The 252,168-nt window shown below is 40.0% G+C and overlaps 2 protein-coding genes, 1 long non-coding RNA gene and 2 pseudogenes across 17 annotated transcripts; 1 reads left to right on the forward strand and 4 right to left on the reverse strand.

The window, feature by feature from the left end:
• Positions 1-242: 242 nt before the first annotated feature.
• On the reverse strand, positions 243-49,442 carry LOC101395336 (solute carrier family 23 member 1-like). 5 transcript variants are annotated; one of them, XM_087431123.1, is made up of 13 exons: positions 49,208-49,442; positions 44,206-44,349; positions 41,365-41,522; positions 28,126-28,285; positions 21,958-22,139; positions 20,909-21,029; positions 19,636-19,792; positions 18,567-18,820; positions 11,803-11,967; positions 11,285-11,393; positions 11,093-11,188; positions 9,282-9,455; positions 243-371 (listed from the first exon to the last, which is right to left on the reverse strand). In XM_087431123.1, exons 1-13 carry the CDS (start codon positions 49,247-49,249, stop codon positions 340-342), a joined length of 1,794 nt encoding a protein of 597 aa, XP_087287249.1. In that variant the 5' UTR covers positions 49,250-49,442; the 3' UTR covers positions 243-339. The 5 variants fall into 5 exon arrangements, with proteins under 5 accessions (XP_087287249.1, XP_087287237.1, XP_087287230.1 ...); XM_087431111.1 differs by lacking the exon at positions 243-371 and adding an exon at positions 4,287-5,940; XM_087431104.1 differs by lacking the exon at positions 243-371 and adding an exon at positions 5,848-8,504.
• Positions 49,443-98,003: 48,561 nt separating this feature from the next.
• CNOT4 (CCR4-NOT transcription complex subunit 4) lies at positions 98,004-238,703 on the reverse strand. 11 transcript variants are annotated; one of them, XM_087431192.1, is made up of 13 exons: positions 237,669-238,416; positions 202,447-202,542; positions 182,827-183,092; positions 169,363-169,560; positions 163,396-163,482; positions 162,436-162,537; positions 161,560-161,685; positions 158,724-158,857; positions 132,398-132,455; positions 130,159-130,408; positions 128,876-129,373; positions 100,068-100,280; positions 98,004-99,386 (listed from the first exon to the last, which is right to left on the reverse strand). In XM_087431192.1, exons 3-13 carry the CDS (start codon positions 182,998-183,000, stop codon positions 99,085-99,087), a joined length of 2,142 nt encoding a protein of 713 aa, XP_087287318.1. In that variant the 5' UTR covers positions 183,001-183,092; positions 202,447-202,542; positions 237,669-238,416; the 3' UTR covers positions 98,004-99,084. The 11 variants fall into 11 exon arrangements, with proteins under 11 accessions (XP_087287318.1, XP_087287307.1, XP_004430785.2 ...); XM_087431181.1 differs by lacking the exon at positions 237,669-238,416 and adding an exon at positions 203,066-203,538 and having other exon boundaries at positions 202,447-202,569; XM_004430728.3 differs by lacking the exons at positions 202,447-202,542; positions 237,669-238,416 and adding an exon at positions 238,475-238,702 and having other exon boundaries at positions 158,733-158,857.
• Positions 117,109-152,319, forward strand: LOC147918280 (uncharacterized). Its single transcript, XR_015552237.1, has 3 exons — positions 117,109-117,193; positions 135,029-135,063; positions 152,053-152,319. It is a non-coding gene; the product is annotated as an uncharacterized LOC147918280 (long non-coding RNA).
• LOC106801828 (signal transducer and activator of transcription 2 pseudogene) lies at positions 148,376-150,943 on the reverse strand (annotated as a pseudogene).
• LOC147918281 (signal transducer and activator of transcription 2 pseudogene) lies at positions 149,664-150,941 on the reverse strand (annotated as a pseudogene).
• Positions 238,704-252,168: the final 13,465 nt, after the last annotated feature.

The raw sequence follows: 252,168 nt of genomic DNA on the forward strand, positions 1-252,168 counted from the left end.
AGCCCCAACAGCCCTCTGCTTCCCTCCCCCTCTCTTGCAGCAGGCATCGGATATTGGTGCAGCCTGGAATGGATTTGTTGCATAAAACTACGCTCAGATGGTACTCATTCTCCCTTCCTCCCCACCAAGGACGCTTCCTATATCAGTTGGATATCTTCCTCTATCTTGACTAATGATATCTTCCTATATCAGCTAGTATGGTATCTTTCAGAGAAACAAAATCAATAGGATAGATACACATGTAGGTGTAGGTATAGAGATTTATTTTAAGGAATTGGTTCACAAAATTGTAGAGACTGCAAATCTGAAATTTGTAGGGCAGATGAGCAGGCTTGAAACTCAGACAGGAGTTGTTGCTGCAGTCTTGAAGCCTGTTAAAATAATTAAACAAGGAGACCATTAGGTTGAGGGGACTCTGATACCTTGGTAGTCTACATAAGCAAACCAAAACCTAAGCCGGAATATATGCACTTAAACCCAAAAGTGAAATTTAAGAGCAGCCCATCAAAGAGTGACATTAGCATCATGGCAGACTGAGTTATTCCCTTTCTCTCCCTTCTAAGTTACAACTAAACAGACATTCTAACCAACAGAAGATTCTCTACACAACACAACAGGATTCCTGAGAGATTCACGCAGCTATACATCTGAAGGTGGGTGGACCGGATCCCCAGGAAGCAGTGGAACAAGTAGGTAGACCTCTGCCTCTCTCTGGCAGCAGCAATCCAGGTCATGGATCCTCAATCAGTGACTGGCACATCTGTCAGTGGAGGCAGGGGCAGCCCAGCCTGCACAAAAATGCTTTCCGAGTGGTAGCCCAGCCTGCGGGAGCACCCACCTACCAATGTGGCCCCGCTCATGCAAATGCTCCCCACTGAGTGGCAGCAAAGCCCCCACAAAGGCACCCCACCCACCGAGTGCAGCAGCTTGGCTGGACCCACACACCGAGCACAGCATCCCCACCTGAGTGAGTGCTAATATTTTGTTGAGGATTTTTTTTGTCAGAATGGCTATAATTACCAAGACAAAAAATAATGAACGCAGGGAGAGGATGTGGAGAAAAGCGAATCCTCATACACTGCTGGTGGGAATGCAATTGGTGCAGCCAATATGGAAAACAGTATGCAGATTTCTCAAAAAATTAAAGATAGACTTACCATATGATCCAGCTATCCCACTACTGGGTATTTATTCAAAGAACATGAAATAAACAATACAAAAAGATTTATGCACCCGTATGTTCATTGCAGCATTATTCATAATAGCCAAGATGCGGAAGCAACCCAAGTCCCCATCAATTGATGAATGGATAAAGAAGATGTGGTATGTATTTACAATGGAATACTACTCAGCCACAAAAAGACAAAATCGTCCCATTTGCAACAACATGCATGGACCTTGAGGGTATTATGTCAAGCGAAATAAGCCAGAGAAAGACAAACACCATATGATTTCACTCATATGTGGAAGATAAACAAATAAATGGATAAGGAAACAGATCAGTGGTTACCAGAGGGGAAGGGGGTGGGAGGGGTGGGCAAAAAGGGTAAAGGGGCACAAGTGTATGGTGACGGATAAAAACTAGACTATTGGTGGTGAGCACAATGCAGTCTACACAGAAACTGATATGTAGTAATGTACACCGGAAATTTACAGAATGTTATAAGCCAATATGACCTCAATAAAATAATTTTTTTGATATATATATATATATTTTGTGTGTGTGAGGAAGATCAGCCTTGAGCTAAGATCCATGCCAATCCTCCTCTTTTTTTTTTGCTGAGGAAGACTGGCCCTGAGCCAACGTCCACGCCCATCCTCCTCCACTCTACGTGGGATGCCGCCACAGCATGGCCCGACAAGCGGTGCGTCAGTGCGCGCCCAGGATCCAAACCCAGGCTGCCAGCAGTGGAGTGCACGCACTTAACCACTACACCACAGGGTCGGCCCCAATAAAATAATTTTTAAAAAAGAACAACCAATCACAAATAGCCTACTAGGGTTTCCAAATAAGGCCACTGTTTAAGCTATAACCCACCAAATAATTTCTTTGCTTTGCTTCAGTGTCTTCCAACGCTAGAATTGGACAGGATTTGAAGAACAGAAGGGCTGAAGAGGGGATGTGACTACTCTTGACTGGTTTGGGAAGCACCTGGGTTCCGCTAGAGCTAAGCCCACGTCCTGGATCCACAGATATTTACTACAGCACTTTATATAAGCAGATCCTACCACTCTAATCCAACAATTCACGCGTTCACAAAATTAGACTTTTTTAAAGATAATAGTAATAACAGCAGGTGTATATGGTAACATAAACTATTAAAAGAAAGAGAAAATTTGATGAGGAAGAGGGGAGAATTTAATTTTTTGCTGCAGTGAATCCTTGAGTAGGACTGAAGGGATGGGCTCTGGAGCACAAAGGGAGGGAATCAGCTCTAGAGAAGAACCAGATGGTTCATTCATTTTAACAGGAGGGAAAGCCGAGGATAGGGGTGCAGAAGCTGTAGGTGGAGAGATGTGGATGCTTCTGATTGCAACCCCACAGAGCTCTCAGTGAGACAGGAAGCTGAGACTCAGGATGAGGACGGAGGTGGAAGGGGCTTCTGAAGAGAGAAAAAGAGAGAGCGAGTGGACTTGGGAAAGGTGGCATGACTGCTGGGCAGCACTGAAGACCCACATGAAGTTCATGGTTATGAATCTAAGATAAGAGCAGTCAGCTCAGTTCAGCTGTGTGGGCGCAGGCACAGAGTAGGTGAAGAGTTGTTTTTGATCAGCGTTAAAGTTTTGCCAAATGAGTGCAATGAAGAGAAAGCACACCAAGGGTGTTAAGAATGCAAGAAAGTGATTATTGTGACTGACTCTGGAATTGAAGCTGGGTAAGGAGGGAAGAGAGGACAAGAAGCAGGTGGGAAGACAGTAGATTCAGATCCTGGCCAATTAAAGGGTTATAGGACTTGAGGTACTAGAGGTAGCAAGCTAGAAAAATAGACAGCAGGGGGCAGTGGTCAGAGATTGCTTGAAATTGAGGCTGTAGGAGGTGGATTGCAAAGTCCAGACTAGAATGTGGCCATAGGAATGAGCTGCTGAGATGGTGTGAAGGACCAGGTTATTGGAGGAGGAACAAGAGGCCAGGGTGGGGGAAGGACAAGCTATGTGGATATGAAGTCATCAATTATTAAGACAGGAGGATGGTTGGAGAGACAGTGACCTATGCACTGACATCCTCAAGGAAGGGGGATTAGTAACTGGGGTCTGTAGCTGCCACCAACAAAACAGCACACAGGAGGAAAGTCTGATGGGGTGAGGTTCAAAGCAGAAGTAGAGTGGAGATGTCCTGTAGGAAGTGGAATTAAAGTTCTTCCCCATTCTCACTATCCTAAAATAAAGTGCTAATTTCTGTTTGTTAATCAGCTTCTAGTAGAGTTTAACAACGGTTACATTTCATTCAAGTATATGTTTTATAGCAAAAATAAAAATGTGTAGAGGTTTATCACAGATTTTGTAAAGATAATTGTCAGTTTTTTATGGACTAAGGCTGCAAAATGTCTTCTAAGAACAGACTGGATACATTATAAAATCAACACAAGATGCATATATTAGGAATGAAAAACTGTTCAAAAGAGCAGAATTGGTTTAAAAACTTAACCGGCAAATGGTGAAAAAGGAATACATGACTTTTCCCCAACTAAGGCTATATGCAAGGAGGACGCCTTTCGTGCTGACTCCGGCCAGTGTATTTGGAAGTGCGGAAGTGACAAGGTGACCAGGAAACTCTACTGCCAGTGGGAGCTGACGTGGCTTCACAGGGAGAAAATTTAGAGTCAATAAAGCAGATCTGTAACGGCTTTGATCTCTGCATATCAGTTTCCCTCAGGGTGGCAGGGTCTTCAGGCTCATGTTCTTCAGGAACAGCTGCCAAACTATAAAGTTACTATTATAGGATTTTAAATTAGGGATGGTAGTAGGCTGAATAATGGCTCCTAAAGATATCCATGTCCTAATCACCAGAGTCTGTGAGTATCACCTTATACGGCAAAGGGCCTTTGTGGATGTACCTAAGCTAAGGATCTTGAGATGGAGAGATTATCGTGGATCAAATGGGTGGGCCCTTAATGTAATCACAAGTGTCTTTATAAGAATGAAGCAAGAAGGTCAAAGGAGGAAAAAAAAGATGGGAAGATGGAAGCAGAGGTTGGAGCGAGACACTTTTGTCAGGCCACACGCCCAGTTACACAAGCAGTGTGGGATAGGTTGCAGAGAACCGAAGAAAAGACCCAGAGACAACGTACAAGGTAGAATTATTTATTGGATTTACTTGTGGGGAATGTCCAGTGGTGGCTGGCTGGACGGAGTTGTGCACTCTCTACCGTGGGCAGAGAGAGGGCCATGCTTGGGGCTGGCCCAGTGGCGTAGCAATTAAGTTCGCATACTCTGCTTTGGTGGCCTGGGGTTCACAGTTTCAGATCCAGAGCGCGGACTGACACACTGCCTGTCAAGCCATGCTGTGGCAGTTTCCCATATAAAATAGAGGAAGATAGGCACAGATGTTAGCCCAGGGCTAATCTTCCTCACAAAAAAAAAAAAAAAAAAAGACTCCATGCTTGCCAAGAGGGACTGTCTTGAGTACAACCAGAGTTCCCAAGAACAGTAGCTCACATGGAAAGGCTCTATGTTCCTTCAAGACATGATGTTCTTTGAGTGAGACAAGTTAAGATCCAGGTTGGCGAAGCCCTGGATCGTTATAAATCCCAGATGGTTGGCATCCTGCCCAAAAGGGGGCCAGAGGATACATGGTTGCTGTAGGGCACATAGGCTACAACCCTACACTCCACCCCCCACATGTCTGAATGGCCCTTACAATCCTAACGCGCCATTCTTCCGCAGATCCCCTTGGGCCAGACACATAGAGGAACATTATAACCGTATACCACTACAGCAATAGAGAGAATAGCAAGAAAATAAAAGTAATAACAAAAAGGCAAAAATGCCAAAGAAAACTGTCCTCCATGGTAATCCCACATTCAGAGAGAGAGGCAGCTTGCTGCATACCCAGCAGCTGGAGCAATTTTGTATGTCAGCAACAGTGCTCAATCAGTGAAGAGGTTGGCAGACGTTGTTCTAAGGACAAAAGTAAGATGTTTAGAGGGAACTAAAACTGGGACGTCATGACCATCCAACAAGACACACGCAGTTGCAGTGGAATGGGATAAGGGAGGAACAACCACCAGAGGGAAAGGATTAAAGTGCCTCGGGAAATTAGAGGCCCTGGATTAGTGAGTTTGGATGTTTTTGGTGGCCTCCCCATGATAAAAAGTATTACCGTGATATCCTGTTCTAAGCCTGTCGCCCAAGGGGCTAAGCAACAACACCAGTGGGGCCCCACCTGCCAGTCCCAGGGCCAAGTCACCACGTGGGTCCCGGTAGGGAGTTCTTGTGGCAGAGGCAAAAGCAAATTGTTCGCAGTGCCTATCTGTGGTTGTATTTTTTCCCTTTGGTGGGCTCTTGTCTGTAGACACACTGTCGTATCGGGTCCTTCTGTCAACATCTGAAATGCACTAGACCAGGTGAGTCTTTCGTGTTCATTCATTCAACAAATTGCAGTTCTTAGGTGTCTTGTCCAATGGGCTAGGGTCCTGTCTTCTGTCTTTAATGGTTTCAGCAAGCCAAGTAAGCGGCACATCATTGTTGCTCTAGTGTGCTGTATCAGTTTTCAGCCCCTTTCCACAATTGGGACCAGAAGCCAAGGGGAATTCGTTTATTGCCTTGGATCTGCCAGAGACCCCATCTGAACCCTTTTTGGTAGCTGGAAACGTCCAATTTGCATAGTTCCCCCTGTGTCAAAACACCCAAAGACTGAATTTGTTTTAGTGCTATTTTGGCTTGCGTGAAGGCATCCTGCTCGGTGGTCCCCAAGTCCCAGACAACTCTCTTTTGCACCAACTGATAAAGAGGACAGAGTAGTTATGCTAAATGAGGAATGAAAAGGCGCCAGTAACCTAAGAAGCCCAGAAAGTTCTGTCATTTTTTTGGGGTATTGGGTGTAGGGAAAACCTGTATCTTATGTATAACAGCAGCAGGAACCACTTTTGTCTTATCCAACCAGACAACACCCAAGTATTTGACAGATAACCCAGGCCCTTGTAATTTGTTGTCATTCACCACCCATCCTTGTTGGCATAGGTGGGCGACGAGGGAGTGGGAGGCTTCCTGGAGGTCTGAAAAAGACTCAGAGGTTAACATGACATCATCAGTATTATGGGTCAGGCCAGTGAGGACATCCATACCCAGGATGTATTCAGGTATGGGGGCAATATACACCATATACCATTTTGGCAGGAGACGCCCTATCTGCAGCACTAGCACCACCAATTTCACCTTGACTGTGCTCCCACCATAATCATCTATGACAGAAATAGGGCCATCAAGATGGGTTGGATTTCCATGAATCAGAGTGTATTTTGCTCCTGTATCCACCAATGCTAAGACCATCCGTTTATTTTTAGTGGACCAACATATTGTTATCTCCACATGTGGCATCTGGTCCCCCAACATCTGAGCCACCTGCAAGATGTTGTAGGAGTGGGTCAGGATCCCTTGGCCTTCCCCCTAGTCGAGGGGGCTAGAGTGTTCCCAGGCTGTCGCTGGGGGTGCTGTTGGTTGGGGGCACACTGTAGGTGGCCTTGTGAAACTCTGTTGTGGCTCCAGCTTCTGCCACAAAGCCACAGGAACAGCATTTGGTTGCTTATCAGTTTCTTCCAGGCGGGTGCCTGCTGCCACCAGGTTTTACCACGGGTGGAGGGGGGGCAAGGGTATGTCCCCCTCATTAACCACACCCCCTTACAGGTAGCCATTAACCAAGTCAAGAGGCAGATCACTCATCTCTACCTTCTGCTCCAGTATCCCAGAGACGCGAAAGCCACCCCGGGATGCTAATCAAACGCGGCAGCCACTCGGAGCCCTTGGGGTGGGCATCAAGCAAGGCCAGGAGCAGCAGCGCCGAGGAGATGGCAGCAGCTGCACAGTGGTCCCGGTAGCCCTTACTCCGTTCTGCCTGACCTTACCTGTCTCGCCCAGGTTGGCAGCTGTGGCCCTACTCTGCTATGTTACTTGGCAACTGGCCTCAGTGCCCCACCAACCGGGCACGCAGCAGTGGCTCCTGAGGGCGGTGGGCCCAGCGCTCACCAGCCACTGGGCCTGCGCTCCTCTGGGAGTGAGCACTTCCTCCAGCAACTGTTTTACCTTTGCTTTTGCTTCCACCTTGGCTTCAGTTGCGAGCCATCCCACTGTGGGAGGGGGACTACCCCATGGCTGTAGCAGCTTTCCCTAGGCTCTTTGGCATTTGGGGGCATCTCCGTACTCACACAGTGGGCCCCATCCATCCAGAATGGTAGTGACTGGCCCCCATATTGAGGACATTGGCCCAGTGGCAATGGGCCCACATATCGAGGACACCAGCCAACTGGGATTTCCTCTGCAGATTCCCCCTTGCCATTGCCCATAGTTTTGGCACTCATGGGGTTTTCCTCGGTCTCCTAGCTGACTCACCAAGTGTCTGGCCACAAGCCCAGTCACATGAGCAACACGCAACAGGTTGCAGAGAGACTGAAGAAAAGGCCCAGAGATGGCATACAAGACATAGGGGGACTGTCCAGTGGAAGCCAACTGGACGGAGTTGTGCACCCACTACTGTAGGCAGAGAGGGGGTTGCTTATATAGGCAGGGGAATAAAGACTCCGTGCTTGCCAAGAGGGACTGTACTCGGTATGACCAGCATTGCCAGAAACAGTAGTTCATGTGGAATGGCTCTGTGTTCCTTCAAGACATGATGTTCTTTGAGTGAGATAAATTAAGATCCAAGTTGGCCAGGCCCTGGATCATTAAAAATCCCAGATGGTTAGTGTCCTGCCCAGAAGGGGGCCAGAAGGACACACGGTTGATATAGGGTACATAGGCTACCGCCCTACAGCTTTAAAGATGGGGAAGAGACCACAATGTAAGAAATATGGGCCAACTCTAGAAGCTAGAAAAGGAAAGGGAATGAATTTTCCCCTGGAACCTCCAGAGGAGTCAGCCCTGCTGACACCTTGATTTTAGCCTTTTAAGACTCATTCCAGACCTCTGACCTCCAGAACTCTAAGAGAATAAATTTGTGTTGTTTTAAGACACTAAGTGTTTGGTAATTTGTTACAGCAGCCCTGGGAAATTAACACAGGGACAATTAAGATGAAGTCTTCAAACTCAGCACTTATAAAATTACTTTGCATAGGATACCCTGAGATACCATAGTCCTCCGTGGAATGTTTCTGGTAGACCCAGTGGGGAAGGCTCTCTTCCCTTTGCCTCGGCAGTCACTGTGGATGGACGTAAATCTGGGGTGGTGTGTGGCCATCGTCCTTGGCTGCAGTGGGAGAGAATGAGGCTAACAGGCAAGGAGAAGCAGTGATGGGACAGGGACAGAGTACGTGTGTGGTTGTGCGTGTGTGTGTGTGTGTGTTTCTGCGTGTCTGTGTGTGTGAGAGAGAGAGAGACAGAGAGACAGAGACAGAGACAGAGAGAAAGAACCATCAGTTCTCATATTTAAGGCCCTGGTTCATACGATTCCTCCCATGGTTTTGTGAGCTCTCCCAGTGTCCTTCCTTTAAGAACCAATAAATTCCACCTCCCATTTTTTGAGTTACACTTTTCTCATCTCCAGCCAAAAGGGCCCTAACCAATTCCACAGAGATCTCCTGTGCAGCTCAGCTGGGAATTTGGAGGCTAAGGCCACCCACCTGGCTGCACCAGGGCAGAGCGGTCTGACTTTTTCCACTTAGCATAATGCCCTCGAGGTCCATCCATGTTGTCCATCCAAATTGCAAGATTTCATTCTCTTTTATGGCAGAATAATATTCGTGTGTGTGTGTGTGTGTGTGTGTGTGTGTGTGTGTACATACCACATTTTCTTTATCCATTCATCCATCTAATGGACACCTAGGTTGTTTCAATATCTTGGCTATCGTAAATAATGCTGCAATGAACATGGGGATGTATATATCTTTTCAAATTAATGTCTTCATTTTCTTCAGATAAATACCCAGAACTGGAATTGCTGGATCATATAGTAGTTCTATTTTTAAATTTTTGAGGAACCTCCATACTGCTTTCCATTGTGGTTGTACCAATTTACATTCCCACCCGCAGTGCAGAGAGTTCTCCTTACATCCTGGTTTCTGTGGCACCCTTCAGACACTCTCCTGTGGAATCCTGGGAGCAGAGGGTAAGCTGGCACACTCCCACCTCACCTTTCCCACGATGTTCCACTCTGGGCCAGAAAGGGAGATACTGAGTATAGGAGGAAGTGCAGAACTTTGTGCCAATCCCACAGGGAAAGCCGTAGACCTCTGATGCCCTCGTAGTCTCCTCAGACTCCTCGTGGATTTGATCCCATGTCAGGAGACCTCTCTCCTCCGGACTTCCTAATAGGAGACAGTGAGCAGTCAAGACTGGGCCCTGATGGAGCTGGGCGGAGGAGGGCTGGAGGGAGCCTCTGGCGCCCTCTGCAGGCACTCATGAGGTCTCCTCTCAGGGCCCTCCACCTGCCAAAAGGGCCTCCTCCTCCTCCTCCGCTAAGCCCATCTCAAGAATCACAGCTCAGCTCATCAGGCACCCCCTGAGTTCCCACTGTGGGGCTGACATGGTGCAGAGCTCCAGGGTACAACCTTATATGAACCATCATCCTCTCCTCATCATCAGGAGTGGGCCTCTCCACATTTAATGTTTCTGGAATGCAGATGCATTTTACACTTGGTAGAGAGAAGAAATGTGGAAAATAGAATATCACGAAGCAGGGGCTATCATAGACGTCCTGTCGAGAGGCGGTGGGAGGATCAAGAAGGGAGCATTGAAAGCCATCGGTGATGGCAGCTCTGCACTCTTCACCTTCAGTGTCCTCAGCACTTATAGACTCAGTGTGCTCATTATCACACTTATTACCCTGTATTGTAATTGTCTGCTTTCTTTTGTCCTTTATTTATTTATTTATTTATTTGGTGGGAAAGATTTGCCCTGAACTAACATCTGTTGTCAATCTTCCTGTTTTTTTTTTTTTCCTCCCCAAAGCCCCAGTGCATGGTCATATATCCTAGCTGTAAGTTGTTCTAGTTCTTCTATGTGAGCCACCACCACAGCATGGCTACTGACAGACGGGTGGTGTGATTCTGTGTCTGGGAAGCAAACCCAGGCCACGAAAGTGGTGAGAGTGCCAAACCTTAACCACTAGACCATCAGGGATGGCTCTAATTGTCTGTTTTCCTGTCTCTCTCTCCTATTAGCCTGTGGGTTTCTGGAAGCTGGGGCATGTCTTTCTGCTCTTTGTATTCTCAGTACCTAGCGTCTGGAATACAGTGAGTGCTCAATGGGTTTTTATTGAAAATATGAATGAATGAATGAATGAGTGAGTGAATACATGTGTTCTCTCCCACACCAATTAGACTGCAGGCTCTGGGATGGGATTGAGTCTTTTTCTTTTGGCTTCTAGTGTATTTCTCACCTTAGGGCTGTGTTCTGGGCTCAATTGTGGCCCCCTAAAAACCATATGTTGATGCCTTAACCCCTTATACTTCAGAATGTGACTGTATTTGGAGATAGGACCTTTAAAGAGGTGATTAAGTTAAAGATGAGGTTGTTAGGGTGGGCCCCAAACTAATATGACTGGTCTCTGTCTAAGAAGAGGAGATTAGGACACGGAGACAAGAGGGGTGCACATACACAGAGGAAAAGGCACGTGAAGACACAGCATGAAGGTGGCCATCTGCAAGCCAAGGAGAGAGGTCTCAGGAGAAACCAACCCTGCCAACTCTTTGATCTCAGCCTTCTAACCTCCAGACTGTGAGAAAATACATTTCAGTTGTTTAAGCCCCCAAGTCTGTGGTATTTTGTTATGGCAACCCTACAAAGCTAATATGTGCCTGTATACCCCACCCAGATCCAGAGCCTCCTCAAGGTATGCTGAGACCAGCTGACATGGTAATCCAGGGCAGAGAGGCAATGTGGGTGGCCCAAATACTGACCATCTACCCAAATGGATAGCTTATAGAATGAAAGTGAGCTGTACCTGGGATGGTGTTGTCCAGTAGAAAGCCCAGAAATCCTCCTACAAACATGTCCGTGGTCAGCAGCACCTGGATGACCTGGTCCAGTTGGAGAATCCCTAGAGTGGAAACAAAAGTGACAGGGATTCCCAGGGACAAAGGGCCCCACTGCCTCTGCCCCTGGAGTGGTCACAATCCAGAGAATGGAGAATCACCTGTTTGGAGCTTCTCGGTGTTGTTGTTCACCCAGTTAGGAATGGTAAGCCCACAGAAGATGGAGAAGCCAAAGACAAAAATGTTCCTGGACGAGTTCATGTCCACGTACTGCAGGAGAGAGGCCCCCATGGCAGCCCAGAACCATCAGCACCTGTACTGCACATCAATCTAACATCCCTCAAATGCCCCCTCCCCTCCCACCTCCACCAGAGTGGGGAGGGAGGCTGGACTCAGAGTGACACATGCTCTTAGTGGGCCAATCAGGCCCCAATTCCAACTTGACCTTGGGAGTTGAGTGGTTTAGATGATCCAATACAACCTGATGGAATTTCTGTTTTTCAGAAGTTTGGATGCTTCTGGCTATTTATTTCTTCCATTTGGGGGCGACTGTGGTTCCCGGAACCGAGGATGCCCTCCTCCTCCTCCCCTGTCCCAGCTCTGTTCCATTCATCTCATCCCCATGGGCTTCTTCCGGGGGAGGCAATGCTCCTGCTTTTCCAAGGGTGCCTCGCCTTACCTGCAGATTGGAAATCCCCACGGCAGCGATGACTCCGAACATCACCAGGAACATGCCTCCGATCACAGGGGTTGGGATGGTAGCAAATGCAGCCCCAATCTTCCCAAATACTCCCATCAGGAGCAGCACACAGCCAGCGGCGACAATCACCATCCTGCTCCCCACCTGCAATGTTCAAGTAGATGGGGGCTGAGGAGCTCAGCGCTGGCCAACCCACATGCCCCAGAGGCCTCTGCCCTGCTCCTAGGGCACCTGGAACATCACTCCAGTGGACTTGCAGGAACAGCACCACCTAACCCCAAAATGGCTCCCCTCTGCTCCCACATGGGATTTGGGAAAGGATGAGGGTGTGACCTTGGATCCCAGCCTCTGCCCTCACCTCTCCACTCAGCTGCTCTCACACTTGTCTTCAAGTCCTGACTCAAATGCTCCTCCTCTAAGAAGACTTTGCAGTGAGGCAAGAAGTGTCTCTAGGGAGGCAGTAGCTCAATGCTTAAGAATGGAGGTTTGAGAGCCAATCCCAGCTCTGCCTCTAACTAGCTGTGTGACTTTGGGCACATTACCTAACCTCTCCAAATGTCAGCCTCTACAAACCAAATGGGATTAATAATACTTAATTCACACACTCATTGTATGAGGCTAGCATTATCCTGAAGCCAAAGCCAGATAAGGACACTACAAGAAAAGAAAACTATTGACCAATACCCCTGATGAATAAAGATGCAAAAATTCTCAACAAAATATAAGCAAACTGAATTCAATACACATTTAAAGAACCATACACCATGATCTAGTAGGATTTATTCCAGGGATGCAAGGATGGTTCAACATCTGCAAATCAATCAGTGTGATACACAACACTAATAGAAAGAAAGAGAAAAATCCTATGATAATCTCAATAGATGCAGAAAAAGCATTGGACAAAATTCAAGATTCTTTCAAGATAAAAAGTCAACAAATTGGGTATAGAAGGAATATACCTCAACACAATAAAGGCCATCTGCGACAAACCCACAGCTAACATCATATTCAACAGTGAAAGGTTGAAAGCTTTTCCTCTAGGATCAGGAACAAGACAAGGGTACCTACTTTCACTACTCCTATTCAACATACGAGTGGAACAGAGTCCTGGAAGTCCCAGCTAGAGCAATCAGGTAAGATAAAAAAATAAAAGGCATCCAAATAAGAAAGGAAAAAGTCAAATTGTCTTTATTTGCAGATGATATGATCTTATATGCAGAAAATGTGTAAAAAAGACTCAACCAAGTAACTGTTAGAACTAATCAACAAATCAGAAAAGTTGCAGGATACAAAAACCGACATACAGACATCAGTTGCATTTCTATACACTAACAACATAATATCTGAAAAAGAAATAAAGGAAACAATCCTCTCACAATAGCATTAAAAACAATAAAATACTTAGGAATAATTTTAACCAAGGAAATGAAAGATCTGTACACTAAAAACTCTAAGACTCTGATGAAAGAAATTGAAGAAGACACAAATAAATGGAAAGGTATCCCATGTTCATGGATCTGAAGAATTAATATTGTTAAAATGTCCATACTACCCAAAGCCATCAATAGACTCAATGCAATCTTTATGAAAATTCCAATGGCATTTTCTACAGAAATAGAAAAAACAATCTTAAAACACATATGTAATCACAAAAGACCTTGAATAGCCAAAGCAATCCTGAGAAAGAAGAATAAAGCTAGAGGCATCACAATTCCTCATTTCAAACTATACTACAAAGCCATAGTAATTAAAACAGTAGGGTACTGGCATAAAAATAGACACATAGACCAATGGAACAGAATCAAGAGCCCACAAATCAACCCCTGCATAAACGGTCAACTAATATTTGACAAGGGAGCCAAGAATACCCAAGTGGGGAAAGGATAGTCTCTTCAATAAATGGTATCGGGAAAACTGGATAACCACATGCAGAAAAATGAGATTGGACCGCTGTTTTACACCACTCATAAAATTTAACTTGAAATGGATTAAAGAATTAAATGTAAGACTTGAACCATAAAACTCCTAGAAGAAAACATAGGGAAAAAGCTCCTTGACATTGGTCTTGGCAGTGATTTTTTGGATATGACACCAAAAGCACAAGCAACAACAGGAAAAATCAGCAAGTGGGACTACATTGAACTAAAAATCTTCTGCACAGCTAAAGAAACAATCAACAAAATGAAAAGGCAATCTAGAAATGGGAGAAAATATTTGCAAACTATATATCAGATAAGGGTTTAATATCCAAATGTATAAAAGACTCATACAATTCAATAATAACAACAAAAATGATTTAAATATGGGCAGAGGAACTGAATAGATATTTTTTCCAAAGAAGATATACAAATGGCCAAAGGGTACATGAAAAGATGCTCAAAATCACTAATCATCAGGAAAATGTAAATCAAAACCACAATGAGATATTATCCATACCTGTTAGAATGGTTATGATCAAAAAGACAAGAGATAACAAATGTTGATGAGGATATGGAGAAAACAGAACTCTTGTGCACTGTTGGTGGGAATGTAAATTGGTGCAGCCACTGTGGAAAACAGTGTGGATTTCCTTAAAAATTTAAAAATCAGACTACCATATAATCCAGCAATACCACTTCTGGATATTTATCTGAAGAAAACGAAACACTAACTGGAAAAGATAAATGCACCCCCATGTTCATTGTAGCATTATTGACAATAGCCAAGATATGGACAACCTAAGTGTCCATCGATGGATGAATGAATAAAGAAAATGTGGTATATGTATATACAATGGAATATTCTTCAGCCATAATAGAAGAAGGAAATCCTGCCATTTGTGATAACATAGATGGACCCTGAGGGCATTATGCTAAGAGAAAGACAAATACTGTATGATATCATTTATGTGTGGAATCTAAAAAAGCTACACTTATAGAAATAGAGAGTAGAATGGTGGTTACCAGGAAATGTGGGGTGGGGGATATGGTGAGACGTTTGTCAAAGAGTAAAACTTCCAGTTAGAAGATGAATAAGTTCTGGGGATCAATGTATGGCATTGTGATTCTAGTTAACAATACTGTATTATACCCTTAAGAGTTGCTAAGAGAGTAGATATTAAATGTTCTCACCACAGAAGAGAAGTGGTAATTATGTGACGTGATGGAGATGTTAGCAAATGGTGGTAATCATACTGCAGTATATAAGTGTACCAAATAAACACATTGTATACCTTAAACTTACACAGTGTTATATGTCACGTATATCTCAACACAGTTGTGGGGGATAAAAGGAAAATCAGTGTGCCTGGAGCACAGTGACACAGGGAGAGATAGGAGATGGGATGGAGAGTAAGACAAAGCAATTATTATGGAACATGTGTAAACTATGATTTCTCCTTAATCTCTATGGAGGTTCATTTGGGATACAAAACTGAGACAAGGCCCCCTCCCATGGTGTTATACAGCATTAAGTGGTCCTATCAGGAATCTTACAAGTGAGGTTTTTTCTAGTTCATTTCTCCAGAGGATCAAGTGTTGCACTAGAGTCACTACTAATTGCTATTACCTGGTTGCACAGAGTTTTTTGAGTAGCGAGGGTGTGGGAATGCTAAGGAAGTACATTTCACCTCCTTGGAGTAGATCTTTAAGTTTCTACAAAGCTTAAAAAAACAAAACAAAACACTCTGCTGTGAGGATCATGGACCATGGGCCGCATCCCATTCCATCACAGAACATGTCCCAGTGCCAGGTGCACCCAGCTGTCACACTGCTGGACATTACTGATTGCTGTGCTAGTCAAGGGTTACAGTGGGGTTTGAGCGACAGCTACTACCAGTGAGACAAAACTGACCTCTGACCGTGAGGCATTCTGCATCATCCTCAAAAGTTAAGAGTTGTACTGCAAATAGCTGAATATCAGATCATGAGTCTATTGTCAATGAATGTATTTAGATGTTTTGAACCTTTTCTCACCCATTAGTGTCTACTCCCAGTGCTTAAAAGTTACTCTAATGTAGTCTCAGCTTCGATAGACGAAAAAGTTCTGGAGATCTGTTGCACAAGTATATAGTAGACTATAGTATTATAGTATATTATATAGTATAGTATATTAAGTAAATATACTTAACACTACTGAACTGCACATTAAAAATGGTTAAGATGGTAGATTTTATGTTATGTGTCTTTAACCACAATTAAAAATACTTTTTTGTGTGTGTGAGGAGATCAGCCCTGTGCTAACATCTGCCAATCCTCCTCTTTTTTTGATGAGGAAGACGGCCCTGAGCTAACATCCGTGCCCATCTTCCTCCACTTTATATGGGACGCCGCCACAGCATGGCTTGCCAAGCAGTGCATCGGTGCACGCCCGGGATCCGAACCAGAGACCCCGGGCTGCCACAGCGGAGTTCACGTACTTAACTGCTTGCGCCACCGGGCCAGCCCCCTAAAACTACTTTTTTTAAAAGATACTCTAATGTCAGCTACTTGAAGTCCATTAAGGCAGCAATCAAGTAGCAGATTCTGCCTTTGCTTATTTTTCTTTCTAGTCTAAGAGCTTCTTTACTTAACTGTCTTCATTAGAAGACATGGGGTAAGAATTTCCCAGATCAAAAGCACTTTTTGCCTTGTTTTGTTTACAACCCTAACAATGCACTGTGGGAACAAGGGCATGAATCCAAGCACAAGAGATCAACTTGTCGGGTCAACCAGAGCCTTTGGACATGCTGATGGTCTCATAAAGATGGCAGTCCTCCCCAGTCCTGTTACCACAGAATTCATCATGCAGCCCCGGGCTTCTTTTGTCCTCAGGATTGACATCTGGGCCGGGAGCATGACCTCTTGGAGAAGTGATGGGAGATCTCTGGGCCTCAGCCAGATCCCCCCCACTCCCACACACACACACACACACACACACTCACATGCACAGGGAGAGAACCAAGAATTAGAGCTCTTTCCGTGCAGATGCAACATGAAGCAATACCTTACAAGACCACAAGGAGGAGGTGTGAGTCCAGACCAGGGTTAATCTGTCTCCTACAGGATTCGCAGCCTGCTTTGCGTCTATATATCTTTCTTTTCTCCTCTTTCCCTCTCCTCTAAAGGCCTTAGTTTTGAAATGATACATCAAAGAAATGTTCTGTTTATTGAATATAATTTTCTGCTCTGTATCAGATTTGTTATCTTTAACAGGAAAAATATTTGCTGCTTTATACCTATGTAGCCCACTCTGGCTGTATTTCTGTGTGGGTCAGTGGTCCTCACGTGGAATAACATTCCCCTCACTAGCACTAAAGGTTTAGAAACCTTGGGCAAGTACCAGAGTCCACAGTGTCACAGCACACAGGACTTGCTGTAGGGGTGGTTGCTGGCTCAGCTGTTTGTGCCCAGATTTTAGCCCCCGCCGTGGGCCAGAGGCCATGCAGGGTGCAAAGGTGGACAGATCTGATGCTAGAAAGATGCAGTGCCACCTGGCTGCATATCAGAACCACTGAGGGAGCTATCAGAAAATGCAGGGTGGGAGATGTGGGCGGGGGATCTGTGTTTCCCAAAGCTCACAGGACTTGTGCTGGGAACCATTGCAAAGATACCTGAAGCATGTGGAAAGCAACATCATAATACTATTCTTTTCTAAGTCACCTTAGAGAGCACATTCCTGAAGAATTCTGTGGAAAATGGGGAGCCATGAAGAGATTTTAAGCACAGAGTCATCTAATTGAGTTCTAGAAAGATCTTTGAGCAGCCATGTGGTAGCTAGATTAGAGATGGGCAACATCCTTAGAACAGAGAGTGTTAGGGAGACTGCAGTGTCCAGGCGAGAGATGATAAAGCTGTGGCACTGGGAATGGGGAAGGGAGGACAGGAAGGGCAGCAGGCATGTTGAGAACATAGAATCCACAGTGAGGATGCAGGAGAGCGAGAAGTTAGATGACTTGGGTGAAGTCACTAAGACGAGGTTTACAGGAGGAGAAGTAAGGATGGGGGCACGCACTGAGCATCACAGAGGCCATACTGAGTGTGAGGTGCCCTTGGGACATTGAGGTGGAGGCGACCAGGTGGGCTTTGAATATTCAGGTTTGGAGCTTCGACACAGGGTTGGGCCAGAGGTAATGGACCGCCCACCTAAACTTCAGAAAGTAAGGACTTTCCTCAGTGCTCATAAAGCCACTGACGTCTGCCAGTGCCAGACAGACTTTCTGCCTGTGGAACCACCACAACCAAAGAAGGTCAAGTATGATGGGCAGAAAAATGGCCCCTCAAAGATGCCATGTCCTAATCCCCAAACCTGTGAACATGTCACCTTGTTTGGCAAAAGGAACTTGGCGGTTACGATCAAGTTCTGTTAAGTATTTTGAGATAGAGAGAGTATCCTGAATTATGTAGGTGGGTCCAGCCTAATTACATGAATCCTTACAAGCAGAGACTTTTTCCTGGCTGTGATCAGAGGGAGATGTGACCATAGAAGAAGACTCAGAGAGATGCAACATTGCTGGCTTTGAAGACGGAGGAAGGGGGCCCTGAGCCAAGGAATGTGGGCAGCCTCTGGCTGATGGAAAAAGCAAGGAAATGGATTGTCCCCTGGAGCCTCCAGAGAGGAACACAGCCCTGCGAGACCCATGTTGGACTTCTGAACTCCAGATCAGTAAAAGAAGAACTTGGGATATTTGAAACCACTAAGTTTGTGATCATTTGTTACAGCAGTACTAAGAGACTAACACTTTGATGACAGATTCAGGTGTCCAGCAGGCCCGTCAGCTGCCTTACCTTGGTGATCCCCAGTGCCCCAACATTCTCGCTGTAGGAGGTGGTGCCATTCCCGGACCCCCAGGCCCCTGCCAGCAGGCAGCCAATGCCCTCAATGCCAATGCCGCGGTTGATGGCGTGCTTCGGAGGGGGTGGGGCCCCCGCCAGCCGGGCACAGGCATAATAATCGCCTACGGACTCCACCATGGAGGAGATCACTCCTGCTATGATCCCAAATACCCCAGCCAGGCTGACGGTGGGGAGGCCCCACTGTCCTGCAAGGCAATGCAGAGAGAATATTAACCCAGAAGACAACAGGCTGCTGAACCTCAAATCATTTCTTTGCTGGAGAGGTCTCTGAAAGGCTTTAAAGACAAGGCAGCGTGTCTTCCAAACCCACAACTGTCCAGAGGCTTTGGCTGGGACTCCTGCCCTACCATTCATCCCTGAGGTGGTCAGACGCCCTGACCTTGAGGTCACTGTGCACAAAAAGAGCCAGCAACAGGGCCTCTTCCCAGGAAGGCCTTGAGGCATTTGGAAGCCGAGATGCTTAGTCAGGGAGGCCCTAGCGCCACAGTCCATGAGGCTAGGCCAGCCATCCCTGGAACCTGGTTATTCGTATACAATGAGCTAAGAATTGCAGGGAAAGGAGACCAGAAGGGGCCTAAGGGGTGACCTTGACCTTGTCTCCTCAGAAATGTTCTCATTCAGTCCCAGGCCTCCCTTGTGTGGGATCCACAGAATCCAGGAAGAGACGCAAAGGTCTGGCTAAGAGGTCAGACCTCACTGTCCTCGCCTCACTCCCAGGCTCATGGGTTCTGAGCAACATGGAGGAGGGCCTGAGGGATGTAGCCCAGCACGGAGTTAGGTCTGGGAGTGGGAGCCTTTGGCCTGGCACCCCCAAAGGATTCTTAGGACAACTCAAGGGTCGTCTTCTTCTCTTAGGGGTCTGATATGGACTCCCTAGGGCTTGTTCCTCCTTGTCAGATCCCTTGGAGGACATCTCTCCCGCCTACCCTATTCAACTCTCCCTCCAGTGCCCTGGGCCCCATGGGCAGTCCTGGCAAGAAGGGACCCATCTTCTCATTACCTGGGTAAGGGAAGCGAAACCAAGGAGCCTGGCTCAGGACGTTGGCTTTGGTGTCGGTGCGGGCCAGGTACCCATAGCCTGTGGGGTCCGCAGGGAGGGCGTTGGTGACCGTAAGCACGAAGCAGAGGAACCATGAGATGCAAAGGGCCAGCAGCACCTGCCAGAAGGAGCGCCCTTCACCACTGGGTCTCACCCCCAGCCCAGGTCAACAACCTCCCAGAGGGGTGGGGCTAAGGAGGGAGTTCAGGAAAGCTCTTTGGAATGAGGAAGTGTAGGGTTACTCACCCTTCCAGTGACAACAGGAATCTGGTGTGTCAGTGGATATTTAGCACATTAAAGGAATGTAGCAAATAAACTATGGGGAGACCTTGTGTCAAACACAGGCGGAAATGTCTGGTAAAGCAGGCACAGCTGGCTTCAGAAGAATTACCATCTGGCTCCCTTTCCACTGTTTGTTGGTCACATGACCTTGGATCAAACTCTCTGAGCCTCAGTTTCCTCCTCTGTACAGTGGAATGACCGCCACTGCTCTGCAGAGCCTGAAGCAGGATTTCTAGAATCCTCAGATACATGGATTTTTATTCTCTTGTGGCAGGACCCCAGAAATCTGTATTTTTAACAATGTCCCCAAGTGATCTGATGCATATTGAATTTTAGAACCACTGGCCTACAGTGTTGTTGAAGGAGCAATGAGATCATTATGTGGAAGGATCTTTTTACAATGTGAAATGTAGTTTACAGTTGAATGAAACCTGCAAACATATTTGTGTGGTTGACAGCTACACATAGTTGACAGCGTGGTTCAACGGAGAATTCAACAGGGAAGGCTCTGAAAAGGGAGGTACCGTCCTCATCCCGGGGTATTTGGACTACCCATGAGCCACCGAGAAAGAACCTGATCTAAGCAACTTGGGTCTTAGTTTTGTATAATTAGTGGTGAACCTGGCTGTGTGCCCCAGTACCTTGCTATGAGGACAGCTCAGGGAAGGTGAGAAGGCTGTCCCACACTGGTGCCCAGAGCAGGGACCTAGGGCAGGGTTCTCTGCTCCTGGGAGAGAAGCACTGAGGGAAGACGTGGGACAGCATTCCACCAATGGTCAGGAAGCATCCCCACAGGCTGCCGGCCTCTCTCAGCCTCCTTCCCCTGTGGATTAAGAGAGGCCAAGGAGGAGAGGCCACTGCAGATGGGGGAGCATTTGCTTTGGGAGCCATCTGGGAGTGCGAGAGGCTGTGCCTCAACTCAGAATGGAAGGGGGTGGGGAGTGCTGCTTACAGGGAAGACCTGAAACAGATAGAATTTAGAGGTGAAACCCTTCTTCTCTCGTCCATAAACAGGCACGGGCACCGCGACGTTTTTCAGGTACTGAGAAAACAGCACGATGAGGAAGATGGTCCTGAAACAGAAACAGACCACACCCAACCTGGTGAGTGGGGGCTCATCCTGAGTGAGGGTCCAGAAAGCTGGGCCACCACATGTCTCTGGGATTGGGGACAGTGCCCAAGCTGGGAGGGCCCCCATCTAGACCCCACTCTGCAGCACAGGCAGCATCCTGCCATTTCTGAAAAGGTGGGCTGTTGCCTTTCAGAAGCTGCTGATGGCTGAGGAGGAGGAGTGGGAGGGGAAGCGGTTATTCCTTGGGGGTCAGCAGCTGGATGGATCCAGCAGGTGGAGCCTATGAGGCCAGACTCAGAGAACATCTCTCCCAGGTTCTTCTGCAGGTCCTTGTGTTCAGACCACAGCAGGCAGAGAGAATGACAGTGTCCAGTGTCATCCCTAAGTCCCTTCAAAGCTCTCTTTAAATGCTTCAGACCCCTTTTTCCAGGAAGCCTTCCTGATCCTCCCAGCTGGCTGTCCTCACCCCTCCCCTGAACGTGTATGACATTCTGTGACTCTCCTCATTTTCTCCTGGTGTCATAGGTACTTGGATCCAAGTCTTGTCTCTCTCCCACACACTACAAGATGCTTGAGGGTTGGGTCCATGTCTTTCCAGCCTTCCCAGGGGCCAGGAGTTTACAAACATTTGCTCAATGAAAACCTAGTAGGCAGGTGTCTGGTAATATCAACTTTTTGTGAACACTACACGAAGTATTCTTATACACTGCCTCCGATGAACTCATTGTCTACGAGAACTAATAATGTAACAAATAGTAAGAATAATAAACTAGAAGTAGCAATTCCTGCTTTTTTAGGGTATAATAATGTTCATGAAAGTATTTCTAAACCACAAGAGTTTGCCAATATCCAGGACTCTTATTCTTCTTACTGGGTAACCTTCCACCAAAGAGAACTTAGATGGCGCTCCCACCCCAGAGAGTACTTACACAGCCGCAATCCCCCAGTGGCTCCCAGCGTTATTCCCCGCAGAATGGAAGAGAGGCAGGGCCACCAGGGAGATGGTCGGAGCAATGGTCAAGGGGCCAATGAAGCGCATGAGAAAGCCGATGAGGCCTGAGAAGCCCACTAGAATCTGGACACAGGAAGCGACCATGATGGCGCCCTGCAACTGAAGAGGAAGAGTGCAGCTCAGGCACCTCAAAGCTTGCAGCAGGACTGTGGGCCTCAGCCCAGCCCAGACCCAGACAACAGGCCCAGCTGCTGCAGCCCACCTCTAAATCTGGTCACCTCTGGGTGGTGCATTCAGAGGCAGTGCAGAGGCAAAGCTGGAGCCTGAAGGAACTGAGGAAAGAAGAGCTCTGATCTGGCTCCTCTCTCCAGTTCTGGATTTCCAACTAGCTGTTGGACACTTTCCCTTAATAGGAAGGTTTTCAGGGCGTAGCCTTCAACATTATTGATTGATCATAGTGATGATGGTGATGACTCGTAAAGCAGCGTCACTCAGCAGTGTATTGAATATCTTGCTGCTTCACTTTTCTCTGTTTTCCTACTTTCTATTGCAGGGGTTGGCCCATTTTTGTTTCTGTAAAGCATCAGATAGTGGACATTTTAGGCTTTGGGGGCCATATGGGCTCTGTCATACTTTTCAACACAAGAAGTGAACAAATGAGCCTAGCTGTATTGCAATAAAACTTCATTTATATGCACTGAAATTTGAATTTCATATACTTTTGACATGTCATGAAATATTATTCTTCATTTGATTTTTTTTCAACCATTTAAGATAGAAAATCATTTTTAGCTTGTGGGCTCTACAGAAACAGGCACCTGGCCAGATTTGGCTCCTAGTCTGTGGTTTGCCAACCCCTGATCTCTTGGACTGAATGATTTGCTTTACTTCTTTTTGACTTTACTAGTTTGAATGTTATACTTTCTATTTTATCCCTGAAAACTTTCCTTACTTTGAAGTCTGCTCTTTCTGAAAGTAAAATAGTGACTCCTGCTTTTTTGTGATTAGTGTTAGCATGGTATATCTTTCTCCATCCCTTTACTTTTAATCCATCTGTGTCTTTCTAGTTACAGTGGGTTTCTTGTAGACAACATATAGTTAGGTCTTGTTTTTTGATCCACTCTGACAATCTCTGCCTTTTAATCCATGCAATTAGACCACTGATGTTCAAAGTGACTATTGAATTAGTTTGATTAATATCGACCATATTCATTACTCTTTTCTAATTATTAGCCCTTGTTCTTTGTTCCTATTTCTATCTTCCACTCTTTTTCTGCCTTTTGTGGTTTTAAATGAGTATTTTATATGATCCCATTTTCTCTCCTTTCTTAGCATTGTTACACTTCTTTTTTTACTTTTTAATGGTTGCCCTAGAGTTTGCCATATACCTTTACAGCTAATCCAAATCCACTTCCAAATAACACTACGCCACTTCACGGGTAGTGTGAGTATCTTATAATAACAAAAGAATCCTGATTTCTCCCTCCCATCCCTTGCATCATTGCTGTCATTTCTTTCACATATATATAAGCACGTATAAGTATATAAATAAAAACTACCATGATACTGGAAGATGAAGTGTAAATTGGTCTAACGTGCTGAAAATTGAACTTGCCGTCTCTTCTCATGGTTTTCTACTTTTTCTGCTACCACCATTTCCTTAAAATAGTATCATTGTTCACTTTTACCTCTCCTTTATTTCTTATATCCCAGCAATTAATGAAATTGCTATGGGTCGTGTATTCGCATCACTTTCATCTGTGGCTGGCATTGTGATGTACAATTGACCTGCCAGCATTAGTGGTTTCAAACCTTGAGATATGTGTGGAAAAATATCACTCAGCGAAAAATGGAGAATCTACCTTAAATTCCAATAGACTGGTTCAGTGAATTTAACCAATCAATCAATTAATAAAATGTGGTTGAAACTTCTAAGAACTTGTTTCTCTTATTTACGCACTGGAGAAAACAGTGGACCAGCAAGGGGAGCAAAAAACCACGGGTGAGACTCCGGGTTTGGACACTAGGAGGTGCTGTGGGAAACATACTAGAGAGGACTGTCTAGACCCGGGTAAGAGGAACACCTGTCCCAGGCCCTGGGTCTCAGAGCAGGGCTTGGTGAACCTGTTCTATAAAAGGCCAGAGAGTACATCTTTTAGATATTGTGGGCCACATACAGTTTCTATCACGTAGTCTTTTTTTAAACAACCTTTTAAAATGTAAAACCATTCTTCATTTGTGGGCAGTAAAGATACAGACCACAGGCTAGATTTGGTCCCAGAGGCGTAGTTTGCTGACTGCTGCTTTGGAGGACTGCATGTATCACAAACACAAAAGTAAACAGGAAACGTATTAAAGGAAATATGGGTGTGTCTGTCCCTGGGGATGCCGTGCTCGATGCAGGCGCAGCACAGCCCGTATCCCTAAACATCCTCTCTCACTGCTAATACTGTTCAAGCCCCAGGGAAATTCTTTGCCATGACTGTTGCCCAGTGTGCTCAGAACACAAGGTAACTGCTTCTGAATGTGGTGAAGTTTCACGCCATTGCAGAGGTGGAGGCAGACACTTCATTAGAACACAGGGAGGATTGAGCAGTGTGAGTGCTTAGGTAGGAGAAGAGACAAATCACCTTGTCAGATCTTTCTTCTTGGATAGTATGAAGGTAATAGATTCTTGCCTAAGGAATTATAGTTCTCAGGAGATGAGAGAAAAGGAAATCCCACCCCTGGCATCTAGCAGAGCAGGTTAAGGCAACCCTGCTTCTCATTCTTTGCTTAGTTTCAGTTTGGATAAACCAAAGCCAAGTATAGGCTCCCTGGAGGACAGAAAAAAACAAATGAAAAGATCACTCCACAAACCACATGTGTTCTGTGATTCATTCTATGATGATGTAGTAACAGGAGGCTGCACTGAAGAAGAAGTACATCCTGATTGGGAAAAGGTGGTGCAACACACAACATTCTGAGATTGGCCAATCGACCTGGCAAAAATGCAGGGCCCGCCAACTTGACAAGTGAAATTCTTAAGTATATCTTGTCTGGGACTACATGGAAAAGTTCTTTAAAGATTAAAAAGCCCTGCTGGGGCTGGCCCGGTGGTGCAAGCGGTTAAGTGCGCGCGCTCCGCTGCGGCGGCCCGGGGTTCACCGGTTCAGATCCCGGGCGTGCATCGACGCACTGCTTGGCAAGCCATGCTGTGGCAGCATCCCATATAAAGTGGAGGAAGATGGGCATGGATGTTAGCCCAGGGCCAGTCTTCCTCAGCAAAAAAAAAGAGGAGGATTGGCGGATGTTAGCACAGGTCTGATCTCCTCACACAAAAATAAATAAATAAATAAATAAATAAATAAATAAATAAATAAATAAATAAATAAATAAATAAAAACCCTGTTAACTCTGGTCCACCCTGAGAGAAGAAGGAAGCACAAGGGCTTGATGAGATTATTGAAGTTCAGCCACATCTGGGTGCCCTTTGGGACTGTATATCAGAGCACAGGCACATGTAAAAAGCTGTTTTGGAGAGGGAAGAACAGCAGAAGGTTCTGGCTGAGACTCACAAGTTCTGGCTCAGACTGGTCTACTGTGTCCTTACAAGCACAGTGCTCCCTGAGGATTCAGAAGTGTTGGTGGTGGAGTCCACGCTGAATGAGGACTGACCCGGATAGAAGCCAGGTGCTTCTGCTCTGCTGGGGGCTTTTGGTGTGGATGTGGCCTGGAGCAGCTCCCCCACACTCTCCCTTTGAAAGACTTTTACTAACTAGTCTGCTATTGGGCACTGTTTGGATTAGCCCACTACTAAATGGCACCAAATAATTCCTAGGTCAGAGATCCCAATCATATCTTGAGTGATGTCGGAAAGACATTCAAATAAGGAAGGGACTGATCAACAAAATTTGCTGATTCAAGGGAAATAGCTATATTTAGGTAAAGAAAAGGCAGTTACACAGGAAGGTTTATAGGGTCCATAAGCAAGTGACAGTCCCCTCTCCCCTGGGGTGGACTCTACCTCACAAGATAATCTAACTCTAGCAACAGAGACTTGGATCCCACTATGTGAGTCTTTGAGTTCAAAAAGCGCTGGTTGGAATCTTGCTAAAGGTGCTGCTCAGCTGGCTGAGAAAGATGGAGACCAGGAGAGTATAACGTTTCCACAGAAGGACCTTGATGGAAGAAGTAAGGGATGTCTAAATCCAGCCAGTGGACTGACTTACGTGTGATGTGACTGACTGCACACACAAATACCTGGAATTATCCCTACAAAATTATATAGATTTGTGGGCTGTGGCTGATGGACTAGCAGTGTGGTCTGGCAAGTGGATCATAGAAAACTCTATTAAAATTTCACCTTTTGTGGGACAGGACTTTCTAGTCAAATCTCCAATCCTGGTGGTTCTTGTTGATGCCCCCAAGTCTTAAAAAGAGGAGGGAAGTATGATTTTGAATGTAGTCACTAGGGCCCACGAGATGACACCTTGGGCCACAAGCCATGTGCCCGTGGACTCACAAACAACATAATTCTCATCTCCATCTGCAGTCGCTTCAGCTGCCCAGGATGATCCAGATTGCCAACAGCAGTGGGCACATGTGTCTTTGGTGGGAGAATATGAGGATGTATGGCCTAACAGAGAGCTGGCAGGCTGCCTATACTGGATATTTCACAGAGCGTGGGAGGTTTTAATATCTTTTTAAGCTGGTATTGACAGTGTTTCTGGTCTGAGCTTTGCCTGTTCTGCAACTGAAGCCCTGGCCCGGACTACTATAGAAGACTGGTGACCCAGATGGCCCACCAACATGACGATCAACTTATATATCAAACTGCTTAAGGATCACTTTTCACAGCCTGAACAGGACAGGAGTGGACCAAGAAATATAATATCAACTGATCTTTTCATGTTTCATATCACTTCACAAAAGCAGTGAAATTATTATAAAATCAGAACGTGCTTGAAGCAACAAAATGTGCATAACAAAAGCACGAAGGGCTGGCTTTCCAGGCTGGGATACTGTGAGATCGCGCTAAACATGGGGCACAAAAGTGAGTCACCAGTGGAGCAGTTTCTAAAGGCTGGGTTGAGAAATGAGAGGGTACAGAAGCCTTATTTTCCTAGGACTAGGGATTTGGTCATGTTCCCCAAGATGGAAATAATAGAAATCACTTTAATTTGGCTTGTTGGAATTCTGATGGTATTAATGGGCCAGATTGGAAAGTCTGGTGTTCTCAGGATGCATCTTAACAAATGGAGATGATCCAGTGATAATATACTTATTAAATAATTGGAAAGTACCTTGGGGAAGGACACACAGGAGGGTTTAACAGTGTTACTTTTACTTCCCACTATTTAAAGGATAGCTGAGAGTGATTCACAATCTCCTCCTCCAACAAGGGCAAGGGAATGGACTAAGAAGGGCTCCCAGTGGGCAGAAAGAAAGATGGCGGCAGAAAGAACTGGAGTCACCAGACAAATTACTGTATCAGATAATGCTCCTTTGCCCTTTACATTTAAAATAAGTTGGAAATAAGAAAATGATTTCTTAGCAGTATTTCTAGATACATCTTCAGTCTGGGATGAGGGGTGCTAGCACCAGAGTTGATTCTTCCAAACTGAAGCACATCTAATAAAACTGGACCCAGAGTATACTGGGCTGTACTGGATGGACAATGAGGAAAGAACAGTGTGAAAGTGGCCAATTCCTACCGTGATGCTGGCATATTAGGACGTTGTCTGTTGCTTGAACTTTTGTGTAAGTTTAAGATGGGTCATGAACTAAATATGAAATATGTGAGCATTTCCAAGTAAATCTATTTTCACTCTCCATCCATTCTACCCCAGCAGCCCCAATCCCTCTCTTGCTCATCATCCTGTTTTATTTTCTTCATTGCACTTATAACTCCCTGAGTTTTTCCTTTTCTATTTACTTATTGGAGTATTTGTCTCTCCCTCCCACTCTGCCCCAATACATACACACACTAGAATGTTAGCTCCACGAGGGCAGGTTCCTTGTCTGACTTACCTACAGCAGTATCTTAAAGCCTGGAATCTTGCCCAGCAGTGAGCTGAACAATGAATGTTGAACAAATGAGTCAACTTGGGAACCCCTGTTGAGTACCCTCCATTCCTCCCACCCACCTCCCTTGCCCCATTACCTCCCGGATCCTCTTCTGCCATTCCTCAGTGAATTCAGGAGAGCTGGTGTTCACCTGGGTGGCATTGAGTGTCCACTCAGGGCACTTCCAGGCAGGAAGGGAGAGCATGGCCAGGGAGGGTGCCACAAAACCAAATGTCCCTCCCTGGAGAATGGGCAGCCTGGAGGAGGGGAAATGATGCCGTTACCCATAAGACTCTTTAGTACTAGTCTGTCACTGGCCCCGATGGGGGCCTTTTAATCCCAAGTCCTACCTCAGTTTCCAGGCAACACATGACCCCTGTTATTCTCAGTTTACAAAGAACTCCTGCCAAGCTCCAAGTCAGACCCATGAACTCTCCTAAACTTTGGACTGGTAGGAGAGTTGGGAAGGGGAAAGACAAGCAGACCTAACCCCAGTCCTGGAGATGCAAGCCCAGGAAGAGAGAGTCAGGTGCTGGGAAAAGATCTGGAGACAGCACAGAGCTCAGTGAACAGTTAGTGGGTGAAATTGTCTTCCCCAGTACCAGAGAATCTTCCCCAGACCGAAGATCAAAGCACAGCTCACAGATGTGGAGTTCCCCCACTGACAAGAGATGCACAGCCTGGAGTCTGGGTTGCCAGATTCCTTTGTGTCTTCAAAAATGAACAGCAGTCCCAGACCGCTACCTTCAGGCTCCTTTTTATCACATGGACAGAATAGGACTGAGGTTTTCTCAGGGCGTGTCCCCCATCCAGGCCCTTCTCACTCCTGGTCGGTGTCTCACTCTGGCCTCTGTGAGAACTTCTAGCAGTGCCTCCCTGCCTTGTCTTCCCTTCGAGGTGAACACAGCCTGACAAGTCAACCTCCAACAAGCCTCTCTTACTAGAGGGTCAGAAGCTATCAAGTCTGCCCGACCTGGATGTTAGAATTTGGGGGGAAGGGGTGGAACAGAGAGACCTCAGCCTCTTGATTGTATTTGTCACTATGGCCCACCCTGGTCAGGTACTTTTTCTTAACCATACTAGCAGGGTATTTTTGAACTCAGGATTCCATGAAGACAGCGTAAAGGATTATTCTTGAGAATGACTGAACACATTTTATGTAATAAAATGGAAAGTGCATGGAAGAGTTTTGCTGCCTAAGTGGCGTTTGTGTCCCAGCTGAACACTGGGATCGGTGATGCCTGGGCATCACCCTCAGATAAGTTCAAGGGCTTGTCTAGGAGTGCGCCCAGGCACAGGGAGTGCACAAAGCTCCGGGTGAGGCCAGTGTGCAGCCAGGGCTGAGAACAACTGACCTAGATTCGTAAATCTAGACCCATAACACTCCAAAATGGAATGGAATACACTGCACACACAGGGCAGGAACACACGGGTGGTGGTATGAGTATGTGTGAGTAACTTTTTTAATTTAAAAATTATGAATCTAAGTATCTTGACAGAGAAGGGAAACATGCTATACTTATATCACTGCAAAATGCCTTTTGAGCTTTTAAAATGAACATAGAATGCTTTGTATGAGGGTATAACCAGAGAATACATAACATAGGACTTGTGTTGTAATTTTTTGCTATAATTCTCTATGCACATTTCATTCATGCAACAGATGTCTATTGAGGATCTGCTGTGTGGCAGGCACTGGGTACCAGGTGTTGGGGATTCTACGGTGAGTGAGACAAAAGTCCCACTTCTCCTCTAGGTACACATTTCTCTGTTAGCCCTTGTACTAACAAACTAACCATTTATAGTAACTGACTCTCAGGGATTGCTTTAAACACCTTAGGACTATGCTTACAAACACCCCACCACATTAGTATGCCACCACTGCCCCATTTCAGTATTACTGGGTTCCACAAGGGCAGAGAGTCATTATTTTTCTTTTCCATCCCTCCAGCACTGAGTTTAGTGCCAGAAAAAACCTGCCAACATTGGGTTTTGTCGTTTTATTATTTTTTTTTAGTTTAACAGGCATGTAATGAAACCCTAACAAATGGTAATTTGCATTTCATTAAGTCATAAAGATGTGCACTCATTCATGTGACTTCTTGTCTATTTTTCCTTGCCTATAAGTTGTCTATTCATTACACAGAATTTGGATACTGTCAAAATATATTTATACAATTCTTATGAGGGCTTTATTTTCATTTTTAAAAAATGTTTTCTGTTATTGTATGCAGGAATGAATCCCTAACTCAGAAATTATTTAAGGGAGTATTTCAAAATTTTCAATTAGTTGAGCACTTTTCTAGCTATGTTTGTGTTATTTTCTTTCAAGATTATTACATGTAGTCGGGATAATATGATATGGACTTTCTGCCTATACCTTTTATGTTCAAGAGCAAGATGAATTTTTTTCCATTTATTTGCTTCAGTGTATTATCATGTCCTACCTTTAGGTTCACACAATGTATCAATAAATTCTTCCCCCACTATTCTATACTCAGACCTTCCAATTCCATTCGTTCCTCTCTCTCTCCTCACCTCATTTCGTTGGCATTCCCATTTCTTTCCTGTAACTTCTAATTGGTACCCTTTGGTAGATAGATAGATAGATAGATAGATAGATAGATAGATAGATAGATAGATACATAGATACATAGATACATAGATACATAGATAGATACATAGATAGACAGACAGACAGACAGATCTACATATATTTCCTGCATGTCTGTTAGGTTTTCTGTTACACACTTTCCCGGAACATGTTTGGGATATAAGCACTCCGAGTCATTACTAGGCTTTCGTTGTTCAGCATATCCCTTACCTTTTATGATAACCTTAATGTGTATCTCAGTGGTTTTTTAAATTTCATATTAATCTCATCTGCTACCATGATGGCAACTCCATTTTTTTAAAATTTGCCCATGAACATGATTCACTATTATTGTATAAGTACCTTCTGACTTAAATGTCTCTCTCATAAACCACAGACTGTTGATTAAAACAACTCAACATCTTAGAATAGAAGAGCCCTGTGAAAGGTATCCAGCCTGGCCTTGTCATTTTTTGGATAGGGGATCTGGGGCCCAAGGTCATAGAGTTAACCAGGACGAGTGCTTTGGTCTCCTCACTCGTCATCACTCCCCTATGACACTGATTAATAGCATGGTGTAGACCAAAGGTGAGTTTGAAGCTGGCTCTACCTTATTAGCGTGTGACCTAGGCATGTTGCCCAACTTCTGCAAACCTCAGCGTCCTCTTCAATAAAATAACGATAATAGTACTCTCCCTAAGGAGTAGCTGTGAAGAAAAAATATATGTAAATGCTTAGCCCAGTGCCTGGGGCATAGAAGAGCTCAATAAATAGCAGTAATTGTCATTATTATTCCCTCTGAAATGTGTGGGTACTTCCTGAGAAGGTAGTGCACATCAGCACATTTCCTTAATGTTTCCTCTAAATAACATGTTACCGTGTGGGCTTGTTTTTCACTGTTGTTTTGCATTCCCATTTCTTGCAGGTTGGTTCTCTAGGATTTGTTTTCTATGATCCTTGTTTTCTTTTGTGTTGTTGGAATCCATGTGTGGGGCTGGTCCTAGGCTGCGTCTCTGCATCAACCACCCCTTGCTCTGTGGCATCCACTCAGCCCTCAGACAGCACAGCCTCACCTGCACAGCCCTTCACAGCTTTCACTTGACTCCTCTGTGTTGTTTCTTCTGTTCTAGTTCTTTAAGCAGACAGTGTCCATCTACTTTAGGGGCTCATGTGAATAGTTAAGGGTTAATGTCTGATGCATGGCTCTCTTCATGTGATGTCACATCATGTGTCCCAACTAGGATGGAGTTGCTTTTATTGGATCTACTAATTATTTTGAAGCTTATCATTCTAGTATTGTTATTGGATCAATTTTAGATCCTCTCTCTCTCTCTCACTGTCTCTGTTTCTTTTGTTAGATTTATTTGGAGGGAGTGCTCTAATAATGTCCCATAAGTCCCAAAATGCTATGTATTAACTTTAGCTTTTGATTTACACTTCATCTTGTTCCAGACAGGATTTACAGAGATTCGCAAATATGTTATGATACAGTAAGCACCCGCCACTCTATACTCAGAACTTCCAATTTCATTTTCCACCTATTCCTTGTCCCCATCCCCACCCCATCTCACCCACAGCTGGCCTCACGAACAATTACAGAAAAAGCCATTCTGGGCTCAGATGGATTGCAATCTGGCTGCAAATCTCCACTGCCACCCTGAGAACATCCCATAGAAAACACGGGCAGACTCTCTCTGTCTATGCTATTCTCTCTCTCCACCCTTCACCATCTCATCTGTTGGCTTAAGTACAAAGAAGAGAAAACTCCTCACCATTTTCCTTTACAACAATGACTTGCATGTTTTCTAAGAACAGGTAAAATGTCAAAATCTGCAGTCTTGGGAATGTATCCTAAAAGTCTGATAGGATTGGTATTTTAGGTTGGCAAAATCACAGAAATGTGTCTAAGTTTATATGTCTAAGTGTATAAACATCTAAGTTTATACACTCTTTACAATCTACACAGTGTTTTTCTATCGTTATCTCAAGAGTACTTCAGGGTGGGTAGGGTGATACTGCATTGTCTATGTATGAGAAAACTAATGCTGGGGGGAAGCCAGCGGCAGGGTTCAACTGGGAATTGGGGGAGGCCTGATCAGAAAGTCTGAGTCATTGGGCCAAACTGCAACACTCTGTTTCCTTTGTTGTTGTTGTTGTTGTTTTGTTTTTTTGGTGAGGAAGATCAGCCCTGAGCTAACAGAGATGCCAATCTTGCTCTTTTTTTTGTTGTTGTTGTTGAGGAAGATTGGCCCTGGGCTAACCTTTGTGCTCATCTTCCTCTACTGTATATGGGATGCCACCACGGCATGGCTTGACAAGTGGTGCATCGGTGCGTGCCCGGGATCCGAATCTGCAAACCCCAGGCCGCTGAAGCGGGGTGCACAAAGTTAACCGCTTCACCACCAAGCTGGCCCCAACACTCTGTTTCTTATAAGGACAACTGACAACAGGGCTTGTGGTAAGAACAATCTACTTGAAGGGTTTATGCTAATGATTAGATGGGACATTTTTCTCCTCTCTTTGTAGTCCCATTTTGGCCCATAAAACAGAAACGTCTAACCTTTCAGCAGTATTGTGAAATTAACCCTTCTCTCTGAGCTCTCATGTACTCTTCTTAAAGAAAATACTATTCATACCACTTGTTAAAAATGTTAAGGCAGACTTTACTCAAGGGAGGGCTCTGCAATGGGGTTTTGTGGTGGGGGAGATCAGGCTCAACTTGCAACACAACAAGGAAAAGTGGGCATTTATAGCCAAGGAGCTGGGTGGGGGTCAGTGGACAGAAAATTACTAAGAGGAAGTCTACTAGATTTAGCTACAGGATGGTCATAGTCAATCTTGTATGTTAGACACTGTGACTAGACAGACGTCTCCTGGTTAAATGTTAAATAGACAGAAAACCCAGCACAACTTGGGCCTGTACAAAATCCTGCAGAGAAGGAGGAAGGGGACATAAGGCATTGGACTTCTTAAAATCACATTGGAAACTAGAAGACAGTGGAACAATGCTTTCAAAATTCTGAAAGAAAATTATTTCCAACCTAAAATTCTATACCCAGCCAAGCTATCAATCAAGTGTGAGAGTAAAATCGAGACATTTCACTCACGCAAAGTCTTAAAAAATTTGCCTCCCATGTACTCTCTCTCAGGAAGCTACTGGATAATTGTGTTCCACCAAAAAAAAGGAAGATACAGGAACAAGAGATCTAGACTTGAGAACTGACATAAAAGGGATTCCCAGGATAAGGGTGAAGAGGCATTCAGGATGACAGCTGAGCATAGACAGCAACCGTTCCAGATTGCAGCATGTCAGAGGGCTCCAGGAGACAGTTCATCAAGAAGATGAAGCTGAGAGACTATGTGATGTGAATGAAATTATTAAGAAGAGATTTAGACAACAGGCAGAGAGTTTAGAATTGAATTAGAAATGAGTACATAGAAATTTAATTATATTAAAAACAGGAAAGATATTAGCTCCAGGGTAAACAGAAAGTTGAGCAGGACAGGAAGTTTGTGATTCAGTTCTGAATAGCGTCATAGTCATAACATGAGCACAGAATATTGATCTGTGCTGGGAGTGTGGGAGAATAGGAGGATGGGAAGTGTGTTTGTATGTGGTGGGGGGGGTGGGCTGTGAGAGAAAAAGAAATTATAGTCATCGATATCAGCACCTCAATCAGTAATGCCTAAAACACAAGTGTGCTAGTTAGAGACTTGGAGGAAAATGTGTAAATAATCAGCTTGGAGGGATGAGAGTGCTTGCCTCTGCCTAGAAGAAAAGGGGGGAAGATATCTGGTGGGGAGGGGAAGCCTGTCCATCTGTCTTCTTTAAACCCATGACTACCCACCGCCCTAAGTGTGCCTTTGACATCTGCCCCTGAACTGGCTGGGGGCCTCTGCTCCAGTCCTTCCTTCTGTTCTGCCCCAAGGACATGCATGCCTTCCCTTTTTTGTTTTTCAGAGCTTTAATGCTGATCATCACAGAGCAACAGATTAGGGAAACAAAGGTAAAAGCAGGTGAGGTGACAAAGGTTGAAGAATCTCAGAAACTTCTCAAGGCTTCTCAAAGCTGGGGCCTTGAACCATAGCTCCCAGCCAACTTCCAAGATGGTAATGGGCAGCCTACTGGACTTGGGCTCTCAGGCACAGAATCAAAGGGGGTGGCTCATGAAACACACCCTGATACTTTTCTAAAAAAACATTTTAAGTGGTTTTCATTTTTCCCGGTTATAAAGTAACACATGGACTTTGAAGAAAAATAAATGGCAAATGAATAAATTTAAGTCACCATAATTCTACAACACAGAAATAATCATTAACATTTTGTTTCAGTCTTTTTTATCTTTAACCAGATAAACTTTATCAGCACACATATAATATGTACCTTTCATGTATAACGTACACCACCAAGAAATAACCTTTAACATTTCTTCCAGTCTTTTTTCTGCCTTTAACTAGATAAATGATTATCAGTATACATATGTTTATACCTCTCATAATTATGAATTACATTAGTCACTATTCTAATCATGAAAAACTCAAACCAACTTAAATGTCCTCTAATAGGAAATGGTTAAACAAGCTAGGATATATTTATATACTCTAGAATATGGAATACTAAGTGATCATTTTTTTAAAAGTGCTGTTACGGAAGTGTGTTTATTGAAATGGAAAGATATTTATAATGCATTGCATATATTTATAGAAGGGGGATGAGTGGTTTTTACCACAATTAAATTTTTTTAATTATTAAAAAAGGAAAAGAGGGTGCAAAATTGTGTGTATGGTACAATCCTTTTCTTGGAGTGAAAAATAGATTTTCTGTACTGAACTAAGTACTTAATGTGCATTATCTAATTTAATTCTCAAGGCTTTGGAAAAATTCAAAAACAGGTCCTCTTCACAGAAACACAAGGACTCCAAGAGAAAATAAATGCAAATATTGTCAGGGGTAGAAAGGAGAGGGAGCATTAAGTCTCCCTAGGCAGGGCAATATGCCCTGAGCACCCAGGAACCTGGAGGGGATGAGGAGGAACAGGAAATAGGAACTGTGAGGAGGTTTGGGGTGGGGCCATGTGGAGTTTGGGGGCTTGTGGGTAAATGAGGAAGAGGTCCACAGGTGGGGACAGATGCATCTGGAGCTTGAGTTGCTGGAATCCAACCTCACCTCTGACATCATTTTGATGTTCCCTTCTTGGAGCCAATCCAATGAGTGGGCAAAAGATAATCTCACAGGGACTTTTTTTTGAAATAGGTCAGGATGGGGAGCAGAGCCTCAGGAATGCAGGATGGGATTGATGAATTCTTCTTGAATTTAAAAGGGTCACTGTGTTGTGAGAAACCCTGGGCCCCCCAAGAGCCCCACCTACTTCACTCTTGGACAAAGAGCACTTGTTCATCTTTTTCCTGGGCTCTTTACACCAAGCAGGTCAGGACATGCTAAATTGTGGGAAAGCACATCAGGGTCCTTCCCTGTAGATATCTACCCAACTTAAACCCACAGGAAGCAGAAGCACCAGCCCCCTCTTTGGGACACACCAACCCCCTGTCCCTCCTCTGATGTGACTGATCACCAGGTCACTCTTCTACCCCAATGGCCACCACTGTTCCGGCTCCAGCCAGGGCTCCAATGGCACAGCTGGTCACCTAGCTGTCAACAGGGCAGGAGAAAGGTGGCTGCACACCTCTGGCAACGGGCATGGCCTTTCTGCATAACTAGGGACAGGCTCAGAGCTAGGGCAGAGCAGGGCTGGGCCTGCAGGGAATTTGGTGGATGAAAAGGACCAAGGCCAGGGCTGGCCCCGTGGCTTGGTGGTTAAGTGCGCGCGCTCCGATGCTGGTGGCCCGGGTTCGGATCCCGGGCGCGCACCGAGGCACCACTTCTCCGTCCATCCTGAGGCCGGGTCCCACATGCAGCAACTAGAAGGATGTGCAGCTATGACATACAACTGTCTACTGGGGCTTTGGGGAGAAAAAATAAATAAATAAAATCTTTAAAAAAAAAAAAAAAGAAAAGGACCAAGGCCAGGGCTGACTCAGGCAAAACTGTCGACAAGCAAACATAAGGCATCTGAGTGCACTTTGTGGCAGGAGTACTTGCTCCACACTTGAGATATTCCCAGGAACGTGGAAAGGAAGTCATATCACCTGGAACCACTCCAGAAAAATAAATTACCAGGTAAAAATCATGAATACTTCCAGAGATGGAGTTAAGACCCAAAATTACACATAGCCAATATTTGATTTCCTCTAGTGATTGCCTTTCAAACTTAACGTCTTATTTTGAAATGAATGGTGAAGTATGCCCTTCCATGAATTTCAGAAGTGAGCACCTAAGTGAGAAAGGCCATTGGGGGACACACCCAAGACCCCTAAAGTCATACCAGGGAACAGCCATCCACACTGCTAAGGATTACAGCTGCCTGCCCCACACTGGGCACAGCGCTTGTGAGCTCTTATATCAAAAGCAGCAGTGATTGCCTCTTATCATTCCTTTTTGATTATTTAACGTACTTTTAAGTACCAACACTTCTGAAATCGTATTGCAACATCAGCATTTTGTTTCTAATCTAGAAACCTACACCATAAAATCCTGGTTAGCAGATAACCGGCAATCAAATCTACTTGGCCTTTGAGTCATAAGCTGTCAGTTAGGTTTTACCATCTATAATATCTTAGGCAGTTACTCATTAGCATCTGAGAGGGAAGCCCACTTTCATGGGTGGAACCAAACTCAAGTGTATTCCTACCCCCACCTTAGTCTAATGATGTTAGCATGATTTTATTTCCCTCTTTCTTTGCATGTTTAATTAGGGTGTAAGTTCTTGGAACCCTAGCTTCTGATTAGTTTGTGTTTCTCACAGAACTTACCAGAAGACTAGGCCCACAGGCAGTTTTACTGCTGATTATCCAGTTGAAACATGGCACTTCATCATCTTTGTCACCATGATAGGTGTCCACAATATTAGAGATGTAAGGGACTTTTAGATATTATATAGTTCAACTCCTTCATCTGACAAATGAGAAAATTGAGGCTTAGAGAGGGCCAATGACTTGTCCAAGTTCCCATAGCACAGACACCAGGACTGGAATTCAGGCCTCCAGTTTCCAAGCTCGAAGCTTTTCCATAATTATAATTAGCACCATCTCAGGTTTAAGGGGAGGGGCTCCCCCATCCAGAAGAGCTTTGTGTTTGTAACTCTCCATGGGGCCAGGGCAGGGCTGGGGGCTCCTGGGAATCCAGGCAGGTTGCTGCAAGTCCTGTCTAATGCTCCTGCCGTGTCTGACATTCCAGGGGCTAATCCTGGGAAGGAAGGAGGGGTCCTGGATTTTAGGGGCCTGAGAGACAGACCAGATCAAACTCTGTACCTCTTTGAGTTCTTCACGGGGAATTTGGAAGAAATCTTGGCTCACAGAGATGGTGACAGAAGAAGGAAGAGGGGGAAGGGAAATAACCTGCCAAAGATGTAGGCACCAGTCTCCCACTCCTCGGTGGAGAATGGGAGAACTTAAGCACCAGCATAGCTCCTGGAAATGACTTGCAAAGGAAGCACCTTGAAAAGTGCCTTTGACTTGATTTAGCAAAAGACCATGGTAGGAATGAATATTCTCCTCTGGATGCTGCCTGCAGTCAGCCTGTCCTGGAAACAATGGGCCAACCTCCTATCAGGCACACCTGTGTGGCTTGATTCAGATAATTGATAAAGAACCAATGGATATTAGTTGTTCCTGTCCAGTCATTCTTTCTTAAGACAGGTCATGCAGAAGCACACTGTAGGGAATGTTTTCCATTTTCCTCTGCAACTCCAGGGCTGAGCACAGGCCTGGCACAGATTAGGTCAAAGCAGATTTACAGTGACGGGCCCCTCACTTGCATGGCTCCTTCTAGAGTCCAGGGAGGGGCCGTGCAATGTGTTCACGAGCCATACACTTTTGTAAAATTTGCGAAAGTGAGAGGTTTCAGCCACAGTTGTCTGTAACTACTGTCTCTTTCCACCGCCACCTCCCTAACTCTAATGCTTGCATCAGACAGCATTTGAAAGGCTATGGGCACTTTTAGGATCTGGCTAAGGGGGAGTTGAGTCAGGATAAATTTAGTTTGAATGTAGCGGGATATATTTTATGGTTTGAGATCACTAAACTACCCATACGTAGTTAATGTATTGCTGGCAATCTTGAGGTAATCTGGTTTCCAGCAACGCTCTACTGCCCACTGTGCCAGCTCATTCTATGTCATGAAGGTGCAGGACCAGAGATTGCATTATGATATGAATGTGCCCTATGGCACCCACTACTTGACATATGTGGGTGGTAGGTGAGAAACAAGGTTTGAAATGTATGGAGTCAGAAGCTAGTCTGTGGCAAATTTGCCAGCCATCAGATATGCAAAATTACCAGAGAAGGTCTGGTTGTCATTGATGTGCAGGCAAAATGGAGGTTTCCTCCTATCAGGAACATACTAAATAATGCAACATATACAATAACAAATGCATCATGCCTTTAAAAAAAATTGACAGGAATCATGTACCATAGAATTGGTCAGACGTCCTGTGTTTGTAGGGCACAAATCTACAGCAGATCTACAGTTTGCGTGTGAAGGCATGGTACTGCGTCCCAACTAGCAGTAGTAACAAACAGATTTGCACTGACCCCTGCTAGAGGAATGACTGAATCATCTTTCCTTCTCTCTGTGAAATGAAGAGGAGATTGAAGGGTATGTAACCACAAAATGTGGGGGAAAAAGTATTACAGGGGACTGCAAGAAAATTAAAGAATAAAAACTACCATGCTATGTTTTGGAATTGGTGGCATTTGTGGTGTTTATCTGCTTTTAAGAATTTGTAATTTGTTGTTTTCTTTTTTCAATTTAATAATATTCTCTTTTGTACATGATTTATATTCATAATTCTGTGTTCTTTTTCTTAAAGGAGACACTAAAAACTGTATAAGCATCAGGCTGAACAAAACCTGGGTCTGTCCTTGGACTAGATGCTAAATAAGCATGAGAGGAAGAAGATACAGGACTAACAGATTTGTGGTGAGGGAGGTGAGCCAGAAAGGTCTGGAGGACCGACAGAGAGGAATTTCATGAGAAGACGGTACCCAAGGGAGCTACTGTGTTGTGTGGACTCCAGGTGGGGCCGGGGGTGGTGTTGGAGAATGTGATGAGACTGTGTGTGGAAATGAGGAGGGGAATGTTCCAAAGACATGTTTCCAGGCTTCATTCACAGTTTTGTCCAGGCCAGCTCCAGAGAAATAGGACTCTCTCTTACTCAGGCTAATTTTAGCAGCTTATATATGAACATAAAAGACTTGATAGTTAAGGGAAAAAAGGTGATTCTGCTGACTATAACAATTGAACCTGACTATAACAATTGATTATCTCAATGATACTGTAAGGGAGCAGGGCACATGTGATCATGAGCCTTTTCTGACAGATCCCAAACCACATATCTGGTTCAGTGAACGTCTGCTATCTTGCCTGCTCAGAACAGAACTTGTCTTCCCGAATGGGAGTTGCCATATTTGTTGCCCTGGTGGGTCCAGAGCTGGGCATTTGGCTTAAACTGGGCCAATCAGAGCTCTTCCCTGGAATTTTTAAAGTGTGCGACCAGCCAGAACAGTACTCACCTGCTTTGGAGGGGTAAGTGAGAGGACTGCCAGCAGCCCTGTCTATGGACAGGTGCAGGGAGCCTGTCTGCGAGAATGAAGCACAGGCTCTGGCAGAGTAATGAAGAGACAGTCTCGCCTTCAGTCTAGGAAAGAAGAGCCCCCTGCACTTAGCCTGATGCTCTAGAGGGCTCCACTCTGGCCTCCTCTGGGGAGGCGACTACAGGGCCATCGGGCTATGCCCACCTCAAATCTGTGTGCCCTTTCCTTTGAGTCCCAAGAATTCTCTGCCCAAATGGCCTTGAGCCTCTTCCAGAGCCTGGTTGGGCCTCCTGCCCAGGTCTGTCCTGCTGAAGGTGGACCACGATGCTGGTGTACACACTCCTAGGCCTCAAGGATGGCCAAGGGGCAGCCGTTTGGGGAATCTGTTGTGTGTGGGGGGGGGGATGGAACTTGGATGTGCAGGTTGGGGTGTCACCATTCTTGCATGTGAGACCATTTGTGATCTGGAGTAAAGCGTGAGGTGGGAAGAGAAGGGGGAAGGCCACAGGCTGGGAGCCAGCCATCCCCATGCTGCCCTGTTCCAAAGCAGAACTTGAAGGAATCAGAGAATTCCAAATTCACACCTGGCCTTCCAGATAGGATGATCAGAACATATTTTATTTAAGAGCTTGTAAGTTTGGTTTATGACTCTCTGATATTAGACATGGAGTGTGTGGGTCTCCATTTCTACTCTTTCCCTGGGTCTCACAAATATTAGGGGCAGACCTGAGTAGAGACAAGAGATGGAGAGAAAGTCCTAGTGGCATTTGAGTTCCTGGTTCAACATGCCTGGTTCAACATGTTCCTGATGCATAATGCACCCTGCCTTTCTCTTGGCTTGATTGCATAAGTTAATAAAGAACAAATTTTGCCTAAATTAAACTGGATTTGTGTTACACAATCAAGAATCCTAGCTAATATGGACACTAAGTGTTGAAGCTAGGACTTGAACCCAGGCTCTGACCCCTGGATCTGTGCTCCCTCCAGCATGTCACACCAGCTTCCTAACTACCTCTCGTGCTACAAGCCAAGCAAGACTTGCTGATACACTGGCAGGTAAAAGTGTGAATCCGTGGGGAGGATTTTACTTACCTGACTCCTAAAAACACTTGCAGGAGAGTGCAGATGCCAGAGACAAAGAAAATGGTGCTGATGAGGTAGCTCTGGGTCAGGGGGTCATGCTGCAGACACAGGTGATCCGCCAGGATGAGTGGCACTGCCACGAGCCCCCCCAGGGCCGTAAGGAAGTGCTGTGGGCAGAGCAGAGAGAGTAGACAGGCGTGTAGGCTGTGGCTTCCTGCTCCACCCTCATTCCCATTCCCACTGCCAGAGCCAAGAGCTCCATCTCCGGTCTCAGAGGATCCTGGCCATGAGTGATAGGCAGAGATCCAGGCAAACAGTAGGATCTAGGGAAGCCTGGAAGCAAGAAGCAGGGACTCAGCTAGAAGGTCTGGGGTTCAAAGGCAGACCCTGAGCAGGACCCTAGTGCTGAGAGCAGATATCCTGGGTGAGAAACCAAAGCAGCCCAGGTGGACATGACGGGAACCACAGAGAGGGCCTCAAGAAAAAGAACAAGGCAAGAGGCTCATTATTATAACAAGGCACACGGTGAGGGCAAGACCATTGACCAGGAAGGCCTGAGCACATTCTCCAGGATAGATCATATATTAAATCACAAAACAGCTTTAGAAAATTTAAGAAGATTTAAATCATACCAAGTATCTTTTCCAACTACAGTGATATGAAACTATAAATCAATAACAGGAGGAAAAGTGGAAAATTCACAAATTTGTGGAAATTAAGCAACAGACTCCCAAACAACCAATGGGTCAAAGAAGAAATCAAAAAATATCTTGAGACAAATGAAAATGGAAACATAACATACCAAAACTTACAGGATGCAGCAAAGGCAGTTCTAAAAGGGAAGTTTATAGCAACGAATGCCTACATTAAGAAAGCAGAAAGATCTCAAATAAACAACCTAACTTTACTTCTCAAGGAACTAGAAAAAGAAGAACAAACTAAACCCAAAGTCAGCAGAAGAAAGGAAGTAACAAAGATCAGAGCAGTAATGAATGAAACAGAGAACAGAAAAACAATAGAAAAGATCAACTGGCTTTTTGAAAAGATAAACAAACCCTTAGCTAGACTAAGGAAAATAAAAAGAGAAGACTCAAACAAATATAATCAGAAATGAAAGAGGAGCTGTTACAACTGATACAACAGATATACAAAGAACCATAAGACACTAGTATGAATAATTATAGGCCAACAAATTGATAACCTGGAAGAAATGGATAACTTCTACAACTTAACAAGGCTGAATCATAAATAAACAGAAAAAGTGAACAGACCAACGACAAGTGAGGAGACTGAATCAGTAATCAAAATGCTCCCAAAAAAGGAAAGTCCAGGAACAGATGGTTTCACTGGTAATTTCCACCAAACATTTAAAAAAGAATCAACTCCAATCCTCAAACTCTTCCAAAAAACTGAAGAGGAGAGGACATTCCCAAACTCACTTTACGAGGCCAGCATAACCCTAATACCAAAGCCAGATAAGGACACTACAAGAAAAGAACACTACAGGCCGATATCCCTGATGAACAGAGGTGCAAAATTCTCAACATAATACTAGCAAACTGAATTCAACAGTACCTTAAAAGGATCATACACCACAATCAAGTGGGATTCATCCCTGGGATGCAAGGATGGTTCAACATATGCAAATCAATAAATATGATAAGGCACATTAATAAAATGAAAGATAAAAATCATATGACCATTTCAACAGATTCAACATCCTTTCATGAGAAAATATCTACAATATCCATTATACTAGCTCATAATAATAATTTAATAAAAGTATGACATTTGCTCTTATTTTATAGAAAAGCACAAAGAAGCAAACAAAAATGTGTACCACATCCCTGCTATTCCATATTGAACAGTTTGTAATAGTAAAAGAAACACAACTATGAAATTAGAAAATTCATGCTATAAAAAGTTACAGAATAAAAAAACGAAAGCTGAAAGCTACCCTACCTTTCCTAGTTCTTCTTCCCAAAGCTAAGTACCTTTCTTAGTTTCTTCTAAATACTTCAAAACAAAGTTACTACATATACTTATTTCTACCATTCTGTCTCTTTTTTGTTTGTTTTTAACACAAAGAAGATCACATATACACAGTTATCTACTTTGTTTCTTTCATTTAATATATCTTACAGGAACATTCCCTAACTGTAAGGTAAATTTATCTTCTTTTTAACAGCTGCATAAAAAAGTCATTTTTTAGGATGTTCCACAATTATTTACCCCCTTCCCTATGGTGGATATTTTGGTTGTTATTAGGGTTTTGTTTGTTTGTTGCGTGTTTTGATTTTACTGTTACCAATAATGTTACAAGAACTTCTTTGTACTTATCTTAACAAGTCTTGTCAGCTCATCCAGAGGGAAATTCTTAAGCATTGGGAACTGGGTGAAAGGGTATATGTTTTACAAGTTGATAGAAATCACCAAATTGTCATCCAGAAAGATTGCACCAACTAACATTCCAACAAAAGTGTTGGTGAGTGCTTCTTTCTCAAAATTCCCCAAGCATTTGTTATCAAATTTTTTAGTTGTTGTCAATCAAATAAATTAAAATTGGTATCTAGGAAAAAAAAAAAAAAAACAATGGTCCAATTGGTGTCCTTGTTGTGACTTATCAGCCAAGCATGAGAGAGAATCCTCCCTAATTCCTCCCCCATCCCCAAACTCCTGGACAGAAAGAGAGACCAGAGGAGCTTTGAGTTCCCCTAGAGGTCAATTACATGGAAGACAACAATGTCAGCAACTGAAGTCGTGGATCTTGACTAATTTGACCTGGCTGTGTATTGATGTGGCTTTTGAGGCAGAGCCTCTTGGGACACAGTGTTTGCTGGGTGGCATTACCTGGATCCCCAAGAAGATGCAGAGATACCATGGTGGGATGTCCAAGATGCTATAGGCCAGGTGGCTGCTGCTGGGACTCCCCGACTGGCCATCCTTCTTCTTGCCTTGGCCATCATCGTGGGAGCTGAGCAAGCTATCATCCCTCTGCTGGGAACAAGAGAAGGACACATCTGGACATTTCCAATGGAATCAAATGGACTTCCAGATTTCAACCACACTGATGGACAGCCTTCCAGAGGCAAGAGGCAATGAGTAAGGGAAAACTCTTGGCCGGCTTGGGATTTACAGGTCCAGACTCAAAAGAGCAGTGATTTTCTATATTATACATCTGCACAGGGCCTCTGTGTGAAGTCTGGGGCCATGCAAGAGGCGTGGATGTCTTGCCTGAAGCCCTGGCAGAGAAGCAGCTTTGTGCAGGAGGAGATGGGGGCCAACTCCAAGGTCAGAAAATGGGCAGGTTTGCCTCCCAAACAATCAGATAAATGGGGATCCTGGCCCCAGAATGAGTAGCTGCCCTCAGACTCTGTGCTTACATCTGTCAAAGCCCTCATCACAGCATGGTTATTATTGTATGGACGGTTTCCTTGTCCATCTCTTCTGCTGGGTTGTGAGTTCTTAGAATGCATTGACTGTGCCTTACTCTTATTTGTTGCCTCAGCTTCCAGAGCAGTCCCTGTGCTCAGTGTAGACCGAATGAATGGATAAATGTCACAAACAAATGTAAATGAGTGCAGTGCATACAGAATGCTCTAGGGGCAAGAGCCAACTTACATTCCTACCAGTTTAACCAAAATTAAGTTTGAATTACTGTGCACTGTAGGATAACAGCATCTGTTGCCTCTACCCACTAGATGCTAGTAGCACCCCCTCCCACACAGTTGTGACAACAAAAATGTCTCTGGACATTGCAAATGTCCCTGGGGAGGGGTAGGGGAGGGGTAAAATCACCTCCAGTTAAAAACTGCTGTTTTGAGTATTGGCCAGTTCCCACTATGGAAGTCCTAACTAGGGACAGTGCTGCCTGTGGTGGGGAGGTGGGCAGGTAGACCAACCCATCTCCTGTGTGGAGACACAGGAAGCCAGGCCACCTCCTCCATGGGATTAGAGCATTAGCCAACGCTGATGCTAATTTCTTCCCAGCGCCACCTCTGGGGTCCACATCACTGAACATGGGGAAGGCGTGGCGTAGCGCGCTAAGCCTCCGGGCAGCCGGGGGAGCCCAGGGCTATGGTCACTCTGCTGACAGTGGGCTGACTGATCCAGCCGAGCACAGCTCTGCAGAGTCATTTTGTTCCTGGGGTTCTGAACAGTGTTTGCTCATTAATCTTCTAACATTTAGGTCCTAAAACAGCAGTGTAAGACTTTTGCTTCTGCTCATCTATTTAGTGATGCCTGGAAGTATGCATCCCTCACCTGCTCCAGGAAGCCTTCCCTGACCTCACCCGACCTCAGCCTCAACTAAACTAGGCCTTTCCTCCTCAGAGGCTCCTACAACACCATGAACGTGTTTACCCTGGCCCAAAACATGCCTGACTCCACCGTGTTTCCTTTTCCAAAAGACCATCAAGTCTCTACTGCCATCTCCAGCACAGTTAGTGCTCATGTAACTGTCTGTTGACTGATGAAATAAATGAACGAATGTATAAACTGATGACTATAGAGAATTTTTCTTAGTAATTTTTGTTAATAAGTCCCTCACTAACTGGTTGGAACTCTTTTGAAACATCATGCTTATCCTACTTAGAATTCTGAGCAGAAGGCTGTACTGATGCTGCTCGGTACTTGGGTTGCACAGGAAAGTTGTTTTCGCCTAAGGAGGTTAAGCCCAGTCAAAGATAGAATGGAGGATGCTGGAGGGAAGGAACTCTGGGCCTCTGAGCACTTGTCACGAGTTTTTAGTGAATGTATTGAGGAATCAATGAGGGCAACAGAGGAAAAACAGGTTGAGGAAAAGAGGAGAGGGAGAAGGAAAGAGAGAGTGATTGAATGGTTGGTTGGTTGATTGACTCTCCGTAGGCTACACGGAACAACAGAGCATGCAGTTTGAAGATGGGCTGACATGGTCTGTCAGTCCCCTGCTTGGAGGCCACAGGCACATCACTTCACCTCTCCCAGCCTCAGTCTCCCCATCTAAATCTGGATGGTTGCAAGGATACAGGAAGACTCCAGTGTGTGCAGTGTATGTGGCATCCTGTTGTGTGTGCCCATGCACGAGCTCACAGGGCTGTGGCTGGTACAGGTGTGTGTGTTCTGCCAACAAGCTCACCTCACACCCTCTCTCAGGATCTCTCAGAATTCTCAGGAAGGTGACAGGGAGGGAAACACTGACTGGGGGGAACTGTTAGTTCTGGACCGTCTGGTGTTTTTCCTCATAGGAGCAAATGACTCCAAGACTGTCCCCAGCCTGAGGACCTCTTACTGTCCTAAGTTCTGTCTGGATATCAAATCGGACCTTCTGAAGGTTATAGAAACCACCTCTGCATCTGCTTTAAAACAGTTTTCTGGGAAATTGACCTTGCATGAGGCCCCACACACACACACACAACAATTGTTTAGAACTTCGAGCTGGGAAAATCTTGTCTTCTTTGAGAACAGCCGGTTCTCCTCTTCTGATAAGGGTGTGTGACTTCTGGAAAGCCCATCAGCCATGGCCGGTAGACCTGGTGACCTCATGTCACTTATGCAAAGAGATGGGGCAAAAAATACAGCAAGCAGGTACATAGTGCGCTAAGACTCTTGTGGGTCAGAGATGAATCATTAGCATATTAAAGACACACTTAGAAACAAGTGACGTCCCAAAGGTACGTGAGAGCAGCGCTTCTCAGATGGAGGAGGGAGCTGTCCCATCTCAGGGCATATCTGAATCTGGGAGGTGCTTTTCTCCCAGGAGAATCCCCGGCCGGGAGAAGTCTGTGCATGTGACACACACAGTGGCAGATGGAAGCTTGTGAGCCCCTTTGTGGAGGGAGAATGGATTCTCAGTGAAGCTTCCCTGCCAGTGAGCACTGGGGTGAGAAGAGAGCCCACAGCTCTCTTCTGGAGGTGAGTCTATCAAATCAATACCTGGGCTGTAATTTCATCGAAAGACTTGATCAAAAGAGGTGTTCGGATGCGCCTTGGCATTTTATAGAGCTTTACAGTTTACGAAGAGCTTCCAATGCATCCTCTCATTTGATTCTCATCACCATCATATCAGCCCCAATTTACAGGTGAGGAGACTGAGGCTCCTGAGGGTCCATGGCTTGTCAAAGGTCCCGCTGTAAGTGGGAGAATGGAACTGTCCTCTTTTGGAGTCGAGGGCAGTTTCCTGTAGGTGCTTCCCTGTGCATACAGCCCTCCAGCTCCCTGGAGCAGATGAGCAGAGCAGGAGGAGACCCTGGTGCAGGGAGAGCAGCAGTGGGAAGGGGGAGTTCCTGGGGGCGATGGACCACTTGCCCCTCTGACTCCATCCATACCGCACACAGCCTTCGTTCCCCACCCACCCCTCTAGGTTCCTTTCCTAACGTTCCCATTCCCCTGGCTCTAGCCAATGGAATCCTCCAGGTTTCTCCAAATGTGACCTCAATTATCCTGCCACAGAGCCTTTGCTCACCCTGTGCTCACACTCGATCCCCCTGCTTCCCCTCCCCACTCCCTGCTTCCAGGAGCTCAATGCCTCCTCCCCCATACCTCTCCTGACCCCGCACCCCTGGGGAGATTTTTCTCCCTTGTACTCCCAGCACATTTTGTCTCTCTCTTATGTAATTTACCATTTTCTCCCTTGTATCAGAAATATTTTTGGTGTACCCTGCTTTCCCCTAGCTGGGCCATAAGCTGTCTTCTCCATGTTCTCTAGAAGGCTCTAGCAGAGCAACACACATGTGAAAACCAAAAACATCTCAGAAAAGTGACTTCTTAACCTAGATGCTGAAACTGAGGTTTTGAGGAAAACGAAGAGAAGATGGGCCACTGAAGGGGAGGTGGATACGTGCCCAGACACCTCCGCTCCCCAACTGGCTTCCGGTAAGCCCCAAATGTGGGAAACATCCCAGCCTTCAGAAAATAGAGTCTTCAGCTTATTTCCCAAGATTTTTCTTTGTTTGTTTGTTTTGCTTCCATGAGGTAGTGGCAGGAAGAATTCTGAAGGGAAGGAAGGAGAATTCCCGCAGGTGCCTCCCGCAATTTTCCAGAAGACATGGCCAAGGCCCCTTTACCAGAAGGCTGACTAGCAGTGGGCAGGGTCTGGCACCTGGCTCCAGGGGACAGCTCTGGGAACCCAGGCCAGGTTCACAGGTGGCACCTGTCCCACAGAGGCCTTGCTGGGCCGCATTCGGGCTACAGCCCTGGCCTGGTGCAGAGCGGCTCTTTCCAGCTGTGCTGGGAGTGGCAGGAACAGAGGGCCTCCGCTCAGTTCCCCCTGTCAGTTTCAGGTGGCCAGAACGGGGTGGAGCGGTGCTGGGGCCAGGACTAGCTAGCGAGGCCTCCAGACGGGTTACTGTGACTATTCCTCTGGGCCTCAGCTGACTCATCGGTCAAATGGAAACAGATGTGCCTGCTCCACTGGCTTGGGAGGAAGAAAATTAAGTGTATAAAGTGCCTGGGGCATATGAGTTGTTCAGTAAACATCAGTTCTCTCTCTCTGCTTCCCTCTCTCTTTCCCTTTGCTTTGCTTCAGAAAGGGCTTCTGAGCAAAAAAATTGTGAGGAACCTGGAAAACAAATATTTAGATTCAACAGAGACCAACCTAAGAGCAAAGGTAAAGCAGAGGCTCTTCCAGCTGCTCCAGCTCCTCCTCAGTCCTTTGTAATTCAGCACAGAGGCCTCTGCCTCGGGTGACCAGGTCGGGAGGGCAGCTGCCACCCCCGTGTAATCATCTAAAATCTCGTCTAGACTGCGAGCCACCGTCCTTAGCACTAACGATGAATCAGGGCTTTAGGACTCTGCTGGGTTCCCCTCTGTGTCTGTCTCTTCCTTTCTGCTTGCCCCCCTCTTCTCTTTCCCTCTCTCTTCTACCAGCACTCACCAAGAAGTCGGAGTGCTCGCAGCTTGTCATGGCAGAGTTCATGGCAACTTGAGGTCTTCTCCTCTTGGCGTCCTCTCAGGGTGAAAAAAAAGGGAAGCCGCTCCAGTACAGAAAGATTAACTTCTCAACGCCTGCCAAAATAATAAAAGAGACAGACAGGGATCCGGGGCCTGGCTCTGGGGAGGGTGGGGCCTCCAGGCCCTGTCTGTGGATCTGCAACAGACTCCCGCCCACGTCCCCCCTCACCCCCCCCAACCCCACCGGCCCTCTCCAGTCATAATTTGGTAAGTTTGGGTAATTGCAGAGAAGTTGATACCCCGTGACACTAAAGCAACAAATCAGGGCACAGCCTGGCTGGGTGTGGTGTGGCAGGAGATCACTTTGGGGAAGCCTAGTTCCCACAGACAGGAACGGAGGGGGGTGAGGGGGAGGCTGTGGCTGAAGAGGCTTTTCAGTTTTCTAAAGCTGATTTCCTCTTTTTTTTGGTGAGGAAGATTGGCCCTGAGCTAACATCTGTTGCCAATCATCCTCTTTTTGCTTGAGGAAAACTGGCCCTGAACAAACATTTGTGCCAATCTACTTCTATTTTTTATATGTGGGTTGCCTCCACAGCATAGCTTGATGAGTGGTGTAGGTCTGCACCAGGGATCCGAACCCGTGAACCCTGGGCTGCCGGAGCAGAATGTGTAAACTTAGCCACTACACCAATGGGCTGGCCCCTAAAGCTGATTTCTAGTAACTGGTTGAGCTGGAATGAAAGCATTTCAAAAATAGCCCAACCACCCTGGCCCCTGAGATGCTTTAATAAAGTCATCAATGAGGGAAAGGGTATTACTGTTACGTAGGAGCAGCCACTAAGGCTCACGGTGGGAACAAAGGCCTCAGGTGAGAGACTGAGAAAAAAAATGCTTCTAATTCTTAGGTGCTTATCTCCTTAACACCCAGAAACCTCTAACAACCCACCTTTTAATATTGTTTTTCTTTTTTTTTCTGTGAGGAAGATTTGCCCTGAGCTAACATCCGAGGCCAATCCTCCTCTTTTTGCTGAGGAAGACTGGCCCTGGGCTGACATCTGTGCCCATCTTCCTCCACTTTTTATGGGACACTGCCACAGCATGGCGTGACAAGTGGTGCGTCGGTCCACGCCTAGGATCCGAACCTGCAAACCCCGGGCCACCGAAGCAGAGCACGCGAACTTAACCACTGCACCACCAGGCCTGCCCCAAATAACCCACCCTTTAGAGAAAGAAGTCCAGGAAGGCATAGTCTTACTCGAATTCTGCAAAGGCACTTGAAAAGCTCTCCTCAAAAACACTTGATAAACCCCATTCCATGAAGCGCAAAGCAAGCCAAGTACCAGCTACTCATGATGGTGTAATGTTCTGGAATGGGTGGCACTGGGTCTCAAAGTTCAAAAAACACGCAGGACACACAGACATCAATGGGAGTTGGTCCAAGAGGGAGCACTGAAAAAAACAACAATGAGATGTTTGATGAGGGAGAAGACAGACCTGATTTGGGCTGTGACAGAAAGCCAAGGTCAGAAGACAAAGGTCACTAAGTAGCTAACTTTACTGAATATGTAACAGTGTACACTTGCTACACCTTTTTTGTATTATCTTATTTAATGTTCACGAAAACTAGCATTCACATCCTTATTTTATAGATTAAGAAATTCAGATGTTGATGGGTTAAGCTATCTGCCTGAGTCTCACGGCAAACAAAGGAGCTGAGATTCAAACCCAGACAGTCTTGTTCCACAGCCTGCAGGCATCAAGGAGATGCTGAACGGAGACATGCAAACCCTCTGGGTCTGGAGAATGGAAAGACAAGGCTCCGGGGGAGATGGCTCACAGAGTGTGGACACAGAGGGGCTTCCCCATGCTATCCCTGAGAGGAAACGTGGATCCTCTACAAATGGCACCCAGGGGCCCCAAGTTCACCTCAGAAGTGAGTGTGAGACTGCTTAGCTTCAGGAGAGCATGGACTCCTGTGTCGGTTGGGTTCCCCTGAACACACTAAATGTGTGGTTCCCTGGGCTGGGCAAGTTACAAAGTGAGGACAGAGAGCAGGTGCCAACATTCACATGGATCTCGGCAGCGAGCAGCACAAGCTTCCTTGCTGCATGAGGGCCTGGCTGGTGAGGATCAGAGCAGGGGGCTGCCTGCACTGCCCACCACAACCCCCCACCCTCACAGACCTGCGGGCATGGGCAAAGTTGGGTTCATGTTGGATATCTCTTTTCTCTGTCACCTTTTGGGGCAACACAGAAGAAGGGGACTTCTCCAAGAGGCTGCCCTCCCCACACTGAAAGTCCTGCCTTTCTTGACTTTGCCCTTTGCCCACCCTGCCAATTGTTTTGGTGTACAATTAAACTCTCCTAGAGTGTGAGGAAAGATGGTGCAGGGTTAGCTACACAGTTGAGGTAAGTCACAAAGATGGTCTCCTGTTAGCCACTTTGTTTGGCTGCCTGTTCAATGTGTTCCAGAACCTTCCTCACTCTTCATCTTCAAGTCCTCTCCTCTGGTCCTGACACTCTTTGTTTCACATGGTTCTTTGCACAAGTCCTTTCTGAGTTCACCCTGTGGCTTGTGGTCATTGCTGCTGTCTGTATAGTCTCCACCTCCCTCAGCAGCTCAGGTGAGGAGCAAAGCCAGCACTGTTCCTTGTCTTCCACCTACCGCCCCTCAGAAGTCACTTCCACATATGGTGGTCTCTCCACTCATTGGCCTGACCTAGCTTCTGCCACCATCTCTCACACTAAAGCCACTGTGGTACCCCATAACTCTCCCACAGCCTCAGCTGCCCCAGCTGCTGGCCCTACCCTCCCACCCCAGCTGGAATCATCCTGACACCCCATACACACACCAGCCTGAGGTTCACAATATACACCCAACACATTCACGTTAATTATTTATGACTGTGTGTTTTGAGTTGCAGAGATCTAGTTCTGGTAATTAGCTCAAGCAATGAGAGGAATTTGTTTTAAGAATATGAGGTCTCTCTGGGAACCCATGATCTTTCCTCAAGCACATGATGGAGTTAAAACTCTTCCATTACATTTCACGCATAAACTTCTAATCCCAAATTTGAGGCAGTTCCTCAAGCCCCAGGCTCTTTGAGAGGAAAGACGCATTGGGCCTCTCTGTATAAATGCATGATGGCCCCTTGGATGCACCATCTTCGTGTGTGGAGTAGGCTAAGCAAGGAGGCTTGACCTGGACCTTTTCTTCACTGAGGTCACATAAATGGGCAGTTGGCTGTTGTAGGAGGAAATATGCCAAGACACAGCCATGAGGCAAATCACACCTGACAACAAGCATGAAGAAGGCCAACAGAGTTTCTCAAAAGCAGGTCAAACTAAACTGTGGGTGCAGCTTTTGGTTTTGCCATTCAGAATCCATTTAGCCTTCCCTCATTTTCCTCTTGGGAACCATCCTGATCCACAACAACCAATCCACGTGCTCCCAGCAGAGTTTACTCTGCCCCGTGGCTGCCCTGCAGGAGGGTGTGGGGCAGTTGGAGCACTGCAGACTCCTGGCCACAGCCTTGGTTGGATTAGTGATGGGCATGGGGCCCAACTAGAGCCAATGAGATGCAACGAGACTTTTGCTGGGACTTTAGGGAGAGAGGCATTCTTTTTTCCTCACTAAATTTGAACCTGGAGGATGCTGCTCTAGAGGTGCTGGCAGTCATCTCACAACTATACAGAGCCCGAGAAGGAAGCCGACATGGAGAAGAGAGCTGAGATGGAGAGAGACTGGTTCCCAGGGATATTTGAATCCATATATCTAGCCATACACTTCAGCTAGTAAATTCTCTTTCTGGCTTAAACCAATTTGATTTGGGTTTTCTGTCATTTGCGACCGAAACACCAATCCACAAATTTACACTTTTGTTTTCAATTATTTTTATTATTATTTTTTTATTGCAGTAACATTTGTTTATAACATCGTATAAATTTCAGGTGTACATCATTATACTTCTATTTCTGCATAGATTACATCATGTTCACCACCCAAAGACTAATTACAATCCATCACCACACACATGTGCCTAATCATCCCTTTCGCCCTCCTCCCTCTCCCCTTCCCCTCTGGTAACCACCAATCCAATCACTGTCTCTATGTGTTTATTGTTTTTATCTTCTGCTTATAAGTGAGATCATATGGTATTTGACCTTCTCCCTCCGACTTATTTTACTTAGCATAATACCCTCAATGTCCATCCATGTTGTCACAAATGGCTGGATTTCATCGTTTCTTATGGCTAAGTAGTAGTCCATGGTGTATATACACCACATATTCTTTATCCATTCACCCCTTAATGGGCACGTAGGTTGCTTCCAAGTCTTGGCTATTGTGAATAATGCTGCAATGAACACAGTGGTGCATGTATCTTTACGCATTGTGTTTGCATGTTCTTTGGTTAAATACCCAGCAGTGGAATGGCTGGATCACACGGTAGTTCTAGCCTTAATTTTTTGAGGAATCTCTATACTGTTTTCCATTATGGTGACACCAGTTTGCACTCCCACCAAGAGTGTATGAGAGTTCCCTTCTCTCCACATCCTCTCCAACACTTGCTGTTTCCTGTCTTGTTAATTATAGCCATTCTGATGGGTGTGAGGTGATATCTCTTCGTAGTTTTGATGTGCATTTCCCTGATTGTTAACAATGTTGAAAATCTTTTAATGTGCCTGTTGGCCATCTGTATATCTTCTTTGGAGAAATGTCTGTTCAGGTCTTTTCCCCATTTTTTAATTGGGTTTTTAGTTTTTTGTTGTTGAGATGTATGAGTTCTTTATATATTTTGAAGATTAACCCTTTATCAGATACATGGTTAGCAAATATCTTCTCCCAATTGTTAGGTTGTCTTTTCGTTTTGTTGATGGTTTCCTTTACTGTGCAGAAGCTTTTTAGTTTTATATAGTCCCATTTGTTTATTTTTTCTATTGTTTCTCTTGCCCCAGACATGGTACTTGAAAATCACCTAAGACCAATGTTGGAGAGTGTACTTCCTATGTTTTCCTCTAGGAGTTTCATGGTTTCAGGTCTTACATTCAAGTCTTTAATCCATTTTGAGTTAATTTTTGTGTATGGTGTAAGATAATGGTCTGCTTTCATTTTTTTGCATGCGGCTGTCCAGTTTTCCCAATACCATTTGTTGAAGAGACTTTCCTTTCTCCATTGTATGTTCTTGGCTCCTTTGTTGAAAATTAGCTGTCCACAGGCGTGTGGGTTTATTTCTGGGCTCTGGATTCTGTTCCATTGATCTGTGTGTCTGTTTTTGTGCCAATAACATGCTGTTTTGGTTACTACAACTTTGTAGTATATTTTGAAATCAGGGAGTGTGATACCTCCAGCTTTGTTCTTTTTTCTCAGGGTTCCTTTGGCTATTTGGGGTCTTTTGTTGTTCCATATAAATTTTAGGATTCTTTCTTCTATTTCTGTGAAAAATGTCATTGTAACTTTGATAGGGATTGCACTGAATCTATAGATTGCTATAGGAAGTATGGACATCTTAACTATGTTAATTCTTCCAATCCAAGAGCATGGAATACCTTTCCATTTCTTTGCGTCTTCTTCAAGTTCTTTCAGCAATGTTTTATAGTTTTCAGTGTATAGATCTTTCACCTCTTTGGTTAAGTTTATTCCTAGGTATTTTATTCTTTTTGTTGCAATTGATCTTCTGTTTGGATGGTCTATCCATTGGTGTAAGTGGAGTGTTAAAGTCCCCTACTATTATTGTGTTACTGTCTATTTCTGTTTTTATGTCTGTTAATAATTGCTTTATACATTTAGGTGCACCTACATTGGGTGCGTAGATATTTACAAGTGTTATATCCTCTTGTTGGATTGTTCCCTTGATCATTATGTAATGCCCTTGTCTCTTTTTACAGTTTTTGTTTTAAGGTCTATTTTGTCTGATATGAGTACTGCTACCCCAGCTTTCTTTTCATTGCCGTTTGCATGGAGTATCTTTTTCCATCCCTTCACTTTTAGTTGGTGAGTGTCTTTAGGTCTGAAGTGTGCCTCTTGTATGCAGCATATATATGGGCCTTGTTTTTTTATCCAATCAGCCACCCTATGCCTTTTAATTGGAGCATTTAGTCCATTGACGTTTAAAGTAGCTATTGATAAGTATGTACTTACTGCCATTTTTTAACTTTTGTTTTTCTCAGTGTTTTAGTAGTCCTTCTCTGTTCCTTTCTTCTTCTATACAGAATTGATGGTCACTTTAGTTTGACCTCTGTCTGAAAGCTGTACTCTTTAACTCCCCTCCTCCCTCCTTTTATGTTTTTGATATAATATCTAACCTCTTTTTTGTGCATTTGTATCCATTACCCTCTTATCATGGAAATAGATAATTTTTCCTCTTTGTGGTCTTCTCTTTTCCCCTTAAATCAGTCCCTTTAACATTTCTTGTAGCACTGGTTTCTTGGTGACAAACTCCTTTAATTTTTGCTTGTCTGGGAAATTTTTGATCTCTCCTTCCATTTTGAATGCTAACCTTGCTGGGTAGAGTATTCTTGGCTGTAAGTTTTTTCCTTTTAGCACTTTAAATATATCATGCCATTCTCTTCTAGCCTGTAAGGTTTCTGCTGAGAAGTCAGCTGATAGCCTTATGGGGTTTCCTTTGTATGTAACTTGACTTTCTCTTGCGGCTTTTAGGATTCTCTCTTTATCTTTAATTCTGGGCATTTTGATTATGATGTGTCTTGGTGTGGGCCTCTTTGGGTTTATCTTGTTTGGGGCTCTCTGTGATTCCTGTACCTGGATGTCTGTTTCCTTCCTTAGGTTAGGGAAGTTTTCATCTATTATTTCTTGAAATAGATTCTCTGCCCCTTTGTCTCGCTCTTCTCCTTCCGGGACACCTATAACACGGATGTTAGTGCACTTGATTTTGTCCCAGAGGTCCCTTAGACTGTCCTCACTCTTTTTAATTCTTTTCTCTTTTACCTGTTCACCTTGGGTAATTTCTTCTAGTCTTTCGTCCAGCTCACAGATCCGTTCTTCTGTATCCTCTACTCTGCTTTTGAGTCCCTCCAGTGAATTTTTCATTTCCAGTATTGTATTCTTCATTTCTGATTGGTTCTTTTTTATATCTTCCATTTCTTTGTTGACATTCTCACTGAGTTCATCTGTTCTTCTCCCCAGATCAGTGAGCATCCTTAACACTCTTAGTTTGAACTCTCTGTCGGGTAGGTTGCTCATTTCTATTTCACTTAGTTCCTTTTCTGGGGTTTTGTCCTGTTCCCTTACTTGGAATGTATTCCTTTGCCTCCTCATTTTGCCTCTTTCCCTGTGCTTGTGTCTACGTATTAGGTAGGTCAGCTACATCTCCTGCTCTTGGATAGGTGACCTTATGTAAGTGATGGCTTAGGAGGCCTGCTGTGTGCTTCCCTCAGTTCTCAATGTTCCAGGGGTGACCCCTGTGTGGGCTACATGTGTCCTTCTGTTGTGGCCTGTTTGCTCTCCCTGTAGGCGCCCAGGGAGGCTGAGTTATGCTCCTGGCCAGCTGTTGTAATGCTCAGCTGCTTGTAGTTGTTGTGGGCCCTTCAGTCTCTTTATCAGGTGTGGGGAGCCCCAGCACAGTTGGCTGCAAGTTCTAATACCACATTTGTGTTGCAGTATTTCTTTTAAGTGAGTAGGCCCCCAGCGTGGCAGGTTGTTAGGCTCAGGGCCTTACAATTGCTATAAGCCTCCAGCCTTTAGGTCTCTTGTCAGCTCTCTGAGGATTGCAGCTGGGTGGGGCTGGCCTCAGGCACGGGAGCACCCAATTGTTTCAGGCTTTGGAAGGTGGGGCAAACCCCCTATGTGGGTCTTTGAGAAGCACAAGTCTTCTGCAGCTGAAAAGCCCTGCCGCCCACAGGTCCACACACAAAGTCAACACAGCCCTGCCCCGTGTGTGCGCCCCGACCACCCGAAGAGGACCCAGTCTCTCCACGACGGGAGCCCCACACACTCCGCCACCGCCCCACACTCTCCACCCGCTCCTTGTGCACGCCCTGCCCCACTGAAGTAGGCTCAGTTGCCAGGCAGCAGAGAATCCAGTCACCAATCTATGCAGGCCCACAAGTTGCCTGAGGGCTTGTTGTTGGGTGGGGCCAGTCTCTAGGGTGGGCTGCCTGCCCTGGCTGAGCTGGATTAAATCGGTGCTCTAGCGGGTGGGGCAGACCCTGGGCTAGCAGGCCCCAGGGAGAACTCCAATGGCGTCTGTGTCAGCACGCCCACACCAGGCCACAACAATGGCCGCCGCCAATGTCCCAGTCCCTGGAGAGGTCTCACCCCTCACCGAGATGCACTCAGGGCCTATTAGGTGAGTCTCTTTTCACCAAAGCACTGTGCACCTTTCTTTCTGGTGATTTTAGGTTGCTTTCTGAAACGGGTGAGTTTGCGCACGGGCCCTTTAAGAACCGGTTTTAATTTCTTTGTGAACCGGGTTTTCTGGGGGTACTCCCCAGTGTTTTAGTAGCAGGCAAAGTCAGATATTATGCCACTCGTCTCGATTGTGCTGGGTCCACAAAATGCCCACAGCGGGGGCGCTCCCGGCTCTGGGCCCCGCGCCTCCAGGGAGGCTGCGTACCTGTGCGCTGCTCCCGGCGGCCGTGAAGCTGGCGGCTTGTGAAGGCGGCGTTTTTCCTCTCCAGAAGGGAGTTTCTGCCTCTTCCACCTCAATTAGGATTGTCCATTGTTGCAGGAGTTCCTCTTATCCAGTTTTCAGTTCTGTCTCAGGGGTAATTTTTCCACGAGTAGTTGTAAATTGGCTGTGTCCACGGGAGGAGGTGAGCCATGTTGACTTCCTCTCCTCTTCCTCTATTTTATTTGTGGGATGCCTGCCACAATATGGTGATAAGTGGTGTGTAGCTCCGCACCAGGGATCCAAACGTGTGATCCCCAGACTGCCAAAGCAGAGCACGCAAACTTAACCACTATGCCACCGGGCCAGCCCCAATGGGATTGTATTCTTAATTTCTCTTTCTGCTGCTTCATTGTTAGTGTATAGAAATGCAACTGACTTTTTTATGCTGACTTTGTGTCTTGCAACTTTACCGTATTCGCTTATTATTTCTAAAATTTTTTAGTGGATTCTTTAGGGTTTCTATATTATAAAATCATGTCATCTGCAAATAGTGACAGTTTCACTTCTTCCTTTCCAATTTGGATACCTTTTATTCCTTTTTCTTGCCTGATTTTTCTGGCTAGGACTTCCAATACTATGTTAAATGAGAGTGGTGAAAGTGGGCGTCCTTGTCTGGTTCCTGTTCTTAGAGAGAGAGCTTTCAGTTTTTCACCACTGAGGATGATATTAGCTATGGGTTTGTCATATATGGCCTTTATTATGTTGAGGTACTTTCCTTCTATACCCATTTTATTCAGAGTTTTTATCATGCATGGATGCTGTGTCTTGTCAAATGCTTTCTCTGCATCTATTGAGATGATCATGTGGTTTTTATTCTTCATTTTATTACTGTGGTTTACAAATTTACACTTTTATCTCCAATCCTAGACCAGTCCTTTTCTAGAATTACTTACACAATATTTGCTAATTTTTTACCCTACACTAACAATGACTGTTAAATTTCTAAGCGTATTAAAAATAATTTGAACATTGGCTCTAATGCTAACCACCTCAACATAATTTTCCACTACAGAATTCATTGTCTAAAATGTGGCAAAAGCAATCTAAGAGACTATTGGGGAACAATTTATTTTTGTTTTTGTTTTTGGTGAGGAAGATTGGCCCTGAGCTAACATCTATTGCCAGTCTTCCTGATTTTTTTTTTTTTTTGCTTGAGTAAGATTGTTACTGAGCTAACATCTGTGCCAATCTTCCTCTGTTTTGAATGTGGGATGCCGCCACAGCATGGCTTGATGAGTTGTTTGTAGGTCCATGTCCAGGATCTGAACCTGCAAACCCCAGGCCGCCAAAGTGGAGTGCACAAACTTAAGCACTACGCCATCAGGCCAGCCCCTACTGGGGAGCAATTTAAAGGCCATTTGTCCATAAGATGCTTCACTCAAATGAATACAGTCATGCACCACATAACGACATTTTGGGCAATGATGGATCACATATACAACAGTGGTCCCATATGATTAGTAACATATAGCCTACGTGTACAGTAGGCTATACCATCTAGGTTTGTGTAAGTATACTCTGTGATGTTCACACAACAATGACACTACCTAATAATGCATCTCTCAGAATGTACCTCCATTGTTAATCAATGCATGGCTGTACCTAATTTCATATTTAGGTACAGCCATGTATATTAGAGGTCAGCCTGGTGGCGTAGTGGTTAAATTCGTGCATTCTGCCTCGGTGGCCCGGGGTTCACAGGTTCAGATCCTGGACACAGACCTACTCACCGCTCATGAAGCCGGGCTGAGGCAGCATCCCACATAGAAGAGCTACAACTCTACAACTATGATATAATACACAACCATGTACTGGGCCTTGGGGAGGAAAAAAAAAAGAAAACGAGGAAGATTGGCAACAGATGTTGGTGCAGGGCCAATCTTCTTCAAAAAAAAAAAATAAAGAAACCAACATTAACCTTGGAGAGCAGGGTTTTCTAACAACTTCTTTATAGAGCCCTGGTTTGTTTCACCAGAAATCGGGGTTGTAGAATTTTAGGTTTGGATTTGCAAAATTATTTACTTCAAATTTTGATATGTGCAGCTTGGAAAAGCTGCCTCAAGTGGATTGTGGCTCTGGATTTATGACTTTCTGGTCTAAATGATTCCCTTACTCATGCTTAATTGAATCTCAGTTTCCAGGACAGGGGTTGGAAAACTATGACTCACAAGCCAAATGTGACCCACTACCTACTTGTGTAAACAGAGCTTTACTGGAACACATCTGTTACCACCCAAGGAGGGTTGTTTGCCTGCTGCAAGACATGCCAATAATAAAGAGGCAAGGTGGTAGGAGAGAAAGTGTTTTATTACAGCTTGCTAGTAAGGGGAAGATGGCTGACTAATGCCTGAAAGAACCATCTTACCAAACAAAGACTACAGGCCAATTATATAGGGGGCTTGTCTCTGGGTGGGGGAGGCATCTGGTCTCCAGGTTGGGGCATTCATCTGATCTCTCAGTGGAGGGCAGACATCTGGTCTTAGTTCCTGATAATCTTTTGTTTTACTGGATATGCATCAGAGACCAGAGCAATGCCCTATACCCAGATCTTCCAGTTGTCATTGATGATGGCTATCGGCATAGACTCTCTGCCCAAGTGGTCATCACACTCCTAAGGAACTCAAAAGAAAAAGTTATGGGCGAGCCCAAGTGGCTTAGTGGTTAGGTTCGGTGCCCTCTGACTTGGTGGCCCAGGTTTGGTTCCCAGGCACAGACCTACACCACCGGTCAGTGGCCATGCTGTGGCAGCAGCCCACATACAAAGTAGAGGAAGATTTGCAACAGATATTACATCAGGGCGAATCTTCCTCAAGCAAAAAGAGGAGGATTGGCAATGGATGTTAGCTCGGGGCGAATCTTCCTCAGCAAAAAAAAAAAAAACAAAACAAATTTATCAACTTATCGCAGCTGCGAGGGGCCATAAAATCCACAGAGCATGTATATCTCCTGGAGGGTGCATATCCAGCTGGGTTAATCAGCTCATTCAAAGTTACAATATGGTTTCTTTTCTACAGTATGGCTTCCCTTATGTCAACCTTGTGTTGAGTCGGTATCACATCCACACCCATTTGTTTCCATATTCTCTATAGCTGCTTTTGGGTTACAACAGCAGGGTTGAATTGTTGTGAGGGGCCCACAAAGCCTAAAATTATTTACTACCTGGCCCTAGAGTCAGAAGTTTGCTGACTTCTGCTCTACAATATCACTCCAAAAACTTATGTTTAAAAAAAAAGCAACACACTGGGGCCAGCCCAGTGGCACAAGCGGTTAAGTGCGCACACTCCGCTGCAGTGGCCCTGGGTTCGCCGGTTCGGATCCTGGGCGCGCACGGGTGCGCACCGACGCGCCGCTTGGCAAGCCATGCTGTGGCAGCGTCCCGTATAAGGTGGAGGAGGATGGGCACGGATGTTGGCCCGGGGCCGGTCTTCCTCAGCAAAAAGAGGAGGATTGGCAGATGTTAGCTGAGGGCCAATCTTCCTCAAAAAAAAAAAAGCAACACTCAATTTAAAAAGTCTTCAGCATACAATTTTTCATCTTTAATTACACAATGTAGGTATGATTTAAATAAATTTAAACAAAGTATAAAAAGTTCTTTTTTTAACCCTATTATCTCCTCTTCAGTTGATACCAGTCTTTGCTTTCCTCTTCCAGAGCTCAACATACTACAAGCTTTTCTTTGAGTTCACTCTTCCAGAGCACAGGCCTGATTCCAGGGCTGCTTAACAGGAACAGTCATAACAGGCAATTTGCCATTTATAATGTTTTCTCTCTGCTCTTATGTAACTAACTGCTTCTGCTAACCCATCAGCTTGTCTCTGTCTCTCAGTGTCCAGGCTCTTCTGTTGGACAAGCAGGGCCCAGGGAGGAATCTCCAGGTGGGGTCCCAGGACCTGGATGAGATGGAACTGACCTGGGGCTGTGGAACCAAGAGCTGAAACCAGCTTATGGAGAGTAGGGTTGAAAACCACTACTCTAATATAAGAAGGCAGACTCTAAAGTTAGAACACAGGTTGCCAAAATTTAACTGCTGCTTCAAGCTGCCCCTTCTCAGCAGGAGCAGGTCCTGCAGCCAGCTTTGGTGTCTTTATAATTGCAGCCCTTCCTTATGGCACATTCTGGGTCCTCAGGCCAGGTCACTGAGGCTTGGAGTGGAGGATGGGGCTTCAGGAGGCTGGGCGAGCAGAGACCAGTGAAAGTCAGATGGATTCTCATGCAGAGACACCTCTGGCAGGAGAGGTCCTGGCCTTATAGACTCTATCACCTTGAAGCTATCTGATGGTGTGCCCCACCTGCAGCCCTCTCATGTCACCTTGTGACCCACCTACCCAGAGGACAGTATTCCCCTTCTTGGCAACCCATGGCTCACCCTGCTACTGCAGGCCATCAGAGGATCTGGGAAATCAGAGGATGCCTGATAGGTGTAAACCAGAGGCTATGAGTTATGTTCTTAGTTGCAAGCAACAGAAACTGACTCTGACCAAGTTTAGAAAGAAATGGGTATTTATTTGAAGAACACTGGTAGCTCACAGAATGAAGAGTTGAACAACCAGGCATTGGGAATGATAACAATAGTGGGTCTAGGGATCACAGTGGCAGGGGTCCATGGACTTTCTCTTTGAGGGTGTCACTGTCAGGTGACTCATCCCCATTCACCTTCTCTTCCTTGTGCCATCACTCAGAAGTCAAATGCCAAGGAGGTGGGATCTGATTGGCCCAGCCTGGGTTATGTGTCCTACAGGCAGACCACAGGAATTGGGGTGGAGGTGGGGTCCTGCAACTGGCAGCTCTCCAGGAGGCATAGAGAATGGGGAAGGGGCAGTTTTTCCAAAGGAAAGAGAAGAAAGGCAGGAGGAAGATGCAGGAAGGAGGTGGCCACTCCCCAGAGTTACCATGATAGGGAGCAGGCTGGGTGGAGGGAGTTTTCCCACGCAAATTCTGTGCTGTTGCAGCAAGAGAACTGGCCACGTGGTCAGTAAGAAGTACAACACTGGAGTATGCCTGCTTCCTGTGCTTCACTGGCCACTGCAGAAGCACATTCCACCTCCTTCTCCCCTACTCAGCACAAACCTGGAAGGCGATTGTCTGCTGCCCATCCTCTTCCCCAAGAAACAAGTTAATGTAGCTGGTAGACACTGTTTTTGCATGATTAATGCATGCTTTCTGGGCAGGCATTTTTGTCTCCCCCTGCCCCGCACCAATTCTAGAAGACACATCACTAAGGGAAGCAGGCAGGAACCCAGAACTGATCGAGTTTTACAACAATAGGGTTAATTTCTTGAATCCCTGATTTTTCAGACTGAGAGTCCTGCCCTCCAGCATGGGGACTCACCCAGTTGGCCAAAACCCCTCAGGCAGAGGGGACTGACACAGACCTGAGAATGAGAGCCACACCACTCGAGGCCTGGGGAGCCGGGTAGAATCGTGTGCAGTGATGTGGAGCCTCTCAGAGGCTGTGGTTCAGGGTGACTCCCCATGACTGCATGGGGGAGAGTCCCAGAGAACACTAAATGCCCTGAGCAGATCCAGGGCCATCGGAAGGACAAAGAAAGGGAATGATGTGACTGGGAGAGGCTGTGGACCAGATTAATTCCTGATTTCTAGGAAAATACTAGAAAAAGAGGGGCATGAAGTGTGATTTTTAAGCCCCCTACACCAGACTTGGAATTTCTATAGAGCTGACCCCCATCCAGGAGAGAGAAGGGGCCATTCCAAAAGCAGCAGCCAGGGGTCTGCCTTGAGGGCAGGAGGGTTGTACCAGAACTGGCAGCCCTGGTGGCACTTGGCAGGTGTCCTGGGCCATCAGGCAGATGCACCTCTACTTGAGGCAGCCAAGACTGAGGGGGCTCCCTGTGCCCAACAAATGGCCAGGGGGCTGGTCTTAACGTAAACTGAATTCAGGGGAGGATTCTGAACCCACAGCAAAGGTGAGAGAACAAGGCTTAGTTCCCAGATGGCTCACAAGAACTGAAGGCCTGTGTGGGTCCTTGTTGGCTCTGCTTCTAGGACGATTGACATTTCATGTGAGACCAGACCCATAAACCCGTGAACTCTCAGCCAAATGTGTGGAAGTGAGGTGTGCTTGGGAAGGTCTCAGGAGACCAGCCAGAGCAGAAGCAGGAGCCATGAAGGTCCCCCAAGGTTCTAGACCTAGCTGACCCCAAACCCCTGCCATGGCAGACAGCTGAAGCCCAGGTTGGGGACAATGACTGAGGAAGAAGCAGATGTGGCTGGAGATTGGGGGCATGAGTAGCCCACACTTATTGCTGCCTTAGAGGCAAAGACCCCAGGGAAAGCACCTCCATTTAGGTGAGACACTCAGAGGCTTAACTGGATTCAACAAAAATTCTGCTGGGCCCCTAGTTGGAGAGGAGAGGGGGAGGGGCGGGCACAGTGCCCAGGAGGGAGGAGAGAACTTTCCCCAGTACCCAGTGTCTGCTGGCTGTCCCTGAGAGACCCCGAGGAGTGTCTCACCCACAGAGCCAGGCACAGTTTGTGTGGGGTAGAGCCCAGTCTGCCCCTTTTTTGTGGGGACACAAAGACTTATTAGGAAGACACTGTGGAAGAATAATGTTTTGGAAATAATAATAGTGCCAGGTTCCTCAGGCAAAAATATCCCCATTTATAGAGGGAGGGATTCACCCTGCAGGAAGTTGAGTGGTCAATGGTGAGGGAAAATGGAGAAAGCAAGAGCACTGAAGGGTCTCCTAATGTGGGGCTGTGCCCCACTTCCTTGAGGAGAGGCCAGCAAGAGTCCAGCAGGACCCCAGAGAGAGACCATCTGTCTGACAGGTGGCAGGGCCACAGAGCACACCCCCCAGGAGACTGAAGCAGTTAAACAATTCCTGAGTCCTTGAGCCAAAGAGTCAGAATCTGAGGTGGTCAAGATGGCTGATGGGCCTGAAAGGACAAGGGGCTCAGTGGGACATACATGCACTGAAGAACATCGCAGACAGACAATAGACACATTACAGGACACCTGTGAGCACAGGTGACTCAGGGCCAGATGGGGCCTTCCCTAAAGGCTTGGCAGTACCCAAGTGCTCCCAAATTTAGCCACAAACTCCAGGAAAAGGTGAACATCCACCATCCCAGTAGAAAGGAGGTTCACCATAAAAATTAACATTATTTGCTTTGCCCACCTGCATTTTAAGATTGAAATTCATACCTGTTACGGACACCTTAGGGAGAAAGGAGGGCTCAACCTCTGCATCACCAGAAAATTTCTCCAGGAGTAGCAACTGAGGTTGTGTGAGCCATGGACAAAGCAGAATCAGTGTTTGTCCTCCCCACACGCCACCTCCATCAAATGCTCAAATCGGGGACCAGTTATCATGGAGGGTGCCCCTGGCTGGCCCTTCATTACACTATCTCCAATATTGTGCTTACACCGGTGGTGTCCTGGCACTGGGCTCCATCGCAGCTCCTCTGCTATCCAGGGGTTGACTGCAGAGGAGTCGGTGGGAGCCCCAGTCTGAGGACCTGCCCATCTCCTGCATGTCCTCCCCACTCTACTGTAAGCACCAGCTCCTCTTTGTGAACCACCTGCAGCTGGGAGGTGAGGGAGCCCAGGGCCAGAGACCTTCTAAGATGTGTGCTATAGACTGAATGTTAGGGTCCCCCAAAATTCATATGTTAAATCTTAATGCTCAATGTGATGATATTTGGAGGTGGGTCCTTTGGGAGGTGATTAGGTCATAGGGTGGAGCCCTCATAAATGGAATTAATGCCCTTATAAAAGAGACCCCAGAGAGCTCTCTCACCCCTTCCACCATGTGAGGAAAGAACAAGGACATCTATGAACCAGGAAGCAGGTCCTCACCAGACAGCGAATCTGCTGGCGCCTTAATATTGGACATTTCAGCCTCCAGAACTATGAGAAATAAATGTTTACTGTTAAAGCCACCCAGTCTGTGGCATTTTTATCATCACAGCCCAAACATATTAAGACAACCTGGCATGTGTGGGATTCTCCTTGATTAGCTTTGTAAGAAAAGAATAGTGGTTTTGACCTCTGGCCTTTTGTTCGCTCAATTCCTCTCAACAGGGGTTTGACCTAAATACTTGTTGCATGCAGTGTCCATCTGCTCTTTGATCACTTTTAAGGGGGCTGAGTAGCAATGGAGCTTGGGCTACATATTAAAGATGCTTCTCCTGAGGATCACACAAGGTGGCCATCATGGGTGGTTTCTGCCCAGCTCTGCCCAAGACCCACGTGTCCTCAGTCCTTCACTGAATGCCAGCCTGGCAAGATGTTCAAAGGCTGACTTCAGGGTCCAGTAGTGTAAACACCCCTTTCCCTTTTTTACCTCTACCTTCTTGCCAAGAAATTTTCTTTCTAGGGAGTAGAATTCTAGATTATGAAAGCAGGAGGGTACTGTAGAAGAAACGAACGTCCAGAGAAGGAGGACAACTGCTTGATCCACACTCTTCATCTCAGTGAATGACACCAACATCCACCAAACACCCAAGCCAGAGTGTGGTCCACCATATGCAGTTCTTCCCAAGTCCTGCCAAATTCACCTCCTAAATATATCTCCCATGTGTCCAATTCTCTCTAATGGAGGCAAACATATTAACTTCATCTAAGCCAACTTCATTGCTCCTCTTTCAGTTCTGCATCACCTTCCTTATGATGGTATGCACAGCAGTCTGGATAAACTCTTAAACATAAATCTAGTCGTGTCATTGTACTTTTTAAAACTCTTCCTGCCTCGCCTGTGCCCTGAGGACACAGTAAAACTAAATCTTACCATGGCCTACAATGTCCTTCACGGTTTGGCTCCTCCGAGCCCCACTGCTCACCACTCCCCATCCCACAGTGTCTGGCACACACAGTAGGACTCCATGAATAGCAGGCAGATTGAATCAAACTATCCAAGCTTATTCAGCATGTCTCAGTCATTAACTCATAGCTCTGAACTCTTGGGCCAGGATTTTTTCCAGAAAAAGGCGGACTTCAACACCTCCCCTTCCACTGTCCAGGATTCTGGCTACGAAACAACAGGGGATGTCTGAGAGTGCAGGCCAGGTTCTGGTCTCTTCTGCCTGAGCCCTGATTGACAACATGAGGCTGACCACTTGCTGGGTAGACCCCAAGGCACAAGATGCTGCTGTCATTGCCACATGGGGAGGCACAGGGCTGGCTTTTCTCTAGAACTTTAGAAATCTCATCACTATCCAGAGAGCGACACAGCCCCACAGAGAGAGGCATAGCTTAACCAAGGTCTTTAGCCTCCATGCTGGTTTTAGAATGTACCTGGGATTTTGCATTCATTTCGGTATGATGGGGCCAGCAGATCAGGAGACGCCTGCCATTGAAAAGATAGTGTGCTACTCACAGTTCCCAAGAGGAGGGGGCACAGCATGCCACACAGGGCCACACAGGGGAGCACCAGGGTCAGTCAGGAGGAAGGAGCAAGGGGAAAGCATGGGTAAAAGCTTTTATTGTGGTTTCTGCAGGGACGGATGAGCAAGGCAGGGTAAGTAGCTGACCAGGCTTAGGACTGGTAGGTTTGAATAATTCTGGCAGGCTCTGGGGTTTAGCTGCTGTCCCAGTCGTCTGGTGTGCAGCCGTGGGATGATTAGGGCAGAGGGACAGTGACTGGGCCAGATAAAGGAAGGAGTTGAGGGTATGGGCTCTGGATTGGTTGGTTTGCATGTGAAAGGCACCCTCACAGGGAAGTCATTTGCTCCCTCTGAGAATTGGCTAGCCCTGGGAGCCACAGTCTTTCCCTGGTCAGCAAGCCCCAAATGCCAGAGCATCAAGAGTACAGGAAATAAGAAAATGTAGTTAATATGATGCTAGGTGGAAAGGGTTTGAGTTTCTCAGGAGCATGCTACTCCCCAGAGCAGCTACTCAGTGGTCTTACTTTTGCCATCATGCCCTTAGCAACGACCCCAAAAGGCCGTTATTCCATGAAAAGGGTCCATGGAAAAGGGCAAAGAAAGACTTGTTGGAGAGTGAAGTGAGAGTGATAAATAAAACCTTTCCTTGCCATTCTTTCTGAATAAGCTTTGCAGCTTGGCACAAAAAAGAAACTGATGTCAGAGCTGAGAAAGAAGGGAGAGAGCATGCCAGAGATCTCAGAGGAAAGTGGGTGCAAAGAGCATAGAGCTCAGGAGGGTCACTTGGCTCTTGGTTGTGGATCAACTGGACGGTCGCAAAGCTGATGTCCGCTTCCCTCCCTTGGATCTGCTCTTCATTGAATCAAGGTGTGTAGAAGGCCGGGAAGGGGGACACAGCTGCTGATATCAAACCAGCAGCACAATCAGTTTTGAGAACTTGAGTTTGTGGAGAGGGAAGATATCAGAGGATCGTGTGAACATCTCTGAAAACTATGAACAGGAGAGGGGGAGTGTGAGGGAGAAGTCCCGGTCAGAGCAACTGAAGAGTGATGTGAACAGAACCTTCCCTCACTGAACTCAGAGGTCCAGTCAGTCCAGGATCTCATGGAAGTTTCTTGAAGGAAACTAGCACACACCTGCATAAGTTTACACACCCTCCTCTTGATACTGTCTTGTTTTCAGTTTTCAGGTTTTTTTCCTTCACAGGATCATGAAAGTGCAAGGGTTGGACCTTTATCTGCTCTGTGTCTGACGCCCTGGAGAAGTCTGAAAGCCGCTCCGGCTGCTGCAGGAGATGTGAACAGATTTCTTGAGCAACTCCGCTCCCTGGACCAACACTCTAAAGAATTTTTTGGGTATGCTCAGATTCCTGATGGGGTCTGAGAGCCCTGGGCCACCAAGTCAAGCATACTTCTTCTAAGACTGTCTGGGAAAAGTGACTTCAGTGGAAGGACACCCTCATTGACCAAAGGGTATTCAGTAGGTGCTGTGCATGTGTGTTTCGAGGATGGGGGAAGGGGGAGAATGATAAACTTGAAGTGGTGGAGCAGGGCAGGGAGAAATCCAAAGGCATCATTGATATTAGGTTCAGCTGTAGGTGTTTTTTGCAGTCATGTTAAATTTTAGCCTTAAATTACACACTCTCTAAGTAGAAGTGATGGCTTAGAAGCCTTGGGAGTTAGAAGCAGTTGTCTTGGCATAAAATGATCAAGTCGCAAGCAGAAGCATGTGAAGAAGCCAGGACCCAGGCCAGGACAACCCTTCCTCACAAGAGCCTCCTGATTGGGCTGTGGCTCAGGTCTCATCTTCCCTCCTGTCTCAGAAGTGGCAGCCACCACCCTTCACAAAGTATCCCTCCCCCAGTGAAGTTCTGACCCATTACCTCCTGTCCCCAAAGTCAGTTGCTTTCATGCAACAGAGCATCCTGCTCCTGAACATTGAAAGATGACTAGCCCAGCACTCAGAACAGTCCCTAAATCTCCAATAATTAACCTAAAACATTCTTAAAATGGCCACTCTGGGAATCCAGATAAGACACATTAGAGAATAAAGGAGATGACTTGAATCTGAGAAAAATGATTTTTAAAGGGAACAAAAAAAATGTCCTCTGGGGAGGGTTGCATTTATGCTTGATCTCATTCAGCCTGGGAGGGCTTTATGAAGGAGGTAGGCTGGAGGGAAGAGGAGGGAGGCTGTGAAATGAAAGAACTGGAGGGGGGACAGTGATGAAGTCTCAGAGAGGTTAGATGCCTGCTCTTTCTGTTGTATCCGCCTGTGAGTCCCCACTGCAGTAGCTCACATTACCTTTCAAAGGATGGTTCTGTGGGTGAAACCATGTCATGGTCCCAGTGGATGGCACTTTTGTTGATTTTACACTTGATGACACACTTTCTCCCAGAATCGTTTCCTGGCATAGAGATAGGGGAGTTGCTTCACTCAACTGCAGGCCTGGTCTACGGAAGATGGAACAGATCTACATTCCAGTTTGGGGATGGTGGGAGCTGTAGAATGAGTTCAGTGAGATCATTTGGGATGTTCTGTACTAGAATCACTCTTGGGATTTTCTGCCAAGAAATATGTTTTCTGCAATATTGGAGAGTTGTTATTTTTGGCATTAGTTCACTTAATTCTGGCCAGGTGCTCTGAGTTGCTCTAAAGAACCCCAATGCCCAGGCTGCTGCCCTCCCCCTTTCAGCTCCTACATCATTATGACAGGCTCAGGCCACTCTTTGGGCTCTGGAGTGACCTTCTTAGTGCTGAGAGGGATGTCAGCTAACAGGCAGCACAGCGTGGACCTGTCCCTGGGGGGACGGTGCTTCCATCTGGAGTCCCAGAGGGTGAGTGTGCAGCACACCAACACGCTGTGAGCCCCCTCAATGCAAGTGAGCCACACCAGGGCCTATGACACTCAGCTCTCTCTTGTAGTCTCGGTCCCAGTCACTCCTGAGCCCTCTGAGGATGGCTTCCATGGAGCAGCGAGAGCCTCTCTCTCAGCGGTGGCATCCTCCTAGCTGGGTCCATCTTCTTCGCCCTGTGCTTCCTTCAGGTGAAGATGCCAAGGAGCTGCTCTGCAGCTGCCTGTTCTGTGTGAGGACCTCGGTTCTGTGAAGCTGAAAGCCCTAAAGCCTGGGCACACCGAGCACACACCGACCTGTGATGATCCTGTGGGTGGATGGGCCCAGGGGAGGCAGGGCACCGAGCCCCAGCACTCCTCCTTGGAAGTGCTCATGCCCACCTCCCAGAGCAGAGGTCTGCAGAGGATGCCCTGGGTATGACAGGAAGCACTGGAGCTGGGGGAGTCCTGGCTGCAGGAAACAGCTTCAAGCAGAGAATTCCATCAGAGAGCTTCCCTCCACCCTAATCTCACCACTGAGGTCAAGTGGGGTCGCTGCAGGGTAAACAGCACACGGAGACTATAACCCATGACTGGGCTCCCAGCCAGCATTTCCTGGGCTGATGCAGGCATTCCTTCCCTGTTCCCTACTTTAACCCCTTGCAGCCTGCCAGAGCTTTGTTTGATAGAGAACAAGGGTAGCAGTGACACCCAGAGGAGAAATAGACACCAGCTCTCTTCTCCCCAGAGATAGGAATTGGCCTGCCCTCTACTTCACCAGAATTCTGAGCAGATCCCACCTTCCTGGGACTGGGCTTGAGTGCTGTCCACGGTTCTGACATCCCAGGGTGGGGGAAGGACAAGCTGGACTGGAGGACAATGGAAGGGCCTGACATCTGACATCTGCTGCCTCAGGGGCCCCAAGGCCATAGCTGCCAATCACACGTGACTTCCCAACCCTCTAATGCTGTTTCCCTGAGCCCAGACCCAAGTCCTGGCCTTTGTCAAAGGGCCTATTCCTCTTCCATACTTCAAGGAGAGAGCAAGGAGAGAAGAGATATTGTTCTCAATCTACAAAGCCATATCAACTTATATCAGAAATCTAAAAGAGAACTTTAGCTTCGAGGCTTTGCTCAATCACACCTATTAATGAGCATTCCTTCCTTCTCTGCATCCTCCCTGTCTTCCAGCCATCCACCATTCCACACATTCTAGAACACAGACCATCACTTAGTGTGTTCTGAGCATTATGCCAGGTGATGAGTACACCAGAGTGGGCGAAACCAGACACACAGGTCCCCACCCTCATGGAACTCATCGTCTAGTGTGGGAGACAGGCATTAATCAAACCCTCATACAGATCAACACATAATTTCAACTGTGATCAGTGCAATGGAGGAGAGATGAATGCTGCTGTGCGACTTTATTACAAGAGAATTTTACCTAGTTAAGGAAGTCAGAAAGACCTTCCCTGGGAAAATAATGACTGTGATTTGATATATTTTGCTGAGTTGAGAATATTTCAGGCAGAGGAAGCAGCTTGTACAAAGGCCATGGGGCAGGAGAGAGGCTGGAATGCTTGAGGAACTAAAAGAAGACTGGAGTGCAGAGACTGAGGAGAAGAGCGATACAAGTTGAGGCAGGAGAAGTGGTCAGGGGCCAGATGTGCAAGGCCTTGTTGGCCATGTTAAGAGTTTTATGTTCATCTGAAGAGCAATGGGAAGTTACTGATATGTTTTAACTAGGGAGGTGACATGAGGAGCTTTAGATTCCAAAAAGATCACTCTGGCTTCTGTGTGGAGAACAGACTGGGAAGGGGAAGAATGGACATGCAGATAACAGGTAGGAGGCTCTTGCAGGAGTCTTGGTACTAAAAGATGGTGTCTCAGACCAGAATGACAGTGAAGGTGGACAGAACTGAATGGAATGAAGAGATACTAGGAGGTAAAATCAACAGAACTTGATGATGGATTGGGCATGGGGGTGGGTAAGGGAGAAGGAAGTATTAGGGGTGACACAGGGTTTCTGGTCTGTTTGATGTGATAGAAGGTGAGGGTTTTTATTGAGTTGGGGAAACCTGGATGGGACCAGGTTTGCAGCGGAAGAGCAGGAGTGCAGTCATTGAGTTCAAGGTGACTTTGAGACACCCAAGTGGAGATGTCAAGGTGGCAGACATACATACAGAGGACCTCCCAGGAGAGGGCTGGAGGTGTCAGTTTTCAGATTCAACTCTGTATAAATGGTCATTGAAGTCATAGGCATGGATGGTCAGGCCCAGGGAGAGAATACAGAATGAGGAGCAGACACGAGGCCACTGGCACGACAATAACAGCTTAGGAAGGGCCTCAGGGTCCCTGCCCCGAGGGTGCACACTTCAGTCCAGGAAGAGCAGCTAGGAGGAGGGGAGAGCCACTTCTCCTGCTGCCCAGGCTAGAGTTGCAGTCGCTGTGGCCCCACCTGATCGAGGACTGTTGGATCAGATCCCTGGGAGCAGAGACAGAAAGTGGAGACCAGAGAGAAGGACGCTCACGCTGCAGGGAGGTGACCCTGTGGGCCTAGCTCTTGCTTCCTTCCATCCCTCTCTCTGTGGTGGAGCAGCCCCTGGCTGGGGCTCCCTGCTGACAGGGCAGAATGCCACAGGGCCCTGAGCTGATTCTGCAGAGAATCGACATGGGAGAGGTGGGACTGGGTGACCTCCTCATTCCCCTCCCAGCTCTGCCCAGCCTGTGATGAAGCCAGAGTCCTTCCTGTGCTCTAGGTCACACTCCAGGCAGGGAGGAGAGTGCAGGCTTGTGGGGCCTGATGCACATGCAGGAGGGAGGGAAACCCACGCAGTCATGCCTGGCTCCCAAGTGCCTCTCCCAGGACTAGGCCCCTTCTCTCCACCCTCCAGGTACTACCCAGGGAGGTGGCCCCACACAGGAGGTGAAGCCACCTTCTTCAGCCTGGCACTGGGGAGGCACTTGGGGTTTATGGACAAGGCTGACCCAGGGACATGGAGCCACCTTCCTGCCCCACCCTGTGCTCCAATAACTGGAGTTTTCAGAGGTAACGCTCTCAAGATGGACCATGCCCTTATCTCCAGGGCCCCAAAGGCCTGAGCAGCCTGGCCTGGGGGCAGTGTGGGTTACACAGAGGCCGAGTTACCAATTGGTCATTGTTGCTCCGTGCTGGGGGTAGTAAGAAGAGGGTGCTGTACGCAGCATAGACATTAGATTCAGGTCCAGTTTCTTGCCCCCACATTTTTGCCAGCACCTTACAGCCCTCCAGCCCAGCTTCTCCTTGTCAGAGGCCAGGGCCCTCACATGATATCCCTACAACACACTCGGCCTCCCCACAGAGGTGGCCTTCACTCCCTGGAGCAGCTTCCTGGACTCCCCTGCTCATGCCTTGCCCCAGCAACCTCCTGTTCCCTCCTCTGCAGCCAGGCTCCCAGTGGGCATCTGGGCCTTGACCAGCGGTCACCAGCAGCAGGCCCCACCTCATTGCTCACCCCTGAAACCTCTCTTTCTCCCCTTTTATGCTCAACAATGGGTTTCCTGGGCTTCACTCGCCTTAATAACAGTAAGACAACGTGCACAGACCTCACTCCCATGGCCAATCACGGCCTTTAATTCAATGGTAAGACGGCTTTGTGGTGATGGTGGGCGCAGGAGAAGAGGAGTGTCTGACTGGAAAATGGCTGGAATAGGTAGCTGACTCTTCCCTCATTGACACTTATCATCTATTAGGAAGGGCAGGGAAAAGCAGTGACGAGACATGTCATAAGAGAAAGTGCCCACCTCCTAGGCCAGAGAAGCCTAGAGGAGGAGGCCCACACTCTCCCAGGGGTGAGGCAGCATTTGTGTCTGAAGAGCGAGACAGCAGGGAGATGCAAAGCCAGGGAGCAGCCCACTCAGCCCAGCCACAGCTCTACACCGTTCTCGTCCAGGATCACTCACACTTCCTTCCTTCCTTCCTCTTTCTTTGCAGCAGTTCCAGGGATGCCTCCTCAAGCCAACAGGCAGGCCAGAGTCTCCCCTCAAGGAGCCTGCACCAGGAGCCCCTATTGACAGCTCCAACATGCAGCCACCTGCTCCAGGAGCTGAGGGACCTGCCCCTGCTGTTCAGGCCTCAGAAAACACTCCTCCCTGAATGCCGCCTGCATCTGAGCTCCCCTGGGAGAGCTGGGAGAAGGAGCAGCAAGATGCCCACCTCCCTGGGTTCCTGCCATGGTCCTCTGAGCACAGCGGAGGTGTCCTACTCGCTGTGGGAGGCATCCCCCTGCCTCTCGAGGTTCTTTGCTGAGCGTGGCATGGCAGGAGATGGGAACCATCACCCACTCACAGCCATCTGTCCTGTCTTCTCCATCCTCCCTGGGTCCCAAACCTGACCTTTTCTAGTGTGGGCTAGAAAGTCTAGGCCACTGGCCAGGATTCTGACTGCAAGTTCCACCCCTGTCAATGGCCTTCACTGTGTCCTCAGAAAGGTCTTTCTAATTCACCATATTCTGTTTCTTAACACTGTGTCATCAGAAAGATCTTGCTAACTCACCATATCCTGATTCTTATCACTGTGTCATCAGAAAGGACTTTCTTTCTCATCATATCCTGATTCTTAAGGAAACTGGACTTAGGAGGGAAGAGAATGTCCTGAGAAGGCTGAGTTCACAGCAAGGACTAATGAGGAATTGGATGACTCTCTGTCCCTATAGATCTTTAGGAAGAGGACAGGCTGCCTGGCATTGAATAGGAGCAACTGGGGCCATCACAACTCTGAGGACAACCGACCCATGATATTTGCGGGGCCCAGGGCACAAGCACAAATGGAAGCCTAGCTACCACGTGTCTACTTATCGAAAGGTTATAAGTCAAGTTAACAAACTGTGAAATAAGTATGTTCTATCATCCTACTCTGACAAGTGCACCTTCATAACAACCTGGTAGCTGATTTGCATTTAGAATTCTCTGACTCCTTGGATTCTGTGCTCAAATGCGGTGGCACGGGGAGAACAGGCCTCAGTTCACAGCCTGATCCCCTGCTTTCCTCACCCTTGGCTCCATCCCACACCCTGAGAGCCTTGGGTGCACGCAAGTGGAGGCCCAGTCTGCACATCCAAGCTCTGTCCGCCCCTCCCCTGTGAACATCTGCCCTTGGCCACTCCTTGGCTGGGCCTAGGGGTGCACACCTGGGGACAAGGCCTGCACAGGCTCTGCAAGTGACCATTTGGGCAGGAAGGCCAGGGTGTTGGAATGAGAATGTGGTCTGGAAATGGGGCTGTGGCTCCAGGTCGGCATTTCCCCTTGGGCCCACAGACTCTTTGCCCCATGGGGAGAGGGCATACCTAGAAGACAGCTAGACTGGACCCCTCTAGCCAGGCCTAAGGGTGGTCCTGGGCAATGTAGCTCAGGCACTCACTCTCTCCTCTACTGACGAGTGATCAGCAGGTGGGCCTTCAAGCCTCAGAAATGGTGCCTTCATGTTCCCCTGTCCAAGTTCTCCCTCTCGCCCCTGTTTCCAATGCTCCATCAGTCAGACCCCTACCAGGAAACAGAGGGCTCACTCAAATTAGATCATTTGCAAAGGTGGAGATGGAATATGAGGCAACCACGATGGATATGTAGAAACCCAGAAGTAGTAAGAGTGGAGGAACCATTTCCACTCTTAGGCCCAAGGACAAAGAAAGGGAAGAGGTACTGGAACCCAGGAGGAGAGAGCCATGTTGAGAAGGATGATTTGTGAAGTGCAGGGACCTTGGTTGAGGGATACAACCAAGCCAAGGTGCCTCACAGGTAGGGAGCCAGGAGACTAAAGATCACGGCCTCACTCTCCTTCTTCCTTCTAATTTCCTACTGGTGCTCCCCATGGGCCAAACTCAACCAAAGCCAAAGGGCACAGGATGTTGATATAACCCATAGAGGTTGGCCTCCTGGGGCTGAGCATAGGATGGAAAGGGGCAAAGGGTGAGTCTGGAAGGGAAACAGAAAATATCCAACAGAGACACTAAATAATGACTCAGATAGAAAGGATCAGTAACAGAAGATGAAAGGTCGGTATTTATGAACAGAGTTTGCTCTCATGACCAATTGATAATAACGTGTGTGTTCAGTGCTGTGCACCGTGGTGATTGGGCATAACTGGCAGGCAGCTCGCGTAGATAATGCTACACCAGGGTTTCCCAACTCCAAAAGGTCAAGAGTCCACCCAAAGACACCCAGCTAAGTGTAAGACTCAGACTAGAATCCAGGCCCACCTCCCAGCCCACAGCTTTCCCCCACATCCCTCTCCAGTACTGACAAGCCAAGTGTACAAACAGGGCAGGGAGGAGAGCAGGTTGAGGGAAAATAGACCCATGTTTCATGCATGTTGGATGTGAAGGGACAGTGCACATCTGCATGGAAATTCCCAGCCAGCAGCTGGACATGCAGGACAATACCCATAGGAAAAAATTGCTTACATGCTCCCTATGCTTGAGCACTGGACCCAGATGTGGGTGAGGGGTCTACACCTCCTCTCAACGACGCTGGCTCAGGGACCAGGAGTCCACATGAAGGCCAGGAAGCCACATTCCAGGAAGGAGCATTCCACCATTTCCTTTTCGCACCCACTTGCTCAACCCCCTGATGACCACCTCATATATCCTGTGCCTTTGCCCTACCGTCTGCTCACAGAGAGATCTACTGCCCTTTCCTTAGTTCATCTAAAACCCAACAATGAGCAGTATACACCTACAAGGACCAGATTCAAAATGAAACATCATAAAACTTCGATGGGCTAAATTAGAAGAAAATTAAAAGGCATCATGTAAACCAGCTGCGATATTGGATAGTATACTGGAAATCCTACACGGTTTTCCACTGAAACGTCATCTGATCTGAGCATATGCACCAGCGAGAAGTGAGTGTCCCTGAATGTCTGACATGAAGCCTAGTCCAGGGAGCTGTTCTCAGTCTGTGACTTAGCTCAGCCCCACCAACGAACACCCACTAGGCTCATCTGGAACAGCGTTGATCTGAACGGGAAATGTGCCAGCTTTTTCATCATTACTGGCAGATTTCTTAATTAACTTGTGATACTGTCACTGTTTGGGAGTGGAACCCTACCTCCACTATTTTTAGGGGCTTATCCTAGGAAGCCACCTGTCCCCTAGCCAGTGTTTCCTCATGCTTGACTTGAATGTGGGCACCATGGGTCACAAAGGAAAGGGACACTGCCTATGTGAGGCATCCGGGAGAATCTTACCTCACTTCTTAAGGGCTCTTTGGCTCCATATCCTCTTCCCATCTCCCCTACCCTAGAGTTTCCAGATCAGCTCCTGGCCTTAACGAATCCATCAACCAACACCATGGCCCTAAGAAGCCAGCTGAGGAGGAAGACTTACTAGATTGGGCCAAGGATGCCAGAAGCCAGATTAGCCATGAGGCCTTGGAGTCCTGTGGGCAAGAGAACTAAGAAACACTCAATGACGGGGAGTCATAAATACCAAGTCCTAGTGTGGTCTAAGAGTTTTGCCATGTTCCCCAGTCATACACAGCACCCCTGGCCCTGGCCAAACGTCTGGCAAATGGTGCCACAGTCACAAAGGTAAGTGAGTGGGAATGCATTAGAACGGGAAAGAATTTTCAAAATCACTTAATCCAAACCCCTCATTTTATAGATGAAGAAGCTGTGATCCAGAAAAGCAAAATGACTTATAACGTATTCAGTGTTACACAGGTGGTTAGAGGCTAAACGGAACTAGGATCCAGGCTTTTCAACTCCCAGTTTATCACATGTCAACAATATGAATCATGACCACTGGATACATAAAGCTTAAGTCCCGATTTAGTGTTAAGAAAATCATCCTCATCTACAAAGAGGAGAGAATCATTACGCTATTGAAGGGATTCTCTGAAGACACAGAGAGTGCCTCCCACAGAAATAGGAGCCATCTTCACAATATTATTTATAATTACAGTAGAAGATTCAATGTGATGTTTTTCTATAGTTTAAGACCCTCACATTTAGACTGGAGAAGAGGGCTGAGGGTGTAATAGAGGTTTCACTGAAGACAGTGACAAACAATGGTAAACAAGTAAGATTGGGCTTTAATTGAAATTATAAGAGTGAACACATAAAGAGATTGAGAATGAGGATTAATAATAAAACTTCTAGTGTTATTCACAAAGGAGATGAAGAATCTCATATTTTAAAAAAATTAGTCTCCACTGACTACTATTTCTTCACTTCCCATTTGCTTCTTAACCCACATAACCGAACTCCTATCTTCTTCCCCTTGGGAAAGGCTACCAAAGACCTCCAGTGTTCCAAATCTACCAACTGAATTCAGTCTTCATCCTAACTGGTCTCCACAGCATTTGACATAATTGATAAGGACACTCTTTTCTCTCTTAGCCTCCATGAAACCATTTATTGTCTGGTTCTTCTTTTCTCTCCATTTCTTCTCAGTCTCACTAGTTGATGTTCTCCAAGATCCCATTTATGGTTCTTTTGTTTTTTCTCCCTCCTTCCTAAATGATTCCAGTTCCATACTGCCCACATCCTGACAACTGCTAAATGGTTTTCTCTAACTCTGTCCTCTTTCCTGAGCTATAGTTTTGTGTGTGTGTGTGTGTGTGTGTATGTGTGCGCATACCTATTGTTTTCACTGTATATTACACCCCACAAAATCAAACTCATCATTCTCTGCCTCCTGAACCAACATGCACACAGCTGTGCAAATCAAAGACCTCAGTCATCTCTGTCCCCTTCTCTTCCTTGACCTCTTCATCCAGACATAAGTCCTGCCAATTATCTCTCAGAAATGTCTCTTAAATTTAAATTACTCTTATTGGGGAAAAAAAAGAAAAACATTTTAATTACTCTTTTCTTCATTATCTCAATTCAGACTCATGTGAACTTTCTCACCAGGACAACCGCAACAGCTTTGTTTTTTTTTCTTCTTTTTTTTTCATTTTTTTATTGCTGTTTTAATAGTTTTTAACATTGTGAAATCTTGGGTTGTACATTTTTGTTTGTCCATCACCATATATATGTCTCCCTTCACCCCTTGTGCCCACCATCTACCCCCATTGCCCCTGGTAACCACAATACAGTTTTCTCTGTCCATGTGTTGGTTTATATTCCACATATGAGTGAGATCATACAGTGTTTGTCTTTCTCTTTCTGGCTTACTTCACTTAACATAATACCCTCCAGGCCCATCCATGTTGTTGCAAATGGGACGATTTTGTCTTTTTTTTATGGCTGAGTAGTATTCCATTGTATATATATATATATATACGACATTTTCTTGATCCAATCATCAGTCGAGGGACACTTAGGTTGCTTCCACTTCTTGGCTATAGTGAATAATGCTGCAATGAACATAGGGGTGTATAAGCCTCTTTGGATTGTTGATTTCAGGTTCGTTGGATAGATTCCCAGTAGTGGGATGGCTGGATCATAGGGCATCTCTATTATTAATTCTTTGAGGTATCTCCATACTGTTTTCCATAGAGGCTGCATCAGTTTGCATTCCCACCAGCTGTGTATGAGGGTTCCTGTTTCTCCACATCTTCTCCAACATTTGTTGTTTTTGTCTTGGTGATTATAGCCATTCTAACGCGCATGAGGTGATATCTTAGTATTGTTTTGATTTGCATTTCCCTGATGATTAATGATGTTGAACATCTTTTCATGTGCCTATTGGCCATCTGTATATCTTCTTTGGAGAAGTGTCTGTTCATTTCCTCTGCCCATTTTTTGATTGGGTTGTTTGCTTTTTGTTGTTCAGTTGTGTGGGTTCTATACATATTATGGAGATCAACCCCTTGTCAGATGTATGTTTTGCAAATATTCTTTCCCAGCTGGTGGGTTGTCTGTTCATCTTGATTCTGGTTTAGTTTGTCTTGTAGAGGCTCTTTAATCTGATAAAGTCCCGCTTGTTTATTTTTTCTTTAGTTTCCCTAGTCTGGTTAGGCATGTCATCCGAAAAGATTCCTTTATGACCAATGTCAAATAGTGTGTTGCCTATATTTTCTTCTATGAGTTCTACAGTTTCAGGTCTCACCTTCAGGTCTTTGATCCATTTTGAGTTAATTTTTGTGAATGGCGATAGCAAAAGCTTTGTTTTTTATCCTAGTAAAATATACATAACATAAAATTTACCATTTTAACCCTTTTTGAGTATACAATTCAGTGGCATTAAGTACATTCATATTGTTGTGCTATCCATCTCCAGAACTTTTCCATCATCCCAAACTGAAACTCTGTCCCCGTTACACAGAAACTCCTCATTCTCCCTCATTCCCAATAACCGCTATTCTACTTTCTTTCTCTATGAATTTGACTATTTTTAGGTACATTATACAAGTGGAATCATACAATTTTTGTCCTTTTGTAGACACAATTATTCTGAATAGCTTTTTCACTGGTTTCATTACCTCCAGTTTTTCTTGTCCTCCAATGCTTTTTGTATAAGACAATCCAAATTACCTTTCTAAGATATGGAAAGACCTACGCTTCCATGTTGACTACAAGAGAAAGCCTACGCTCCTTAGCGTGGTGGTCAAGGCCTCTCAAAATCTGGCCACAACCTGCCTTTCCAGCTTCAGCTCTTGCTGCTCCTCCAACAATACCCCACTCACATCACTCTATCCAGTAAGGCCTTTCTCACTGTCTTGCACCTGCCATCTCCCCTGCCTGGAATGCCATATCGCTTCCACCCTCTGTGCTCTCCTCCAAATCCTTAGTCTTCACTTAGTAAACTCTAATCATCCTTTGAAGCCCAGTTTCCGTGTTCCTTCCCGTGGGAAGTTGGCTCTGATCCTCCATGACTGGACTAAACCCTCCCTCTACCATGTTACTACATCACTTTGCACATCCAGGCTTTATGTACTTTTCGTTATTACTTATATTTCTCAACCAAAAAGCTTTAAGAAATATTGGTGTCAGTCTCCCCTTTGAGCCTCTGATTTCCTTAGTGGTCAGGAATATGTCTTTTCATTCTTGGCAATCTAGCTGGTGGGTACTCAATAATCGTATGTTCAAGGAATAAATAAGCAAACTATACATCCATCCATACTGGATTAAAATTCAGCCTTCTCTGATATATAAGGACATATTAGGTGGTCCTTAAAAGGCTTTGTAGATACAGGATTCTAAAATACACTTTAGATACCCTGCCACATTCCATATATGAGCATCTTCTCCCAAAATGAAAAGCTGGGATAACAGTTGTTATCACAACATCTGGTTATGATTAGTAGCTCTTTAAGTGTCAAATATAATAAGGGTAGTTACTCAAAGTTGTCATTTTGATAGTCTGAGGCAATCAAACCAGAAGCATTGGCATTCCCCCAGGAGGATTGGTAGCAGAGTTCAAACCTGGAAGCCACTTGAACTGAAGGTCTTCTTGAAAGGAAACTGTGGGTGCCATTCCCAGAGGGAGTGATGTCCAGAGTGCAGTGTGGCTTGTGGGAGCTGCCTAGGGGCTCCTTGACTGACACTAAAGAAATCCATGCAGCCAAAGCTTATGCCCACATTGCCAACCATCACCCTAAAGCTTGGCAGCAGTGTTTCATGAGAAGAAAGCATTTTGCAGCAAATTATTATACAATCATTCTTTGCATTTGTATTGTACTCTAGCTTTCAGAGCACTTTCAATTGCATTATTTCATTTGAGCCTCCCAACCACATGAGTATATGATGTTGATGTGTCGAGGGAGAAACAGACACCAACACTGGTCTTGTGGTCTTCCCAAGGCCATAGAATGAGCAGGAACACTTTTTGCTGTTTCATATCAGGAACCCCTCAGCTAGAGCCTGGGAACCTTGAGGTTATTTAAGTTTATTAATACATAGGTTGTAAGTATTTTCTCCCAGTCTGTTGTTGATCTAATTTTGTTTATGGTGTTTTGTTTCATAAAAGTCTTAAATTTAGGTTAGTAAATTGATCAATATTTTTCCTTTTGGGTCTTTTGGGTATTTTGTGTTTTGCTTGCAAATGCTTTCCTTATCCCAAGGTTATAAACACATTCTTTGGCTTCTGTTATGTTTCTGTTATGACTGTATATTCACTGCTGGACTGTTTGGTTAATGGTCATCTCCACCACTCGAGTATGAGCTCTAAGAAAGAGGGACTCACATCTGTTTCATTCCCAACTGTATCCCTAAAGCATATCACAGCCTACTGGCTCTGTGCTCAATAAACGTTTAGAGTGAGAAAAAGGACGATGTGGGTATTATTAACAAGAAACACAGATATCCCTGGAATAAAATCAATATATGGAATTTGGCTATTGTGAATTTTATAAAAGAATTCTGTGTACATTCTCTTAAATTTTACACTTAATTTTGAATTCTGTCTATTGCCAACTTCTGCAGTAATCCCCAAATAATCGTAAAATCTTGATTTTTGGAAGAAACTTTAGGGATCATTTAGGGGTCCAACTTCTTAGTTGGTGTGGCATTGCCCTATATGGCTCTGTCCCCCTATAGGTTGTGTACTTTGTGTGCACAGCTTCATGGGCACCAATCCCTTTCCCACAAGACTGAAGCATAGTTTAAGAGCGCCCCCTACTGTTGGCCTTCTATGGGCCCAAACTTCACAGTGAGCACTGATACCTTCATCCTTCTGAAAGCCCGACCCCAGGATTTTCTGCCACTTCTATTTACTAGAAGCTCCTGGTAACCTCCACCACTTCCTTTCTTTTCTTTTGCTCTAAGACTGATGAGCATGTCTGGACAACACCAAATTATTCTGATTGGGTCCAATTCAGATAAATGCTAACCTCACCCAGGCGCTTGCTCCTTGCTTACCACCCTCTCTATCCATTCTCTTACCTTCCTGCTCCATTCCCCAAAGTGGTGGCTGCACATTTGGTATGTTCTGAAGCTCCAAATCCTGATTCTACCTCCGACCTCTCATTATACTGAGCTGATGGGTTCCTTTAACATTTCTTGTCTTTACCTCAAAATCTTCTCTCTTATTTGTTACTATCTTGGAGAGAAAAGTATCCGTCTTCCTAAGAGTAAACCTCCACATGTGCTCTTGATTCCATTCAATTCAGCTTTCTTGATCAAATTCACTTTTTCAAATAGTTTTGTCTTCTCTGACTTCACACAGGTTTATGACTTCCTTTGGAGAAAAAAACAAAAGCTTCCTTTACTCTGCTTTTGCCTCTCAAATTATGTTATCATTATCCCTTTATCAAACTTCTTTGCGGCACATTATATCCAATTCTTTAATTCCTAGTCATTCTTTATTCTTCAGTCCACTGCAATTGGCTTGCAGAACCTCCACTGAATTAAAATCAGTCCTTTGAAGATCATTACTGATCTCCTGCCAATAAAATTTAGTAACATCTGACTACCCAAAGCTTCCTTCCTTCCTTCCCTCATTCATTCAAACTGAATGTTAGGCATATGCTGAGCCCTGGGTATATGTAGACAAAAAGAAACATTCCTTCATCAGTGAAGGCATATATAAGGCACAAAGGAAGGTAGGACCACCTAAATCTGCCTAGGAGTGTGAGAGAAAGCTTCAAGGAGCAGATTGCCAGGATGAGAGTAAGAATGGTGCGCACATTCCAGGTTGAGAGAACAGATATGCAAGGAACAGAGGCACAGTCACATGAAATAGAGAATATCATTCTGTCTGTTAGGGGAGAGGGCACTGGGGGCCACACCAGCAAAACTTAAATTTCTAGGAAGGTATTGGGAGCAGGGGGGTGGAGAGTTTTGACAGGGAAGTGACATGACCCATTTTAGATGCTCTAAACCACAGGTGCTAGCTTGTCTGTTGACAGTTAATCATCAGCTCCACATCCTGCTACCCTCTCCTCTGCATCACAGTTCTCAGATTCCTTATAACTGGATTCCAGGTTAGATCCTGCTGATAAGAGGCAAGTAGGTGAAATTTGAAAGGTGGGAGAGAAGAAGCCATATTTCGAGAGGCAGTAGCTGTGGTCAGGTGTGTGGCAATTGGCAAACGGGGTTTTGACAGCTGCTCCCCAGAGAGTTGGTGCTGCAGGCAGCTGAGAGCTCTGTGTTGGAGGCTTTCCTGTGTCTCCTGCCCTTCCAGATCTCCTGAAAGCCAGCAGAGGTCCTCCTGACCTCTCTTCTCCCAGCCCTTCCAGTGGTTGTGAAATCCCTTGTTTCCTGATGAAACCCTGACACAGAATACCATTTTGAATAATTCTGCCCTAGAAACAGTCCTACATTGACACTATACACTCAGTTCTCCCTCATTTCAGACCACTCATCTCTATTTTTCCCAAGATTTCTATCTCACCTCTGTCCCCTATAAAGATGAATCCAAAACTATATTTCTACCTCTGGCCTTTCTCCTAAGTTCCACACCCAAAGTTCCAACGATTTCCTGGACACCGCCACCTGGATGACCTGCAGAAACCTAAAACTCGATAAATCCAAAAATAAGACTCATTTTCCTTTTAAACTAGTCCCTTTCCATGAGTCCACATTTATTTCAAGCACAATACAATTATTTACTCCAGTTACCTGGTTCAAAACCACAGTCATAGTATATTTCACTCTCATTCGGGTAAAATATTTATGGAGAGGCTACTGTGTGCCAGGCCCATGGCTGAGTGCTGGGAATCTGTGGTAACAAGCAGATGTGTTCCCTGCTCTCAAAGAGCTTAGAGTCTAGTGGAGGATCTAGGAGAAACCTAACAAGTTCTGAGATTGTTTTCCTTTTATCCTTTAACTATATCCAATAACTTGCAAAAATTCAAGATTCTGAAATCTCTCTTGAATTCTTTCCCCTTCTTTCCATTCTCAACCCCCTTATCAACCAATAACCTACACCTGGATATTCCTCTGGTTTCCTAGCTAGACTTTTTCTTGTATCATGGACATTTTCTGTTTTGATAAAACGTACGTGCACAGACCATATTTTGTAGACAAGATCAGGTGGTCATTGATGGTCCTTTTGAGACCAATCTCTAAATCCCTTGAGTTTTTCCATTCACCCAGAGAACCCCACATCAGTGCCCCTCCCATCTTCCCCATTCCCACCTAGGGCTGTATATTTTAAAAGCACCATCCTATCATGTCTCTCTTCTGCTTAGAAATTGTCAGTGGTTCATTTCCAACAAAAGCAGTGCTCAATCTACCCTCAGGCCTTCTCTCACACAGTCCGGTACACAAACCCCAGGTTCCTTCCAAATTGAGATGCAATCCCTAACCATGCCCTACGCAATCTCTTACTTACTTACTTATTTATTATTTTTTATTTTATTGTATTTTATTTTATTGAGGTCATAATGGTTTATAACATTTTGAAATTTCAGTTGTACATTATTATTTATCAGTCTTCTGTGTAGAAGACTGCACCATGCTCACCACCAGTAGTCTGATTTTTATCTGTCATCACATACTTGTGCCCCTTTACCCCTTGTGCCCACCCCTTAACACCCTTCCCCTCTGGTAACCACTATTCTTTTCTCTTTGTCCATGTGTTTGTTTATTTTCCACATATGAGTGAAACCACGTGGTGTTTGTCTTTCTCTCTCTGGCTTATTTCGCTTAACATCATACCCTCAAGATCCGTCCATGTTGTTGCAAATGGGACGATTTTGTATTTTTTATGGCTGAGTAGTATTCCATTGTATTATATACCATATCTTCTTTATCTATTCATCAGTTGATGGGCACTTGGGTTGCTTCCACATCTTGCCTATTGTGAATAATGCTGCAATGAACATAGAGGTGCATAAGTCTCTCTGAATTGTCAATTTCAAGTTCTTTGGGTAAATACCCAGAGGTGGGATAGCTGGATCCTATGGTATTTCTATTTTTAATTTTTTGAGAAATATCCACACTGGTTTCCATAGTGGCTGCACCAGTTTGCATTCCCACCAGCAGTGCATGAGGGTTCCCTTTTCTCCATATCCTCTCCAACATTTGTTATTTTTTGTCTTCGTAATTATAGCCATTCTGACAGGTGTAAGGTGATATCTCATTGTAGTTTTGATTTGCATTTCCCTAATGATTAGTGATGTTGAACATCTTTTCATGTGCCTGTTGTCCATCTGTATATCTTCTTTGGAAAAATGTCTGCTCATATCCTCTGCCCACTTTTTGTTCAAGTTTTATGGTATTGTATGAGTTCTTTATATATTTTGGAGATTAACCCCTTGTCTGATATATGATTTGCAAATATTTTCTCCCAGTTGGTGAGTTGTCTTTTCGTTTTGTTCATGGTTTCCTTTGTCTTGCAGAAGCTTTTTAGTCTGATGTAGTCCCAGTTCTTTATTTTTTCTTTTGTTTCCTATGCCTGAGTAGATATGGTATTCAAAAAGATGCTGCTAAGACTCATGTCAAAGTGTGTACTGCCTATACTTTCATCTAGGAGTTTATGGTTTCAGGTCTTGCCTTCAAGTCTTTAATCCATTTTGAGTTAATTTTTGTGAATGGTGTAAGACAATGGTCTACTTTCATTCTTTTGCATGTAGAGGTCCAGTTTTCCCAGCACCATTTATTGAAGAGATTTTCCTCTCTCCATTCTATGTTCTTGGCTCCTTTGTCAAAGATTAGCTCTCCATACATGTGTGGTTTTATTTCTGGGCTTTCAATTCTGTTCCATTGATCTATGTATCTGTTTTTGTGCCAGTACCATGCTGTTTTGATTACTATAGCTTTGTAGTATATTTTGAAGTCAGGGAGTGTGATACCTCCAGCTTTGTTCTTTTTTCTCAGGATTGCCTTCGCTGTTCAGGGCCTTTTGTTGTTCCAGATAAATATTAGGATTCCTTGTTCTATTTCCATGAAGAATGTCATTGGGATTCTGATTGAGATTGCACTGAATCTGTAGATTGCTTTAGGTAATATGGACATTTTAACTATGTTCATTCTTCTAATCCATCAGCATGGAATATCTTTCCATTTCTTTATGTCATCACTGATTTCTTTCAATAATGTCTTATAGTTTTCATTGTACAGGTCTTTCACCTCCTTGGTTAAATTTATTCCTAGATACATTATTCTTTTTGTTGCCATTGTAAATGGGATTGTATCCTTGAGTTCTCTTTTGCTAGTTCGTTGTTAGAGTATAGAAATGCAACTGATTTTTGTAAGTTGATCTCGTACCCTGCAATTTTGCTGTAGCTGTTTATTATTTCTAATAGTTTTCTGATGGATTCTTTAGGGTTTTCTATATATAAAATCATATCATCTGCAAGAAGCAAGAGTGTTACTTCTTCCTTTCCAGTTTTGATACCTTTTATTTCTTTTTCTTGCCTAATTGTTCTGGCCAAAACCTCTAGTACTACGTTGAATAAGAGCGGTGAGAGTGGGCACCCTTGTCTTGTTCCTGTTCTCAGAGGGATGGCTTTCCTTTCTTCACTGTTGAGGATGATGTTGGCTGTGGATTTATCATTATGGACTTTATTATGTTGAGGTACTTTCCTTCTATACTCATTTTATCGAGAGTTTTTATCATAAATGGATGTTGGATCTTGTCAAATCCTTTCTTTGCATCTATTGAGATGATCATATGATTGTTATTCCTCATTTTGTTAATGTGGTGTATTCATATTGATTGATTTGCAGATGTTGAACCATCCCTGTGTCTCTTGTATACATCCCACTTGATCATGGTGTATGACCCTTTTAATGTATTGTTGTAATCGGGTTGCCAATATTTTGTTGAGGATTTTTGCATCTATGTTCATCAGCCTGTAGTTTGGGCTGTATTGGCCTGTACTTTCCTTCTTTATGTTGTCCTTGTCTGGTTTTGGTATCAGGGTGATGTTGGTCTCACAGAATGAGTTAGGAAGTTCCATCTTCTTCAATGTTTGGAATAGTTTGAGAAGGATCGGTATTAAATTTTCTTGGGATATTTCATAGAATTTTCCAGAAAGGTCATCCAGTCCTGGACTTTTGTTTTTGGGGAGGTTTTTGATTACTGTTTCAATCTCTTTACTTGTGATTGGTCTCTTCAGATTGTCTATTTCTTCTTGATTCAGATTTGGGAGGTTGTATGAGTCTCAGAATTTATCCGTTTCTTCTAGGTTATCCAATTTGTTGGCGTATAGTTTTTCATAGTAGTCTCTTATAATCCTTTGTATTTCAGTGGTATCTGTTGTGATTTCTTCTCTTTCATTTCTAATTTTCTTTATTTTTGCCTTCTCTCTTTTTTTCATAGTGAGTCTGGCTAAGGGTTTGTCAATTTTGTTTATCTTCTCAAAGAACCAGTTCTTAAGTTTCATTGATCCTTTCTACTGTTTTTTTTGTTTTGTTTTTTGTTTTGTTTCAATTTCATTTATTTCTGCTCTAATTATTATTATCTCCCTCCTTCTGCTAACTTTGGGCTTTGTTTGTTCTTCTTTTTCTAGTTCTCTTAGGTGTACTTTAAGATTACTTATTTGAGATTTTTCTTGTTTCTTGAGGTGGGCCTGTATTGCTATGAATTTCGCACTTAGGACCACTTTTACTGCATCCCATAAGAGTTGGTATAACGTGTTTTCATTTTTATTTGTCTCCAGGTACTTTTTTATTTCTCCTTTGATTTTCTCATTGATCGAATGGCAGTTCAATAGCATGTTGTTTTTGTGACATATTTGTGACTTTCCCAGCCTTTTTCTCGTAGTTGATTTCTAGTTTCATAGCGTTGTGGTCAGAAAAGATGCTTGATATGATTTCAATCTTCTTAAATTTATTGAGGCTTGCCTTGTTTCCCAACATATGGTCTATCTTTGAGAATGTTCCATGTGCACTTGAGAAGAATGTGTATTCTGCTGTTTTTGGATAGAATGTTCTATAAATATCTATTAAGTCCATCTGGTCAAGTTTTTCGTTTAATTCCACTATTTCCTTCTTGACTTTCCATCTGGATGATCCATCCATTGATGTAAGTGGGGTGATGAGGTCCCTTACTATTATTGTGTTGCTGTCAATTTCTCCCTTTAGGTCTGTTAATAGTTGCTTTATATACTTTGGCGCTCCTGTGTTAGGTGCATATATATTCATAAGTGTTATACCCTCTTGGTGGAATGTCCCATTTGTCATTATATACTGCCCCTCTTTGTCTCTCATTGTCTTTTTTATCTTGAAATCTGCTTTGTCTGATATAAGTATGGCATCACCTGCCTTCTTTTGTTTGCCACTTTCATAGAGTATCCTCTTCCATCCCTTCAATCTGAGCCTGTGTTTGTCTTTAGAGCTGAGATGTGTTTCCTAGAGGCAGCATATTGTTGGGTCTTGTTTTTTAATCCAGCCAGACACTCTGTGTCTTTTGATTGGACAATTCAATGCATTTACATTTAGAGCAATTATTGATATATGAGGGCTTCATACTTGCCATTTTCTCTCGTTTTCCAGTTGTTCTATATTCCCAATGCTTGTTTTCCCTTATATTTCCGACTGCCATTTCAGTTTGGTGGTTTTCTGTGATGGTTTTCTCTTTGTTTATGATTTGTGGCTCTGCTCTGATTTTTTGTTTAGTGGTTATGATGAGGTTTGTATAAAAGATCTCACACATGAGATAGTCCATTTTCTGATAGCCTCTTATCTCCATTAGCCTTTCCTCCATCCCTTTTCTCTTCCCCTTCTGTGTTATTGTTGTCACAAATTTTCTTTTTTGTGTTGTGAGTATGTGATTAAAATGAAGTTTTCATAGTTATTTTTAATGCTTCCCTTCCATTTATCTTTTATGTTATAATTAAGTGTTTGCTAACCTGTTCTGATAGAGAGCTGCAATTTTCTGGTTTTGTCTGTCTATTTAGCTCCTTGCTCTAGGCTTTGTAAACCTTTTCCTTTTTGTTTCAGGCATGAGGGTATTCTTGATCTTTTCTTTTAGGGAGCAGTCTTGTAGTGATGAACTCCCTCAGCTCTTGTTTATCTGGGAGAGGTTTTATTTCTCCATCATATCTGAAGGATAGTTTCATTGGATAGAGTATTCTTGGCTAAAAGTTTTTGTCTCTCAGTATTTTAAATATACCATTCCATTCTCTCCTAGCCTGTAAGGTTTCTGCTGAGATATCTGCTGAAAGCCTGCTAGGGGTTCTTTTGTAGGTTATTTTCTTCTGCTTCACTGCCCTTAATATTTTTTCTTTGTCATTGATTTGTGCCAGTTTTACTAATATATGCCTTGGAGAAGGTCTTTTTGCATTGATGTAATTAGGAGTTCTATTGGCTTATTTACTTGTAATTCCAGTTCCTTCCCTAGGTTTGGGAAGTTCTCAGTTATTATATCTTTGAAGAAGCTCTCTCTTTTCTTGCTCTCTTCTCCCTCTGGCATACCTATAATCCTTATGTTGTATTTACTAATTGAGTCAGATATTTCTCAGAGAATTTCTGCATTTTTTTTTCAGTCTCAGTTCTTTATCCTTCTCCATCTGAAGAATTTCAATATTTCTGTCCTCTAAATTACTAATTCTCTCCTCCCTAATGTCAGCTCTCTTTTTTAAGGATTCTAGATTGCTTTTTATCTCATTCATTGTGTTCTTCATCTCTAGCATTTCTGTTTGGTTTTTTTTAGAGTTTCAATCTCTTTTGTGTAGAATTCCTTCTGCTCATTAATTTTATTCCTGAGTTCACTGAACTGTCTTTCTGAGTTTTCTTGTAACTCATTGAGTTTCTTCATGACAACTATTTTGAATTCTCTGTCATTTAGATTGCAAATTTCTGTGACTTCAGGATTGGTTTCTTTCTTGTCCTTTTCCTTATAATCTGGAGTTTTAATGTATTTCCTCATGGTGTTTCAAGAAGTGAACCGTTGCCAGAGCACAGTGGTAGTACCTAGCCATAGATTCCACCTGCCACCACCGGGGATGGGGGAGCAGAAGCTGTGTTTTCTGAAGCCACTGTATCCACTGGAACTTGTGCCGGTCTGCTGGAAGTTGTGCTGATATGGCTCGTCTGCATTTGCCTGCTGGCCATCACTGCTTGGCAGGTCCCACACACAGGCACAGGCATTCGGATGTGGATCTGCTGCCTTGACTGACCAGCTGAGCTGGTGTGCCAGGTGGGAGGGGAGGGGAGGGGTGCTTTCTTTTTGCATGTGCAAGCCAACTCTGCACTCACTAGCAGCCCACCTACGCTGCTGGGCTTGATGGGGGCTCCCGCATGGTGGCTGAGCTGCCTCAGTGTGGAGTGTTCCTGTAGGCTGGGATGCAACTCCACAAGCGAAAGTGTTTCCGTGGAGGCCTGGCTGTTTCCCCATCTCCTATTAGAGTCGCACGCCAGCTGCTGTGTGAGGTCGCACGCCCTAGATTGCTGCTGCTAGGGAGGGGGGAGAGATCCACTCCCCTCCCTTCACTGCTTCCCAGGGAGCCAGTACTCCCACCTTCAGACATAGGTGCTCTGAAGACGGCCTACTGTGTTGCATCAGTGTCCTCTGCTGGTTAACAAACATCCTTTTCCTTATATCTTAAGGGGGAGAGACTAGGGGAATAGCTCACTCTGCCATGATGCTGACATCACTTTGCAATCTCATCTTGAAGACTTTCCTTGCTCAGGCTGTCCCCCCACCGAAGTCTCAGCTTATCTAAAGCTCTCACTTTGAGCTACTTTGACATTTTGTACTTCTGACACTCATATTTGGTCTTGTTTCAGAGTTGACTACCCAAACTTTTTCAGAGTATGAGAGCAGGGATCATTTTGTCTTTGCATCCCTGAACACCTGACATAATGCCCAGCCCGAAGTAGAGGTTTGAAAAAATGTTAGACTAAATTAAACCCAAATCTCTCTTTCAATCTTAGTCCCAGTTGCATCCTTCATCCTATTTCCTCTCCTACACACTGTCCTTCAAATATTTGAAGACAATTACTTCATCCTTGTTCCTTATCTGTACAAAATCCACAAGACACTGGCTAACTTGGTAGTCTAAATTCAATGTAAACAAAACTCAATGTAAGCACAAAATAGTCAAGAAGTCCATAAGGAGTCTATTTCCCAACCAGCCTTTCACCTACACTCTGATTTGGGATAAATACAGTATCTCTTCATAACCTTTCTTCCACCACAACTTAGCTAAAATAAAGAGGAAACAGATAATACCACGCTTATCTTAGTCATTTTATAAACATAAACAAGAAAGCTGGCAAAGCACTTGGAGCTTTGGAACAGAGACGGAGTATGACTAAAGTCATGGATAAATGTAGTTGAGGATGCGTAACAATCACTTCTAGCTCTGCTAGTAAATCTGTGACCCAGGACAAAAACCCAACTTTTGGGGACTGATTTGCCTACTTTTGCATATTATGGAGACCGATAAAAGCTGAGAAATTCATGCTACTGAATCAACATTGTAAAAAACTTTCTGGGGCGGGCCCCGTGGCTTAGCGGTTAAGTGCGCGCGCTCCGCTACTGGCGGCCCGGGTTCGGATCCCAGGCATGCACCGACACACCGCTTCTCCGGCCATGCTGAGGCCAGGTCCTACATACAGCAACTAGAAGGATGTGCAACTATGACATACAACTATCTACTGGGGCTTTGGGGAAAAAAAAGGAGGAGGATTGGCAATAGATGTTAGCTCAGAGCCAGTCTTCCTCAGCAAAAAGAGGAGGATTAGCATGGATGTTAGCTCAGAGCTTATCTTCCTCACACAAAAAATAAAAAAATAAAAAAAATAAAAAACTTTCTGGACTGGATGTAATATACCAGGCATTTTATTAACAGTATTTTAGTTTTGAAACGCTAAAGCTGAAAATAAGAAAGCCACAGATCATTGTTTCTCTTTAAATACTCTTAATTATTTATGAACTTTGGACTTTTGAAATCACCCAGCCCACACACACACAAATTCCATTTGGCCTTTTACTTTCTACTGGTCTGGTACATCTACTTCCTTCAACCATGAAGGGAAGCTCTGGAAGGACAGGTGATACCGACACTTACTAACACCCGCCTAATACACTCGGTTTACCACAGAGATGGATCAAAGGGGGAGTATATTCTTTAGAATGGCCAATTCTTATTAGATATGCCCTGAACTTTTGAGCTAATGTATATCTTCTTTCCAAATTGTTTGGGTTACCACCAATAGAAATAATTATTTTGCCCTTTAAAGGGATTTTTCTAATCATATACTCATTTTTCAATCAATTTGTTCAGAAACAATTTTAGAAATGTATTTTCAAAGGCAGCTCTTCCTGGTAGGAAACTGCCTGAGTGTCTGGAGGCTACGTCAGGGCTCAATTAACAATGTGTTATAAAGCACAAAGAACTAAGTACTGATTTTTGTGACAAAATAAGTGTTTATTTTTTTTAAAGAGTTCACACTAATGACCTCAGTCATCTTTCACCACTTGGGCAGAAATAGCTACATCTGACAAAGGATATGTCTCACAATTATGTTTAAGGTATATAAGCTGTCCAACTTTCTGAAGTTTACATACCCTAAATATAATAAGACTTTAAATCAAATGATGTTGGTAAAAACTTGATAGAAAACTCAAATAACATGTGCAGTGTATGCCATGTTGTGAAGTTCAGGCAAACTGTTGGAGAGCACTAACTGCATTCGGCTCCATATTGGGTTATCATAGCATAATCCCTGTGAAAATACATGGTTGACACTTATCATCTATTCACAGAATACAATTCATATACAGTTAAGGGTAGACCATTTTTTCCTCTTCTGCAATTTCTAGAATGGTTCTAATTCACTGTAGCCTAGAAAATGACCCACACCCATCTGACTTACAATCCCCCCTACAACTGCAATAAAACTTGCCTTTAACATCTAGACTAAAACCTAACCATCAAAATAGTCCCCTGTATGATGTCCTTTGGGAAACCAAACTACTGAGTGTAAATCAAAAGAGCTTCATTGGAAAAGGGGATGTCAAAAAAAGAGAAGCCACTTCAAGGTAAAAAAACCAGCATGTGAGCAGGAGCCACTGAAATCAAGGACTATACGACACGGCAGCTAGCGCTCATTGGCCAACAGCAAGAAGCAACCTCTATCTTATTGCCTGACAAGCTATGCCTGTCAGCTTATAAATCAGAGCGCAAATATGAGCTAAGATGGTAGGTTAAATCTATGTATTTAATTTGATCTCTTCCTAAATGTCTACTAAAATTAGAGTAAAGAGAAAAGCAGGGGGGAGATGACAGGTGTCCTAAAAATGTGGTGACCTAAAAAGCAGATGGTTGAGGGAACTTATTTGGCTAAGCTGAGAGAGGCCAGCCTCACGCTAACACTGAGGAAAGCTGAGACCCAATCTAATTTATAGCACAGAATCCTCAAGAGCACAGACACTGACAGTGCCAGGTAACCCTAGAACTAGGGATAAACGGTATGGGGGTGGGGCTAAAATAAAGATAACTGAAAAAGCTTTTAAGTAGTTCCCTAGATTCATTCCCCAACTCCACACCACACTTCTCCTAAATGGGCAGATATTTGGAGACAATCTCTGGAGACGAAAGGACTCAAAACAGAAAGATTAGTATATGCATAATGAACACAGAGACCACCAATACAGCTTGGCAGTCAGACCCTTACCCTCTAGGCCAGTCAGTGTAAGACTCTTCTCTGTGGAATCTGACCAGCCCAAGAGAAAAGATCTAAAGACACTGAAAACAGGAGTTCCCCAACTGAGAGCCCATCCAGATCTTCCAACAGTGAAGTTCAAAGTTGGCAAGCCATATTCTTGTTTTCAAAACTTCCCATCAGCTTTTGAGTCTTATTCATGAGCAGATCACCAAGGATCACCAGGGGTCTGAGAAGTCTCTAATATGGAAGATAGAGATCAAAGCAAACACACAGATAAAAACAACTTGGAGAAACAGAAACAACACAAGGAGAATAAAATATAAAGATTAAACAATAAAGTTGAGATAAAACTTCCTAGAAAGAAGAGCAAAAGACAGAGATGGAAAGTTGGAAAAAAGAAAAGCAGAAGAGAAGTCCAGAAGGTCTGATACTGAAAAATGGGATTTTTAGAAAAGAAGAACAGAGAAAATAATTGCAAAAAATTTACTAATGGCATAAGTCAAAAAAACTTTCAGAACTGAAGGACATGAGTTGCCAGATTTTAAAAGCCTACTATGTGTCCACTGTGTCCATCACAATGGATTAAAATGGACGCCAAAGAACATTGTGAAAGTTCAGAACACAGAAGACACAACTTCTACAAGCTTCCAGAGAGGGAGATAAAAAGCTTACTTATAAAGGATCAGAGTGGCTTTGGGTTTTTTCAACAGCAATACTGGAAGCAAGAAGACAACAGAGCGGCCCGGCCCCATGGCATAGCGGTTAAGCGTGCATGCTCTGCTGCTGGCGGCCCGGGTTCGGATCCCGGGTGCGTGCCGCCGCACCGCTTGTCAAGCCATGCTGTGGCGGCGTCCCACATAAAGTGGAGGAAGATGGGCACGGATGTTAGGTCAGGGCCAGTCTTCCTCAGCAAAAAGAGGAAGATGGGCAGATGTTAGCACAGGGCTGATCTTCCTCACAAACAAAAAAAGAAAGAAGACAATAGAGCAATGCCTTCAAAATTCTGAAGGAAAAAAATATCTACAACCTAAATCCTGTATCCACCAAACTCTCAACTGAAAGAATATTTTCAGACATGCAAATTACTAAAATATTTATCTCCCACACAACTTTCATATTAGAGGATGTCACTCCAACAAATTAGAGATTTAAGAAAAAAAAAGATAGCCTATGGAATATAGGGAAAAGACGACCCAGGAAAGGAGAGAGGTGAAGGGAAATAGCAGGAATGACAGCTGTGCACCAGATCTGAGTACTGTGACCCGAGAGACAGACATACTGAGGGCTGTCAGTACCAAAGTTCCCACTGCTACCTTTCCAGCAGACTGCCTAAGTCAGTTTAGTCCAGGTTCTTTTCTGTACTTATCTGATTTTCACCAAACCTAATGAAATTTCTGTTCTCCCCTCCATGCCTGGTGAATTGATCAGCTGATGCCTATTTTAAACGACTCCACTCCCACGGGTTGTGCTTTGATCTACTCCAGAGGATAGGAGAGGAGCCACGCTGAGCAGACACAGAGAACAGAAAGCAGACCACTCTTTCAGACCCTGTCTCTGCCAGACACCCAGGACTGGGCTCACACGACAGCCCTGTCAGGCGCCCCGACTGTGGAGAACCCTCTTTTCAGGATTCACTCATGACCTCACCCACTGTCTTCCCCAGAATTGGCTTTTATAAATTATCAGACAAGCTAAAGCCAAACTATGACCCAGAGACTCTGTTGAGCTTATCTTCTCCTAAAAGCCTTGATCTAATAGTGACAACATTGCCCTTTTCCTTACACAGCTAGGTGTTAGTTTACTACTCCGCATTTTAAAATTAAACAATGTATTATTCAGGAATACATACTTAAGTGGCCAAACTCTAAAGAAAAGAAAGATTAAGACAGAAATCAAGATAATGGTTATTTATGGATGGTGGGGAAAGAAAAGAAAGTATAACTGGAGAGGGGCAGATAGGGGGTCTTTTAAGATACTGCAGGTCCTATTTTTAACTTAGGTGGTCAGCATACAGATTTTAATTGTTTTATTCTTCTTCTTTAAATGACATTTATACAGTTTATAAAGTCATCTGTAGGTATGATTCATTAAACATACAATCATAGCACAGCATTGCAAGGTAGAATTTCCCTTTTACAGAAAAAGCAACATTTTTATTGATAGACTCATATCTCAGGAATATCCGATCTCCCTCCCCACACAAAAGCCTTGATTACAATTCACTGCTACCTGAATATGGCTTGTGTGTTGGTCCATCACTTTGCAGTGCAATGTGAAGACTGAGGAGACAGAAGCAAAGTTCACAGGTCAAAGAGAGCCTGCAGTTTCTAGTCCTCTCCTCTCATCACAGTAATACGGTTGATTGATTTTGGTTGATTTTTCAAAAAACAATTTACTATTCACCCACAACATCTATTTGTAGTGACACTCGAGACCATCCTGTTTACATTTTTCAAAAACTGTGTTGAAGTTGTTGTTACTGTGTTTTTTTTTGTTTTGGTAGCCCATGGAATTACAAAGTAAAGGTAAGTAGAAAATCAATTCAAGGGGCCGGCCCCGTGGCTTAGCGGTTAAGTGTGCGCGCTCCACTGCTGGCGGCCCGGGTTCGGATCCCGGGCGCGCACCGATGCACCGCTTCTCCGGCGGTGCTGAGGCCGCGTCCCACATACAGCAACTAGAAGCACGTGCAACTATGACATACAACTATCTACTTGGGCTTTGGGGAAACAAAAAGAGGAGAATTGGCAATAGATGTTAGCTCAGAGCCAGTATTCCTCAGCAAAAAGAGGAGGATTAGCACGGATGTTAGCTCAGGGCTGATCTTCCTCACCAAAAACAACAAAAAAAAAGAAAATCAATTCAAAAGCACAGGATGTAAGATTTACAAGGTCTACTTAATTCATCCTACAAAGATTCCCTTAATGGATGTGGCTGAAAATATGTCAACTCCAGCTTGGACTTCTGAATGTAATCCAAACCATTTAGATTCCCAGGAATCTGGTAGGGAACATTTCATTTCTGTCCTCTGCCCTCTTTTGGTCAGTGGAGTGGCCATCTCTCCATCATTAGGAACTCCCTAGAATGGCCAGTCATAAAAGATCTATCTGTGGCTTGTCTACATTAGTGTTTTCCAATCTCTTTCCCGTTATGGCACTCGCACGAGGTGCTGCTACGTGTGCGGCACATTGGCTGCTGCTCCCGCCAGGTCTCCCCAAGACAATCAGCATCTCAGCAAGGACAGCCCTCTGCTCCTTCCTGGCACATGAGGCTTCTCTGGGAAGCTTTGGTCTACAGAATACAATAGCATAAGAAGAGCTTTCTACTGAAAGCCACTTGAAGAGGAACTTGTGAGGACAAGATGGGCTGATCTTCAAAGATGGCAGTGATTGACAAGAAATGAACTCTTTTTGTAATTTCTTCTTCTCAGCCACCCTCCCTATCGTGGAAGATGTAAAATCAATGGAAACACCTGAAGACTGCTATCACAAAATGTTTCAGACTCACATGCAACAAAATGGAGAAACAAAAACAAGAACAACCCAAGGGTCATCATCAAGTTTTCTGTTTTATTTATGATTTTAGTTTTAATTCTGAAGAAAGAGGTACATTTTCTTGTTTTTAGTTTTAGCATCAAGTTATAACCATGTTTCTGTTTTCTTTTCTCCTGTCTTTTCAATACTGCACAAACGTCCAGAAACTACAGGGTTAAGTACAAGCTGCAGGCAAGGAGGTCAGAGATTTTCTCCTGATGGTGAGCAGATGGCCCCAGAGCAGTGCTGTCTCAGAGCGCCCTCGTCAGGGGAATTTAGGTAAAAGAAAACAAGATTCTGACAGAGGAGAAAGACTGAAGAAATCACTTATATTTTGGCTTTTAAATTATGGATAGGTATTAAATCTGTGAATAATTTTCTTTAAAATGTTTAAATTTACTTTAAATCTAAAGCCAAAACTTTTTTCTCCTTTAAAAAATCACTTCTCCCCTCCTGATAACCTCTTTAGCAATAGGCCAGTTACGAATAAAGATCAATTTGTCTTTCCATCAACATCCAATAAATTCTTTTGCTTAACAACACAATCAAATCCTCTCCATCAACTTACCAAAAGAATTAAAAATTAAATTAAAAGCACTTTCCCTACAATAGTGATAAGCTGAAGACAAGATGGATGCCAGGACCACTGCTTTCCCCATGCACTTACTTAGCAATCTCACTTCAATTAACCTGGTTTTCAAACTTCTGCAGTTGATAATGCGTCTACTTGACCTTTCCTATGGATTAATCGTCATTTTCTGCTAAGCAGATTATGTCATTATTATGCGCAACAGACAAACAGTAATTTTCTAAGTATCCAGACTGCCCTTTGATTTTTTTTTTTCCTCCTTAAAAAGGCATTTTAAAGAAACATTCAACAGTGTCACTCAAATGCTGGATCAACAGAAACTTTTACAATAAAAAACAGATGGTAATGACCCTGTGATCGCATTGCATCTGGGGGTAGGGAGAAAGAAAACTGATCAGGAACTGGATTCTTGAGAACATAAGAGATGAGGAGGGAGCTGTGGGTGGGCTGAGAGGGAGAAAACAGGGTGGGACAAATCCTGCATTTTCTAATGGTTTCTCCTCCTTCCCTAATGGCGGTCCAGTGTTGAACTCTGTAGTAAATCTGTGGGGGTTTTGCTGGGGGCTCTGAAGGCCGTCTGAAAGCCTGGAGGTGGGGAGTGAAAGCTGGAAGGATTGGAAGGAGGAGGGTAGGGATTCCAACTGGCTCTGTGCAGAGGGATCTGTGTGCTGAAGGGGGCGCCGTGGTGGGTTTGTGACGGAGCAGCACTGGGGCCGTCCATCTCTGTGAGGGTCTGAAGGGATTTTAGCCAGTGTGGAGGATTGTCATCTTGAAGAGAGTCTAAACTGTATCCTGAAGATGCTGGAATACCTAAGGAGAGTAAAGAAAAGAAGGAAAATGGTGAATTTGTGCAGAAAGAATAAAAAATTCATCAAACAAAAAAATCATAAGATGACTGTTTTATCCAAAAAGAAACGGAGAAGAAATTACAATTTTAAACTCCTTCCAAATAAGACCTTTTTCATCTTATGTTTCCTTTATCCTCAACCCACACGAATTATTGTCACACAAACCCATGCCTCCTCTTCAACTACACAGACATCGTCCTCCACTGTCACAGAGGCAGAGCTGCAAAAATGAGTCCCCAGAATTGTATGACGTCACTGCCCAATTGTGCTTCTCCTTCTCTAATCGGGATACGTAAACAAGACAGCCTTATAATAGAGAGCTTTATTTTAAAAAGTGGAGTATGTTTCTTTAAGAGGGTAAGTCGGATCCTTTTGTACTTTGAGACCTACAAAATACACACATGCTGCCAGACGTTAGCACCTACTTACACCAAAAGAAGCAACCTAGGCACCAAATGCCTTATGACACAACTAGGCCAACAGAGTTAACTGAGACTGCATGACCCCGGAGAGCGAAACAAGCCACCCACGCTCGTGGCTTTGTGAAAAGAAGCTTATGGTGAAGAGACCTCTGTTTTTATTTAATCTGTGCTAAACACCAAACTGATGGCAGTCAGTGGCGCTGAAGGAGTGAGAAAGTTACCTGTGATGATGGCTGGGTCTGTCCAGCTGCCAGGGCCGTCCCAACTCAGGCTGTCGGTGGTGGCAGTGTTGGACGCTGGTGCACTGTGGTGGGCGTTGGAGGGGGAGGCAGAATTGGGCAGTCCACCAAAGTTGATGTTAATGTTGGGTAGAAGTGCCCTGAGCCCGTCCTGCCATTCCTTCATATTTAAACTCTCTACAGAACTGCTGTTGTCTGGGAGATTTACCAACGAAAAATGAAAGATAAAAAAAAAATAAAAAGCTGACGTTAGAAACGTACGTTGTTCTTTAGCGGTTAAGCGGGAGAAGAATTATTCTTTCTTCACCGAGCATTTAAAACGGGTTGTCCTAGCGAGATACACTTGGTTAGGATTTTGCTTGTGAGCTCGGAGCCCCTGAAATAAGTGAGGAAACACTTGCTCCAGGATCAGGAGAGGGAGCTTCTGGTCCTTCTTACAGCCTCTTCACCACTTTGCGTTTGTAATCGATCATCCAGTTTAAAGACTCGATGCTCCAGAGCACAATTTAGTTCCAGCCACACTGTGAAGTTTCAGTTAGAGAGGCATTTAGCCAGCTGAGCTGATTTATGCTATAAAACAAAAGCCTGCAAAGTTCAACACAGGAGCTTGTTTCTGAGCCCGCTAAATGGAAGAGAAGTCATTTTATCTGCAATAAAAATAAACCCATAGAAAAATAATTAAGTTCTTCCTGACTATAAAGCTTGGTAATGCATTTCAGAGGAGAAAGGCAGCAAGGAATAGGCTTTTGAATCTGAAAAGGATTTTTCTGCTGGTCACAAAGGCCAAGGAGGCAGGGGCTGAGCCCCTTTCACACAGAATGATTTCCAGCACAGTCTGCCTACTCCACCCCAGCAGTCCTACCAATCACTTAAAACACGAGTCCAGGACTCCACAGTTCTCTGGTTCTATTTATGAATAGCGTCAAATATGATAAGACACCATCAACGTAAAAAGGCTTTTTATAAATTGTACTAAACTAACTTGATCTACCACCATCCAGAATCCACATACTGTAACTAATTGGTTGGGGAGGAAAGTGTAAAGTGTAACTACTACTTAGAAGAACTGTTTTATTGAAAGTAGGAATGTAGGTCAAACTACCAACTGGAGTTTTTGAGAAGAACATAGAAAATTATTTCTAGTTCTACAGAATTGATTAGCAATCATCATTAATGATGGTGATGGTGGTGATGATGATGATGATGATGATGATGATGATGATGATATGATATTCTATCAAGCACAGTCTATGCTATTTGGTGAATTCAAAATTTTCTTTTTATAATTTTGCTTTGCACCAGTCACTGTTCTAAGCCAAATTATATGCTTCAGCAAGTGAAGCGTTTCAGCCTATTGACCACATTTATAAAAAGACAAAAAACTACAACCAAACCCAACAAAAGTCATCTCTGAATCTACTAAGATGAAGAAAAGGCAATCTGCACCATAGAGACAAATCAATAGAAGGGAAAATAAATTCTTCAAACTACTTCCATTTCACAATAAATGCATTTTCCTAAAGCTCACCCTTCTATTTGCATCCTACTTTACATTTGCATTGTGTTCTACAACTTACAGGGCACTCTCATAGTCACTTATTATTTCATTTGATCCTCATGATATAAGGTAGGCAGAGCAAGGGGAATAATCTGCATTTAACAGACAAAGAAACAGACTCCAGAATAATTTGCCCAAGGTCACAGGACTTGTATAGTGAGGACTTGACCCCAGACCCTACCTGAGTTGTTGTTTTCTAAATAAACTCTTGATCTACTTTGTATAGACTATTAATTGACTTTTTAATAGGTCAAGTATTTAAGGGAAAACTCAGGGGCCTATGAGTTCCACAATTGAAAGGTGGCAAAAAGGAAACACAGCAATATTACAGTATGTGCATCAGCCCTGGTTAGCAGGATAAAGAAATATTTTGGATGAAGGAACAAACTGGACCTTGCAGCCAGGGGGGGAAAAATTCTAATCAACAACACAACCATCAGTTTCCCCCTGCCTCCAACTGCATGAGGCATTAACAAGATCACACTAATAAAGTCCTAGAATACCTGCAATTACAGGAAGGTTTGGTGGCTATGGCACATTCTAACCTTTAAAGTAGTCAAATTGTCAGACTTCAGATGGTTTTCAATTAACCAGAAACTGAACTCAAAACAAGGAAAATTTCCTGGAAGGAAAATAAAATCCCCCTGATGTAAAAAGATGACGTATAACGACGTGGGAAAACTCTGAGGAAGACGAATGCTCTTGAACTGGGTAGCCAAAGTCAATAAGAAGCTGCTGCAGATGACTGGAGCCTCTCTCTTCCACTGAACAGGCAAACAGAAAATACTCCATAATTCACTAAGACCAGTCTTCTCCTTACTTTTGCTTTACACTTAGTAAGAACTGGAACTAAGGGAACGCTTAATTTTGCATTAACAGAATATTATTTGCATTTATATAAAGTTTATTTGAATATTAGTTATTACAAACAAAGTCAAAAGACTTTTTCTGGGTTTTTTTTGTTCTATTTGTTCACGGACAGGGGATATATGGGAACTCCCTGTACTTCCCACTCAATTTTGCTGTGAACTTAAAACTGCTCTAAAAAATAAAAGTGTATTTAAAAAATAAAAAAATATATATATATTTGTTTCTCTGATTTTAGACTAATGAAATCAAGCAAGAGTACGTTAGCCGAAGAAATTCATATATGGCACATGATACAGAAACAGTGAGCAACTTAGATCCTCCCAGGTGAACTATGATTATAAGATACCTTGGGAAATAAATTAACTAGTTTATAATTCTTACAATCTTATCAAAAAACAAAGTCATGTGCCTAGACATTTTGGGAGCCTGACAGCATGAGTGATTGATTTACAGTGAAGCTACGTGAACAGGGAAGTGGACTGACATCTTTAGCTCTTGGTATGGGACCACTATTCCAAGTAGCTTAGAAGAAGAAAAGAAGTTTTCTCCACTATTGCTATGCCAAGTGTTGCAACAAAAAAAGGGTGAGAGAAAGGAAATCGGCTAAATCTAACCCCATTAAAATAGCTCTCTCAGTCCAGCCACACTTGAAATCACCTACTTTACCTCTCCCCACACCCGACTACCTCTGACCCAAATTTGTTTTGGCTGTGAGGGCTTCTGGTAATTCCATTCTTTGCAATACACACAGCAGGGTTTACTGACCTCGGTACTATAGATATTTTCACTACATAATTAACTCTTTGTTGTGGGGGACTCTTCTATGCACTGTAGGATGTTTAGCAGCATCTCTGGCTTCTACCCACTAGATGCCAGTAGCGCACACACACACAAAGACACCTGTTTTGACAACCAAAAACATCTCCAGACATTGCCAAATGACTCCTGGAGGGCACAAAATCGTCTCTGGTTGAGAACCACTGATACAAAGGAAGTTGGCTCCTTTGTTTCTAGGGCTCTAAATAAGCCCACTCGAATACACATTTCCCTTCAAAATAGTACCAGGTCTTTGAGCACTGGACTCAACTTGATGCAACTTCATTTCCCTTTATTTATATATAGGACTTCACACTGGGGTACAATTCAATATGTACAAGTCAGAAGAACTAAAGAAGAAAACACTGGGCTGAAAATTGCAGATGGGACTGTATAAGGCAGCTCCACACTGGTAATTAATACAACCTTAGGCATATAAATAAGTCTCTTAATATCCCAGGACCCTACTTCTTTTCTTTTTTCTCTTTTTAAAGCTAATTTATGTAACCAGTTTATGTATGTATGTATGTATGTATGTATGTATTTATGTTTGCTGGGAAAGAATCACCCTGAGCCAACATCTATTACCACTCTTCCTCTCCCCCTTTTTTTCCCTCCCCAAAGCCCCAGTACACAGTTGTATATTCTAGTTGTAAGTCCCTCTAGTTTTTCTATGTGAGCCATCACTCAGCATGGCTACTGACAGACGAGTCGTGTGGTTCCATGCCCTGGAACTGGGCCTGGGCCGCTGAAGCAGAGAGTGCCGAACTTGAACCACTAGTCCATCAGGGCTGGCTCCCTACTTCTTAAGTAGGAATAACATCTGCCTTTCTCCCTCGTAAGGATAAACTAAAATAAGAGAAGAGAAAGCAATTTTAAGCTCATTTATTACTTGATAAATGCCTAACAACAATTTTTTTCTCTAGTACTCAACACTGAATAGATAGTAAACTTTCCAGAAAGCCAAGGCAGAGGATTTCTCACTTGCCAGAAGTGGTTCTGTGCACAACAGTCTCCTTCTAGGCACGCAGGGATAACAACTAGCATTCTCACAGAGGTACTGTGTAGTCCATCTAATTAATAACACTCCTCACCATCAAAATATTATAAAGACAAATAAGATATGGGAAAGCATTTTAAACTTTCCACGAGAAAGACTGAAAAAGACCAAGCAAAGTACAATGAAAATCAAGTTACTGAACACATTTTATATTAAAAATGATACTAAGTTCTTTTTCAAGTATTTAATTAGTAGTAGTGTAATACCTTAGGGAAGCACTGTATATTTTTAAATGACTGCTAATATGTTTAAATGTTTCATGATGTAAAAAAAAACTAATTTTAATTTACAATGTACAGATACATACAACAAGACACTATTTTGGTTCTAGAGAATTTGAGGGCAGGAGAGCAGGTCAAGTTGTTTGTAGCAGATTTATTTTTTAGTGTAGAACTCAAAGACAAAATTTAAAGTTCTTTCAAGATGCCATGCACCACACTCTCACATTCCATGTGTAGGAAGTATCAGTAGACTTCCAGTTTACCTGCCTCAGAAAGTCTTCTATTAAGGAAGAAATGAAGGTTACAATTATGCCAGCTTGCTGGTAGCCGAACATCCAGTCCATGACAAGTCGATCATTGCACACTAAGCAAGTTGACAAACCTAGTTTTTAGCAACAACAAAAATTAGTATAAAACACATGTGTTAAGGCTGTCAAGATCAAAGTCAAAGCAACTATTTGCTGAGTGCCTACAGTGTGCAAGGAGGACAAAGCACTCAAACCATGACTCCTGATCTCAAGGGCCTTATAGGGTAGATGGTGAGACAATGCAAGTACATGAAAAGTTCAACAACTACAATCTGAAAAAGCAACAGAAGAAACGTCACAGGGTTGTAATAACTAATAAACACTACAGAAGTTTAGTAAACAGAGAGGTCAGTTAGGCACATGTGTGGGAATGTGCTGGCAGGTGAACAATAGTAGCAGTCATTCATTCATGAGTTGTTTTAGTGACTACATAGGCACTCTGAGCCTGAAAAGCCCACGACAGGTTGAAACTATCTTTGGTATTTCTACATAATACTGGACTAGTCCAAATATTTACCAGGAAGTATAGAGAAAGACACATTTTATAAGCAATGACTAAGTTCCAAGATAAGCTGTGTTCTGATATCAGACCTTTTATAGAAAGTCAAAAAGGAAAAGGTGAATGGCTTAGGCAAGAGCACACAGTCAGCATTACAGCCGCCAAAGTGGGTTTCTTTCCTTTCTGTTCCTCAGATGAACTGCAATATGGTAATTATTATGAAATTCAAAACAGACAGCAAAATGTGGGAAAATCTGCTCCTTAGGATAAGCTGTCACTGGTGACAAGCCAATGAGTTTTTCTGGTTTGCATAAAATCTTCACCTGAAAGAATGATTTTCAAATTGGTTTCACAGACTGCAAAACTATCTCAGGAGCCACTGGTGAGGAAGCTGAGGGGGCAGGGCACTAGGACAACATAGCCTCCCACCCCGATTTCACATATAAGGGTACCATGTAAGACTGCATTGGAAAAACAAGATCTGCTGCTAAGAGTAAAGAGAGAAGATCTACTTATAATGACAGGTGGTGAGATTAGACACATTTAAGAGGAACTCTAAAACAAAAGGCTATTCTAAGTATTTGTTTTCTCTAATACAATTTGTACAACCAGGTCAGGATTTTCTGTCTCCTTGTGGAATTCTTGCCTCTACCTTCTTTTGGATTCCCCCTCCTTATGGTCTTTTCATTAAATAATAAATACATAGGCCTTATTAAACTAGCTAGAGGCAACTAAATTCACAATTTGCCAATTTCCCTACTGTCACCTTTGGGTGGGGACAACGGGCCCACATATATTCAGCCCTGATCCTTAGGCTACTCCATTCTCCACTGCAGCCCCTAGGGCCAGAGACCGCTGATTTCAAGTTAAATTTCTCTGTTAGCGGCCAAACACACCCCAACTGGGGAGCAGTCACTGAGAGTCCCAGTCACAAAATATTCCTAAAAGAGTTTATTCTGCTCTTCAGTTTTTAAGCCTTATCTACTGCCACTCCCCAAAGGCTCACTCTGCAACTTGATCTTGTTTTCTAAAAAGCTTTTATCTTCCTTTTCCTCACTGCTGTCCTTTACATTTCGAAGTCAGAGGCTTCCTTCAGTGTTCAGGTTACTTAGTGGAACAAATCTTTGTTGGTGCAAAGGTTGTACATCAGAAATCTAGTTCCCATTATGGTTACCCCTTGCCAATGTGACTCTCAAACCTTCATGCATTTTTAGAAGGACACAGCATACAGCTTGTCTCAGCCACTACACACCTCTCTACACACACCCCCACCTCACCCTATTTTATACTATTTCCTATCAGTTTGGGGACAGAGTCCATCTCCATCAGTATATGATTTTAAGAAAGCCTAAACTTTCTCAAACTTCAACAACACATCTCGAAGCAACTCAAATGTAAATGGATAATGCTTGTCCTATATGATAAACCAAACTTTAAAGAGCACACAAACTTTCTCCTATTGGAACTTGAAAGAAAGCCTTCATGATATAGGCATGCTGTACTTTAGGACAGCTACAAAAATCATTTCAATTTATTAACTAAAATTCGCAGGGAAAATGACTACTTGGTGAATGAATTCTTTCAAACTGATTTATAAAATCACTTTGTTTATGAAAAAATGTTACTCTATTTAAACAAAAATAACTGACACTCAAATTTCTAGGATTATGCTTATTATAAAGCAAGATAGACCACTACTGCAGAGCAGACCTGCTGGGGCAAAGACAAAAACTTAAGGGTTTAATAGATCTGAAAAGAGATTAAACTAAGTGAAAAATTCTAATTCATTCTAATGAATTCTCTAAAAATTCTAATTTCATTCTCAAATGAAAAAGAGTTCTGAGAACAGAAGAACTTCAACAAAGCAGCAACAAAACACAGTCAAAATTTAACTCCCACTAGTAGCAAGAAGTAGAAACATCATCAACAGGAAGAGAGAGGCCGTAAGGATCAGCTAAATATGATCTGGGCTTTCTGGACTCTGTCTTTACTTCCTGCCTTTCTCCTTGTCTAGAACGCTTTCCTGATCTCTTCAATTAATTTTTACTAGATCTTCCAAAAGTCTAAGTCTTTTCTCTTCTACTCAGATCATTCTAGATGACAGCACTTGTGGTCTAAACCACACTCGTTTGGCAGCAAACTGTGCTGTGACATTCACTGGAGTTACTGTTTCCCTTTCGTGGACTCAGTTTATCTCTCACAACTCTACTGAAAGGTCTGCAAAGGGATATTTTGTACATTCTTCAGCACGTAGCTCAGTGTCTTAAAAATTTGATGTGCCTCAAGTCATCTGCTGAATCAAACATCCAACTTGAGAGGAGCTGGAAAATCACTTTCCCCAAACAAGGCTGATTAATTCATATCTGTATCATATCCACTCACTATGCACTTTATGTACTTGATTACTTTAGTACCGACAATCCAATGAGCTAATTAGTGGCTTCATTTTACAAATGAGGAGACTGAGTAGGGTCTGGTAGTTTAAAAAATTTGCCCAAGGTTATTCAGGAAAAAGTGGTCAAGTCAGTAATCAAACCCAGTCTGAGTCCAAAGTGTTTGTTCTCGCCACCAAGCACACCACCAACCAGTCCCTGCCCTGTCAGGACTCATGGGCCAAGAGATGGGGGTGCAGACAAGTTTAAATAACTACACTATATGATAATAAATGCTATTCTGGTATGAACAAAGCCCTGTGGGGCATAAAGAACATGAACAATTCTGTCATTCTGTGTGCAGAATAAACAATGACTACAGAAGCTCAGAGGAAGAGAAGTTGATGTGGAAGAGGGAAAGGGCGTTCCATACAGAACAGAGAGGAGCAGACGCAGCTAATCATAAAATACAGCAGGGACACTTCAAAATATAAGTAGATGTGTTTTGCACAATGTGTACTTTTCTCTTCTAGAATGCTCCTATAAGGATCTACAATTCTGTTTTGAGGGAGAATCAGATAATCTAAAGAGAACCAGGAAAACATCTAGATGTTTGCTTTATGAAGGATCTAAGGAAACAGAATCTATTAAAAAAAAACAACAACAGGGAAAAATACTTAACGGAAAAATGTCTACATATAAAGCTATCTATAGAATGAGGAAAAAGCAAACAAAATTTAATGCAAAAGATAAGTACATTCTTAGAAGCATTACAGACTGGATTAGATGGAACCTGAACCAGAACATAAAAGCACATAGCTAAATGACATGCGGGGACAAAAATCCAATATCAGAAATCTATAAAATCAGAAATAGGGAGGAAAGCATTTAAGTGAGCACAAAACTGAGCACAGACTGTGAACAAAGCCTGCGAGGAGATTCAAGGACGACCGAGGGAGCTTATCATCCAGAAGAGGATACAGAGATCACAGGAATATGATTTCACCAACACAAATTCGAAAACTGCAGAGATATGGAGCGGGTCTACCACCCTAACATCTCTGAGGTCTAAATCTGCTAGAAGAAAATAAACCTGATAAAATTCACTTCCTGACCATCTCTCTTTTCCAAGGTGGAAACAAAGAGGGAAACTTTTATTCTGGACTTTTGACCAAAAAAGAACTGGTTGGCTATTGTGAACATAACAGAAGCCCTAAGAGTATGTGACATAATTTTAGGATTTACTGACGCAACGAATGAGAATAACTAGACTTGAGTGCCCAGAGGGTGGGCATCCTGGCTATTCTTGCAATTACCACAGTATACTGCAATCACCTGTTTACTTGTTAGATGTTTCTACTAGACTGCGAGTCCTCCAGGAAAGGGACCTTGATTTAACCCTCTTTGTATATGTGAGCAGTTCCTGAACCTGAACCTCAAGAGGTATTTAATGTTTCCCAAATGAACTGCCCTGAACATTTGCTTCCAGGTTTTTTGAGAAAACAGCTTTCTAAAAAAGGTCAAAAAAAGGATGGGTCAGGGTGGTCCCATGGTTATAGGGGGTAGTGATTCATAGGCCACCAAAAATGCAAAATATGACATTCTGACCATGTAGTAATAAATAATTCTAATAAGCAAAAGAAATTGGGAAGAAATCTAAATAAACCAGTTGTTGCAGAGAGAGAATCTCATTGGATTAGACTTGAAAAGAAAGCTTAGAAAGGATGGATGGAGGTATATAACCCACCTGTATGTTAAGAGTATCATAATTCTTGAGAATTAACATCGAAGTCCATAATGATCTGAGGCTTCCGAAAAATGCTAGAGGCAAGAAAAACCTAAGTTTGGAACAGGAGAAAATTAGGAAAAGCCACTGCTCAGCCTGATGTCATAATGTTAACCCCCGAGAGAAGGCAGAGCTATGTAGTTCCATCTTCATTTTGATTCCCTCTATCTCCTTTATAAAAGAGCATGATCCTCAAACAGGAAAGGACAGATTAAGCAATGTGGAGAGGAGAACTGTAGGCCCGTAGAGGTGCAAAGAGTAAAAGAACATCTACTCAATTTAAATGAGTTTAAAATCTCTAGGTGCAAAATGAATTCTATCCCAGGGTATTAATCCTTCCAGATGTGATCACAAAACCATTGTTAAGAGAAGTGCCAGAAAGGAGGAAACAGCACACTCTAGAAGCTACATGCTTATAATTAGTTCTTGGGAAAATTCTGAAACAGATTAGGAGCTGGACGACTTCTCTGAAATGAATACTGACAGGTTTAACAAACGCTGCTCTATTGCTTGCGTTTGGGGGCATTTTTCATGAGAAATAATATGTGGTGTTTTGGCTAGAACCTCAGCTCCCTTCCAGCTGAAATACACAGGAAGTTAAACTTTAATTTTGAAGTGGAACAAGTAGTCATGTAGGCAGCTTCTACTGACAATTGCTTTCCATGGGAAATGTCCTCTTTCTATATCCCATGGTCCATTTCCCTTCCTCTTCTGTTGCTGGCCCAAACCCAAAGACTTTGCACTAGCCATTCCCATCCCACTGACACATCAATCCCATGAAACAAATGGAGTAGAGTGATCAATAAGAGCCAAAATGCATTTCCATAAAGAACCAATCATATCAAAGTAATTTATTCTTTGGATAGGCTTTCTAGGATGTCATAAGTATAATACATCATGAATTCAGCAGTTTCTGGTAAGTTCTCTCAAGGTGCCTTTTGGGATAAGAGGGTACAGTATAGCATGGATAACAGCAGTGTTTAGATGGGTTTTCACAGAACTTAAGATACTGTGTGTCAGCCTAAGCTTCCAAGATACTGCTTGGCTTATCTTTGACTCCATGCTTTTTATTATACCTAACAAAACCCACAAAGTTAATTTAAAAATGTTAACAGAGAGCCAATTTTAGAGATGACAGAATCAATAATTCAAACTACAACTATTCTTAAATTAAAATTCTTAAATTCTTCACCCAAATGTTATTAACAATGTTACTAATAACATTTATCTATCACTTTCTAATCACACACTTCTTTCAGAAGACAAACTTGTAGGATAGTGACATACAATGAGGATAAACTCTAACTACGCTAAATCTAAACACATAAAATTTAACAGGTATACATTCAGATTTTTAAAAATGCATTAGGAAAGCACAGGATGGAAGAGATCTAACTAAGCAGTCATGTGGATGAAAAATGGTCTACTGGTTTTTCTTAACAGGCTTAAATAATACCTGATGTGACAACTGGGTAATGGAACTTCTAAAAAGATAACATTAAGATCATGTAAATAGATGTGCAATGTCTAAATCAGCAATTGTATGATACTGGGCAAATCACAAACGATAACCAGTCTGAGCTTCAGTTTCCTCATTTACAAAATGGGGATAATATCTACCGCTCAGGATATTTTTACAAAAGGACTCTGGTAAACTGTAAAGGAATATACAATGATTAGCAGTAAGAATAGTGTGAATGAAAAAGTAGATCTATTGTCTGATCATATTCAGATTATCATATTAAAGTGTGAGCTTCATATTTTCAGAAAGGCATTCACTGTCAAGTCAAAATATGTGTTGAGGAGAACTGAGAACTAGAAACCATGTTAAGTGTAGAATGGTTAAAAAAACTAAGGACGGTTCATCTACATCTAGAAGTTACTAGACAAGTGGTAACTGCCTTCACATGTTTGACACAAGGTACAAATGGGAAAAAGATTTTGGTTTAACCAAGAGAAAAAATTCTTTAACAATCACAAGTTGTCCTAAAGAGAGCTCCCTACTTAGGAAAGTATTAAGCTTCCAAAACAGCTCATCATTACCCATAAAGAGTTCTCGGAAAAAAGGTATTTTACAGGGACTTTCTGAATTATGTATTATGTGTCTCTGTTTTAGGGGAAGATATATCAATATTTATATATAATATAGATTTGCGAGAATCTGAGAAATTGGAGGTAAGAAAAGTGTTATTAGGTGAAATTTTAAAAAGTTTGTGTGTGTGGGTGGTGGTCTTGGGGCAATAAGGTAAAGTCAAGAGCTGCAGCTTCCAGAGTTCAGAGGTAAAGAGACAGAAGAAAAAGACTGATCATGGAGTGGTGAAGGGAATCTTAACACTGAATGCCACAGCACAACCAAGAGGTAAGTTATAACACATACGCAAACAGATCTGATTAAATGCTCCCAAAAGTCTAGATGTAACACAAAGCAGATCAAGGCTTTGCAGGCCTCCAGAAGTAATCAGACACTAACCTCACTCTCTCAACTACTAGTTTTCATTCAACAAACATTTATTGAATATCTACTCTGTATCACTTTCCCTAGAGCTTGATGCTATTAATATTCTGCAACAGCCTCCTACAAGTCATGCTGTTCTGCTTGTTTTCTGTATTTCTTTAGTGGATCACCAGAAGCTGTCCATTCTGAACAACGCCAGTAATAGCTGTTGATTGTCTAATGCCAATAAAATATTTTTATGGGGGTGTAAGTTCCTCTTCAGGCTTGCATTCAGACCAAAGTATTTTGCCGCCTATGCAGCAAATCCCCATATGGTTATGTGTCTATTGAAATTCCTAAGACTTCTGATGTTCATAATTTTCAAATTAAAAGATTTCCAAATTTTCTAAAAGTTATTAAAAACACTAAACCCATTTTTTTACTCCATTTGATCACACAGCTCACTTTTATTTCTACAGTGAAGACCAGTCAGTCTTATCTTTTTCTGAAAGATGGCTCCTAATCTTAACGGTTTAAATCAAAGTCACAAAAAACTCCCAATGAAGACGACTAAAATTATCCATGCTCTGAAACATTGAGATTCATTTTTAGAAAGCATCTTTTTAGGCATTAAAACAATAATTTGCTTTGTTTCTTAATCTCAGAAAAAATTATTTCAGTAAATGAAGTAACTTTTGCATTATTTTATACTAAAACTAAATCAAACAGATATGGGTATAGTCATGGTGATAAACATTTCCAACCCAACAGAATAAGCATACACCTTTAAGGGTTCTTTCGCATTGCACTCTTTACCCAAACCAAGGGATATTTGTTAAAGATTATTTTGAGATTGTTTTATTAAAGAACGTTTGATTTCCCAAATAAGCATGTATATTTTGAAATTTAACTATTTTAGCTATGTGAAATATATGATTTTAAAACATTAGACTATCTTGCTTTTTCTTCCTCCTTACTACTGATTCACATACGAGGGAAAATAAAAAAACTTTTTACTTCCAATTTTCAAATGATGTCTTGATTTAAAAAGAATTCATCCTAATGAGAATGCATCCTTTCCAGACCTACAAAAGATGATACTCCTGTGCAGGATAGCATTTCCAAAGACCCTGATGAACTTAAACACTTATATGTTCACCATCAGTACACTAAGGGACCTTAGTTTAAAAATCATTTGAAATATGTATTTATTTAAGTATTCATTCTTAGCTATGATTTATTATAGTTGAATTTGGAAAACACTGCCAGAGACCATCTTGACAGCACAAATTCTCAATCAGCGTTGAGTCTTACTGTGAAGGAAAAAAGGCAGGAAGGAAAGAGGGAAGGAAGATCACATGAATACATTCTCAAATATAAATGAGAAACTACAATTCTTATTTCATTATATCCTGGAGCTTCAGACTGAACTAGAACGAACATTTTAGTGAAAAAAATTAATCCTACTAAAAATCACACATATCTGTAAAACACTGAATTTTAGCCATATTGTCTAGAAGTAGTAAATGATTTTTAAAGGAGCCAGAATAACCTATAAGTCAGGGAAGTGAATAATGCCAGTCTTACAATGTTAAAAATCCTTATCCATTTGACATTTAACAGTGCAGTGGTTGTTACTTCATCTGTTCCAAAACCAAGACTATGCTTTCTGTTTAAACGTGTTGTTTTGATTTAAACGTGTGAGAAGAGAAAAAAAAAAAAGAATATGATCACTTAAAATCAAAAGCCAGTTTGGAAATAAGCTGAAAGGTAGCTGAGTGGTTAATGGGAGGTATTAGGAGGTGACTGGGATGTAATTGGGAGGTAATTGATCATAGATTCTGAGTAAACACTCAGCAGCCTGAGAGAGAGAGCTTTCCGCTTTGAAAATGAGAAAATCCAGGCCTGTCAGGGATCCTGTAGGGGAATCATACAGGTAGTGCACAATAAGATCCAGTCAAGACCTCCTCCTCTAATTGTGGTAAGTTATATGGAAAAAGAAATAATTTCTTCTTTGTCCAAAGAAAGAAAAAGAAACTGGAGAGAGAGGTGAGCACAATCTATAAGAATAAGACTCGTGATGGTCAAGAACTAAAACCTGAAAAGTGTATTATAAAAGAAAGGCTGCAGGGCTCTGTGTACTTATTTGGAGATTATATAAGACCTTTGCTTATTTTAGTAACAGGCTTCATTCCAATCACCTACCACCTAAAATACAGGTGAGGTCTGGGAGTTTATGCCTAGCAGCACTGACTACACTAACACTCAAGATATGTTATACCTATCTGGGACTAGAGGAGGCTACAGTTAGGTTAATTAGTGAATGTTAACAGTTTAGAAGCAAAAAGAAATATACCTGGTAGCAAGTCTTACCCTAAATGGGGGATGGGAGGATAGGGCATATATACCAGTAATCCATAACCATTATTTTTTTTTTTAGTGAGTTAGATCAGCCCTGAGCTAACATCTGTCGCCAATCTTTCTCTTTTTGCTTGAGGAAAATTGTCGCTGAGCTAAAATCTGTGCTAATCTTCCTCTATTTTGTACGTCGGACGGCGCCACAGCATGGCTGGATGAGCAGTGTACACGTCCACGCCTGGGACCTGAACCCACAAACCCCGGGCCGCCGAAGCAAAGCACGCAAACTTAACCACTACGCCACCAGGCCGGCCCCCATAATCATAAATTTTAATAAAAAGTGATATTTTTAATAGAGAAAACATAAGTGCAACAATGGTAGTAGCCCAACACCCAGTTTAAGGCCAATAAGAACCCTGCCTACTTGGTTGATGAAGTCATAATCCAAGGCCTCCTTTACCATTAACTGGATACTCAATTTATAGATGTAACAAAGGAAAAATAAACAGCTTCAGGGTGTCAGTCTTCTTGGAAATGCTAACATATAAAATGACGTTTAAAAACATCTCAGTAATATTCCAGATCACTACATTCTGCTCCGTAGACACATTATTTCGGGGTGCAAGACTGAGAACAGAGTGTAAATGCTAGTGTAGTCCTTGGGATAAGATCTCACCATGTTAGGAAACAGCGCTAGGCTACAGAAGTTGATTGCAGTCAGCTTTCCTGCATTTCCTCTTGGAGATGGTGGTGGTATTATCATCTTTAAATCCTTCTGGAGCTTTCCCTCTGTTTCATTATGCTGAAAACAACAACCTCCTTGATTGAAAAAAAAATTGGCAGGTATGCTATCATTTTACATCATGCAGGGTGTAGCGGCTCTTCAAAGATGAATCTGAGATCACACCTGTAGTGAGGGTATAGTGCACTACATTAAGATGTTTTTTATCCTGTAATATTAGAGATGTCACAGGTCTGGTGGTCATGCATGTTGGTCCTTAAGATGCTCTTTGGCACTGCAGAAAAATCCTGGCTAACTTTACTTCCACTTGTTTTACTCTTTATTTTAGTTCTGACATTGGCAATTATTTTAAGTCTGTATTAGGAGAACCGGCAAAGTTAGATTTTCCCCCTCCTAAAGTTACTCCAAGATCACTGGGCCACATTTAACACAGGCTGTTTTGACAACTTACAGGATCTGTGATAACAGTTGCCAGTAGATGAACATTTTAAAAGCCTTCAATTCACTATTTGCACTGATATTCACAGTTGAAAACCGCTGACTTGTGAGAACTATTATAATAATCAAACCGCTTGCAAGAACTACTACAATAAACAAACTGTAAGACACAACTAAGTTTAGAGAAGAGAAATATTTTGAATCTTGAAGTTTTTTTCTCCTTGAGTTATATGTGTGAAAGGAAATTCAGATGATGAGGGCCAAGAGAACTTTAGATTGTTGTTAGAACGTGATTATGGGCAAATCGCAATCCTTCTGAGCCTTGTTTATTATTATTTAGTCTTTAAAAGGAGGATTGTTCAAGACTGTTATATAGTTCATAGCTCTGAAATTTCATGATTCTAATACAAAACTTTTTTTCTTATTATCCTATCCTTAAGTTTTCCCAAAGAGTGTAACATGGGATGGGTACGCATGCTTAGTAGTGGGAGTCAAACTTGATAAGAAAAAGCTATGAAAATATTTGCTCAGATAAAACATTACCAGGGGTGAGGTGGGCACCAGTATTGTAACCTCGCTGCATTTAAATAGGGTCTTTATTTCTTTTAAAAAAATATTTAGAGAAAGATGGAATATAAATACAGCATTTAGCCTGAACATATGAATTAATAGCAGCACAACAGAAATACATGAAAAGTCAGAGAGATGACGTGAGACTTTTTCCTCTGCAACATTCATTAAGCAGAGAATTTAAATGAAAATTTCTATATATAAACCAACACACACGCACACACACACATTCAACATCACACCCATACAGAGAGCCGGGCTTATAGTTTACCTTTGCTAAGCGAACCTTTTCTTACCTAAAGCTGATCAAATGTCATGAAGACAGAAAGACTATCAGTGCCATTTCAAAACTATTCAGATAGTTATCTCAAACAATTTTACTTACTCAGGAAAACAAGCATCCTAAGGGTCTCTTGGCTACAGTGCTTTCCCCCATCCCCTCTTTGGAGGGCAGGGAATAAGTTGCTTGACCCACAAGCACAAGTCGTACTGCTATGAAGAAGTATGGAATATTTTAAGATTTAACATTTGCTTTTCAGTTTTACTGGCTAAAACACTGAGTCTAGATGCACACAGCATCTAGCCTTAGACCACACAGCCCCAAGAAGGAACAGGCCAAAATCCTCACAAGCTGGAGTGGGTTATTTATTCTGCTATTCTACCACTGAGGGAATTAAAGAACAGTACTGAGCCACTGAACTGTACACTTTAAAGTAGTTAATTGTATGTTACGTGAATTTCGCCGCAACTTTTTAAAAAAGGTGCTGGGTGCTTTAAAGGCCTTATAAATTATACAGAGGGGGGAAAAATGCTTTTGGGGGGTTGCTTTGTAACAGAGCAGAATAGTGGGTCTGAGAACCAAACAAGAGCTGGAACAACAAAACTGTTCCAAGCACGGTATGTTCCAAGGTCAGAGTGGAGTTTCCAGGAGCCTTTAGAATAACCATAACATGTGAAGTGGGCTAAGAACAACGTCAAATCAACAGCTGCCTTAGGAAGTGTGGTCTGAAGAAATGTGGAGAAAATGGATTGGTTCTCAAGGACAACCATTTCCAGCTGTTTCATGGAACTTTCAGGTACTTCACTCCAATTCTCAAGTAGCTTAGATTGCTTATGCTTGCCTTCAGTTCTAGGTAACTAAGAGGTGTAAACCAGATTTTTGTATGACTCAAACCCAAGGTAGACTCTATAAAACACCATGGAACAGAGTAGATTCTCCTTAAGTAATCTTGAACTCTCGAGAGTGATTCTCTGGAAAAGCCTCCTGATTAAAGAAGCTGAAGGCTGGTACTAATCTACCAAGAGTAGATTAGTTCAATAACTTCCAGGTTTGTATCTATTCACACAACACATGCTCTTTTGGGAAAAATTGTCAAAATATTTTTATAATTTGTTATGATAAAATTCTTCAGTTTTCTCTACTCTTCACCAATCTACTGCTTTTAATTCCAATCTGTTACACAAATAAAGCAGAATGACCTAGTCTAAGTAAGAAGAGATACTTTCCCTAAGTAGGTGGAAAGCTGATTCTTTTCAGTTTGTATGCGAGCTTGGGAGAAACTAGCTCATACCTGTAACATGGGCTCTTCAACTACCAGACTCACCATATGCCATACCTGCTCGCTCTGTCTAAATCTTTCACATCATAAGTAACATGTCTACCCATCTCTCACACTCACTGGGCTTACTTACACCTGTCCAATCTCATCTCTGACTTTTCCTAGGCCTTCTCCTTCATTCTGCTTCCGCGTCCACCTACTGTGCTTTGAGGAAGGACTGTTTATTCCATTCTGGGAAGTTTTCCTTTGGATCATCTTCAACTTACAGGATTCCCCAGGCAATACCATGCTTTCCACAATTCTCTGTCATACAGTCTGCCTCCATACTCTCAAGAAAGGACTGGAGGGAAAGTGGGTAGAAAAGAGACCATAATGGTTATGAAAGCTAGCCTTCTTTCCAACCTCCAGCCCTAATGTTAGACATCTACCTACCATCCTTTCTCTGGTTCTGAATCATCATTCAGCACTGAGTGGTCATCACACTGACCACAGTCTCCTAATTGTCATTCTCTTACAACACTATACCTATTCTTTCTCCTCATCAAAATATAAAATCACTGAACTCCCTTCAACACATTCATACCACTGGGTCTTTTCCTGCCTCAGTGAACTCTTCTTTGACCACAAAATTCAGTATTTCAATGTTGTCTTCTTGAATAGCTTTGTGTCCTTTTCTTTGTCACCTTCTAAACAACTCTCAATATTGGCTCTGTCCACTCCCGACGCTTTGTGCTGAACCAGAGAAACATACAAAACCATACATATTTGGACTCTAAAATTTTTTAATTTGATCCTTATCTTTACTTGGCAATTCTTTTTTTGTGTGTGTGTGTGAGGAAGATCAGCCCTGAGCTAACATCCGTGCTAATCCTCCTCTTTTTGCCGAGGAATACCGGCTCTGAGCTAACATCTATTGCCAATTCTCCTCCTTTTTTTTTATTCCCCCAAAGCCCCAGTAGATAGTTGTATGTCGTAGTTGCACATCCTTCTAGTTGCTGTATGTGGGACGCGGCCTCAGCGTGGCCGGAGAAGCGGTGCGTCGGTGCGCGCCCAAGATCCGAACCCGGGCCACCAGCAGCGGAGCACGCGCACTTAACCGCTAAGCCACGGGGCCGGCCCCTACGTGGCAATTCTTTAATTTCTTTCTGATCTACTTCTAGGTTTATTCTCACAGATTTATTTAATCTCCTTTCTTTACAGGCTCCCAAATCCACTCTTTCACCACCATTCTCACACAATACACATTCAATAAATATCGATATGAGCCCCTTCATCTATTCTCATTTTCCTCTACTCTCACATTCTCTCTCCAAGATTTTCTGATTGTTCTAACAAACAACAGAGGAAGACATTCCCCATCTCTTTAAAGCTAAACCCACAACCTAACCTCATCTCAGGAGCTAATCTCCTCCCAGCACCTACAGAAATCGGTTATTCTACAGGATTAGCCTATCTTCTCTTCAGCATCGTCCATGTCTTCCTCTCAATTCGTTCCATAGGTTCCACCTTGAAATATTTAGGTATCTCCCTTAACTTAACGCAATGATCTACCTAAGATCTACCGCCCATCTAGTTAGCATCTTGTTTTCTTCGTCCCCTTTGTCACCAAAGGTCTTAAGTAAATAGTCAATGGCTGCTGCATCCATACTCTTGACACTTCCCCACGAATTCTAGGAATCTGGCTTCCATCTGCACCTTTTTATAAAAGTTACATTTTTAAAGGTCACCAGAGACCTAGCCAAACCCAAAGGCCTTTCTTAAATCTCATCCTTTCTGACTCCTAATTCATAATTTCATCTCCATTCCTATTATTACTGTTCTAGTCCAGGCCATCTTATTTGCACTGGTCAGCAATAACATATTGGAACTGCTTTCTAATTGGTCCTAATTTCAAGCAAACATATTACTAAATGAATCTTCTTAAAATGCTACAATCAAGTTACATCTTTACCAAAGAACCTATAGTTCTCTACCATTGACCACATCCACATCAAGACTAAACTCTTCGTCAAAGTCTTCAAGGCTTTTGCAAACTTATCTCATTTTTCTATATGACCTATACACCTCCGACGAGTCCATCTCCTTACCATCCTTCCCTGCTAACCCCTACAGACCATGCTAATCTCTGTCTATGCTTTTTTGTTCCATCTGCTCCCTTTACTGTATTTTCCCACCCCATCATCTAAATTTCAGCCATCCTTCAAAATCAAAAAGCTTGTCACTTTTTAGGAAGCCTTTCTCTGAACGAGCTCACAATAACTTCTTTCTCTAACTGCCATGTTTACTTTTTTATCAGCATAGTATCTGATTAGTTCACTAAACATTTCATGTGTGAATACTTGCAGATATTACTGCCATCTATTCAGCACAGCACAAGGAGACAACATAATAGGTATTCACTCAGATAAAAGGCTGAGAGGAGAGAGACATAGGACTAAGGGCAGAAGGACTAGCTTGACACCAGACAGTTTGATACTAGCTTGACATTGGTCATATTTTGAAGAAAAAGACATATATATCGTTTTGGGTTATCACCTCTTTAAAAAAATTTTTTTTAATTATTTTGTTTTCAGTTGTATGATATCCATTGCTTAAAGCCATTAAGCAGATTTGGGGAAACTGCACGATCAAATAAATAAAAAAATCCAAAATCTTACAACTCAACATAGGATAAAATGTCCCTTACTTTTTATGTATGCATAAACAACATGGTGGTCTTCATTTTGTAAGATTTCAATGTACCTGCAATGTGTTGCTTTCTTTTGGCTATAAGAGGAAATGTGTCTGTGGAAGTAGCCCCCTAAGGACCCGTGTCACAGCAAAAGACAGCTCTAGCAGTCTTGAAGGTGCTTGGAATATCATACAAACACGAGACATGTCAGTAAAAATGTGCGCAGATACAATGTATTAAAGTTGTTTTCTTTAAAAGAACAGATATAGAGAAAGCTCTACTTAATTCCCAGGACCCTAAGTAAAGAGTAAGAGATATGAGCATATTATACACGTGACTGAGAAATACTTAAATAAGAATAACGAAGGTGTGTTTCCCTATTAAGATTTTCTTTGCTCACTCCAAATTAGAATATATTTAAAAATTTCAAGCATCAGTATTCAATACCCTTTGTTGCCACCGTCAGAGCGAAGAATAACGACACGAGTCTGACCTGCTATGGCTGTTCTTGTGGTTAAAACATATCAAAAGCTGACCTTATAGAAATAATGTGAAATGAAACTGTCACTACACTGTTATCCTTGATGATATAGGGTCGGTACTTTATTCGACCTTATATCCCTCAAGACCTAGCTCAGGTCACTACACACAACAGGCTCTCAAATATTTAATTAATGCTTGCTGAAATAAGGGGAGAGTATGCAAAGGCATCACCTGGAAAAACAAAATGCAACAGTAGAGTGAAAAGGAAAGTATTAATCAGAAAATGTTTTCAAATGGAATCTGTAAAAAAATAAAGCAGCACTTGACATTCATCATATGAATAATCATTCAGTCTAGGTCTCTGTTTCCTAATAAAAGCAATAAAAGCATTTCAAGGCAGCAGTTCTTAACTTTTTTTTCTTAGGGGGAGTCACCAAACCCTTTACAAACCTAATAACTATGGATCTTCTCCCCAGGAAAAATGGACAGATGTACAGACACAAACTCTTAACTCTGCAAGTACGTCCAAAGAGTTTAAGACTCCAGGTTAAAAATTCCTGATTTAAGGAACAGACTAGTCACTTTTTAAAGGTTAAGGATGTAAAAGCATGTAAAGTTTCCCTTGTGCATGATAGACCAAGCATGCAGGAATTTATCAAAAACTAAATTCAAACTTTTTAGAATTTCTCATTCTTTACTATCATTTGGTTTGATCAATTTACTGGCTATGTGAAATGGTACTTTCTTTTATGTGTTGTGTAATTTCTTCTGTGCTTCAGTATAATTAATTTTGACTATGATTTTAAGACTTGACTTTTTTAAAAAAGCATACTGTTTGAAATATTAAGTAAGCAAAACGATGAGGCTTATTATCCTTAGGCTTAAATATCTTGGAATTATAAAGTTAGTTAAAGGATGATCTTTAGCTATTCTATGTGAAAATATATAAGTTGAAGCCTAATTGCCCAAGAAGCATTTTCCTGATGTATGGTGTGCATGGAAGGTGCAGGTCGGCGGGGAGAAGCAGACAGGGAGACAGTTCTGGGCTCTAGCAAGTCTGGACAAACTATCTTGACAGGTTTTTGGCACTGGCTAAAAATGAGGAAGGAAAGAAAAAGCTATTACAGGAAAGAAACCTTATTTAACAGGTGTATCTCTCAACGCAGATAGGTAAGTAAATGGGAGCTAACCACCTCTTATGTCTTTGTAAGAAGATCCAGGGAATGCAAGGTTTGCATTGAAGGCTGGAGAAAGCCATGCGCTCATAAGCTTCATTACAAGGAGCTCGAGTTTGTTAACAAAACCCAGGAGCCATAACACCCCAGGAGACATTAAGTGGATGTCTTGACCTCTTATAGCAAAAACCATAATTAACCCATGATAAAGAGCTTCTGTCTAATAAGTCTACAACATTTTATTTGTCTTTTCTAAATTTATTTTAACTCTGTCTTAAAGCCACTTCTAAATAGAAATTAGAGATTGTCATTTATGCAGAATTTCACAAAAATAATTTAAATGGCTAGATAATTAGCTGTTTCTACACCCTCACTTAAACAAATCTAAGGATATCTAAGAATAGATTTTAGTTTATCCCCCTATACCTCAGGACAAAGCCATTTAATTTGTTGCATTATATCCAATACAAAGTAATCAGACTTTATGTAGAGAGGTAACCCTGGAAACTCCAACTCTAACATGATATTAAGTATCATCCCCTAATACGGTGTTTTACTATTATTACTATTTTAAATCTCTAGGATTCCTTTTTTGGTCATCATATTACCCTTTCGATATTTTTAACAAATTAAGGCAAATCTTTTATCACAACTGTGTTTTGAAAATCAAGAGGAGCTCTGACTTTCCCCTTTTCTTCCCAGATGCTTAATTTAGGCAGAACATGGTCATGTTTTCTGAATCAGCTTTTGTCCACTGCATAGACTGAACATAGTTTATTTTCTTTCATTTTCAGTTATAAAACTATTTCAAGAAATTGTGTATTATCCAAAAACATCACTGCACATTATCTCCTAATAAAGTACTCTACTATTTCCTGAGATTAACTAAAATTAGCTCTGACAACTTACGTGGCCTAATTTTAGAAGATCCCCAATCTCTCCTCTTCTACCTTAGTCTCATTCTGGTCAGGTACTTTTAATATTGTTTTATTATCACGTTTCAATTATTAAACAATGAAATTTCCAAACAGATATCCCACAGAACTTCCGTTTGTTGACTAAAAATGTTACACCACTATGGTTGTTTCTCACACACAATGTTTACCCCATATTCAAGTTTCTGACAAATCAACTATACGCTGAAATTACCTTTCTGAGGCATTTCCTGATATACTAGGCAATGCACTGGAAAAGAGATTATATTGCATTTAGTCTGTAATAATTATCTTTTAACTGTCCCTATATAATTAACAACCATTTAAAAGAAAGTGCAAATGTGCAAATGAGAGAGAACAAAAACAGTTTCTAGACATGTAATGCATAATATAGAACATAAATGCACACAACTAAAAACAGTTGCTGACAACATCCTTCTGAGCATTAAATGACACCACCAATTTTGTTTTATATGTATTCTTTCTTCTCAAGTATTCAAAGAATGCAATAGACATTATCTTCTTAATTTTCAAAGTTTTCATGAGTATATTAGGATATTACCATTTTTTTTCACATATCAGAAAACAAGGAACTACCATTACCTTTGTATATTTTCAATAATAGAACCAAAATAAGAACACTTCTAGCTAATCTCCTCTGGGATCTTAATTAGTACTACAAGTTTATTTGTGTGAGTTAAAATAGTATCACTCATGAGAAACAATGCCAAAATTATTATGCTAATAACTTGTGTTAAAGGCCTAATAAAGAAATACTTTAGCAACTATGAGGTAACACACTAGTTGTAGGCATGAGGAACGTTTATATTGGCTCTTTTGGGTGTGTATACATTAAATGCAAAATCAGAAAGGAATCATGCAAAAATCCGGCTGCCCATGCAAGCACCCCAGAGTCTAATCCTCTCCTCTCAGTTCTGTTGTCAGGCCACAGTAGTGTGGAGACTTGTAGGCTGCTGTCCTTGTTGTAATGAATGGGAAGAGGCTGACAGTGGCATGGTCGAAACCTTCACCTCTTCTTCCCCTGTGGAAAAGTCAGTCATGGTCTAGTTACGGGTGACTAGATTTGTTAACAGTCCCTTTAAAAATGTTTGCAATATTTGGAATACTGATACATATATAAAACACATGCTTAATGGTTGGAATCTGGGTGTGAAACAAGACATGAAATTTAAAATATAAACTTATCAAGTACCCAGAAAGTAGTTACACTCTAAACACACCCTTAATTTTAATTCTATGGCAGGTATAAAAACAAATATAAAAGATTTAGGATTATAAATATACAGAAAGAAAAGAAAAGAGACCAGGAAAGCCACTCTTTTCCAAGGCAATTGGATCCCTTATAAATCCTCATACTCCTAATAGTAAGTAGTATTTTGTAAAAAAATTGTCTACATTCACAGAAGTAAAAATATGACTTTTAAAAGGGAAAATGACAAATCCATGTTTTAAAAGCAGAAATTATGTTTAGAAAAAAGAAATAAAAAGACATAAATATTAATTTAGCAAATTATCATGTAATGTGAAAACTCAATACTTTTGAAGTAACTGAAAAATAGTGAAATGCTAACAATACAATGATACAATTGACTGAAAGTGAGGTGACTACTTCTAGGTCAGAGAACTATACACAAAATGAGATCAGTTCTCCTAATTATAACTTATAATTATTTGACTACAAGTGACCTGTTTCACACATGACTCAAGATTCAGTCAAGTCTGTTAAAATAGCTAACTCAGAAACAAAGAGAATTTAAAGAAAAATGCCCTTTCATAAGTAAAATTTGAATAAAACCATGAAAAAAAATCCAATGCTAAACAGTTTCAAATATTTTTCTAAGTATATCTTGAAACAACAATGCTTACAGACTTAGACTTACTATTATTTGTTTTCCAAATAATTGTTAGCATCATGGAATAAAAACATCTTGGCAGAGAGTTCTTTGAAAAACAAATCTGCAAAGTTACATTTGGAAAGATAGCTTAACTGTCGACCTGAACAAAAAGACTTGCAGTCTTTAGAACAGGTTATTTCATACTTTTCCGGTAAATTGGCAAAGATTCTATAAACCCGAGGTACATAGCAATGAGGGTGTATAAAGGAAATTTTAGACTGGAGTTCTTGGTGAGAACATGGTACTAATGAGGACTAAGCTAGAGATTAATTTTCACCAAGTCAATAAACTTCTAGTAAGTATAGGCCACATCCCTGAGCTGGGCCAGTTGTCTCATAAAAAGATATTGTGAATAAAAGGGACCTGCAAGTGTTGTGAGAGAAAAAAAACAAGTACTATGGGAAGAACGCCAAGTTCCAGTACATGCCGGTGATCTTCATTCATGGCGGAGAGCACCAACGTTGTAGTGGAAAACCATTTCAGTTACTGAATTAGGGATCTGCATTCTTATCCTAATTACTACTAATTGAATGTGTGACCTTTAACCTTTCTGGAACACAGCTTTGCCATTCCTAAAATGACAGAGTTGGACAAGATAAGTCACTTTTTAGGACAAGAAAAGTCACTTTTAAAACAAAAACACACTGTTCCAATAATAAAAAAGATCTGAATAGACTGCCTACTAATCGAAGTTTTCCCCAAAAAATATTTATTTCAAAAACTCCTTCTAAACTTAGCAAACCACACGTGCAGCCAAGAAAGTGCTGCTAAAAAGACTTCACCTAATTAAGGAAATAAATTTTAAATACAAAAATGTTTTCAATTAGGTAAAAGAAATGGTAGCCGTATTTCTGTCAAACCTCTGGCAACTGTTCTTCCCATGATAGGTTTCAGATATATCAATTTTTAATAATTAACTAAAACATTTCAAAACTAAAAATTTAAATACAAATATATAATCAATGTTGACGTGGTATCTGTGTGATATGTAGGTGACTGACACCTCTGAGTATCTGCTCCTAAAGGTCAGGACCCTGTCTTGCTCTACATGTCTAAATCTACATGACTCTTCCAGTGTTGAATACTGTCTAAGCGTATCTTCAAGTGGCAGGTCTACCTGAAACAGTAAGGACTCCCCATTATGAGGCACTTAATGAACAGCTGCCCTGTGTAAGTTGCCATGATAATCACTGGAGGCTACAAAGTGAACCTATTTCAACAGTTCAACTCAAGAACAACTGCGTTACCACTAGGGGTGGGGAAGGCGGCTATCGCCTAGGTAGTAAATTTCTTCAAATGAGACACCGTTAAGATGTAAGTTTTCCAGAATTTCACTTTTTGTCATTTCTAACTGTCACTAAAAATCTTAAGTCATCTGGTTACAATTATACAATTATTCTGTTTTGGGGTTTAACCTATTCAGCTTTCGGAAGTATCTGCCAAATACTTACAGGCCATAAGAGGATTCTGTGTAACTCTTGACAGCAATTTTAAGTATCTTGGTACGTTAAAACTAATATTTCTCTAGTCATCAGAACCTTAAAAATAATAAGCTTAATCATAAGTCACCATTTAAATACCAAGCAAGTATGCATAGGTGAGAACTGAAAATGTGAAATAAACTCTCCCCATCTCCCACAAAATACGATTCAGAACCTACAGTTGGTGACTTCATTCTTAGAATTTCTGAGAAAAAATATTTAATGCACTACGGTTGAATATATGTTAAAGAAAAAGAAAAACCCACAAAGATAGGATCATAATTTAATGCCACATTTTTTTTCATTAAGTATCCACTTTAGATGAAGATTTCAAATGACTAACGTGAGGACACTACCCTCACAAATCAGTGATTACTCATTACCCACTGTGGCATTTCCAGAATATCTACTGGCTTGAAATATTTGGGTTAAAACTGCTCTTTTTGTGCTAATGGACAATATGATAACTATGAAATTGTAAGAACAGATAGTTTATCAAAGATGGTCAAGTATAAGCCAAAAGTACACAATGAAGACAGCTAAGAACTAGAGTTCCACAAAGGCATCCTCCTTCCTATCAGATCAGTCCCCACTGTTTTGCCTCGCTGTCAGAGCTCCCCATCTTCTCATCCATTCTATCCAGACAATACATGAAGCACCTCCTGTCATAGAAGGCAGTACTATTGCTTCTTAATGTGATGACATACTAATCTCTGCCTCTATGCCTTTAGTCAGGAGTTTCCATCAACATAAAGGTCTTTCTCTTTCCCTCCTGCTAACTCAAATCCAAGACACCACACTACAGATCAATCCCTACTTCTTCAGTGAAGCCTCCCAAATAATGCAGCCTCCATTGATGTCTCTCAGATTCCAATATTATATAGTTACCATTTTCATACATAATCTGATTTTATCTCTTCAACTACACTGTGAAGTGCCTGAAAGTAGTATCCATATTTTATACTTCTTTTGTATTACCCACATGGCCTAGTTCATCGTTGGGCAAATAGGAACCCAAATATTCACTGTAGTTGGCTTTACATTTTATTTTTAAATGTTTAAAATATTTAGGGGAACTTAACTTTAACTTTTAATTTTATCAACAGCTTTGAGATACACTACTAGTAATTAAATGCCACATTTCTAAATGATTAAAACAAAACAAAATTACACTCTAATATACTTTCTTGATTAGAAGAAAAAAAGGAGTACCAGGAACTGAACACTTCATGTTTCCTAAGTGAATATCACATAGAAAGAGAGGATTGAAAAACGTCACTCTGGATTACCTACTAGCTACCGTAATCAAATGAAGAAATATGAGTCCCACCAATGTGCAAACCACTACATTAGGTGCTATCATGCTTATGAAAATTAACTTCACTGTACCAGCTGCTCACTTCACTGTACCAACAGCCACAAACCATACTCTCCTAACCCACCTACTTGTCTTGAAAACGAAATCTTGTTGGTCACGAAGGGAAGAGAGCCAAAGAATTTTGATGAATCTCTGTAAATTCATCTATCTACCTTGCTAAAAACAGGTGAACAAATGCCTTGCTGGTAATAGTACATCATTACAATAGTGCCGTGCCACGCCATATCTTAAAGGCCACGACAAAGGATAAAAGTAAATGTTATGAACTATGCTATGTAGTGAGGAACTACTCTATTCTACTTATGAGAATCAGGATAGGAATAAACTCTCTTTTTTACCAATCATCTCTAGAGCCCAAATTAAAAGAAAAAAATATTACACAGAATGAGCCCTTTATATATTAAGTCACTAGATCTAAAAGATGTTATATTGGACCTTAAAACCCAAAAGTTCTGAAACCTTCAAGGGTAGCAGTACAAAACCAGAAGTATTTTAGCATCACTTAGAGAAACCTAACATGGTCCCCGGAAACAAAAACATAACAGACCAAAAGGGAAAATGTCTCTCCTTGAACAATTTTTCACAGAAAGTATACTTATGCACATAGGTCTGTGAAACACTAATAATCAGAGTTCTTCAGTACTTTAGTAACACACAGAATAGTTTTCATGTGTGTGTGTACATGTGTGTATCAGTCAAAATAAGTAATCGCCACGAGTAGTTAGAGAGTGGCTTTATCTCTCATGCTTTCACTAATTACCATCTTTAAAAAAATTTTTTGAACTAGTTTACTTTTAAAATGTATAATCAGAATTTTTACCATGGTGTCAGACTTTATACCACTATAATTTCAGAGCCCATTTTTTTTTCTTTTTGCATTTACATGCCATATGCAAGTTTAGTAACTATCCTATAAAGTGAAATGCTTCCAAGCACTAACTAGGTATAATACTCCACCATACTCATAAAGCTCAATATTACAAGGCATCCATCCAATTAAAAATTTTTTGATTATGGTAAGAATTTTAATTATTTTCCCCATAGAAATTTCCAAGACTAGTGATAAGTACTCTCTGTTATTCAGTTGCCCCTCCCTACCCACCCAACAAACTCAAGACATGAGTTATTTACAAATTCTCAAAGGCTATAAGTGAACCTACCTGCTATAGGAATCCCTCCCAGACCTGTGTTGTGCTGTGGTGGGAGATTCAAGTCCAAGAAATTACTATTTGAGGTGGGGTTTGCTGTGTGGTTCAAGTGCATGATGCTATTGCGTGGAAAGGCCATCCAAGGATAGCGGGCTGCCTGGCCTGGAAAATTGAATGAATTATAAACCGCTCGGTGCTGCTGAAACTGAGGGAACCTCTGTGGCAAGACTGAAAAGGTACTATTGAGAGAGTTGGCGTTTGTAGGTGCAGCAGGATGCAGGAATCCAGAGCCTGGACCTTTGGCGGTTGTAGTGTGTGAAGAGGAGTTCTGAAGAGATGTGGGCGAAAGGGAAGGCTGGTCTTGGACTGATAGCTCCTTTTCAATCAGGTCTGCTAAGGCTTTTCGAGTGACATCAAAGGGATCAAAACCCAAGTCATCCTCTGGTTGTTTAGAAGAACCAAAGCCAAATGCTGCTTGCCAGTCTGTAGAGGATGATACTGGGATTGTTTCTGTTGGGAAGAAAACTCGTGATGAATTTAAAATACATAAGGTCATTTTCATACTTAATGAGTATCCATAATAGCTTAAGTTAAACATGTCACATGACAAGATAAAGTCACATATATGCAAAATCTGTATGATTTCTTAGCACATTATCAATCAAATTACAAAAGGCCTTGTATACTTTTAGCAATGATTTCATTCTTAAGCTACTAACTTCAAAAACTGAATGATAAAAACTGATTTTAATCACTAATCAAAGACAACAAAGTACTTGCTACTCAAATTATACCCTCAACCATTCATAATCAAAACCCAGAATAAATCATTCAAATGAAATTGGGGCCGGCCCTGTGGCGCAGTGATTAAGTTAGCACGCTCTGCTTCAGAGGCCGGGGTTCACAAAAAAAAAAAAGGAAATGGCTCGAAACTGCCAAAATACAAGTTTTAATATTAACTAACATACTTCTTTGTCAGCTGGGGAAAAAAAATCTTAAATATAAGTATACAAACACGAATCTGATTAAAAATGCAAGACCTTAATAATTCCTAGAGAAATAAGCGTTTTATTTTCAGGGAAATGATCTAATCCTTGTTTCCTGGAGAAATCTGTCTGTTAACATAGTAAGTTCTAGGTCATACAACAGTTTAGGTAACCATCCAATTCCATGCAGTTGAAATGCTTACGTTTTTATGAAAAAGCAGGTGGGAAAAAAAGGGTAAAAACATACGCACCGAGGGTCTCAGGTTAGGCTGAGCATAACTACCAACACTCGGCAGTACTGTTACATACCTGATGTGAAGAGGCTCTGTGGCTCTGGTGCTGTAGGCCAGTCACTGGATGTCTGTGGGGAGCTGGGGAAAGGAGGAAGCCCACTTGGGATAGGGTTGGGATGGCGAAAGTTGTCTGAGAATAACGACTGTGACTCAGTTACTGCCCCTTCAAAAGGAGACCGTGCACTGTGGTTGGATGAACTGATAGGGATGACTGGATTAGATTTGGATAAACCAGGTGGTGGTGAAGGTGTATCACTGTTAGATATCTGAACAAAACAGGAAAAGAAAAGAAAGATCAATACAAGTGGATACATTTTAATAAGCCACCATTAGAAAGGCTTGCAACTAAAGGTATCAGAACAGCTGTTTTCAAAGTGGAGTACTTGAGGACGTTTTTATGAGCATGAATTTTCAGAAAATCCATCAGCTTACATATGTACTCTTTTCTAAAACTGACTCTCCTGAAAAGACTAAGCCAATGTCCTCTCCTTTTACAACCTAACTTCTCTCACTTTACAAAGAAAAGAATATTTCTTATTCTCTGGGATATAACTATAGTATTTTGCCCAAGAGTGAAAACTTTCTGGGAGCCAAACAAAAATGTATTAGAAATATTCAGATCGGTGATGAGAGTGACTGACTCTAATGACTAGATTATTTTGCAAATTGGGTGATTCCCAATATTTTAGTTTTGAACAAAATGGAAGGAAGATCTAATCAAATTATTTCCAAACATATCGTTAAAAATAATTTTATGGTAAATCATTATATGATTCTTAGGTATTTAATTTAGGAGTTTAAAGATTTGAGTGTACGGATGTAATACTCCTTCTTCCATCTACTTATTTATATAAACAAGACATCTCAGCACCTACATTTAGAAAAAGGAAAAATATAACTAGAACTGCTGCTGAAACTTGCCTTCTTTTACCAACAGGTAATATTCATCTAGGGATACTTGAAAACTAATTCTAAAATGGCCGTATCTAACTAATTAAGAGATGAATTTCCAATATAAGTTTAGTGTTTACGTTTAATGATTAATTTTTATCAAAATCTATATTATATACGTTGCTTTGATCAAATCAAAACTACAAATAAAAATTCAAAAGAAGGAAATTGGGCATTTAAAGCCTTGTCAGCAAAAATACTTTCGGTTTTGCTTCGAAATTTATATGTCTATTTCCACTTGAGAGAAGTATATGCCTGTCAAGCATAACCTATATTGCATTAAGATAAAATTCTGTAATGGCAGTGGAACTAGAAAAATGAGTTCAAGGAGAAAAAGGAATAATGTAAATTTCCTGAATATTAAAGGAGAGTTTGTGTATTTCTTTTTTAATGGATGATGGATTAACAAAACATTCTGATATTTATATTTCTTAGATACTTATTAAAAGCAACGTAGCATTTTTACTTAAAAGTACCAATATTAGTAATATGCTGAAAATTACACCCACTGCAACTATTGTTAACTTACTATGAAAAAAAATTTAATATTTACCTAAAATATACAAGAGGATAAACAGATTTTTCAAATTCTTTTATGAAATTTGTGAGCAAAAAGATTGGAAAAGGACTGTATTTTAGATCTCTAAGCTTCTCACAAACACTGTAGGAAACTGGTCATTCTTTATGGAAGAGATTAGAACTACACTTTTTTTGCCAATGTAAGAAGATGTACAGAAACTGAAGCAGTGCAAAGCTGGCAGCTAGACAAGAGGATACAAAGCATGTTCTAAAAATCAAGACCTCACTCAGTATCATTTAGATGCAACTTTGAAATTAACTATTTGGTTTATCATTTGGGGGAAAGGGGAAAACTGCTGAGGCAAGTGCACTGAGAGACATGGAAAATTAAAGCTGACAGCAAGGGACAGGGGAGCACATGGCGGAGAAACAACGCTTAAAATCAAGAACCCAGAAGTCATGTTCATCTGGGACCACTTGGTAGAGGGTCAAAAAGACCAATAATACCAGCAAACTCTCAGGACACTGATGTACTAGCACACAAAATAATAATATATGGTCATCATTGTAATTCTGAGTCATCAAGAAAGGGTTAAATTATGCTCTATATATCCTGTGGAGGAAAAGAAGGCTAAGTGTAATACAATTAACAAAGATGTTCATTAAAATTGTCTTTAAATTGTTTCAGTAAAGTATTTTTCACTATCTAGAGTATTCTGTTGCATACAATACCTTGTTTTCAGGGGATGGCATATAAATGAAGTGATAGAGTATTAAAATCTTACCTGCTGGGAATTATCGCCATTCCCTATACTGAGAGAATCTGAAGGTTTGTCAATGGGGCTGAAAAAGAAAACAAATCGAATAAAATCAGAGTAAAGTCATTCTCCCACAATAAAAACAAACTCCCCCAAAATAAGAAAAATAGACATTTTATCATCTTAATATTTATTGAAGCACTCTGATATAAGACCTTAGGTGAGACAATGAGGACACAAACAAGTGTAAGATGAAATCCGTACCCTTGAGGAACTTATATTCTAGTTAGATTCTCTAAAACAATGGGTGAAGAGGGGAAGGGGGTAGGGAGGAGGGCGAAAGGGATAATTCGGCACATGTGTGTGGTGGTGGGTTGTAATTAGTATTTGGATGGTGAATATGATGTAATCTATGCAGAAATAGAAGTATAATGATGTACACCTGAAATTTATACAATGTTATAAACCAATGTTACTGCAATAAACAAAAAATTTTAAAAAAATGGTAACAAAACAAACAAACAAAAAAACAAAACAATTGGCGATATAGTAGCTGGAGAGAAAAAGGTATTACTTAAAAGATACCACTCTAATTAATAGGTCAAAAGTCGAATCCATTATTTAGTTTTGTGCATGTGATAGACATATTCCTCATTAAAATTCTTGAAATAATACCCATTTTTCTAGGTGTTGGACAGAAGGGCATAAAAGTTATTGAAATATTCTCTACAGGTTCTTAAGAGCAATAAATTTCTTTTAATACTTCAATATTCCAATGATAATCCTAGAGAAGGCAAATGCACGTGTGTACACACACACAAAACTAACAGAAAAAAACTTTTGTGGAAACTATTAATTCAACCCAAAACACTAAATCTTGACTTCTGTATGGAGAAAATGCACTACCACAGTAAAGGAACACAATTGCTAACTGCAAGTCCATTTTAACTCGTCTGACTTAAAATCTTTTTTTTTTTTTTTTTTTTTTTTAAGATTTTATTTATTCAGTTTTTCCCCCCAAAGCCCCAGCAGATAGTTGTATGTCATAGGTTCACATCCCTCCAGTTGCTGTACGTGGGACTCGGCCTCACGTTGGACGGAGAAGTGGTGCCTCGGGGCGCGCCCGGGATCCGAACCCGAGCCGCCAGCATCAGAGCGCGCGCACTTAACCGCTAAGCCACGGAGCCGGCCCTGACTTAAAATCTTTATAAGCATTTCAACACTGAGCCAGTGAACCATTTCTATACTAACTTTATTTAACCCAGCACATAAAAAAAAGTATTAGTACCCAAAAACTAATACTTATTTCTCATACAATATTATAGCCAAAAAAAATTTAAGCTTCCAAATTTCTCAAAATTATTTTATTGCCTGGAAATATATACAAAGTCACCTTACAAACAGATGACTTACTGATACCGCATTTAATTGCTCTTGAAAAATTTAACAAAATCTAGTACCGCATCTGAATAGCAAGTGTATCTTCTGCAGAAACATTGCCAGATCCTCCTGAATTTGACAAACAGGGCTGGAATGTACTTAAAGAGCATCTTTACTTATTATTCACAAAATATCAATAAATCAACTCATATTATTAAGTCAACTGAGTAATACAAATTATAAGATATAGCTCTGAGCCCACTAAGTTTAGAGATATTCGGGAAATAAGACAGGTGCACAGCAACAAATATCAGCCAATGCCAACTAGTCAATGAATTGTTTAAACAATAAATGCCATAGGTTTTTCTGAGAAACAGAAGTCACCACAAGTGGCGCAATTAGGGGACGTTTCCTAGAGGAGTTCAAATTTCAGTAGGTCCTTAAAAAGATTTACACATTAGGAGAAGGAAAAGAAGGAAAGAGCATTAAAGGAGGGTAGAGCAAGTACACTGAGAATCAAAAGGTCGCAGATAGGGTTGGGGGTAACTTAAATAATTAGTTTATAGAATGATTTTAGCAACAATGAGAGGTCAGGATAGAAAGAGATTAAGGCCAAACATCAGAGGCCAATGTAAATTTTTGAGCACAGAAATGACATAAACAAAGCAGTGTTTTAGAAAGTATAATTTGGTGGTAACATGAAGACGGACTGGAACATAATACAGATAATCTGACAAACTTGCAATATTTAAAAAAATTTTTCTTATTGTGGTAAAGTACGGTTAACATAAAATTTACCATCTTAACCATTTTTAAGTGCACAGCTGAGTCGTATTAAATACTTTCACATTGTTGTGCAACTATCACAACCATCCATCCCCATAACTCTTTCATTCTGTAAAACTGAAACTCTATACCCACTAAACGATAACTCCCAATTTTCCCCTCCCCCTAGCATCCACCATTATATTTTCTGTCTTTAAGATTTTGACTGCTCTAAGTACCTTGTATAAGTGGAATTATAGAGTATTTGTCTTTTCGTCACTGGCTTATTTCACAAGCAATAATCTCCTCAAAGTTCATCCATGAAGTAACATATTGCAGAATTTCCTTCCTTCAAAAGCTGAATAATATCACATTGTATATATACCACATTTTGCCTGTCCATTAACCCATGAACACTTGGGTTGCTTCTACGTTTTAACTATTGTGAATAATGCTGCTATAAAACATAAGTATACAAATATCTCTTTGAAATACTGCTTTCAATTCTTTTAGGTGTATACCCAGAAGTGGAAATCTTGGATCATATGGTAAGTCCATTTTTAATTTTTTGAGGAACCGCCAAACTGTTTTCCACAGCAGCTAAACCATTTTATGTTCCCACCAACGGTGCTCAGGGTTCCAATTTCTCCACATCCTTGCCAACACTTGTTGCTTAATGGATGACAGCCATCCTAAGGTGTATGAGTGGTGTCTCAATGCAGTTTTAATTTGCATTTCCCTAATGATTAGTGACACTGAGCACCTTTTCATGTGCTTATTGACCATTCATATATCTTCTCTGGAGAAATGTCTATTCAAGTTCTTTGCCCATTTTTGAATCGTGTTGTTGGATTTTTCTGTTGTTGAGTTTTAAGAGTTCACTATATATTCTCAATATTAATCCTTTATGAGATGTATGATTGGCAAATATTTTCTCCCATTCTGTGGGTTGCCTTTTTACTTTTTGAACAGCGTCTTTTGATGCACAAAATTTTTAAATTTTCATGAAGTCCAATTTGTCTATTTTTTCTTTGGTTACCTGTGCCTTCGGTGTCATATCCAAGAAGTCACTGCCAAATCCAATGTCACAAGCTTTTGTCCTATGTTGTCTTTTAAACAACAACCCTTTTAAAAAGGGTTTTATTGTTTTAGGCCTTACATTTAGGTCACTGATCCATTATGAATTAATTTTTGTATATGGTGTTAGGTAAGGATCCAACTTCATTCTCTTGCAGGTGGATACCCAGTTTTCCCAGTACTATTTATTGAAAAGACTGTCCTTTGTCCATTAAATGGCCTTGGCACCCCTGCCAAAAATCATCTGACCCTGTTGTCTATTTCTGGGCTTTCTACTCTATTCCATTGGTCCATATGCCATATGTCTGTCTATATGCCAATACTGCACTGTTTTGATTACTGTAGCTTTGTAGTAAGTTTTGAAATCAGAAAGTGTGGGTCCTCCAGGTTTTTTGTTCTTTTTCAAGATTGTTTTGGCTATTTGTGGTACCTTGAGATTACATGTGAATTTTAGGAAAGGTTTTTTTAATCTGCAAAAAAAAACATTGGAATTTTGATAAGGATTGCTTTGACTCTGTAGACAACTTTGGGGTAAAATTGACATTTTAATAATATTAAGTCTTCCAATCCTTGAATATGGGATGTGTTTCCTTTCATTTCCATCTCTAATTTCATTCCACAATGTTTTGTAGTTTTCATTGTGCCAGTTTTTCACTTCCTTGGTTAATTCCTAAATATTTTACTCTTTTTGAAGCTATTGTGAATGAAACTGCTTTTGTAACTTCCTTTTCAGATTCTTCATGTACAGAAATGCAACTGGTTTTTGTGTTGACTTTGTATCCTACTTTATTGCTGAATTCATTATTAGTTCTAACAGCATTTTTGTGTGTGTGGAATCTTTAGGATTTTCTACATATAAGATCTTATCACCTGCAAACAGAGATAATTTTACTTCTTTTCCAATTTGGATGCTTTTTCTTTTTCTTAGCTAATTGTTACGGCTAGAATATCCAGGATTATGTTGAAGAGAAGTGGTGGAAACAGGCATCCTCGCCTTGTTCCTCATCTTAGAGGACAAGCTTTCAGTCTTTCACCACTGAGTATGATGATCACTGTGGGTTCTTCACATACAGCTTTTATTATTTTGAGGTAGTTTCTTTCTATTCCTAGGTTGTTGTTTTTATCAGGAAAGGGTGTTGAATTTTGTCAAATGCTTTTTCTGCATCAATTGAGATGATCACGTGGTATTTATCACACATTGTGTTGATGTTGCATATCACATTGATCAATTTTCATATGTTAGATCATTTTTGCATCCCAGGAATAAATCCCACTTGGTCATGGTATAGAATCCTTTTAATATGCTGCTGAATTGTTTGCTTGTATTTTGTCGAGGATTTTTGCATCACTGTTCAGAAGAGATTGGTCTGCAGTTTCTTTTTCTCAGAGTGTCTTTTGTCTGGGTTTGATATCAGGGTAATGCTGGCCTAACAGAATGAGTTGAAAATGTTTCATCCTCTTCACTTTGGGGGGGAAAGATTGGGAAAGACTGGCATAGGTTCTTCTTTAAACGTTTGTTAAAATTTACCAGTCAAGCCATCAGTTCCAGGGCCTTTCTTTGTTAGATGTTTTTATTACCGATTTAATCTCCTTACTACTTAGATGTCTCTTTGGGTGTTCTATTTCTTCATGATACAGTCTTGGTAGTTTTTTTCATTCGGATTTTGTCCCATTTCATCTAAGTTATCCAATTTGTTGACTTACAACTGTTCACAGTGCTCTCTCATAACCCTTTCTATCTCTGTATAATTGGTAGTAACTTGTACATTTTCAGTTCTAGTTTTGGTAATTTGAGATTTTTCTTATCATAGTCCACATAGCTAAAAGTTTGTCAACGTTGTTGATCTTTTTGAAAAACCAACTTTTAGTTTCATCGATTTTCTCTCCTCTTTTTCTATTTTCAGTTTCATTTCTCTCTGCTCTAATCTTTTTTATTTCCTTCCTTCCTCTATCTTTGCATTTAGTTTTTCTTTTTCTATTTTCTTAAGTTGTAAAGTTAGATTGTTGACTTGGGATCTTCCTTGTTTTACAATGTAAGCATTTACAGCTATAAATTTCCCCCTCAGCATCACTTTTGATGTTTCCCGTAAGTTTTGGTATGCTGTGTTTTTGTTTTCATTCGTCTCTAAGTATTTTCTAATTTCCTTTGTGATTTCTTCTTTGATCCATTAGTTGCTTAAAAGTGTTAATTTCCAAAATTCTCTGAATTTTTCAGATTTCCTTTTGTTAATTATTTCTTTATTAACATCCTGTTGTGGTCAGAGAAGATACTTGGTATATCTATCTTTTTAAATGTCTGGACACTTAATTTGTGGCTTAACATAAGCTCTATCCTGAAAAATGTCCCTCGTGCACTTGAGAAGAATGTGTATTCTGTTGTTGTTGGGTAGAATGTTCTGTATATGTCTGTTAGATCTAGTTTATCATGTTGTTAAAATCCTCTATTTCCTTACTTACGGTCTGTCATTAAGCATGTAAATGTTTATAACTGTTATATTTTCTTGCTGTATTGAACCTTTTATTAATATATAATGTCCTTCTTTGTCTCTTGCAATCTTTTTGATTTAAAGTCTATTTTGTCTGATATTAGTATAGCCACCCCTGCTCTCTTTTGGTTACTATTTGCATGGAATATCTTTTTCCATCCTTTTACTTTCAACCTGTTTGTGTCTTTGGGTCTAAAGTGAATCTTTTGTAGACAGCAAACAGTTTGATCATGTGTCTTCATCCATTGTCTATCTTTTGATTGGAGAGTTGAATTAATTGACATTTCAAGTCACTATTTATAAAGAGGGAGGTACTTATGTCATCGCGCCATTTGTTTTCTTATAAGATTCTTAGAAATTTTGTACAAATTAAGATGTCTGAACATTTAAGGACAATGGGAAATCAGGAAGCTCTTTAAGTGAATTAATCACATTTATATTATAGAAAGGGCATTCATCCATTCATCTATATGCCTTTTAGCTTTTTTGTCCCTCATTCCTGCATTACTGTCCTCTTTTGTGTTCAGTTGATTTTTTGTAGTGAAATGTTTAAATTCCTTTCTCATTTCCTTTTATGTATCTCCCAGAGCTACATTCTTTTTTGTCATCATGAGAATTACATCCTAAAGTTATGACTCTAATTTAAATTTATACCAATTTCAATAACACACACAAACTCCTTTACAGCTCTGTCCCACTACTTTCAGTTACAAATGTCACAAAATTACATCTTTATACATTGTATGCCCCAAAACATAAACTAATAATTCTTTTAAATGCAGTCTCTTAAATTATGTAGAAAATAAGATTTGGAATATCAAATCAAAGTTACAACAATACTAGCTTTTATACTAATTTTTTTTTCTTTTAACATATTGGTCTCAAATCACATAGAAAACAAAAAGTATACTTACAAACCAGTGTTACAATAATACTAACTTTTACAATTGCCCATTGATTTACCTTTATTGAGATCTTTACAATTTCTCTCTACAGCTTTAAGTTACTGTCTAGTATCCTTTCATTCCACCTTGCAGGACCCCCTTAAGCATTTCTTACAAGGAAGGTCTAGAGGTCACAAACTCTCTTAGGTTTTGTTTCTCTGGGAATGTCTTAATTTCTCCCTGACTCATGAAGGACAGTTTTGCTGGATATAGCATTCTTGGTTGATAGCTTTTTTTCTGTTAGCACTTTCAATATATTGGCCCACGGTCTTCTGGCTTCCAAAGTTTCTGAAGAGAAATCTGCTGACAAATTATTGAGGATCCCTTGTATGTGATGATTCAATTCTCTTGCTGCTTTCAAGATTCTCTCTTTGTGTTTCTCTTTTCAATGTTTGACTATAATGAGTCTTGGTGCGGGTTTCTTTGAGTTCATTTTACTTAAGTTTGTTGAGCTTCCTGGATGTTTATACTCATGTTTTTCATCAAATTTGGTATGTTTTCAGCCACTATTCCTTCAAATATTCTCTCTGTGCCTCTCTCTCTCTCTTCTCCTTCTGGGACTCCATCAGTGCATATCCTGGTCCACTTCATGGTGTCCCATAGGTCCCTTAGGCTCTCATGGCTTTTCTTCAATCTTTTTTCTTTCTGTTCCTCAGATTTGATCATTTCCATTGTCCTATCTTCAAGTTTGCTGATTCTTTCTTCTGCATACTCAAATCTGCCTTTGAATCCCTCTAGTGAATTTTTTGTTTCAGTAATTGTACTTTTCAGATCCAGAATTTCTTTTTGGTTTCTTTTTAGGTTTTCTACTTCTTTATTGATATTTCCACATGGTTCACACATACCTTTCTTGGCTTTCTCCACAACTTCCTTTAGTTCTTTACACATCTTTAAGAGAGTTGTTTTAAAGTCTTTGTCTAGTATTTCTGCCATTACGTCTTTTGCAGGGACAGTTTCTGGTGATTTATTTTTTTCTTTAGAATGGGCCATACTTTTCTGTTTCTTTGTGTGCCCTGTGAGTTTTTGGTCGAATCTAGTAACGTGGTACCTCTGAAACTCAGATTCTCCCCCTTCCCCAGGTTTTTTCTTTGTTATTGCTTTTGGTCATTGTTTTTGTTTTGTGGCTTGTTGTAGGTTGTCTCTGTGCCAAGGATCAGCCTTAGGTGTAAACTTAAGCTTTTCTCGAGTCTTTTCCGAGCCTTTCTCTCGATATGTACAGTCACTTTCTAATTTTCCTTGTATATGCAGTTGTTTTTGAATGTTCTAGTCTTCAATCACTAGCTCTTAAAATGGGAAAAAGTGAAAACTGAAAGGGGGGAAAATGGGCACTAGCCCTATAAATCCTCTGGAAATCACTTCAACCAAAGGGATTGGGGCTTGCAACAACAGGGCAGATTCAAGAACAATGGCTGCCCGCCTCTTTGTCTGCAACTCTGTCATCAGAAGCAATAATCAGCAATCAGAGCAGAGATCCCCAAGATTTGGAAGACAGTGTCCTTTTTGCCCACTCTGGCTCCCCCAAGCTGTTTGCAAGCTGCTCCAGGCAGATGTGCACAGCTGTGTGCCACATGACTGGGGCAGAAGGATGGGTAGGCGCTAAGGCATTAAGAGCTGAAATTGATTAAAATTAACCACCAAATCTTCCCCTGGAAGTTGGAAGCCTTCAACAGACTTCAGAGTTCCAAAACAGTTACAAGACAGATTCTGCCAGTGCACCTGTTGTCCAGGTAGACAGATGGATTCCTGGAGCTACCGACATCCCCATCTTCCCCAAACTTGCACTGTTCTTATAATATGGGAATAAGGGCTTAAAGTTGAGAAAAATCAGTAGTAATAGAAATGAAAGAGTGAAAGCAAATATTACAAAGAGAGAATTGAAGTGTCTTGATCTTGGTTCACCTTCCCAGCTACCACTATTAAAGAGTGCTAAAAAATAATTTTCAACATAGGTGAGATCAGTCTTGCTATTGTCAAAGGCAATATATGAAAATACTACTGCATTCAAAATAAATCAGAAGAGGGGCCGGCCCAGTGGTAAAGGCGGTTAAGTGCGCACGCTCTGCTTTGGTGGTCCAGGGTTCTCAGGTTCAGATCCCAGGCGCGCACTGACGCACTGCTTGTCAAGCCATGCTGTGGCGGCGTCCCATATAAAGTAGAGGAAGATGGGCACGGATGTTAGCTCAGGGCCAATCTTCCTCAGCAAAAACAAAACAAAACAAAATAAATCTTAAGAATGTTTCTTGATTAAAACTAATTATAATAATTTATATCATCTTGTCCACCATGCCAACTACAATTTCATAAGCACTGATTCATAACACTTTACACTTTGCCTGGGTAATTTTTATTAACGATGCTTAAAAATTTCTAGATTAGTGTCATCAATCCAAAGACAGCTGCTGAAAAATCAGGATTGGGGCATAGTATCACTAAGCTCACATTCCACTCAGTTTTAGCGTATTCTTCAATTTATTTTAAGAATAATTAACAAATTCAAAGAATAATAAAAAGCTTTAAGAATAAAAATATAACTAGAATTGTTTTATTTCCTATGTGATCTGTAAAAAGTCAATTATAGTTAAACTTGTCATCATAAGTGTACCCATCAGTGCAAAAATGGAAAATAAAGATGGGAGAGTCCCTGCTAATGCATGTTTAACACAACAGAAAAAAAAGTGTATTTACAAATTCCAATTCCAATAAATGTGAACTCCATAGAGCTCTATCGGCTGCACAGACAACAGAGATCCTGAGGTTACCACTAACAGGTCATAGTTCTCACAACCCCCCTGGTATCAGGTGTCAAACTTCCTTTCTCATCAAGCTCTGTGTCTGCTTAGGCTTTGGTCATATTAACAAATTTGTTGTTTTACATTCAACATCCACTCATCCGTTACTACCCATTATCATGCAAAGAAGGTTAAGAAAGGAAAACAAACTTTAATAAATACCACATTTACTAATGAACAAAGAGATCTACTCTATGAAATGGACTATTCTCTGGTCAAGAACTGCCAAGCCCCAGTGACGCCAAATGAAAGAAGATTGGGTACACTAAGATAAATTGCACAGGGATTTTTTTTATTTAAAAACAAACAAAAGGACGTCAGCATCATGGCGGAGTGAGCTTTCCCGTGAACTCTTCCCCCGACAAGATACAACAAAAGCAACAGTCACAGACCAACAACGGAATCCCAGACAGTGAAAAGCTAGAGCGGAGGGATCCACACTGCCGCACACCTGAGAGAGGAACGGATCCACACTGCCGCACACCTGAGAGAGGAACGTGCTGGGCCCCCGGAGGAAGTGGGGAAAGGTAAGGAGAACTCCTCTCCCTCCCCATCAGATCAGCGATCCCGGTCCGCGCGGCTCCCAGAGAGGGGGGAGGGGCGGCCCTCGGCGGGGAAACCATGGCTCTTTGGACTCTCTCAGCCAGTGGGAAACTCCCACACAGAGGACTCAGAGGAGCCACAGGGCTACCATCAACATCTGAGCACCCCAGAGAGAGGATAAAGAGGGGCAAACGAGAAGCCTCCCACGTCAGGGACCCAGAGGGCAAAAGAGAGAGCTCCACCCTCCCCGCAAACCGGACTCTGCAGCTCAACCGACCAGACCAGACCTAGCGATCCGCAGCAGACCAGACCAAGTGATCCGCGACAGACCAGACCAAGCGATCCGCGGCAGACCTGATCAAACGACTGGACCCGTGGATCGCAGCGGGAAAAAAAAACAAAACTGCGGATCGCAGCAGAAAAACTGGGGCAGAGCGCAGGGGGCTTAGACTACACAGCCCTTTACCACCAGACAGTGGCGGCAGGTGGAAATTGCAACCAGAGATTTCCAGGATGAGAAAAAACAAAACCAACACAGGAACCACAATGCAAAAATATATGAAATCACCAGACCAGAAACAAAATGACAAGCACCCAGAAATCAACCCCGAAGACACAGAAATCCATAAACTAAATGACAGAGATTTCAAAATAGCTATCATAAAAACACTCAACAAAATACGAGACACTGTAGACAAACAATTCAATGAGATTAGGAGTTTCTTCACAAAAGAGATTGAAATCATAAAGAAAAACCAATCAGTGCTGATGGAGATGAAGAACACAATGGAGGAGATAAAGGAGAATCTGGAATCTTTAAAGAACAGAGCTGACAATATGGAAGAAAGAATTAGTACTTATAGGATAGGAATACAGATATACTCCAGATGGAAGAGGAGAGAGAACTAAGACTAAAAAGAAATGAAGAAAGACTCCAAGAAATATCTGACTCTATTAGAAAATGTAACATAAGAATTATAGGTATTCCTGAGGGAGAGAAGAGGGAAAGAGGAACAGAGAGCCTATTCAAGGAAATAATAGCTGAGAATTTCCCAAATCTGGGGAAGGAGCAGGAAATACCAGTAAGCGAAGCCAACAGGACACCTATATATATTAACAGACAAAGGCCTTCACCACGACACCTAGTGGTAAAGCTAGCCAGGGTCAACGACAAAGAAACAATATTAAGGGCAGCTAGACAAAAACAAAAAATAACGTACAAAGGAACTCCCATCAGGCTCTCAGCGGATTTCTCAACAGAAACTTTACAGGCTAGGAGAGACTGGAATGATATATTCAAAATACTGAGGGCCGGCCCTGTGGCTTGGTGGTTAAGTGCGCGCGCTGCAATGCTGGTGGCCCGGGTTCGGATCCCGGGTGCGCATCGAGGCACCACTTCTCCGTCCATCCTGAGGCCGAGTCCCACATACAGCAACTAGAAGGATGTGCAGCTATGACATACAACTATCTACTGGGGCTTTGGGGGGAAAAATAAAATAAATAAAATCTTTAAAAAAAAAAAAAAAATACTGAAAGACAAAAACTTTCAGCCAAGAATACTCTGTCCAGCAAAAAAATCCCTCAAATATGATGGAGAAATAGTAACTTTCCCAGAAAAACAAAAGCTAAGGGAGTTCACGGCCACGAGACCCCCACTACAAGAAATGCTCAAGAAGGCCCTCAGGCCTGAAAAAAAGAAGAGAAAGGGAATACAAAGCTTGGAGCAAGGAGAAAAATAGGTAGACAAAATCAGAAAAATAGTAGATCTTTACCGGAATAGGTTAGCAACCACCTAACTACCAAAATCAAAGATCAAAGGAAGGAAATCACCAAAAATAAATATAACCTCATCACTGTAAACATACACCCACAGTACAAGATAGAACAAGTTGTAACAAGAATGACTTAGAAGGGGAAGAGGAAAGAGATTGAATTGTCTTAGTATAAGGAAATAAGAGGCCATCAGAAAATGGACTATCTCACACACAAGATTTTTTGCCCAAACCTCAAGGTAACCACTAAACAAATAATCAAAGCAAAACCACATATGATAAACAAAGAGAAAACTACAAGAGTCATAAGACAGAACAACCAAACTGAATTGGCAGTCCAAAACAAATGGGACAAGAAACAAAGGAAATGCAAAAGAACCAGAAAATAAGTGACAAAACAGCAACATTAAGCCCTCATATATCAATAATTACCCTAAATGTAAATGGACTGAACTCTCCAATCAAAAGATACAGAGTGGCAGGATGGATTAAAAAGCAAGACCCAACAATATGCTGCCTTCAGGAAACACATCTTAGCACTAAAGACAAGCACAGGCTCAGAGTGAAAGGATGGAAGACAATACTCCAAGCTAATGGCAAACAAAAGAAAGCAGGTGTTGCCATACTCATATCAGACAAAGTAGACTTCAAGATAAAACAGGTTAAGGAAGATAAAGAAGGGAAATATATAATGATAAAAGGGACACTACATCAAGAAGACATATCACTTATAAATATATATGCACCCAACATAGGAGCACCAATGTACATAAAGCAACTATTAACAAACCTAAAAGGAGAAATCAACAACAACACAATAATAGTAGGGGATCTTAACACCCCACTTACAGCAATGGACAGATCATCCAGACAAAAAGTTAATAAAGAAATAGTAGACTTAAATGAAAAACTGGACGAGATGGACCTAGTAGACATATACAGAACACTCCATCCAAAAACAGCTGACTACACATTCTTCTCAAGCGCGCATGGAACATTCTCTAGGATAGACCATATGTTGGGAAACAAAGCAAGCCTCAATAAATTTAAGAAGATTGAAATCATAACAAGCATCTTTTCAGACCATAAGGCTATGAAACTGGAAATGAACCATGAAAAAAAAACTGGGAAAGTGACAAAAATGTGGAGATTAAACAACATGCTACTGAACAACCAATGGATCATTGATGAAATCAAAAACTATCTGGAAACAAACGAAAATGATAACATGCCATATCAAACCATATGGGATGCAGCAAAAGTGGTCCTGAGAGGGAAACTCATAGCGATACAAGCCCACCTTAACAAACAAGAAAAAGCCCTAATAGGCAACTTTAAATTACACCTAACAGAACTAGAAAAAGAAGAACAAACAAAGCCCAAAGCCAGCAGAAGGAGAGAAATAATAAAAATCAGAGCAGAAATAAATGAAATTGAGACCAAAAAAACAGTAGAAAGGATTAATGAAACAAAGAGTTGGTTCTTCGAGAAGATAAACAAAATCGACAAACCCTCAGCCAGGCTTACTAAGAAAAAAAGAGAAAAGGCTCAAGTAAATAAAACTAGAAATGAAAGAGGAGAAATTACAACAGATACCATGGAAATACAGAGGATTATAAGAGAATACTATGAGAAATTATATGCCAACAAATTGGACAATCTAGAAGAAATGGATAAATTCTTAGACTTATACAACCTCCCAAAATTGAACCAAGAAGAAATGGAGAATCTGAATAGACCAATAACAAGTAAAGAGATTGAAAGAGTAATCAAAAACCTCCCAAAAAATAAAAGTCCAGGACCAGATGGCTTCTCCAGTGAATTTTACCAAACATTCAAAGAAGATTTAATACCCATCCTTCTCAAACTATTCCAAAAAATAGAGGAAGATGGAACACTTCCTAAATCATTCTACGAGGCCAACATCACCCTGATACCAAAACCAGACAAAGACAATACAAAGAAAGAAAATTACAGGCCAATATCACTGATGAACATTGATGCAAAAATCCTCAACAAAATATTGGCAAACCGAATACAACAATACATTAAAAAGATCATACACCATGATCAAGTGGGATTTATACCAGGGATGCAGGGATGGTTCAACATCCGCAAATCAATCAACGTGATACATCACATCAACAAAACAAAGAATAAAAACCACATGATCATCTCAATAGATGCAGAGAAGGCATTTGACAAGATACAACATCCATTTATGATAAAACCTCTCAATAAAATGGGAATAGAAGGAAAGTACCTCAACATAATAAAGGCCATATATGACAAACCCACAGCCAACATCATACTCAACAGGGAAAGACTGAAAGCCATTCCTCTGAGAACAGGAATGAGGCAGGGCTGCCCACTCTCACCACTCCTGTTCAACATAGTACTGGAGGTTTTGGCCAGAGCAATTAGGCAAGAAAAAGGAATAAAAGGAATCCAAATAGGTAATGAAGAAGTGAAACTCTCACTATTTGCAGATGACATGATTGTATATATAGAAAACCCTAAAGAATCTGTTGGAAAACTATTAGAAACAATCAACAACTACAGCAAAGTTGCAGGGTACAAAATCAATCGACAAAAATCAGTTGCATTTCTATATGCTAATAATGAACTAACAGAAAGAGAGCTCAAAAAGATAATACCATTTACAATTGCATCAAAAAGAATAAAATACCTAGGAATAAATCTTACCAAGGAGGTGAAGGACCTATACAATGAGAACTACAAGACATTATTGAAAGAAATCCATGATGACATAAAGAAATGGAAAGATATCCCATGCACGTGGATTGGAAGAATAAACATAGTTAAAATGTCTATATTACCTAAAGCAATCTACAGATTCAATGCAATCCCAATCAGAAGCCCAATGACATTCTTCACAGAAATAGAAAAAAGAATACTAAAATTTATATGGGGCAACAAAAGACCCCAAATAGCTAAAGAAATCCTAAAGAAAAAGAACAAAGCAGGAGGCATCACAATCCCTGACTTCAAAACATACTACAAAGCAATAGTAATCAAAACAGCATGGTACTGGTACAAAAACAGACACACAGATCAATGGAACAGAATTGAAAGCCCAGAAATAAAACCACACATATACGGACAGCTAATTTTCGACAAAGGTGCTAAGAACATGCAATGGAGAAAGGAAAGTCTCTTCAATAAATGGTGTTGGGAAAACTGGACAGCCACATGCAAAAGAATGAAAGTGGACCATGTGCTATCGCCATTCACAAAAATTAACTCAAAATGGATCAAAGACCTGAAGGTGAGACCTGAAACTATAAAACTCATAGAAGAAAATATAGGCAACACACTATTTGACATTGGTTTTAAAGGAATCTTTTCGGATGACGTGCCTACCCAGACTAGGGAAACTAAAGAAAAAATAAACAAGTGGGACTTTATCAGATTAAAGAGCTTTTATAAGACAAATGAAACCAGAATCAAAATGAACAGACAACCAACCAGCTGGGAGAGAATATTTGCAAAACATACATCTGACAAGGGGTTGATCTCCATAATATATAAAGAACTCACACAATTGAACAACAAAAAAACAAACAAACCGATCAAAAAATAGGCAGAGGAAATGAACAGACACTTCTCCAAGGAAGATATACAGATGGCCAATAGGCACATGAAAAGATGCTCAACATCACTAATCATCAGGGAAATGCAAATCAAAACAACACTAAGATACCACCTCACGCCTGTTAGAATGGCTATAATCACCAAGACAAAAAACAACAAATGTTGGAGAGGATGTGGAGAAACAGGAACCCTCATACACAGCTGGTGGGAATGCAAACTGGTGCAGCCTCTATGGAAAACGGTATGGAGATTCCTCAAAGAATTAAAAATAGAGATGCCCTATGATCCAGCCATCCCACTACTGGGAATCTATCCAACGCACCTGAAATCAACAATCCAAAGAGGCTTATGCACCCCTATGTTCATTGCAGCATTATTCACCATAGCCAAGAAGTGGAAGCAACCTAAGTGTCCCTCGACTGACGACTGGATTAAGAAAATGTGGTATATATATACAATGGAATACTATTCAGCCATAAAAAAAGACAAAATCGTCCCATTTGCAACAACATGGATGGGCCTGGAGCGTATTATGTTAAGTGAAATAAGCCAGAAAGAGAAAGACAAACACTGTATGATCTCACTCATATGTGGAATATAAACCAACACATGGACAGAGAAAACTGGACTGTGGTTACCAGGGGCAGTGGGGGTGGGGGGTGGGCACAAGGGGTGAAGGGAGTCATATATATGGTGATGAACGAACAAAAATGTACAACCCAAAATTTCACAATGTTAGAAACCATTAAAACATCAATAAAAAAAAAAAAATCTACAGGCTTTCTTTCTTCTCTTTTTCCAGGTCACCACAAAGTTTATTAGCCACTTCTGCTCAGAAAGGCCTCGTTCTGAACAGGACTGTTCCTCGAACATACCAGGCAGCAAAAAGCGACATATACAGGGCCCACTTGCATTTGCATCTCAAGTTACACTAGAAGCATATCTTAGAACAACAGCAATTGTCTCCTGGGGTTCTCTGGGAATCGCTCTACAATAGGGTCCAGCTTCAGTTCTGGCACTCTTTCTGATACCATGCCTAATGTGGGCTCCAGTTCTAGCACGAGATCCAGCGCTGCCTCAAGCATTGGCTCTAACTCCAGGCCTAGCTCTGGCCCTGGTGCCAGCCCTGGCTCCAGCTCTAATGACTCCAGTTCTCCCTCCAGCTTAACCTCCAGCAGTTGCTGCAGCTCATCTACCTGTCTATTAGAGACCATAATAAGCCTATGTTTCAGGTACTTCCTCCATTCCTGGAGATTAACTTTCTCCTCATAGTAGCACCCAAAAGCCTCATCCCAGGGGACCTGGGAGTAAAGGAAGTATAGCAAGTTCTCAGGTATCTTCTCCTCAGTGAGTAGCTGGTAGTGGTGGATGATTTCAGTCAGTGTGAATGACTGCAGTACCTCCTTGGTGTGGGGCTGCACAGAGTAGGTGAGCACCTTATCATCATTCTGGTGTTGCACCCAGGAGCAGGTAATGCCCTCTTTCAATGATTCACTGAAGAGCAGTAGAAAGGTGCCCGAGGTCTTCTTCAGCAGCTGGTGTTCCTGGCTCCAGCTCACGAAGCCCATGATGCATCTATCATTCCAGAGATCCTCCAGGTGGTCATGTACCAGGTCCAGCCATGTCCAGAATGGTAGGTTGCCTGCGGGACTCTCTGGCTTAATGAAGTCAGACCAGAACAACAATACACCCTCAATCCTAGAGTTCTGCCTAAACAGCTTGTCCCTCATCATGCTCAGCTGCTCCAGTTTGAGGCCTCAGCCAATACAGGAGAACTACCAACTGAGAGCAGGGCCCAGCAAGCTCCAGAGGGGCTTTCGGGGGGCTGGAGAAGAACCACTGATTCTGCGGGTTTGAGCTGAGCAGACCAAACCAGAGAACAGAGGCCCAGGAAATCAAGAGTAGGTTCATGTTAGAAATAATCACCACATAGAGGATGTCTGTGTGTATCCAACCATGAAGCTGATAACGTGCAGTTCCTCTGTTGCACCCAGCATCCCCCTATTGCTGCCTTTCCAGAACCACCAGAGTCAGGTAGCTGAAATCCCAAAGTGAGCCCTGACTCTAACCCTTTTCAGGGGGTCAAAGTTTTCCGATTTGAAGTCAGAACGTTGAACTTTTGGAAACCTTGTAATTGCAGAGGATGCCCGTCAAGGAAGATTTCTGCAGTCAGTGACCCACTGCCTTCCTAGAATCTCACCAGAAGCCTTATTCAGACAGTGAACTTCCTCCCAGTCTTGAGGATGAGAGGTCAATGGGGAGTTTAGGGCATGCAGGGCTGGGTTTCTACCACAAAGGCTTTGCAGAGCAGACCCTGTAGCAACTCTGTGACCTGGGTCTTCTGCACGTCCATCCCTTTGGTCAGAGGGTCATCCTGATAGCCAACCAGGTGACTCAATCCCTTCAACTCCTTTAGCGGTTGACAGAGATGAAACAGCCTTGCTCCAGCTGTGAACCACTTCTCCAGCTGTTCCAACCCATGGTCCAGGGGGCTCCAATACAGGCGTTTTGCTGCTGGACTTCGCACACCTCCAACTTTGGCACCAGTAGCTCGATTAGGTAGGTAATTAATCAACCTAGCAGTGCTTTGGAGGCATCCAACACCTCCTTTCTCCTTTTATCCAGGTCACTGAGAGTTTCCCACAGAAGCTGCTAATGTCTGGTCTGATGGGGGTCCAAAGACAGCATCCTCATTGAGGTCTGGGTCTTATATCAGAACACATCCTGCTGGTCTTTCAGTTGGCTGATGGATTTCACCAGCTTCTCCATCATAGCCCTCAATTCCAGGATCCAGGATTCAATCTCATAGGTGCTTCAATGTCTGGTTCTCCTTGCTCCCACTGGCCCTCCGGAGCCTGGATCAGAATTAAAGAGATTAAAGATCATCTCAGCCAACTGGGTAGGGCCCTGGGGAAAGGCCAAATGTCCTGATAGAATTTCTGCAAGTTGTGCTGTAGCAAAAAGCACTCAGGGTCCTGGCTATAGCAGCCACACTCACAGTTCAGTTGGTCAAAGAAGTGGAAGAATAGCATATTAGACTTGGAATCATTGTTGCCCAGTGCAGCCTCCTGCCAGTTCTGGTCTTCAATCCAGACCACCAAGTACTGTCCAATGTCTACCAGCAAGATATCTGAGTAGAACTGGTGCAAATGATCCTGAAATGGAGTGTCAAGATTCTGCAGCATCTCCCACTGTGTCATTTGGGGTCTGAGTCTGGCTATGGGCTCAGTTCTTGCTCCCTCTAGTGGTTTGGTCACAGGTTCCAATCCCCAGAGGGAGCTCCAGCACCAGCACCTCCCACTCTACCCTCTTCAGCCCCTCTGACCTGCTTCAGTGGGGAGCTGAACCCCAGAGCTCGCCATTCCCAGCCACGCACACCAACACTGGCTGCCACTCAGCCCAGGCTTTCTTAAATCAACCTCTTTTTGACACACTAAAAAAAAAAATTGCTTGCATTTCAGAGCAGAAGTTTTGTTGTTCTTTCCATTTTCAATAGGAAAAATTAACAAGCTTTTGCATAGCATCAAGGAGTGGGGCAGAGGTTGCCTAGTAAGGAAAAAAACTAGAAAGGTGTTGAAAAGCTGAAGCATACTAATTTGGTTCTCTTGGATAAAAGCAAAGAAAAGCAAATAATATAAATTGAACTAAACCAAAGAATGAGAGAGAGAAAACAGAGGTTGACAATCATCTTGGAAAAGGCTAAGAGTTGAAGACCACCTATACCGATAGGTCATTCAAACACTGACAAACAGTCATAATGCTGAGAGAAGGAGAAATTCAGACACCTGGATTGAGAAGTACTGGATTCAAGTGGGACTAAGAAGTCCTAATAGGTAGTTTGGTCTCATAACACAATCAAGATATTATTTCCAGAAGGCAATGCTGTGTGTGTAAATCCTTGTACATAAAAATTCATAAACATATAATGTTTTCATTCAAACAGTCTCACTAATTTTTTTTTTTTAGTTCTACCCCTAAATAGTTCTAAAATCTAGGGTTTTACAGATTTCTCAGGAGTAAATATTTTTCAAATAACCTAACAGTTGGACTCTAGTGCTATGGATCTTTTCAAAAAATAAATAAATATTTCTATATTTATTTATTTAAAGTATATAGCCAGGCTCCATCTCTAGAGATTCTGATTCAATTAGTCTAGAGACACCTGGTATCCGATGATCTCTGCACTAGAGGCAGTGAAGAGGAACACAGTAAAAAGGCATCTATCGTATCAAGTCTCCTAAAAGTGTCAAATCATTAGATTTTAGAGCTAGAAGGATCATTAATATCAAATTTAAATACTTTGTTTTACAGATAAAGAAACCAAAATTCACAACTATCTGCAAGCAGGCAGTCTGACACAGCTGTGCCTCCGTCTGGATCTTCAGATGCTCAGCCAACTTTACTTGCTTCTAACTTGCCCCAAAGGCAGTGCTTATAATTGACTTCCTTTTACTTCCTCAGTGGAAATGCCAACAAAAATTCCTGAAAACAGTCTCTTCGCTGCTTTCTAAAATTTGCAGCATAAAGCAAGTAATTACATAGTAAAAGTATCAAGGAAGAAATCATTTTTTTGTGGACTGGGGATGGGATAGAAAAAATATTGATAAGGTCTAATTGCCTTGTTCATTACATTAAAAGATAAAAATAGTCTCAGTGATTGTACTAATTTTGGTTGCATTTTGGATATAAGGTAAAATTTAACACAGATGTCAACATAATGGACATTTCTAAATTTCACTATCATGTTACTAGATACACAAATACATATTTATGTTGCTCCCTAATTAAATATTCCCATATTCATTTAGAAGAATTCACTTTCATTTTTCATGCTCACCACGTCAAATAACTGAGATAAACATCTGCTACTGCAAAGGACAAATTTAAGTTACAGACTGGTAGCCTGCCTTTATAGAGTATATTTTATTTGATACAGGCTTCAAATATACATTAACATTTAAAGTATTACTTTGCGGGCCAGCCCTGTGGCTTGGCGGTTAAGTGCGCGCGCTGCGATGCTGGCGGCCCGGGTTCGGATCCCGGGTGCGCATCGAGGCACCACTTCTCCGTTCATCCTGAGGCCGAGTCCCACATACAGCAACTAGAAGGATGTGCAGCTACGACACACAACTATCCACTGGGGCTTTGGGGGGAAAAAATAAAATAAATAAAATCTTTAAAGTATTACTTTGCTACTAAATTATGGCCCCTCTTAAGCAACATGACACAATCAGCTATTAATAGAGCAAGAAAAAAATACCTCAATAAACCTGGACTGATTTTACTATGGTAAATATGATTTTAATCAGAATTTTCTCATAACTCCAGGATGTACCTAACATGAATGAAAATAAATGTTTCAATTACTGGTAAGCACAAATAATTATTCTTAATTTTAAAGCTGAAAGATGGCCATCCACCACCCTAAACATATCATAGAACATGGCAAGCTTTTAAAAACAGCAGGTAAAGTCCCCATTTATTCATTTTAATTGTGTATTTCAGTAATAAAATTTGATCTTTAAAAGACACTATATAAAAGTTGAATTTAAACACACAATTACTCATTTGATGTCCTTTTTCTTCTATTCTAAGAAATAAGGGCACCAACAACTCTATTTCTAACCACCCCTCCCCCAAACTCATTAAAATCTACCTTCTGGAACAAATACTTTAGACCAGTGGCTCTCTAACTTCTTTGAATATACATATTCTACTTAGGTGAAGCAAGATACCCTGGCTCACCTACTAGTTTTCCAGCGTGTATGTGCACATGTGCAGTAACTTTATATATCCAAACACAGTATGGGAAGAAAAAAATTTCTTTAGAGAAATAAGGAAAGATTTTGAGAAATAAGTTCAGAAAAATATTGTAATTCTGATTTTAATGCAAATATCCAATTTTAGCAAACCTTACTAACTCATCCGCTTAGTTTTACAAGTAAGTAGCCTTTTAGTTCTACGCAAAAATAAAAGTAGGGACCTGCAAATCATTTATCTATTATAAAAGAGGGAATGCCTTTCTAGGGATCCATTTTACAAAAAAATGTAGGCCACCTCTCATGGCACTTGTCCATACAGTGAGAATCACTGCTTTATACCACTCCTGAATTCACCTCTAATCTATCTATAGGTATCAGCATACCAGCGCCCTCTACACCATTAATTAACAACTATTTTTAGGTCACGGATCCTCTCTCCCCAAAAAAATTTGACCTAAAATTTCACAGACTTCACAGATGTCCTGAAGCCTCTCCGTGACTTAATAATCTCTACTCAAGACTATTTTCTGCTATTCTCTGGACTACACCTTTTCTAAATCTCAGGGGTTGACTAATGCCAGGGTAGAACAGGATTTATGCAATTACCACTCCCACTGTGCAGAATAAATAAGATACTCTGACTATGCCATCAGTCTATCAGAACCTATACTTGATTTTCAATAAGGATAGCCACATTCTTTACAAGATGTACATTTTCTTTCAACGTAATAAACTGACAAATTCCTATAGAAATCTTCTTTTCACCATTTCTTTATCCTCTACTGCCACCAATCTGTGGTTTAGAGAAGGTTTTGCTTAAAATACCATTAATTCCTTGGAATTTATAATACATCCACTATATTTATCCTGAGGTAATAAGCCCTAAGTACCAGAGACCTTCAAAGTTGAACTACATATAGTTATGGCATAGTTTTATTTATATGAATTAGTTTGATTTATGTCAGAGTTTTTGATTCATGTTACAGTCTCTTAAGACTCTTCTAGACTAAGCAATGGCAGAGTGGGAGAATGAGCTTGGGCTTAAAAGTGACAGACTTTCGTCAGAATCTAGTCTATCACTTATTTGTGTAGGATAATGGTAAACTCGCTGAGACTTAGTTTTCTTGCCAGTAGTAAGATAACAATATCTATCACATAAGACTACTGAGGAGATTAATGAACACAGAAGACATCAAATTTTTGTTCAACCATCTTTTCACCTAAGTCCAAAGCTGAACATCTCCATTCCTTCAATGGTGGCTTGTTTGATGGAGTCATAACCACTTACCTTGAGTGATCTGCATATCCTATAGTCTGCCCCCCAAATTCTTACAGGTAGGCCTACCCACTCTTGTGGGCACACCAGCCCATCTAGCTACTTTATTCCTTTCACAGTCTTCAGTTGGCGCACAAATGGTCGTCCCAATGTCAATGAAGGTTTTTGAAGCCCCAAACTTAAAAACAAAATATCCACTTCTTAAGCATCACTACTGCATGGCTTCCTCATTCCCCGTTCTTGTCATTTGTACCCATCATTTCAAAGTAACTTATTAATATAGAGAAATAGCACATCTATATTCAATATTCAATCTGACATACTCTCAAATTCATAATAATGTGGGGAAGAGCAAATGACACATTCCTTTTAGAATTTATTGTTCGTTTAAGTGACATAGGAATAAGACATATTACAGAAAATTTCACTTACACACATGTGTATCAGGGGACCATGTTGGGGTTCAGTGAGGATTAGCAGCAATGGCACTCTTAATATTTGTACTCTGGCTTAATTAGAAATTTAAAAACAACTACATTTTAAACTTAGTGTCAGTCCACAAGGTTTCCAGGTTTTGCTTTCTTACAATTCTTGTAAGACAGCTACTTACCATATAGGAATGCCAAGAAAAGATAAAAAAGAACCATTCTTTTTCTTTTTTCCCTAGGAAGTTTAATTCTCAACTTATCTTGAATAAGAAAAACTTATCTCTTGGGTAGGACCAGGTAAAGAGCCATATTGCTCATCATTTTAACTTGTTAAGTCTTCCCTGTGGGAAAAAGAAAACTCATCCACACTCATTCCTACCACTCTACCCTGTATGGTGGCAACGTGCAAATGGAGACCAAAGCAGACCTTCAGTATTACTGACAGTCAGGCAAACTTACTCTCTAGCAGGGGTTGGCATAGAAAGCAAGCAAGCTATAGAAGCTTGCCAAAAAAACAACTCTCTGTAACTTGGGCCATCAACTGTCATTAATAGATTTGAGGGACCTGCATTAAACAAACATAAAACAACCCCTCCCCAAAAAAACCTTCCTATATCATGCACTCATGCAAAGCATAAGTATCCACGTCAAAATTTATTTGGGTCCCAATTGAGATTCAGTAGCACTGGCTTTGGGCAAAGTTACTAAATGAGCATACTGTTTTAAATCTCCCTTGTTCTTCCTTTTTTTTCCCTCTACAACTTGTGATTGTACGCTCTCACTATACTTTACATAAAGGCAAAGTCAGTAAAATATTAGTAAATCTATTAATAAATGACGACAAAAAAATAAGTTAAAGAAAAGCTAAATACTTGTTATAAATGCCAAAAAGATATTTGGTAAATTCCAATTTTCACTTCCAATCTAAAGAAGAAGGCTCAGTAAATTAGAAATAACAAGGTATTTTTGTATTGTGATTTAAAATATTTATCTCAAATAAATGGTCAAAATCATACTTAAGATTGAAAAAAAACATGGAGATATCCCTATAAGAGTAAAGAATGAGACAAGGATGCCTGCTAGCACCACTTTCTAACACTGTTCTTTAATTTTTAGCCTAGGGGGATTCTCAAACAGGAAGAGGTGGTGGCGGAAGATCCAATACAATAAAATGGGAAAAGACAAAAAAAAAGTCTCTCCTAAGAGACACAAAAGACTTAATAGAGAGACATAACATGCTAATGGTTGAGAAGACTCAACGTTATATTGTAGAATATAAATTCTTCCAAATTTGATTTATACATGCAAGTATTTTGAAACACAGATAGATTGGTCAACTAACTGGGGAAAATTAGATCTATATACTGCATATAACAGTTAAATACACCAATAAAACATGGCAAACATGAATTCACAGTACATAAAAAATTCACTCTATTAATAAAATACAAATTAAAATGAGACAGCTTTTCTGTTTATCAAGTTGGCAAGTGTACAGAAAAAAATACTCAATTGAAGGAAACAGGTACTCAGAATCTTTGACTCAGTAGTTCTACTTCTAAGAATACCAAAGCTATAATCAAAATGTTTACATAAAAAAAATGTTCATCATAGTGTTATAAATTATAGCACCAAAATGAAAATAACATAATATACACCTGGAGATTGATTTAATAAATTTGAAATACTCATCTATAATGGAATACTATGTAGCCATAAAAAATTATGTTTTCATGACATGGGAAAATATTTGTAATAATGACTATTAAGTTTTAAAAGATAACAAACCAATGTGTTTTGTGTATATATACATTCGCAGGAAAGAAAATGGACTACAAGAAAACACACACTACATGGAAAATACATCAAATCATTTTCAGTGAAAACATCTGAGTACTGAGATCACATACAATATTTACTTTCTTCTGTATGCTTTTACATATTTTTCAAATTTCCTTGAATAAAAACTTACTACTTTTATGTTCAAGAAATAACAAATGTTATCTCAAAGAGATAATCAAAAATTTAAATTTCTGCTCTGAATTTTCTAAGAGCTATAAACCCAGAATATGATTTTAAATAGAATGATAACATTTTTAATGAGAACAACGATGTGTATAAATGTTAAAAGCATCTCAAATAAATTTTTACTACAATAACCCCATTCTTATACGAAGCACTACAGAGTTAGTAACCAATGAGGTAAGTAATAGCATATGGTTCATAATAAAATAAACATACAGGGGTAGACAGGGGAAGGTACAAAAAGATCGATGGAAAGGGCCAAAGTTTATCAATCCAAAAAGATTTCTTTTGGACTTAGCTTTTATTCTTAGCTTTGATATAAACAAATTTCACATAGTTTACTACACAGTAATTTTGTGTTTTGCTCTGTGGCTTCTTTTATATTTATATACACATGTACATATATGTGTGTGTGTATAAACAAGAAGTATTTAAATTTGAATAGTTTTTATAAATAATTTTTACTATTAAAGTGAATAAACAAGGACTTTAAGAATTTAAATATAAGAATATGTTTTTGAAGAAATGACAGACAACAATCCATGTAACTACTATCAGCTATATTTGAAAATGGCCTTTACATTACTTTAGTGCTAAATAGTCATTGGACTATAACATGTAACACTCAGACAATTAAAATATCACTTAAACAAATTTAACTTTGGAATAAAATTTTTTTAAAGAAAATCAACATATCTAAATTAATTATAGCTATTTATTTTAAATGAATTCATTTTATAAAAGTTAAACTTACCAAATTTAAAAAAATGAACAAACATCCTAACACATCAAACTTAAGGAATGTTCTAAATAGAGTACAACTCCAAAATTATTGTTTTTATTAATCATACCATTTTCTGATACGCCATAACCAAATACAATCCAAGATGTGAAGATCATCATATCAGAATGAGACTCAGTACTTAAGACTATAAATTTGTTTAAACATTGACACAATATATAGGTCTACTCAAAAACAGTTTAACTCCTAAGATGAATAAGATTCTGATTACGGGATACTCTCCTCACTCAGAGGATATAAGACTTGAGTGATTCCTAAGACTAGACAACCATGAATATTTGTGTTCCCAACACGCAATGCTTCAGATAACTCCCACTCTCCCTTTTACATTTTCTTTCCCTCATTATACCAGGGGGGAAATTTCAATTAGGTGACAAAAGCCTTTTAATAACCAACATCTCTTAATTTCCTTTTTATCAAGGAGGGTATTCCCAGGGCTCATGGTAGTCTGCAAATCAATGCAAAGGGGAAGCCATCAAGAAGCTCATCTGAAGTATTACCAGGGAGCAGCAGGCAGCAAATATTCAAACCCAGAAATTTTGACTCAACATTTCCTATATGGTGCAACAATTCTGCATATATGATAGACACTGTCAAGAAGGATTCTGCCTGAAAAAGATGTAGAATGAAAAAAGAAGATCGACAGACATGAAGGTGAGGTGTCTGATTAAACTAATATCGGTACTTACGTATCATACCTCTGCAGTGGTGTCACTTTGTTCTTATTCTTATCAACTGAACCCGTAGATAGTTGAAGAAAATTAGGGTTTAATTTATATAATTCTTGAAGTAGCTTCTGTTCATATTCTTGGTGTTTACCCGCCTAAGGGAAGAAGAAGTTAAAACTGCAGTGAGGTTCACAAAATGGCTGAAATAAAATACTGAATTACTTTCTAAATTACTAAAGATATCCTAAATAAAATATGTGAGGGTTTTTCATGATGTCAGAGAAACCTGTAAGGATGATGTCACAAAACTTCTAGACGAATGAAAGTTCTTCCAACAAAACTACATGATATATATTCCATTAATTAAGGCATTTCATCAACTACTTTATTGTGTAGAAAAGCTTATTAAGAGACAACATTTTCGATAGCTCAAAAAACTTTAAGGTCCCTTTTAAATCTACTTCCCCATTTTTCATATGAGAATTAAGCCTTCTAATAGGCCATTACTGAATTTTCTGAAGATCACTGAAAATCAATTTCTTTTTTTTTTGCGGGGGGGGATTAAAATTTTCATGTTTTTACATAAAATTTCATGTATTTTAAACTCTAGACCAGGGGTTGGCGATTTACAGCCAGTCACTTTGTTTCTGTAAATAAAGTTTTATTGGAACAGTCTCACTCATTTATTTATGAAGTGTCTATTATTTATGAGTTGCCTGTGACTGCTTTCATGCTATAACAGCAGAGTTGAATATTTGCTACAGAGACCATGTGGCCCAGAAAGCCTAAAATATTTACTAACCGGCCCTTCACAGAAAAAGTCTGCCAATCCCTGCTCTATACACAACAAAGAGAACTCTGTATTTGTGCTCTGTAGTTGGTAGCTGTATGTCAGAAGGTAATGTTATAAACATTATAGGAGAAATTAGGCAAAGATTGACTGTGGAAACTAGTCACATACAAAAATAAATTACTTTGAATGACTTACAATGAAATTACTTTGAATAACTTTTTACTGCTTCATGTATATCATGACTGGAATGACATTTTTACTTACCTTCAGGGTTGTTAATTATTTTAAAAGTGTGGTCTAAATAGATGTTATGGGAAAATCAAAACCAGAACAGATAAAAACAAAAACAATAAAAACAATCAAGTGCAATAACATCTAACAGAGAACAACTGCATCAAATATACTGCACAATGTGTCATTCCCTATTCTGAGAGGGCTCTTGTCTGTTTCAGTTGGATCTACAAATGCTTCATATGGTACAAAATTTTGAGTTATGCAGTAACAAGGAAAGATCTTCTGATTTTTGCCATCATATTATTTGTTCAAATTTCCTTTCTACACTGAGGAAGTGTTTTAACAAAAAAAAAAAGATCCCTTTTCAAAGTAATTTTAATCTTGGGTAAAGAAGAACAAGATGAATTTAGGACAATATGAAATAAATTTTAAATAATTAAGAAAAAATACAGTTAGATGTGGATTTTACATCTTTAAAACATGAAAAACCTTGAAAATTCTTTCTGCAATCAATACTTCAGGAGATATTATGGCTTTCATTAGCCACAAAAGAGCTCAAATTGATATTCAAGTGATTCTACAAGGGGAGTACATAGAGACAGGTTAAATTCCATTACAATCAAGTTCCAAGGGACTGTCCATCCATTTTCTTTTACTGCTCAACAATACTCAAAAATGAGATCAACTGGGCTTTAGAAATTCTTTGACGGAGATTTTCATTGTAATTAGTACCCGTGAGTAAAGCATACTCTCCATTAGTCAAAATTCAGTTTGAAATGGTTCAACCTGAGATTTCATCCAAGAAAGTTTCATGGAGAAAAAGAAAAAAATCAAGAAGCATTTATTGGATAAGTAAGAAATAAGTCATCCGTCCCCATTAAATATCACAGAGTCCTTATTTTAACAGTTTTTGGATCATCAAGACAACATTGTCAAGAAATTTCAATGTCTTTATTATAATGGAATTTAACCTGTAGAAACTCCAAGTCAAAAAAGGTAATATTTCATTTAAAGGAACCCCTATTAGATTTTTTCTAATTTGACCTGGAGAATGAAACATATCAATCAATGGCCCCCATCTAAATAAGTATTCCTGCAAAAGTCCACACAGCAACAATCTGAGGTCCTCATCTATATTAGGGAAGTGCAGCACTGTGCTTTGGTATTATCCTCATTTAATATGTTATATGGTCAACATTTTTACTTGTAAAGGCATGCTTATACTTCAAATTGAAAGGAGACAAGAGAAGAGGAAACGTAAAAATGAACATACGATATAAGCCTTCAATTCACCCTTTACAGGACACTAACTCAGTGGACACTTTCATAGGGAGAATCACTTCATAAAAATAATGTTAGCTTATCAGCAACATTTGATAGGATATTATTTTCTAGCATGCTCCCTCTAAAGAGTAGAGATGGCGGGGGGGGACCCTCAGAATTATAGTATCCCACTTAGCTTTCATTTTGGTGACATTCCCTTTAAAGTAGCATTTCCCAAAATGCTTTGCTTGGTCAGTTAGGTTCTGGTTGTACATTCCCCCCATGTATTAGCATATTAAAGACTCTGAGAAGTCCTTAATGCTGCAGGAAAAAAACCTATTTATCTTCATTAATCTAGCATTTTCAAACTTAGTGGACCACAGATCCATTTTTATTATAATATCCTGCAGAACTGACATTCCATGGAACACTGTTTGGAAAGCACTCCTTTAAAGTAATACCAGTTTAAAAAAAATAAAATCCCTAGTTTTTGCTTTTGTAATTTTAACTTATAAAAAAAAAAATACTCCCTTTTCTCAAAGTTGATAATTCGCATTACTTTACTACCTGCATTTCCTCTTTTGTGAAGCTGGCTGCCTCGTCCCCCAATTCATGTAGATACATGCAGTCAGGCTTTGGACACTGCATATTCTTTAAAAAGTAACTGCAGTATTTTGTTGTACCTAGCGATGCCTGTAGGAAGAGAAAGGGAGGGGGAAAAAAAGACTCAAAATATGAACTGACATCACAATGAGAATTTTCATGTTTAGTGTTTTCCCTTCACCTAAAACGAGGCACAGACATGACAAAACAAGAAGTACAGCTGTGAACACTGGAGAATTAAACTATTACTAGCAGGATTTATTAAAGATGATGCTCATTTGGAAGAACTAAAGAAAACATCTCAGTCTATGGTTTCCAAAACCTGAGCACCCAAATCTTCCTCCCTAGAGATCAGAAGAAAAGACAGACAAAATCTGTTCCATGTTATAAGTGATTAGGCACATAGGAAGGCAAATTCCTTTTTCTAATTATGCCATCCTTCTTGCATTTACAAAAAGCATTGCTTGCTGGGATCTTTCATTCAAACCTCAATTGCACAACATCCAAATATTTAAGAACAACAGATCAGAACTCTTATCTATTTCTGAAAAGAAGAAGAATAGATTCATTTTCACAGAATAAAATATGTGTAAATATAGGAGATTTTTAAGGATTATCCCCTAATAATAAATGTGTTTATTTCTACCTGGCAAACAGGACCCTAGATAAGTCAGTAATAAACAAATTAGCTGTCATAGGCTGGTATGGATGACTAAGAAGCAATCTTCAAACAGACTCCTTTCAAATGTAATTACATAATACGTAAATGCTATGTTCTCCTCTACTTAGTACATTTTATCTTCCCTCTTAAAAAAAAAAAAATCAAGAGGACTGTATTACCTTAAGTGTTCTGCCATCTACCACCACATTGTTGACACACTGTATGGCTCTGAGAGCATCTTCTGACCGGATATAGGTTACATAAGCACTGGCACTTGGACCCTAAAGTGAAAACCCACTGTTATTAGTTTCAAATTCAACAAAAACTTTAAAAAATTATCTTGCAACCTGCCTAGGGAATTCTAAAGGCCTTTACTACTACTATCATTAATAACAATGACAGGGGCCGGCTCTGTGGCTTAGCGGTTAAGTGCGCGTGCTCTGATGCTGGCGGCCCGGGTTCGGATCCCGGGAGCACCCGGAGGCACCACTTCTCCGTCCAACGCGAGGCCGAGTCCCGCGTACAGCAACTAGAAGGATGTGAACCTATGACATACAACTATCTACTGGGGCTTTGGGGGGAAAAAGCTGAATAAATAATATCTTTAAAAAAAAAAAATAAATAACAATGACAATAATTAGAAGTAGTAGTAGCTTTAAGTCATTTGACAGGCTCGTCGAGGTTATAAAAAAACTTTGAAAGTTAGATTCTAAAAAATAAGATTTGAAGACACTGTCCAATTATATTCTCCCAAAAATAAATGCAATCTGCAGGAGTATTTTATCTGCTAATACCAGCATAGCAAAGATGCTCTATTACATTTTCAATATCTGAAAATACTGTTAAGTAGAAATCATTATCTGGACTGCCTAACAATAGACTCAACTCCCCCTCCCCTTCAAACCATCACTAAATCTTTGTTTTACTATTTCCCTCTTATTTCTATCAATTCACTGTTAAGTCCTAGAAGGGTCAAATGAGTACCAAAAATTCCCCCACCCCACCAATAGAGGTCACCACAACTTCTTAAGTCCTTGACCCTCAAGCTTTCTAATCAAAGAAAGCAAATTTTCCTTCAAAACAGCCCAGGTCAAGCCCAGACCATAGAGAGGAAAAGAAAAATTCCTATAATTAGTTACCTGTGAGCCTGCATATGATGTGCTATTATTGATGACAACTTTATGTATTTTACCAAACTTCCCAAAATATTCTGGTCGTTTTAAAACCTATAAAAGAAGAAGAAATAAGGTATAAACTGTTCCCATTTTCATCAACTTTATCCTTACAATGGAGACATACACCATCCCTCTTCAGTGAAAGGAAAACAATTTTTAAAGTTTTCCAATAAATGTGACTAGTTCTTAGTTACAATGTATGGTGAATCTACAGGAAATCATCAACAGAGTCCAAAAGCTATTTTTTATTGACCCACTGAATAGAAACTGGGACTCACTAAGTTTGGTATTATCTACTATGTTCTAATATCTGCACCAATAATCTATGAGAACTTACCTTCACAGTATTTTTAAACACAAAACAGATCAAATAGCCTAACCACATTTTCATTAATAAATGATCCTTATAAGAAAGTAATTCTCAAAACAATGACCAAAATTATGTATCAAAGACTGAGATAGAAACTCAAGGACAGCCATAAGTAGAGACAGTCTTTACTCATAAAATCTATTATATATAACATTTGATATATTAAGCATCATTTATAAGCTACAAATTCCAAATATGCTAACAGAATGTTCCTCAACCTTCGAGGCTTTATGATTTATCACTATGTCTGTGTGTGTGCGTGCGCAAATGTCTACGTATACACACATGCACACACACGGTTTCCTTATGTCTATCAATTTTACCATTTCTCAATCGTCTCCTGTTTTTTTCTTCTCTCTTCCTGGTTAATAACTTATGTGAGGCGATGGATGGAAAAAGCTTTCTCTGTGTACCCGTTCAAATGGGTGCAAAGTATTCTTTTGAAACCTTCTTATTTGATAATACTCTCACACACAACTTAGCTCATATGTTTTGCATCCAACAGAAACAAAGTTTTGTGAAACACCCTATGGTTGGGGTGTCATTAATTCTTAACAGTTGTCAACTTATTATAAAGTAATTACTTTTACCATATTTTATTTTAGGTTCTTATAAGTATAGGGTTGTTATTTTTTTTTGTTTTTTTCTTTTTGGTTTTTTTTTTTTTTTTTTTTTTGTGAGGAGGTCAGCCCTGTGCTAACATCTGCCAATCCTCCTCTTTTTTTGCTGAGGAAGACGGCCCTGGGCTAACATCTGTGCCCATCTTCCTCCACTTTATATGGGATGCCGCCACAGCACAGCTTGCCAAGCAGTGCGTCGGTGCGCGCCTGGGATCCGAACCAGCGAACCCCGGGCCGCCGCAGTGCAGCGCGCGCACTTAACCGCTTGCGCCACCGGGCCGGCCCCTTGGTTTTTTTTTTGTTTTTTGTTTTTGTGAGGAAGATCAGCCCTGAGCTAACATCCATGCCAATCCTCCTCTTTTTGCTGAGGAAGACTGGCCCTGGGCTAACATCTGGGGTGCCTATCTTCCTCCACTTTATGTGGGACGCTGCCACAGCATGGCCTGACCAGCGGTGCCTCGGTGTGCGCCCGGGATCTGAACCCGGGCCACCAGCAGCAGAGCACGCGCACTTAACCGCTATACCACGGGGCCGGCCCCGTTTTTTGTTGTTGTAAAAAACGGGGCCGGCGTTGTTGTAAAAAATTAGTTTTTTACAACTAATTTTAATGAATTAGAAGGTGAGGTGGTTACACTGGCTTTCAATCTTTTTTTCCACTCAAATTCCCTGAGGGATATCACAGTTATAGTGGTGAAGGCAATGACCCTCGGGTTGTTCACAGCAAAGTCTCAGGGTTGAGAAGTAGGAAGAGCATATTTTGAAAAGTTTTTCTGGTCAGTGCAGTGTGGAACTGCATTCAGTATTGCAGCTGGATGCACACCAACTCAGCAAAAGGCCTCACGGCCAAAACAGCTGCTTCAAAACGTTCAGGCTGGTCACAGGTTGTGCTACATCAGCATATCACGTCTGAGTTTTAAGGCAGTAGTTCTCAATGAAGGCAGCATTCAAGAAGGGTTGCAGGAGGTTGTCAAAGTGACCGGGAGACACTGTTTGTGGTCAGTGGATCGGAGCCAGGGACAGCTTACAATGCTCAGACTAGCCCTGCACAACAAAGAAGCATCCTGCATAACTTTTGAAATGTCCTACAAGACATTCATGTAGCTGAGAAGCCTGTTTATAATTAAGTACACCTAGAAACAAATTCCATATTATATATAAACACAAAGAAGTTCCCCACAGTTTTGACATAACGTTGAATTTACAAGAAAGCAAATAATATGTAATTAATGGAAAACTACAAGTGCTTTGTTTGGAATTTTACTAAGATTTGTTTCAGAAAAATCATATCATTACCATGGTACCTGAGTTGCCAATACATACACCTGTAACAATCTGCATTTGTAGTCGTCACATTCACCATGATTCTACCAACAGATGCAAGCATCTTACTATTTTATTATGTACTGAAAAATAGTACTTCACAAACTTGGATACACATACAAATCATTTGAGGATGTAGTTAAAATGTATATCTGGATCCACTAGCTCTGAGGCAGGGCCTGAGTGTGCTTAATAAGCTCCCAGGTGATACTAATGCTACTGGCCCAGAGGCCACACCTTGAGTAGCAAGGTTCTAGAGTGCAGCACCCAAGTATTCACATGTAGAAAAAGTCTTTCTATAATTACTTTTCTTTCATTTCTCCTTTACATATTTTTTCAAATTACATATGTAGACAGATTATATTATCAAGAAGTCATTTCATGAAAGTCAAAGGGTATTATAAAATATTAGTTTAAAATAAAGTGGGTACTGGGTCGGATAAGGTTGAACCCCACTGGCTTACGGAAATCGTTTCTGGTGAATATTTGGATATAACACCTTCATAACAACACAAGATTTGTATATAATTACACTGATATGTCACACCACACCCAGAACGATATTTTCAAAGCACAAATCTAGCCATGTCTCTAGCCATCTCACTCTGTTCTTTAAAACATTCAATAGCTTCCTACTGCCTTTAGGATCAAGTGCAAACTCCTTAAACTGGTCAGTAAGCCCTTCACAATCTGTTACCACTTACCTTGCCAGCCTCATCTCTCACCATTGCACTCTAATCTTCCAGCCAAAAAAATCAGTTGCAGACCGAGCTCTTTCTCATCCAGAAGCATTTGTACAGTTCCTGTGCCAGAAGCACTTTACCCCAAAGATAGCAGAGGAGTACATACCTCCCCCCTCAAGGTCAGGTGCTATCTCTGTGCCTCAATAGCACACAGCACCCCTCAGAGTATACTGTTACTTTTGTAAATAAGCAGGGACTAGCTTTTTATTGATGTATGCTTAGTGTCTTACATAAGGCCTGGCACATTGTAGGTACTCAATAAATGCATATTTAAAAATTGAACTGTCTTAGCATTGAACAAAAAGAATTACATGCATACAGACCATTGGTGGGCCTCAATGTATTAGCAAGTGGTCTATGGCTGAAAGAAATGGCCTGCCCAGGCAAGAGAAATTCAAATAATTTTCAGCCTAAACATAACAGTCAACTAGCAAAATAGTATTCTAGTGAATAAAGAAAGTAAAGAGTATGGAGAGTAGGCAGAGCACCCTGCACATCCCCACATTAGCCGTATATTCAATGTCATATTTACTTCACAGTGAGTCAGCTTTAGCACCTACACAGACTATAAAAGGCCATGTGACAGAATTATAAATGCCCAATGGCATGCCTAATGTGTAAAATATCTTCCCATGTATTTTTTTGGACACAGTCAACTGTTCATGGACACTACAGAGAAAATCAAAACCATGGCAAGCAGATGGAATGATGAATGGATAAATGGATGGATGGATGAACGACAGACCAATCATCAGCGTAAAATACACTGGAATAGGAGCCTTAAGACCAGGGGTGTTTTCTAGTCCTGGCTCTGCTATGAAACAGCTGTGTGATCCTAGGCAAGTTACTCAACTTCCCTGTGCCTCAGTTTCTCATTTGTAAAATGAAATGGTTGTGTCTTTAAAGTCTTTACTTCCTCAAATAAGCTGCTCTCTCAGGCCACCACACACCGGTAGCATTCTTGTCCTTATTTGCTGCCTAGCTAATCCCTAGTAATTCTTAATCAGCCTTTCCTCAAGGAGGCTGGTGGCGGATCTCTATACTAGCAAAGTTCCCCGCTGTTATGCTCCCAAAGAGTCCTTTACTTCCCTGTTTATAAATGCTCAGTACAGTTATAAGTTCTTGAATTCTGTCCTCACTAGTCTGCAACCTTATTAAGGATACAGACTGTGTCTGGCCAGCTAAATTACTTTATCTCCAACATCAAAGAACCTAACACACAGTAAGTATTCAAGAGTTAATTTACAGAATGAATGAATTAGGTTCCAACAAAAGACAATTACCTCTAATTATTACCTCTAACATATTTTCTGACAGTTTTTTTCTACTGATCAATAAATGAATATATTTGACAATCAACCTTGCTTGCCATGAAGTTTTCTGATGTACAAATATTTTCAAAATAAGCTTTAAATTTTCCTAAACTCATCAGTTTTGTTAATCACAATTCAATCAAATGTCAAATTGTTCATCATCCAAAGATAAGTAAATAATAGGGATCTTCTTTGACTTGAAAGGTACACTAAAAATTTGAAACTCTGAGTTTTCTAATGAAGCCGATGTTAAGTTTTCCAGCCTGAAAAGATTATACAGATATATTAAGAGAATTTTTAAAGATACTATTTAGAAGTGGTAGAATTTAATAAATAAAACACTGGTCTCTGGTATTCCTAGGCTTTCAAGAGAAATAAATGAGACAAACCAATGTTTAAGAAAATTCATTGTCCTCTCACCAAGCAACAATGACTTCAAAAGTATAAAACTAGTAGTGATTTTTTAGGTGCATTTAGAGTCATGATAAAGTGCTCTCTCACACTAGTCACCACCTAGATTAATTTCTTTCTGTGTAATAATTCTTCAGATTAATCTTACTGGAGACATGTTATTTGAAGAGGAAATAAGAAATCTCTGTAAGTAAATAAAAACAAATCATAGATTCTAAAGAAGAGGTAGGAAATCTATAATCCAAACATTAGATTGAGATTATGGCTTAATTTTACCCAGCCTTCAGGTGCTGCTCCGTACGCCTCTGGTACAACAGTTGACTGGACTCAGGATGTATTAACAAAATCAAGTACATCCATATCCATCAAAACAAAAGTTCGTTCATAGGAGTAGCAGTTTCAGAAATGCAAAAGCAGATTCTAATCAATAAACTTAGAACACAGGCAGGTAAATAAAAAACTTGCAAAGGTAAGAAGCGTCCTCTGGTTAGAAAAAAGGCAGAGCTAAAAGAGGGAGACCAGAGGGGTTGGTGCAAAGGTGTGACCATGTTCAAGGAAATGGTCAAGGGTGAAATGGGATTCTGCCTGCCTGGGGAGTTAAGCACTAGCTTAGAAAAAGAAAGAAGTGGCTGCTGAGGTTGACTCATAGGCCAAAAACGAGCTCTCTCCTTAACATCTCTTATTGAAGAAATCTTTTCTTGTATGAACTCTAGACCCAACCCTTTGGCTTTAAAAAGAACCTGGTCTCCTGAAGATCATATACCCTACTAATGCTAGCATCCCTGGACCTTTCATAGCTACAGAAAAGAGGAAAGAAACAGAGTAGTCCTGCCACATGTTAGCCTTTACAGCAAAACAGAACCACTATCCAGCTTTCACAGACTATTGGCACTAAAGGGGACTTGAGAGATCCAGTTGAACTGCCTAGTTTTATAACTGAAGAAAATGAGGCCAAGAAAGATTAAGACACTTGCCTAAGATGACAACTCGTCACTACTTTCTTAGTAATTATTAAAAAATCATTTCCCATTTTCTTCTAAGTTTTAATATTTTCAGGGGAATCCTGCAGTTGGGTAGGGTCAGCTGCTATTTCCAAATAAGATAAGCAAAAAGAAAAAATGTCAAGTTGAGAAAGAAAACAGAAGAGGACTTACCTCTGGGTCTGCCAGGCGCTGAGACAGACCTACAACAAAGACGAGGTTTTTTTGTACAACACGTACACTAGCCAAATGTTTGCGATTTTCTGATATTTTCTGTTTTCTCTCATTTTGTTTCTGTTTTTTCTCATTCTTTATCCTTTGCAGTTCCTCCTGGGAGAGTGGTTTATAAACTGCTGGGTCTTCTGGATATGGCTTTAAGCATAAAGCAAACATAGAAATTAGCATTAAATAAATAGAAAAACTACATGAAAAATTATCAAATTCTGGATGTTGTTGTTACATCTCCCTTTTTCTGAATCTTTTAACTGCTTAAAATATTTTCTATTTAATAAAAGTTAAATGTTAAATAAAATCATTTTAAAATACTTAATTTTTTAGAGCTTAGCACAGACCACTTTTAGCACTAAAACTTAAACCACATCAAAGATCCTAACATAAAAAAACCAATCTTGGTATTCTCTATGGCCCCCAGCACACAGTTCACAAAAAAATTAAGTTTCTAAGGTGCTGTGTAAGAGGCAAAGAGTATAAGTTCTCTAATCTAAATATGGGTTTATGTATTACAATCAACAAATACTTAATGAAAACCTACTATGTGACAGAAGATTAATGAATTACTTGTTCTTCAATACATTCCTAATCTAAGAGGGACACAGATAGGCAAATAAACAATACATAGATACTCTGGCTCAGGACGTTGAATTTAGTTTCAACACTTACAGGGCACATGGCCTTAGGCAAGTTAAGTAAACTCTATGCCTCAGTATCCTCATAAGTAAAGTGAAAATAATCTTGAGGCTTGTGTAAAAATAAAACAACACTCACGAAGCAATTATTGCAATTGGCACACAGTAATCCCTCAATAAATACGAACAATTACACTGTTGTAATTTTTTCCTTTCTTGTCATTACAATATTGTTTTTATTCCTACTGCTAATGCCAAGGCTACTAAATAAGAGCTGTAGACTCACACCTCCTGGCTTTGAATCTTGGCTCACTCTTTACTATCTGAGAGACCTTGGCTAAGTTATGTGACCTGTCTCCCTCAGTCTTCTCTTCTGTAAAATGGGAATCCCAGTACTTTATTCAGAAGGTTTCTGTGAGAGTTTAAAAAGATAATACACTTATAAAGTGATTAAAACTGTGTCCTGCACATAAGCATTCAATAAGTCAGTTGTTATTACTATTAATAAAAAATAGTTAATAACAAATGGAAGATGGGACACATTAAATACAGTAATATCTAAAACTGGATATGAAGAGATTCCAGAAATGGGAACCACAATTGGTTGGGAAATTGTGCCTATCAGAACACGGGAGTGGGGACCAACAGAAACAACGTCATTAAGAAAAAAAGTGGGAATAACAAAGAGTAGAAGGAGTATCCAAAAGCCTGAAAACTTGCTATGCCTTTAACATAAAGTTGTTTTCATATATAAGTAAAAACCAAAAACCCAAACCTTCAAATTTGTGAACACACTCAGATTAATGATGAAAGGCAATCAAGGAAGTAAGATTTCCCTTTATGTTCCTCAACTTCTACTAATAATACCATAAGGTCTCCAGAAACTCTATTCTTAAATATTCAGGCATAACTCTCAGTGCTTCTGCAGGATGTAACCACCCATACCATTCGATTCCTACATTAAAAACTCTGAATCTTCTACCTAATTAATCCTATTTGGCATACTCCAACTTACTTGTGAGTGCGAGGCATACAAAACAGCTGACTCAATAATTTTGCATGACCTGAGGACTTTCTCCAGGATCAAATATAAAGTTAGTATCACACATTTTAGAAGCTCTATAAAAATTTGCCAAATGAACACCAAGCTACTCTCTAGAACTGGAAATTTAGCACTGCTAATTTTCCTTAAAAAATTCTTATTTCAAAATGTTCTTGCATCTTAATTTAAGGAACCAAATGGTTAAAGATCTATTATAAGTTCAATTCTTCAATCAATGATGGAAACTTTCCCATTAAAGTTTCTCTCTCTCCTCCATTCACCTTTCTCTACCTATAGTATCTCTTTTCAAATCTTTGTCTGGATGATTTTAATCCCATGAAGCTATTTGGAGCTATAAAGGCACAGATATAAAAATGAACTAGACAAAAACCAATTAAAATACCTTTCCATAAGTTTACTTAAATTTTTCATTTGCACATGGAAAAGCTGTTTTCTACCACAGGATTTCTGGGTAGCTCCTTTTGGAGTATTTATCATTAAGTTCATTTGAAAGCTGTTGTCCTTCACTAACATTTACAGTGGATCAAGGATACATTGCTCCTAGTTCCATTTCAAAGTGTGGTGCATGCACTGCATTTACCAGTCCATGATAAGAAAAACACAAAAATTGAGAACAAGCATTTGGAAATTTTTATAGCAACTTAACATTGCGACAACATTCAAGTATGTCATCAGTAGACTGCAGAATATGATATTTATCAGTGTGGTTGTTACCGAATTTAGGTGGCAAATCACACGACACAAGCTGGGTACTAGGCATGCATAACAGGATCCTGTATCAGTTCTCAATAAACTGGGGGAGAGGAGGACGTGCAAATCTGGTTCTTCATCAAAGACAGTTTGAGAAACACTGATTCTAGTCTCAGATTCTTCTGAGAACATGAGGGATTTGATAAGCACTCAAAGGTTTTTTCTTTGCTAACATTCTCTGACATTGTAAAATCCTGATAAAAGATAATGCAAAGAATATAAAAGCAAAAACATGCACAAACACACAAAAAATGATGGAGAATGACAAGTACCAAAAATTAAGTTGCAATATCAACCCTCATCATGTATACTACTTATGCACTACCATGTTGAGTATATAACACTGGTTATCCTAGTCTTTCTTCTTTGTTATTCCAAGTTTTTTTCTATGGAAATATACTTCCATCAGTCTTCAAAGGCAACTTTTTTGGAACATAACTGCTACACAATGCAAAAGATACCAATACAGGAGAACAACAGGACAAACTAGTTAACTATGATTTACCCTTCAAATATCTCTTATTCCCCAGCAACTTAAAGGCAGTTATAAATACTAGCTTTTTAATTTTAACATATTTGTGAAGCTGCATCTCTGTTGCTAGAAAGAATTAAATAAATTTTTCTAGACAATATAAAACATGCTAATTTAGTCTAAACACAAATAGCAAATATACCAAATCTTATTAGCCTTAACTTGTCTAAAAGTTTCACAAAAAGTCAGAAAGCATGCATTCCATGACAGTTCCCCCACACGTACCCCATCATAAACACCTAGTCTACAAACCCAATGACAGAAAATTAATAAGTTGATACAATGAAATAAGGAAGGGAAGTAGACTAAAGATGGGAGATGAACACACATAATTTGAATAACTGCAGAAAGAGCATGTGACCCAAAAAACTAGAAATAGTAGCACTAAAAATGAATATAAAGAAAAACACATCTGGTCTACTTTTTGACTGAAACACATACGTTGAACTTCATTTTCTAGGAATATAGATTCAATTGAAAAATTACATGCAGAAAATTTTTCTTTAAAGGTACTGTTGTGTGTTATATATCAAACTAAAGCTAAATAGAGCACCTATGGAGAAGCATTTTTAATGTGCAAAACATTTTTAAGTGTTAATTTGATGATAAATTGTCAAACTAATTAAGATGGTTTATAGTCTCTAGTGTAATCACTTTAATTCTGTCATATATGTAGCTATGTTTCCACTTTTATTCCTGATGTATTTACATGTGTCTTCTCTCTATTTTCTGACAAGACTTGCCAATAGTTTGATTATTTTATTGGTCTTTTCAGAGAACCAGATCTAATTTTTATTGAAATACTATTTGTTTTCTACTTCACTAAATTCTGCTTAATCTTTGTCTTTCACTGTCACAATGTTTATTCTTTTTCTGGTTTCTTAACCTGGAAATAAGTTAGTTTATTTTTGTCTTCATTTTCCAATAAATGCATTTACAGCTTTAACTTTTCCTCTTGCTAAAGACAATGAAAAATACTATATAAAATTTTTTTTTTTTTAACCAACATCTTAACAACAATAATGATCTGCAGGGGGGAAGTTCCAAGTCAATTTTTGGATGGAAGTCAAAATCCAGAGAGATAAGTGAAAAGTCTGAGTAACAACAAATGGAGAGAGAGAGACAAATGAGAAAAGAGGGACAGCATTCAAAGCCCAAGGCAGCCCAGTATTAAGAGTCTTTGGAGGAGGTCATCCCCACGTGAAGCTCACACCCAGCCCACTCCCAAAGAGCTCTTTTAGTCTCAGGATGAGAACAACTACACAGAAGTCAGAAAAAGATAAGAAAAAAGGAAAAGGGGGTAGAAGCAAACCATCCTACAGAAGTTGTTGAAACCAATCCTAGGGGAGACTGCACCCTGGAGACCAAAAGACCTTTACGCTTGGCCAGACCAAAGACTGTTATGCTTGAGGCATTCCTAATGGCAATGTTTACAGGATCCAGCAGAAGCCAAATCAAAGCCTCTCTAAAGGAGGGCAAATCCACCTTGGCCTTGGAGAACCCTACAAATAATTCAATGACAACAACCAAGAAGCAGGCATAGATAACCATGCACATAAAGAAATAAAACAAAATGAACAACAACAAGCAGAAACATCCCTCACAGACTTCAGCTACTGGAATTACTGGACACAGATTTTAAAATAATAATGCTTATCTATTTAAACAAATAGGACAAACAAAAATATCTGCAGGGTATAAAAATCTATTTAAAAAATAACATATCAAATACGAATAAAGAACAAACATTACTTCTAGAAACGGAAAACACCAAGGCAAAATTTAAAAACTCAGTGGACATATTTAGCAGCATACTGGACCTAAAAAAAACAATTCAAACACCAGAGGTTAGATCAGAAGAAATCATCCATTAACGCATTAAGGAAAGAAAGAGACAGAAAAAATAGAAAAGAGATTAAGAGACATGGAAGACAGTGAAAAGATCTAACAAGTATTTAATCAGAGTCTCAAAAAGGAGAGGAAAGAGAATAAAAGCAATATTTGAAGAGGTAATAGCTTAATTTTTTCCAAAACTAATGAAACTCACTAATCCACAGATTCAAGAAGACTTACACACCCCAAGCAGGGTAAGAAGAAGAAATACACAAATGAGTTCTACTTTTTGGAATTGGTTAATATTTCCATTGTGGCCTATTTGTGCCACTCTGTACTTCTATTTTAAAATTTTGTACAGGGCCAGCCCCGTGGCTTGGCGGTTGGGTGCGCACGCTCCGCTGCTGGTGGCCCGGGTTCGGATCCCAGGCGCGCATGGACACACCGCTTGTCTGGCCATGCTGGGGCCGCGTCCCACATACAGCAACTAGAAGGATGTGCAGCTATGACATACAGCTATCTACTGGGGCTTTGGGGGAAAAATAAATAAAGAAAATTATTGAAAAAAATAAAAAAATAAAAATTTTGTACAAACTTTGTTTTGTACAAACACACACATGCTTGCTACTGTATTATTCAAATTTTCCATTTCCTTTTTATTATCTACTTCATCCGTCAATTTCTAAAACATAGAAGTTAAAAGTCTCTCCATTATGAATGTGGATGCAGTTTCTCCTGGTATTTATGTCAGCTCAATATACTTCAAAGCTCTGCCGTTAAGTAAATCGCTTCACAACTTTAGGAAACTTTTATCAGTAAGAAGAATTATTCTCTGCCCTTTTAAAATGTGTTTGATCTTGAATTTGATTATGACTAATATCAGTATTATTATACCTTCTTTCCTATGATTTCCATTTGCCCACTATATCTTTTTTTCCCTAGTTTCACTGATATTTTTCTTGTATATTTTCCTAGTCAAACAGTTCTGCAAGGTTTACTAGGAAAAAGAGCAGTCCCCCATTTCCTTCCTCCTCCACATCAACTGCCTCTCCCTAGAAATAATCTTGTTGACTCTTTTTAGATGATTCTTTTGTCATTTACTATCACATCAATAAAACACCTGCTTATATTGCTACTTCTTGAATTTTCAGTTTTAGATATTATTATATTATGCAAGTTGAAAATTTAGCTGTCTTTCAGCCAGCCTAACCATACATCCCAAGTCCACTTTCTAAGCTTCTACCCTAATTTTGGTTAGGTCAATATTCACGATTACATTATGATAAAGTTCAAATGTTATTTACACACTTCCACCTCCAGCCATGACAGAGTAGTTGGTAACAAACTACACTTAACAGCATAAACAACCTAGAAAACTAGACAAAATATATGAAATAACTATCTTCAGACATTGAACAAGAGGCAATGAACAGCAGGTCGGTGACCTCTGAGAGAAAAAAATAAGACAGATGAAAACCATGAGTGTCCCAGCTTTCTGCTCTTCTGGCACTTACTGAACCCTGGCACTCAGTTCAACAGTCACACTGAGTGGAGAGGACGGGAACCAAAATTTGAAGAGGCTGAGGCAACTGAAATTTATGGAGAAAATACCACAAAGCGGGAACCAGTCCAAAAAGAATTCCAGAAATCTACATAGAGGAATCCTGTGGTAGCTAGTTTCCATAGGTAGTCTGACGAAGATACTCTGATGCAATCTGTGTCAATAACGAATTTGGGAAGGAAATAAAACATAAGTAATACCAATCACATGTAAACTCTTTCAGAATATAGAGGATGAGGAAGCATTTTCTAACTCATTTTATGAAACCAGTATTACTTTGATACCAAATCTAAAAAGAATATAAATGAAAGCCACAGATAAATACCCCTTATGATATAGACACAAAAATCATTCTGAAAATATTAGCAAATTGAAAATAAAAAGGATATCATAATCAAATGGGGTTTATCCTTGGAAGGGTAACACACACAATCATCTCAACAGAAGCAGAAAAGGCATTTGACAAAATGCAATACCCACTCATGATAAAAACTCTCGGTAAGCAAGGAATAAAACAAAACTTCCTCAATCTGATAAAGACCACCTACAAAAACCTCACAGTCAGTGACATATTTAATAGTGAAATACTCAACACCTTCTGACTAAGATTGGGAACAAACAAGAATATCTGTTTTTACCACCTTTCTCCAATGTTCTACTGGAAGGCTTGCCCAACACAATAAGGCAAGAAAAATCTTTAAAGCATAAAGGTTGGGAAAAAAGAAGTAAAACTGTCTTTATTCACAGAAGATGATCATCTACATAGAAAACCATAAGGAATTTATTTAACAAAATTCAATTGTTCTATAGAATAGCAATGAACAATCGGAAAATGGAATTTTAAAAACTATATCACGGGGCCGGCCCTGTGGTGTAGCGGTTAAGTGCGCGTGCTCCGCAGCTGGCGGCCCTGGTTTGGATCCTGGGCGCACACCGACACACCACTTCTCACGTAAAGGGGAGGAAGATGGGCATGGATGTTAGCTCAGGGCCAGTCTTCCTTGGCAAAAAGAGGAGGACTGACATGGATGTTAGCCCAGGGCTGATCTTCCTCACAAAACAAAAAACAACTATATCACGTGCCATAGCTCAAAAAACATAGATACAGATGAATATAACAAAACACGCTATACTACACTGTACACTGAAAACTACAGAACGTTATTTTAAAAATGTTTAAAACCTAGAAAAATGGAAAGACAAACCTTATTCACGAACTAGATGAATCAACATTTTCAACATGTCATTTTTCCTCAAACCAACCTGTTTATTCAATGCAATCTCACACAAAATTTCAGTAGTGTTTTTGTACAAAATGACAAACTAATTAAAAAACTTATGTGGAAATGCTAAGGTCTTAGATACCCAAAATAAATTTTAAAAAGAATAACAAAGTTGAAAGATTTATTATACCAGATTTGAAGACTTAGAGTAATCAAGACAGTATGGTATTGGCATAGGATAGACATAATTGTCAGTGGATGGAATAGAGACTTTAGAAATAGACTTACACATTTATGGGCAATTGATTTTCAAGAAAGAGTCCGAAACCATTCAACAGTGAAGGGACAGTCTTTTCTACAAATGATGCTGTAACAACAGGATATCTATATGGGAAAAAATAAATCTCAACCCCTATCCCATATCTGAGCCACCGTACCATTACTTTTCCTTTTCTGTGTAACTTTTTGCTTCCTCTAGAGTTAACAACTGTGTTTTGCCTGATTAGATCTCTATGTGTTTATTACTAATTCAACCATCAAATCTCCTCCAACTGTTGAAACTGCCTCACAAGACATTTCTCTTTAAAAACACCAAGTATTCTTTCAATTTTATCTTTTTCTAGAAATCTCCTTGGAGCTTTCTGATTTGCCACATTTTGGATTGGCTGTCCTCTTTATCTGGGGCATAGCCATCATCTTTCCCCATCATCCCAGGAATTCCACTGCTTCTCTCTTGTGTTTGATCACCTGTTTCCTTTATCCCACGTACCCTTCTCTCTCCTTCATTCCTTCATTTTGGTGGGACATATGCTCCAGTAGATTCCTGAGAGAGAATGCATACAAGGTAAAAATTTTTGAGACCTTTCAGGTCTGAAAATGTCTTTTTGTGTACCTTCACACTCAACTAACAGTTAAGCAGATATGGAGTTTTTGGATGAAAATAAATTGTCCTTCAGAAGTGTCTTCTAGCTTCAAGTCTCGCTTTTGAGAAGTCTGAAATGATTCTGATTCCTGATCTTTTATGTGTGACCTATTTTTTTTTCCTCTTTGGAAACTTGTAGAACTTTGTCTTCAGTATTCTGATATTTAAAAATAAAAGTTTGTGCCTGGCACTTGATGGGCCTTTTTAATCTGGAAATATGTCCTCTGGTCTTGGAAACACTCTTCAATCAAATTTTTGAAGACAATTTTCCTCCTGTATCACTGTGGTCTCTTTCTAGAACACTTATTTGGTATTTGACCTCCTGGATTAGTCCTTAAGTAAAGTTCTCTCTCTCACACTAATATTCTCTCCATCTTTTTGTGCTACTTTTTAAGAGATCTTCTCAACTTCATCTTCCAACTTTTTCCTTGAGTTATTTCTGCTATATTTTAATTTTCAATAAGTGTGTATTGTTCAGTGAATTTTTTTATACCATCCTGTTCTTGTTTCATGGATGCACCATCTATCACTTCTGAGATGTAAATAATAATACCTTTGTTGAAGTTTTCATTTCCTTGGCCAGTTTCTGGTTTCCATTGAGTCAATGCTGTATGATGCTACATCAGTACACCACCTGTGTTCCCACATCTGCTCTTCCCACCAGTATTTTTCTCAGAAGTGCTGCACTAAAAGGACATGCAAAGGCGGTCTAAGGAATGACCAGGTAGCCTGTGCCTATGTTCAGGGAAGCTCTAAGGTCCTTTTGAACCCATTAGGTTCAGCAACTAGAAGCAAACAGAAACACTAAACTCTCCCAGTTTTTAAAACCTGCCTGTGTCTCTGCTTTTCAAAGCTATCAAAGCAAAAAGGCCCTTTCTGCAAACAAGCAGGTTTCATCTTGTGGGCCAAAATCAGGAGCTTGCTTCAACTAGCCCCCTACCTGAATCTCCAAGTTTATTTAAATCATCTCAATTCGCCACTTCGCAGAGTGGCCTCCCCGGGCCCTCTCCCTGCAGGGTTGGGCTACGAGTAAATGGTAGCTTTATGGTCCTCTCCAGGCCTCTAGCAACACCTGTGGTTTTCCTCTGTGTTAACACAACCACAGAGATTGGTCTCCAGAGACATAAAGACTTGCCAGTCCCTGACAGAGACAGGTAGTTTCATAAATGTGTGTGCTCGGTGTGCTCAGCATACTCTCAGGCAAGGCTAAGCCAGGTCTCAGAGTCTGTGTGGCTGCACTGTCTGCCTTCCAGGATCCACTTCAGCCATGAGACAGGTACAAACAAGATCTGGGAACCAACAGATCAAGGAGAGGTTCTACGAGTTATGGTTATATTAAGTCAACAAGAAACTAAAAAAACTACTCCTGGTCTGACTAATTCTAATTAACAAAAACTGCTTCAGCTAAAGATTAAAACTTGGAGACCCAAAAGGAGGTTGTCTCATATTTCTCTAATCTATATTTTTTTCTATAAATGTTAGAGAGCCTTGGTGCTCATCCTTAGACAATCTCTCATCTTTTCTATTAACCCTCTCTCTCTTGTGATTTCATCCAATATAATAATTTTATAAATAACATTCTATATGCTGATAACTTCTAAATTTATATCTCCATACCAGAACCAAACTTGAATATTCACCTGTCTAATCAATATCTCCATTTATATCTCCAATAGGAATCTCAAACTTAACATGTCTAAAACTGCATTCCTAATCTTCTCAAAAAACCTCTTCCTAATGCAGTCTTCCCCACTTCAGCCATTTTGTTCTTCCAATAGCTCAGTCCAAAACTTTGCAGTCATCCTCAATTCTACGGTTGTAAAACAAGAACACTGGTATGTTTTATTCTTGATCCTTTGTAGTCTTATGTATTTTTCTCTCATGAGCTTTTAGAACCCTGTCTTTATTCTAGATATTCTAAATTTCACAATTATATAAATAGATGTTGGTATTTTCCAGTCATCTTGCTTCATACTCACAGAGCCATTCTAACCCGAGGACAACTGCTTTTCATCATAAGGCATTATCTTCTATTAGGTCTTTGATTATTTCTTCTCATCCATTCTTAATTCACTGCTTCAGAAACTTCTTTTAGCAGAGATTAGAACCAGTAGATCTATCTTTTACGTTGCTTAACTTTTCTCTCATGATTTTTTATCTTTTTGACCCATATCCAGCAAAAAAAACACTGAGCACAATCTTCCAACTTATTAATTTGCTCTTGAACTATATTCATTTTGTTCTTCAGCCCATCTGTAAGACTGTTATTTTCAAGATCTCTAATTTGTTCTTTTTTTAAAAATGTTCCTTCTACATGAATATGTCATTCTCTCTTAGTTCTTTGAGAGGTACCAACAACACTTTTAAAAGTTTCTTTCTGTTTGCTAACTTATGTGAGTTTCTTCTATTTACTGATTTTTGTGCTTCTCCTTCATAATGTTGGTTTTCCTGAAATGTCTGTTGATTCTTGGTTGTTGCACATCTTTACACGTAAGAACTCTGTCAAGCAGTCTACAAATGCTATTTCTCTTTACCGCAGGATGCTCTTTTGTGATCATGCAGAGGTCAAATTGCTGGACAAGGTATGTCAATAGTTCATCTTCTGAGCATAGGAAGTCCTAGTTCCTCCAGGTTGTTTCCGTTTACCTTAACGCTCTGACCCAAATTTATAATCAGTGTTCAGCTAGAGGGCATCTGTCTCTGCTACATGGCATAAAAGTTGGGCTAGACCCATATGCTGCTCCAATATCATACTCAACCAACTACACTGATATTTTTCCTAGGATCTTGAAGCACCACTATTTCTTACCTTTCTTAAGCAGTCTTCTCCTGAGTATGTTTTAAGTTAATGCTTCTTTCTTGAAATTGACCCCAACGACCTTCTGTCTTTCAAATTCATCATACTTTCTGGTCCTCCAGAAAGGCACCCTATTATTGATAGCCAGCTTTGCTAAGGTTATTCTGTTTTGTTTTTATATTTAAATTTTTTCTATATTTTTCTCTACAATTTGAGGTGATTCTAGGAAATCCCTTAAAACTGAAATGAATTTCTTTGCCATTTCCCCAAATAACTGATTTTTCTCTAATTTATCAATTAGTCTTTTTATTAAGACTCTACTTCATAACACTCCAAAAGAAAAAAAAAAGAGAGAAGAAGAGAAAGAGACCAATCTCATGAAGTCAATCAAATTCACAACCCTTAGAGTCTTGGGTTATCCTGAAAATTATCATTTTCAACAAAACAGTTCACTACAATTGTCTTCTTATGGAATGACCTGGAACGAACTTATAAAATATGTGTTTAAAATCCATTATCACAAATTTACTATAGATTTGACCAAAGCTAATGTTAAGGTTTTCATTTGCTTTTCCATTCACATTCTTAATGGATAGTAACTATATAAAAAGATATATATTGCATATAAATATATATTATAAATATCTATTACATATGTTAGTAGATACTCTATATAAACTATATTAACACTTAAGTAGATCTAACCTTTTTTCATTCATGTAATATATATTACATGCCCACTAAATTAAAAAAAAAAAATTCTGGATACTGCATTGCCTTCTGAGATATAATTCCTCTGATAAGGAAATTGAGAGATAAAATTTTTAAAAATAATACAGGTATCTAAAACACATTTCTGTTATCTCAAAATTTGGTAGTAATAAACATAACAGCTCTTTAAAATAGATGAACAGGGGCCGGCCCAGTGGCACAAGCATTTAAGTGCGTGTGCTCCGCTTTGGCGGCCCGGGGTTCGCAGGTTCGGATCCTGGGCGCGCACTGACGCACCGCTTGTCAAGCCATGCTGTGGTGGCATCCCACATAGATATATAGATATCTATATGTAATAGATATCTTCCTCTATAAAGTAGAGGAAGATAGGCACAGATGTTAGCTCAGGGCCAATCTTCCTCAGCCAAAAAAAAAAGAGGATTGGCATCAGATGTTAGCTCCTTCTGGGGGCTAACATCCTCACAAATAGGGCTGATCTTCCTCACAAAAAAATAAATAAATAAAATAAAATAAACAGAAAAGAAAGTTTAAATCATATAAAAACAGACATTAAAGAGAAGTCAAAAAATAGATACTTGCATTAAGCCCAAAGGTCACAAATAAAGTCCTTTAAAATAGAAATGCAACAATCCTACTCACCCTACTATGTCATTCGCTACACTGCAACTGTTGTGCCTGCTTATTAAAACAACAACACATAGGAAGTATTAAAAATCATAGATTTTTTAGAGTTAGAAAAGACTCATAAGACTTATATTTGATTCCCAGACCTACTACCCACTTGTTGATGCCTCTGGACAAGTTACTTAAAAGGCCCAGTTTCTGTAAGTGTACGATGGGATAGCATTAGCATTATCAGCCCAGAATCATAGAAAGGACTCAACAAATCAGTAACTATTACCTTCTGAACCAGGATTTCTCTGTCATTTTAACCCATGACCTCTTTTAGTAAACATCAAAATTTCTCTCCTATTTTTGTGCTAGAAAATTAAAGTGAATTTCCCCCCAGATGTAATATTGAATGTGTTTTTCCAATTTTACAACATCCTATCTAAATCCATTGCCTCTCTACTCCTAATCCTTTTAAATAGCCAGAACCACTGATCTTGCTAATGTCCTCAGATAAGAAAACTAAAGGCCAACCAGGGACCTCACGTGACTTGACCAAGGTCATATACTTACTTAACAACAAAGCCAAGACTTGAATCCAACTCCCAGGGCAGTGTTTTTTCCATTTCATTATATCTTAAAAATGAAATGCTACACATAACATCACCTTAAGTTTGTTGATTCTTTTGAATCTACTTACTCATATGCAGGGAGGAAAAATTGTACACAAGGTTTTTTTGGATTAGTTACCTTTCTACATGCAGGACAAAGCCCATTTTCATCAGTGCGAATTCGATGCCAACAAAATCGGCAAATCTGGTAGCCACAGGTGCAAGGGAAAAAGTTGATATCATCTATCTCCAATGGCTCCATGCAAAGAGGACATTCCACAGGGTCTTCCTTCGCATCAGGACTGCGAGACATCTTCACGTTTATTAAACAGCAGCAAAAGTTTATAATAATTTAAGGGAGAAGGAAGTTCAGCACGGAACACTAAAATGTAGAACTTCAAAGACCTGTGTGAGAAGAAACAAAATATACAGTTCACTAATGGAAATAATAGCATTTAGAACAATTAAGAATCATATTATCAAAAAATCTGAAAAATATTAATCAGACCAATTTTTGCTATCATCTCAGGAGAAACTTCAGAATGGAACTGTGAATTTTTTTGCATGTCAAGACAAAAAGCCTGGCATTATTAATTTTTTGGATTCAACAGAAAGACAAAACAACTTCCATTTTTCTAGATAAAACATTTAGTACTAACCAAGTACCACATCATAGCACATTTTACAGGAATAAATAATATATAGAAGCATCTTCAGCCTTAAAGCTACAGTAATTTAAATAATTTGATATTGGTATAAAAATAGACTAAAAATTAAAGAAACTAAACAAAGAATCTAGAAACCAAACCAAGAACTTATGAGATTTTAATATTTGAACATTACAAATCAATATGGTAAGGATGAACCAATTTATAAGCAGTAATAGGATACTGTTCTATCCACTATAAGAAAAGAACAGTACACATCTATCTCACACTGCAATCAAAATAAATCCCAAATGATCTGTCTAAAGAGTAATACATTGAAATAAACTATTAAAGTATTAGAAGAAAAAAATAGAATTGTTTAAAATCTTGCAAAAAATAGAATTGTTTAAAATCTTGCAATACACAAGGTCTTCCTAAGCAAAAAGAGAAATTTAGAAGCCATGAAAGAAAGATACAATCGACTTAGCAACACAGAAAGAAGAAAACATAAACAAAATTAAAGGCAGGCAACAGAGTAAAGGATGTATTCACCAAATATAATGAAGAGTTGGTGCCCAGAATATATAAAGAAATCTTGCAAAGCAATTTTAAAAACACAAATAAGTCGAAAGAAAAAATGAGAACAGAATATGATGAGTAGTTCACAGAAGAATCACAAATGATTACAACATATGAAAAGATGATCAACCTCTTTAGTTAGTAAACAGTAAGATAGCATTTTTCCCCACCAGCCTGTCAAAGAAGTTAGTCTCTCCATAAAGTAGAGATTATCACTGATCTAAGTTCCTCTTCACAAAGAGGAAATGGGAGCACAAAAAGTACCTTCCCTTAAATTGCACAGCTATTAAGTGGTGCAGCCTGGATTCATTCCAGGAAGTCTTAGCCCCAGAATCTGTGCTCTTAGCCATTTTATACCATCTAAGAATCTATCCTTCACAAATACTCACACATGCGCACCAAGCACTTTGCTATACATTTGCAGCATTGTTCATAAGAGTACAAAACTGCAAATGACATAACTGTCCATAAGTTAGGAAATCATTAAGTAAATAACAGGATAGCCATAAGGTAGATGGCTATCTACCTTATGATATCAGAAGACATCTATTATGTAGTTCTTTTTATTTTTTAAAAGTAAACTGGAGACTAACATTAATATACAATTACTTCCATATAAAGATATAAACCCTGTATGTGTATATATTTGATTAGTTTCTCCAAGAAAATAAAGCACATGAAAGGTTATACACCAAAATGTTATCATACCACAAAAGACAAAATGGAGGTAAGTAGGAGGGTACTAACTTCACTTTCAAAAGATCTGTATAGGGCTGGCCCTGTGGCTTGGTGGGTAAGTGCGCGCGCTGCGATGCTGGCGGCCCGGGTTCGGATCCCGGGTGCGCATCGAGGCACCACTTCTCTGTCCATCCTGAGGCCGAGTCCCACATACAGCAACTAGAAGGGTGTGCAGCTGTGACATACAACTATCTACTGGGGCTTTGGGGGCAAAAAATAAATAAAATCTTAAAAAAAAAAAAAAAAAAAAGATCTGTATCATCTGAATTGTTACAACAAACAACATTTTTGCAATTCAAATGGCCAAGCTTAAAAAAAAGAGGGAAATTATTTTTATCTCCTTTAGGAAAATTAAATTAAATCTGACCTTGTCAATGATTAGAAGAAAAATATCTTGTTATGAATCTATAATTATTTCAAAAAAAAAGTTTTAAAAAGAAAAAGAAAGGGGGCCGGCCCTGTAGCATAGTGGTTAAGTTCAGCGCACTCCCCTTCGGCGGCCCAGGTACACAGGTTCGGATCCTGGGTGCAGACCTACACCACTTGTCAGCCATGCTGTGGCAGCAACTCACATACAAAATAGAGGAAGACTGGCACAGATGTTAGCTCAGGGCGAATCTTCCTCAAACAAAGAAAAAAAAGAGAACAAAAGAAATGGTATATGTATTTATAAACAATTCAGAAATCCTAGTTTGCAGACCCAGTTTTGTCACCGTCAGTTTCCTCATATAAAAAATGAGGGGTTTAGAGCTGATTTTTTTTGTGTGTGTGAGGAGATCAGCCCTGTGCTAACATCTGCCAATCCTCCTCTTTTTTTTTTGTTGCTGAGGAAGACTGGTGCTAGGCTAACATCTGTGCCCATCTTCCTCCACTTTATATGGGACACCGCCACAGGATGACTTGCCAAGCGGTGCGTCGATGCGCGCCCGGGATCTGAACCGGCAAACCCTGGGCCACCACAGCGGAGCGCGTGCACTTAACCACTTGTGGCACTGGGCCAGCCCCTAGAGCTGATTTCTAAGGGCTCCACCAACTTGAATATTCAAAAACTGTACCTGCAGAAAACATAAACTCAAACATAGGTTCCACCAACAGGAAATTAAACTAAAATAATCGAGTGGTGTTGTCCACATTTCTAATGTACTTTTAATTATAAGACATTATTTCCATAACTACAGCTTATTAGAGTTTTAGTGAAGTAATTTATGGGATGCTGGGAAGGAAATAATACACTGGGATTTATGAATTGAAAAGCATTCTGGAAAGTAAATTACTATAAATAAAAGATGACATACTGAGGTTTTGCTTTTTGATTGCTTCTTTCTTTTAATTTTAAAAAAGTTTGCAAGAGTCATCGTCCAGTTTAGAGGGAGGAAAAGGGACAAAACAGCAAGAAGTTCCTTAAGATGGTTAATACAAAAGCAAGTACATTTTGTTAGCACCATGGAGAGATGCCATGTAAGCCAGCTGCCAAATGTAATCACATAACTGGTAAAACGTATGAGGAAAGTTGGGTGTGGTAGAACACTAGATGGAACACAAGGTAAAAGCTGACTTCTGCTTCATCTCTTCCACCAGGTAGCTACACGATCTTCAATAAGACACTCAAAAGCTCTAGGACTCAATTTACTCATCTGAAAAATGTGAAGAGACACAAAATTTAATGGAATTTCAAGTATAAAGAAATTTCCATTATGTAACCCCACTGAACTAAGCTTTTAAATAAACTCTCTTCCCTCCAAATACCCTAGCAAATCTTCATTCAGGGAAGAATAATTTTATTTCATAAGCCAATCAAGTACTATTAAAATAAAAATAAAACAGAATAAGTTGAAACAATAAGGTTCAAAGGTACAAGACAGAAATAAAAGATGTTTTTAAACAAAAAGGGAAGTAAACTCAATAACTTTCTGGATGAGGTGTGAGGGTTCTTAGGACACAGTGATCAGTTTTTGATTCAGTGAGTAATTTTTCCAAAAAAAAAAATGTTCATTTTCACATACACTATTTAATCCTCGCAGTGACTTGTTAAGAACATATTATTTCCTTTATGACAGACGATAACTAAGGTTAAACGACAACCCAGCATTTAAGTGTTAAAGACACAATTCAAAAGACTACCAACTTCAAAACCCACGCCCCTTTTAACGTAGTAAAACAGAAGTTATGATTACTGAAGTTGCGCTGTCTATCCTTGGGTATGGAGTACAAATGTCCAAAAAGTAAAAGTGACATTACTTTTTTAAAAACTTAAAATTCTACAGAAAATCTCTACCTCATGACCTGAGTTCTTGTTCTCTATATATCACCTGCAACTAATACCACAATACATTATAAATTCTGACATACATAATAATGCTCCTGAATCACCAAAAACCTCACATACCATGTAGTAGGTGTACAAAATAAAAATCATATACTCAAAATCATGCTCGAAAACTCTTTATCACCCATTAAGTGCTGTATACAGGGTTTTGTGCTTAAGACCCTGTTCAGAAGACATGCATAAGAATACACTATAAAATGTAAAAGTACTGCAGCTGGTGTGGAAAATAGCTTGGTGGTTCCTCAAAAAGTTAAAACACAGAATTAGCATATGATCCAGGATTTCCACTTCTGGGCACATACTAAAAGAACTGAAAGCAGGGACTCAGATACTTGTACACCAATGTTGACAGCAGCGTTGTTCACAACAGCCAAAGGTGGAAACAACCCAAGTGTCTGTCAACAGATGAATGGATAAACAAAATGTAGTGTATATATACAATAGAATATTATTCAGCCATAAAAAGAATAAAATTCTGATACATGCTACCATGTGGATGAACGTTGAAAACATTATGCTAAGTGAAATAAGCCAGTCACAAAAAAACAAATATCATGATTCCAGATACCAGGTATCTAGAATAGGCAAAGTGACTGACACAAAAAGTTGAATAGAGGTTACCAGGGGAGTGGGGGGAGGAAGAATGGACAGTTATTGTTTAATGGATACAGAGTTTCTGTCTGAGATGATAAAAAGGTTTTAGAAATACCAAGTGTCATGATGGTACGACATTGTGAATGTACTTAACGGCACTGAATTGTACACTTACGCAAATTTTTATGTTACATATATTTTAGCATAATAAAAATCAAAAAGAGAAAAATATACACACTTAAATGCAGTATATAATCAAAAGCACTTTTGAAAAAGAATTATTTGGTTGTCTTATTTTTTTTGTTTTTTTTTTTTTTTTTATTTTTCCCCCAAAGCCCCAGTAGATAGTTGTATGTCATAGTTGCACATTCTTCTAGTTGCTGTATGTGGGACACGGCCTCAGCATGGCCGGAGAAGCAGTGCGTCTGTGCGCGCCTGGGATCCGAACCCGGGCCGCCTGCATCGGAGTGCACGCACTTAAGCCACGGGGCCGGCCCTTATTTAGATTAATTAATCCTTTAACTTTTTGCCAATCTCGTAGCTGAATTTGTGATAAATTAAAAGTATGTATGATGCAACTTCATCAGTTACATAGAAGTTACACTCCTGAATACACCATACACCCAAAATTATATATGCACTATAATTACACATAATGGAAAGCTATTTATAGATATGAAATATATACACACACGTTAAATGTTATCCAGAATACCATCTTAAGTTTCTATAAAAACTATACATTCAATTCAATACATACACAGAACTATATAACATCTTAGAAGTCTGTAACACAAGTATAATACCACACAGCTTATATTTTACTTATCAATGTTTTATAACTATGAAATTCTTGTTTCTTTAACAATCAGCCTATTCTCCTAGATGGAAGCTTCAGCAGAGCAGAGAAGTTACCCGGTGTATCACATTTATGATGGTATACCAATTAGCTAGAACATGGCCGCTGATAAATAGTAAGCACTCATACACTTGACAAACGAATAATAAATAAAAGACAGGATGAATTATTTGTTATATGTCAGTTGTGACTGACAACCCTCTTCAAATATAGGAAACGACACTCCAAGCTGCCCACTGTTTCTGTTTTAGGCACATATTTCACAAAGCATGTTACTTATATAAACTACACAAAGGCAAAAAACAGACTGAACAGTAGCTATGGAGAGTTTGCTAAGCGAAAAAGCAAAGTAAGTCAACTGCCGAAATATCAGCACCCCAATACCTCTTCCCCTTTATAAATTAAGTACCAAAGTACCGGTATACATACACCATGAATATACATATACTATGGAACTCAAGACTGTCTTTGTCACCTTTAGGAAGGCAGCAAAGCTTATTTATGTTTTAGAAAAATATCTACGTAAGAATTTAAAGTCTCTCTCATAAAAGGTTAGGCTGCAGTTATTTACAAAAATCAATTATTGTATTGAAGGTGGGACAGCCTTCTACCTGTCCACCAATTTGTTCTTTATTTAGTAAGTTATTTGTACTTTAAGATGTAAATCAAAATCAACATACAAGTCATCGCACATAATGTAACATGTCCCTTAAGTATTTCTGCAGGAGAAGAGGTACATAAGGGTGGAAGGAGATGAACGGAATGTTTTTCCAATAGAAAATATTGAGGACAGAGACTGTCTCACTTATCAGCGTATCCAAAACACTAGAATAGTTCTTGGCACAGAGCAGACACTTAATAAATACTTGTCAAATGGAAGGAAAGCAAGAAAGAAGGGACGGAGGAAAGAAAGGGATAAAAGAAAGTACCTATTCATTCACCAACAAATGTGTAAGTACCTATTGTAAGAGTCACTGAACAAAACCGTGCCAATCCTTACAAGTCCACATGTAGCAAATACACATTACACACAGTAACAGACTTCTCTGAACATCTCACTGAAAAGGCAAAGGTTTTTCCATTTTCTTATGATGCAACATTCAATATTTTAAAAAAATTGTAATTTGCTAATTCGCATGTATTCATTTGCACAGTTAGAGTAATATGATCTTTTATTTTGGGAGAGATATTCATTAAAATCTACCAATTTATCAGCTGTACAAATCAAAGACAGCAAAGATCATTCAAATCAAAGCCATAACGGAATGCAACCTTCACATAACAGCTAAATTTTAAGAAAACCTAACACTATGAAAATTCAAATGAATAAAAGAAATTGAAGATGATCATTTATGTGAAAAATCAATTTTAAAGAAAAAAGATTTGTTACAAGTTTCCTTTAAATAAAAAAGTTTCCATACACATTTAAAATGGTTGAAGTAAAAATATCTAATTTAAACTAACTTGGTAAAGACATTTACTACTTAAAGCACAGTAGGCAGAACTTAAGAATCATTAGTCTTTTAAAGGGGAAGAGGGTTAAAAAAAGGCAAAAGCACATTTAGGCTCTGTTATCAAGAAAGCTAACTGGTTGTCCTAATTGTATCCAGGACACCAATAACACTTATTATTCCCTTTATGTAAAAAGGTTCTAACTTCATTAGAGAAGTTAGACAGCTGGCCAGTGAAGGTTTCTGCCATTCTAACAGTTCTTTTTTATCTTCATTCATTCAGTGATTCAATAGTTATTAAGCTCTTACTATGTTTCAAATTCTAGTCTAGGTCTTTGGGATACATTAGTGACCGTAACAGGCAAAAATCTCCACCCTTGTTGCCTAACTTTTAATTGGGAGATCTAAACAAAAATCATAATAAATTAGTAAATTAAATAATATGATAGAAGGTGATAACACTGTGAGGAAAGTAGAAGCTACCAGAGATGGCTCCAATTTAAATGGACCTATTGGAGGAGTCTTCACTGAAAAGGTAACATTTAAAGGAGGTCCCTGAGTAAGCTATGCAAATATATGAGAAAAGAACAGACCAAGCATGGACAAGTCAGTAGAGAGGTCCCAAGGAGCAAACATGCCTGAAGTGTTTGAAGAACAGCAAATTCAGAGTGGCTGGAGTAGAATAAGCAAGGGGAAGAACAGTTTGAGATAAGGTCAGAGATCCTGGGGATCCAGGACCTTGTAAGGATTCATCTTAGGCCACTAGAGCAACTTTGGCCTTCCTTGTGAAATAAATGAACAGGACCAGAGAGTTTTAAACAAAGGAATGGCATGAATTTGACTTATATTTTAAAAAGATCTTTTGGGTTCCACTTTCAGCATGACAGTGTAAGGAGCTCCACAAACCCACTATTCAGGGAAACTGGTAAAAATTATTTAAAACCAACCATTTAAAGTATCTGGAAATGATCCTAAGGGCATAAAGCAAACGAAGAATCATTTATTCAAGAAAATCCACTAAAACTCAGGAAAAACAGCAAGACTAGGTAGTATCAGAACCAAAACGTGCTCCCTCTCTCTCTTTTCTCAGCTCAGTGAGACTGAAACTCCACTCCAGATTGGTACAGCCAAGAATACAGGCCACCCTCTCACCACAACTACCAGGCAGAGAACTATCTTCCCAGGAAAGACAGGACATCAGCATTTCTCATCCTGCCCAAAGCTACCTGATGCTGAAGCTAAGTTCTAGGTAAGTACAGCAGATAGGTAGGGGCTCCCCTCTTCCACCCAACTGCCACTCATGGGAAAGAGGTCCTATGTTGCTAGTGCCTGTTGAAAATACCAGGATCGAGATTGCCCTCCACCTAGCTACTTCATAAAGCAGAGGCCCCACACCAGGGAAGGCAAGACAAGAAGACCTGAGGCTACTACACACCCATCCAAGAAGTGCTCAGTTACTAAACTGGGGTTGTCAAATAGAGAGAAAAGTGCACCACTGTCCCCACTACCCAACTCCAGAGCTACAGCCAGAGCGCCAAGACAGAGATTTTGCCAGGAGGGTGAAGCAGGCCTTAAAATAGATAGTTCTGAATCTCTTCCATAGGAACTGACTTCATTTGTAAGAAAAGTGTGAACTTCAAGCCTAAAGGGCTATCTCAAAACCATGGAGGTTGCAGTGAAAGACAACTTGGAGGAGATTCAGATACAGGCTAAACTGTAAACCAGCTAGTTTGCAGAGAGAATAAGCAGAATCAGAGAATGTGACAGCTAGGATGAGCCCTCCTAGGGTCAGAACAAATTTCAAGCTCTGACCTCAAGAACTATCCCTGCAAGTGAGCTCAAATTTTTTTGGATCAAGCTGAGAAGCAATTTATGCCCTAAGGCATTGTTGAAAACAACTAGCGGAGCTTAACATCTGAGTGTGGTCAAGGGAACAGACTGGAAGAGAGCCCTGCCAAAAACACTATCATCCCAGGGTGCATGTAGGCATACCAAGTCTGCATCCCCCAGGAACATCACCAGATTCTTTACACTGCAAGAGGCAGACTTCACTAAAATAATCCACCCAGTCACTAAACAAGTGAGCAAACAACAAGACCTGGGAGGGGTGGGAGGAGACCAGTACCCAAAGTTGCTACAATATTATATAAACTGTCCAGTTTCCAACCACAAATTACTAGCAAGGCAAAGAAACAGGAAAATATAACCATACACCAAGAAAAAAGCAGGCAACAGAAACTGCCTGTGAAAACCACCAGATAACAGATTTAAATGGAGTCATTTTAAAAACGTTCAAAGAACTAAAGAAAATCATAATTAAAGTAAAAGATTGTACGATGACAATGTCATCTCAAATAGACAATTTCAATATAGAGATAGATATTATTTACAAAAAAAAAAAAAAAAAAAGAACCAAATGGAAATTCTGGAGTTGAAAAGTACAATGACTGAAGTAAAAGAAAGTCAACTAGAAGGTCTCAACCGTACATTTCAACTGGCAGAAGAATGAACTGGAAAAATAGAAGGTAGATTGATAGAGATTATGCAATCCAAAGAACAGAGAGAAAAGAATGAAGAAAAATGAACACAGCTTCAGAGAAATGTAAAACACCATTACGCGCATCAGCATACACATAATGGGAATACTAGAAAAAGCGGAAAGGAGAAGAAAAAATATTTGAAGAAATAAACTACACAATATAGATGAATCTCACAAATATAATGTTGAACAAATGAAGCTAAAAGAAGAATATAACTGTGGTCATATAAATTTCAACAGATAAAAAAACTTTATTTTAGAGATGTACATAGGAGATAAAAGTCAGGGTAGTGATTGTCTCTGGGTGAAAAGGAGAGGGTTAAAAACGGGAAGAGGTATATTGGAGGGGGGTATTCTTACGTACTTGAAATATTCTATTTTTGACCTGGGAAATGGTTACAAAGAGTTTGCTTTATAATCAACTGTACATGTTTTACATGTTTTATATGTTTCTGAATATATATTTCTTACTTTTTTCAAAGTCTTCAAAGATAATAGCTGCAAATTTCCCAGAATGGTTAAAAATAATCCCCAGACCCAGAAAGTACAACATACACAAGTGGCATCAACAACCCATGCCCAGACACAAGACAGTCAAATTGCAGAACACTAATGGCAACAAGAATTGTAAAAGCAGAATTAAAAAAGGACCCTTCACCCAATGGAATGATAATTAGAATTACAGCAGACTTTACAACAGCAAGGACTGAAGCCAGAAGTGAATGACATATATTCAAGACACTGAGAGAAAGTTACTGTCAATCTATAATTGTGGGGCCGGCCCCGTGGCTTAGCGGTTAAGTGCGCGCGCTCCGCTACTGGCAGCCCGGGTTCGGATCCCGGGCGCGCACCGACGCACCGCTTCTCCGGCCATTCTAAGGCAGCATCCCACATACAGCAACTAGAAGGATGTGCAACTATGACATACAACTATCTACTGGGGCTTTGAGGGAAAAAAGGAGGAGGACTGGCAATAGATGTTAGCTCAGAGCCGGTCTTCCTCAGCAAAAAGAGGAGGATTAGCATGGATGCTAGCTCAGGGATGATCTTCCTCACAAAAAAAAAAAAAAATCTATAATTGTGCTTCTAGAAAACAATAACCCTTAAGTATGAGAGTAAAATCATAAAACGACATTTTTTGAGATAATCAAGATTTTCACATGGACTGAATACTAGATGCCAGTAAGGAATTATTATTAGTTAAGTATGATACGAGTATTATGTTTATTTTTTTAAAAAGCCCTTTCTTCTAAAGGAGAGACATTCTGAAGTATTTACAGAACTTCATGATATGATATTTCAGTAAGAAAGGAGGCACAGAATGGGGAAGAGACAAAACCAGAATAGCAAAATGTCCATAACTATGGAAACTGAGAGATGGGAAATAATTCGGTTTCATTACGCTGTGTGGTCTACTTTCATGTATGCTTAAAAATTGCCATCATAAAAGCTAAAAATAATTGATAAAAGAATGAGGCCAAATTAAAAATTAAAACAAATAAACAAAAATAGAGATAGTTTACCAGTAAGAGACCTCCACTAAAGGAACTTGTGAAGATGTTCTTCAGGAAGAAGGAAAATGATCTCAGGAGTGATTAAAGAAGGGATGGTGAGGAAAGAATATGGTAAAAATGTATGTAAAATGAATCACCTATTTCCATATAAAATAATATAATTTGCTGGATTTAACAAGGATAAAATAAAATACTAAACAATAACATGTTGGGAGAGGACTGATACACAATAAACCGCGACAAGGTCGAACTTGAAGAGCAATACGAATTGTAAAATTTCAAGGGTAACCACATACTTACTCTCTATGATCTACTAACTCCACTTCCCTATTATCTTCCTTAGAGAAATAGTTGCACATTTAACTGAGAAGGCATGTACAAACAGTTCCAGCACTGTTTGTAACAGGAAAATACTGGAAACCTATCAATATCTATCAATAGGAAATGGCAAAATTATTCTCTATCAGTAAAATGAAATACTACACGGCAGTTTAGAAGGCAGATCTGTACATACAAACATACTGAATGAAAGCAACTAATCACAGGTACTGTATAACAGTTTTTACATTAAAAAAGAAAACATGTTTTCTATATATACAAATATAATTACACGCAAAATCAGAAAAAATTACATACAATCTGGTACTAGTGGTTACATCTACAAAAGCAATAAAGAAAATAGGGTAGATTGGAAACTTGAGCCTTGGCTATGATTTTTGTAAAGAGACTATATTTATGCATTTCTTCTATAATAGCAAATTAATTTTTAAAAGTAACTTTTTTAAGGATATTAAACTTGAATCCTTTGAGTGCAAAGATTATGTCTATTGTGTTCAACACTATACCACGGGCAAATGTATAACAAATTATAGGTTCCCACAACCAGGGGAAGGGGGGCAGATACATGGCAGAGTGATTCAAAGGAAATATAACAAAATAGCAGACTCTATCACTTAGTAGGGAGGCTATGAGTCCTTTCTTTTCTTCCTTTTATTTTCCAAATTTTAGAAGATGAACATTTACATTTATAGCAGGAAAAACTATTTTAAATTAGTTAAAAATTAAGTACAATTGACAAATAAAAAGAGACAATAAAGTGATGAAATGAAAAAACTTTTGAACATATAATTAGAGAATCAGCATCAACATGTTACCTACTAGCTTAATGCTCTCTCAAAAGGCTAGGAGTTTAAAAAATTAAAGGCTAAGCCTGATGAAAGTGTTATTAATAAGATAAAATCATATCTGCACAAAACCAAAGCAAAGACTAATTAGTGTGCTAATTAGTTCTCTACCATACTTGTGCAGGTTGTCAACAGAAGGACTTGCCTACATCAGCGTATCTTCAATTCAGAAAGAAAATAGGTCTATTTGAGGGCAAAGCATCTGGTAGAGTATGCCTGTTTTTAAGGACTACCCCAGAGACCTATTTGAAACAAATGCATCCAGGTATCAAAAGCTTAAAACCTTGTCATTCTGGACTTATAAATTAGTCCTTTTAGAGACGTTTCTGTACATCAATTTACAGTATACCAGGAGTAACAGAGAAGATAGAAAAAAAATTAATCCAAGGAGAACACTAAACCGAAGTGCAAAGGCCTGTCTCACCCTCTCAGTATTTAAAAAAAAAAAAAAGAAAAAATTCATGTTTATTAGCATTGTTAGGTGTGACCTCTTCCTTACCCAAATCTGTTACCCAGTCACTTAGATTCTACCCTTTTCTAAATTCTGATCCCAGGTTACATGCTGCCAATCAAATGCTCCTCTTCCACCAAGAGATCAATTCATCCATCTCTAAATTCTTTCCTCTTGCCACCACTTCGATCTTTCCACTTCACAGCAAGCACTGAATAATAAGGAAGTCCATCTTTTCAATTTTTTGACTGGGTGGGACATGAAAGGGTACAGTAAGACGGGATTCATAAATGAGGAAAGATAAGAGATATGTGGTTAAAGAGTGATTTTTAATAGGAAAAAAGTGGATTTTAAACATTAATGCTAAACAAATACAGGAATCAAGTTCATATATGAATACTCCCTGGAATTTTCAGTATTATATATTTGATTCCTAGATATGTTACCATGTAGCCCATGCAGGATAAAATTAAAAGATTAATTATAAAGATTTTTAAGGGGCCTAAGATACAGAAATAATAGATTCTCCTATAAAAACAAGACAAAAATTAATGTTTCAATTTGTTTTGTTCCTCCCTGATGTCCATGTGTGTCTTGCTTCTATTGTGACTCAGTAAAATCTAGAATGGTAACAGTTTTACGCCATAAAGTCATGTCAAAATAGTACACAGTTCAGCACCGTCTGTTACATGTATAACTAATTCATTCCTATCTCAAGCAGAAAATGTTAATAAGCAAACTGTATTTCTGTAGAAAGTCTCAAAGAGAATATATGTGCCAGAATGTTTTAAATAATAAAACATTTTATAAACAATAAAGGACCATTGTTACACAACATTAGATTGACTACAATAGTAAAACACATAAGCCATCATTCTCCCCAGAAAAGAATTGTTAAAAAAAAACCCTTTAAATCTATAGAGCAATGCAAACCTAATTCAACCAACTCAAAGGTTCTGTCTCCACTATGCTTGTTTCATTAATTTTTAAATTGCACATAAGTATACTCTATACACACACTTTAAAATAAAAGTCCATGATCAACTACAAATGAAGAAATTTAGAAAGACCACTATATTTATTTTTTTGTAGCCAAATCAAATGGTCTATTAAAATAATTAGGTATTTCAAATGTTTTCAGGGAATTTAAACCTGTAAGTTAACAAAAATGACTAAAATATATGTGCATGTAAATTCTGAGGAGATTAAGAATATTGTTTACTTAATTGTGAAATGTAAAATATATTAACTCACCCACACCATTGCCATCTTAGAAACTAAAAGCCCATTAAAAAATGTAACACCCAAGCAGAACAGTTGGTGGTTATGGGAGGGGAAACAAAAGGGGTAAAGGGGGATATACGCACGTTGACAGCCGAAAGCCAGACTTTTGGTGGCGAACACGACCAGTCTATACAGAAGCCGAAATATAATAATGTACACCTGAAATTCACACAATGTTATAAACCAATGTGACCTCAATAAAATAATAAAAAAATGTAACACTCACTAAAAGAGAAAAGGCTCTAAACTAGGGATCAGCAAATATTTTTTGTAAAGGGCTAAATACTAAATATTCTACGCTTTGTGGGCCATACGGACTTGCAATTACTCAACTCTGCTGCTGAAATACAAAGGCACTTGCAGACAATACATAAATAAATGAGTGTGGCTGCATTCAAATAAAACTTCATTTATGGACACTGAAATTTGATTTTATTTAATATTCCCATATTACAAAACATTACTCTTCTTTTGATTATTTTTTCAACCACTTGAAAATGTAAAAATCGTTCCCTTAGGCCTTATGAAAACAAGCAGCAGGGACTGCTGCTCTAAATTAACATGGAAATCTCACAAATCTGAGCATGAGTCTAAGTCTTGAACTTCTTTCAAATCTATTTCTCTTAACCTTCTCCTTTAGGAAATCTTTTTAGTATTATATTAAGCAAATGCTTTTCTCCACTCTAAGCATTTACTTTTACAGGGCCCACTGAGTTGGCCCTAGCACACTCGCTATGAGAAAGAAACTACTAGCACTACTTTAACATTATAAAAAATTCTTTTTGCATCTTCATATTCTTACTATAAAATTTCACAAACTTGAAGCAATTTGGGAACAGAGCCTTGCTTTCCAATTAGACAAAATTCAGGTAATAAATACAGTACCTGAGAAATACTGACCTACGACATGACAACTACAATAAAACCAAGAGCATTCTGCAGAATACATGTTAAAGCATTAAGTAAAACTGTCCCCAATGATGTTAATCAACACTCACTAAACATTTACAAAATGTTCCTAAAGTTGGGGGCCTCGGTAAACTTCCAAATAATCATACTATTTGTATATGAAAATACAAAGAGTGAGAAAATTACCTACAAGTTTAGAATTGGGTGCAGTTTCATATTTCACATAAGGAAGAAATTCAGTTGGAGATGCTAAAAGGAGTAATATAATGAAAATAAAATATGAACAATGAAAAATGCAAGAGCAGAGAAAGTACAGGCACGGAAGTGAGATAAAATAATTATTAGAGTCTAAGTTAAGTTTTAACAAGAAAGGAGAATAGCCAAAAGTAGACTAATGAGTTTGGTATCACAGGGGAAGCAGCTGGATTTAATTAAAGAGAAAACAGTTTATATGAACAATGGTGGTGAGGGATGGAAGGAGAAAGGGGAAATAAAAGAGCAAATAACCAAAATAAAACATTAAAATTAAGTCATCATATAGTTATCAGGCTACAATTTTTTTCCAAATCATTTTTGCAATATAGTTATAGTCTTATTACATAGAAGTATGCAACCATTACCTTCCATTACAATTACTGTAAAAACTATAGTGTATTTATTAATGGGGGGAAAGTTTAAGAATCAAGCTGATGATACTAATAATATGCATGCATAATAACATGCTGTAGATAACACGAAACTACGTTATTACACTTATAGCATGCAAAAATGTCTTAACTTTGATAGTGGCTAGAACTTTAGCACTTATCAGTTGGCCAATTTTGGGGGGCTAGGTAAATTATGACAAACTGTAACATGTGCAATGCTTCTAGAAGCTTTAATGCACAAAATAGGAATTTTTTAAAAAGAGAAAATCCTGCTTTAAAGCAATAGGAGTGTATAAGAACATAGTAACCAAAGCAGAAATCTACAACAAATGAAGAACCACAGAAGAACAAGCCTCAACTGTTTCTGAGTAATAATCCATAAAATCTACTAGGTGAAAAAATTTTGCTCAAGTACTAAACTAGATTTACAAGATTATGTCTCCTAAACAAAGACTAATAAATAAATTAGCCTTATAGTAAGGAATAAGGATAAGCATAAAGTGCTCTGTACTTAGCAGATGCTTAATAATTGTAGAGAAGGATGAGGGAGAAAAAATAGAGAGGGAGGGAGAGGAAAAACAAACAAGAGGGAACTAGACCATAAGCTTAATACCAAAATCTGAGTAAAGAAACCTACAGATCATTCTCATGAAAACACACACACAAAAATTCTAAATACAATATCAGCAAAATCCAATTCAATAATATCAAACTAAATTGAGTTTTCCTAGCAGTGCAAGGACTTCACATAACAGGAAATTATTTATCACCTCAAAAGGTCAAAACAAAAAACTGTCCATCTCAAGAAATACTAAAAAGTCATTTAATAAAACCCAATATCTTGTTTTTATAAAGACTTTTATAAAATAGATTATTTTTATTAAAAGTCTTTATAAAAATTTTTTCTATAACATGATAATGGATATCTACCCCAACACATTCCCATGATGAAACATTAAAAGGATTCCCACTAAAATCAGGAATAGTACAGGATGCTATCATTACTATTAACATTATTCCAGAAGCTGTAGCCAAGATAAAATCTAAAAATTAAGCAATATTATTTTATGTAAAGAGTAATTCAAAATAGACAATAGAACAACCACAAATGCCAATATCATAATGAAAAGGGGACATTACAGATACCATAAATAGCAAAAGCATAAATGAGAATATTATAAGCAACTTTATGCCAATAAACTTTTTTTTTTAAATAATTTTATTTATTTATTTATTTTTCCCCCCAAAGCCCCAGTACATAGTTGTACGTCATAGCTGCACATCCTTCTAGTTGCTATATGTGGGACGCGGCCTCAGCATGGCCAGAGAAGTGGTGTGTCAGTGCGCGCCTAGGATCTGAACCCAGGCCGTCAGCAGCGGAGCGCGCGCACCTAACCACTAAGCCACGGGGCCGGCCCTATGCCAATAAACTTAACAACTAAAAGGAAATACCTAAATTCTGTAAAAAGACAAGTTTCTAAAACTGACCCAAGAAGAAACAGAAAATCTAGATTGTCTTCTGTGTGTTAACGCAATTTAATTTATATTTAAAAACCTTCACAGAAGGCTTCATGGATAAATCCTCCAAGTATTTAAAAAATAAATAATATCAAACTTAGATAAGCTCTTCCAGAGAAGAGTGGAAGAAGAAACACTTCCCAAGGCATTTTATGAGGCAGTAAACTCTGTTATCATAACCTTACAAAAATATTACAAGAAAAGAAAATTACTGAACAAGAATCCTCAGGAACGCATACACAAAAACCCTTTAAAAATTAACAACTGAAATATAGCAAATATACTAAAGGAAATTACATCACGACTGATTATCCCAGGAATACAAAGTTGATTTAACATTCAAAATGCAGCCAATTGAATTCACTACATTAACAGAATAAAAAAGAATCGTGATCATCTCAAAAGATGCAGAAAGCAGGCCGGTCCCGTGGCTTAGCGGTTAAGTGCGCGCACTCCACTGCTGGCAGCCGGGGTTCGGATCCCGTGCGCACACTGACGCACTGCTTCTCCGGCCATGCTGAGGCCGCGGCCCACATACAGCAACTAGAAGGATGTGCAGCTATGACATACAACTATCTACTGGGGCTTTGGGGGAAAAAATTAATAAATAAATAAAATTATTAAAAAAAAAAAAAGATGCAGAAAGGGCTGGCCCTGCGGCTTAGCGTTGGGTGCGCAGGCTCCGCTGCTGGTGGCCCGGGGTTTAGATCCCAGGCACACACCGACGCACCACTTCTCCAGCCATGCTGAGGCAGCATCCCACATACGGCAACTAGAAGGATGTGCGACTATGACATACAACTATCTACTGGGGCTTTGGAGGGAAAAAAAAAAGGAGGAGGATTGACAATAGATGTTAGCTCAGAGCCGGTCTTCCTCAGCAAAAAAAAAAAAAAAAAAAAAGATGCAGGAAAAGTGTTCAACAAAACTTAACATCTGCTCATGATAAAAACTCTCAGCAAATTAAAAATAAAAGGAAATTTCCTCAATCTGATAAAAAGTATCTATAAAAAGCCTACAGCTATCATCATACCTAATGGTGACACACTGAACTCTCTCCCTGAAGTCAAGACAAATTAAGACTGTCTGCTCTCAACTTAACTATTCAACATTTTACTGAAGTTCTAGCAAGTGCAGTAAGACAAGAAAAATAAATAAAGACAAAGACTGGAAAATAACTAAAACCAGTCTCTATTTCAATAACTCATGATCTCACACATAGAAAATCCAAAAGAACAGAAAAACTACTAGAACTATAAAGTAAATTCAGCGAGATCACCAGATACAAAAGTAATATAAAAACTCCATTGTATTTCTAAATACTAGTAACATACAACGGAGACAAAGTAAAATCACAATACCATTTATAATAGTATCAAATAAAACATCAAATACCTAGGAATAAATTTAACAAGAGATGTGAAATACATTCACATTAAATCACCAAGTATTGCAGAGAGAAAAGAAAGAAGACCTCAGTAAATGAAGAGATACACAATGTTTATGAACTGGAAGACTTGATAGTTTTAAGATATCAATTGTCCTCAAATTAATGTATACATTCAATGCAATCTGAATCAAAACCCAAATGGGCATTTTTTAATAGAAAATGGCAGGCTGATTTTAAAATTTATATAGAAATATAAACGACTTAGAATACTCAAGCAATCTTGAAGAACAATAAAGTTGGAGAAATTACACAACTAGATTTCAAAACTTACTATAAAGTTACAATAATTAAAACACTGTTGGCATTTGCAGTACTTAATTTTTATACAGACACCAATAAAATTCAATGGAGAAAGATAGCTGTTTTCCACACATGATATTGAAGAAACTGAATATCTATGTGAAAAGAAAGTGAATGTCTACCTAACACTATATACATAATTAATTGCAGATAAATCAGAGAGTTACATGTGAGTGCCAAATTATATATTGCTGACAAGACTCATATCTCAAATATATGAAGAACTGCAAAAAAATAAGGGGACAAATAATTCAATTAAAAAATAAATGAGAATATATATAAAGCTTTTAGAAGAATACTTAGGAGAACATCTTCATGACTTTGGGATGGGGAAAAGATTTCTCAGCACCCAAAAGGTAATAGCTAAAGTTAAAAATTGATAAAATGGGGGCCAGCCGGTGGTGTAGTGGTTAAGTTCAGGCACTCCGTTTTGGCGGCCTGTGGTTCGCAGGTTCAGAGCTACACACCACTCATCAAGCCATGCTGATGCTGTGGCAGCATCCCACATACAAGATAAAGGAAGATTGGCACAGACGTTAGCATAGCAACAATCTTCCTCAAGCCAAAAGAAGAAGATTGGCAACAGATGTTAGCTCAGGGCCAATCTTCCTCACCAAAAAGAAAAATAACAATAATAATAATAATAGAACGGACTTCATCAAAATTAAAGCCTTCTGCACATCAAAAGACACCATTAATGAAGTGAAAAGGCAATCTACATATTGCAAGAAAACATTCACAACATATATATTTGACAAAGAATTCATACCCAAAATACTTGGGCCAGCCTGATGGTGTAGTGGTTAAGTTCACACGCTCCGCTTCGGCCGTCTCGGGTTCGCAGGTTCGGATCCTGGGCTCAGACCTACACATCATTTACCAAAGCCATGCTCTGTCGGTGTCCCATATAAAGTAGAGGAAGATGGGCATGGATGTAAGCCCACAGCCAATCTTCCTCAGCAAAAAAGAGGAGGCTGGCAATAGATGTTAGCTCAGGGCTAATCTCCCCCACAAAAAAATAAATAAATAAATATTTTTAAAAAAACACATAAAGAACTCCCACAAAAATAATAAAAGACAATACAATTTATACAAATGGCCAATAAGCACCAAACACATTCAACGCCACTGGTGATCAGGGAAAAGCAAATTAAAACTACATTGAGATATGTCCATCAACAGTAGAGTGGGTAAACTGTGCTATATTCATACAATGGAATACTACTTCACAACAGAAAAGAAACCACTAATACAAATAACTATTTTGATAAATCTCAAAAATATTATCATTATGTTGAGAGCAAGGAGCCAAATACAAAAGAGTACATCTGATTCCATTACATAAAGTGTGAGAATAGGCAAAGCTAATCAGAAGTCAGAATGGTTACCTCTTAGTGGGGACAGTGTTACTGTCTTGAGGGCATGAGTGAACTATCTGGAGTGATGAAAATGTTCCATATCTTGATCTGGGTGTTGGAGACAAGTGTGTACACGTGTAAAAGTTCAATATTTTACTTTAATATCAATTGTACTTCAACAATGTACTGTGGAAAGGAAAAGAAAAAAGGTCAGGAAGGGAAGAAAGATGAAGGGAAAAAGAAAGGGAAGGAAGAAACACATTTTAATTTAAATTTCACAGTCTAAGTCAAAACTCTACCTTTGAAAGTGACACTAACAAATGCTTTGTGGTAGGGAGTGCTCTCTATGATACATAGGTACCTCAAATTGTTAGGAATATACCTTAAAATTGTATTATTTTCCTTGAATTGTCCAATGAAATGCCATTATCACATGCTCAGCCTATTGAACATACCAGAACAATACATTAAGAGGATCTTGACAGCAGTCTGTTTTCTTTAATTTGTCCAAAGACTTCTAAGTTTCAATAGAGTATCCATATTTCTAATACTATTTTACATATTAATATATTATCTGTTCTGTTTGTGACTTAAAACTCTACTCAACTTTAATTTTTCCACACCAAAAGGTCAATTATTTAATTTTACCGCATGATAATTAGCAATTACAAGGGACGGCCCAATGGTGTAGTGGTTAAGTTCATGTGCTCGGCTTTAGCAGCCCGGGGTTCGTGGGCATGGACCTACACACTGCTCATCAAGCCATGCTGTGGCAGCATCCCACATACAAAAAATAGAGGACAAAAAATAGAGGAAGACTGGCACAAATGTTAGCTCAGGGACAATCTTCCTCACCGAAAAAAATAAATAAATAAAAATAAAATAATTAGCAATTACAAAAAAGCAACAATCAGAAAAAATTAAGTCACCCACAATCTCATATTCTACTATATAACATTTTCTGCACCTACACAGATATCAATATATACACAGACATCAATTACATATTATATATGTTTGTGTGTTTAAAAAAAAAGATCATATTGTACACTGTTCCGGAAAATGGTCTCCTGCTTAATGCAATTAATATTTTTCCTTTGTATAAATCATGGGTGATGACTCTCAATGCATAAAATTCTACAACACAGATGTCCTGTAATTTATTTAATCAGTCCCTTGTTATTAAAATATTTGTTTCAAATTTTTTACTACTATAAACAATATTGTAACAAATATTCCATCTGTGTTGATTTTCTTCATTTATATTATTTTTACTATAATTCTGAATGTCCTGAAACAGTTCTATGTGACCATTTAGAGCCTTCTCTATGATTCTGATTAGAGATCAACAAATTTTTTACTCCAGAGAGTAAATATTTTTGGCTTTGAAGGCCACATACAATCTTTGTTGCATATTCTTTGTTTTGTTTTGTTCTTACAACCTTTTAAAAACGTAAAAACCATCCTTAGCACATGGACCTTATAAAACAGTCCTTGACAGGATTTAGTCTGCAGGCCAGTGTGCTGACCCGATTTAGATCATGTTCTTCAAAGACCCACGAAGACAGCAAGTTATCCTAGAATTCTAGATAGTGTGTGCCAGTTATCATTTTATTGGATAATCTAGTTTAATAAGTTTAGTTCTTAGTTATTTTTAAGGAAAAAATTTATTTTCATATGATCTCTTCTTTTTAACTTCCATAAGACCACCCAATCCCTATCCAGACTAGATTATTAAAGCTTTTAATTTGAATTTTAAAATTATAAAGGCTAGTGTACAAAAAGACATGAACAATCTAAAGGTGCTTATCAGAATAAGTGGTTTTGCTAATGTTCATAACCTTTCAACTATTTTTATCAAATATTCAGAAGATACTCTTTGAAAGGCTACTGCCAACAAATGCTGTACTCCCACCTAACTGGCCCCATCTTAGTCCATAGCCAGTCCTTGCTTTACCTATAAAATCTTTAGAAGTAACAGGGAGATGAAATACAATAAAGATAATACTAAAAAGTAACTATGTCTTTTCTTACCCATATGTGATCTCAGTAAAATATTTTTGACAGATTTAGCATATCCTACGATTTAAACAATAAGAATAACACCAGCGACGTTTCAAAGAATTTCTGAAAGAAAGAATATGTCTTTTGATTATACTCACTTTATATTTTATATTTCTCAAAAAAAAAATACTAAGTAAACAATGTTTGAAGAAGGATAAAGGAAAGAAGTTTTAAAAAAACAGAAAATACAGAAGACGACAGACTATGCAGGTGTAGGCTGGAAAGCTAACGGAAAGACAATTCAGTAACTTTATAATACTGCCAGCTTTGGTGGAGTCTGGGATGCTTCTAAAAATCTACTGTTTTTGGTACCTTTGGTTTCTGGTGACTGGGTTGGAACACCAGAACCGGCATGGAAAGTTACAAAATATAGTTAACCTAATCCAGTGTTGACCCTATTCCTCCCTAGCTCCAATCCTCCTATTTTGGTCTAGTATATGTAATAGGTCTACTTTACAGTCTTCCTATGTGCACTCTAAGAGAGAAAGGAGAAGAGGGAGAAGGAGAAGAGAGACAGAATAATAAAAGATTGGATAATTATCAACCATGTCATTAGGACAAAGACTTAAGACTCTTTCTCTCACAGGGAACTGCACTCTGACTCTTTCCCCAAATACTTTTGGCCATTATAGGTTCTGGCAGATTTTCTTACTAATTAAGACCTTCAAACATGCAAATATTGAGCACATCCTCTATTTCAATTAAACTCAAGATTAGCAAGGGTCAGAAAAGGTATGTATAGCAGGAGATCTAGATTACAGTTCTGATTCTTACAATAACTAGTTTTGAGAAGGTGGTCAAGTTACTGACTTTTTGTGGACCTGAGGCTTCCTTGTCTGTAATGAAGGGGTTGTATTAGATCTCTCCTGGTTCTAAAATTCTAAAAACGCAAAGTAATTACATTAAACCTCCTACAGTTAAGCGCAAAGTATTTTAAAGGGATTAAATAATACCACAGCCAACAACAGGAATAAAATAAAATGTTACTTAGGAAACATTTGATGATAATTAATATTTTATGATTCTAAAATTTAAAATTGTCACCATTCAAGAAAACTATAAGTTTTACAAATAAAGCCCAATGTTTTGATATTTAATGTTAATAAATGGCTCAATTTAGTGTTATCAAGTAATGACTAGAAAAATCTAAAAAGAAGTTACTGAATAAAAAATTTACCCTAATGTATAACAAATACAGACTGAACCTTTGCTAATTTGGATTGGAAGAGTCTGAATTAGCAGAGAGAGTACCTCTTTTTAGACACACTGTATCTTACATATCACATTGCTCTTGATGCACTAAATCATCAAAGATGCTTTGGAAGACAGCTTGGCTATTAAAGCAGATTTTTAATAAACCTGGTTTATTTTCTAAGCTGCTACTCTCTTGTTTCAATAAATTAATTTTAAATAAAGGATAGCACTTGGTTAGGTGAACCAAGAGTGCTATATCCTATAAATAATAAAACCAGATGAGAAAATGCAGAAAGCTTTCCAAAACTCACCTGAGGAAAATTATAAACATCATTTTTTTTTAAGTGTATATATATATTTATGTGCATGTATAAAATCTCAGAAGTATATATGCCAAACTGACCAGAGGAGTTAGTTATCTAAGTAATCTGGAAGGGCAGTGGGATTCAATTAAAGACTTTTGTTTATCTGTACAGTTTGAACTTTTCTAAAAATGTATCGCTTGTGTGACTAAAGGTAAATTAAAATATTTTTAAGAACAAAATTTTTAATGAAAATATACTCAAAAATAAGTCATATTACTATAATATAAAGGTCATTGGTTGGGGCAGGTTTATATGCTATACTTAATTGTCTAGAGAATGAGATAAATGACAAGAGAATTCAAATTAAAAAAAAAAAAACTTAGACTAGTTATTTAGGCCAAACTCTTACTCCTCCCTTCAACACATTTCCATTTCTAGAACTGAGCATTTCAATTTTTAGTAATGTTTACTTTATCTTTCCCCATCTGTGAATTTTCCAGGGAACTGAAGTTCATCACTTTTAAAACAGCAAATCCGATTAGGTACCTATTACGTGTCAGATATACTAGGCGTTGATGTTGATGTTGATGATGATGACGGTGATGATGGTGATGTTGTTGTTGTTAGAGGGAGAAAAATTAATGGCTAATAAATTTACTTTACACTCAATGACCTTTACTCTATTTACCGAGGTAAATTTCAGGTTCTTCCACATTTAAAAATAAATTAGCTATGTGCTAAACATAGCTGTGCAAACTACTGTGCAACTCTGTCTACTCCATGCTGCCACTACTTTCCCCATCATCACTGTGAGTTAACCTTTTTTAGTGAACAGTCTATGATGTAAAGATGTAAAATTTCTGGCAAATCTGAAAATACAGGGTGGAGTGGTAAGGATGCAGTCAAGAGCAAAAAGAAAATATAAATGCTGGTGCTTTAACTGAATTATGCAGCACACTTTTTTTCCATTTCTTTTACAGATTTTTAAAGTCACTTGTTAGCTTAGAAAAATAAAATTGTTACAGATTACCTGATGTGTACATTTTGATGTGTATACTTTGGATATTTGATTTGTAGACGTTGAAAGCAAAGGAATAATATATTTTCCCCATTCTCAAGCAAACTACAAAGAACTCTTCTAGAAATTTTCCATATCTATTCCTTCCCTGAATCTGAGTTTATAATAACCATTGGTATATTTTCTACTTTCTCCTTATAGCAAATTAGTATGTAGTTCACTGCATACCACAATCACTTAAAACCCTGTGCCTTAATCCATTATTCCACTTATATAAAATTCCATTAATAGCCAAAGCTAAGCCCTGGTAACAGAATCAGAACAGAGACTGACTCTGGGGGACAGGTACTGAAGAAGAAGGGGTATGAGGGGCTGACCTGGTGGCATGGTGGTTACATTCATGCGCTCTGCTTCACCCAGGGTTCACATGTTTGGATCCGGGCACAGACCTACACACCACTCATCAAGCCATGCTGTGGCAGCATCCCACATACAAAATAGAGGAGGATTGGCACAGATGTTAGCTCAGGGACAATCTTCCTCAAGCAAAAAGAGGAAGATTGGCAAGAGATGTTAGCTCAGGGCCAATCTTCCTCACCAAAAACAAACAAAAAAAAAACACGGGGTATGAGGGAATTTTCTAGGGTGACTGGAATGTTATATATCTTGATAGTGGTGTGAGTTACACAGGTGCAAGCATTTGTTAAAATTTAACTGAACACTCACTTAAGATTTCTATATTTCATTGTATGTAAATTATACCTCAAATTGTTTAAATATTGTTTTTTTCAAAAAGCCTATACAAAATCTCTACTTATCTGTTCTCCAAGCCTGTAGAGTCCTTACAGTTCAACCTACTCTATTAGAATTTGATTCCACTCATTCAGCTGGTGGAAGACTTGAAGGGAAGCAAAGCACCCAGTAAAGGGGTGAGGGGAGGAAGAGAGTGAGGTCTTCTTGTATGTGCCCTGGAAGTCTAACTCCTGAAATATTTGGGACAATTATCCTAAATTACAAGTAAACCTTTAGAGAATGGACTGGGACTAGAAAGAGGGGATTCTGGTGGATAAAAAATCACTATGCATGCAAAACCAATCAGAGACTCCTCAAACTACTGAAAAAATTTAATATTTTTAACAAACTTTTATAAGTGTCTTTATAAGATATCTATCGTATAAAATGTGAGATTCCTCAAAAAAAAAATCATCATTAAACTATACAACGTTTTGCATTTAATTATTATGAGAGCTGTGTCACATGCCTAGAAGCAGCACTTTTGCAAAACTGGTACTAAAATTGTAAATAAGAACCTATGAAAATATTGTGTCAAAGACTAATTTTAAAGGGATCTGATAAAATTATGTTCGGGGAAAAAATCATCAAAAGATAAGCAAAGTTAAAGGTAGAAAATAGCCTTGAAAATAAATTATTCATCCTATTTTCCTTCTCTGTACTGCATTTATTCAGCTCCTGAGTACACAATGACTTGTATTACTGGTAACTATGCTACATTATATATGATAATCTTGTTATTCACCTAGCCTATATGCTAGTGCCTGATAGGCAGTGTCCCTACACCTAGCAGAGAGGTAGAAGGCACACTTACTAGCCAAACAAGATCTTGCTATATAATATATGTTCCTCTCTACAAGTAGGTCATGGCAGAGAACACCTCATAGCAATTAAGCAACCTTTCCAAACCAGCCCTAAAAGATAATGATTGGCTCTAAGAGAAATTAAAGAGAAGGGGAAAAAAACCTCATAAGTAGGCACCTCACAAATTACAGAAAACCCTAAACAAAAGTTAAAAACAAATCTTTTAAAAGATGCAATTACAATTTCTTATCTTACTGACATGAAAAAAAAAGAATGATTAACCTGCCTTAGAATCGGGTCTTAATAAGATTGTTGGCTTGGAGGTTTGAATAAGAGTCCTAAAAATGTCATAAATGAGAAAGTAAATAAAAATATTCACTTAACCTCCTATTTAAGTATTCCTTGTTTCCTGACAAATGAACTGACATGCTTAATTTAAAAGATTATTTTAAAAGATAGTTTGTATTTCTCTTAAATTACTTATAGTTTAAAAACTATATTCAAAAACAATAGGGAAAAAGTAGGGCTACACTAATGTTTTTTGGCTAAACAAAAAAGGACAAACAAGAAAAATTATTAAAACATGATAAAAATAGTCTTTTATTCACTTCCCTGAAAAATATATTATGGCATTACTAACTTGGCAAAGAACTAAACAGTAAGTTTTTTAATTGACTGAACAGAGCAGACACACAGAGACAGATTTAAGCACAGTGACTGCAGGATAAAAAAGTAGCATATTACTCCATTCAGAGCCTAGAGGGACATAAGACAAAAGAACTCCTCTGTTGCAAGAGTACAATGGTATTCTTTATGACTTTCCTTCCAGGGGTACTCTATTTCACTATGCTAATAACCAATCTTAATTTTTAAACTGGTTTTGATTCAAAACATGAATATAGTGCATAGAAGGTTGTATAACCAAATGCTCTGGTTAAGAGTTAACATTTTTCCAACCTGCTTCTGATTTGTTGTTCCTATTAAATTTCTACACAAAGCAAATGAAAATGTAAAGGAAAGCAACTCCACAAGACCATTTTATTCTTAATTAAGTAAACATTTTAAAATAGTGATACCTAATTCTGAAGAAAATACACTAAAATTCAGGTGCTTATACACTGCTGATGGCATTATAAATTGGTTCAATCCTTTTGAAAATCAATACAATGCAAAATTCGTAATGATGGTACTATCCTCTACTCCAGTAATTTCATGTCTGAAACGACAGTTTAGGCAAATAATTTAACTAAAAGAAATGTATACTCTTTCAATCTTGCCTAGCAGTTGAGAGTACAGTTAACACAATTCAGCAGTCAATTTAAATGAGGTGAAGTCTGGTTTAAGTCAGTAGGAAGATCTGCAGTTCCGACAACCAAATTGTCTTGCTGTACTCAACAGGGGTTATCTATGTGACAGAACAACCAATGGCAACCACAGAACAAAACTTTATCAAAGATATGGATAAGTCATATGAAACAGAATTCTACATTTTAAAATCTCATCACTGGAACAGGAAGCCTCCAAAATAAAAGAGGCCAACATCATGACCTGTCCTTTTAGGATGAAGAGCGAGTGAAATACAAAAGAATTGAAAGAAGAATTCTGAGACTCACTGAATATGACAATAGAGTTAGCAGTCCTATAACATCAAACAGAGATTGCTTACAATTTTCTCATGGATTAGCTAAGAAATAAAACAAGTCTTTCATCCAATTTGTAAAGAATATTAATGGCAGAGGTTAATCAAGAAAATTAAGCAGATATGACTAAAACTGCACATCATAAAATATGCTGCTGTCTAAAAACTGATGAGTCAACATTTCTTGACAAAATTTCAGTGGACAACATGTAGGAAAACTGAATTTGGTAGAAGCAAGTTCAAATGAAAACTAACAAATACCAAAGCTATAATCTGCAACATTCATTAAGAACAAAAATCTAATCAATAAATTAAATGTTCTTTCTAAAATGTAAAAGGAAAAGAATCAATCCAAGTAAAACTAATTTGAGTAAAAAAAACTGGAAAAAGAAAGTCTGAAAAAGTTTAATGCCATTATGTAGAAAACTGACCAACAAATTTAAATGATCTACTTTCGGTTCCCACAGAAGATAATCTGATTAAAAATCATTAACATTGGTATGACTGATTAAAATGCTTGTGTTCACAATACCCTTGGAGGGTCAATACATCCAATGGGTCAAAATGATAGTTAAAAAGGTACACTACTACTCTATGTATAACACCAAAAACAGAAATACCCAGACATCCAATGGGGGAAAGTTTTCCTACCCAAGGAGGCTGTCATCTTCAATACACTAGACAGCTTTGAGAGTGACAGATATGCACCCTGAGGAAGGAAGAGACCACCCACCCAAACCACAAGATCAGCCATTAACCTAGGCAATCAATATGGTAATACACACAACCACACTGCCTTCCCTCAGAAACATAATGGAATATTAAGCGACCACTAAAAAGATGCTAGTAAGTTTATTTTATGTCCCCATCTTATTTCACAAAGTACGTAAAGAGTATATGACAACTAGAAAACACTAATGTTATCATAAGTAAAATAAACTAAGACCAAAAAAAGTAAAACATAAAGTAAAAAAGATTAAAAGGAAACACAGTGAAACAAACTTTTAACAACAGTTAGCTTTGGGAGACTTTTCTTCTAAGAGTCATTTTCCCACGTTTTACAACGAATATAAGTTATAAATATTTAATTTTACTATTATTAGGTAGTAAAAATGATCAAATTAAAACACAATAAGGGGGGGCCGGCCCCATGGCTTAGTGGTTAAGCGTGCGCACTCCGCTACTGGCAGCCCGGGTTCGGATCCCAGGCGCGCACCGACGCACCGCTTCTCCAGCCATGCTGAGGCCGCGTCCCACATACAGCAACTGGAAGGATGTGCAACTATGACGTGCGGCTATCTACTGGGGCTTTGGGGGCGGGGGGGAAGGAGGAGGATTGGTAATGGATGTTAGCTCAGGGCCAGTCTTCCTCAGCAAAAAGAGGAGGATTAGCACGGATGCTAGCTCAGGGCTGATCTTCCTCAAAAAAAAAAAAACAAAAAACAAATAAGGGTACCTATTAACTTTTGTTTCCATCTTTTAGAGCCCTAATGACAACCACTGTAAATAATTCTTGTGTATTCTTCCAGATATATCCAATGTATACATAAGCATGTACTCACAAATATATCTTTTTTTAATTGAGAACGGAAAGAACTGTGTGCATTGTTCTGAACTTTTCACTTAACATACACTAGAAATTCTCCTATCTTTATATATATATATATATGTGTGTATATATATATATGTGTGTGTATATATATATATACACACACACACACACACACTTCGTTCTTTCTCATGGCTGCAACATACGCCATCATACAGATGCACACATAATTTAACAAGCCGTACGGACATTAATTTTGGTAGTTTCCAGCCTTTTGGTATTACAATATTGCAATGCACACCCCTGAACATGTATTCCTGTATGGCAGTATATCAGAAACAAACCAATTCTCCAAAATTCAGTATGTTGAATAATAAATTCACTGAAATTACCAAATGTACATATTCATCTCAAGGATCTGAACAAATTAGACACATGAACCTGACTATATTTTGTATTATTAACATATATGTTCATATATTAATATATTTTTATATGTATTTATAATATAGTTTACATGTTTAAGTATTTATATTTATTAATTTAACAGAGCTGTATTGATATTATTGATATGTATTTTCATATATTTATTAATATATTAACAAATGTAGATATCTGATATTTACTTATAAATACTATTTCTATATTAATATATTAATATAAAAACAGACTTGTTAATTTTATATTTCTAGTCATTAAAATTTCTAATTTGTCTTGTGGTGAGATTTACGCCACTTTTTTTAGTTCTTTCATATTCTCATTTTAATGAAATATTTCATTATTCCAGTTTTTAGGTAATTTTATTATTAGTCCCCAATGCCTCAATAAAGATATCATTCTAAATTTTTATAGCAATTAATAACCAAAATATCAGCATTTCTTAACTGATGTGGCTGCTCTAGATTTTTTGACACATATTTATGGTAAATACACGTTAGATTTATAGTGAAAAAATGATTAATGATGGTGAAATGTTTTTCTGAATATTAAATGTATTCATAAAAATCAACCAACCTACGATCCTTAGCTTACAACAGGTTGAACATTCCTTAATGTTATGAGGACAAAAGGAAAACTGTCAACCAAATCTCATCAAAAATCTTCAAAAGCTATTAAAATCATTCATCCAATATTTTAGTCAGAAACGTAAAAAAGGTTGATATATGCACTTTGAAATTGACAAAAGAATCCTAAAGACACTAAAATGCTAGAAAAAACATAAAATAACTTCTAAAAGATTATAAAGAAATCAGAAAATGCTGGGAAAAAAATATAACGTAACTTTCAAAGGACTGGAAAGAAAACAGAGTAAACTGAAAATTTTTCCCATGAAATAATACAATTTTGTCCATAATCATTAGAAAAATATTTTCCTGAATATATTGATACAAAGAATTGGTAAATTTGATGAATGAGACTATAGATTAAATTGACCTAGAGCCAGTATATTTGTAGAACAAATGCCTAGAAACGAAATCGCTGGATCAAGCATGGTATGTGCAATTTTTAGCTTTGACAAACATTGCCAAATTGCCCTGTTAAAAGTTGCACCAATCTTCATTCTCACTAAAGCCTATTAGAATCAAACATTTTAATCCTTATCAATTTAAAATGTAAATACTGGAATCACTGTTGTTTTTAATTTGCATTTTTTCTGAGTGAGAGTATATGTATTTTACAATGGGAAAAATTCCTTTAAACTAATTAAATTATGAAGAAACATGAAAAATATTTACATAATAAATTTTTAAAGTAGACAAAATGGCTTTACACTAATAACAACAATGTAAAAACAAGTCCACATATTAATAAGAAATCAAGATAACTTGCAAAAAAAAATGAAAATGCTGTTTACTTTAGGATTTTGGAGTTTTAAGAGTTTTTTTCATTCCTTTTTCAAGATTTCCTCCAGTGTATTATTATGCTGATTTTCTGTTCACAAAAAGTCCTAGTGGCCTGGGAATAAAGAATAATCACAGCTTTTTATGTCACCCAGGCTTTTTATTTCCCATCAATGGCCCACCCAGTTTTCAGTTGCCCAGGGACAAAACTTGATCATAATCTTTGATTTAGCACTCTCCTCCCTTCTCTAAACCCTGGTCATTAAATGCTATTGACTGTCTTTCTTTAATAGGTCTCTCTTACAAGCCCTTTGGTCTCCATTTCAACTGGATAACTAATACAAGATCTAAATGAAATCTCTCTCCTCTAGAACCCAATTGGCACACAGTTCTGTTTGATTAACAGTGCTTTATCAAACTTCATCATGAATACAAATCAGTTGAGTATCTTGTTAAAAATGCAGATTCTTACTCTGTAGGTCTGAGGCGGGGTATTAAATTTTGCATTTCTAACAAGCTCCCAGGTTATGCCAATGCATTATACTGCATTCTTCAAGTTACTCTTCAGATTAAGAACCCTTAAATCAGCTACTGCCCCCTGCTCAAAATTAAATTCTTTTTGGCGCTCAGGAACCCTCTCTCTACCTTCACATTACTGCATACCCTGCTGCCTCCCAAAATGTCTTCCTCACTCTCCTTCCCACAGGCCATGCTCATTTTGGCTTCACAGCCCCCTTATACAGATAATGTTCCCCAGTTTCAACTTCCTTTCTCACTCCATCTACCACTCATTTAAGAATATCTTTTCACAAGACCACACAAATTAATCCTGTCCACATTCTTTAATTACTCCTTTTCTGAATTCCTCTAGTACCTCTCCAGTAAGCATCTGGTGTCTGTCATCTTATACTATTAGAACCTTTGCTGAGGCATTCATCTCGTGGCCCATAAAGAGCCTCGAGGACGTAAATTTTCCTCTGATTTAATGCCTAGTAATATGCTTTGCATATAACTCCTCATTCCATCCAAGTTTATCCAGATAATCATACTTTGTGGGTGGCTTTTGAAAGAATAACAAAAATGCACCACCATATTTCACCTTGGAGTAGTAACATTTCAAGGTCAATTTGCCACTAATATAAGCACAAATTATACTGTCAACATAAAAACTAGTGACAAAGAATATTAAATTTTCTTTAAAACTACAGAAAATGTCAAATGAGACATGGAAGTAAAGAATTCTAAGAGGAGAAAATAAGAATAAAAAGAAAGTAATTGTTAATGATGCTAAACAAATCAATAATAAGGAACATGAACCAAACAGAATAGATGGGGCAGAGAGTAAGGAGAGAGTTGCACTGGAAAAGGTAGGTGGTATTCCAGTAAGTGTAGGTAGAATCAAAAATAAGTAGCAGAACAAACATTCTTTTCAAGCACCCATGGACCATTCATCCAGATAAACAATATCCTAGGCCATAAAACAAAGATCAACAAATTTCCAAGAACTGAAATTATACAGAGTATGTTTCTCCACCTTAATGAAATCCAACTAGAATTCAATAAATCTCCACATTTGGAAATTTAACAACAAAGTACTGAATAAGCCATAGATGAAGTCTCAAAGAAAAGTTAAAATACATATAGCTACATGAAAATGAAAACATATCAAAATTTGTGAAATGCAGCTAAAGCACTGCCCAGAGGAAAATCTATAGCAGTAAACGCTTACATCAGAAAAAAAGACAGGTCTTAATCTTAGCTTCTACCTCAAGAAACTACAAAAAGAAAAGGAAAATAAACTCAAAGCAAGCAGAAGGAAGGAAATAATAAAGAGTAGAGATCAATAAAATTAAAAACAGAAAAACAGAGAAAAACTAATGAAACAAAAAGCTGGTTCTTTGTAAAAACAAAAAAATGAAATTGATAAATTTCTAGCAAGACTGACAAAGACAAAAAAGAGAAAAGACAGGAATCATAAATATCAGAATAAGATGGGGGGGCCGGCCCCGTGGCTTAGTGGTTAAGTGCGCGCGCTCCGCTACTGGCGGCCTGGGTTCGGATCCCGGGCGCGCACCAACGCACCACTTCTTTGGCCATGCTGAGGCCGCGTCCCACATACAGCAACTAGAAGGATGTGCAACTATGACATACAACTATCTACTGGGGCTTTGGGGGAAAAAAAGGGAGGAGGATTGGCAATAGATGTTAGCTCAGAGCCGGTCTTCTTCAGCAAAAAGAGGAGGATTAGCATGGATGTTAGCTCAGGGCTGATCTTCCTCACACACAAAAAATAAAAAAAATTTTAAAGAATAAAATGGGGGATTATCACTACAGATCCTGCAGCCATTAAAAGGACAATAAGGAAATACTTAAGAACAACTTTAGACTTATAAATTCAACAACCTAGAAAAAATGGACCAATTCTTCAAAAACCACACATTGTCAAAATTCAAGATTAAACAGATAATCTGAATAGTCGCTATAACCATTAAAGAAATTGAATTCATAGATTAAAAGTTCAGGAAAAAGAAATCCCTTGGCCCCGATGGCCTCAGTGGAGAATTTTATCAAAAATTTAAAGAATTAATTCTAACTTTACACTATCTCTTCCAGAAAAGAGAAGAGATATAAAATGACTTCCCAACTCATTTTATCAGGCCAATATTACTTTGGCGCCAACACTAGACAAACCGTGCCAAAAAACAAAAACGTCAGACCAATATTTCTCATGAACTTAGATGCAAATATCCTGAACAAAATATTAGCAAATAAAATACAGAAATATATAAAAAGATTATTGGGATTTATTCTAGGTATGCAAAGCTGGTTGAACATTTGAAAATCAATCAAGGTAATCTACCACATCAAAGGGCTAAAGAAGAAAAATTACATGATCATATCAATTGACAGAAAAAGCATTTGACAAAATTCACAGTAAAAATTCTCAGTAAACTAGGAATAAAGGGGAACTTCCTCAACTTGGTAAAGAACATCTAGAAAAAAACCAGAGCATGGGGCCAGCCGGGTGACATAATGGTTAAGTTCACGTGTTCCGCTTCAACAGTCCAGGGTTCGCAGGTTCGGACCCATGGCACAGACCCACATACCATTTGTCAAGCCATGCTGTGGCGGTGTCCCATATAAAGTAGAAGAAGATGGGCATGGACGTTAGCCCAGGGCCAATCTTCCTCAGCAAAAAGAGGAGGATCGGCCACAGATGTTAATTCAGGGCTAATCTTCTTCACAAAAAAAAAAAAAAAAACCAGAGCTAACATCACAACTTAATGGTGAAAACTATATGCTTCTCCCCTAAGCTCAAGTACAAGGCAAGGTCGGCTGCTCTCACCAATCATATTCAACACAGTTATGGAAGCTCTAGCCAGTAAATAAGGTAAGAAAAGGAAATAAAAGGCAAACAGATTGGAACAGAAGGAAAAATAAAATCCATCCCTGTTTGCAGGTGACATGATTTTCTGCCTAGAAAATCCCAAGCCATCTACCAAAAAATCCCCTAGAACTAATAAATGAGTTCTGCAAGGTCACAGGATAAAAGATTAACACACAAAAATCAATCACATTTCTATATACTAATAATAAACATGTGAAAATACATATTAGAAATTACAAATACAATGCCATTTACAATCACTCCAAAGAAAATGAATACTTAGGTATAAATCTAACAAAACATGTGCAGGATCCAAATACTGAAAATTACAAAATGCTGATGAACAAAACCTAAATAAGTGGAGAGCTTTGCCACGTTCATTGATTAGAAGACACAACATAGTAAAGATATCAGTACTCCCCAAAGTGATGCACATGTGTAATGCAATTCCTAGCAAAATTTCAGAAAGATTTTTTGTAGGTATAGATAAGCTTATTCTAAAGTTTGCATGGAAAGGACAAGGTCCTACAAGACCTAAAGCAATTTTGAAAAATAAGAATCAAGTGGGAGGAATCACTCTTCCTGATGTTGAGGCTTACTACACAGCTACAGTGATCAAAACAGTGTGGTACTGATAGAGAGACAGATGGGTAGAACAGAACAGAAAATCCAGAAATAGGTCCACACAAATATGCCCAACTGATTTTTGACAACAATACACAAGCAATTCCATGGAGGAAAGATAGCCTTTCCACCAGATGTTGGAGCAACTGGACTTAAAAGAAAAAGAACCTCAACCTAAACCTCATTTTTGTACAAAATTAGCTCAAAATGGATCATACATTTAAATGTAAAACTATAAAACTTTTAGAAAAAACTTACAGAGAAAATCTTCAATACTTAGGACTGGGTAAAGAGTTCTTAAAGTTGACACAAAAAGCACAATACATGAAAGGAAGAACTGACATATTGGACTTCAACAAAATTAAAAACTTTTGCTGTGTGACTAACCCTATGAAGACGATGAAAACACAAGCTACAGACTAGGAGAAAATATTTGCAAATCACGTATTTGACAAAGAACTTGCACCTCAAATATATAAAGAACTCTCAAAAACTCAACAGCAAAAAAAATTCCAAATAGAAGTCGGGGAAAAGATATAAACAGACATTTTACCAAAGGTATATGAATGGCCAATAAGCACATGAAAAGACGTTCTACATCTTTAGCCATTAAGGAATGCAAATTAAAACTACAATGAGATATCACTACATACCTATTTGAAAGACTACAATAAAAAACAGGGACAACACTCAATCTGATTAGAACGCAGAGAAACTGAAGCACTCATACAATGCTTGCGGGAATGCAAAATCATACAGAAACTCCAGAAAATAGTCTTGCGGCTTCTTTTAAAACTAAATATGCACTTACCTGATGACCCAGCAATTGTGCTCTTGGACATTTATCCCAGAGAAATGAAAACTTATGTTCACACAAAAATCTATACAGAAATATTCATAACAGCTCTATTAGTAAGAACCAAAAAACTAAAAACAACCCAAATATCCAGCAACAGGTAAATGGTTAAACAAACTGTGGTATATCCACACAGTGAAGAACTACTCAGCAATAAAAAACAACATTTGATACAGAGATGGATTCAGAAACTATTCTTATGGATCAACTGATATCTAAGCCTGCACAGCCAACAGAAATCAGACCTATCCTCAAAGTTTAGGAGGAACCAAAAAGGTAAACAGGGTATTCTAAAATCAGAAAATTGACAAGTAGCAAAATCTTTGTTTCAGTCTATCAAAGTTATCCTGCCATTGAGCATCTAAGAATGTGAACTTTAGTGAGCTCACGTTTCTTCTTCCTTCCAACAGTTTCTATTATTTATATTATCTCTGTTCTTTTCTCCCTGGATAGCTTCTTTTCCCCTTTTGTCCTTGTTTATAAAACCTATTTTTTATCAATTCCAATCATTTTAAAAAAAGATTCAAGTTTGCTGGCCCGAATTCTTTCACTTCTCGTACACTCTTCTTGTGAATGTGCTTTTATATAATCTTCAATACCTATGTACGTACTGTGGCCTTTTTGAGTGGCTGAGAATAATGAAAATAGTTCTCCAGTAAATAAATTATTTTCACATGTCTAACAAAGCCATTTTTCTTAAGACCTTTATGGTAACAGCGTATCATGGATTACTCTGAAATATACTTTGAAGCTCAGAAGTCAACATCTCCCTTTAAATAATCCACAGCTACCCAATAATCAATTGTTCACTTAAAAACTATCCAGATCTGAACTACATACCACTTGGTTTTAAACACAGTTCAAGGCTTAACTCTAAAAAGCATTCACTGAATCCAACATGAATCTTTTTTTCAACAGACCAAAAAAGGTAATATAAATAAAACTGTCAACTTACATCTTTAAAGGATAACATGAGGGGAAAAACAGCAGCAATGGCTGCTGAGGTCCAAGTTTATGAAAGTTTATAAAACCTGTGACAGCAGACTGAGTCAGTGCAGGTGTTTTTGCTTATTTATTTGTTTGCTGGGTTTTATGTTCAAGCAAACAAAACCTCTTTTCTTATATGTAAAATTTTTAATCCATTTTCTTTTTTACCAGATACAAACTGCCTTTACTTTAAATTTTTAAATTATACGTTAATAAGGGAAGGATTGTAAAATGTAGTATTCATAGTTCTAACATTAAGAAGTAAATAAAAGATTAACTCTGATACTTTTTACTTTAAATTCCTCCTTCAAAATTCTTCTAGGCAATGTAGAGAAAGAATAACTTATGCAGTACCATGAGCAGGGTACGGCAAAAGTTAAATGGTTAAAAAAATAAAGAAAACTCAGGGTTTGAGAAAGTTAATACTAAGAAGGATAACAACATAAAACTATTTAACTTCAGGAAAAAAATTTATTTTATAATACATGATACCACAACCATTTTTAGCAAATATATAACAGATCATTAACTGAGTTAAAATAACTCTAAAAATGTTAAGGCAAAGAGAAAGGTAAGTTTAAGACTGCAGTGTCCAGGAGAAATACAATGCAAACCACATATATAATTTTAAATTTTCTACTAGCCACTTCAAGAAAAAGTAAGAACAGATAATTAATTTTACTTAACCCAGTAGATAAAACATTATCAACTCAATACATAATCATTATTTTAAAAGTTACTAATAAAATATTTCATAATTTTTTCATACTAAAGATTCAAACTCCAGTGGGTATTTTACACTTAGCACACGTTTCAATTCAGACTAGCCACATTTCAAGTGCTCAACAGCCCCATACATAGCTCGTGGGTACCACATTAGACAATACAGGTCTAAGAAATGGCTTAAGAAAACAGGTATACATCTACCTTCGGACCAAGGGATTAAGTACGATAATCTGAAAGGATTCGAAATCAATAGTAATGTATACACAATACCACAATTTGTGATATGATCATTGATCCCAGTACAAGAGAACTCTCTGAAAGAGAATCAAAGGAAAACTGATTAGAGAACATTTGCCTTCAGAGAAAAGAATGTAAAGAGATAAAAGAAATGAACTGTGAATTTCTTTTTTGCCAACCAATCTCCAAGCTTCTTTACATGTAGTACAGTATAACTCCTCTAGAAATCATTGGCATTATGACAAGCACCTTTAGAATACCCAATAAAAATATCTTTCATTTTCCCCATAATTTTACACATGATTTCTTCTTCACCTATTTGTATCAATTTCCCCTTTACTATCATATTCACTATCATTCTGGAAACTTTATTAACAGAAGTAAAACCAACTCACATTGGAGCCTTAAGAATGGGTTTCAGGATATCTGAAAAGAGAGTTTAGAGTGTAAAATACTAATTCGAATAGAACCAGAAGTCTAAAGAAATACAACATTTCCAGCTGGAAGTAGGAAAAAACAGAGAAAGGGCAGACGTAGAGGGAGGACACTAAATTTGGCGGGGGTTGAGGAGAAAGCAAGTGTTGCTCAAGGAGGGAGGTCAGAGGTAGTAGTGAAATAACAACAGACTTCTGTTAAGAAAGGGTGGTCACTTTCAGGAATAGCAACCAATCAGACTCCTCTTTCCAATTTCCTCAGGGATATAGGTGTCAAGTCTTTCTGGGTACAGGGTGGAAGAAGGTAGGGTTAGTGAGGAAAAAAGAGGAAGGCCATAAACTATTCCTGACAACTCCTTCCCCACCCATAAAAATTGGCATAATCAAAGCCTACAATAAATACGCTTTCCAAGCTGACAAGCTTTAGTATAATAAGATAGACCAGAATAATCTCTAATCTTATCAACTCGTGAAATTTCTTAAACGTGGAGCAAAATCTCTTGCCATCTGACTTGTGTTTTCAAAGGATCATTCTGACAGCTGTGTTAGCAACAGACTATAGAAAAGGGTAAAAGCAGGGAAATCAATTAGAAGGCTGTTGCAACTACCGAGCAAGAGATGATGGTGGCTATCAAGATGGTGAAAGCTGGTTGAATTCTGCGTGTTTTAAAGGTAGAGCCAACAATTTCCTGATGGAACGACTGTAGGATGTGAGAGCAAGATAATCAAGAACGTCTCCAAGGTTTCTGGCCTGAGCAACTTGAAGCTGCCAACAACTGAGATGAGAAAGGCTACGTAGGTGAAGCAGGTACAGGAGGGCAGATTTGGGAGGGCAGAGCAAAAATCCATTTTGGACATGTTGAGTTTGAGATGTTTAACAGTCATTCAGGTGGAGATATTGAGTAGGCAATTAGATATACAAATCTGGAGTTCAAGAGAGTGGCCTGGACTGAAGAAATCAATTTGAGAGTCATCAATATTAACAAGGTATTCAAAGCCATGAAACTAGCAGAGATTACCAAGGGAGTGTGGGTAGATAGAGATAATAATCAAGGACTGAGCCTTGGGATATTCCAATGTTTAGAGGTAGGCAAAGAGGAGGATCTACCAAGAAAGACTAAGGAGGAGCAGCTAAAGAGTTCTGAAGAAAACCAAAGGAATGTGGTATCCTAAAAGGCAAGTAAACAAGTATATCAAAGAAGACAGAGAACATAACTTTATCAAATGTAGATTGATCACACAAGACAAAGAACTGACTACCAGATTTAACAATGTCATTGTTGGGAGACATGAACAAAAACAATCTTAGTACAGTGGTAGGGGCAAAAGCCTGACCGGAATAGGCATAAGACAGAACCTGAGAAAATAACTAGAACAAACTCATTTAGACAATGCTTTAAGGGGTTCTGCAGCAATGGAAATAGAGAAGAGCAAGCAAGAGTGATCGAGAGAAGATATTTTTATGATAAGAAAAATAACGGCATGTTTACACACTGACATGGGAATGATTCAGAGGAGAAGGAAGAACTGATGATATACAGAGAAGGGAGAGATCTGCTACAGCAAGGTCCAGAGTAAATGAAAGGGGATGGGATCTAATGTATTAATCAGAAGAACTGGGATTAGACAGAAGCAAAGACGTATCTATAGTAAGAGAAGGCAGGCAAGGTCTGTGAATCAGTTCAGTAGGTACCTAGATGTGGTGGTGGAGTCTATAACAATTCTTCTGACTGCTTCTAATTTCTCAATGAAATAGAAAACAGGTCCACCAACTGAGAGTGAATATGAGAAGGAGTGTTGGAAGTTTGAGGAGAAAGGCAAAGGTATAAACTAAGTCACCTAGGAGAGGGGAAACTGAATAGAGTAAAGAAATAGACTATGACTAAGAGACTATATTAAGGGCCATCTGAGATTTCTTAACATGAATTTAAAATGAGAGTGGTCATCATAGTTGTATTTTTCTTCAGTCACTTTCAGCTGTACAGGTGCAGACATGAAGTACTCAGAGAATTTAACTAGGGTTTAGGTTTTGCCAAGTAAGTATGAAGAAAGCAAGAAAGGAGCAAGGGAGGTGAGGGCATGTAAAAGGGAATGACTATAATGATCTATCACCAGGTAATGAATGGACACTAGGTAAAAAGAGAAAAAAGGAAGGGGGCAAGAAACAGTGAAATGGAACAGAATCTGTGGACTGGAGGTCCTTATGACAGTAAAAGATTGCTGAGTTGGCGTAGTTGGTGGAATGAGCTGAAAAGGCAGATGGTGGTCAGAGAGGGCATTGCATGAACTGAAAATCATGGAGGGGTTCAAGTTATTAGTAATAACAAGGTGTAAGATATGAACATGGAATGAGGGGCTGAGATAGGGTGGACAGCAAGATCATCAGGGAACAGGAATTTTAGAACTTAAAAGGCCACAGTATTAGAAAGACCATAGATGGTATATGTTGAAATTACCAAGAATTAAAAGAGGCATAGTGTCAGCAAAAATGACAGTGAGCTAGGAGCCAAAATAGGCAAGATAAGGGGCTAGGCTACTGGCATAGTGGTTAAGTTCACGCGCTCCATTCTGGCGGCCTGGGGTTCGTGGGTTCGGATCCCGTGTGCAGACGTATGCACTGCTCATCAAGCCACGCTATGGTAGGCGTCCCACATATAAAGTAGAGGAAGATGGGCAAGGATGTTGGCCCAGGGCCAATCTTCCTCAGCAAAAAGAAGAGGACTGGCAATAAATGTTAGCTCAGGGCTAATCTTCCTGATCAAAAAAAAAAAAAAAATGCAAGATAAGGAATAACCAAGGGTGCAGTAGATGCCAGCAAACATGAGGGTTTATAGACAATGTAACCCGTTAACAGACAAGTTTTAGGGAGGAGAGGGGAATGAAAGACATCTGCCCCATTTCCAGGTTCAGTGGAACCAGGCTCCCTCTTCAACTCCTGTGCAATGGAGGAGGTCAGAATGGGAAATGTAGTCTTAAATTTCAGTGCATGGGATTCCCCACTGACCCCTGATGATGGCATATAAGAAAAAAGTTAAAAAATCAATAGCCAACACATAAGAAGGCTGCAGGGGAAGCAGTGTCTTCAGAAAAGTAGAAAGCAGAGGAAATGTTCAGGAATAAAAAACAAGGACATAGAAAATTTTGCTGATGATGGAGAGGAGTGAAAAAATAGGAAATGTTCAGAACCTTGTGCGGATTAAAGTGTGAGACATGAAGTGTCAGCTGGGAGACTGGTGGTGCCTGACATAAAAAGAGATAAAGGATATAAAGAGAGGGCCGGCCCCGTGGCTTTGCGGTTAAGTGCATGCACTCCGCTGCTGGCGGCCCTGGTTCGGATCCTGGGCGCACACCGACGCACCGCTTCTCTGGCCATGCTGAGGCCACGTCCCACATACAGCAACTAGAAGAATGTGCAACTATGACATACAACTATCTACTGGGGCTTTGGGGAAAAAAGGAGGAGGACTGGCAATAGATGTTAGCTCAGAGCCGGTCTTCCTCAGCAAAAGGAGGAGGAGTAGCATGGATGTTAGCTCAGGGCTGACCCTCCTCACAGGAAAAAAAAAAAAAAAAAAAGGGATATAAAGAGATTAGTCCGGATGGACTTCAGGCAAGTAACAGTGTCAAGGCTGTGAGTGTTGGAGGGAAGAATGAGGTATCAGAAGTTCCCTGTCAATAGAACATAACAGTCTGGGGAAGCATGTTTTTTCTTTTTTTTTTTTTTTTGTGAGGAAGATCAGCCCTGAGCAGGCAGCCCTAACATCTGCCAATCCTCCTCTTTTTGCTGAGGAAGACTGGCTCTGGGCTAACATCCATGCCCATCTTCCTCCACTTTATACGGGACGCCGCCACAGCATGGCCTGACAAGCAGTGCATTGGTGCGCGCTGGGCAACTGAACTGGCGAACCCTGGGCTGCCGAAGTGGAGCGTGCGCACTGAACCGCTTGCACCACCAGGCCGGCCCCTGGGGAAGCAAGTTCTTAGCCTCAAGTGCAAAGGGCTTCTCCTTTACCCCTAATTATGGCCTGCAAGGAAACTGTAATGTACTTGTAAGGCAGTTGTAGAATTTTTAAAAATTAATAATACAAAGAGATTAGAACAGTGGCTAACATCTAATAATCACTCAAAGATAAACTTTTATTAGCTAATCAAATGTAAAATACAATTACTATAGCAAAAAAAGAGATTCATCTTATATTTTCCTTTCCTCACATAAATGAGTTTCCCAAGTGATTTCCAGGAAAACCAGGACCAAAATGGACTCAGAAAACACATCCAAGGGCCGGCCCCGTGGCTTAGCGGTTAAGTGCGCGCACTCCGCTGCTGGCGGCCCGGGTTCGGATCCCGGGCACGCACCGACGCACTGCTTCTCCGGCCATGCTGAGGCCGCGTCCCACATACAGCAACTAGAAGGATGTGAAACTATGATGTACAACTACCTACTGGGGCTTTGGGGGAAAATAAATAACAAAAAAAAAAATTAAAAAAAAAAAAAAAAGAAAACACATCCAAGAAAGAAGAGGAAGTCTTTGAGAAGGTCAACTTCTATGCAGTGTCCATGGATCTCAGAAAATTGGCTCTCCTCCAAAAACTATCACCACCAGCACTTGAACTCATTTCCCCACCCATCCCACTTCAATGGTAAAATTATTTATTTATTCAGCAAGCATATACTGAGCTCCTACTATGTACCAAGTACTATTCCCAGAACCTGGGATAAATCAAAGAAAAAACATCCCTACCCTACTAGATGGAGATCTACAACAAACAGTATATATATAACGAATAAGTGGATTACATGATATGTGCGAAGGTAAGTATTATAGAAAAAAGTAAAACAATGCAAATATTGGGTGAAAGGGGCCTGGATTCTAACTATTAATAAATAGTCAGGGTAGGCCTTATTGAAAGGAGACCATTGGAGCAAAGGTCTGAAGGAGCTGAGATAGCAATGTGGATATTTGGAAAACTGTTCTCCAGGCAGAGGTAACAGCCAGAGCAAAGCTTCTAAGACCTTTCCATTTAATTCCTGCCACTACTTGGCAACAGTTTTATTAATTTCTTTTTTTTTTTTCTATTTCTTCTCTTCGAGCCTCCAATCCTACTCTCTACCTCACTTCAGCAGTGGATGATAATAATAGCTAACATTTATCAAATGTTTACCACATATCAAGCATTGTTCTAAGTGTTTTAAAAACATTAAATAATGTAATTCTCACCACCTATAAAATAGGTGCAACCATTGCCTCCATGTTATAAGGGAGAAAACTGAGGCACAAAAAGATTAAGCAACTTTCCCCAAGATTACAGAGTTAGCAGGTGGCAGAGCCTTGACGCAGCAATAAGCCTTCTCTACTATGCAACTTAAGAACATTTAGCACAGGGCCGGCCCCGTGGCTTGGTGGTTAAGTGAGCGCGCTCCACTGCTGGCGACCCGGGTTCGGATCCCGGGCTCGCACCGACGCGCTGCTTCTCTGGCCATGCTGAGGCCGCGTCCCACATACAGCAACTAGAAGGATGTGCAGCTATGACACACAACTATCTACTGGGGCTTTGGGGGGAAAAAATAAATAAATAAAATCTTTAAAAAAAAAAAAGAACATTTAGCACAAACTGCCTCAAGTTTTCCCATCACTAATAGAGTCTCTCATAGTACACAATCAATAACTATGAAAGCTGCTATTATAATTTGTCTTCTTGGGCCGGCCCCGTGGCTTAGCGGTTAAGTGTGCGTGCTCCGCTACTGGTGGCCCGGGTTGGATCCCGGGCGCGTACCAACACACAGCTTCTCCGGCCATGCTGAGGCCGTGTCCCACATACCGCAACTAGAAGGCTGTGCAACTATGACATACAACTGTCTACTGGGGCTTTGGGGAAAAAATAAAATAAAATAATAATTTGTCTTCTTGCCATTTTTACAGTCCTTTTCTAGACTGAATGGTCTTTACCTATAGCCTCCACTTACTATCTTCCTTAACCTTCCCCCAATGTGACCTACATTCCCAGTCTACTGAAATTGCTCTAATAACGTTAGTGATCATCACACCACAAGCCAAAGGGCTTTCTCTATCCTCATTCTCCTCGAATGTTTTATTGGACTATGTCAATTTCTTTTCATCTTCTTGAAATAAAAGCAGTACCATTCTGGATCCCTCTATCCCTATCTGTGACTTCACTTTCCTGGAAAATCTCTTCCTTTGTTTTCAGAGACAGACTTTTCCATCTTCCTTCTACCTCTTCAACTGTTCCTTTAATACCTGTTTCACTTCTAACCCTTAAAGGTAGAAATCCCAAAAGTTTAACTAGGGTCCTTTATGCTTCCCTCTCTGTTATCTCAATCTTCCATAAGGTTCATTCATCCAATAAATATTTATTGAACACCTACTATCTACCAGGCACTGTTTGGGTCCTTTGGATAAATCAGTTAACAGAATAGACCCAAAAAAAAAGAAAAAATCCTCCTGTCCACATAAAACCAAATAATTCTATGCTACTAAGGACACTCAAAACCATCTTCCCTAAATACTATTTTAAACGCATCACTCTCTTGACTTAAAAAAAAAAAAAAAAAAACTTGCAATGATTCCCCTCTATCAACCACATCTAAATTTCCCTGCCTTAGTTCAAAACACTCCACAATCACTTTCTATCATACCTATCCAGGTTCATTTTCCATTACTCTCTGATTGGAAAGAATTCCAGGCAGGCCAGTCCTTTGATTACTCCTTCAAACACATTATCTGTGCATTCAGCTGGTAAAATAACTACTACCTAGACATAAAAAAGTGTACTGAATAAAAAAATAAGTCTTCCAAAATCGTCCCATTTGCAACAACATGGATGGGCCTGGAAGGTATTATGTTAAGTGAAATAAGCCAGCAAGAGAAAGACAAACACAGTATGATCTCACTCATATGTGGAATATAAACCAACACATGGACAGAGAAAACTGTATTGTGGTTACCAGGGGCAATGGGGGTAGGGGGTGGGCACAAGGGGTGAAGGGAGACATATATATGGTGATGGACAAAAAAAAACGTACAACCCAAAATTTCACAATGTTATAAACTATTAAAACATCAATTAAAAAAATTTTTTTTAAATGTCTTCAAAAATAGATGTTTTTTGATTCCTTCAAATGTTTAAAAACAGCAAACACTTATATAGGGCTTACTATGTGCTGAACACTATTCCAAGCACTTTACATACATTAATTCTTTTATTCCACACAACAATCTGTATCTCCATCCTACAAATGAGGAAGCTGAGGCCCAGACAGGGTAAAGTAACTTACCCTAAGTCTGACAAGTACTAAGTGGTAGAGCCAAGATTCACACTCAGGCAATCTGACTCCATACTATACTGCATACTCCTAGTAGGAACAATAAATAAAAATAGGAAGAGTTCACAAGGCTTACAAGGAAAACTACAGGCTATTGAAAACTATGTTCAACTATGAAAAATCACTTTAATTAGTCCTTTACTCCAAATACTGAAGAGCAATATTTCCTTTATCATGCCAAGTTTTAAAAATTGTAGACTTTAGTAGTACATAATAAAAAGCACAATCTGTAAACACAAACACATCATATCTTATTCAGAGTTCTCCAAAGCTGCTGAAAATAATTGCTAGGCATGACAACAGAATATACGGTGACACAAGACTTAACAAACGTTCTTTTGTTAGCATGCCTATATTAAAGTATTTTACTGTCATCAGGATCAAAATAGATTTGCATACAATGTAGGGAGAGTAACTACCTTAAAGAAAGACTACTAGCTTTACTTTTTGGAAACAAAATTCGTATCTAGGACAAGGTCCAGTATGACAGAAAAGATTTTACTAGAAGCAAGAAATTCCAAAAAAGTACCACTAGGCATCTAACTTATATAGGTAGTCTTCAACCTATCACCAACTCTATGGCCAAAGGGCCTTTAAAAGGTTTCTAAGATTCATTTAGTAAATTCATGAAGCTTTTTTTTTTTTTGCTGAGGAAGATTCACCCTGAGCTAACATCCGTTGCCAATCTTCCTCTTTTTGCTTGAGGAAGATTTGCCCTCAGCTAACATCTGTGCCAAGCTTCCTCAATTTTGTACGTGGGTTGCCACCACAGCATGGCCACCAACAAGCAGCGTAGGTCTGCGCCCAGGAACCAAACCCGGGCCACTGAAGCAGAACATGCCGAACTTAACCACTAGGCCACTGGGTCAGCCCCTCATGAAGCTATTATATAAAATTAAAAATGAAAGGCAGAGGTTCATCCATAAAACAATCTTAAAATAATATAACACTAACATACTAGCAGATGGGGAGTATCATACTTACCATTTTCATCTCTTTCCCATTTCCCCTTTCCTTCTGGCAGAGAAAAGACATAAAAATGGTCAGGTTTTGAGCTGGAGAGATTAAAACGCACAAGCCTAGACAGGGATACTAGTTTCACTTGGAAAAGGCTAAAGTTGGTACCCTTCCCAACTGGTACTGACAGCCTAACTTAGAAAAGAAAACATAAAAGTATGTAGCCAAAGGTAGCAAAGGAGCCAGTGCCATTAACGCCTTAGGCAAAAATGCACCGTAGCCATTATTAAAATTTGAAGTCTTCCACTGTACCTTCTGCCTCTTTCTAGGTTTACAATGTACCTATCCTCCTGGCTACTCAAGGCACTCATACAAAATCAGCTCCCTCCCAAGAACTGTATGAATGAAAAATATGCAAAGTATTAATAATTTGAGATTAATTCAAGTTATTAAAATCTGGAAGATTTTTGGAGCAGGGAGCCATTTTCTCCTCTCCCCATCACCATCGACTGTGACACTTATAAGTAGCTCCTCACTCCACGGGATTAAATTAAAATTTCTTGGGGAAAAGAATAAATTGGTAGCTACTACTGAAGATATTCTCAAATACTAAGATTCTCCTATGCTGCATATTTGATATTTACTTCCCTGCCACATAGACTGGGTAGCAATGAGAAAGATGCATAATCCTTCTCAAGATTCTCCTGCACAAAGGGGATCTCAATTCAATCTTAAATAACACTTTAAAACCCCTATTAAAACAAACCTCCAACGAGTCAGTAGTTTGCTATTCTAGTGACCCATCAGCACACATGACTAGCTAAATAAAGAAGTAAAAAATGTCAAAAATAGCTCTGTCACATTACCAGGATTAAAGAGGTCTTAGGATGGAAGGAATGTCAATGAAAAATAGATATTCCCCAATAATGTACTAGATTGCATCATCATCTTTATCCTTATTAATATTTCCCAAGTACCTAAAAAGTCCATGGCATTATGGTAGGCCATACCTATTATAATAACAGGAAAGAAAATGACTGGTGGATTACGATACATTTAATTTTGAAGTTGGAAGGATCCTAAGCTTGAGACATTTTCAGACTCAATTGTGAGAATCCTTGAGATCCACATGCTAAATGCAGTAGAGAAGGAATAAATGTGCTACTGAAGAAAGCAGGAAGAGAATAAATGGCAATACAGTATTATTCACCTACTATTTACAAAGCCAGAAGCAAGAAATCTACTTTCTCCCCCCTGCTTTACGATAAAATGTGAAATTTTCCTTCACAAAACAAAGAAAGCATGCTGTCCAGAAATACACCATAGACGAAGAAAGTTGGCTTAACAAAAAGTCAACAAACCAAAACAAAGAAAAGAATAACTTCAAGGGTCTCAGAACTTTTAAAATTTCCAAATAAATATGGCTGTTGATTAACCAGATGTTTTTAATACCTTTGCAAACCAAAGTGTATTAAAATAAATCAAAGAATAAACTTTCATTTAATAATGTCCCTACATTCTTCTTTGGCCTGCTGACCTAACCTTATCCATCCTTAAGGGAGCTTGGAGCTGACAATATTTAGTGCCTTATTTCATCAGAATTTTCAGCCATTCCTTCTGCTCTAATAAGGTCATTATTGAACCTTATAGATATCCAATAATATATACTGGTTATAGGCTGTTCAAATATAAGTTTCCTAATACTCCTTCTGAATTCATACACACGTAAGAAGCAGATGAGGTATACATTTCTCTTTTACAAATGAAATATGTTCCATCTCTTACTATCATATAGTAAAGATTTTCTTTATTTTCCTAACTCTTATTCCCCAGGGAATATCTACAATTATTTGAAAACACTAGTAGCTATTTTCTACCGAAATTTTTTGAGACTATTATCTGAGTAATCAAGTCTCACTTCCTTTCCAAAAGCTGGGCTTGGATAACAAATTACAGTTTACTACCAAAGACAAACAGGGCACATGTCCTCAGTTCTCTATTCTCCAAAACATTGGTGTCATTTCTGGATATAAGGGACAGAAGAGCAAATGGAATCAATTAGTTGCCAAATCCTGTAGAATTTCCACACTAACATCTCTCAGATGGCCCCTTACCTTGGTGGCCTAGTCGTTAATTTTTCACACTCAACACAACTGTCAACCCCAAAATATGCTGTACACTACTGAAAGAGCACTCTTCCTAAAAAGCACTTTTATTATGTCATCCTCTGCCCCCCCACAACCTCTAATGGCTCCTTACTGCTTAGCAGATCAAATTCAACCTGACACTGAATACACCTTTCATAATCTAGCTCTACCCTAGTATACTAATTTCTCTGACACCATTCCCAGAAACTTAACACTTATTCCACTGAGATCAAACTCCTTATAACCCTCTCCATCATGCTGGTCCCCACCAATGAGTATTTGCTCATGCTTCCATCCCCCACATGAAACGTATGGATGTTCTCCTTCTGGAGATGCTCCACCTATGCAGATAGTACATATTCTTTATTCAAGTCCCACTTTCTCCAGGAAGCTCCACTCTTAAACTTTAGTCTGAAGATATCCCTACACTAACATACTGGACTCAAACTATATGTACCACATATTATTTGTATAATGCTTCAGATAGTGCCAGTTATATTATTACAAAAGTATACCTAACAAGATAATAAACTCTTAGAAGAAGTTGGGCCATTTCCCAAGAAGTGGGTCTATATTAAGTACTCAAAGACTATTAGACAAGCTGATTGAATAATTCTGATAAAAAATCAAGAGACTTTACATCAAAAGAGTTCTAGTACAAATGAAATAATGTGTTGACGAGGATGTGCTTCAAAATAATCCAGGTCAAAGAGTAGGAGGACAAGGGATAAAGTAAGTGGGGGTATTGATGAACCCAGATTGGCTATCAGTTGATAATCTTTGAAATGACAGCTACACAGAAGTTCATGTCTACTTTTATACTTGTTTAAAACTTTTCACATTAATAAGTTTATTTTTTAAAAAGTACTAATAATGTCTTTACTTCATCTTAAATGACAAAACCAAAATACATCATAACATTTTCTTTACCCAACAAATACCTAGGACCCCATTTAGAGTAAGAAAAAAATGTCGGAAAAATCTAATTTGACAGAGAACTTACATGATCCTAATTCTCATCAAAGAATTAATAAAAACTAGAGGAAAAAATCTAATCAAAATAGAGCGGATCTCCACCAAAAGAAAATTTAACCTTAGCACCAAAAGCAACTGTTTATATTTCCAGTTTTCATTCAATCACAGCATTCACAAAAGGATCCACCTAAACAACTGCTGAAAATTAAAAACATTGGAAAAAAATCATAAGCAAAACATGAAAGGCAGAACATACGGGGAAAAAAAAGGTTGCTACAATCAATGTTCAATAACCCAAATCAGCCAGTGTTACTTCAGGAAATGCAAAATCTGAAGACACCTATCGCCCTTAATAGGGAATGAATTAGTAGATTCTAAAATAATCAGAAAAATTAGCACGTCCTCTTTATTCCAAAGACTGAAAAACATGCTTAAGAAATTTCAGATATTTGGCTTAATGACAATGTATCTGTTTGTTGCTGCTAAGAAATGCTCCACCCCTTTGATATTTCAGTCTACAGCTACTTTTCAAAATTCAATCACTATTTTCTATATAACATCATTCACTAATTCCTTCCAAAAGCAGTAATACAACACCTACTTTCTTTAAATGTTGGCATTTTATTCTCCTAATTACACTGCATTTTTGCCCTGACTTTTTCTTTTTTTTCCAAACTGGTTTTAGGCATATATACAAACCAATCCGAATATTTTGATTTCCCCTTCTCCATATTTTCTCTAAATAATCGAGAGGCAAGATTTTAGTTACCATAACTAAAAAAAGTATTTGATTTTGAACAGATATCTGACACACACACATATACAAAGAGCAAGGTTTACCCTCATAGCTATATATCATCTGCCCACCAGCCAACGCAATTAGAGTTTAAAACAGGACAACTCTCTTATATAAACAGAGTTTAGGAGGAATGAAACCATCCTCACAAACTCCTCAGGAGAAAACTAAACTCACATTCAAATTGCCTTGTACTCGTACTATCTCTAAAGTTAAGTTTTCCTAGCAAGTATAAGTAATCATCTTCTTTTTGATAGCATGTAATTTCTCTCTTTTGGTAAAAGAAAAATTCCGCTATGGGAAAGCTATCTAAGGGGCCAAAAGAGTGTTGAAATTTTCTCTTCTATAAACTACTTTCTGATTGAAAGGATGATACTATTCTTTGAAAAATAAAAAGGATGAAAAATAAAAGGATGATACTATGAAAAAGAAATGTGACAAAACCCACTGGATTACTACACTTGAAAAAGTTGACATTTACTACACAATATACCAATAAAGAACACTATACTAGGGCCAGCCCCGTGGCTTAGTGGTTAAGTGCACACGCTCCACTGCTGGCGGCCCGGGTTCGGATCCCGGGCGCGCACCGACACACCACTTCTCTGGCCATGCTGAGGCCGCGTCCCACATACAGCAACTAGAAGGCTGTGCAACTATGACATACAACTATCTACTGGGGTTTGGGGGGAAAAAAATAAATAAATAAAAATTAAAAAAAAAAAAAGGAACACTACACTATACCAACACTATACTAATAAAGAAGAATACATAATAATGAGATTAAAAACAATTCTGAAAAAAGTGCTTTCAGAAAACCACTAAATATGTGATTAAAAAGTCCCACTTATCTTCTTTCCTTCCATTACTAAATAATTGAGAAAATGATGCCATCTTTAAAATTTGTCTTCTCTCAACTTTTGAGAAAAAAATACATATTACTATCTTTAAAACATCAGGGATATTGCCACATTTTGCATAATAATAGGCAGATCTGCAGAATTTGCAGATTTTTTTCCTAGTATCTCTGAGGTAACAAAAAATTTTTAAAAATCTCAGAATGTGTTAACAAGTTTTATACAATACATGCTATTCCAGTGGGATGAAAACCATTTACAAGTTCCACTTAGATTAAGAAATCCTTTGAGAAAAGTATGTAGTACATTCTAGTTATACTATTTCTAGAACACAAAAAATCTCTATAACCTATTTCCCTACTGTTTTTCTTTCGAACCAACTTCCTTCACAAAAAGTCAAGAGAGTACTACACCTAATGACAGAAAGCTAACTGAATTGTCAGCAGAGGCTGAAGTTTTCACAAATTAAAACTTTCTAGGGGCCAGCCCTGTGGTGTAGTGGTTAAGTGTGCGCGCTTCGCTGCTGGCGGCCCAGGCCCGGATCCCGGGCTGGCACTGACACACCACTTGTCAGGCCATGCTGTGGCGGCGTCCCATATAAAGTGGAGGAAGATCTGGAGGAAGATGGGCATGGATGTTAGTTCAGGGCCAGTCTTCCCTCAGCAAAAAGAGGAGGCATGGATGTTAGCTCAGGGCTGATCTTCCTCAAGCACGCACACGCGCGCACACACACACACTAAATAAATAAATATTTAAAACTTTATACTTCACTTGAATGGTCTACAAAAATAGTAACATTGAGTTGAAACAGATTCAATCAAATATTACTTGCAGGCAGCAAAAAAAAAAAAAAATCAAAATAAAGAGTGTAGCTTCACCTTAAAACCAGGAGTAGAGAAGGAGAGAAATAGAAGACTTCTAAAATCATACTACTTAAACTGAGAAGATATTTTTTCATTCTCTTAAAAGACATGTAAAATCATTTTTAAAATAACACTCCCCTAAGGAGTTCATCCTTAAGCAACGCCCTCTTTTTGTACAAAGTAATGAGCTGCAAGTTATCACTACTGCTCCCATTTAGACTGAAGTTGAAGGGCCTCACAAAACAATTTTCCTACATTTTGCCATTTTATATAATTGTCTTATCCTAACAAAATTAAAAATTTGTCTATGCAACTTTATGAAAACAAATTTTATAATCAACTTTAAGTAGTTCACGTTCAAACACCTTCCTACAGAAATGATCTATTCATCTGAAGAATTCAATTATTGAACCTGGCAGAAAGTATTCCAAGCTATCAAAAAAAAAAAAAAAAAAACCATGATTATGAAGCTGCAATGTTCATAATGTTACATCTAAAAACCTAAACTATACAAAAATATTTTGACATCTCAGCTCCCTATTTCCTATCAAAATGCCAAAGAACTTGAGCTATTTTCTTTAGATGTGCTAAAGACCCCAAAGTAAATTTATTTTGACTTCAGAGTGCTGACACTAAGAATCTGATGACTGCAGGAAAAAAGTATGGCATGGAGAAAATTACTTGAGAATATATTTATTGAGGCAAAATATCTTTACAAAAGGAAAGATGTATTAAAATCATTTATTCTCTTCTGCCAGATAAACAGTCCTCTCCGAGAACATACTGCTTACAATTCAGCCAAGTATGACTGCCAAGGTTTCTAAACCTGTGTTAGGCTTGTTCAAAGTGGAAAGCTTCTCTACCGGCGTATTACAAAAAAAATGAAATCATTTTTTACTTAGAGTTGAAGATTAGTTGTATTAAATATGTTCCTACTGATAAACTAAACATAAGTAATATTTTTCTTAAATCTTAAGTCATAACTTAGGACAAGGTTTGCTATATAAATTGCTTCCAAATCTCAGAAGAGTAGAGATTTATTTAGTTTTCCCAAATTAAGACTTAAGTGGTTGAAAGGAAAAAAGTTTTCTAAATAGCTTTTCTAACCTCGGTTTATATTTGATAAAACAAACCATTTATCACAGTCAAGTAAATATAATGCCAAATGTAACATTCCTCAAGTATTGCAGGTAAAATCTGTAAAAATCACAATACTGTAATGTGCAAAAGTGATTAAAAGGGATTTGTATTTACACTAGAGATATTATTACTTTTGCAAATAAGAGGAATATTGTGGCATAAGACTGCTACTATGACTTTTAACATTTTTACATGTATTTTAAGAACCCCATGTCTTATTTATGTTTTAACTTGAGACGTATGTATCTGATCAATGCTTTTCCGGTAATTATTTCACAGTGGTCTGATTATAGCAAAGGCTCCTTCTTCCCATTATGCCATTAGTCAGTACATTTCAATTTAGCTTTCGCCAAAACACGGACATACTAAGCCACCTCTTGCTTCTAGTTGTCTGCTTTTTAATGTAGATAATAATGACAGTGAGTGCCACCAAATGCATGTATGTACACAGCTTTGTCATTTCTTTTCCCAGCCTCCTTCCTCTCTGGAAAAAATGAAGAATTTAATTTTGGAAAAAAAAAATCGATTTTTTCTTTTGCATACATACCTAATGGGTTTTCAAGAGAAGACAATGTATTCAGATACTTACCATCCTAGAAATGTTAAAAGAGAGAACTTCCCAAATCCAAAAATACTAAGTCTGATATTAGCTGGAGAGGAAATTTCCACTCAAACCATAAATAAAATGTCATCAATTAAGCTGAACATCTATACAACTCACTTAGTCAATAATCAATTCTCAACATGGAAGGGATCTGTAACCCACATATAACCTGCAGATAATCAAAATATCACTCCTATTTGCTTGTGGGGTTCACAGATGAATTTGGTTGTGTGCCAGATTTACCTTATTTTGAAATGCCTAGACTAATATTTGTTGGTATAATCAGAGCCCACATTAAGTGTCCTGGGGAGAGGCAATTCAGAAGAACGCTTAGTAGCATGGAGAAACTGGTCCAAAATGAGAAGGAAAAAAAACGCCACGTCCCAACAGAGCGAATAATCCACAAATAGATCACGGAAAGCAAAACGAAAACGTTCCTCTCCTGAGCAGCCTGAATAAACGATCTTCACTCAGAACGTTTAATAGTATCCTACCTCACTTCATTCACTCCCCAACTTCCTTGACTTTTCAGGGGCCAACACGGGGCATCCTTTTTTCTGGAAGTGCATGTTTAAGGAATCTGTATAGAAAAGAGGGAAGGAACGGACAACTCCCAAAAAGCTGTGAAACAGGTGGGTCAGAATGACCAGCAGCATGATCTACATACTTCAGGGGCAGCTTGAAAATGACAGATGTGGTTAAAGGAAAGCCTGCAAATCGGAAAAAGCTCGAGGGTGGCGGATAGACTAGGGGCTGACTGCAAGCCCAAAAGGGGGGCAAAGGCTAACTCCAGAATGGTAGCAGTGGAGCAAAAACCAGGCAGCAAGACGAGTGGGCAATGAGCAGTGGGATTAATGAGCAGCAACAACACAGGTCGGAGTGGAAGTGATGGCTTTGGTCCTGGGAGGCGGGGGCCACCGGGAAAGGACGTCAGAGAGGGAAAGAGGGCTGGGAAAACAAGGAGGACTGAGACCTAAAATTCCTGCCCCTACAAAAACGTAGCGGGGAGGGATGAAGACAAGAAGCCGCCTCGCCTCCCCAATTGAAGAAATTCTGAAGGAGTCGGTCTCGCCGCCGCGCTGCCGTCCGCCCCGCTCCCTTTTCCTGGTGCTAACTGCTGTGGCGTAGAGGGGAGAGGGAGTTAGAGGAGGAGGAGGAAGACCAAGGAGGAGGAGGGTGAAGATGAGGCGGGGGGTGGGGAGAAAGGGGGGTGCGGCCTGCACAGTCCCCGCGAAGCCTCCGCTCTCTCGTAGCCGGTCAGCCCCGGGTTTCCCCTAAGCCCAGCCCCGCAGAGACTCACCCTCCTGCCTTGCCTCGCTTTTCCCTTAGCCGACTCCACGCGCTGCCGCGTCCTCACAAGAGACCACTGAGCGAGCGTCGGGGAAAAACCTCTTCAGAACCGGACCTGATTGCTTCAGCGAGTCCGACCTTTACCGCTGAGAGAGAGAGACTCTCAGCTTTCGGTGGGTTCCACAGCCAGACGGGCCACCATCTTACATTAGGGTAAGACTCCTCCGACCTCCCGTGCGCAGGCGCACGCCGATCAGGCCGGGAGGGGCGGGGGAGGGGCGAGAGGAGCGGCGGGAGGGGCGGGGAAGGGGCGAGAGGAGCAGCGGGGGGGGGGGAGGCGCTCCTGCAGCACCCTGGGAGTTGTAGTCCTCGGAGGGTAACTGCCCAGCTGCAAGCCGGGAGTTCAAGTTCTCCCTGCGAGGGCTGACGGGCTCGCCCACCTCACGTGGCTGCTAGACTACTGCCTTCCTTCGTGTTTTGCTTCCTTCTCTGCCCGCGTGTGCTGCTCCGCTGTCATTTGGTCGGCAGTCTTCGTTAGTGGTTCCGTTTCCTCGGCGGCGTTTGCTCAAATATGGCATACCAAAAGCCGGGACAAGCTTAACCAATTTGGGGAGAGCTGAGAACGGCTCTTCTCTGCCCCGCCCACCATAGGTATTGAAGGGGGCGGGGTGGAGGCAGGTTGGGGCTAAGAGGAGCGCGGGATGTGATCTAGGATGAGAATTTGATACTGAATTGACTTGTGTTTGCGGAAAGTGAGCGTTAACCTGTTTCCTGTGTTTGCGCATTTTGGAGCCGCCACCCTTGATCCCATCCTCACCGTTAATCTCCAGTGAAGAAATGCCCTAAATTGTCCTGCACAGAGGTTCAAGAGAAAACGGAAGACCCATGCACTTACACAAACGTGTTTCTGATGATATAAACTTAACATTATGCGGACTTCGGTGCAAATTATTGTTAGTTCGGTTTCCAGCTGCAGAGCTCTGCGTACGAAGTTCACAAAACTTCTCACACATCAATACATCCAAAAGAATATAAGCATGCTCCCGCAATGCCTACGAGCGCCGAGGAATCCTCAATCACAAAAATCAATTTCCTGTTCCCTCCCGCTTGCCTCCTAGAATTCTGGTGCAAGTGGCGCTCGAAGCAGTCATTTTTGCTTATTGCGTGTATTCTTCACCCATTCATACAACAAATACTCACTGAGCTCCTCCTGTGTGCCCCGCACTGTTGTATACATGGGAAGACTACGGTGAGCAAAACAGACAAAACTCCCTGTCCTATTCTAGGAATTCCTGTGTCTATTCTAGAGTGTGTTTTGAGGTGAGGGAAAAGAGAGAGGAGGCAATTTTTTAAATATATGATTAAAATGCATAGTATATCATAACTGATGAAAAAATTTAAAACAGGGAATGGGAATAGGGAAAGAGGTTGCAATTTTAAATCTGTGAACCTAATCTCGTAGTGACTTCATTTTATTCTTTTTGTTTAATACATTAGTTCTTTGTGTTTCAGTTTCTTCGCTATCAAGCCTAGACACAACAATTATTTGGTGAAAGCTTAAAATATGTAATAAACTCACAATTTACCATAAATTCGGAATTATAGGACCATGAAATTATCTAGCAAGGAAAGTTGGGAAATCACTTGTATTTACCTTTATCTTTACATTTATACCAACTGGGAAACATTTGGTGTAGGAGACATGTATTTTTTAAAATGTGTGTGTGTTTTTTATATGACGAATTTTATAGTGGAATATAAACAAAGTAGTGAAAACAACAAAATAAAAAGAATGTTTTCTATTACTAAAGATTAGAACCATCGCATTAAGAACTAGAAGGGATCTTAATCATCTTAATCATCCAATGGTTCACACCCTTATTTTACCCAACACAACTTTTTTTAATAACAAATATTTTCATAATGTCTCCTTATTAGCCTAAAATAAAGTTCACAGATAGTATAACCTACATACATACATGATTTTATTTTAAATCAAAATAATGGCCTATGTATAAAATAAAAAGTACAAAGAAAGTAATTTATAATACAATGATTTATATTTCAATATATAAATGCTTAGGCATGACTATTCTAGAAAATATAATCAAGTCATCATTTGCTGGCACTCATAAATAAAATCCCCCTGAATATGAAAGCTACAAATACCAACTGACACAGGTATGGTATTTTGGCCACCTCTGATGGACAACAGAAATCTGTCCTCAGTGTCCACTGTAAATGCATTCCTAAAACATTCACTGTTAGAATTACTTAAAACTGAAAAACGGCTTTGTGTTAATATGTAAAATAGATCACGTTATATGTCAGATCATTATATACAGGTTTTCACCTACACTGGGGCATTTAAAAGTCATGAGGGACACAAAATAATTTTCCATGTGAGGAACAGTCCCACCTTTTGCAGGAAGTCTAGCTTACCTAGCTCCTGCTCTCTAAAGGCCAGTAGTACCTCCCAGAGTATTCAACACTAGGGGGCAATACCACACCTACCGAGAGTCATTCATTGATGGAGACTAACCGCAAGGAAGTGACAATTCCTGGGTCATCAACTAACTAGCAACAAAGTCACTACCCTCTCAGGCCAATGCTCCTTTTACTATACTATATATTACCAATTTTTCATATATATATGTATGTATATGTGTGTATGTATAATTTCATATGGACATCCATGTAACACTTAATTCTCCTATCATTTAAAAAGTTAATTAACATTAAATTCTATTACCCAGCTGTGTAATGATTCCTCCGTGTAGGACATATGATCTATTCACTTAATAAATGTTTTTTACCTTTAAGCATTGTGCTAGGTGCTGGTGGTACAGCAAAACACTGTCTCTGTCCTCATAGAGCATGGTGCCTAGTGGAGGAGGCAGAAATGAAATAATCAGACATATAAGTAAATACAAGTATATAAATATAGATATAATTTCCTATATATAATTATAACTGGTGATGAGTGCTATGAAGGTGTTTACAAGATGTTACCAGACCGTTTAAGAAGGGAACCTAATTTAGATTGGTGGGGGAGAAGAGGATAGTCAGGGAAGATCTTTACAGCTTAAGAGTAGAAAATATGCAGGGACCATGAGGTGGAAAAAACCTTACCAGAAGGCTGGGGTGGGTTATGGTGAGCAAGGGGAGGAGTAGTGTAAGGTGAATTTAAAGAGAAGCAAGGATCAGATCGTTCCAGAGTCTTGCAGGCCATGGTAGGAAGTGTTGATCTTATTCCATGGGAAAAGGAAAGCCTTTGAAGGAAAGAGGCATGATCTAATTTACATTTTTAAAAAACATGCTACTGAGTGTCCATCACTAGGGAAGTTATTAATTTAATTTTTATACTTCCATTCTCTGAAATATTAATTACATGGCTATATAAAAAAGAGAAAGGGAAAGAACTATATATTGACCTGAAAGAATGTCCACGATATATTATGAGGTAAAAAATAAATAAGTAGGGGCCGGCCCCAGTGGCGTACAGTTAAGTGCGCGCGCTCCACTTTGGCGGCCTGGGGTTCGCCGGTTCGGATCCCCAGCATGCACCTACACACCGCTTGTCCAGCCGTGCTGTGGTGGCGTCCCATATAAAGTAGAGGGAGATGGGCACGGATGTTAGGCCAAGGCCAGTCTTCTTCAGCAAAAAGAGGAGGATTGGTATCGGATGTTAGCTCAGGGCTAATCTTCCTCACAAAAAAAAATAAAAGATAGAAAGAAAAAGAGAAATCAGTAGATAAATTACAACATGATATATTGTGTATAATGTAATCGATTTTTTAGAAATAAAAAAGAACCAATCAAAAAATGTTTGAATACATTTTGCACAGCACTGAAAAAGGAATGGGAGGATACATGCACATCAAGTATTTAGTGTGTGATTTGTTACCTTGGGGGATTGCAATTGGAAAGGGGTGGAGGGAGAATATGACGTTTTCTTTATAGATTTCTGTATTAATTTATTGTTATGTGTATGAATTAGTTTTATATATTTTTAAAAATAGATTACTGTGCTGTATGGAGAATGGATAGGAGAAAAACAAGAATGAAAATGGAGCAACTAATTAAGAGGACATTTCAGTTACCCAGATGTTGGTTCTGATTATGGTGGCAGTGAAGATAGAAAAGGAGTGATGAATTCAAGATATGTTTTTCGAGATTGAAACAATAGGACTTGGTGATGAACAGGATAATGGAGGCATTCTCATGAATGGCTCTCAGATTGTCTGCCTTAAATGGCCTTATAGATGGTGGCTCCTAGGTAAGTGGAAAATGGTGAATATTGAAATAGCATCTGTGTTGAGTAGGAGAACAACTTCATCAGAAAAACAACAGAATTTCAGGGAAATTAACGATTGCCCATTTGAGATTGGCGAACTTAAAAATCATGGCAATTGTATTTGCCCCAACATAGTGGGCATTTTTCTTAATCTGCTTATCTGCTTGGGTTTCACCATAGAAGCAACATACAGTTGGGCTTATCTAGGCAGGAGACGGAGAATGAAGCCAGGGGAGGGTTAATGGGCAACCAACATTGTGGGTTTCCCCTTTCAAAAAATCAGGGTAGTGGCCATGTGGAGAATGGATCAAAGAAGGGTGGAAAACTAGAAGTGGAGAGACCAGTTAGGAAGCTATTGCAGAAGTGCATCCTGGAGATAATAAGTGGATTAGACTAGGGCAGGGCAAGGACTAGGGTGAAGTGAGGGAGGCATTGCCTTGGGCACAAAATTTAAGCAAGCACCAAAAGATGCAGTAATTGAGGTAAGTAATATTTTGATATAATATTTTAAAAATCAAAACAAATGCAAAAAAATCCATGATAAAATATTAAAATATAAAATAAAGAGAAGATCTGACCGTGAATTTACACAATCCTGCCTCACTTCCCTCCTCCAATCCTGGCCCTGGTTCCAATAAAACTTTATTTACCAAAAGAGGCAGCTGGCTCACAGGCGGTATTTTGCTGGTTTGCTTTTTTAAAATCATTCATATGAGAGAAAATACAAATAGCCCATTAATATATACCCTACAACCAAATAGTTCCGCTCTTGTGTGTGTGTGTGGGTGTGTGTGTGTGTGTGTATCTCACACAGGTATGCCAGGAGACGTAATGGCAGCATTAGTTGTAATAGCAAAAGCACTGGAAACAACTCAAATGTCAATCAACAGGAGAGTGGATAAATTGAGTAATTTAATACTGTGTAATACTATACAGCAAAAGAATGAACTATAGCTACACATTTCAATTGCAAAGAATGAATTTAAAAAACAAAATGTAGAGGCTGGCCTGGAGGCGCAAGCGATTAAGTGTGCGCGCTCCGCTGCGGCAGCCTGGGGTTTGCCGGTTTGGATCCCGGGTGCACACTGACACACCGCTTGTCAAGCCATGCTGTGGCAGCGTCCCATGTAAAGTGGAGGAAGAAGGGCATGGATGTTAGCCCAGGGCCAGTCTTCCTTAGCAAAAAAAAAGAGGAGGATCGGCAGATGTTAGCTCAGGGCCAATCTTCCTCAAAAAAATAAAAATAAAAAACAAAATATAAGGCAGAGGAAGAAAGTCACAGATGAATATATAACAGTATGATACATACTATATAAAGTTCAAAATTAGGCAGAACTAGATAATATTGCCCAGGGATACGTAGATAGAGTTAAAATTACAACAACAACAAAAAAACAAGGAAATGTTTTATACAAAATTCAGGACAAGGTTGTCTCTATGGGGGGAAAAGAAACATGATCTTGGAGGGTTATGCAGAGAACTTCTAAGGAACTGGTGCTGGTCTATTTCTTAACCTATCTTGTAGACACACAGGAGTTCGTGTTGCTATTATTTTTAAGAGATGCAAAAATATTTTGTACTCTCCTTTGTGTTTCACAATGAAAACAATTATATTATTCAGGGACATACTCATGAAAAAATTGAATCAGTAGTCAGGTTTCTCCTGCTGAAAGACATTGAATGTTTTTGCAGGGTAATTTTGCCAATCATTCAAGAAATAGATAATGCCTCTCTTATTCAACTCTTCTTAATCAACTTCTTCACTTATGGAGACATGCAGTATAATTTACCACATGGACAGATTAAAATAGAAAATACATATGATCATTTTAATAGATGCAGAAAAAGCTTTCAGTAAAAGTCAGTGTTCAATGATTAAAATATATACTTTAGCAAACTGGGAATAAAAAGGAACTTCTATAATCCACTAAAAACCTGCAGTAAACATTACACTTAATAGTGGAATTTTAAAAGCATTTTCTTTAAAACATGACAAACATATTCACTACTATCGTAGTTAACTATTTAACATCATACTGGAGGGTCCAGCCAATGCAAAAAGACAAAAAGGAAACGAGATTCAAGAAATAGAAAGAAAGAGAAAAAACTCTCATTATATACAGATATGATTGTCAGCATAGAAAAATCAAGAGAATATATGAACAAACAATGAAAACTAAGAGTTCAGCAAGGTTGTTGGATACAATATCAACATAGAAAAATCAATAGCATTCCTATATATCAGCAATAATAATATGAAACAATTCAAAAAATGCACATGACAAAATAGTAAGATTTGTTAAGTTTGGGTGATGGATTTTGAACAGAGTGCTGGGGATTTCTGGCTTTTGGTAATAGCCTACAGGATGATTCTGACCAACCTTTTCCCTTACTGTACACAGCTGGCAGAGGCACACACACCACTAGTGCCACATAGTGTAAGTGCAAAATAAGGCTTAGTGAGGAAAATGTACTGGAGATGCAGCAAGGCATTGTTCTTCATTATCCCACAGAGACACATGCTTAAGCCTGGCATAAATAGACTGGGTATACCCCCTAGGAAGAGAGCGTTTTCCAGGTGATAGACCACACTCTTGTGATGTTGTAGAGAATGGGAAATGAGGAGCATCTAGACGATTATGTAACAATGAGAAACTCCTGGTTGGGGAAGCTTCTGGAGCTCAGATTCTAATAATAGCCTTTTTTCTGTTGTGATAACTTGGATCTGCTGAGCCAGCTTCTTGCTAGGCTATTTGTATGATTAGCTCTTGCCACAAAAGTGCTGTGTAACAAACTACCCCCAAAATGCAGTGTCTTAAAAGAATTATCATTTGTTTTCTCTTGTGCAACTACAGGTCAGCTAGGGGTCAACGTATCTAAACTGGGCTCATCTGGGTGGCTTTGCTTCAAGCTGCAAGTCCAGCTGGGGTTGGCTTCTCTGTGAATTAGGCTCAGGATTGCTTTCATGTGTGTTCTTTCTGAGGCCCAGACTGAAGGGGCAGCAGTTTCCTGAGAGAAAGTTCTTCTCATGGCAATGACAGAGATGCAGGAGGGCAAACCCAAATATGCAAGTCCATTTGAAGCCTCTTCTTGCACTCACATTTAGCAACATCTCAGTAGTAAAAGCAACTCACATGGCCAAGTTCAATATCAAAAGAGCTAGGAAATAGACTCCTCTCATGGAGGTTGGGTGGAGTGAATATTTGGTGAACAATATCCTACTCCACCACAGTGCTGAAAGAGGGACTAGAATGAATCTCCAGGACCCTCTAGATTTGTCTCTCTTCACTCCACTTCCTGGCTCTGGGGGGCTTATTAGATATAAGTCCCTTTATCCTTTCACTAAAGACAAGTAAAAAAGAAGTTGGATAAATGCCAGAAACATTTACTATAAACATCAAAGACATAATAATATAGTAGGCCTTGATCTGGGAAAGAATTGGAGCTTAAAGAGATGAATTGAAGCCATTTCTATCTAAGGGACATTTGCTCATGCAAAAAAGGCATCTGAGAGACAAGGTGGCCTTTGGCCAATGGCAAAAGGTAAGTCCTTTGGCTGCCAAAGATAAAGATCCCCTTCCTTATTAAATATGCTAAAAGGCTACTGCTTTTACTCTGGGACCATTTACTAATCTGGGGGAAACAGTTGAAAAGTGGAGTGGCTTCCTGGTCACCTGGGACTAAAAGAACAGAGGTTGGGATTCAACACATGTGACGGTGGAGACCCTCTCCCCTTGACTGGGACCCTGAAATGCCCTCCTTCAGAAAGTAAGGGTAGGTGCTCCCTAGTGGGTCATCTAGGTAACTTCGGTCTTGCCCTTGCCTGCTAGCACCATCAGGTACTTGGTAGGAGGAAACAGAAATTCTCTGGAAGAAGCTTACGTTGTCCTAACTTTTAAATTATTCCTCAAAGTAATGTTTAAAATGTCTAAGAAACAACAAGAGAGTATGGAATACACTTCAAGACAAGACAATACAGGGTTGAACACCAGTTGCCCACCACAGTCAAGTGATCAATAACTTGCTCTTTTTCTCTCTTCCCTGTCTCACTTTCCATCCGTCCTCACTTCCTGTACTTCTTGGAATCATCTCCCACATAACTGCTTTCATCCAAATTCTCACTTCTGGGTCTGCTTCCGAAGGGACTCAAGCTAGTACGATAAGTATACAATCACGTAACCCCCCCACCACAATCAAGATATAAAACAGTGCTTCACCCTAGTAAGTTGCCTCGTACCCCTTTGCAGTCAATCTTCTCTCCCTAGCGCCAACCTCAAGCATCCACTAACCTGCTTTCTATCACTATCATTTGCTTTTTACATATTTTCATATAAAACGGAAACTTGATTTGAATTTTTTTGCATCTTGTTGATTTTATTGCATGGAAGTTAAGAAGAATTTATTATATATGCCTGAAACTGCTAACTTTGTCCAAGAAGGATCCCAGGGAGCATCTCATTTGTGTCTACTGCTGGGATTCATACAAGTCTGACACCTCTGGGAGACTGAGGGCCAACCAACAGAAGTCTACCTGTAGAAGATCCCAAGAAATGTCCTGAGAGATGAATCTCCAGGGAAGAAACTGGCATACAAGAGTGTAACAAAGCCTTAGTCATTGGAGGGCCAAGGGATGATACTGAGTCATGTTTGTTACTCAGATTTGTGTCCCAGTTCAGCCCCCCCATAAACTCATATCTGAGTAATTTGGGCACGCAAGTGCAGGTGTGTGTACTGGGGAGAGGAGGAAATGTGAGCTATGAGTCAACTCTGAAAGAGCCATCTCCCTAAAATCTCTGTGTGACATTGGTATACAAGCATCAGATCTTTAATACTTGTTCATAAAGCGTGACATCCAAAGCTCATTTTCCCAGAATTCAGAGGAGCTTTAGCACCTTGAAAAATCCAGTATATCCGCCACAGTGATGCACAGAGAGGAAGGAGATGGCAACCAGTGCAAGTGATAGCTTGGTTAACACCAGCAGCAGTGATGGGTACCTGCACATGGCTTAGCAGGCAGCAGAATCCTGAGCAATTACTAGTGTCCAGGAAGTAGACAATATAGCCCAATGATTAAGAATTTGGACTTTCGAGTCAGACAGGTCTGGACTGAAACCCCAAATGTCACTGAAACCCTACCTAATGAGGTGCTCTGATGTGCTGATTAATGGTGGGAGTCCAATCTTTAACAATTCTTTCATTCATTCAGCACTTATTGAGGACATACAGTATACCAAGCACTATTGAGAGTATGGCAGCGAGAAAGGCAAGTGAGTTCCTTTCTCTAATGGATGAAGTGCTGGGGCTCAACTCCCTCTGTACTAGTATCACAAGGAATCACTCAGCCTGCTTATGGTGTGCTACCATTTCCAATTTACTTTGATCCTTTGCCACCTTCCACCAAGCTCCCTATGAACAGTTGGATTTGGAATCTGCAGCTTTGCCCTGAATAACCTCATCAATTTCCTCTTGACTCTCTGCCCCTCCCCTCCTCTACACCTAACCAGCTCCCATTTCCTGGGGAGAAGAGCAGTCAGACATTTATCCTCCAACAGCCCTGATAAACTCATCAGAAGGAATGAGAGTTATCTAATCCCCAGAGATCAGTGCAGCCCTTATGTACCTTTGTCCTGCTTTTTGCTTCTCTGGCCTTACATGAAGAGACTAAGTTTATAGCCCAGTGTTAGAAGTTATCCCATTTAGGACCCCAGTTCTGAGGATCTCTACCCCGGTCCTTATTTCTATAAGAGACGGCTCCAACCCAGTTGAGGTTGTTTGCTTACTTCATGCTCACTGTGTCAAGTCAGGGTTCTTGAATACAAAGAACAGCAATGGACCTTGGCTAACATAAGTGGAAAATAAATTTAATTGGAGGATATTGGATGATTCAGAATTGGCTGAGAAATAGAGAGCCAGGCTTAGAGAACAGGCAGGAACCAGGGGGCTGGCAGCAGGAGCAGCCTGGTTAAGAGGACAAACGTTGCTGGCATCACGTCCCTCACCATTGTTCTGCATGGCTCAAATGGCACTGTTGCATCTGTTGCATACTGCCAAAGGTAAAATCTAACTAACTCTTCCTCCTTGCATCAGTCAGCGAGTCCTAGAAAGAGCATCTAATTGCAGAGTCTAGGTCATATGCCTGAACTTTAGCTGTCCTGAAACTCAGGCAAAACTCGGTGGCATATTGATTGATTACCCACTTTGTTGCCCCCAGGTTCCCCTGACTGGTACTCCTCCAAGTTGGAAGGATCAGAGTTGGTCATGGGTTGAGATGCATAATCTTATTGCAAAGAGGCTTCCATAGGTTTCATGCTGACTCTATTTGGGCTCATCATTGTATAGCCATCCTTTGGATATTATTATTATTTTTCTTTGATTCAAGACTTGCCCTTAGTTCCATTGTAAGTCCCTTACCCTTGTTCTCTACCGCTCACTTTGCCATGTTTCTCTGCAACACTATTTGAACCTGTTCATTCTGCTGTGTTTTCATGACTAAGACCCTTCTCCCAGCCTGATCATTTCAAACTTATAATCCTGTGTTCTATACCTTTTCCAGCTTTAAGGTCTTATTACACTGGAAAATTCTGTGCACATGCAGCTAAAGTTATTTCTCTTCAACCATCTCGTACTGCTGTCCAAACACTTCTTTCACTTTTAAACCATCCTACTCATAAAGAGAATAATTCATTCCAAAAAATCCAGTTTTCTTTTACATGTTACAAACTTCTCATTTCTATTAAATTTCGTTGTTCTCCTACATTACTAGAGATTTAAATTTTTTTCCCTTTTTTTAAATTTGGAAATAAGTACTGCCAAAAAGGCCTCAAAGAGCCTTTTTTTCCAGTGTTTACCTAATGTTATTTTCTCTCTAAAATACTCGTGGTCTGTATGTTTAGGTAGGTTCTTTTCAGTGCTGTTTATAATAGCAAGAAATAAGCTCTAAATGCCCAATGATAGTAGACTGGCTAAAGAAATTATAGTACATTCATATAATGGAATTCTATATACTTATATAAAGAAATGGTGCAGATCTATATATGCTGGTATGGTATGGTATCGTGGAAAAAAAAATGTATATGCAAAGAGTATCTTCAGAAGGATATACAAGGAGCTAGACCAATGATTCCCCCTGGGGAAGGAATCTGTGGCTAGTGGGGAGAGGTGGGAGGGAGAGATTCTTTTCACTGCATGCTCAATATGGTACCAAAATAAAATAAATTATTTCTATTGGAGGAAAATCCAGAGACAGAGACAAAAACTGTCATAATTTGTGATTCATCTGGGAGACCTTGAAAAAATACTCCATTTAGAGACTTTTGGTTGGTGGTTTAAATATTTTCTGATTTCTCCTCTGGGTTTGATTGCCACAAAAACTTTGGGGAAAACAGGATTTTTAGTTTCACTTGATCTCTTTGGAGAAGCTGATCTGCGTTTTTGAAGAGCCATTCGAGAATGTAGGGGTTGCATATCTAAATGTATCTTCCCTTCTATGTTAGTCGACTCTTCAACAAATATTTATTGACCACCTACAAGGACGCCAGCCCCGGTGCTACACATGGAAGTGGCTCATATGCTGCAAACAGATTTTGTACGCTGATGAGAATAAAGTGGGAGAAAACATAAACTTGATCATGATAACTATTGCGCCATCATTGAGGGCATAGTTCTGTGTGATTTTTCTCAGTCCGACTGCTTGAAAAACCAGTAAAGAGACTTAAGAGTAACAAAAAAAATATATCTTTGTATGTTCAGGCACATCTATTTCTAAGCTATGTTTTTTTTTTCCCTCCCAATATTCCAGTAGGTTTTCAAGAAACTAGGATCCTATTTTCATAACATAAATTTTTGTAGAACAAATCAAGTATTCAAATGTAGAAAATGTCACAGCAGAAGTTTCTGTTTAAATGTTTTAAATATATATACTTAATTTTGTTTGCATATTTTTCACAATTTACTTGGGATCAAAGGGATTTCAGCAACATAATCTGCGTGTTTGAAAATAAAATAATTCTTTCAGCCTTTTTTTCCCATTTGGCACTCTACTGACATCTAGCAATGCTTTAAGAATCCAGTTCTTGAGTTCTTTTCCAGAGATTTAGACGACTATTTCTACCATGAGGCATTTGTAGAAACTAAATAAAAATCAGAGTAACTGAGACAGAAATATCTGATACTTCACTCAGCCAAGTTGCAATTGTAATGTTCATCATCATTCCACTGGAGGAGGCCAGTGAAAAATAACAAACCCAAGCCATAAAGGAAGCCATTCAAGAAGCCACTAGGAAAACTAATTGATCACAGAAGCCTAAGGAAGAGCAAACCCAGATTATATAGTGCATACAAATAGATGTCATTCGTTCATTCATTCATGTATTCATTCAGCTTAGTAGTTAAAAATATGGACTCTGGAGTCAGACTTATTACTTATTACTAGAGTATGACCTTGTTCAAATTACTCAACCTCTCTGTGTCTCAGTTTCCTTATCCATAAAATAGTATTTATCTCATAGGGTTGTTTCATATTTGCTCTTTGAACAGTGCCTAGCACATAGTAAACATTATAGAAGTGCTTGTTAGATTAATTTATTAATTAGTTAATAAGGATGCATTGAGCAACGACTATGTTCCAGGCATTGAGCCAGGTGCTTGGGATACAGTGGTGAATGAGGGAGTCACAGCATCTGCCTCCACTGCTTTGAGACTATGGACAAAGACTGACAATTAAACAAGAGATTACAGAAAATGTGAGAGGTGTTTTGACACGGATGTATAAGGTGTTATAGGAGCATAGTGTGGAGGGACGTCCCTAGCCCAGGTCAAAGGGAAGTCTGGCTGTTCTTGGAAGGAGCTTTGCAGGCACCAGAAGAGGCAGTACGGTAGAGTGGCTAAGAGGCCCTGGAAAGCCCGCTTTCTGGGCCTTTATCATGGCTCCATCACTTACTGCTTGTGTGACCTTGAGCAACTTACTTAACCTCTCTGTACCTCAGATTCCTCATCTATAAAATGGGAATCATAATTATACCTGCCTCTTAGAGTTGTAGTGAGGATTAAACGAGTGTACACATCTAAAACTCTTAAACCGTACCTGGAACATGGTAACACTATATAAGCATCTTAATAATAAGCATTACTTGAGTATTAAGTATTATTACGTCATGAAAATAGGATAATAATATGACAATGTTGTAGTTGATCTTGTCTAGCTCTCGTCTTTAGCTTTACCTCCCCTTTTTACAAGACAGGTGAAAATTTTAGGGCATTATGTTTTTCCTGTATCTTTTTCCTAAATCAATGGTATAACTAAAAATTTCTTCCCCTCTTCCTCCTCTTTTAAGTCTAGCTTTTAGTACAGATTTAAAGGGGACCTCTTTGAAAATATCAAAGAAAATACTAGAAGCTGGAGCCACTGC

Source organism: Ceratotherium simum, chromosome 1 (assembly GCF_057802395.1).
Source record: "Ceratotherium simum simum isolate JZ-2026a chromosome 1, ASM5780239v1, whole genome shotgun sequence".
Lineage (NCBI taxonomy): Eukaryota > Metazoa > Chordata > Mammalia > Perissodactyla > Rhinocerotidae > Ceratotherium > Ceratotherium simum.

Bases quoted from the DNA above. Each gene is read 5' to 3' on its own strand.
- LOC101395336 (XM_087431104.1), bottom strand. From the start codon at position 49,249: ATGAACTCTGCCATGACAAGCTGCGAGCACTCCGACTTCTTG. The intron at 19,793-20,908 runs GTAAGCAGCACT...TCCTTCTGGCAG, and splicing joins ATCTGTTTCAGGTCTTCCCT to GTGCTGCTGGCCCTTTGCAT. The intron at 9,456-11,092 runs GTACAGCTCACT...GTCTCCTATTAG, and splicing joins ACTGGACAACACCATCCCAG to GAAGTCCGGAGGAGAGAGGT.
- CNOT4 (XM_014787724.2), bottom strand. From the start codon at position 183,000: ATGTCTCGCAGTCCTGATGCGAAGGAAGACCCTGTGGAATGTCCTCTT. The intron at 129,374-130,158 runs GTATGTAACAGT...TCTTCCCAACAG, and splicing joins ACAGAGCCTCTTCACATCAG to AAACAATCCCAGTATCATCC. The intron at 100,281-128,875 runs GTAGGTTCACTT...TAAATCTCCCAG, and splicing joins GGGAGGGATTCCTATAGCAG to ACAACAGCAGTTCTGTAGAG.